The sequence below is a fragment of the Bubalus bubalis genome, chromosome 6 (genome assembly GCF_019923935.1).
Source record: "Bubalus bubalis isolate 160015118507 breed Murrah chromosome 6, NDDB_SH_1, whole genome shotgun sequence".
Classification (NCBI taxonomy): domain Eukaryota; kingdom Metazoa; phylum Chordata; class Mammalia; order Artiodactyla; family Bovidae; genus Bubalus; species Bubalus bubalis.
In genome coordinates, this window is record NC_059162.1 from 34333799 (window position 1) to 34577591 (window position 243793).

General features: G+C 42.0%; 6 protein-coding genes, 1 long non-coding RNA gene, 1 other non-coding gene and 1 pseudogene across 20 annotated transcripts; 5 read left to right on the forward strand and 4 right to left on the reverse strand.

Annotated features, from left to right (window-relative positions):
- Positions 1-10380: 10380 nt before the first annotated feature.
- SARS1 (seryl-tRNA synthetase 1) lies at positions 10381-29841 on the reverse strand. Its single transcript, XM_025288165.3, has 11 exons — positions 29593-29841; positions 22109-22179; positions 18901-18981; positions 17688-17846; positions 16575-16718; positions 15681-15836; positions 12829-13050; positions 12116-12245; positions 11690-11847; positions 11064-11193; positions 10381-10762 (listed from the first exon to the last, which is right to left on the reverse strand). The coding sequence occupies exons 1-11, from the start codon at positions 29726-29728 to the stop codon at positions 10605-10607; spliced, it is 1545 nt and encodes a 514-aa protein (XP_025143950.1). The 5' UTR covers positions 29729-29841; the 3' UTR covers positions 10381-10604.
- Positions 29842-33094: 3253 nt separating this feature from the next.
- On the forward strand, positions 33095-36680 carry LOC123334033. Of its 2 annotated transcripts, XR_006551772.2 has the most exons (3): positions 33095-33154; positions 35604-35702; positions 36397-36680. It is a non-coding gene; the product is annotated as an uncharacterized LOC123334033 (long non-coding RNA). The 2 variants fall into 2 exon arrangements; XR_006641200.1 differs by lacking the exon at positions 33095-33154 and having other exon boundaries at positions 35394-35702.
- Positions 36681-40109: 3429 nt separating this feature from the next.
- Positions 40110-115208, reverse strand: ELAPOR1 (endosome-lysosome associated apoptosis and autophagy regulator 1). 2 transcript variants are annotated; one of them, XM_044944603.2, is made up of 22 exons: positions 114889-115208; positions 79823-79943; positions 77150-77342; positions 71974-72121; positions 71438-71518; positions 70716-70821; positions 70435-70584; positions 63566-63654; positions 59625-59802; positions 58812-58940; positions 58323-58413; positions 55961-56066; positions 55284-55421; positions 54207-54470; positions 51229-51402; positions 48575-48755; positions 48168-48264; positions 47382-47483; positions 43075-43201; positions 42819-42997; positions 41920-42085; positions 40110-40361 (listed from the first exon to the last, which is right to left on the reverse strand). In XM_044944603.2, the coding sequence occupies exons 1-22, from the start codon at positions 115039-115041 to the stop codon at positions 40314-40316; spliced, it is 3021 nt and encodes a 1006-aa protein (XP_044800538.2). In that variant the 5' UTR covers positions 115042-115208; the 3' UTR covers positions 40110-40313. The 2 variants fall into 2 exon arrangements, with proteins under 2 accessions (XP_044800538.2, XP_006052220.4); XM_006052158.4 differs by having other exon boundaries at positions 40110-40801; positions 114889-115206.
- An 886-nt stretch (positions 115209-116094) lies between these two features.
- Positions 116095-120396, forward strand: CFAP276 (cilia and flagella associated protein 276). 2 transcript variants are annotated; one of them, XM_045166068.1, is made up of 5 exons: positions 116095-116312; positions 118688-118804; positions 119279-119394; positions 119725-119852; positions 120248-120396. In XM_045166068.1, exons 1-5 carry the CDS (start codon positions 116232-116234, stop codon positions 120316-120318), a joined length of 513 nt encoding a protein of 170 aa, XP_045022003.1. In that variant the 5' UTR covers positions 116095-116231; the 3' UTR covers positions 120319-120396. The 2 variants fall into 2 exon arrangements, with proteins under 2 accessions (XP_045022003.1, XP_045022002.1); XM_045166067.1 differs by lacking the exon at positions 116095-116312 and adding an exon at positions 116526-116639.
- A 1831-nt stretch (positions 120397-122227) lies between these two features.
- LOC112585880 lies at positions 122228-122661 on the reverse strand. The gene has a single exon (XR_003110453.3). It is a non-coding gene; the product is annotated as a small Cajal body-specific RNA 2 (non-coding RNA).
- A 4426-nt stretch (positions 122662-127087) lies between these two features.
- Positions 127088-134179, reverse strand: TMEM167B (transmembrane protein 167B). Its single transcript, XM_006052156.4, has 3 exons — positions 134022-134179; positions 131767-131898; positions 127088-129576 (listed from the first exon to the last, which is right to left on the reverse strand). Exons 1-3 carry the CDS (start codon positions 134029-134031, stop codon positions 129494-129496), a joined length of 225 nt encoding a protein of 74 aa, XP_006052218.1. The 5' UTR covers positions 134032-134179; the 3' UTR covers positions 127088-129493.
- Positions 134180-146515: 12336 nt separating this feature from the next.
- Positions 146516-243497, forward strand: WDR47 (WD repeat domain 47). 10 transcript variants are annotated; one of them, XM_044944605.2, is made up of 16 exons: positions 146516-146620; positions 147415-147493; positions 204480-204646; positions 206780-206863; positions 210752-210857; positions 212420-213222; positions 217490-217613; positions 223505-223683; positions 226792-227049; positions 229735-229810; positions 231871-232028; positions 235974-236143; positions 236665-236841; positions 237548-237679; positions 240230-240448; positions 242144-243497. In XM_044944605.2, exons 1-16 carry the CDS (start codon positions 146601-146603, stop codon positions 242284-242286), a joined length of 2895 nt encoding a protein of 964 aa, XP_044800540.1. In that variant the 5' UTR covers positions 146516-146600; the 3' UTR covers positions 242287-243497. The 10 variants fall into 10 exon arrangements, with proteins under 10 accessions (XP_044800540.1, XP_044800541.1, XP_044800542.1 ...); XM_044944606.2 differs by having other exon boundaries at positions 236671-236841; XM_044944607.2 differs by having other exon boundaries at positions 210752-210836.
- Positions 149077-154445, forward strand: TAF13 (TATA-box binding protein associated factor 13). The gene is made up of 3 exons (XM_044944613.2): positions 149077-149304; positions 152010-152107; positions 153189-154445. The coding sequence occupies exons 2-3, from the start codon at positions 152018-152020 to the stop codon at positions 153357-153359; spliced, it is 261 nt and encodes an 86-aa protein (XP_044800548.1). The 5' UTR covers positions 149077-149304; positions 152010-152017; the 3' UTR covers positions 153360-154445.
- Positions 164927-166372, forward strand: LOC102412337 (annotated as a pseudogene).
- Positions 243498-243793: the final 296 nt, after the last annotated feature.

Consider the following 243793-nt stretch of genomic DNA (forward strand, 5'->3'; position numbering starts at 1 on the left):
GTGTCACTCTCAGCGCATCACAGCAGGAGACCTGTGTATCGCCTCTCAGGGGCTCTAGGCCCAAGGAACCTCCGTGTGACCACAGGGTAATGCCAAGAATGAGAAATCCGCTTTCTTCTTTCTCCCTGGGGAAAAGGAAAGGCGATGAGCTTTGGTGACAGCAAGAGGCATTAGGGTTAGCCTACGCTCTTGGCCATGGTGGTGGATGGGAAGAGGAGAAGGAAGTGGGCAGGGGAACCCCCAGCTCAGGGAAGTGCCCTCTTCTCTGACAGAAGATGACCAAGTCCGAGGAAGGTTCCAGAGATAGAAGGTGGCTTAAGTGGCCTCTGCGGGGCTCCGCCTCTCCAGGCTCCCTTTGACTCTGTGGTTTGGGAGGATCTAGGGGCTGCGTGGGCATCTTGCTCTTCACCTAATAGCCATGTGGCGCGGAGAATGCTAGGAAATTATACCATCTGTTAATTATCGCTTGAATTGGGGTTGGGTAATGAGACTCATTTCTGCTGAAGGCCCAAGCCAACACATGGAGAAACTGCAGCCTTCCATTCATCTCTCTCCCTTTGTACTAAAATAAGCTTGCTGGAAGGGAGAGCGTGGCAGCCTTGGCTGAGGAACTTGATTCTGGAGCCTAGAGCTGAGGCAGCATGGGCTTAGGAAGCCCCCTTCATTGTGAATGGCCTTTTTGCCCAAGGACAGTCTGGGTGGGGATGTGAGGAAGCCCTTCCTTCATCTCCAGGCAAGTTTGGCAAATAGTCTCCCCACCCTGCTCCCAGGGTCACAGGACAGAGCTGTCCCCCCAACCTGCTCTTATGCCCTCAGCAGCTTCCCCCTCCCCAAAGCAGGAAGGAAACTTCAGTGTCTTCTGTGCAGCCTTGTGGTTGTGCGACCCCATGGACTGCAGCCCACCAGGCTCTTCTGTCCATGGGATTCTCCAGGAAAGAATACTGGAGTGGGTTAGCCATTTCCTCCTCCAGGAGATCATCCTGACCCAGGGATCAAACCCATGTCTCCTCATTGGCAAGTGGGTACTTTACCACTGAGCCTGGGAGGCCTCGTCTAAGCATTACGGAGTCTCACACCAGGGCTTGTCCTGGTGGTGTCCTCCTTGACTCCTAAGGGAAGGCCTGCCTATTTCATAGAACTTTCCAGCTTAAGGAACCTTTAGATCTCCCTCCCACATGGGAGAAATCCAAGGTGCAGCAAGATCTTGGAGACGGTTCAAAGGGAAATTACTGCTCATCTAGGCCAGCCCTCAGGAGGGAAAGTGACCTGCGGGGAGAGCCTGGAAAATACACACGTGCATAAGACGTGGTTCTCAACTGAACAAGGTAGCATGGGTGAAGTGGTCCAGTAGCATGAGTGAAGTGGTCCAGGAGCAGACGAGACAGAAAAGGCTAAAGGAATTCAGAAGACAGAGTAGGGAGGGTTGAAGAAATCTCAGACAGCCTCTTGGAGGAGGTAGGACTTGGTTGCCTCTTAAAGAATCAGGAATTGCATTCCTGGCCAGAGAAATTCATCAGCAAACTCCTTTAACCTACAGGTTAAGGGTCTTCTCTGAGGTGACACAGCTAGTACACGGCAGACCTGGGACTGGAACCCAGGCAATGTGGCTCCAGATGAAGCATAAGCTATGAATGAATGAAATTTGAGGGTCACTTTGGCTGAACCCAAGACTGGGGTGGGTGTGGGAACTGCCTGGTGGTCTTGTGGTTAAGATTCTGTGCTTTCACTACTGGGCTGGGTTCGATGATCCCGCCCGCTAGCCACGCTGCATGGCCAAGAAATTTCATAAGACTGGGGTGGGAGTTGTGGCCCAGCATACTAGGGCAGACAGGGCCAGACTGGGAAGAATCTGGTGACTTTGTGGGCTCAAATCTGGGACCAATGGCCTGCTTGGGAGGAGGGGTGGGGAGGGAGGCTGCTGATGGCAGAGGTGGGTGGGCAGGGCAGTTGCTCTGACAGGAGAGAGGTGGGGAGAAGCCCTGGCTGTTGCTCTACAAAGTGCACAGAAATGGGGAGGGGAGAGCCTGGCCTCAGGGAGCTCCAGACACTGCTGCTCAGGGACCATGGGCCGGCGGCCTCCGGCGGGCTGGGATCTGCATGTTCTCCTGTCCAAACTTGCCCGTGTGCCCAGCTGGCTGCCCTGCACTTTTCTTCAAAACTAGAGGGTGTGTGCCTTGAGGGTGGGCTCTTTATTTTATTTTATTTTTAAGAGGAGAAGGAAAGAGTGGCCTTATTTCTTTGCCAGGCAAAGAGGGAACACAGTAGGCTAGCTCCTCAGGAACTGTGCCCCCAAGGGTGGGCTATTTCTGAGCATCCCCACTTCACGCCTGGCACTCAGGGGGCACTCAGCTCAGGTTGTATGGAATCTTCCTGCGGTTGCTTCCCCTCCAAACCAGTCACCACTCAGTCGCCTAAGTAATCTTTTAAATTTTTTTAATTAATATAATTTTTTTCTAGATTGAAAAACATCTCCCCCAATTTTTTGTCTTGGCAAATGTCTAGCGTTCAGAAAAATGGCTCAAATGGTACAACATACCCTTAGACACTCTGCACTCAGTTTCAATAAACATCGACACTGTGCTTTCTCTCAGTGTTTGGAGAACGAAGTGAAAGTGAGGTGCAAACATCATGGGCTCCCACCCTCCAGTGCCTGAGTCAGAGCCCTGTGGGACTGGGACCGCTGCCACGCCCAGAACAGGATGAATCCTGTGTCATCTTGTGTCCAGACCAATGCACATTCCCTCACAGGTCTTTGATGGCTGTGCTTTTAAACCAGAAGTTTATGCATTATGTTTGGCCATACATTGCTTGTTTCCTTCCTTCTATCCTTCCTCGATAGCTTCCTTCCTTCTTTTTTGTGGTATTGACTGTTTGAAAAGTTCAGGCTAGTTTTCTTGTTGAGTGTGCCACTTTCTGGACTTTTCTGATGAAAGGACTCCTCGTGGTGTCCTTCGCAGAGTAATACTGCAAAGTCTGAATCTGAGCATGTTGCTCTCTTCCTAAACACCTGGCACTGGACCTTTTGGTTGTGCCTTGAATAAAACCCAACTTCATAGGGGTCCACAAAGCTTGGGATGGAATGGCCCAGCCTCTTGTTATTCCTTCCCCTTCACTCTGTTCTGGGCACCCTGGCTTCCTTCCAGCTATTAAATATGGTGGTATTGAATGTCCCCCTCCTTTATGGCACATATTGAAATTTGTAGTACAAGGAAGTATTTATTTATTAATTTACTTGGTTAACATCTGTCTTACCTACTAGCTGTGAGCTCCAGGAGCAAAGAGAACATGTTTGCCTTAAACACATAGCTAGGATCTAGCATGTCTGCTGATACGTAGCAGGCATTCAGTAAATATTAGTCAAATGAGTGAATGGACGGTGGATGGGGGAACTGATGAATGGAACAGAGGGGTGACAAGGTGTCGTTCCTGGAGCCATCAACTGGGAAGCCAGTTGAGTCTCTAGGTTTCCTTTTGTGCAGCCCTGAACCCATTCATGTTAATCACAAAACTGTATTCCCAATGCTAGCTGCAGTCAGGAGCTGCAAGCCTGATGTCCCAGGCAAGTTAGATAGATTTTCCTGGGGACTCAAAAGATGGCACTGGATGCCTTAACCCATAGCTTCAGTCAACAGTGCTAGTGCTGTTTGCAGATTCCATACAGATGTATAGTCCATCGAAGATCCAGTTGAGATCACGTTTGGCTCCTGAGCACAGAAGGGAAGAGACGGAGCCTGGGGCTGAGCTGTGCCCAGCAAGTCCCAAAGCAACATCTGCAATAGCTTCAGTTCAGTTCAGTTCAGTCACTCGGTCGTGTCTAACTCTTTGTGACCCCATGAATCGCAGCACGCCAGGCTTCCCTGTCCATCACCAACTCCCAGAGTTCACCCAAACTCATGTCCATCGGGTCGGTGATGCCATCCAGCCATCTCATCCTCTGTCGTCCTCTTCTCCTCCTGCCCCCAATCCCTGCCAGCATCAGAGCCTTTTCCAATGAGTCAACTCTTCGCATGAGGTGGCCAAAGTATTGGAGTTTCAGCTTTAGCATCAGTCCTTCTAAAGAACACCCAGGGATGATCTCCTTTAGAATGGACTGGTTGGATCTCCTTGCAATAAATTGGAGTAGGCTGAGGAGAGAGCCCTCTCCAGACCCAGCTATGCTCCAGGCACTGGGCTAAGTCTGAGAAGTACACAGATGGACAAGACTACAGCTCTGGCCTCAAGGAGCAACCAGTCCAATGTAAGAGACAAGTGCCCTATTCATTAATATCTGCGTGAGGGTGCAAGAAGTTAGGGAAGGCTTTGTAGAGAGGGCAGCATTTGAACCACCTTGAAGGGGAAGGACATGGAACAACAGACTGGTTCCAAATAGGAAAAGGAGTACATCAAGGCTGTATATTGTCACCCTACTTATTTAACTTGAAGGCGATCGCACCCCACTCCAGTACTCTTGCCTGGAAAATCCCATGGACGGAAGGAGCCTGGTGGGCTGCAGTCCATGGGGTCGCTAAGAGTCGGACACGACTGAGCGACTTCACTTTCACTTTTCACTTTCATGCATTGGAGGAGGAAATGGCAACCCACTCCAGTGTTCTTGCCTGGAGAATCCCATGGACAGAGGAACCTGGTGGGCTGCCGTCTATGGGGTTGCACAGAGTCGACACAACTGAAGCGACTTAGCAGCAGCAGCAGAGTACATCATGAGAAACGCTGGGCTGGAGGAAGCACAAGCCAGAATCAAGATTGCCAGGAGAAATATCAATAACCTCAGATATGCAGATCACACCACCCTTATGGCAGAAAGTGAAGAGGAACTAAAAAGTCTCTTGATGAAAGTGAAAGAGGAGAGTGAAAAAGTTGGCTTAAAGCTCAACATTCAGAAAATGAAGATCATGGCATCCGGTCCCATCACTTCATGAGAAATAGATGGGCAAACAGTGGAAACAGTGGCTGACTTTATTTTTCTGGGCTCCAAACTCACTGCAGATGGTGACTGCAGCCATGAAATTAAAAGATGCTTACTCCTTGGAAGGAAAGTTATGACCAACCTAGACAGCATATTCAAAAGCAAAGACATTACTTTGCCAACAAAGGTCCGTCTAGTCAAGGCTATGGTTTTTTCAGTGGTCATGTATCAATGTGAGAGTTGGACTATAAAGAAAGCTGAGCCCAGAAGAATTGATGCTTTTGAACCATGGTGTTGGAGAAGACTCTTGAGAGTCCCTTGGACTGCAAGGAAATCCAACCAGTCCATCCTGAAGATCAGTCCTGGATGTTCCTTGGAAGGACTGATGTTGAAGCTGAAACTCCAATACTTTGGCTACCTCATGCAAAGAGTTGACTCATTGGAAAAGATCCTGATGCTGGGAAAGATTGAAGGCAGGAGGAGAAGGGGACAACAGAGGATGAGATGGCTGGATGGCATCACCAACTCAATGGACATGGGTTTGGGTGGACCCCGGGAGTTGGTGATGCACAGGGAGGCCTGGCGTGCTGCGGTTCATGGGGTCACAAAGAGTCAGACACGACTGAGCGATTGAACTGAACTGAGCTGAAGGGGAAGGAAGAGTTCCAGGGACAGGCCAGAGGAAAGGCATGGGGCAGTGGGAACAGCAGGAGCAGATGAGGGTGCATGTCAGTCCTGGGAGAGATGAGCAGTTCCCTGGGGCTAGAGCAAGAGACAAGAAGAGCAGCTGTTGCTGTTGCTGCTGCTGCTAAGTCACTTCAGTCGTGTCCGACTCTGTGTGACCCCACAGACGGCAGCCCACCAGGCTCCCCCATCCCTGGGATTCTCCAGGCAAGAACACTGAAGTGGGTTGCCATTTCCTTCTCCAACGCATGAAAGTGAAAAGTGAAAGTGAAGTCGCTCAGTCGTGTTCGACTCTTCCCAACCCCATGGACTGCAGCCTACCAGACTCCTCCATCCATGGGATTTTCCAGGCAAGAGTACTGGAGTGGGCAGAGGAGCCTGCTATTTTGAACTGTGGCCACAGTTTGAAGAATCTGGATCTGGCTGAGAAGTCTGGACTTATTTCATAGGTGGAGGGAGCCATCTGAAGTGTTTGGGCGGGGTTGGGGGTGGAGTGGGAGCAGGAGTGTCTGCACCATCTGTCACAGTGGGAAGGCTGTATCTGAAAGAGCGGCTGGGGTCAAGCAGACTGGCAGAAGGTGGCTGTAACAGTCCAAGAGGAGGAGAGTCTGCGCTGCAGCTGAGGAGCAGGCTGCCAAGCAGCCAGATCTGGGCAATGAAGAGAGTGGGATTGTGAGAAGTTGGCTGCTGGAGAAAAGGAGGGAATGGTCCAGGACGAGACTTCCAGGTATTTGCTTTGGGTGCCTGACTATCCAGAGGAGGGGGAGGCAGAGGATCGGATAGAGGGTTAGACTCTGGACTTAACAGTTTGTATCGTGGTGGAGATGCTCACTGTGTATTAGGGGTAGGTGGGTCAGAGCCAGAGATGTGTAATGGGAGATCACAGATTTGGGATGTACAGCAGGAGAGCACACACAGAGAGCGCATGCAGGTGAGAGGTAAGAGCCCCACGGACCCAGCCTTTAGGGGCAGCCTTGTCTCCTTATCCAGACCACTTCTCTAGCCCCAGCCCAACTCTCCTCACCCTCTACTCCAACTATTCAGGCCTTCCTCCGACTCCCTTATGCTGTTCCCACTGTATGGAACATTCCACCTTCCTTTTGAGGGGGTGGGTACTAGGAGGTTGATGAGGTCACAGATCCTACAAGTGTCCAGGGCTTATTTTTCTTTGAGGGAAAGGAGCCGACTGGGATCATAATTCGATAGCAAAGCCTGGATGGGAAGTGTGAGCAGGTTGGTGGTTGAGGGGAATGGGTAGGGAGGGGAGGCTCAGGAGAGGCAGGTTGAAGAGAGAGCTGGCTGTAGAAGAGGGGCTCAGGCATTCCGAACAGGGGCCAAATCCGGGGCATAAGTACAGAAGCACTGGTTTTGGAGGAGTAGGGAAAAAAAATTCTTTTTTTCCCTAAGACATGATGGAAGGAAGAGAAGACATTCTAAATGGGAGCTCAATTTTTCCCTTTTTTAGGGTTAAAAAAAGAAAAGACGCCTCCCAGAAGGGTCACACCACCTTATCAGTAATTTACACCTCATTGAAAATAATTTTCCAGACCATTTCTAACAGCAGGTTTGTGCAGGGGAGGGATGCCCTGGTTCTGTTGTGGAGGAGCCCTATCGCTCTCCAAAATGCAGGGCTCACCCGCCAATCAATGAGAACAGCGCAAAAGAGGAACTTCCCCTTTAGAAGAAAACGGGATTTTCTCAGAATCAGAGGTCGCCGGGACCCCCTACCTCTGCCCGCAGGTCCGGGGACTTAGAGATTGAGAACTGGCAAGGTTGGCTTTCTCCTTTCCGCAGATGGGGAGCCGCACTTGCTGGGGTTCTGCAACAGGAACCTGCCTGCCGCACCCCCCGCTCCGTTGTTGGGGGGTGAGCTCTTAAAAGGGCAACGTCAGAGGCTGCCGTCTCAGCACCACTAGGACCGCCCCCACTGGAGACACAGGGTAGCGCCCCCTTTTGTGCATATCTGGGAGGAGCTTTGGGGGAACCCCTTGCTGGGAGGTGACTGAAGAGTGGGCAGGCCCCCTCATCCTGGCACAGGCTCTGACTTGCAGTACATTTCTCTGGGGCCTGTCCCAGCTCTGCCAGACTCACCCTGGGAGTGCAGCCAGGGCCACCCCAGGCCCCCAGTGGGAGGTATGGGGAGGTGGCGGGGAGGGCCGTTCTCAAGACCCTGGGTAAAGGAACCGCTTCAGGAAAGGAAAAGCAGGACCCGTCACAAGCAAAGTGTCAGTACCCAGGAGCGTTTTCTTCACTGACCTTGTTTGGCCGATAAAGTGACCTTCCCAGCAGACTGAGTTCAGGGCAAGCAGCCTGGTCTATTGGCCTCACAACTGCCTAACTCTTTAAATAAAATTTTCTCTCTGGAGGTCTGGCTTCTAGTTGTCTTTCTCTTGTTAGAGAAGCATGGTGACTCCTCTTTCAACTGAAGCACCCAACCTGCATCTTGGTCCCTGGGTTCCTGGGTGTGGGAACCAAGGGTTGATGAGAGACCCAGAGCTCTGACTCATTCCCCTATGCCTGTGGGGGTTTGCTGAGGTAACCTGGGTAGCTTAGGTTGGAGATGGGGCAGGTCAAGGTGCCAGGGATGAGGGCATCAGCCGTGGGTTGCGGAGGCAACAGTCAGGGTGGAGTCGAGGTTATCTGGGCCCACTCCCAGCCCTCAGCTTGCAGGCTGGCTGGCCTGTCCTAAACAAGACTTACATCAGCCCCATCCCACCGCTCCGGGGAGGGAAGGAGCTTGGTGTTCAGCTCGCTGGAAGAAGGTAAGCCACACCTTTCCCAAGGACTGGGAGTTCCTTGAGAGCAAGGACTGTGTTGCATTCTTTCTGTAATCCTTGCTCCTTATTGCACCTGGCACAGGGCAGCACATGGGTATGTGTGCCTATGTATGTCTCCTGCTTGCGTGTTCTCGACCCCTTGGGGAGGGACCTCAGCCACGGGATCGTCCTTTCCTTCACAATGACTACTTTTTTGTCCTGTGGCTTCAGGAAGAAGAGGGTTGTTTACACTTTGAGCTAACAGAGCAGTTGGTCTACACAGCACCTGTTTTCCAGGCCTCCACTCACTAGGCAGGCTCCCACACCAGCCCACACACTGCTCAGCCGCAGGGCAGGTAGGGAAGGCTGGGCAGGGGGTCTAGGCCTCATGGGCAACCAAGTCCAGAAAACTAGTCAGGTAAGAAAGTAGGTTGGCTAGGGGCCAGGGGGTGTGATGCAGGAGCTGGGCCTGGGCCCCCAGGGGCTCAGAGCCCCAGCTTCGGCCCTCCCAGAATGCTTTCAGGGCCACAGAGCAAAGTGGTGCCTCCTGGTGGAAAGTTTCTGGCACCAGCAGCCAGGAAGGTGGGAGTGGGGAAAAGAGGAAGCTACAGTGACCTCTAAGGCTAGGCGGGGGTGTTCAGGACCACTGGAGCCTCTAACCCCAAAGTACAATGAGCTTTTCAAACAAGCAAGAGCGGTGTGTGGTGGTGACCAAAACCGGCCTTCTGCTCACTGTGTAAACTGCCTTTCTTCAAATCAAATAGTTGAGGCTACAGGAATGTGAATATCTCGTCCTTCCAAGTACATGGGAGCAGCTTGCTCTTTTGTTCTCTTGCCCTGGCTTTGTCCAAGTGGGGGCATGGTTAGAGTAGAGGCAGGTTGTGAGCCTGCCTGTGCTAAGAGGGCCATTGTGGTCACCCTTTCAGGTGCCCCAGTCTTGATGGGGTTTCCCAGCAGCAAGATCCACAGGATCAGCCCAAGCCCCCAGTGGAAAAGCAAGCACATGGCCTCTTTCCTGGGTGCTAAGCAAGCTCCAGCAGGCCCGGGGAAGTTGCTGCTTAGGGACTAGGGAAAATGAAATAAAGCTCCCACGTGGCAGGCCAGAGTCCTGTTCTCATCCTGCTGAAGAAACGCAGCAAGCATCAACCCCTGCTGAGGAGTCAGGACTCCTGGCTTCCAGGAGGCCGTTTTCTCATCTCCCCTACCCACCTTGTACTGTCATCCCTGTGATGGGAGAGATATAATCACGTTCCCACCCTCCTGTCTGGGACTGCCACAGAGATAAAAGAGATCATCTACAGGAGGTACTTTAGGCTCCTAGGGGAGAAGCACTAAACTAACAGAAGGTGTTATTAAAGTAAAGTGTTTGTAGATTGCAGATGAAAGGCAGCAGGTAAATTAAGAGCCTAAACAGCATCCTCCCCAAGGGAAAGGGTGAACTGGCCATTACGCCAATGGTGGAAGCTCCAGAGAAAGGAATACAATGTTGTTCCCACTAGCCCCATCCTGTGGGCTCTATCGATTCTCTAGAGCTGTAGCAACAAGCTGTCAGGCAGTTAGTCTCCCATTTGGGGATGAGTGGAGAAAGGCACCTGTGAATAAGGCCCTCCCTGTTCCATGTGTGTTGAATCTAAGGGCTTTTTTGAGATTAAATATAGTCTCATCCACTGTGATGTCTCGCCACCTCCATCTCTCTCTGTGAAGCCCTTCCCAGGGAACAGATGTGCTATGCAGCTTTTTATATCAACTCAGGTCTCTAAGCTGGTCCTACCTAACTGCTTTAACAAAGCAGTAGCGCATTTACAAAGGAGGGTCTTGCCCTTGCCCTGCAAGCCTGTGTGTCTAAGACTCAAAGCTTTCACTTTCCCCTTGAGCCTTTACGAAAGCTATTCCTGCCTTCCCCTACCTCCTCAAAGGCTCTCTGCTACATGGACAACCTTATATATAGCAGGACAAGCAGAAGTGAATATGGTTCCAGGGGGAACTGTCAGAGACAGGGTTCAAACCCTGGGCAGAAGACTGAGGAAGAGTCCTGGCCTCCCTCAGAGATGCTTTATTACATGGTTTCATCAGTCGCTGGTGATGAACCCTATGCCCAAATGAGAAAAGAGAACATTGCACTGTATGTGGCAGATGGTTCCCTTTGAGTAATGCAGTCAGGTGCGGTGGGCGATGCATGCGTGCTTGGCTCCCTGCCTTGGGCAGGCTCTGAGATTGCACCTGGTGGCAGTGGAAGCCTGGTGGAGGGGACAAAGGAATGTTCAGGCATCGGTGACCTCCATGTTCTGCAGCTGGCTCTCCAGGGCAACATCTCTCGCTGCCTCTTTCTTCTTGTTGCCCTCATGCTGCTTCTTCTGCTTCTTGGAGGGCTCCTGGTCGATGGGCGCAGCCTTCACAAAGGGGATCAGTTCTTGGAGACCTGAAAGGGAAGCGTCAACCCGATAACCTGCCATTCCTCAAGGGTCAAAGCCCAGGGACCTCTGGGGAAAGTTCCACGAGACAACAGTGGGCACCGCTTTCCTCTGTTCCTTTCTTTTTGCAGCCTGAATTTTAGCTGCATTTAAACAGACTAACATACCTGTACTGGCTACTTTTCAACCATGCCCCTTGCAGTGCCTGGCACCAGAGGACAAGGCAGAGTTTGGGGGCCCGTGAATCATCAAGAAAACTTGGTGCAGGAGCGGGAAGATGCACAAGAGGAGGAAGACAGGGAGCCTCACCTGGCGGCATGAATTCCTTCAATTTCTCAGGCACGAGGATGCCCTTCTCTGTCTGGTAGTTCTCCAGGATGGCACAGATGGTGCGGGTTGTGGCGCACATGGTGGCATTGAGCATGTGGACAAACTCCACCTGTGAGGAGATGGTCCCCAGATGGAGCAGTTATACCCAAGACTTGCTGACCCTCTGAGGGAAGGAACAGACTACCCAATGGCCTCCTTCTTTCAACCCCTTGCAAGCCCCTGACCTGGAAAAGATGAGGGCCTGAAAACTGGGTTTGGAAAGATAAGCCTACAACCCAGACCTTCTTGCACGAGAAGGAAGACCTTGCCTCCACCTTGTTCTGTGTAGACAAATGGGGATATCTCTATCTGGAGTTACAGAGAACAAAACCAAGAGGAGAAAAAACTAGAATTATCTTGTAGAACAGAGCTAGATTCAGGTTTCCATCTAGAAGGACTCAGTCCTGATTCAATGAAAGTCATTTTCAGATTCCTTCTTTGGCCTAGAGTGAGCAGCTCAGGTTTCCCCATGACGCTGGGACATTATGTCCCCCAGAGGCCAAAATAAGGTGGTTCCACTCTGTGCTAAAAGGCCCCACCGCCTGCCTCCTCAGAGACCATCTAACCTTGTCCATCATCTTCTTGGTCTGCCCATATCGGATTCGGAGCCGGCGAGCCTGATAGTCTGTGCAGTTAGAACAGGAAACTAACTCACGGAAGGCCCCTGAGCCCGGAAACCAGGCCTCCAGGTCAAGCTTCTTACTGGCAGCATGATTCAAAGAACCTGTAAGGAAAAATCCCTAGAATTCATGAAGGAAGGATGCTATTTCAGAAGGCAAACCTTTGGCAAGCCTGAAGAATTCTTGAATTCACATCCTATCCCCAGAGGAAAAATCATGCCCAGATATTCTTATCACCAAAAGCTCCCAAGGGAGAAGAGTGTGATATTTTAATTAACATGGGCAATTAACTGGATTGTGGGCTATTTCTTTGTGGGGCAGCCCCACTGGCCTGGGTGGTGTCTGTGGGATGCAGGAGAGGGAGGCAGATACCTGAGACGATATTCACGATGTGGTAAGGGATCCCCAGAGACTGGTAGAACTCCTCCGCGGTGGCGATCATCTCCTCAAACATCTCCCAGGACTTGTTGTCGTGTGGCGAGGAGTAGACAAACTGCTCTATCTGCAAGGACAGACCCGAGGAGACAGGGACGATGGGGTGGGGTGAATAAGCTGAACGCTGAGGCGGGAGCTATCCTTGCAACAAAGACCTATTCCTACTCCACTGGGAGTCAGGCGGGGCTGGGGCCCCCAGTGAGCGACAGGGGCTGCGCTGGGCTGGCTGGGGCTGCAGCAAGAACGGCTGCCGGTGTCGACAGTGCCCCACAAATGTGCCGGGTACTGCTCTAAGTACTTGCCATGTGATAACTGGTTTCATCCTCACAGTAGCCCAATGAGGCAGTACTACGATTGTCCTCCTTTTACAGAGGAGGGATACAGCACAGAGAGTTTAAGCAGCTAGTTCAAGGTTACACAGCAGTAAGTGGTGGAGTGTGCCTCTGGACTCAGGCCGCCTGGTTCCTGAGTCTGTCTTCCAGCCTCTCCACTATGCGATTCTCAGCCTCTTCCCTACAAACACAGATGGGGGCAACGAGAGAAAAGACTGGAGCTGGGATGGGGCTGAACGACAGATTTTGTTTCTCCACTAACCACCCTGGAGAGACAGACAGAAGAGTCCCATTCCTTGCCCTGACCTGTCTACTCACCTTCTCAAACTGATGGACTCTAAAGATGCCACGGGTGTCACGGCCATGGGAGCCCACCTCCTGGCGAAAGCAGGTGGACAGGCCGGCATACTTGATTGGCAAGTCCTCTGGCCGAAGCCACTCGTCCCGGTGGAGAGCAGCAATGGGTTGTTCAGAGGTAGCAATCAGATATTTCTCCTCATAGGAGTTATCATCAGACTTTTCACTGCCTTTGCCAATCACCTGTGGGAGGAGGGTAATGTTTACTAGTTAAGACTGAGGGAGGAGAACCTCAGTTCAAGCAAGAAGCCACAAAGATCTGCGTGATGGGAGGATGAATTTTCCTCAATCCCTGCCCGAGGGTGAGCAGGAGATGCTAAAAAGATAAGGGAGTGAACAGGTCAGTACAAAATGGGGTCCCTACTAGAGATCAAGTAATGCAAAAAGAAGAAAAAATATTCTGATACTATGTTCTTCTCTTGGGTGCAACATGTGACATGTGAAATCTCAGTTCCCCAACCAGGGATCATACCCATGCCCCCCCTGCAGTGGAAGCATGGAGCCCTAATCAACGGACCACCAGGGAATTCCCTGTGATATTGTTTTTACTTTACCTAATAAATGAAACACTTATAAACGATGTATAATGGCCAATGATGGCAGGTATGCAATAAAACCTGAGCTGGTAGCAAATGAATTAATCCACTTGACAAATGTTTGTGAGGCATTTAGTAAAAGCCAAATTCTTTTTGCCAATGCTGGGCAAAAGGAGATAGTCTCTGCTCTCTTGATACTTGTGGGTTAATCTAGGGTTATAATCCTTGAAGAATCACTTTGGTACTTAGCTGAAGAAAGTAATGCAAAAGAGAAAAAAAAGCTATACAGAACAGAGTTCACTGTAACTTACTGATAGCAAAAAAAGAAAGCCCCATAAATATGCATTTCCTACTCCAGGGGAGCTTTCCAACCCAAGGATTGAACCCTTGGCCCCTGTATTGGCAGGGGGGTTCTTTACCAGTGAGCCACCAGGGAAGCCCAGAAGCCCCCTAAATATTCAACAGGGGAAGAGTTGGGTAGCCTATATCCATGCCATGTAATATTATGTAACCATTAAGAAGTGATGGTTATGAAGACCATGCAGTTACACTGAAAAACGCTTCTGATACAATGTGAAGTAAAAAGACAATCTATACAGTGTGAATAGAAGTATGAGAAAATATATGTATGAAAAAAGGCACCAAAAGAATGTTAAAAATGACAACTGTATGAGGTAATGGGAAAGAAGACGATTTCCCACCACCACTTACAAATTTTGTCATGTGGTATTTAATTAAAAATTTTTTAAAAAAAAAAGAGGAGAGCAAACTTCTCCTGGGCCAGCGTTTGGAAATCTGGGAAACGACCTTGCTAACTAACAGTGGGGACTTAACCCCCATGTGAGGCTGTTCATAGGCAACATAAAAACAATAGAGCTTGTGGTCTAATATGGTACAGCCAGTAGCCACATATGGCTATTTAAATTAAAAATTAATTCCTGGGTTTACATGAGCCCCATTTCAAGTGTTCAACAGCCACTTGTGGCTGGTGGCTGCCACACTGGATAAGACAGAAACAGAGAACATTTCTACTACTACAGAGAGTTCTGTTGGCCAGCACTGCTCTAGAGAATTAACGAACTGAGGTTATGAGCTAAGAAGTGCCAGCCCAAATTCCTCTATATGGAGATCTGTGATTCTCCCTGCCTATGGATCCAAGAAGCATCCGGATAACAGACAGAGAATGCAGGGAACACAGGGAGCACCTGCTAGGTAATATTTCTCATAATCCTTCATATAAGCTTCTCCCTGGTGTTACCTGCAGGGCATCTACTTCTAAAGTTCTGTCAGTGATCACTCATCCAATCTTGGGGGTTGAGATGGGAGGGAAAAAAAGAGAGAAAAGATAAAAAGAGGTCCCATCTGATAATACACATGTTCCTCTCATTAAAAGGAAGAAGAAGAGGGCCCGAAGGTTGTATTAATGTTTAGAGAGAGCATTTTGTTTCCCATGGCATCTTGAATGAAAACATAACTCTGAACTCAACAACAGGACCTAGTGGGAAGAAGGTTCTGAGTAGTAAACTTATCTCTCTCAATAGATAAATCAGATGAGGCCAGGAGCATTTGTCTAACTACTTCCTACATGGATTTAAGAAGGAAATAGCCAATAGGAACACAGTCCCTCTCACAACCCTCCACCCCTGATGGAACGGTGTTGAGGGAGAGGGACAAGTGAGCAGTGAACTCAGCTGTGATGGGTAGCCATTAGTAGAGACACCAGAAATTCTGGCATGGATGGGAGCGATGGCAGATGTTAAAGCTGACTGATTCAGAATGACCTTCTGTACCTCAACTCAAATCCTCTGGCTCACCCTGAGATGCTTCATGGTTGAGAAAGTGCCATAAACTGGAAGCTACATCCATCCAAAGGAAAGTATATCTCCCCCGTGGAAGCTTCCTGTCTGGGGTCAGGAGTGGGTAGATCAGCAACTTTAGCAAGTTCCTGACGTCCAAGCTTAATAATAATCTATGAGCTTCTTTTCTAAGCTCACGGTGCTAAAGATCAATTTCAGTGCATCACATAAGCCATGTAGGGAAAGAAAAAATAGGCTTTACATCTGCACTGTCCAAATGGTAGCCCCTAGTCACATGTGGTCATTTACATTAAGATTAAAATTTTACTTCCTCAGTTGCACTAGCCACCAAAGTGCTCAACAGCCGCTATATATAACATTTCTGTCCTCCAAGGAAGTCTTGCTGGAGAGCAGTGCTGCGTCTTCGAAATTAAACTTCTAACCTTAAGGAGATTCTGCTCCACTGCCACAGGCTACTCACCTTATAAAGTTCTTCATCAAACTGGCTGAGCTGTGCCACTTCCTGCATGACCTCCTTCCTCATGAAGAAGGGGGTATAAATGGGAGTGTAGCCCCGACTTGCCAAGGTCCGAAGGGCAAACTGGATGAGTGCTTGCTCCAGGAACACCAGGACCCCCTGAGGGAGCAGAGACACAGCACCGTGTGACTGGGTTCTGCCACCATCACATCCATCTGCTAGTGTTTTCACCCAGAGGCAACTGGGGGCACACGGGAGGCCGCAAAGACCGCAGATCCAACAACCGACTCTAGAGACTCTTTCTTAACACCAGAGCTCAGCATAGCATCTGAAAAGCATTCCCTCTAAGATACAAATCAAAGGAAAAGGATTATGCACCCAAGGTACATGGGAGAGTTTCCTTGTGCGAAGTCTTCAAACACTGGACTTATTTGTAAATGCACAACAAACCTACATGGACAGTATTTTCAAAATGACTTTACCATGTCCTTTTTGGAAGGCTTTCCTGAAGGCATCTTCCCTCTGTCCCAGCTGATCTGGGTTTGCTGCCTCTGCCCATCCATTCCCACCGCACCCTGGACACAGCACTTATGCTCCTTGTCTGACTGTCCAATTACACTGAGCTCCTTAAAGGCAGAGACTGTTCTAATTCAGTCAACAAAACATATATTCATTATGGAGGATCACTTAGTGGCTTTTGTTCCAGGGAATGCTGATAAGCACACTCCTGCTTTAGAAAGAGAATTGCATCTAATTGCCAGTAAGTTTGTGATAGAAAGGCAGATATTTGGCCTCTTTAAGTGTGTTACGTTTTCTGCACTTCTTTTTTGCAGTTCTTTCTTTGTAACCGACCCCACTGGTTATAACCAACCTTTATAACCAACCTCTCACTCTTACCTTCAGGAAGTACCCTCGACTCCCAGCCACCACGGCCCCCTTTTCGCCTTCAAAGCCATCTACCATCACCACCAGGTCCACGTGAGAGTACTTCTTTCTGACCGTACAGTCACCCCAAATCCTCTCTACTTTGTTGTCGGCATCCTAAGGAAGCAAGACCAGGAGAGAGAGATGCGTGAGCTCTTAAGTCTACAGCCTCCATTTTTCCAAACCCTAATCTCCAAGAACAACCCAGGGCTCTGTGATGTCTCTGCTTAACTCAAACACTAGGTTTTGGCCCTTGTATACAGGGACTAGAAAAGGGAATTCGCTACAGAATTTGCTTTCAACAGAAAAATAATTTATAAATTCCTAGAAGCAATTCTAGCCATGGAACTGAAATCATGATTTTCCAAAAGATCTGTAGTATTCTCTCTTTTTTTTAACTCTTTCAAATGACTCCTGGAAAATCCTATATAGGGAAAACCCTCTCCTGGACAATCCTCATTGCCTGGGGTACAGAGGAGAATGTAGAGTTCTTTTTTTCCAGGCTCTCCTTGGTCCTGGGGCCACATGAGGGTGGGCTCAGGGCTCTGACCTCCAGAGTCTGCCACCCCAGCCCTCAAAGAGTTTAATGTTCAGTTCTCCAGGGAATGAATGAAAGAGGCACAGATGGGCCCTGCCACGGCTGGGGTGTCAGGGAACAAAGGCTGGGCTCTGAGCCGCTTTGTGCTGGGGAAGCTCCCACTCAGCAGGAAACTTTTATCATGCAGATTTCCCTTCAACCTGCGGCTTCCCAGCAGGGTGTGGGTGAGGGGTGAGGTTGATTCTGCAGATCCCTCCCACAAGGCGAGCTGCTACCAGAGGCAACACGCAGTGGATGGGGCAGCAGCCTGATTGAGGAGAGGTTTCCGTGCCAGGAGTCTCCACCTACCTGCTGTCTCTGCTATTTCCCAATCAGGCGGGGATCTGACTCTTTCACAGTTCTCAATTGGTGGGCAGAGCAAACACACAAAGAGCCTGCTTTTCTTAGACCGAGAGTGCCAGCTTTCACTGTCCCCCTCCCACCCCGCCCCCTTTCCCAGCGGAGAGGGGCGACACAAGGCGGCGGCTAGCTGTGGCGCTGCCACCTACCTCGTCATTGCTGATGGGCACCGACGGGTGCAGGAGGTTCCCGATCTCCCGAAGGTTCTCAAACCGCTCAGCTTCCAGTTTCATCCGCTCGGCGTCACACTTCAGGATGGCTTCGTCGATGAGGAGGCGGACTTTTTTGATCTGTGAGACTTTCAGGTTCTGTAGGTGAACAAGGCCAAGCCCGCCCCAGGCCACAGTAAGTCAAGGACCAGGTAGGGAACAAATTCTGTTGCCTCAACCCTGTTGCGCTCTAGTGACAAGTCCTGTGATAGCATTTTCAAAACTGACACTGGAGGCTTTCAAAGAACTGAGAGCCATCTCACACAGGGATATATATAGTCTTGCCTGACAAACCCCCTGGCATTTTCTTTCAGGGTGCCTGAGGCAGAGATGGATAAATTCCAGCCCCTCCTCTTATTCCCGTGTATCTCAGGAGTGTTAATACCATAACTCTTTAACAGCTCTTTCCCTTAACTTGTACTTTTTCTTTAAGTTTTATTATTTTTAATTGGAGGATGACCACTTTATATCGCTGTGTTAGTTTCTGCCACACAACAAGGAGAGCCATGCATTTTCTGAGGGCACCTCTCAGTGTCCTGATTAAACCAGCATACTACACATTTAATTGCTCTCTAGAAAAAGTGCAAATTTATTAGAAGCAAGAGAACTTCTCTTAAACGTATTTTGTATTCCTTATTGCAGGGGGTTCAAAGTGTACTCTGATTTCTTGGGGAGACCCTTAGCAGGTAGGGCAGGTCAGGAATAGCACCCCAAGTGAGCCCTTTAAGCACAGCGACTTTACTTTTTTGTGTTTACGCTCTTGTCACGCTTCTGTGTTGCAGGTTTTGTGTTCAGTGATTAAAAACTTGAAAAGTACTGCTTTAGGCCCAGTGTAGTGAATATATACTGAATTACAATAAATTGAAAAATTCCTGACTCTGTGGAAATGGAGTTATATAGATCAAACATAATTCAGCTCCTGTTTTCTTCTCTTTCTGCTCTTTTTTTTTGTCTTCTTAATATTGACTTTTCCACTCCACCTGTCTCATCTCTAATACTCAAGTATCAAGATTGGGTAGATGAGGCTACAGCCCAGCTCCAGAAATTCAAGAATGCAGCAATGCTGGATGAAGCATAGTGTCAGGACTTGCTCGTCCAGGAACAAAGTTAAGATAAAAGAACAATTCCAGCCCGGGAAAGGACGATAACTTACAGTTAAAGTGTCTGCAGTGAGGTCATCGAGATTTAATACATCTTCTGGAATGGACTCATCATTTCCCACTGGCTCTTTTTTCTATGGGAAAGGAAAAAAATTAATTAGAACATTTCTGACATAGTTTTATAAGTGCACACCACACTAATGCATCATATAAACTAATCACAGAATTCTACATAACCTAGAGTCTCTAAAAGAGGCAACAGATGGGAGAAACATCAGTAAATTAGAAGTCAAGATTTCAAGTCCTCATCCCGCCACTTCCTAGCTTTCTGATCCTGGACAGATGGTTTAACCTATCAGGGTCAGAGTGTTGACAGTATCAGGAACTTGAGAAGAAAATGTCTGACATGGACACAGAGTGTTACGGTCCCAGGATCATGTGAAAATGCTCAGTGCTGGTCAGGAGCCAGCGGTGGGCAGATGCCTCTGTATCAATTTGTGAATCCCCGTCTACCTGCTGAGAACAAACCCAGCCCTTAGGCCTGAGGCTCAGGATAAAAATGGATGGGATGATGATGTATCAGGAAGCCAAAGAAACATGGTTTTTGAGGAAAAAAGCCACAGAATTCAAAACTAAGTTTAGAGCAATCAATGTGCCTTAGGAAAACGGCAAGGGTGTACCCATGACTAGATATTTTTCCCTTCTGATTTCTCTCCTCACCCTTCTTCACAATATTCTATCAAATCATCATTTTTAAACTTTACCCAGAGCTAAGGAGAAGATAATTTGAAGAGTCAAATTCTTCCTAAATTAAATGGAGATAAAGAATATTATCAAAGCCCATTATAACAAGACCTGTAAGACCTCAGGAAAACACATGTAAAAATAAGTTGAGAAGAATTAGGGTCTGCTTTGTAAGTAAAAACAATATACAGAAATCATGTTTTTCTAAAGATTTAGGCTTCTGTGGTGGCTCAGACAGTAAAGAATACAGGAGACCCAGTTTTGATTCCTGGGTCAGAAATATCCCCTGGAAAAGGGAATGGCAACCCATTCCTGCCTGGAGAATTACATGGACAGAGGAGCCTGATGGGCTATGGTTTGAGTAGGCTCCAGGAGTTGGTGATGGACAGGGAAGCATGGTGTCCATGGGGTCGCAAAGAGTCAGACACAACTGAGCGACTGAACTGAACTGAGCGGTTTTCACTTTTCACTTTCATTAGACATTCCATACACCAAAGTGAGAAGTCAGGATTCGATCAAAACCCAACTCACACCCTTCAGTGATTCAAGAAAAATCATCTTTAAATTTTGAAAAGTCTGACAGTATCAGAATATGAGTCTTGATAAGAACAAGCATAGACCACCAAGGTAGAAAAAAAAATGGCCTAAACCTCAAGATGTTCAAGATGTTCCATTTGGTAGCTAAGATAGCTGAGGCCCTCTTGCTCTCTGATAATCCCTCAGGGGAGCAAATTCAAGTTCTGAGTTCAAGTTCTGGCTCTGAAACTAACTTATGGCATGATTTTAGACAAGCTCCTATATTTCCTAAGCCAATACCTATCTTAGGTATTTCCTACCCTTTCAATAGGGCTAACAAATGTACTACTTACACTCCAGGTTTACAGCAAAGATCAAAACCAAAATGAGATGTATGTGAAAGGATTCGACTGCTTTCAGGTGCTATACAAATTAAAGCACCGCTGGTATTGTTTCAATGGACAGCGAGAGAGAACACTCCTTGTAGGACCAGCAGCTAGGGATCTAAGAATGTTAATGCAAATGAAAATACTCCCATCTTCTTGCTAAGAAAAATACTTGGTTGGCACTATCTGTATATATGCCCCCACAAACATTCAGGCAGAAGTATATATGAAAATTAACATTAGTTTGGTGTCCCTGACATTCAACTGATTTAGTGTCAAGGGTTTAACCACAGGAAGAAAACTGTACCATTATCATCCATGTCAATTTCTATAGCCTGTCACATGCTTGAAAGTGTAACAAAACAGTGTTAAAGAAAGGCTGCAGAATATCATGAAGGATAAGGTGTCGGATCCCAAGGGAATCTTTTTGTTATCATCTTCCTTGGTTCAGGTTCCTAAATTTCATAATTTTTTGGTTTATTTTAGAGGTTTACAACTTAAAAACAAGACAGATTATGGCTTACATTTAACATGTTTTATGAAAAATGATTAAAGAGCTAACGATATTTTTGAAGAAAGATTAAAAATATGAACTGATCTGGTTGCCAAAACAAAGTTGAGCTGAAATTTAACATTCTTCAGGACAGGAAGAATTTTTTCTTGGATAAAGGCCAGTAACTACTTGCCGACCATTGCTGCTCTCAATTGCTAAATAACTACCATGGTCTAGGCATTGTGCCAGGTTTTCTGTATTAAGAAGTTTTAGTTCTCACAATTGTATTCTAAAGGTTAGTGTTAGAATTGCCATTTCACAGACAAGAACACTGAGGCTCAGAAGTTAACGTGCCTGAAGTCACATAAATCAAAATCTAGGATTTGGACTCAATATCAGTGTATTCTTTTAATTAAAGAGTATGACGACACTGGGATAAAGACTCTGAAATCTACCACAGGAAAACCTTTCTGGCACTGTAGGTTGAGCTCAAGAAATCACTGGAAGGGATTACTGGTGGAATTCACATTATTAAGAACAGAAGAGACAATGAATGACTTGTGTGGCAAGTCTTATTTTACAACAGACTGAATATCTGTGTCCTCCAAAATTCACATGTTGAAACCCAATCCCTAATGTGACGGTATTTGGAAGTGGGGTCTTTCAGAGGTGATTACATCATGGGATCAGTGCCTTTATGAAAGAGAATCCAGAGAGCTCCATTGCTCCTTCTGCCATGAGGACACAGCAAGAAGACTGTCAATGAACCCGGAAGTGAGCTCTCGCCAATCTGCTGGTGACTTAATCTTGGATTTCCAGCCCCCAGAACTGTAAGAAATAAATTTCTGTTGTTTATAAGCCATCCAGTCTGTGGAACTCTGTTACAGCCGCCAGAATGGACTAAAACATATTTGCAGACAGCAGATGGAGTCACTGATTCTTGAAAATGCCTCTTAGTTCCCTTCCTGCCTTCTTCCCTTTCTTTTTAAAATAACTTTCCCTCTTTGGTAAGAAATCCAGTAGCACATAGAATTAAACACTAAGCTAGAAATTATGTATTAACTAAGAATAAGATTAAATACCTCTGCTCAAGCTCTCCAGTCACTTACTGGGTTCTCTTACCTTCATTTTCTCTCCAATTGTCTTGCTGCATAGGTTCTTCAGCTTGTTCAAGTTGTCTGCCCGAAATCTGCCTGAAGAATAAAGAACCCAAGAATGTACCAAAGACAGGCACATAATTAACATACCTCATTCGTAATCATGGTTCCTTTGGACTGATCTCAGCCCAAGGCCGAACTGCAGGCAGAACTAAATGATGTGCCTCGTGAAGCTGTGAAATCTGAGAGCTTTAGCCCCAAATGTAGACAGCTTATATTGGTGATTAAATAGGATTCCCCAGCATTTGGTGACCATGAAAAGGCCATTCTGGGACTAAAATTAAAAAGTATCATACTTGGATGATACCACTGTAAATAAAGTAACAAATCTGAGAAACCTGAAAATTATTTATGTAACTATAACCTGTTCAATTATCTTAAATTCATTTAAGGAAAACTATGTGGTATGCACCAGGATCTAGAAAAAAGGCAGTCAAGCTTCTATTCCCAAGAACTTGGATGCTACATCTCTATGCCAGAAATGGTTAACTTCCTTTGCTTTGATGCAATGCTCATCTGGCAGCCTTGAGAAGAATTCAATTTCTTACATTTTGTTTTCTTTTGTGCATTAATCAGCCTGCATAGGTGCTCTGGCCCAAATTAACATCATGGTATTGAAATTCATCAGTCTAACTCTGATTAGCAGAAGTTGGACCTCCTGAATCTAAGTTTTAGCAACAATATGTCCTTTAGCTTTGGACAGGTAAAATGATGACCAGAGATGAGATCATGAACTCCTTATTGCCAAATTCAGACTTAAATTGAAGACAGTAGGGAAAACCACTAGACCATTCAGGGATGACCTAAATCAAACCCCTTACGATTACACAGAGAAAGTGACAAATAGATTCAAGGGATTAGATCTGATAGAGTGCCTGAAGAACTATGGACGGAGGTTTGTGACATTGTATAGGAGGCAATGATCAAGATCATCCCAAAGAAAAAGAAATGCAAAAAAGGCAAAATGGCTGATAGAGACGGCCTTACAAATAGCTGAGATAAGAAGAGAAGTGAAAGGGAAAGGAGAAAACTTAAGATATATCCATCTGAATGCAGAGTTCCGACAACAGCAAGGAAGAGATAAGAAAGCCTTCCTAAGTGAACAATGCAAAGAAATAGAGGAAAACAACAGAATGGGAAAGACTAGAGATAAAAACTAGAGATATCAAAGGAACATTTCTTGCAAAGATGGGCTCAATAAAGGACAGAAAGGGTATGGACCTAACAGAAGCAGAAGAGATGGAACGAATACACAGAAGAACTATACAAAAAAAGATCTTCATGACCCAGATAATCACAATGGTGTGATCACTCACCTAGAGCCAGACACGTTGGAGTGCAAAGTCAAGTGGGCCTTGGTAGTACACATCACTACGTAGTATAACATAGCATATATCATTATGAACAAAGTGATGGTGATGGAATTCCAGCTGAGCTATTTCAAATCCTGAAAGATGCTGCTGCTAAAGTGCTGCATTCAATATGCCAGCAAATATGGAAAACTTAGCAGTGCCCACAGGACTGGAAAAGATCAGTTTTCATTCCAATCCCAAAGAAGGGCAATACCAAAGAACATTCAAACTACCGCACAATTGTACTCATCTCACATGCTAACAAAGTAATGCTCAAAATTCTCCAAGCCAGGCTGCAACAGTATGTGAACCAACAGCTCCCAGATGGTCAAGTGGATTTAGAAAAGGCAGAGGAACTAGAGATCAAATTACCAGCAACTGCTGGATCATCAAAAAAGCAAGAGAGTTCCAGAAAAACATCTACTTCTGCTTTATTGACTATGCCAAAGCCTTTGACTCTGTGAATCACAACAAACTGGAAAATTCTTAAAGAGATGGGAATACCAGACCACCTTACCTGCCTCCTGAGGAACCTGTGTGCAGGTCAAGAAGCCACAGTTAGAACCAGACATGGGACAATGGACTGGTTCAAAATTGGGAAAGAAGTACATCAAGGCTGTATATTGTCATCCTGCTTATCTAACTTATATGCAGAGTATATCATGTGAAACGCCAGGCTGGATGAAGCACAAGCTGGAATCAAGATTGCCAGGAGAAATATCAATAACCTCAGATAGGCAGATGACACCACCCTTATGGCAGAAAGTGAAGAGGAACTAAAGAGCCTCTTGATGAAAGTGAAAGAGGAGAATGAAAAAGCTGGCTTAAAACTCAACATTCAAAAAACGAAGATCATGGCATCTGGTCCTACACTTCATGACAAATAGATGGGGAAACAATGGAAACAGTGACAGACTATTTTCTTGGGCTTCAAAATCACCACAGATGGTGACTACAGCCACGAAGTTAAAAGACGCCTGCCCCTTGGAAGAAAAGCTATAATCAACCTAGACAGTATATTAAAAAGCAGAGACATTACTTTGCTGACAAAGGTCCGTATAGTCAAAGCTATGGTTTTTCCAGTAGTCATGAATGGATGTGAAAGCTGGACCATAAACAAGGCTGAATGCTGAAGAATTGATGCTTCTAAACTGTGTTGGAGAAGACTCTTTAGAGTCCCTTGGACTACAAGAAGATCACACCAGTCAATCCTAAAGGAAATCAATTCTGAATATTCATTAGAAGGACTGATGCTGAAATTGAAGCTCCAATACTTTGGCCACCTGATGCGAAGAGCCGACTCATTAGAAAAGACCTTGATGATGGGAAAGACCGAAGGCGAGAGAAGGGGACGACAGAGGATGCAGTGGTTGAATGGCATCTCTGATTCAATGGACATGAATTTGAGCAAGCTCCGGGAGATGGTGAAGGACAGGGAAGCCTGGTGTGCTGCAGTCCATGGGTTGCAAAGAGTCGGATATGACTGAGTGACTGAACAAGAGAGATGAGACAGCACCTCGACATGGCTATTCTTTTAAAGTTGTGCCAAACTTTACCTAAACTAAATTTAAACTTAACTTCAGTACAAACTATATAACTATTTTCTCATCCACTTATTCACACTGATTACAGAGACGGAGAACAGATTAAGGGTTGTCGGGGTTAGACAGGGCAGGGGAAGGGAATGGAATACAGAGGGATGCTAGCAAAAGGCATCTCTGTGATGATGGAACAGTTGTGTATCTTGAGTGTGTCAGTGGTTATACAGATCTACACATACAATAAATTCACACAGAACTACAGGCACACACAAACAAGTACATGTAAAACTGGTGAAATCTGAATAAGGTCTATGGATGGTAGCAGTGTCAAGTTCTCGGTTTTGATATTGTATCAGTTACATTAGATGTTAACAATGGGGCAAACGGTGAAGGATTTCTTCAACTATTTTTGTAACTTTCTGTAAATCTATATCTACTTATAGTTTTTTTTTTAATGATTTAATCCCACTTATTGGCAAGGCCCTGTGCTAAGTGTTGGGAATATAAAAGAAAACACTGTACAAGATGCTGGGAAATAAAAGGAAAATATGACAATTAAAAAACAGTAACAATGCAGAAGTTTCAATCAATGAATATAGCATGTTCCTTCATTATCTTTAATCTCTCCTAGAAATGTTCTGTAGTTTTCAGTGTAAGGATCTTGAATATCATTAATTAAATATACTTGTAGGTATCAGATGCTTTTTAATTGTTCCCTGTATATATAAACAGCATTATTCATTCTATATATTGTATATAGTGATCTTGCTAAATTTATTTAATATTAGTAGTTCAAGTTTTGCATATACAAACAAGTCATCCACAAATAAGGACAGATGGCAGTTTTACTTCTATTCCAATCTTTTCTTTCTTTTTCTTGCCTTATTTCATACTATTCAGAACCTCTAACATGATGTTGATGAAAAGTGAGGGCAACAGACATCCTCATCTTGTTTCCCACCTCAGGAGTAAAGTATTCAATACTTCATAATTAAGAATAATGTTAGTTATGGATTTTTGATAAATATCTACTATCAGATTAAGGAAGTGCCCTTCTTTTCCTACCTGGCTGCATTTTATCATGAGCAATTAGATTTCCACATAAAAAAATGAGCTTTGACCCCTATCTCACATTATATACCAAAATCAATGAGATAAATCTACCTAAATGTGAAATGTAAAGTGATAAAACTTCTAGGGAAAAAAAAAAAAAAAAGGAAAATCTTTTTAGTACTTTGGGATATGGAAAGATTTCCTAAACAGAGCATAAGCAGCACAAATTATAAAAGAAAAAAAATCAATAAATTAGACATTATTAAAATCAAGAATTTCTATTCATTAAAAGAAAGTGAAAAGACAAGTCATAGATTGGGAGACAATATCTGCATTGTATGTAATCTACAAGATCTTGTATACAGAATAAAGAATTCCTACACAATAAAGACACTCAAATAAAAACTAGTCAACTGGCTTGAACAGATACCTCCCAAAACAGGCTGTCCAAATGCTAACATGTACTATATGAAAAAGTGCTCAATATTTTTAGTTATCAAGAAAATGTAAATTAAAACCACAAAATACCATTATATATCCACCAGAATGGTTAAAATTAAAAGGACTGCCAGTATCAAGGGCAAGATTGTAGAGTGCCTACCCTACGACTTAGCAATTCCATTCCTAGTTTTAAAAGGCTGTATATAAAAAATAACATAAATGCCACAACAGAAATATCGTATATGGATCACATGTCCCAGGTGTGGGCCTGAACAGAGACTGGGGTGAAAGGGAAACAGAAAGTTACTCCAGTGTAAGGGCCTGGTTTAAGGCAGTGCAATAGGGTTGAGGAGAAATAACAACTTCAACTGATAATTCCTGCAGTTAGTGGCAGATGATTTCAAGATACATGGAAATTTAGTGACTTTGAAAGTAGTCGAGACAAATGCCTATTATATGCTCAAATGTGTCCTCATTATATTACTCTGAAATAAAAGCAGAAATCACAGTTCAAATCCTTGAAGTTAGAAGAGATGTAGTAAACTCCAATATGGTGCTCTGACTCCAAGTCATAGCAGCTTTATATTCTACACAGAGCCCTCGACCTCGGAGGTCTACAGGCAGACATATAGGTATAGTCGTAATGGAGGGCCTTATGAAGCTTGCTGTGTCCTCAGTCAGGGAACATGATCTGAGTTCTTAATGTGGCTCTGGGTTGCAACTCCTTGTTGCAGTTAATGATAGAAGAACCCTAATTTCTGATCAGAGGTTCAGATGTAAAATAATCTTGAAACAAGATCCCTCAATGTCAACCTCAAGCAGCCAGAAATGGGAAAAATCATTAACTTCCCTTAGCTATAGAGACTATTGGTTAGGGATGTCAAATAGAAAAGAATCAAATCAATAGATATGCAGAAAATAAACTACGTGAACTACGTTTCATATGGATAAGTGCCCTGAACACAGACTTCAACAAACCTTTGTCAAGTCCTTACTAAGGACCAGGTACAGTGAGGGGTACTGGGATTATATGTACACATCTGTATATGTATATCTTATATGTATATGGGGGGGGTACTGGGATTATATGTACACATCTGTATATGTATATCTTATATGTATATGCAGGGGGGGTACTGGGATTATATGTACACATCTGTATACATATATCTTGTATGTATATGCAGGGGGGGTACTGGGGTTATATGTACACATCTGTATACGTATATCTTATATGTATATGCAGGGGCTTCCCAGGTGACACTAGAGGTAAAGAACCTGCCTGCCGATGCGGGAGACACAAGAGACCCCAGTTGGATCCCTGGATCAGGAAGATCCTCCGGAGAAGGGTGTGGCAACTCACTCCAGGATTCTTGCCTGGAGAATCCCATGGACAGAGGAGCCTGGTGGGCTACAGTTCATGGGGTTCCAAAGGGTCAGACACAACAGAAGCGACTTAGCACACACATATGTCTACGTACATCCTGGGTACTGACACACAGATGACCAAAACACAACCTTGTCCCTGAAGAATCCATCCCCTCACCACATACCCACTCCTCAGGTACAAGACAGAACTTCCAACAGACCTGTACATTATACCCAAGAGATTAGGCAACACATTTGAAGTCATTCAGCAACTGGACAATGGCTAGTGGTAGTGTTAGTCGCTCAGTCATGTCCAACTCTTTGCGACCCTATGGACTGTAGCCTGCCAGGGTGCTCTGTCCACAGGATTCTCCAGGCAAGAATACTGGAGTGGGTTGCCATTCCCTTCTCCAGGGATCCAACTTGGGTCTCCTGCATTACAGGCAGATTCTTTACCGTCTGACCTACAATGGCTAGACTGATATAAAATCTGATACTTCTGACATCTGACTCAGTAAACAGTGTCCAAACTAGTCCCCCCACCTCCCCATTTAATTCAATTGCAACTCAAAACTTCACATATGGATTCAGGTGGTGGGATTTCACAGTCAAACAAACCACCAGAATCTGCAGAATACCTGAGCTAAACTAATATTCTCCTGGTAACCAATACCCTCATATTACCAACTCTTCCTTCAACTCCTTCCCTACACGGGTGACACTAAAATGTACGAAAATCAACTTTCCTAACAGAATCCACCATATTTTTGGACAGCGACCGCCTATGCAGTGAGCTGTCATAAACCTGGCTCTCTAGCTGGTTGCAGACCTATTGCATCAGACAGAATAAATCACGTGTTTGACAGTATCCGGCCAATTGGTGACTCCTCCGGCTAGTCTAGGCAGATTGATAGGCAGAGGGTTATACGGTTTTATTTAGCATCATGAAGGATGCCCGGTCCAGTGCCAGGTTCTAGCCCAACTCTACCAATGTCTTTCCCGGAAAACTTTCACAAATCACAACTAAACAGCCTCAATAATTACAAGCGTTTCCTTGCTTCACCACACCCCTATGCCCATGTCTGATCTACCAAGGAAGATTATTCTCGGTTCTTAAAGGTTTGCCCACAGTAGAGGGGGAGCCCTTCCCCAAGGCTCCGGGTTCACTGCTTTTAGCCAGGAGCGGCCTCCTCAGTCCCCAAATGCTTCCAATATGGACGGAGTGAACCTACTGCGCTGTAGGTATGACTCAGGTTGAAACCTTTGATTCTATCAAGAGAGAAAGAGATCACTATGACCTCGCTGAAGATGAGAAATAGACAGAAGGCGACCAAAGACAAGTGTTCGGAAAGGGGAACTCTCCAAACCTCCCCCCACCAGGCTTTCCTCTGGCTACCCTTGCAGCCGGAAGACTTTTGACAGCTCTTGATGCGCCTGCGCCAAGCTCTTTTCCTAGACTCAGAAGTAGCGATCAGCACTCAGCCGGCAGGGAAGGGAAGCGGCACAGCGCCGGCGGAGGAGGAAAGGGGGATAATCCGACTTCCGGATGCCTGATGCGTTTTGAGGGGCACAGAGAGCGCTTCGGAGCCATCGCAACCTGGGAGGGAGTCTTAACGAAAGGTGGAAGTTCAGGAGATCCGAGAGATGAAGTTGGGGATAGGGTCCGGGGATACTCCGTGCGTCCCGGTACTTACATCGTCGCCACTCGCTGTCTGCCTTCACCAGCTGGTCCACCAGTCCCGGGTCCTTGAAGCGCTTCTCCTGCGACTCTCGGATGAGTGCTGGGTCCCCCCCTTTATCCACCCGAAACAAATCCAGATCCAGCACCATCGTTCCTTCTCCCGGGACAACACTAAGGAAACTGAGGTTCGTCCCACAGCAGTCAGCCTGTGACCGCCGCACTGCACCCGCGCACTGATCCGCCCTTCCTGCGCAGGCGCGGCGGAAGCGTGGGGACGCCCCACCTCTGGACGGGAATTTGCTGTATCGGAGGCGGGTCCGCGGATGGGTGGGCGTGGGCTTCCTTGGGTGTGTTTAAGTCCCGCCCACGAGCGGGTTTTACGTTCTCCTGTGCTTTCTTTCAATGGCACCCCGTTCCAGTACTCTTGCCTGGAAAATCCCATGGACAGAGGAGCCTGGTAGGCTGCAGTCCATGGGGTCGCGAAGAGTCGGACACGACTGAGCGATTTCATTTTCACTTTTCACTTTCATGCATTGGAGAAGGAAATGGCAACCCACTCCAGTGTTCTTGCCTGGAGAATCCCAGGGACGGGGGAGCCTGGTGGGCTGCCGTCTATGGGGTCGCACAGAGTCGGACACGACTGAAGCGACTTAGCAGCAGCAGCAGCAGCAGTGCTTTCTTTCCAGCCCTGCCTGCTTCTGTAGGGGCTCTAATTGTCCCATGGAACAGAAATGAGTGCCTGTTTCCTCCTCGTATTAAAGGGCATATTTAAGACAAGGCCTGTCAGTATAATCACTGGCTTGGAAGCTGGGGCCTCCAGTAGATTCCAGTTTCCACCTTACAAGCTTCTAAGACTTACAAGTCCTAAGACTGGACCCTCTCTCTGAACCTCTACTCTTTTCTCCATCTTGAGTCAAGAGAGTGGCAACATGTTTTAATCCCCAGATTACTTCAATTCAAAATTCCTCCTCTCCTGCATGAGTTAGGATACCTTTCTTAATCTGATTATTGAGTAAACCAAACTGTCTCTTTTGCAACCCTTCAGATCTTGGGGTAGGAGGAGTGGGATTGAAGTCTTTCAGAGAGACACTTGAAGAGACTTTTTCAAGGGGAAAATAGGAGATTTGAAGGCAGTTTAAGATATTGAAGTCATGTCTTGCATCTATGTGAAAATTTCTAGAACAAAGATTTCATCATATTTTAATTTTATAACATTCAGGCCTTTACAGTGAAGTATTCTGGTTGCTGATTGGAGCCAAAATTATCCAAAAATCTCCCTGATAACAAGAGCTTTATTTGAAGGGTTTGGGAATGGGCATACTCTTCCCTGGACTTCCCAGGTGGCGCTAGTGGTAAAGAACCCGCCTGCCAAGGGTCTGGACTATCTCCGGAGGAGGGTATGGCAACCCACTTCAGTATTCTTGCCTGGAGAATCCCATGGGCAGAGGAGCCTTGCAGGCTACAGTCCATAGGATCTCAAAGAGTCAGACATGACTGAAGACAGCACAAACGCACACATACTTTTCCACATCCTTCCCGCTTTACCAAGAGTTGAGAGTCCCACCCTCAGTGCCCCAAAGCTAACTGTGCTAAGACCTTGGTCTTATGCCATTTGCTTGTGCACCTGTCATGAGGGTATGGCATTGCTGTTCTGCTGCTGCTGCTGCTAAGTCACTTCAGTCGTGTCCGACTCTGTGTGACCCCATAGATGGCAGCCCACCAGGCTCACCCATCCCTGGGATTCTCCAGGCAAGAACACTGGAGTGGGTTGCCATTTCCTTCTCCAATGCATGAAAGTGAAAAGTGAAAGTGAAGTGGATCAGTCGTGTCCAACTCTCAGCGACCCCATGGACTTCAGCCTACTGTTCTACTCCCCAGCAAAGCTCTGCCAAGCCAACTCTGAGGTGTAGGACATGGCTAATACCAGTGGTGGAGCTGACTAGTAGAGACTCAGGGGGAGACTTAGAGAAACGCATTGTCTGGGTTTGGCCCCCTAGGTTCTGCATACCGAGGATGTTAGATTTAAAACCAGTGTAAAGGAAGTGTTGGAGCTACAGTCACTGAAGAAAGTGTGTAAGAGGACTGTCCTCAAAGGGTTGGGTTCCCTGAAATCTTCTGAGGGCAAGTGTTTGACGGGAGCTGACTGCTTTCCTTAGTGCCAAAGTGTATTGTTTGCTAAGTTTCAAAACAGTGATGGGTGTTCCTGAGGCTTCAGGGGCCCAGGCTGAGGGGAGGAAAGTCACTGTGCTAACCCTTTAAGGAGGTCATCAAAGTAATTGGAAGGATGGCCTTAAAATTCTGATCTCTCCGAATTTCCTTAGGAATTTTCACCTTTAGTTTTATTGTTAGATTACAGACATCTAAAGTGGAAGGATGAGGAACAGTATGCCTATTCCCAAATCCTTACAGACATCCCCCTTTAAAATGCTCACACTACCTGGTAAGTATAATAAATTAATAGGATATTTCATTTATCAGAATCACAGGATTTTTAGAGTTGGAGGTGACTTTATTTACTAGCCTAGTCATAATCTTTTCATCCTCTTGTCCCCCACATTTTGAAATATTTTTGTCTAACATGATTTTTAAAAAAGGATTCATTTTCCCTTGATAATCAGCCATGTATGGCTGCCAATTAGGATTTTCTTATTAGCAGGGAATACCTATGTTATTACACTGAATAGTTCCTGTCAGAAGCTAACACAGATCAACATAAATAAATACTTTTGTTACAGAGTGATGGTATGAAGCCATACCACTTTCAAATGGACTGATTTCTATTAGACTTTAATACTGAGAATAGTTCTTGGGTGCTGCATCTGAGGATTCCAGGGTTCAAGGAACCCCTTCTGGAAAATAGTTACCCCAACTCCTTTACTTTTTGTATGAAGAAACTGAGGCCCAGGGAAGTTAAGTAATGGAACCAAAGCCTGATTACTGGTAAGTATCTTGCTTTTGTGTTAAGTATCTTGCAGTCGTGTCCAACTCTTTGCAACCCCATGGACTATAGCCCGCCAGGCTCCTCTGTCCATGGAATTCTCCAGGCAAGAATACTGGAGTAGGTTGCCGTTTCCTTCTCCAGGGGATCTTCCTGACCCAGGTATCGAACCCAGGTCTCGTGCATTGCAGGCAGATGCTTTACCATCTGAGCTACTAGAGAAGCCTGATAAGTATCTACGATAGTCCTACGATAGTCCAATGTTTGGGCTTGTCCCTTTGTTAGCATTCCTTAGCAGAAAACAGGGCCTTGAGGAATCTGGCTAAAAAAAAAAAAATGTGACTTTATCTTATAGGGCAGAAACCATTGGATATTTGCATCTTTATCTCCACAGGACCTAGCACAGCATCTTACACTCAAATGCTCAGTCGCTTCAGTTGTGTCTGACTCTTTGTGATCCCATGGACTATAGCTTGCCAGGCTCCTCTGTTCATGGGGATTCTTCAGGCAAGAATACTGGAATTGGTTGCCATGCCCTCCTCCAGGGGATCTTCCCAACCCAGGAATCGAGTTTCTTGCATTGGCAGATGGATTCTTTACAACTAGTGCCACCTGGGAAGCCCCACACCTTACACTGGTGGGTACTTACTAAATCCCTGTTGAGTGAATGAGTTGTAGGGAGTAGAGAGAGGGGTTAGAAGCTTGTTACAGGTTCGGTTCAGGAAACAGAATCCTAGGTGAGATAGTACCATGGGGGTCCTGGGCAGCTTGTGGGCAGCCCAGGGGGAACAAGTACCTGCAGGGAAGGAGCTGGAAAGAGGGTGGGCACCCAGGCAGAGATGCCATCCGTAGTTTTTCACCAGTTCAGAGCTGGCTAATGTGGAAGGGCTCTCCTGGACCTTGCCTTAGCACCTCCTTGCTCTTCTGTTGCTCTTTTGGGTTTGGAGTAGAGCTCAGGATTTGATAAGCAAGCCCTGTCCTCTCATTCCTCTGCTGGAAGGAAGACTTCAATGCCTACCTCTTGGCCTCAGGAGATGTTTAAACAGAGCTTGCGAAGCCTTTCATGATCTGTTCCCTACCAACTTCTCTAATATGGTCCCTCTTTCTCTCTTGGCATTTCCCCCTTAAGCTCTGCATCCTGAGCTCTTTGTGGCTCCCCTTCCTGGCCTTGAACCTTTGTGCGAGTTCCTTCTGCCTTGAACTCTCATTTCCCACTCCTGTTCTCCAAACTGGCTAATTCCTCCTTCCTCCTGGAATTTTTCTCTGCTACTCTCACCTCTCCCCTCAGATTGGTTCAGCACCCTTCTAGGCTCTCATTGTCCAGAAACCTTGATCATATTGTTTCAGCAGGAACTGACAGCACCACCTCCAGATCTACTGCCCACTCCCTCCTGTTAGACCCACAGTAACAGGAAGTTATTGATATTTCTCCCAGCAATCTTGATTCCAGCTTGTGCTTCTTCCAGCCCAGCATTTCTCATGATGTACTCTGCCTCAGATCAGATCAGATCAGATCAGTCACTCAGTCGTGTCCGACTCTTTGCGACCCCATGAATAACAGCACGCCAGGCCTCCCTGTCCATCACCAACTCCCGGAGTTCACTCAGACTCACGTCCATCGAGTCAGTGATGCCATCCAGCCATCTCATCCTCTGTCGTCCCCTTCTCCTCTTGCCCCCAATCCCTCCCAGCATCAGAGTCTTTTCCAGTGAGTCAACTCTTCGCATGAGGTGGCCAAAGTACTGGAGTTTCAGCTTCAGCATCATTCCTTCCAAAGAAATCCCAGGGCTGATCTCCTTCAGAATGGACTGGTTGGATCTCCTTGCAGTCCAAGGGACTCTCAAGAGTCTTCTCCAACACCACAGTTCAAAAGCATCAATTCTTCGGCGCTCAGCCTTCTTCACAGTCCAACTCTCACATCCATACATGACCACAGGAAAAACCATAGCCTTGACTAGATGGACCTTTGTTAGCAAAGTAATGTCTCTGCTTTTGAATATGCCATCTAGGTTGGTCATAACTTTCCTTCCAAGGAGTAAGCGTCTTCTAATTTCATGGCTGCAGTCACCATCTGCAGTGATTTTGGAGCCCAAAAAAATAAAGTCTGACACTGTTTCCACTGTTTCCCCATCTATTTCCCATGAAGTGATGGGACCGGATGCCATGATCTTCGTTTTCTGAATGTTGAGCTTTAAACCAACTTTTTCACTCTCCACTTTCACTTTCATCAAGAGGCTTTTTAGTTCCTCTTCACTTTCTGCCATAAGGGTGGTGTCATCTGCATATCTGAGGTTATTGATACTTCTCCCTGCAATCTTGATTCCAGCTTGTGTTTCTTCCAGTCCAGCATTTCTCATGATGTACTCTGCATAGAAGTTAAATAAGCAGGGTGACAATATACAGCCTTGACGTACTCCTTTTCCTATTTGGAACCAGTCTGTTGTTCCATGTCCAGTTCTAACTTGCTTCCTGACTTGCATAGAGGTTTCTCAAGAGGCAGGTCATGTGGTCTGGTATTCCCCTCTTTCATAATTTTTCACTGAACTGAACAGGAAGTTGCTGTTGCTGTACTTGTGCAACAAGGAGGAACCATTTAAAAATGGTCAGGGAGGGCTGCCTGGACATGGGGAACTTTGACCCTGCCTCTCCCTCTGTTCAAATTGGAGCGAGGTGTCAATTCTCCCATCACTCTGTATATCTGTGCTCAGTCTCTCAGTCATGTCCCACTCTTTGAGACCCCATGGACTGTAGCCTGCCGGGCTCCTCTATCATGGGATTTTCCAGGCAACAATACTGGAGACGGTTGCCATTTCCTCCTCCAGGGGATCTTCCCGACCCAGGGATCAAACCAACGTCTCGTGCGTCTCTTTCATTTGCAGGCAGATTCTTTATCATTGCACCACCTGGGAAGCCCCTGTATCAAATTGAGAAAGCCTCAATTTCTCTGTTTCTCCAATACCCATTGTGGCTCTGTGGTTCTTAATTAAATGTCTTCTTTAAGTATTAGTCCAAGTCCTTAGTATCTTCTTGCCTGGTTACCTGACAATGTGTTTCACTTCACACATTCACCCCTTCCACTCCTCCAGTCCCAGTTTCAAGCTTGGCCATGTCTGCTGCTTATTTGATACCCTGGGACAAGTACAATATATGGCTGAATTCATGTCAGTGACCTGCAGCACTCCCAGGTAATTATTTATTCATTCTTGCAGCCCCAGTGTATGAGTCAGGGAGGGTTTCACAGTGGAGTGACTTTGAAAACTGGATGGGGGTCTGTCAGGTGAAAAGGAAAGCAAAAGCAGAGGCATATGTCAAGGCAGGGAAGTATGACAGAGCTTATGACTGAGGAACAGTGAAAAGTTCAGTGTGGTTAGAGAGGCATATGTCAAGGCAGGGAGGTATAACAGAGCTTGTAACTGAGGAACAGTGAAAAGTTCAATGTGGTTAGAGTGTATGGTGTGGAATAGGTGGTGCTAGTGGTAAAGAACTTGCCTGCCGTTACAGGAGATGTAAGAGACTACAGTTTGGATCCCTGGGTTGGGAAGATCCCCTGGAGCAGGGCATGGCAACCCACTCCAATATTCTTGCCTAGAGAATCCCATGGACAGAGGAGCCCGGCAGGCTATAGTCCATAGGTTCACCAAGAGTCAGACACGACTGAAGGGACTTAGCACAAGCACACACAGAGTATAAGTGTGTGCAGTTAGGGACCATGTATACCACATTACTAAATCTGTTCCTCACCTATTGTAGTGGGGCTAATACCTGCCTCTAGGCCTGTTCTGAGAACCAGGTGGACAATGTTATGAAAGAACTTAGTTCAGGCTTGATACGTAGAGATGTCTAATTAATGCGAGTTTCCTTTCCTATTTTCCTTCTTAGTTTAGATTTTGGACTTCCCTGGTGATTCAGTGGTTAAGAATTTCCCTGCCAATGCAGGGGACATGGGTTCAATCCCTGGTCCAGGAAGAGCCCACAGGCCACAGAGCCACGACGACTGAGCCCATGCGCCCTCGAGCCCGTGCTCTGCAACGAGAGAAGCCACTGCAGTAAGAAGCCTGAGTACGCCAACTGGAGAGTAGTCCCTGCTCCCTGCAACTCGAGAAGGCCTGCACGCATCAGTGAGGGCCCAGTGCAGCCAAAAATAAATACAATTTAAGACTTCAGATATTATCCTATAAGCAGGGGTAATATTTTAAATATTTAAATATGTAGGGAATTCCCTGGCAGTCCAGTAGTTAAGACTTCCTTACTCTCACTGCCAGAGAAGGCAATGGCACCCCACTCCAGTACTCTTGCCTGGAAAATCCCATGGATGGGGGAGCCTGGTAGGCTGCAGTCCATGGGATCACTAAGAGTCAGACATGACTGAGCGACTTCACTTTCACTTTTCACTTTCATGCATTGGAGAAGGAAATGGCAACCCACTCCAGTGTTCTTGCCTGGAGAATCCCAGGGACGGGGGAGCCTGGTAGGCTGCCGTCCATGGGGTCACACAGAGTCGGATACGACTGAAGTGACTTAGCAGCAGCAGCAGCGCTCTCACTGCCAAGGGCCTGGGTCTGATTCCTGATTGGGGAACTAAGATCCCACAGGCTGCATGGTGTAGCAAAATTTAATTAACTAGTTAGCCACCTGTATAACCCAGGTTTCCCTGGTAGCTCAGTGGTAAAGAATCCACCTTTACCGGAAACCAGGGTTTGATCCCTGGGTCAGGAAGATCCCCTGCAGTAGGAAATGGCAACCCACTCCTGTATTCTTGCTTGGAAAATCCCATGGACAGAGGAGCCTGTAAGGCTATACAGTTCATGGGGTCACAAAGAGTCAGGCACGACTTAGTGACTAAACAACAACAACAACACCCAGGTACCACCCAGTCCAAACAAATGTGGGTCACAACCAAGCAGCTGAGGGAATTCTTTGTAGGGACTAAGTGCCCTCAACTGGAGTAAAGGAAAGCACGGAAGCAGGAAAATTCAGCTGCACTGGGAAACAGTGGGTCCTTGATGTCCTCTAGGATTTTATCCACATCTAGTCCATGATAATCAATATCATACCCAAATAAGCTAATTTCACCTGTCTTTGTAGGCTCATTGTTATGTGGCTGGCTTCAGTGCCACCCACGAGAAAACTGAAGTGGAGGGGAATGGAACTGATGTGCTCGGTGTTTTATGTGTCCTCTTTTTCGATCCTCACCCAGTCTTGGGAGGTAAGGCATCATCAGGTGCGTTTTACTATTGTGGAGACTGAGGCTCTGATGGATGGCTGATTCCTCAGCAGGTGGTGAGATGCTTGTGGCAGAGGTCCCTCTTGCTCCTAAGTGTGCTCTCTTCTCTGCCACTCTGGGGTTCTAGAGTCCTCCTCTTCAGCTTAAGTTTTAAGGGCATTTACCATTTCTCACTCACTCATCCAGCCATCAAACCTGTCTAAGAAAAACAACTGAAAGGTATATTTTTATTTCACAAAAAAAGTGTGACACATGATACCCATCCCCTAACAAACTACAAACTCTTGGAATACAGAGTAAAAAGGAGATCCGATCAGTCTTGATGAGATAAAAATTTGGTTTCACAAAGTTGAAAAATCCATTACAAACTCTCTGTTGTATAAATATAGTCTGTCTTATCTTCAATGCAGAGTGAGACAAAAAAAAAAGTTTTGTTGGCATAAGAAATCCCCTGGTCCTTGAATACACCAGTCTTCATTTGTACTCTCAGCCAAATACAGGTGACATCTACATGATAAGAGTTACATGTGTATTCTTGGACTCTAGGTAACTAAAAGGGATTTAATATTTTATCTCCTGAGCCCACTCTCCCTCCCCTAAAAGCTTGTGCAAAACACTATAGTCTTAGTTTACTAAACATTTTTCCCATATAAAATAACACGTGTGTGTTCTAAATTTGACTATGGTAATAGGTGTACAATTCTATGAGTATACTAAAATCTGTTGAATTGTATGTTTTAAATGAGTGAATTGCATGGAATTTGAATTATACCTCAATAGAGCTATTTAAAAATATCTATCATTTCTAAGTTGCTAGGGGAGCAACAGATGACCATTATAGCATATCTCAGGAGTTCCTGGCAGGATGCAGGGAATATTTGCAGAAATCAGTACACTAAGGGATATAGAAAGGAGATCTTTGAAGTATTATGATTAAGTCAGTGGAGTTTGAAGTTGCTCTAGGATCACTCAGTTTCAAGATGTCAGAATAAAGAAATCAACGGGGTAGGCATTTTTTTCTGATTGATTCTAGCACAGTCTGTGTACCTTCTGTGGCCTTTGTCACAAAATAGTTATTTGGTGGAAAAGCAGATGCCCAGGGCATTGTTGAGACTATGGAAAATTTTAGGCTGGCACTCAGAAGCTGACTATCTGCCTCCATTGAGAGAAATTCCACCATGGCCACAGGTTCTGAGAGCCTGAGTCCCACAAGAGGAGAAAGAAATTAGATACCAAAGAAAAGCTTCTAGATTTATTGAATCAAAGGGACTGCCTGCCTTCAGTGATGCCGTTTCTGGCCAGAAGTCACAGCAGGGTTCCAGTTCTCGCAGACCCTTCTATAAGACCGTTGCCAGGGCAGCAGGGGTGGATCATTATGCAGTATTTACAAGTGTTGTCTCCAGGCTTGACCTACCAGCTGGTCGCCAAATGGCCATTTGAGAAAGGAGACAGGCACAAACCATGGGCAACTGGGCCCTGGAACCAGGACGTCATTCTAGCCAAATAGCGAGGGGAGGAGAATTGCCATTGGTTGAAAGAAAAAGAGAACTGAAACTCTTGCTCTGCTTTTACCATTCTAGTTAAAGTTCGTCACTTACACTTGTTGTGCAAGTCCAGAAAAGGGGCAAAGAGGCCATTCACTTTAGTCAACTTTAAGAACAATGCTTACTCAACTTTAAGAACAATGCTCTTACTCAACTTTAAGAACTGTGCTAACAGAAGGTGGGGCCAGAAGTCATTTTCGTTTTTTAGCAGAAGCAGGGAAAGACAGGGGCTTGAAAGTGCGAGGGTTCCCAGTTTGGCGAACACCTTGTCTAACTCCCCCGTGTTTCCTCCTAGAAAACTGATCTGGATCTACTTACTGCTGGGGCACGGGCTAGAAGTCCATGCCTTCTTGGCCAGCCTACAGGTTGTTTATTCTGTGGCCGAGCAGATGAACTAAGCTTAGAAGCAGGCACCATGGCCGCCTCAGGTCCAGCCCATTGTGGGCTGGTTTTCCAGTGTGGCCCCATTAAAAACCTTGACCTACTTGTGTTCTTTCAAAATATAATATGCGTGTTGCCTAATATGGTCCAAGCCTTTAGGTATGGGGTACTCAAGGATGAGGAATTTTCCCCACTGGCAATGTTTTGTCATTTTTAGGTAAAAGCAAATAGAGAATAAAGCTAGAACATCTGGGGTTGGGGCTTACCTGGTTCCCTTTAGTGTCATAGGGAGACGGTGGGAGGTTTAAAAAAAAAAAAAAAAAGGCGATGCTAGGGGGAGAAGAGATCCATCAGGGCTTTGGGCATTTTCTTGACAAACTTTTTCCTTTGGTTCCAGTGAGAACAGTTATAGCTTACTCAAGAAAAGGGAATGAAGTACCCAGTTTAAAAAACAAAATAAAACCTTCCTTTATTGCCTCTTTGTGCTTATCAAGCCTTTTCTTACCCAGGGCTTACTCATCTGGCCCCAGCCTGTCCATTATACCAGTTGGAGCCAGTTATGCAGGAGAGAGGAATCCAGGCAACCAGGAAGATGGTCCATAAGGGGATGCCAATACCCTCCTCACCCAGCCTCTCTCCCAGAGAGATCATGAGCTGAGGGCAATGATCAGGGGAAACTCCTGGCTGCTTCTGCCCTGAAATAAGAGGACAGGAGGAGTCATTTCTATACTTAAAAAGAGAGAAATACTTTTGTTCCAGAGCAATAAGAAATATGAACAGATGAAGCTATGGCTCTGAAGGCTGGTCCATTTTGGGAAACAAGATGCAAGCAAGGGAGTAATATATAAACAAAGTACGGGTATATTTGGCAGGTTTGAGGCAAGCAGAAAGGAAGGTTTGGGTACTCTATAAAAAAACAAAGATCTGGAATTCAAACTTCTTCTGATAAGGCCACAACGAAGAGATTTCCAGCAGTGGGTGTTGCAGGAAGGTGGCACCCACATTGCCACAGGCTTGCAAGGTAATGTGTCCAGGTAAGGAGGCAGGTGAGGCAGGGCAGTGTCCCTCACAGGTCCATGTCTGGGCCTCCTGAGGATGTCTTCAGTGGCACCGAGTCAAACCCATCAGGAGTCCTCTGAAAGAGAGATGGTGACAGGAGCTGGCTGCTGCACATGGGCAAGTTTGGGGAACAAAGGAGAGAAATGGAAAAGAGGTGACAGAAAGAACCCTCCTGAAATTCCTGCTTTCAGTGGCTTCGTGGAAACATGGACATAAGATGGCCTCTATTCTTCTTGCTGCCTTCAGTTAGTCAGAGGATGAGAAATATCTTTAAATCCCTTCCTTTGCATCTTTGTTGAACTCTAGAAGTTCCAGAAAGACCTAAGTGTCCCAGGGTAAACTGTTCTCCCATTGGTTAAACAAAAAGCATTTAAGGTCTAAGGAGGCCAAGGGAGTTACCCTGCAAGGTCAGCACAAAGGGAATGAGATTTGGCCAAGTAAACACCTACCCATCTTCCTTTCCTTTTCTGTTGCCACCCTCCCCACCCAGGTTGGATAAATTGGTCAGGGCAGCAGTGAGCTGTAGGTGCTGGCACAGTGGGGCTGCAGAGGGCCATGGCCCTGGAGGAATCACTCGAATGCTGTCTGCTTGCCCCAGGCCCAGCAACAGCGTGGTCTGTCTAATGTTTATGAGCTTCAGACTCATTCACCCACCCATACAGAGTCAGCTCTCCCAGTTCAGAACTGTTCAAGAGTGAACAACTTAGATGAAGCTGTGACTCAGCCCCCAAAGGACAGGGGCCTGACAACCAGGGGACAGCACCCTCCACTGGCCAAAGGAGAGCCTCACTTCTACTGGAAGTTGATCCTAGAGGATCATCCCTTCCCCTCTCTCCAAAATACAAAAAGGGTTTTGGTTTATTGTTTTGCTTTTTGGGAACGAGGTTGATTCTGAACCACATGGGTGGTTCAGTACTCCTTCTGAAAGTTAAAAGGCCCAAACAGCCCATCCACTGGAGTACATGTTGGCAGACAAGGAGCCTTGTGCAGAGCAGTCCTGGGCCTCAGGGGAAAAAGTATTTGCGTGAAAATACAGAAGACAGAAGCCAGGATTCTCAAGGCGGGAGGAGAGAAGAGAATGGAGGGTAGGGAGCAGAACAGTGGTCCCTAAACAGTCGGGGGTCTCAGTGTCCTAGGACTGATGTCCTCTCCTGGCCTCCAGGGTGACCTCAGCGCACTGGCCATCGTCCCTACCTTGGAGGTAAATGATTTGATCTTCCCAAAGAGTGACTTCTTGCTGGTAAAGATGAGGTCGTCCTCCACGTCCTCGCCTTCCATGATGGCACAGCTGTCAGCGGCTGGCAGGTCACAGTCCTTGAGGGTAGCGTTCATCACCAGCTTGGAGTACTTGTACTCTAGCCTATGAAACAAGGGAATGGGGAAGACAAGACACCAAACTGTAATAAAAGGAAAAGGAGAAAGGTTGGGCTAAAAGGAGATATTCCCTTACCATGGGCGATGGAACTGAAACGTAGCAAAATGGTGTTAGGCTGGGGGTTTGGCGAGGGAATGTGATTCCCAAGTCAAGGATCTTTTCTCTTAAATCTAGGTGTTTCTCTGATCTCAAAGCTGAACAGAAATCATGAAACTGTAAAACCATTTTATCATTAAGAATAGCAAATCAAGAATTCCTTTTGCATTTCTTTTGACATCTAACAGCTTTCCATAGACTGCCATGTGGTACCACCCCTGCTAGGAGCTGACGTGCGTATGTGTGTGCGGAGTCACTTCAGTTGTGTCTGACTCTTTGTGACCCCATGGACTGTAGCCCACCAGGCTCCCTTGTCCATGGGATTCTCCGGGCAAGAATACTGGAGTGGGTTGCCATGCCCTCCTCCAGGGGATCTTCCTGGAGGAACGGAACCCATGTCTCCTGCATAGCAGGCAGATTCTTTACTCCTGAGCCCACTGGGGAAGCCCCTAGGAGTCAGCATAACCAAGGCATATCCTGGATGAGTGGCTCAACAAGCCTCTGGCCAGAGTCACAGGGACTGTAGCCAATACCACAGAGCAGCCCTGTGAATTTATACTCTCAGATACTCTCCTTCCAGCTCAACAGTCCAGCCCTGGCCATCCCCAAACCCATCACATACTTTTGATTCTTTTTCCAAAAGTAACAGGTCAAGACGGTGAGCAGGATGGCGGTGCAGGTGCCTGCGGAGATGCCCACTTTCAGCCAGAAGTCTATCGTTTTGCAGATGGTGACTCTCTGCTCAGGCAGGGAGATGCCACCGGAGCACAGCTTTGGTTCTCGCCACACGTAAGTAGTCTTCTGTTGGGGAGAAAAACAAGGAACTCAGATATCACACTCGCCTGTCTCCTGGGAAGTCCCCAAGCAGAGACGCCTACCTGGATGCCGGCCACACAGCTGCTGACGATAGCATGGTAGTCGGCAGTTGAGCAGAGGGGGCAAGCGGCCACGCTCTCCCACAGGAAGTGGAAGTTACAGCCATCACAGGTCCCATCGGAGCACTTGCTAACAGAGCAGAAAGGAGACTTGAGCGCACGCTCGCTGGACTGTTGGGAAGATCTGGGTGGAGTCCTATCATTTCATAAATTGCCTGATCCGTCTTCTCCTTGTCGAACTGTCAGTTCCATCGTGACCCTTCCAACTAGTTCTTAGCCTTAGTCTTGCTCTCTGATTTCCCTGATGATAGGAGGCCTTTCCAGCCTTCATCAGGGCCCCCACCCTTTGCCCGTAAGTTTCTGCCGACATCAGATGAGAACTCATGTAAGCTGTCTGAGCTCTAGCACAGCTGCCCAACTAACCCCTCAGAAGCTCCTGTTCTCCCCATGGACATGGGACATTTTGCAAAAGTCACTTTTTCCCTTCATTTTAAAGTTTTTATTTTCTATTGGGGTATAGCCGATTAACAAACAATGTTGTAAGAGTTTCCGGTGAACAGTGAAGGGACTCAGCCATACATGTGCATGTATCCATTCTCCCCCAAACTCCATCCAGGCTGCCACATAACACAGAGCAGAGTTCCCTGTGCTGTGCAGTAGGACCTTGTTGGTTATCCATTTTAAATACAGCAGTGTGTAGATCTTCCTGTGGAGGGCTGGGTGTGAGGGGCCAGTGTTTGGGAATGAACTTCAGGTCACTGCTGTCTGCAATGTACTTTACTGTAATATTCGCAACAAGAATAGTGACCATACATTTTAACACCACTGCTGGGTCACAGTGTGCCTCTTGGCTCCTCATCTCCCTGATCAGTCGTTGCCTAGCAGCATCATTTTCCAAACCATCTTCCTCAAGACATGGGTACCCTCAAGATGTTAGTGTTATGTGAAAAGAGGAAGGGGGGAAAGGTTGTTGTTGTTGTTTAGTTGATAAGTCATGTCTGATTATATCACAACCCCCATGGACTGTGGCCCACTAGTCTCCTCTGTTCATGGGGTATCCCAGGCAAGAGTACTGGAGTGTGTTGCCATTTCCTTCTCCAGGGTATCTTCCTGGAGAATTGAACCCTCATCTCCTTCATTGGCAGGCAGATTCTTTACCACTGAGCCACCAGGGAAGCCTGGGGCTTCCTGTAATCAAATTAGTTCAAGAGTCCTTGATTTAGTGCCCTTGGCTATTAAATTCAAAATTGGGTCTTTCAGCTGTAGAGAGATTCTTAGGATTCCCTGCTGCTGCGGCGGCGGCGGCGGCAGCAGCGGCGGCGGAGGCGCTTCAGTCGTGTCCGACTCTGTGCGACCCCACAGACGGCAGCCCACCAGGCTCCGCCCTCCCTGGGATTCTCCAGGCAAGAACACTGGAGTGGGTTGCCATTGCCTTCTCCAATGTGTGAAAAGTGAAAGTGAAGTTGCTCAGTCGTGTCCGACTCTATGCGACCCCATAGACAGCAGCCTACCAGGCTCCTCTGTCCATGGGATTTTCCAGGCAAGAGTACTGGAGTGGGTTGCCATTGCCTTCTCCGTAGGATCCCCTAACCTTTACTAATTTGATAATAAGAAGGATCTATTATCTCATTGAAGAAAGTAGGCAAAACCACTAGACCATTCAGGTATGACCTAAATCAAATTCCTTATGATTATACAGTGGAAGTGAGAAATAGATTTAAGGGACTAGATCTGATGAACTATGGACGGAGGTTCGTGACATTGTACAGGAGACAGGGATCAAGACCATCCCCATGGAAAAGAAATGCAAAAAAGCAAAATGGCTGTCTGGGGAGGCTTACAAATAGCTGTGAAAAGAAGAGAAGTGAAAAGCAAAGGAGAAAAGGAAAGATATAAGCATCTGAATGCAGAGTTCCAAAGAATAGCAAGGAGAGATAAGAAAGCCTTCTTCAGCAATCAATGCAAAGAAATAGAGGAAAACAACAGAATGGGAAAGACTAGAGATCTCTTCAAGAAAATTAGAGATACCAAGGGAATATTTCATGCAAAGATGGGCTCGATAAAGGACAGAAATGGTATGGACCTAACAGAAGCAGAAGATATTAAGAAGAGATGGCAAGAATACACAGAAGAACTGTACAAAAAAGATCTTCATGACCCATATAATCATGATGGTGTGATCACTCACCTAGAGCCAGACATCCTGGAATGTGAAGTCAAGGGGGCCTTAGGACGCATCACTACGAACAAAGCTAGTGGAGGTGATGGAATTCCAGTTGAGCTATTTCAAATCCAAAAAGATGATGCTGTGAAAGTGCACTCAATATGCCAGCAAATTTGGAAAACTCAGCAGTGGCCACAGGACTGGAGAACGTGTTTTCATTCCAATCCCAAAGAAATGCAATGCCAAAGAATGCTCAAACTACCACACAATTGCACTCATCTCACACGCTAGTAAAGTAATGCTCAAAATTCTCCAAGCCAGGCTTCAGCAATACGTGAACCGTGAAATTCCAGATGTTCAAGCTGGTTTTAGAAAAGGCAGAGGAACCAGAGATCAAGTTGCCAACAAACGCTGGGTCATTGAAAAAGCAAGAGAGTTCCAGAAAAACATCTCTTTCTCCTTTATTGACTATGCCAAAGCCTTTGACTGTGTGGATCACAATAAACTGTGGAAAATTCTGAAAGAGATGGGAATACCAGACCACCTGACCTGCCTCTTGAGAAATCTGTATGCGGGTCAGGAAGCAACAGTTAGAACTGGACATGGAACAACAGACTGGTTCCAAATAAGAAAAGGAGTACGTCAAGGCTGTATATCGTCACCCTGCTTATTGAACTTCTCTGCAGAGTACATCATGAGAAACGCTGAGCTGGAAGAAGCACAAGCTGGAATCAAGATTGCGGGGAGAAATATCAATAACCTCAGATATGCAGATGACACCACCCTTATGGCAGACAGTGAAGAGGAACTAAAAAGCCTCTTGATGAAAGTGAAAGAGGAGAGTGAAAAAGTTGGCTTAAAGCTCAACATTCAGAAAACGAAGATCATGGCATCTGGTCCCAACACTTCATGGGAAATAGCTGGGGAAACAGTGGAAACAGTGTCAGACTTTATTTTTTGGGGCTCCAAAATCACTGCAGATGGTGACTGCAGCCATGAAATTAAAAGACGCTTACTCCTTGGAAGGAAAGTTATGACCAACCTAGATAGCATATTCAAAAGCAGAGACATTACTTTGCCAACAAAGGTCCGTCTAGTCAAGGCTATGGTTTTTCCTGTGGTCATGTATGGATGTGAGAGTTGGACTGTGAAGAAAGCTGAGTGCCAAAGAATTGATGCTTTTGAATTGTGGTGTTGGAGAAGACTGTTGAGAGTCCCTTGGACTGCAAGGAGATCCAACCAGTCCATTCTAAAGGAGATCAGTCCTGGGTGTTCTTTGGAAGGAATGATGCTAAAGCTGAAACTCCAGTACTTTGGCCACCTCATGCAAAGAGTTGACTCATTGGAAAAGACTCTGATGCTGGGAGGGATTGGGGGCAGGAGGAGAAGGGGACGGCAGAGGATGAGATGGCTGGATGGCATCACCGACTCGATGGACGTGAGTTTGAGTGAACTCTGGGAATTGGTGATGGACAGGGAGGCCTGGCATGCTGCAATTCATGGGGTCGCAAAGAGTCGGACACAACTGAGCAACTGAACTGAACTGAACTGATTATCTCATTGAGCTTCCCTGGTGGCTCAGATGGTAAAGCACTCGCCTGCAGTGTGGGTGCCAGGGTCCATCCCTGAGTTGGGAAGGTCCCTTGGAGGAGGGTATGCCAACCCACTTAAGTATTCTTGCCTGTAGAATCCAGGGCTACAGTCCATGGGGTCACAAAGAGTGACTGAGCGACTAAGCACATTATCTCATTATCTCCAGTCTCATTATCTCATTTAATCCTCATAACAACCCCCGAAGGAATTTATTATCATCCCCATTTTGCAAATAAAGAAGAAGAGGCCTAGAGAAGATAAGAACTATATCCATAACAGAGCTGGCAAGCATAGGAGGGGAATTGAATCTGGCCCTGGCCATTAGTCGCTCTGCTACACAGCTGCCCACATGCTCTAAAGAGTGAGGATAACTTCTACTCTTCTGCTCCATCCTTGACATCTAAAGATCTAGGGTTTGGAACCATGACTGTGTCCCCAAGAGCCCATTAATGGAGCTCAGATGATTTTCTCTTTTGCTCTTCTTCAGTAATCTCTGTTTGGTTCTTGAGATGGAGTGATGCCAAGAAAGGGAGGCTGTGTCACAACCCTTTACCTTGGCAGAGACAGACTTCCAGGAGCAGGCTTGAGTGGACTGCATCTGACTCGGATGGTGGTTGATCTCCCAGAGCTGCAAGACTGGGTCACATCATTGGACCTGCAGAGCAAACAGCCGCCATGGGGGAAGAAGTCACTCATTGGTGCCACTGGAGAGCTGCTAAGTGAAGTCAGCATGAAACAGATACCTGGCTGGGGAAGTCTGGTCTGACACATAGGAGAGAGTGGGGGGTCAGGGAGATCCGGTCAAGGAGAAATGCACTGGTCTAGGAAAGGCTGTGCTGTGCTCAGTTGCTCAGTCATGTCTGACTCTTTAGCGACCTCATGGACTGTTGCCCATCAGGCTCCTCTGTCCATGGGATTTCCCAGGCAAGAATACTGGAGTGGGTTGCCATGCCCTCCTCCAGGGCATCTTTCCAACCCAGGGATCAAACCTGTTGTCTTCTGGGTCTCCTGAATTGCAGGTGGACTGTTCACCACTGAGCCACCGGGGAAGTGCTAGGAAAGGCTAGCAGATGCATTAAGATTGGAATCTCCTTAGGCGGGAGGGGTTGTCCACCCCAGGTCATCCAATATTCCTCACTGCCACCAGGGGCACACCTGCCCCAGGTAATACTCAAGTAGCTGGGCTGGGGAACTCAGCCTTTAGAGCTCTCTGCTGGGCGGGTCTGCTAGACCCTGTTCTGACTTGATAAGCAGTAGGTGGCTAAAGAGGGAGGGACGCCACAGAGATTGCAGAGAAGCCCTGGGTTTCACTTGCATTAGCCCGGCCTCTCATTTTCACCTATAAAAGAAGATCACGTCCGGTATTCCCAGGGACTCCGGGTGGAAAAGTTCAGCCGGGGAGGTGATGCCATCCAGAGTCATATCTGTTGTCACGCCTGCCAAATGAGAGCTCCTAATTAGTTCTCACTAGTAGCATTTAGCCGGCAACCACTTCAGTTCTTCCAATACCTGTTCGCATCCCACCTTCCTTCATCTCATCACATCCCTGAGTGGCTCAGGAGAGGGCAAACCAAAGGTTTATCAGTGGCCCCAGGGGCCCTTGGTACCCCAGGATGGAGTCAGAAACAGAGGTCAGGAGGTTGGGCCCCTCACCTGGGGCCTTTTAGCTTAGAGTCTGGGAGCCTCACTCACTCTCTCTTCACACAGACACACACTCAAACAGGTGAGAAAGACGGAGGTACTCACCGATAAGCCGGTCTGCGAGGCTGACAGGCTGCGAGGACACCCCGGCCTTGTAGCCTGTCACCTCTGGGGGAATGATGACCGCCTGGCACACGTAGGCTGTGATGGGTTTGGAGAAACCTGACTCACCCTCGGGGATCCGGAGGTCGGTGACATTGTCAGTGCACACGGACATTTTCCTACCCTGGGCAGGGGGTGCGGGAGGAAGTGCGAGGGAATGCGTCATCACAGAAGAACTCCCGAAAGGGAACAGGGAACAGTTTCTCCACGTTTAAAACTTTAGCCTTCTAAGAGCATGCTGCAGTGGAATGATTCATCCCCGTGCTAATTACAAGACAGATTTTAAAAGATAAAGAAATCTAAGAATAAGGCCTAGGTGTCCTAGTTTCTGGAACTCTGGCCCAGAGAGCCCCAGTCTTTTATTTCCTTGGAATCACCTGGAGCCCCTTGTGAGCAGGGTGTGATGTGGCAAACTGATTGGCAGGTCTCATCTACCAGCCGACCAGTCAAGGGCCCCCTTACCCTAGTCAGATCTCTAGGCAGGTCCTGAAATGTGCAACTGACCTCATGAAATTGATTTGGGCATCTGGCCTGCTTCCCATTCACTCTCTGTGTCTTCCTTGGAGCTGTGATTCTACCATACTTATCTTGGGAGAAGAAAAGGCAACCCACTCCAGCATTGTTGCTGGAAAATTCCATGGACAGAGGAGCCTGGTGGGCTACAGTCCATGGGGTCGCAAAGAGTCAGACAAGACTGAGTGACTAACACTTTCTTTTCTCATCTTGGGAGGACTTTCCAGAGTGTCCTGGGGGTTAAAACAAACCCCATAACCAGCCCTCTCCCTGCCTTGAGGTAGAACGTCTTAGGACCAATTGGAACCTATTCTATTTAAAAATATTTATCACTAGAAGAAAGACTGCTTCTCCTGCAGTCTGTAACAATGCAAACTCTATAGAGTAGAACTCAAGAAAACAGTGGGAACTGGACTCCTTCCTCGAGATTTTGTAATAGAAGAAATATTGAGATATTTTTCCTTCAAAATCCTTTAAATTTATAGATGAATTATAATTTGTTTGCTAATATTAGGTCACTTGTTCAATATTTTAAATTGAAGTGGACTAAGCATTTAGAATGTAGGATTTTCAAAATGATAAATTTAATTAGAAATAGACCCAATTTGCTAAATCTGGTGTCTTACTTCATGTTCAAGATTCTAAGAAACAGAAAAGGAACATAAGAACAGAAAGGTATCTTTACATTATATAAGAATAAGGGAGCAAAGAAAATAAAACTCATAGACTCTCCAAATTCCCATCTTTTCTCTCCCAACTCACCGAATGAACCTTTTGCTACATGGGGCTTGCTTTAATTAGTCTCCAGTCCCCAAGTTATCACTAACTGTCACTTCAGAGGCTTTCTTTTAACTTCTTCAAAGACTTTTTAAAAACGGGAAAGAGACATTTGTCTCTAATCTTTCACAGATAGTTTATTTCTTGGCATGTTCTCTCTATAAACACAAACCAGCTATTTTGCACGCTGCAGAAGATGGGTAGACGCTGTGTGGTGTAAAGGCCTTACCTCTACACAGAGTCACAGATTAAATGCTCAAGATGCTGTTTATTTTGCAACATTGGAAACTAACTTTCCAACCACTGATCATGGCTTGTTAGTAATTTAGTCAAGTGCAGGGTGGTGTGATTACCCTTTACAAATATTTCCACCTTTTAAATTCTCATCCAAAATATTTGCAGCACCCTGAAATACTAATGGTAACATGTAGTGTCAGCAAAGATACATGTAGATGAAATTATGAGTAGTATATTTTATCTAGCTTCTAGAAAACAAAAGACAGGTGTCATGATTTCTGCTGCTGCGTCACTTCAGTCGTGTCTGACTCTGTGCAACGCATAGACGGCAGCCCACCAGGCTCCCCCATCCCTGGGATTCTCCAGGCAAGAACACTGGAGTGGGTTGCCATTTCCTTCTCCAATGCATGAAAGTGAAAAGTGAAAGTGAAGTCGCTCAGTCGTGTCCAACTCCCCGCGACCCCATGGACCCTGCAGCCTACCAGGCTCCTCCGTCCATGGGATTTTCCAGGCAAGAGCACTGGAGTGGGGTGCCATTGCCTTCTCCAGACTACTTTTTTAAGGAAAAAAATCTTTCTCGTGCATAGTTTTTTTTTTAATCGAAGTATAGTTGATGCATGAGTATAGTTTTTATATAATCATTTTGAGGAAATAAAGGTCAGGGAGGAGTTAATGTACACCTTATTCTATTTTATTTAAGTAATTAACTTATTTTGGCTGTGCTGTGCGACTTGTGGGATCTTAGTTCCCTGACCAGGGACTGAACCCAGGCCCCAGCAGAAAACACACCAAGTCTTACCCACTGGACCGCCAGGGAATTCCCCACACATTATTTAATTTAATTTATTTTTTAATTCCCCTCATCTGATTTTAAACACGTTCATTTTCCTAAATGTTTATAATCCAAATGATTTTATTTTAGAGGAGAAAGTCCTCAGGAAGAATAATAACCATTTGAAAATCTCTGAATCTGCCCCATCCGCTACTATCTGAACCTCCTGTGTCCTCTGGCCTCTGATTCGCTGGCGCCCCCTTTCCATTCTCATGCTTTCAGTACCTATACAGCTTACCTGATTTCCGCAGAGACTGAGGGTAAAGTGGTGGAAGTATTTCAGTCCTTTGGAAGTGAAGCTCGGCCCTCTAGCCAGAGAGACGGTTTTTTCCAAAGCCAAGAAGTTGTACTCGAAAGTCCTGGTCGAAGTGCTGACTGAGAAGGTACAGTCATTGTAGCACAGGGAGTGGATCTGAGGGGAGAGGGGTCCATCAGGCTGGCTTCACAGGCAGGGCCTCGAGGGGGCCCGTGGAGAGTGGCATCAGTCACCCCAGCCTGGTCCAGCCCAGGCAAGGTGAGAGAAGAGGAAGTGTGGATTAGGGGTGGGCATTAAAAGATGTGAAACAGGAGCTAGGGAGGCTGTGTACATCTTGCCATTCCAGTATTAACACATATATGATGTATAAACCTCTCATTTTTCAGTAGGTAGTTGGATCAGATTCTGTACCTTGTTCCTATGCCTCGATTATAAAACTCCCTCAACAAACAAGATAGCCCTTCTTACATTCAAGCAGAAAACAGCACTAGACACTCACCTAGAGCCAGACATCCTGGAATGTGAAGTCAAGTGGGCCTTAGAAAGCATCACTATGAACAAAGCTAATGGAGGTAATGGAATTCCAGTTGACCTATTTCAAATTCTAAAAGATGATGCTGTGAAAGTGCTGTACTCAATATGCCAGCAAATTTGGAAAACTCAGCAGTGGCCACAGGACTGGAAAATGTCAGTTTTCATTCTAATCCCAAAGAAAGGCAATGCCAAAGAATGCTCAAACTACTGCACAATTGCACTCATCTCACACACTAGTAAAGTAATGCTCAAAATTCTCCAAGTAAGGCTTCAGCAATACGTGAACTGTGAACTTCCAGATATTCAAACTGGATTTAGAAAAGGTAGAGAAACCAGAGATCAAATTGCCAACATCTGCTGGATCATTGAAAAAGCAAGAGAGTTCCAGAAAAACATCTATTTCTGCTTTCTTGACTATGCCAAAGCCTTTGACTGTGTGGATCACAATAAACTGTGGAAAATTCTGAAAGAGATGGGAATACCAGACCACCTGACCTGCCTCTTGAGAAACCTGTATGCGGGTCAGGAAGCAACAGTTAGAACTGGACATGGAACAACAGACTGGTTCCAAATAAGAAAAGGAGTACGTCAAGGCTGTATACTGTCACCGAGCTTATTTAACTTACATGCAGAGTACATCATGAGAAACGCTGGGCTGGATGAAGCACAAGCTGGAATCAAGATTGCTGGGAGAAATATCAATAACCTCTGCAGATATGCAGATGACACCACCCTTATGGCAGAAAGTGAATAAGAACTAAAGAGCCACTTGATGAAAGTGAAAGAGGAGAGTGAAAAAGTTGGCTTAAAGCTCAACATTCAGAAAACTAAGGTCATGGCATCCAGTCCTATCACTTCATGGCAAATAGATGGAGAAATGGTGGAAACAGTGGCAGACTTTATTTTTCTGGGCTCCAAAATTACTGCAGACAGTGACTGCAGCCATGAAATTAAAAGATGCTTACTCCTTGGAAGAAAAGTTATGGCCAACCTAGATAGCATATTCAAAAGCAAAGACATTACTTTGCCAACAGAGGTCCGTCTAGTCAAGGCTATGGTTTTTCCAGTGGTCATGTATGGATGTGAGAGTTGGACTGTGAAGAAAGCTGAGCGCTGAAGAATTGATGCTTTGAACTGTGGTGTTGGAGAAGACTGTTGAGAGTCCCTTGGACTGCAAGGAGATCCAACCAGTCCATTCTAAAGGAGATCAGTCCTGAATATTCATCGGAAGGACTGATGTTGAAGGTGAAACTCCAATACTTTGGCCACCTGATGCAAAGAGCTGACTCATTTGAAAAGACCCTGATGCTGGGAAAGATTGAAGGTGAGAGGAGAAGGGGATGAGAGAGGATGATATGGTTGGATGGCATCACTGACTCAATGGACATGAGTTTGAATAAACTCCAGGAGTTGGTGATGGACAGGGAGGCCTGGAGTGCTGCAGTCCCTGGGGTAGCAAAGAATCAGACATGACTGAGTGACTGAACTGAACTGAAGTGGAAGAAGGGTGCCCAGGATAGCAGAAGAGAAGCTACAAGTCTGTCAGCCCTCCCCCACTTAAAATTCACTGACCCCCAGATTCCTTTTTCCAAGTCTCTTTATAGGAAACTGAACCATAAACCCCTTTCTTGCTCATTTTAAGGTCCTCATGTGTTAATGGCCTCACTCAAGTGTCAATCCCTCCCTTTACAGCAGAAGAGGCTGGGGGGGAGGAAGTTTGTGGCAAGAGTCCATGGTGTCCCAGTGAGGTTGCCAGAGATCTGCAGAACTGCTGCACTTACTGCACAGCTAAGCTGAGCAATGTCTGCAGGCTGCGTAGTGTCTTACAAATGCATAGCCAGTTTGTGATCAGTAAAATACAAGTTCACTGAAAAGCATTAATGAATAACTAAGAACTTCTGGTCATAGGATTCACTTTCTCAGATTCAGAAAACGCATGGGGCAACAGCACTGCTGTTCTACTTTAGAAGAAAGCCCTGGGAGAGGAGACAGCAATGAGAATTAACTACATGTCCCAGCAAAGGCGGGTTACCATTCCCAAGAAAGGGGGGCAAATTCCTTTGATAACAAGCTGGAATGAAGTAGGCTGAATTTGAGCCACAAGTCCCATGACTGCTTCCCTTTGGGTCTCTGCACAGATGCCAAATAACCCTCTGGACCAGAGGGCCACAGATCTCCATTACCCATCACCTGAAGATGAGACTTGTCGATGACTGAGACCCAGACCCTGAAAACCAACCAGTACAAGCTGAGAACTCTCCATCTATGGTCACACCCTGGATGGGTTTCCTCTAGGACTCTAAGCTGGGAGTGTACCAGGGGGAGTTTGCATATCAGCCCCTTAAGAACGCCACCCAGGACCTGGCACCATCTGAGCTGGCCCATTCAGAGACGCAAAGTTAGGATGCTTAGCCAAGTACTGGCACCTTGTTGCTCTTGGTCCCTGGACCACAGGGCATGCAGGCCTGGGCGCCATAAGGCTGGTGGGCTTTCAGGATCGTGTTAGGGGGACAGGAGTGGCAGGTTCCTGAATCCCGATCAATATAGTAGCCAGCAGGACAAGAGGTGCAGGAGGAGCCCATGTCAGAAGCTTCCAGGGCACACGGACGGCAGTAGGAAGCCACCCCGTCCATGACATTGGTGACGTTGATGGAGTAGATCTTGGCGACATCACTGGTATATTTTCTTCCCTGGAAACAAAGACACAGGAGAGTGAGCTTGGCCTGCCTTGGCCTGAGAAGTAGCAATTGAGTGCTCTGGAAATAACAGAGTATGACTTAATCTTTTTTATCCTGTGATACTTGAGAAAAATCTTTAGAAGCACCCTGTTCTTTTTACTCACCTAACAGTATCTTTTGATGTGCATTTTTTGTCATTTTAAAGTAAGGACTGAACAATTTAGATGATGTATAAAAATATTCAGTACCATGGGGAAATATGTAGTAGGTATTCACATTTTTTAAAAAGCAGATTTTTTCCCCTTATAAAAGAAAAAAAAAAGTATTTATAGTGAAATAAAGACTGTATAGAAGATACTCCATATGCTAACTAGGTTATCTCTGGGTAGTAGGATTATGGGTGGTTTTCTTCTTTTTGCCTTTTTTTTTTTTTTTTTTTTTTTTTTGCTTATTTCTAAGTTTTCTTCCAGTGAACTTACATTACTTTGAGTTAAGATAATAAAACCAGAGTTATTATTATTAAAGCAAGAACAGGACTGAACAGGGCACACCAGGTCAGGTACCACATATATCCTATCCTCAGGACATATATCCTCAGGACAGGTCTCCTGAGGAGGGACAGGTGATTTTAGGAGTTTCCAGGGTCATTTGGACAAGGCTGGATGCTCCTCAGGGGCTGGCATAGGCAGTCCTCTGCTTGACTCCTTACAAGTCTTCTAATCACTGGATTCTGAAGCTCAACCGCATGCTTAAGCTAAGGTAGGAATCCTTCCAGGGTAGGAGGTCTCTCTGGGCGCTGAGCCCTGAGGAAGGGGAGGAGCTTACTGTCTCATGGAAAGTTGTCCTCTGGAAGGCCCAGGTGAAGCTCATGGTAGCATTCTCCTCAATGATGTAGGTATAGGACTGTTTGCCTTTAGAACCTTTCCACGTCTCCACGGGACTGTTGGTCCTAGAATTCACACCCTGAACCCAAGACAGACAAATGAAGAAGGCATGATGGCTGGGCAACTGGGGAGAGGGTGCCCATACCGCTGCCATCCTGGGGGCCATCACAGTGGCCTAGGCCCATATTAAATGGTGCTGCTGCTGCTGCTAAGTCAGTTCAGTCGTGTCCGACTCTGTGTGACCCCATAGACGGCAGCCCACCAGGCTCCCCCATCCCTGGGATTCTCCAGGCAAGAACACTGGAGTGGGTTGCCATTTCCTTCTCCAATGCATGAAAGTGAAAAGTGAAAGTGAAGTCGCTCAGTCGTGTCCGACCCTCAGCGACCCCATGGACTGCAGCCTATCAGGCTCCTCCGTCCCTGGGATTTTCCAGGCAGGAGTACTGCAGTGGGGTGCCATTGCCTTCTCTGATTAAATGGTGCAGTCCCTGACAAATAGTTGGCTCCTTTTCTGCAAAATCACTGTAAGCAGGGGTGTCAGGTATGTTGATGCACCAACAGGGCAGAGGGGCCAGCCTTACTGGAAGCCCCAAAGCAGACAAAGGAAGGAAAACATACCACCATGAAGTAGAGCTCGCAGTTCACAGAACAGATGGTCTCAAAGACAAACGTGATTCTGGCCACCTCTTTGTTCTCTGTGTTTGCCATCACTGACTGTGGAGGTCTGTGGGGCAAAAATCAAAAGTCGGTTCCAGGGGCCAGACAATGCTTAGTGAAGAGACCAGATGGCAGCAAAGGGTCTGCTGAGGGACAGGACTAAGCTCTGAGTATGTTGGAAAGAACATGAACTGAATCCAATTCTATCATCCTAGCTGTCTGATCTTGATCTAGCTAAACTGTACCTTTCTTATCTGTAAAAAGGTGATAATATCTTTCTTATTTACCTCCCATCATTATGCGTTCTAAGTCGCTTCAGTCATGTTCAACTCTTTGTGACCCTATTGTAGCCTGCCTGGCTCCTCAGTCCATGGGATTCTCTAGGCAAGATACTGGAGTGGGTTGCCATGCCCTCCTTCAGGGGATCTTCCCAACACAGGGATTGAAGGTCTCTTGCATTTCCTGCGTTGGCAGGTGGGTTCTTTACCACTAGCACCATTGGGAAGCCCATCATTGTGGTGTGATCCAAAGGCATAACAGATGTGGAAGTACTTTCTAAAACGCTGAATAGCCTCCCTAGCAGAGTGTGGGCTCCAGACCCACTGAATTAGAATCTGCAGCTTAACGTGATCCCCAGGTGATCCACATGCATGGTAAAGTTGAAGAAGGACCACTAGCAAAGACATCAATTGTCTACACTCACTCAGCAGTTCAAACCCCCTCCCTATCTCCACATGAACTGGGGGGTTTTGCCCTGGTCAAATGAGCAGGTACTTTGATTCACAGCTTTTTTAGCAAAGTTCTCAGCCTGGTCCTTCTTTGGGGAAAGAGAGAGCCATGTCTGATAGGTGGGGATGGCAGGGTGGGGCGAGTGGGGTTAGAAAGTGCTTTACTGCTATAATCATATTTGCAAATTGGAAAGTATTTTGGTGAATGTTATCTCCCAAAAGTCTAAGAAGTTTGCTTCCCTCAGAAACATAAGATATAGCTGTTCAGCTCTGAGTAATGTCAATGAAGGGAAGGAAACGTATTACCTTTCAAGCAAGTACTGTGGCTGAGCACTGTGCCCGGGATGGAAGGAGGGAGCTTGAAGGAGGGAATGGAGAAGCCAGATTGGCAATAGGGATGCTGATTCAGCGGTTCCCCCTCATCTTTAAAGCACATACAGGCAGAAGAGTTCACTTGTGCTTTGAAAACCCATTTGTAGCTTTCTTTTTGGCTTTGGGCATGTGATTGACTTCTGAGGACCTCCAGTTCCCAGCTACTGTCCACTCAGTGGTGTGAACTGATGGGCTGGAGTTAGGCCAAAATCACAGACTGTCAATCCCTTTGTTTTACAGACAAGGAGCCCAAAGCCTAAAGGGGCACAGTGGCTTTCCCAAGTTCACCAAGCCAGTAAATGGCAAAATTCAAGTGCCCTGTCTTTTAGTCCAGTTTTCCTTATACTGTACCACTCTGCCTGTAGTAGATTTTTTAATGGCAAACAAATTACTTATTATCCTAAGTGTTCTTGGGAGATGGGGATGAATATAACAATAAGAGCAATCCCTCCCAGGGACTTCACTGGTGGTCCAGTGGTTAAGAATCCACCTTGCAATACAGGGGACACAGTTCAATCTTTGGGAATGAAGATCCCACATATTGTGGAGCAACTGAGCCCACATGCTACAACTCCTGAAGCCCAGGCCCCACAACTACAGAGTCTGTGCACCAGAATGAAAGACCCCACGTGTCACAACTAAGCCCCAATGCAGCCAGATAAATAAATAAATAAAACCAATCTTCTTGTCCCACTGAAAGATGAACTATCTATGGGCATTTCTGGCCCTATTTTTTTTACAGGTTTTAAAATCTTATTTGATGCTTTGAGAAAGAAGAATTTGAGTAGAATGTGATCAAATGGTAGGAAAAGCTAGAAGGGATGGGAGAGCAGTAGGTAATCAATGTGGGCAGCAACTAAGAACGTGTCAGCATTCAGGTTAACTTTATCAGGCCATTACTGTGGTCTCCTCTGTTCTTTTCTTGTTTTTTTAGACTGTTTTTTTTTATTTTTAATAAACAAATTTCTATTTGTTTATTAATTTTGGCTGGACCTTACAGTTTGTGGCATCTTAGTTCCCCAACCAGGGAATTGAACCTGTATCCCCTGCATTGGAAATGCAGAGTCTTAACCACCAGACCCCCAGGAAGTCCTGTTCCGTTCTCTGTTCTGGTCTGATACTTCTGCACACCAGAAGCCCTCTCATCTACAACACTCCAAGCTATGTGGGACTTGGATGTGGCCAAGGGTGGCATGGTTTCCCCTTAGCTTTGTGCTCCTCACCTGAATCCTGGCACGACCAGGGTGAGAATCATGAAGTCATTGTCTGAAGCTCCAACAGCTGAATAAATGTGATCACCGGCCACCTCCCAGCCTGGAAAAGGAGAAGGACATGAGTTAGTGTCCAGTGGTCTCAAGTGCAGGGCAAATGTGCACCCAGATTGACACTCTGGAAGAAAAATAACACCATACTTTGAGGCATCCAGAACCATCACCCAACACAAGCCATGTTACTTATCAGGCTACTTTGGTCAAAAACTCTGAAACTCTCAGAGCAAGACCTCTGCAGTGTGTGTATTGTTTTTAGTTCTGTCTCTAAAGCTAAAGTTTGCAGAATATATGTTCTTTGTCCATGGGGAGTGGAGCATTCAAGGGAGTGTGAGCATGATCAGCTCATTTTTCTCTAGACATCACTGTTAAGAACTGTGAGCTAGGAAGAACCCCTTTGGCAGGGCAGCTAGCTGAGAGCTCATGGTGGGGGGAGGTGGTTACCTGTCATGCCCTTGTACTCAAAGTTGATCCCGCTGAGGACGGTCGTCTCCATGTTTGTGGGCAGCGTGTTCCACCATTTGTATTCAAATCCCACGGCAGGTTCAGTCCCTGCTGGGCAGTGGCTACAATCTGGGGGAGCCACAAGATCCACGATTCAGCCTGAAGGCTGCAGCCACCCCGACTGGAGCTGTTGTTGCGCAGACAAGTGGCAACAGTGCTGGGCAGCCCCACAAAGGTGTTGCTGAGCACAGTTAACAGCAAGCTGACTCAATGTGTTTAGCAAACTTGGGGTGTAAAGGCTGACCCTTCATTCCATATTCCAGTACCCTACTTGCCCATCAAATTATTACTTTCAAAGCTTAAGTGTATCTTCGAGTCTAATACATATAGTTCATACTATTTGTCACGTTGTCATCAGCAAATGCCTTCACATTAATAGGTCTACAGATCCCCCAGCTCCTCTCCTGCAAGTTCTGATTGTGTCAAGGTGGCCATCCCAGCTCCCCAAACCTTTTAGCTATCATCCCTGCCACATGCTGGAAGCCTCTGCTGTGAGGAGTGTGCCCCTTCAGGCCTGAGTCACATTCGCAGTTGGATTGAGGAGGGAGGCAGGCAGTTCTCAGGTGGACCCACAGGCAGGGCCTGCGCTGACCTCTCTTTTGAATATGGTCCTCAGAGGTGGCCTGGCCCTTATTGCCTTCCTCAGAAGGACATGGTGTGAGTTCAGCTGACAAGCTGAGTGCCCATGTGGCCCACCCATATGTGTGGTATGGGAATGGAGTGAGGCAGGGAGTGGGATGGGAGAGGGGTTACCGGAGCCATTGGAGTAAGAGCCATAAGGGCAGGGCTCGCAGGTGCTACTGTTGGTTTTGAAGAAGCCTGGGTTGCAGGGTGGGCAGTCGGTCTTCAAGCCAGAGGCAGGCAGCTTCACTGCACCCTCCAGATCCTCGCTGCAGATTTTTGGCTGGGCCCATTTGTACATGAGCTGCGTCTGCAGAAACAGAGCCCGTCTCAGCCTGCCGTGTGGCATTAGCACATCTTCAGGAAGTTGCCTTGAGGATGGGGGGATTCTGGGTGCTAATGAAAGCTGCAGCAGGGTGGGGAACTTGGTTTGGGTCACCAGTGTATCCTAGGTACATTGCTTAGCGCCTGGCACATGGTCATGCTCAGTGAATATCTGCTGAACGAATGGACTGGGATGAAGAGGGATAGGCCTGTGTGTTGGATGGGAAGAGGAGACCAGTTTCCTCCAGAGAAAGCCCTAATTCCAGTGTAGAATCTTATTATTAATACTAAAATGTCACAGGAAAAGCAGCTGGTGAAAATCCCAGAACACAAAAAGGCATGGAGTGGAAGTGGCTTAGGTAACCCCTGGAGGAACAGAGGACGGCTCAGGTGTCCCAATTTGTCTTCTAAGTATTTTCTTTGTTTTTTCACTTATTCAGTAGACATCTATAGCAAGTCAAATATAAACATGAGACTCAGATGAATGGCGTGGCCCGTGCCCGCATGGAGCTAGCTCAGCATCTAGCAAGGGCACTGCATTGCATTGCATGAGTGCTCAGTCGTGTCCAACTCTTTGTGACGCCATGGCCTGTAGCCCACCAGGCTCCTCTGTCCATGGGATTTGACAGGCAAGAATACTGCAGTGGGTTGCCATTTCCTTCTTGAGGGGATTTTCCTGACCCAGGGATTGAACCCAAGTTGCCTGCATTGCAGGCAGATTCTTTACCACTTGAGCAACTGGGGAAGTACCCTAGCAAGGGCAGCATAATAACAATCCCCCATGGGGGTATGAACCCTGTGTTCTCTGGGACATAAAGGCAAGAGCAATGAGGCTGGTTAAAGAGTACAAACTTCCAGTTATAAGATCAAAAAATTCTGGGGATCTAAGGTACAGGTGATTAGAGTTAGCATGGTGATTAGAGTTAATAATACTGTATTATATACTTGAGAGCTATTAAGAGAGTAGATATTAAACATTCTCACCACAAAAAATAAATAGTAATTATGTGCCCTGATGGTAGTTAGCTAGCTCTATGTTGGTTATCAGCTTGCAATGTGTAAGTGTATCAAATCAACTGGTACACCTTAAACTTCCACAATGATATGTGTCAATTATATCTCAAAAAACCTGAGGGAAAAAGGCAAGAGAACTTTTCAGCCTCCAAATCAGTGAACAAGAGAAGCACTGTATCTGTCACTTACTAGGACCATCCCTAGTCTTTCGATGGAGGCATTGGCTAGAGAAGAGCAGATGAACTGCAGGAGGCTCCTGGTGAGTCAGGGGTGAGATTGGGCAATGTCAGGCTTCCTGTATGGTCACTGGGCAAGAGACAAAAGGATTGCATTGAGGTGATGGTGCAAATGCACTATGTAGCATACCATATATGTAAGAAGGTGGGTGAACAAGGCATCAGCCCATTTTATTCAGGATAAGGTCTTGACAATGTCTTGAAAGGGCCTCATGTTGCCTTAGTTGAAGATGAGCCCCAGGACAGACAACTTGTGCCCTTGCTGGGCTCAGCTTTTCTCTGTGTAAAGAGCAGGCAGTGACCAGAGACCCGGACTAGTGACCTAACCTTATCTCACCCAGCTCATTTCCTTGAGTCTAATAGAGAGAGGGGTCTGGGGAGCTGGATGACTTGGGCCACCTCCTGGAGCAGCACACTCAGCAGCCCCAATGGATCAGTGATCCCAGTCCCTGAGAAACCACTGAGGCACAGCAAAGGCCATAAAGGCAATCACAGGAGTCCTTTGATTTTAAAATACAGCTTAAGAAACAAAGTGAAAGTCCGAGACTGAGCAGAAGCAGTGTGGGCCTGAGGGCTGACACTTCCATAAGACACTCCTGGTGACCATGTCTACTCCGGGGTTCCTCCCTGAGCTGTGCTGTGGTTGGGCTGCAAGGTGGGAGTGCTGGCTCTGGTCCCACTCATCTATAAGCCCCCAAGGTGATCAGGAAATGGCAGACACCCAGGCTTGCAAGCATCAGGGCACACTGTGGATCTAGAAGTCCTTTGCCTGAACCAGGAGGAAGAAGAATGGGGCAGAAGAAGCAAAGACAGCCACAATCAGCCACATGTTATATCCTGGAGGGAGAAGAGCAGCAGGATTGTCCTCTTAATTAGTGGGTCAACTGAGACCAAGAAAATGACAGTAATTCCTTACAAGGTCATGAAGAACACCAGACACTTTAGAACTGGGGCTAAGGTACAACTGATAGGATTAATCGTTTTGCTTGGCTGCTGGGGAAGGGGATTTTGCTCAAAAAATGAGAATGGGGCCAGCCAGTACATGGGTGGTAAGAGATAACTATAAAAACAATCGCCATTAAGGACCAGACTTCATCCTACACTTAATCAGCAGAAAGAGAATTCAGCCAGCCGTCCAGCCAGCAAACATGTATGCATCCTAATAGCCAACCACATGCTTAGTGCTGAATGATGCAGAATTCCCTACTCCTGTCTTCTTGGGAGGTTCTAGTTTAGGGATAGAGACAGGACAGTTCATCCAGCGTTGCTGATCTAAGGCAGACCCCACCACTTGTGCCCTTGAGCCATCCCTGCTCACTTCCTCAAAGTTTCCAGGGCCTGGGAAGCACTCTGGCTCTTCTCCACCTGACTCAGGTCTCTGCTCAGAGAGGTCATCCTTACCCTCTCTAAGCAGAAATAGAGACCGAGATGTAGAGAACAAGTGTATGCATACCAAGGGGGAAACAGAGGGTGGGAAGAATTGAAAGTGTGGGATTTACATATGCATACTATTGATACTATGTATAAAATAGATCACTAATGAGAACACATTGTATAGCTCAAGGAACTCCACTCAATGCTCTGTGATGACCTAAATGGGAAGGTAATCCAAAAAAGAGGGATTCTTTATCTGTTTATTGTTTATCTGTTGTCTCTCCCTTCACTCACTCCCCAACAGAAATTAAGTGCCATGAGAGTGGATGTTTCCCTGGCTCTGTGAACTGCTGCATACATAGTGCCCAGCGCAGGACCTGGCTGTACACAGGAACTAATGACCTCCTCTGAAAGACCTGCCTTGGCCTCACCCTCCAACCTGGTCACTCCTCTTCCGGGTTCCCCCAGTGCCCTGCATACAGCCAGGCCCATCTTTCTCCTCCCCACCATCTTTTTCTTCCCCATCAGCTTTCTCCTCCCCATCATCTTTCTCCTCTCCTCCTCAGGGCAGAAGCCCATCTTATTCATCCTGGGTTCCCTGACTGGAGTACAGGGCAACAGCAGATACTCAAAAATGCCCACTGACTCACTGGTGGAGCAGACTACAAAGGAAAGTCTTTCTGAGGCAGAAAGCCTGTGGGGGAGAGGAAACGGGCAGAGACAGAATAAATCAGGCCGTTCTCGGGTGAGCCAGGAAGCAGGAATCACCCCCTATACTAGCCCACAAGAGCAGTGCCGAGGGGACAAGTCTGATGAGAAAGAAGAAATAAGTATGTATGGACAGGCAGTCATTGCCCAGGGAAGGAAGCGAACGGAAGAAACCTAGCAAAAGAAAATGAAAGCATTTTTTAAAAGCAGAACATATGTCAGTGAGCAGCGGAACAAATGTAGCAAAAACAGTTTCTGACCTGAAAATGAGTGAGGTCATCTCATTTTGTCTCCCCACTGGCCCCAGGGTCACTCCAAAGGTCTGGGGGGTTTTCTCAGGTGACAGCTTCACTGACCGATGGAGCTGCAAATCTGGCAAAGCCCAAGGGGCAGGGGTCCCAAGACTGTGCTACCCACCTCTCCATTGGCATCACAGGCCGTGTGAGTGTAGAAGTAATCTTTATCTGTGCAGGCTGGCCGTGCTTTGCAGGTGGAGGATCCTTTCTCTAAATGGCAGAAGCAAGGACAAATATTTGAAGTGAAGAAAACAGAGCTCTTGACCATTTGCACACGATGCTATAACAAACACCCCAGACCCTGATGAAGCACAGCACAGATCTTACAGAAAGTAGACAGTGCTGCACACACACCTTCCCTTTGCCCGAGTGGCTTCATTTCCAGTCCCTGAAGACCTGTTCAGATATCCGCTTTGCTTCCCTCCCTGATGCTGATGAGAAACTACTGGGCCCCGCACTGTGGAGCAGGGCAGAGGAGGCAGGCTGGCCAGAGGACCATTGAGGGGGAAGGTGGCTGGAAGGAGCATCTGCAGATTTTTTACCACCAGACCAATTCCCTGGAACCTGCCATCTTCCAGGTGCCTCAGAACCCTGACTGTGTGGGTGGTTTTTCTACTCCTAAAGGGTTGAAGCAAAACCCTGTCCTAGGAAAGCTTAGGACAGTGCCTCTGAATTTTCTCTTAATATGTGCCTAGAATGAAGGCCTCCCACCACTGCATTTCCTCGTCTCCATTCAACCATCCTACACAAATAAAGTGATGGTTTAATCCCACTCTTGCCACTTTCTCCACCCACAGTCTTCACAGTGCTCTCTTTAAGCCTTGACCTGGACTTAATGAAAAATGTTATGAACTATCATTTTATTTACTTTACTTCCTGTGTGTTCTTATATCTAGGTTGGTTTTGCTTTAACCCTATGAACCCCTGGATAGAAACAACTGTTTCAATGAATCCCTCTTTATTTTTTAAATGGTGATGGTAAACTTTATTTTAAAATATTGATTATTTATTTGGTTGTGCCAGGTCTTAGCTGCGGCACTCAGGATCTTTAGTTGCGGCATGTGGGATCTAGTTCCCTGACCAGGGATCGAACCCAGGCCCCCTGCATTTCGAGCACAGAGTCTTAGACACTCGACCATCAGAGAAGTCCCTGAATCCCTCTTTAAATCAATGGATTTTACCTTTTTTTGAATTACAAATACTTTTCAGAGTTTGAAAAAAAAGAACTGTTTTCCTGTATCCTGAAAAATATACCTAATTCATACAATTTTTTTAATTAATTAATTTTAATTGGAGGCGAATTACTTTACAATATTGTAGTGGTTTTTGCCATACATTCACATGAATCAGCCATGGATGTACATGTGTTCCCCATCCTGAACCCCCCTCTCACCTCCCTCCCCATCCCATCCCTCAGGGTCATCCCAGTGCACTGGCCCTGAGCACCCTGTCTCATGCATCAAACCTGGACTGGCGATCTATTTCACATATGATAACATACATGTTTCAATGCTATTCTCTCAAATCATCCCACCCTCGCCTTTTCCCACAGAGCCCAAAAGTCTGTTCTTTACATCTGTGTCTCTTTTGCTGTCTCGCATATAGGGTCATTGTTACCACCTTTCTAAATTCCATATATATGCATTAATATACTGTATTGGTGTTTTTCTTTCTGACTTACTTCACTCTGTATAATTGGCTCCAGTTTCATCCACCTCATTAGAACTGATTCAAATGCATTCTTTTAATGGCTGAGTAATATTCCGTTGTGTATATGTACCACAGCTTTCTTATCCATTCATCTACCAATGGACATCTAGGTTGCTTCCATGTCCTGGCTATTATAAACAGTGCTGCGATGAACATTGGGGTACATGTGTCTTTCAATTCTGGTTTCCTCAGTGTGTTTGCCCAGCAGTGGGATTGCTGGGCTGTATGGCAGTTCTATTTCCAGTTTTGTTTTTTTTTTTCCAGTTTTTTAAGGAATCTCTACACTGTTCTCCATAGTGGCTGTACTAGTTTGCATTCCTACCAACAGTGTAAGAAGGTTCCCTTTTCTCCACATCCTCTAATTCATACAATTTTTAAAAAAATTTCCAGGGAATTCACTTTCTCCAGAGTGAAAACCAGTGCTTTATAGAGTGCCAGGACAATACTGCTCCGACTGCTACTGTCCCTGGTATGACCACTGTGTCGCCTGCAGGTAAGCAGGTGATGATGGTGAAACCTTCTCTCTCGATATTGCTTGATGAGCATTTTAGTAGAATGGAATGAGATTTTTAAGTCAGACAGATCTGGATTTGGATCCTGTGTAATCACTTAGTAGCTGTGTCACTTCTGGCAAGTTACTTAACCTCTCTGAACCTTTGTGCTCTCAACATGTACAGCAAGAAGAGTAACATCTGCCTTGCTGGAATCAGCACATACCTGACACATTGTAAGTAGGAACTTGCTAAATGCTGGTAACTATTATCACCTGGATTTATAAGAAATCTTTTTATTTGGTAACCATAATGGGACTTTTAATAAGGATTAAAGTTTCCCTTCTTTCCAGTTAAGGCTTATTTCTCAACTGGCCCTTTCTTCCCAAGGCAACAAATGAGTTGCTAGATCTGAGAATCTCCTATTACCATGTTGTTGGTCTGCACTGGGGCCTCTTCTGTCCCCATCTTGTTATCCTGGGTGAGAGGAAGCTGCTGGCTGAGAAGCAGCTGGGGTCTTCTGAGCTCATTTACTCGGTTAATAAGCAAGGGCCTATTTCAACATAAGGGGATCCAGGGACTCCTGGTTTTGACAGACCCAGCCAGGAGAAATTTGGGGGGAGATGCTGAAAACAAATCAATTCCCAGGACCTTGCATATTAGATTTAGCAAATTGCAAGTTACGTGTTAGAAAGTGTGTTCCACATAAGCACCTTTCTCTGCTTGTCAAATATTTATTCAAACTGACACACCAGCTCCAGGTTTCAGCAAAAATGGTCCAGCTGTTTACACATCGACTACAGCTAGATGGGTTTTAACAAATGATTAACCCAAATGCTGAGCCAGACCTCACGTTCCTAGCTCAGGTTTCATCAAGGTGTTAAAACTGGGGACTGGTCAAGTTTGAAAGATTGGGCTAGATGTTTGGTGAGAAAATGAAAAGTGATTCCTGTAGGATTGGCCCTGGGCAAAACTGTATGAAGATAAAGTTTATTTTGGGGGCTCCACCAGCTCTTTTTGCATCTTCTTCCCACCTCCGGAAGTATAACCTTCTCATTCTGATCCTTTTTATCCAAAGAAAACATTTCCCCTGACCATTTAAGTACCTAATGAACACAAAACTCAGCTCTGACCCCAGCACAGACTCTGGGCAAATCCCTAACCTCTCTATTGTTGTTTACTTGCTAAGTCAGGTTTGACTCTTTGTGACCCCATGGACTGTAGCCTGCCGGGCTCCTCTGTCCATGGGATTTTCTAGGCAAGAATAGTGGAATAGGTTGCCATTTCCTTCTCCAGGGGACCTTCTGACCCAGGGATCAAACCTGAGTTTCCTGAATTGGCAGGCAGGTTCTTGACCACTGAGCCACCAGGGAACCTCTCTGAGCTTCTGTTTATTCATTTGTAAATGAGGAAGTCATTCCTGCACTGTGCTGTGAGTAACAAATGAGATCGTTTTGTAAACTGTAAAGTGCTGGACCAGTGACTTATTATTGTTACCTATAGCCAGAGTGTTGTCACAGCAGAAGAAGACTGCTGGGGCAGGCCTTAATGCAAAGGAATAAATAAAACTGGTTCTTACTACGTGCCAGACAGTGTTCTAAATTCTTTGTTTTCACCCATCCACACAATGACACTATGAGGCAGATACAATTATCATTCCCATTCTAGAGGTGAGAAAACTGAGGCACAGGCAAGTGACTTGCCCAAGGTGGCACAGCTAGTAAGTGGTGGAGCAGGGATTTGACCTGTAATGATTTTGTTCTTGGAGCCCATGCTCTGAAACACTATGCTATTCTACTAGGAAATGAGTCCCTAGTATTGAACATAGCACAAAGGAATTAACCCTAGTGATGAAATTTAAGCTATCAGTAACAAAGACACTTTCCATCAAGGCTTTGTCCTTGACATCTCCTCCCCCATCCACTCCTCCTTACTCTAGGGTCCTGGATATGGACAATGGCGCCTGCTGAAAGAAATCTGACTGTGGTCTCTGTCTCCAGCTCTTCCTTTCCTCATACCTTTTCCAAATGGCAACCAGAGTGGACTTCAAAAGTACAAGCCAGATTATGTCATTCTCCAGTTTTAAATTCTTTAGTGTCTTCCACTGGTGATAGGATCAAATCCCAGTAGCAGTGGTACAGAAGGCTTCATCCATAACCTGTTCCCTGCCTACCTATTAGCCTTCGATGCTAATTCTCACCAAGTAAGCTCCAGTGATGCTGAGTTACTCCTGGATCCCCAAGCCTTCTGGCCGTGGCTCCTTCCAGAACATCCTGCCTCCATCAAATCACCAACTCATCTTTCAAAACAGTTATCTTTCAAGGCCACGCCTAGTGCAGCCTTTCCTCCCTCCCCAGAGAGGACGGACCACTCCCCTCTTTTGCTTCCACCACCACACGTTACACTCAACACTCCTATTTCAGCACCTCCTGTACCGAGGAGTTACTACACTTGGTGTTTTTTTTTTAACCACGTTTCCACTTTTGACAGAAGCTGGAGGGCAGGTTCCAGCTCTAACCCCAGCCCAAGCCCTGGCACTCAGCCTGGTGAGCATGCGGAATATATTTACAAAAGAAAGGCTAGCTGGTCACAGGGTCTCCTGTCACTCCCTTCATGTACATTGCACCAGAGGCTCTCATCATACTCTGCATTTTTGAAATCTCCCACCAACTCTGTATTCTGGAAAAATCAAGTCCCCAAGAAATTCAATGCTCTTTGTACCCCAGAGTTGAACATATTCTTCATAGTAAAAACTCACTTTCCAGTCAAAGGGGTGGATTGAGAAATCAATGGCAAAAGAAGACTAGATGGCAAGAATATAAACTCCCAAAGTAATACTTTCATAACAGCTCTGTGGATAGACATCCATTTACATAGCGCTGATCAAAACACCCATAGGCATTTTTTCTAGACCCACCTTGCCCTTCAAATCCTGTACCACAGCCAGGCTGGAAAGGGAGCCAGAGAAAATGACTAACAAAGGCTGCTATTGACAGAGCGGGGAAGAGAAATAAGAAATTCAAGTAAAAAAACAGGAATTTAGACTTAAAGGTAAAAACTTCCCCTAAGAGCTAAACATCTCTGTTGTTGCTGAAAACTACACTCATTGGGCAAGATCTGAGTAGATAAATAGGACTTTTGTTTTAGGATTGGTGTAGAAATAAGCAGTTCACAAGGTCAGTGGCTGGTCTTGGCTGAGCAATCATGTACTGTAATATGTGTGTGAAGGGCGGGTGTGTCTGTGTAAAGATGGGGGAAGGTCTGCTTAAGAGAGGGCCTTGAGCTCGGTTTATGTATATTGTTGTTTACTTCCTAAGATGTGTCTTACTCTTTTGCCACCCCATGGACAATAGCCCACCAGGCTCCTCTGTCCATGGGATTTCCCAGGCAAGAGTACTGGAGTAGGTTGCCATTTCCTTCTCCAGGGGATCTGCCCAAGCCAGGGATCAAACCTGCATCTCTTGCCTTGGCAGACAGGTTCTTTACCACTGAGCCATTAGGGGAGCCTGGATTTGTATATAGTTCTGTGTGAAAAAGGAAAACTGGAATTGTTACGAGCATTTGCAGGGGAAAGGAGAGGACTCTTTCTCTCTCCCTATCTGTTTGTTTCAGAACCTGCCTTGGAGATTGGTCCCTGGGCTATTGTCTGAGCACAGGGCACTCTGGGGACACTGCCCATCTTATACCAGAGCCCTGCTGCTCCCAAGATCCTCTCAAGTAGCCAGGTTCCATTTCTCAAGTTGGGCTGCTTCAGGAAGTTATTCAGGGACTGCAGAAATAGGCTGCTATTCGCTGTCATCTTATCTTCCCTAAGAGGAGGGGCTTTCAAACTGTGTTCCAAGAAACCCTGGATTTTTTGACAAGGCCTGCTTTAAATTCAGTGGATGCTTTGAGTTCAATGGATAAAAGATTATAGCTTCTTGCTATCAAAATGTTTTACACATCAATACAACCTCATGGCTCTTCTAAATTAACTGAAAATAATTGTTATAAACTTAAAAATATAAATTTATACCTCTTTACTGTATATAATATTTATAATCTTATTTAAGGTTTTATTAAAAAACAAAAAACAAATGCAACCCCTTTCCCTAGCTTTTCTAATTCCTCTAATTCTGAGCTGCTTTTTCTTTTTGCTATGGTACCCTGCACTTTTTGCTGTCTAATATACAATACACTTTATTACATATTTATTATTTAGTTATTATAGTTATTACTTATTCCATTTACATTCCAGGATGTAAATTCTATGAAGACAGAAAGTAAAAATATTAGTCGCTCATTCGTGTCCGACTCTTTGCGACCCCATGGATTGTAGCCTGCCAGGCTCCTTGTCCATGTAATTCTCCCCAAGAATACTGGAGTGGGCTGCCATTCCCTTGTCCAGAGGTTCTTCCTGACCCAGGAATCGAACCCAGGTCTCTTACGTTGCAAGCAGATACTTTACTAACTGAGCTACCAGGGAAGAGCATGAAGACAGGGATCCTTATCTAATTTGTTTACTGATGTATTCCAAACATCTAGAATAAGGCCTGGCAGATAGTAGTGGCTTGATAAATACTTATTGAATGATTTCGTTTCAAGAGTGATTGGTGGATTAGCCAGGCTCTTCCAGGGCCCAGAAAACAAGGGCTCTAGAAGAATCATCTTCAGGTTGGCCGAAAGGATGGCCCCACTTCCTGTTCATCTCTGTATATATGTTGGTACCTCCCCCCACCCCACCCTACCCCACTCCCCCCACCGGCCCCCTCCCACCGCTCCCGAAACACCAAACTCTTCCTGCCCTCACCTGAATATTTGTCAGGGTCACACTGGTGACAGGAAGTTTCTCCCTTATGGGAATAAAAGTTGGCTGGGCATAGTTTGCAGGAAGAGGAGCCCTGCTGGTCTGCATACGTGCCAGGTTTGCAGGGGAAGCATTCTGAAGTGTAGGCCACCCCTGGGGAGGAAGAACCACACAGAAAGGCAAGGATTGAGCCTGGAGACTGAGGGCCGTGGGGACTAACCCCACCCTCCCTGCAGAAGTCAGCATCAGACCCCAGACCCAACCCCACTGTCTACAATCCGTACCTGTTATGGCAATGTTTCTCACCAGCACGGGCTTGGAGACTTTGGACCACACTGAGAAGGCTGTGGTTCTCCAGTAGAGGACGTTATTGCCTCGATTTAGCTCGACCTAAAAACCACAAACAGGAAAGAGTTCACTCACAGAGACAGATGCTGCTGGTCCATTGCATCAGCTTCCTGGGGGGACCCCTCCTGTTGCAGCCTGCATGGCAGCTCCTCTTCTGCTCCTCCCTCCGCCTCCTCAGCATTGCCCTTCTGCCCCCTTGGCTCAGTTCCTCTCTCCTGCGAAGCCTCCTCCTCCAACTCTCTCAATGTCCTCTCCCTTGTCTCCCTCAATCACATATATCATGAGCATTTCTGCGGTGAGACCAACGAAGGGACCTGAAGATACTGACAACAGCAAGGTGGAATCTCCCTCCTTTTTCTTCTCTGGTTCTGTTTATCCATGCCCAGCCCCAGGCACTGGGCCCTTTAAACCTGCAGAGCTCTGGTCCTTGGGGTCAAGCCAGAGGAGCGAGTCAGTTCACATCCATATTATGTCAACTCATGAGAGAAACTACAGCATCCTCATGTTGTCAGGCTCCTGCCCTCCAAGGAGAGAAGGGTGGAGGCCCAGACTGGGAGGAAGAGGCCTTTGTCCTTGGTCCCTTTTCTGGGGTCTCTAGGGAGAGACCCTTGGTCCTTTTTCCTGGGATCTCTAGGGAGAAGTCTGCTCTGATACTCACACTGTGAAATTCCCATCCTTTCTCTGTGGTTTTCATCCACCTCGAGTCATCTGCATTGGGCTGGCACTGGTCATTCTGAACCTGAGGCAGCAGGAATTTAAGATCAGAGTCTCAGCTTTATAAGGAAACAAGTGTCTTACCCCACAAAGCACCAGCCCTCCATAGGGTCCCTCTTATGGGAGAAAGACAGCTCAGAACTCATGAGCCTTGAAGTAGGGCAGGAGCTAGTTACACACACAGGATGTCAGTACATTGACACTAAAGAAATGTCGCAGAACTCAGAGCTATTTTCATGTCAGAACACGGGAAAGCACCTAGGACTCTCCCAGACTGTACTGTTGCCCACCAGCATCCTTTGACTTCCATCTTTTCTTTAACTCTTGAAGCTTCAGTTCATTTTGACCACAGTTCTCTCCAGAGGGAAAAACGACTGTGAAAATTTCCCAAGCGGGACTGTGTGTGATTTCTGTAAATGCATCTGAGCCTTATGGGGTCTTTACCTCCCACCTTCCCCTGCCCCCCAGCCAGGGGCTTACAAAAAACTCGAAGATGATGCTGGAGTCTGGGTAGTAGTATTCAAAGTTAACAGTGCCAGACTGCTTCAGGTTGACGGCATACATCAGCGTGGCCGTGCACTCGTCTGTGTTGGAGGCGATATAGTCTCCCAGGGGAACCCACCTGGACCTGTGAGGAAACGGGAGCCAGGCTCACAGTCAGGAGGCCAGCCCACCAGGGCTTGTGCGATCTCAGGTCTCAAGTCCTGCTAGGTCTCTGCAGAATTTCAGACTGGTGATTCATAAGCGGAAGCTTACACCTGAAAATGCTCAGTGAAGAATGACCTCTGGGTCAAGGAGCCTGGAGGTACAGCCAAGGGGCGGTCAGGTAGGTGCACCCCCACATTATACAGAACTACCCAGAAGGCAGACGGCAGGCAATATTGTGCAGGTGAGGAGTGGAGGGGTGGGGGGTAGATAACATTCACTGGTTGCTTATTATCTCCCAGATAATGAACTACATATTTTGTGTTCATGATTTCTTTTTATCAGTAAGAGGAAGTGCAATTTTGTTCCCATTTAATGGATATAAAACAAGCTTGTTGAGTGTCTTGCCCAATATAACACAGCCAGCAAGTGACAGGGCTGAGATTCAAGCCCAGGTTTGCCTAATTCAGAGTTGTCAAAGAGAGTAGATAAAGCTGTTTTGTAGAACTCAGAAATCTATCCAGTCTAATCCATCTGTTTTTTGTTTGTTTGGGGTTTTTTTTTTAATGTCCACTTTTAGATGCTGCTAGGAACTGGTTTTATGGGAAGGGGGAAGGGAGAAGGCATGTTGATTTTATTTTCTAAGTACCTCTATTCTGTCTACCCTACCCAAGGGCTCTCCTTTTCCTCCCCAAATACCCTTCAGCTCTGAATCAATCCCAACCCACCTTCCAGCATCGTCCTGCCTCCTCCAATCCCTTCTCCACAGAGTGGCTGGAGGGAGCCTCCAGAACAAAAATCAGCCCATATCACTTCCCTGACTGACACTGCGGCTGTGTTGCCCCCAGTTGCACTCAGTCTGTGGCTCCCTGTTGCCCTCAGGATAGTTTGTAAACCCCTCACCCACTCTCCATACTCACCCTACAGAATTTCTTTCAATTCTTCTGCAAAACTTTCTCTCACCTCTGGGTCTTCCCATGCACTGTTCTCTCCTTCAACAAACTTCCTCCTTCCTCCACCTAAAATTCCTGCTCATGTTTCAGAATAAATGTCACCTAATCTGAGAAGTCCTCTTGACCTGCCTGTGCTACGTACGCACTCAGCTCTTACTCCTTCCCTCTCATGATCACAGTTCAGTTCAGTTCAGTTGCTCAGTTGTGTCCGACTCTTTGCAACCCCATGAACCACAGCACGCCAGGCCTCCTCGTCCATCACCAACTCCCGGAGTCCACCCAAACCCATGTCCATTGAGTCGGTGATGCCATCCAACCATCTCATCCTCTGTCGTTCCCTTCTCTTCCTGCCCTCAATTTTTCCCAGCATCAGGGTCTTTCCCAATGAGTCAGCTCTTTGCATCAGGTGGCCAAAGTATTGGAGTTTCAGCTTCAACATCAGTCCTTGAAATGAACACCCAGGACTAATCTCCTTTAGGATGGACTGGTTGGATCTCCTTGCAGTCCAAGAGACTCTCAAGAGTCTTCTCCAACACCACAGTTCAAAAGCATCAATTCTTCTGTGCTCAGCTTTCTTTATAGTCCAACTCTCACATCCATACATGACCACTGGAAAAACCATAGCCTTGACTAGATGGACCTTTGCTGGCAAAGTAATGTCTCTGCTTTTTAATATGCTGTCTAGGTTGGTCATAACTTTCCTTCCAAGGAGTAAAATCCTATTGTATTTCATTTAAATATGTGAAATATCCAAGACCCACCACCTTGCTTAAAAAATGCAACACAGGGATTTCTCAGGTGGTCCAGTGGTTAAGAATTCACCTCCCAATGCAGGTGATGTGGGTTGGATCCCTGGTCAGGGAACTAAGATCCCACATGCTGCAGAGCAACTAAGCCCATACTCCACAACTACTGAGCCCATGAGCTCTGGAGCCCATGCACCACAACTAGAGAGTCAGTGGGCCACAATGAAAGATCCCACATGACCCAGTGAAGATTCTGTGTGCCGCATCTAAGACCCAAAGCAGCCAAATAAATAAACAAGTATTTTAAAAAAGAAATAAATGCAACACAGCAGAAGCCTTCGTGTTCCCCTAGCTAGTTTCAACCGCATCTACGTCACACAAGCCTTTTCCCACTGCCAAGTAACCACTTTCTGGAATTTGGTGCTTAATAGTCCCTTGTGGTTCTCTGCCCTTTACTAATTGTGTATGTATCTCTCAACAATATACGGTATGATATTGCTTTGCATATTTTTAAACCTGTGTAAATGGTATCATACTCATGGATTCTGAAACTTGCTTTTCTTTCTTCAACATGTATAATGATCAAGGGATTCATCAATATTCACGGATGAATAAAAGGTCTTCTTTCATTTTCACTAGTATATAAGATTGCTTTCTACGGTTCACCCACATTTATTTATGCACTACTTGTTGATGGGCATTTAGGTTGTTTCCAGTCTTTTGATTTGTGCACACTCTTTTAGGAACATTCTGGTACCGGTCTCCTCCTAAACGTGTCTGAAGCCTGGCTGGGGGATGGGGGTGGGGGGAGAACCACTGGGTCACAGGGTTTGTGAACCTCCAACTTTACCAGCTACAGCGATGTTATGCCCCAGAGTACCTGTTATCAACTACACCCACTGGCAGAAAACTCCTGTTTCTCCGCATCCTCCCCACATTTAGAATGGTCAGACTTTACATTGTTGCTAGTATGATATGATAGAACACTGGTGTCTCCCTGGGCTTTAAACCTTATTTCCTTGATTATTAATGAGGTTGAACATCTTATCGCATCTTTATCGCATCTCTTCTGATCACACTTTAATTCTTCTTGAATTGCTTATCTTCCTACCTGGCTTGTCGATGCTGTGAGGGCAGAGACCAAACTTAATTTGCTCACTTCTGTACCAGCACCAAGCCATGGATCTGGCATGAGAGAGGGACTCAGGGCATTAAACAGATGAATGTAAGAGACGGTGATCAAAGACAATTGTGCTAGTTCACTGCTCTGCCTGAGACCAGCCCTGGTCGCCAATGACTAATAATCACCAGGTTCCCAGTCCTCATCACCGATTCAATGGGCATGAGTCTGAGCAAGCTCCAGGAGATGGTGAAGGACAGGGAAGCCTGGTGGGCTGCAGTCCATGGGGTCGTAAAGAGTCAGACATCACTGAGCGACTGAACAATGATAAGGGAACCTCAGATTAATTCACTGTTTTCCCCCTGTGTTTGTCAGAATAATATGGTATTTCCAGCTCTTCAACAGTTAGTGTTATTCTCAAGTGAAAACATATCCAAATGCCTCATCTGAGCTCATTCAAGATACCCAGCTAACCTAATGGTATTGATTTCTCCTTGTTAAAAGAGACAGCACTTAAAGCTGATGTGCTCCACGGCATCAGCTATAAATAACTCCTGAAGGTGGATGAATAATTAAAAGGATGCCATAAGTGGGTTACATTTGCAAAATGCATTACAATTCTGACTTTTGTCAGAGCTGTTCCTAGTGAAGATCATTTCATGTTTAATAATAACAATCTGTCTTGATTTATTTCTAATGCCAGGAATTGCTCCAAATCTTTCCAAGATTGCAAATCTTTCCAAGTATCATCTCATTTCCACCTTGCATGCATATGTGCTAAGTCGCTTCAGTCATGCCCGACTCTGCGATGCTATGGACTATAGTCCACCAGGGTCCGCTGTCCATGGGACTTTCCAGGCAAGAATACTGAAGTAAATTGCCATTTCCTCCTCTAGGGGATTTTCCTGACCAAGAGATTGAACAACGTGTCTTCTTGTGTCTCCTGCACTGTAGACTTATTCTTTAACATTGAGCCACTGGGGAAACCCTTTGACTCATAATACTGAACTCTAAAATAACATAAACATTGGACTGTTAAAAGACCTGCTGCCTGGCTCAGACAATGGTGTTTCTAGGATATTTAGGTATAGGAATGGGAGACATTGCTCTTTTAAAAATTCAGGTGTAATACAATTAATTCTTTTTTATCCTTTTGATTGTTTGGGTATAAGAGAAACTTTTATGTACTTTTCTCCTATATTCTTTGTCAATATTTAACAAAGAGTAGCGGACTATTGTCTTTTACACCCATGCAACCCCTGCCCAACTTTTCCTCTCTAAGACCCAAGTATTGTCTTGAACACACTAAATGTTATTTGAAGGCGGTAGCATGGGGCAGTGGAAAGCTTGGGACTGAGGATGAATTCTAGTCTCCCCAGTTGTAAGCTGGATAACAAAGGACAAGTCATTTAACCTCTCTGAGCCTCCAGTTCCAAATCTGTGTAATGGGAACAATAATACCTGTTTCACCCTCACAAGGGTTCTCGTGAGGATTAGAAAAAATAATGTATACAAAGCATCTAGAATAGTACCTGAACCTGGTACATCATTTAATTCTTATCCTTATAATTAAATATGTAAAGATTGGGTAAGGGCAGCTCACCCATTCTGTAAGCACCTTGGACTGAGTTTTTCAATTACTGAAAAGATCCTCTTCTGAGCTGGAGAATTCTCTGGTCACCAGGGTCTCAAAGGGTTTGGAACATCTCAGCCATGACTGACCAAAGCTCTGGTCCTACTTTATCCCCCCAAACCCATAAACTCAGGATTAGGAGACCAGATTTAGAAGTTGACACCAAAGCCAGGAAGATACTCGGGGCTTTGCACATAGTGTTGCAATCAAATTAAGGAAGTGTTTTGGCTGATCCAAAATTCCATGATAGAATTCAATTGGATTTTGTCCTAAACAGACTGGGCCATTTGACCCTTGTGCATCTTATCAACGTCTATTTCCTGGTGGTTTTCACCTGTCACAAGTGCTTATCAGTCACTGGTAAGCTTAGGTCAGTAAGGCTGGGCTGAGTGGGCATCACATCCAGCAGTCCAGGGGGGCCCTGCTCCAGCCCTCACCCCAAGGAGAAGGAGAGGAGGCTGTGGAGTGCTCTCTGCAGCCCCTTCCCCAGCATGGGGAGCAGGGAGGTAAGGGAGGTGAGGGGCTAAGGGGGAGGGGCAGGGGGAGAGGGGCGACTCACGAAGTACAGTTTTCAGGGGACTCCAAGGTGCTGTCCTCGATCTCCATGTTGGTTGAGAGGCTGGCAAAGCCATGGGGCAGTTCATCCCACTCATCGAACCGGATGCCTGTGCCAAGGGAGTAGCGGCCCTCAGCACATGGCTTACACGACTGGTCCTTCATGTCCAGAAACTCCCCAGCTTTGCAAGAGAAGGCTGGAACACAAGAGCGGGGACAAGGACAGGTGGTGAGGCTGTTGCCACCTAGAAGTGGGCGGGTGTGGGCATCCTAGAGGGAGGAGCAGAGGATGGAGACCTAAGGGTTTCACGCACTAAGACTTAGAGCCATGGCGCATCTTCTATGACCCCGCTTGTATGGACTGTCCAGACTAGGCAAATCCATAGAGACAGAAAGTAGATCTGTGGCACCAGGGACTTGGGGGAGGGGGCATGGGGAGAGATGGCTAATAGATATGAAGTTTCTTTCTGGGGTGATAAAAATATTCTGAGATTAGATAGTGGTGATAATTATGTAATTCTGTGAATAGTCTAAAGACCATCAAATTTTAGAACTTACAGGGATGAATCATCATTGATTTATCTATTGGCTGTGCCATATGGCTTGTGAGATCTTAGTTTCTCCACCAGGGATTGAACCATAAAAGCATGGAGTCCTAACCACTGAACTGCCAAGGAATTCCCAAAGCTGTTATTTAAAAAAAAAAAAAAAAAAAAGACGTAGGACCTTGTTGCAGCATTTTGGGCCATTCTTTTCATTTCCTCAGCCATTCTGAGAGCTCCCCAGTAAGGGGGTACCAGAGTCTCTCGTTCTGACCCTTCTGAAGGGCGTCTGGCCTTTCGGCCTTGGATTTCCTGTTGTCTCTGGCCTCTGTCTTCTCCTTTCTGGTCCCACTGGCACCATGCTGGTTGGGATTACTGTGATCTGTTAGATGAGCTCAACCATTGCAATGTCCTCCTAACGAGTTGCCTGTTTCTTGTTTTTGCTCATTCTGTGGTCAGAAGTATCTTTCTAAAATACTGATACATACTTATTTCTTTTTAAAATTTATTTATGTTTAGCTGCACTGGGTCTTTATCTCTCTCGTGGCCACGAGCCGGGGCAACTCTTCTAGCTGTGGTGCGTGGATTCTCATTACCGTGGCTCCTCTTGTTGCAGAGCGTGGGGTCCAGGCAAGCAGACTTCAGTAGTTGAAGTGCAAGGGCTCAGTAGTTGTGGTGCACAGGCTTAGTTGCCTTGCAGCATGTGGGATCTTCCCAGTCCAGGGATCGAACCCATGACCCCTGCATTGGCAGGTGGATTCCTAACCACTGAACCACCAGAGAAGCCCATACTATTATTTCTGTTATTTAAAAAATTATGAGGCACCACCCACCAACTTTTGGTTACAGACTTAAGCTCTCAATTTGGCATTCAAAGTCTTTTACAATTTTCCCCCAACCTAACCCCAACTGGCTTAATCTTGCACTCCAGACCCTTCTCCACCCCACTCCCATCCGTCCCCTCCCTGTGTTGTCTCCACCTCAGGCCACATCCTCTTTTCTGAATGTGTCTGATGTTCTCCCACCTCCAAGCTTTTGCTTGAGTGGTTCTCCCAGCTGTTCCTGATCCCTAAGCATCCATAAGGCCCATTCTTTTCACCTCATCTAACACATCATATTGATGTGCCTCCTACCAGGCTCTGAGCTCCCCCAGGCATGGTGGCTCAGCAACTGGCACAGCCACAGCGGCCCTCCCCTAAGGTTTGCTGAAAAAATGAATGGATAAACGGATGTCTGCTCCTCCCACCAGACTGTACACTTCTGAAGGCAGAGGCTGTGCCTTATTTATCTTTGTGGTTCACATCGCAGGTGCACATATTAAGAACACTGGCCAAGTTTACTGAAGATGGCTCATTTGTTTCTGTTAATACTCAGATCTTAGCAATATCCATTTATTGATTTAACAAGTATTTATTTGCTCACCTACTGAACCAGGCACTAGGCTAAGCATATTTTAGATTTTAAATGCCCTCAATCTCCTTTCTAAATCGTCAACGATTCCTTGATTCTAGTCCCTGATTTTTATTGTTAAAAATAAAAGATAATTTGTTTTTGCCTTTTCTAAAAGGAACAGCACAGGGGAAATAGCTGCTAGGGAGAGGAAAGTTGTAGCTACAGAGTCCTAGAGGAGGGAATAGGAGCTGCAGGCAAGTCACTGCCTTTCCGGGTGCATGGTCAGCTCCCCAATCAGGGAACATTCTTGTTCCCTGAAGTGATGCCCAGTGCGTTTTAAAGATCTGTCTCTGCAGAAATTTATCTTTTCTGGCTTCCTTTTCAAGAACGACTGCAAATCACAATCTTTCCTAATGAGTGACTGTGGCTGGAGAGTGTAGACTGGAGAGAAATGCACAGACCAGAAAAGAAAATGTATGCAAACAGAGAAAAATATCTAAGTGACACACAGCTGGAATGATTTTTACTTTATACTGTGATGGGATTTAAATCTGAAAAGAAAAATAAATTGAGATTCCCATCCGTGAAATAGCACTCCTGCACCAAATCTCAGGATTTGGTGGATGGGGAGGCAGGGGTGCGGAGATCTGATTCCTTGAGGCAGCCGCACTGTCAGGAAGGGCCTAACTCGGATGGTAGGGGGCTTGGGGCAGAGGCCAAAGCTGAGAGGCAGGACTGCTTACAGCACTCGGTGCCCTTGACGGGGTCGGGGAGGCTGGTACACAGGCCCGGGGTGTGCGGCACGGCGACCCTCCACCTGGAACCGGTGCTGTCACACGCGGTGTACTCATAGTGGTACTCAGACTGCAGGGGAGAGAAGGGGCAAAGCATGCATTAGCATCTGTCAGACATTAACAGCTTCCCACCTACTTCCTGCCCAGCCAGAAGGCTACTGACACTCACCATCACAGTAATGGGCCCTGGGCCCCGGGGGAGGGGGTTGCAACAGGCAGGGGCAAGGCATCGTGGAGCTGAAATGATCCTTATCAAGAACATACAGGGCCCATATGGCCATTTGGATCATTCCTCTCCACCCGCCATGGTCTAGTCCCTAGAACCGCCACCGCCCCCTCCCCCCCCCCCCCCCCCCCCCCCCCCGCCTGCTTTTTCATGTCTCCCTGCTGTTGTGTGTAAATAATGTCCTATTAGGCCAGAGCAATGTGAGAAGGTGACTAAAGAACAGGCTAGAAACAGGTGGATTTTTTCTTGTCCCAAACTGCAGAATTTACAAACACTGACTGGCCCATGAAAAATTACAAAGGATTGTCACAAAAGCTGTATTTCTATTTCCCCTGATTTCCCTGAATTCTTAATGCTCTCTTCTGCCCTGAAAAAACTATGAATTCCTGCCTCAAATTTTATGAAAACATCATATTTAGCCCAGGCAGGTGATGGGTTCTCATCACATCAGCCGCTGCTGCTGCTGCTAAGTCGCTTCAGTCGTGTCCGGCTCTGTGCGACCCCATAGACGGCAGCCCACCGGGCTCCGCCGTCCCTGGGATTCTCCAGACAAAAGCACTGGAATGGGTTGCCATTTCCTTTTCCAATGCATGAAAGCGAAAAGTGAAAGTGAAGTCGCTCAGTCATGTCCGACTCTTCTCGACCCCATGGGCTGTATTCACATCTAATTTCTCTGTGCAGTGAAAACTCATAGTTCACCTGATATAAGAATAAACTGAATAACAACAACAAAACAGCCAAATCAAGCATATTAAATAAAACAAGAAGCACTGCAACAAAAATCACAGAAAGCACTACTTGGGAAAAAGAAAGCACAATAGCTGTGGCAAATACTCAAAACATTTCTTACTCTTTTAAATCTTGTCACAAACAACAGGCCACAGAATTAATGTGACTTTGGCTTTGACAAGCATTTCGCAATCCTCACTTAACCAAAAACGATATTCAAGCCCTAAAGTACTTTGTATTACTGTATCCATAAGAAAAATAGAATTAATGTCCCCCTTCTACCCATATGGAAGGATGATTGCACATAAATGCAATGTAAGGAGTGGAGCTGGGGCTAAAACTGAGACAGTTTGAAGTGGGCTAACCTAAGAATTCATCAGAATCCAAAGGAGAAATCTGTACTTTTGGGAAGGGGTAAATATACTTCATTTCATCTCTTCTAAGATGCATATTTCTTTCATATTTTAACACCTATGAAATCAAGTTGTGGCTTATACCCGACACAATAAGGAAGCACTTGTCATGGTTTACGGAGAAGGCAATGGCACCCCACTCCAGTACTCTTGCCTGGAAAATCCCATGGACGGAGGAGCCTGGTAGGCTGCAGTCCATGGGGCTGCTAAGTCGGATATGACTGAGCGACTTCACTTTCCTATTTCACTTTCCTGCATTGGAGAAGGAAATGGCAACCCACTCCAGTGTTCTTGCCTGGAGAATCCCAGGGACGGGGGAGCCTGGTGGGCTGCCGTCTCTGGGGTCGCACAGAGTCAGACACGACTGAAGCGACTTAGCAGCAGCAGCAGTGTCATGTTTTAATTGATGGGGTTTTCCTTTCTTTTCGGTACATAAAAACTGGTGTGCCTTACAAGCTGTTATTTCAGACTTGTGGATATGTGGTAAACATTGCGTTTGATCTGTACTTTAAGAAATTTAGGGTAATGAGAGAAAACTCTTAGAGCTCCATTTCTATTGTCTTCTATTATAAATATAATTTACCAAATATCTATTGTCTGTCCAGCACTTAGAGGTACTAGAGGTTGTGCCCAGCATGGCTCAGGACAGCAAAGTGTAAACTGGGCATTTTTATCCAGAGGGAGAAGATGCAAAGGAGAAGGAGGAGCTGGGGGAATTGTGAGTCTAATTTAGGATGAGAAGCTTTGACTTTAGATCAGATGTCAGTGTCATCTAGGAAAGAAAGAACACCTGGGTGGGAATTCTTTGTGCCCTTGGGCTACCATCACTCTGGGTCTCTTTTTCCTTTTCATTCCACTCTTTTCTTTATGCCAGAGGACTCTGAGGATGAATAAGGAAACTACACATTTTCAATTTCGGGTCTAAAAACGATATTCTCCAAAGGATTTTGCTGCAAGAAAGAGGGGTAAGATCCACAGTATGTAAATTACATAGAATTGAGTGAACCAGGCAAGAAAGATTCATGTTCTGCCTGTGAACGTAATTATGCCTGTCATTTGCATGGTGCTTTTACACCATTACATTTGATCTTCAGACTCCCCAGAAGGCAAGCAGAGCAGGGGCTGTTTCCTCCATTGCACAGATGACAAAACACTCCCCATGGGGTGAAATGGCTTGTCCAAGGTCACACAGAGCTAGAACCCAGGCCTTCCTACCAGGAATCCTTCACTCTCGGAAGTCCCATCAAACACAATCTCGCGCTGGGCCAAATTTAACAGCCAAATCTAAAAATTAAATAAGACAGTATTGGTTGTCTGCCAGCAGCCAGGGTCTCTTCTGAGGCCTGATAATTAGTGTTAAAACATCAAATCTGTTCGAGCAGATCATTTCAGTCACTCTGACTGCATTTGGCCTGTTGGAGACTCAAGAGCCACGTCTGCCTCTGCATCGTCTTTCATCTGGTGTCCCTTGTGTCCCACTTGGGTGGGAGGTTTGCTGGGAAAATGGTGGTTCTGGGCCTTAGAAAATTTCCCTTCAATATGTGCTAATTTACTTCATGTCCCTTGGGGATAGTCACACCATCCAACGCAGGTGGCTCTGCCGCAGCTGTTTCAGATCTGAGCTATAGTTGATTTCACCATCCAAGACGTCGGCTTAGACAGAGATATAATTGGCAGGACTCCTCAATGATATTCAGAGTTTTATGAACAAATCAATTCCCCAACACAACCTCAGTTTACCTAGTGACCTGACTTGGAGAGCATACGGTCTACATAATATGCAGATTCACAAAGGAGACACATGCATACATTTTTTAAAACATGGATTTTAATCTTTCTTTTTTTAATTTGGCTTTTTATAAAAAATCATTTAAAATTTTTGAATTTTATTTTATATTTGGTAGCACTGCACAGCATGTGGGATCTTAGTTCCTCGACCAGGGAACAAATCCACACTCCCTGCAGTGGAAGCACTGAGTCTTAACCTCTGGACCACCAGGGAGTTCCCAGGAGACACTCAAATAGATCTCATTTGTATGTCCAGCATATAATTCTTTGCTCTCCCCAGGCACAATGACATGACATGTCCCCAAGTCACAATTTTAAATGGGACACAGGAGGAACATATGACCTAGCTGCCTAGAAGTAACCTTTGCCAAAGCAGAGTTGAAAAGACAGAGAGGGCCAACTACAACTGTCTGAGGGACAAGCTCTAGGTGATTAGCGGGTAGCGAGGTCTTAATGTTTCACTGGCCTTTTTTCTGACAGGGAATTTCTCCATCTGGCCTGGTTGAGGACACTGGCAACAGGTGGCCCAGACTAACTGGAGAATCCAAGGACTGCTCCTCAAACAGGCCTCCAGGGGTTAACATCGGGGGTACAGCCCAGGCTGTTAAGGTCCTGCGGCCATGAGAGCTCAGTGAGCTGCTAAAACAAGCAGTCAGAGAAACTAAGAACAAATGGCTTAGCTGGACATTCGACACTCTGGGCCTCAGTCTTCTCATTTGTAAAATGAGGAAGTTGGACTTAGGTGATTTCAAACTTCTAAGATTCCTTCCAGTTCCAATACCTTATTAGTCCACAGTTGCTATGTGCATGAAAATCTGTTTTTCTTTCCATCTTTCCCCCTCTTCCTTCAAAATGGCATGTCTCAGTTTTTAAAGTAATTATCAAAGTAAGAAATGTTAATTGTAGAAACTATGAAAATACAGGCTAGAATTAAAAAGAAAATTAAAATCTTCCATAAGCCTACCAAGCAGAGATCAATACTTCTAACATTTTATTACATTTCTTTGCAGGTTTTTTTATATGTGCATATGCATTTATTGGGGCTTCCCAGGTGGAGCTAGTGGTAAAGAACCTGCCTGCCAGTGCGGGTAGATGTAACAGACATGGGTTTGATCCCTGGGTCAGGAAGATCCCCTGGAGAAGGAAATGGCAACCCACCCCAGTATTCTTGCCTGGAGAGTCCCATAGACTGACAGCCTGGTAGGCTACAGTCCGTGGGGTCCCAAGAGTCGGGCATGACTTAGCAATTAAACCACCATAGCTGAAATCATACAATATATGCATTTACTGATTTGTCTGCTTTTGGCTGTGCTGAGTCTTCGTTGCTTTGCAGGGACTACTCTTCATTGCGGCACGAGGGTTTCTCTTGCTGTGGCACACGGGCTTGGGGACCTGTGGGCTTCAGTAGTTGCTGCACAGAGGTTAGTTGCTCTGCAGCATATGGAATCTTCCTGGAACAAGGATTGAACCTGTATGCCCTGCATTGACAGGCGGATTCTTATCCACTGAGCCACCAGGGAAGTCCATGCATATGCATTTTTAAAACAAAATGAAGATCCCATGATATGTAGTTTCTTCTTCTGACTTTTTTTTTACATTTTAGGTCATGATGCTCCTGTGTCTGTAAGGTTGCACTGCAGTTGCTCTAACCATGCTCCTGTTACGGGTCATTGAGTTTTGTCCACTTTTTCCTTATTTTAGAGAGCACTACAATGAAGCTTTATGTGTATCTTTGATTATTTCCTTTGGAGAGATTCCCAGAAGTGGAATTACTAGGGTAAAGAGTATGAGTTTCTTTGAGGTTCTTGATCAGGGAGGGAGATTTCTAAGTCTTTTTAGATTTCTTCACTTCTTATTACAATAAAATTCAAATGTATATTTTAATAAGACAGAATATGATGACCCCCAGGTACCCATCACCCAGCTTCTATACTTACAGTTTCTGCCATTTCTGCTTATTTACTTCCACCTACTCCTCCCCACTCAAAGTTGTTGTTAGTTTTTCTAGGTTTATTTATTTTTAGGGAAAAATTATATACATTGAAGTGCACAAATCTTGTTCAGTTTGGATAAATGGATCCACTTGAGTAAAACAATGACAAGCTAAGAATCACTGCCCAGAGACAGCTGCTGGCCAGAAAGGTAACCACTCGGCCACTGCCCCTGCCCTACTCCCCAACCCCCTCACCGCCCAGAGACAGAACAGACAGAACTAAGCAGAGTCTCAGATCCTGAGTCTTAAGGTCACTGAACTAGTGCTACACAAAGTCACAGCCACCAAGGAAGCAGGGGATCAACATGACTTGGGTTTGTCTTGGCTGGGACAGGGCCTGAGTCAAGAAACAGGTTCTTAAGTAAACCTGGATTCTGACTAGGGGCCTTGGAGTCTGAAAGAGGCCCCTCCTGTTCTTCCGCCAGCTGCAGGTTCAGCCCCTTCTCAGCATCCCTGAAAGGCAGATACTTTGGGGGAGAATGTCAAGATGGGGGCTGGGTGCCCCAGGCAAACACCTGAGCTGGTAAGTGGGGTCACAGTAGGTATTTGTTGGTACAGTGCAAATGCCTATTTGCTGAGAAAGCATGTGATGCGGACAGGAGCAGGTCCCATTAAACAATCCTGACTGCCAAGGAGAGACCAGCCCTTCCCTGGAAGGGAGGAGTAAGCTCTGCTTAGCACAGAACAAGGAGATCATGGTGAAATGTCAGAATTGAACATTAGTGCCCCCAAAGAGACTTTCTCTGTGGCCCAGCCCCAGCTGAATGGCTTCCAGAACTGTTCTTTGTTCTGTCTGCTCTGGAGTGCTCTCATTCAGGTTCTGGGTGGAAGGTCTGCTGACACTGGGACTCAGCGACCTTGACCTTGTAGGACCTTTTTGATTGTTCTCTGTCAGACTGGAGAAACTCCCTCTTTGCACGTTTCTCTCCCTCCTTCCCACGCTCTTAAGACTGCTGGCTCAGTAGCAGTGTCTCCTGGGTCCTAAAGTGTGAAAGTGCTAGTCACTCCGCTGTGTCTGACTCTTTGAGACCCCATGGACTGTAGCCTCTGTCCATGGAATTCTTCAGGCAAGAATACTGGAGTAGGTAGCCATTCCCTTCTCCAGGGGATTGAACTTGGGTCTCCCCGGGTCTCCTGCATTGCAAGCAAATTCTTTACCTTCTGAACCACCAAGGAAGCCCTGGATCCTAAAAAAGAAGTGAAAGTGTTAGTCGCTCAGTCGTGTCTGACTCTTTTCCACCACAGGGACTGTACTGTAGCCCACCAGGCTCCTCTGTCCATGGATCCACTTTGGAGTGGGTTGCCATTTCCTTCTCCAGGAGATCTTCCCAACCCAAAGATCAAACCTGGGTCTCCCACATCACAGGCAGATTCTTTACCATCTGAGCCTAAAGGTCTAGACATATCCAGCCCTCCATCTCTGGTGGCTAAATCTGTCTAATCATCACAACAACCTGAAGATTATGTTAAAAATACAGATTCCTAAAAAAACAAAAACAAACAAAAAATGATTCCTGGGCTCTACTCTAAAGATTCTGATTCTTCTCTAGATCCTTTTCTCCTTTCAACTCACTCTTCTATGGAGACTTAAATAATTATCCCATCAGGAAGCAAATCATATAAGTACATCTCATACAAGATGGGGGAGGTCCCTTAATCTAGGATCCTAGACAATTTTCCCTTCACAACCAAATCCAGAATTTTAGATATATGCATTTTTCTGGACACAGTTTTCATCAGACCCTCTAAGAAGTCTGTTATTCATCCCTGCACACACAGGAAAAATCATTAAAGTCTGTAATAATGCATTCATAGTTTTTAAATGGCTTAATATTTTACCTCCAAAACAGGCTATTCACTTTTTAAATACCTTAACCTAGGGACTTTCAAATTCTGCTCCAGAATCTAGGGGTGTAGAGAGCCAGCCCCTTCAGAAGTGAGTGAGCATTCCTCACTTTAAGAGAACAAAGTTTTATTTTAAAATCTATTTTACATGTTTATTCTTCTCAGTTAAGTTTTTTAAGTTAGACTGTCAATTTTTATTAAAAGAAATTCTGCTAGAATTTTGAGCAGAATTTCATTGAACCCATAGGTAAATTTTGGGAGGTTTGATATCTTAACAATATTGAGTTTTCCAGACCATGAACACAGTATATCTCTTCATTTCTTTAATTTTTCTCAGGAGTAGTTTGTAGTTTCCCATTTATTGATCTTGCAACTATTTTGTTAAATTTATTCCTAAGTAATTTAAGGTTTTGTTTAAATCAAAATTTCCACATCCCAAAAAGTTTAACACCAGTCTTTACTTGAAAGAGCAAATCCCTGAAGGTGAAATTGCATGCATGAAGCAGAGTTTCACTGAGTTAAGGCTGCATTTTGGTCTTCCTTTAATCACCTCATGCAGTCAGTGGTTTCCTCCTACCTACAAGCAATATCCTCTCTCTCCCAGAGCAGGCACCAGCTGACAGACCCCAAGCAGGCTGACCCCTGCCCACTGTCCTCAATCTGTGTGCTGTTGCCTAGCAACATAATGCCAGGAGCCCCGGGACTCTCAGGAGTATGGGGGAGCCCTGGCCTTACGCTGCCCCTTCTTTCAGCACTTTCTATTCAACTCTGGATTTATAGAGTCCATTTTGATCAAAAACAACAGAGATGGTGCTTGATCTCTCTGCTACGACCTGCCTTGCTGGTTTGGCCATGGACACATCACAGAAAGCATGCACAGGGTCTCTACACCCAGCTGGGGCAGTTTGTGGCACCATGCTCTGGGCCAGACAGGCCCCTGACCTCACCATCTAACCTGTCTGTTACTAAGCTGCTTGTCCACTTTGGGCACAGCCTTGGTCTGGAGCTCTTGGGAGACAAGACTGGTATGGTGCTAACAGCTGCCACAGGTATGAGCACCCACGCACCAGGCTCTGGGCCGAGCACTTTACATGCATCTTCCTTTTAGTCCCCACAAGCCCCCCAGTACTACCCCTACTGCCTCGGCCTCCCTGTTCACAACTGTAATTCAGTCCCACTGATCCTCAAAGCCTGAATGACTTGTTCTTTCCATAGTACATATCACCTTCAAACACACGTTATAACTTATAGTTATTCATTATGTTCCTTGTCTATTTCTACCCCTGCCCTCACTCCAGATTAGATGTAAGCTCCATAAGAACAAGGATCTCTGATTTTGTTCACTGATGTAGCCCAAGAGCCCAGAAGAGTTCCTGATGCATAGTAGCTACCAATAAGTGTTCGTTGAGCGATTAAATCGAGGGCAAAAAGCATGCCTCGAGAGCAGCTGTGGAGCTATGCAGGCACTCAAGATCACAATCAAAAGATCTAGACTCTCTTCTTGCCACCCCACACTAAACAACTGTGACCAGTTATTAAGTCTCCACATACCACAGGTCCATCCCCCATAGAACAGGGATGCCAACACTCTGCTAAGATGACTAACAGAATCCCCCTAAACTGAGTAACATCAAACTGTCAAGACAACTAGGAGATTAGGTTCAGGAACACTTTTTGTAAACTGGTTAAAAAAGAAGCAGCAGCCAACTACTGCTATGACCTAGCTTGGAGGGCGCATATGGAAGGGGCACCCAGGCAATGGGAAAGGGAGAAGGGAGTCAGGTCACATTTCCAGCCTAACAGCTATGTGACAGCAGCAATTAGATTCTCCTCTGTTCTGCTGATGTTTACCACCTGTCCTGACTCACCCTATTCTCTGATCCCAGTCTACTCGTACATATGAAACAACATCTGTCCTTTTTCCACTTTTTCTCCCCAGAAACTCCCCCGAAGCTAATCTCCAAAAGAAATGCTGGCCGTTGACATTTATGACACTTAGTAACTGTGGCCAGTCCATCAGGTGTAGCAGGCTTTTCATATGGCTGGTGAATATCCCTAGGATTGAAATGGCTTTGTAGCCAGGAAACAAAATGTCCCTTTTTAAATTCTAATCCCTTTCTGGTGAGTGAGAGTTTGGTATACACATCTGTCTACAAAGTAGGGCTTTATGAGATTGTATTTTCAAATATGTGCCTTTCTTGGTTTTTAATGAGGTCAAGATGTTCCATTTAATGTTTTCACCTGAGCTTTTAATCACACATGAAAAAATCAGGTCAACTAGGTCCTGGCCTATGCAAAACTCTCCAAGGACAGCTTGGTGTTTGGATGTGCTAGCTGGTTATGATGGAGAGCTTGAACCTGGAGGACAGAACTCTGGCCTAGAGAACAAGGCCAACAGACAAGGTTTCTGTAACTCCAGTGGAAGAATATATGTGAGCAACAGCATAATCGCCTAGTACACTGTTTCTCAAACTCTTCCTCATTAGCCATTAGTCATCATCTTCCTTATCCCCAGCCCCTGGTAACCACAAATCTGCTTTCCATCTTTATGGATTTACCTTGCCTCCTTTGTCACAGATTAGGTGACTATAGGTGCATAGGTTTATCTCTGGACTCTTCAGGATTTTTTGAATAACACTTTCTCTTCATTTTATCTAGCTAGCAATTTATATTAGACTGATAAGTAATGTTTATATGTTTATAAATGTACATTTTTACCTGATGTGTTATAGAAAGCATTCTTGAACTGCTTAAATATTTAGTTCTGCTTATTTCTTTAAAATATCTGAACAAATAGTTCTTTAAAAAATAAAATACCAGTCTTGGCATGGTCCTTTTGCTCTGATATTGACGCTGTTACATTCAGCGTCTCTTCAAGCCAGGAACCATGTCCTTGACACCTTTCTCCCTCAGGTCCTGTGTATAATCACTGACACCCTATCTATTTTCTGCCTCCAAAGTATCTCTTGAATCAGTCCCCCTGTCTCCACCCACACTGCTACTCAGGGAAGTGAACTTCTTGCCTAGAGGAGCCTCCTCATTGCTCTCCCAGCTTCCATTTCCTATAAATGGAATCATACAATATGTGGCCTTTTCTATCTGGCTTCTTCTACTTAGCATAATGTTTCCAAGGTTCATCCATGTTGTAGGATGTATCAGTACTTAATATTATGGTTCAATAATGTTCCATTATATGGATATGCCACATTTTATTTATCCATTTCATCAGTTGATGAATATTTGTGTTGTTTCTACTTTTGGTGGCTAGGTGATAAAGAATCTGCCTGCAATGCAGGAGATGTGGGCAGATGTGAGTTCGATCCCTGGGTCAGGAAGATATCCAGGCAAAAAACCCACTCCAGCATTCCTGCCTAGAAAATCCCAGTCCATGGGGTTGCAAAAGAACTGGACACAACTGGGCAACTTAACAACAGCAATGCTGTTAGGAATATTCATGAATGAGTTTTTGTGTGAACATATGTTTTCAATCACTTGGGAACATACTTAGCAGTGGAGTTGCTGGGTTAAATGGTAACTCTATGCCTAACTTGTTGATGAATTACCAAACTGTCTTCCACAGTGGTTGCACCATTTAATATTCCCCCTAGAAGTGTATGAAGGTTCATAGCCACACCAGTGGCACTGTGGCCACACCAGAAGCTTCATGGCCACATCAGTGGCTCACTTTCTTTTTTAGGTGGACCCTCTACTACCGCCTGACAATCCTGTTTCCCTCAGAACCACATCCAGCTGTGTGCTAGAGTTCGTCTGAGCCCACAAGAGCTGACTAGGCTCATCTCTTCCCAACTCCATGCCCAATGATACTGGTAACTTGAAACTGGCTATGATGAGAGTATTCATACTACCGTGGTCAGCAAATACTAAAAAGTAGGACTGCCCTTCCCCTCCCTAGAGAGTCAGTTGTTAAATATTTAGCAGCACACCACTAACAGCATCCACTTATTCCAAACTCCATAGCTTTCTCTGACTTGCTCTTATCTTCAGTTTGTAAATCCACCCTTCTCCCTACACATCCTCTACTTCAATTAAAATCCTAGCCTTTCCTAAGGTTCAATTCAACTCTCTTACACAAAGCTATTTATGTAGTTTCAGTTGCCTTCATGGACTGATGACTCCAAGTTTTTATCTAGAGCTCAGCTCTTACGCTTGAGCTCCCAATCCTTATTTGTAACCGGCAGGATTCCTCAGGGACATCAGATCCAACTTTTATTTTTTTAATTAATTTATTTTAATTGGAGGCTAATTACTTTACAGTACTGTAGTGGTTTTTGCCATACATTGACATGAACCAGCCATGGGTGTACATGTGTTCCCCATCCTGAATCCCCCCTCCCACCTTCCTCCCCATCCCATCCCTCTGGGTCATCCCAGTGCACCAGCCCTGAGCACCCTGTCTCATGCATAGAACCTCAACTGGCGAGATCCAACTTTTAAAAACAGTTCTCAGACGCTCTCCCCACTGCTGTCCTGTATCTAACTGAATTACACTGTCATCTGCTTCGTGGTGGCAATACTGATCTTCAGCACTTTGTTGTTGTTGTCTTTAAATTAATTTTTATTGGAGTATAGTTGATTTACACTATAATGTTTCTTCTGTACAGCAAGTGAATCAGTTATATACATCTACTCTTTTTTAGATTCTTTTCCCGTGTAGATCATTACAGAGTACTGAGTAGAATTCCCTGTGCTATAGAATGCTTATTCATTATCTGTTTTATATATGGTAGTGTGTATATATCAATCCCAATCTCCCAATTTATCCCTCTCCCCTTTCCCTTTGGTAATGATAAATTTGTTTTCTACATCTGTGACTCTATTTCTTTTTGTAAATATGTCCATAGGTCCCACGTATAAGCAATATCATACGATACTTGTCTTTCTCTGTCTGACTTGCTTCATTCAGTATGACAAACTCTAGGTCCATCCATGTTGCTGCAAATGGCATTATTTTGTTTTTATCACTGTGTAATAGTTCATAGTATATTTATGTGCCACATCTTCATCCATTCCTCCGTCAATGGACATTTGGGTGATTCCATGTCCTGGCTATCGTGAACAGTGCTGCAGTGAACATTGGGGTGCATGTATCTCTTCAAATTATGATTTTCTCCAGATATACGCCAAGGAGTGGGATTGCTGGATCGTAAGGAAGCTCTATTTTTAGTTTTTTAAGGAACCAATACACTGTTCTCCATAGTCACTGTACCAATTTACATTCCCACTAACAATGTAGGAGGGTTCTCTTTTTTTCCACACCCTCTCCAGCATTTATTGTTTGTAGATTTTTTGATGACGGCCATTCTGACCCATATGGGGTGACATCTCATTGTTGTTATGATTTGCATTTCTCTAATGATTAGTGATGCTGGGCGTCTCTTCAAGTGCTCGTTGGCCATCTGTATGTCTTCTTTGGAGAAATGTCTCTTTAGAAATGCAATTTTTGGATTGGGTTGTTTGATATTGATTGGGTTGTGTTTTTGATATTGAGCTGCATAAACTGTTGTATATTTTGAAGGTTAATCCTAGGTTGGTAACTTCATTTGCAAATATTTTCTCCCATTCTATGTGTTGTCTTTTCATCTTGTTTACGGTTTCCTTTGCTGTGCAAAACCTTTTTAGCTTAATTAGCTCCCATCTGTTAATTTTTGTTATTTTTAATACTCTAGGAGTTGGTCAAAAAAGATCTTGTTGCGATTTATGTCAGACAGTGTTCTGCCTATGTTTTCCTCTAAGAGTTTCAGAGTGTCTAGTCTTACATTTAGATCTTTCATCTATTTTGAGTTTGTTTTTGTGTATGATGTTAGAAAATGTCCTACTTTGATTCTTTTGCGTGTAGCTGTCCAGTTTTCCTGGCACTACCTATTGAAGAGATCGCCTTTTATCCACTGTATATTCTTGCCTCCTTTGTCACAGATTAGGTGACTATAGGTGCATAGGTTTATCTCTAGACTCTTCAGGATTTTTTGAATAACACTTTCTCTTCATTCCTTTTATCTAGCTAGCAATTTATATTAGATTGATAAGTAATGTTTATATTTTTATAAATGTACATTTTACCTGATGTTATAGAAAGTATACTTGAACCGCTTAGATATTTAGTTTTGCTTATTTCTTTAAAATATCTGAACAAATAGTTCTTTAAAAAATAAAATACCAGTCTTGGCATGGTCCTTTTGCTCTGATATTGACGCTGTTATATTCAGCATCTCTTCAAGCCAGGAACCATTTCCTTGACACCTTTCTCTCTCAGGTCCTGTGTATAATCACTGACACCCTATCTATTTTCTGCCTCAAAGGATCTCTTGAATCAGTCCCCCTGTCTCCACCCACACTGCTACTCAGGGAAGTGAACTTCTTGCCTAGAGGAGCCTCCTCATTGCTCTCCCAGGCTTTGCTCCCTCCTCTTCTTCAAGCCACCATCTAGGCTACAGCCAGAGTGACCCATCTGAGATGCAAATCAGATTGAATCACAGCCCCAGTGTTGCCCTCAGAGTTGGCACCAGACTCTTTGCCAGGGTTACAAGGGCCTTCACTTCCAGGCCCCTGCTTACTTCTCCAACCACCTCTCTCCTTATACTGCCATAACACTTTGAGATGGAGCCTTCTTTATCTGAAAGTAATTCAATTAAAAATATTCACTAAGAATATGGTGAAAGGATACAAATATCATCAAAGCAGTCCTGGCATTTACAGGGACCACTGCATACAGCTGAGTAAGTTGTGCACTGCACAATCCCAGGGGATGCTATTCACATGATAGTCTGCTAAGGTACTACAGTATAAAATACATACAAAAAGTAAGAATATTATAAATACATACAGACATATAGTATCAGGGAGAAAGCGACAGCTGAGAAATAACATGCTCTAAGAATCTAAAAAAGAAGTGCTTTCTTCAGTGCTTCCTAGCTTTCTTTTTACCTCCAATCCATGTCTATAATCTGGTTTATCATATCTGGCATTCAGTCCTAATCTGAATAATTAAAATGAAAGGAGCCCCATCATAACTTGCATGTGATACTCTGATTTTGTGACCAGCATGTGCCCTGAGCCTTCTCCCGCTTCTGATTTTATTCTCTTAGACTCAGGTTTGCCACTGTGCCTTCTGTGTGCCCCCGTGCTACAGGCTACCCCAGGAGTGCAAATTAACTTCAGCAGCAAGTCTGAAGGGAGCAGGGATCACTTCCTGGCAGGAGAACTAGGTGGTGGGAGTCAGGGGGGTGAGGGACATTTACTCTTTATTCTGTATCCCTTTCTAATTTTTTGAATGGACTACCATGTGGATGAATTACCTGCTCAAAAAATTAAATCCAGTTTTTTGTTAGTTTGTTTGTTTTCACGTTAACGCCTCCCTTTGAGAGGCGTTGGGTTTTTTGTTGTTGTTTTGGTTTCGACAGGATTCTTAGAATGGAGATGTAGGGAGTACTTGGCAGGGGAGGCTGCGGCCACATTTTACCACCTGGGCAGGAGCTGACGCTGTCATTGTGTTTCTCAGATGACTCTGACCCGTGGGAAAATGTTCTTTAGAGGTAAAATTAGGAAATCAGGAAGTCTCAGCCCACAGGTGGAGGGAGGGTGACAGAAGCAGTTTCTCTTATTATGTTTGACGTGTTTGGTGTGTCTCACCCAAGGGTCTTAGCAGCTGTGGGCACTGTGAGTGCTGAGAACCAGAGAGGCTGAGGAAGCACCTGGGCAGGTGCCTCTTGTCCTGTGAAATGAAAACTGCTGGTGGCAGGTGTAGCTGTGGGTGTACTGTTTGCAAAGATTCTGAATAAGAACCCCAGGCCCTTCTCTGAAACAGCCTGACCCTCAGTCATTGCCAAGTGGCACCAACAGAGACTCTGGCCCAGGCTTCTGCCATCACTGGGCAAACTGGAGATGGGTGAGTGGAGGATCAGCTCTAGAATGTCTGTTCTGCTCTGGTCAACCGAATCCTAAAGGCAAACAGACGCCTGGCTCTTGCTGAAGCAGACTTGGCTGTAGCCCAGAGCCAAGATCTGGGGCCAGGAGTGCCTGGAAATGTGCTTGGGCAGGTGGTGGGTTTTTTTTTTTTAAGATTTTTTTTTTAATGTGGACCATTTTTAAAGTTTTTATTGAATTTGTTATAATACTGTTTCTGTTTTACATTTTGGTTTTTTGGCCACAAGGCATGTGGGATCTTAGCTCCCTTCACCCCCTGCATTGGAAGGCGAAGTCTTAAGCACTGGACCACAAGGGAAGCCCTTGGGCAGGTGGTTTTAGAAAAGACTCCTAACAGTTGACCAAGTTTCTGCACCCATAGACTCCAGTCCCTGTCACATAAAGCTGGAATCAAGTCACCCCAGGCCTCCGTTAACTTAATCTTCATTCTAGAAATAACTAGGAAATCAGAAAAGTCTGTTCACATGTGAAGGAAGAGAATGCAGATCTTTCTCAGGTGTCCTTAAGAGTTTTTGAATTGCTTACCATATGGCTGTGTTACCTGTTCAGAAAAATAAATTTAAAAATAAAAAAATTTTTAATGTATCACCCTGCCATTGTCACTTACTCCTTCAGAGTGGCCTGGGTTTACAATTGACCCCCAAGTAAAAGGGTCAGAAGAGAGTATTGTACTGTCTCCTCTGATTCCACAGAATGCCCTGCCTCACCTTCTTCACCCCACCCATCTCTCCAGTCCAGGAAGCACCCTTTCCCAGGCCTTCAGGAAATGATCTCGATCCTTCTAAAAGGTGAGACCTCCATTCTTCATACCACTTATGGGGCAATGATCATCAATTGCCTTGTTCTGTTGTTACTTCTCAGTTCTCCAGTCCTAAGTGGATGGTAAATTCTCTGACTCATTTCTGTATGCTGCTGCTGCTGCTGCTAAGTCGCTTCAGTTGTATCCGACTCTGTGTGACCCCATAGACGGCAGCCCACCAGGCTCCCCCATCCCTGGGATTCTTCAGGCAAGAACACTGGAGTGGGTTGCCATTTCCTTCTCCAATGCATGAAAGTGAAAAGTGAAAGTGAAGTCGCTCAGTCATGTCCGACTCTTAGCGACTCCATGGACTGCAGCCGACCAGGCTCCTCCGTCCATAGGATTTTCCAGGCAAGAGTACTGGAGTGGGTTGCCATTTCCTTCTCCACATTTCTGTGTGACAATCCCTAAATAACTGTATTTTGCCTGCAACAGACACTCCACAGGTATTTTGGAAAATGTCATATTGTTGTAAATTGAAGCAAAGTCTGCTAATCCAAACTCCAAGCTGGTGGAGACATCTCTGATTGACCTGAGAGATGGTTAGAGCAGTTGGTTAACAGAGATTCAAAAGATCTAGAGGCAGAGGTATGTACTCTTCAAATTATTTAGCAGACATTGTATCTATACTAAAATCATTATTTTATTTAATTTAGTTTAAAATCTTTTCATTATTAGCATGTGTATTTAAAAACTCAAATAAGGGGCTTCTCTGGTGGTCCGGTGGTTAATAATCCAACTTTCAATGCAGGGGACTCAGGTTCACTCCCTTGTCAGGGAACTAAGATTCCCACATGCCTCAGGACGGTTAAGCCCACAGGCCATAACTAGAGAAAACCTGTGCACGACAACAAAGATCCTGTGTGCCAAAGAGGATCCAGTATGCTGAAACTAAGATCCGATGCAGCGCATAAACAAACATTTTTTAAAAAATAAGAATTCAAGTAAAGATGCGTGGGATAAAACGTAAACATCCTCCTTCACCTTTTCTCGCTGCACCCATGAATGATGCCATTTGTCCTTCACAGGACCTGTGTCAGTCTGCTCGGGCTACTGTAACAAGGCACCCCTAGTGCTGTGGCTGAAACCACAGAAATCCCTTCTCTCACAATTCTAGAGGCTGCTGCTAAGTCGCTTCAGTCATGTCTGACTCTGCGACCCCATAGACGGCAGCCCACGAGGCTCCCCTGTCCCTGGGATTCTCCAGGCAAGAACACTGGAGTGGGTTGCCATTTCCTTCTCCAATGCATGCAAGTGAAAAGTGAAAGTGAAGTTGCTCAGTCGTGTCCGACTTTTAGCGACCCCATGGACTATCAAGGTGTCAGCAGTGTTGATTCCTTCCAAGCTGTGAGGGAGAACCTGTTCTAAGCCTCTCCCGCCAGCAGTCGTCGGAGTTCTTCAGTTCATGACAGCATAACCCCAGTCTTCATATGGTATTCTCCCTGTGTGTGTCTGAGTCCAAATTTCCTCTTTTTATAAGGATATCAGTCATACTGGATTAGGGCCCAAACTAAATGACCTCATTTGAGCTCTACATCTGTGAAGACCCTATTTCCAAATAAGTCATATTGGTGAGGTGGTAAGGCTTCCCTGGTGGCTCAGATGGTAAAGAATCTTCCTGCAAGGAAGGAGAGCTGGGTTCAATCCCTGGGTTGGAAAGATTCCCTGGAGGAGGAAATGGCAACCCACTCCAGTATTCTTGCCATGGACAGAGGAGCCTAGCAGGCTACAGTCCATGGGGCCGCAAAGAGTCCGGGGATTGCAAAGAGCTCAGACACAACTGAGCAATACTAATACTTTCACTTTTCACTTTCAGAGTACTCAGGAGGTGCTCTAAGGTACATATGGATTTTTGGAGGACACCAGTCAACCCACAATAGTGCCCATACTTCAGATTTTCCATCTAGACAAGGAAAAACTCACAGCTTTAGGTTCCATGTTATGAAATTTGAGAAATTTCCCTTTTTAGACCAAAAAAAGTAAAAGCAGAATTATGTTGCCCCTTGTGAGGGATATAAAATTAATGCTTACTATGCTTCTTTCATGGTCCTCAGACTTTGTGAATTTCTCTCCTTAATCTTCACAACCACCCAAAATTCCTTGACATCAAAGACTATCCCATCTAAAGTCATGTCCTTACTGCACAGCTTAGAATCTGGTGCTGCAGCATTCGTAAACAAATATTTGTTGAGTCAGTGAACTCTGTGGGGTTAGATGTTACTGCTTCCATTTTAAGGATGAAGAGCCCAGTGCAAAGATACTCACGTACATCCCCCAAAGTCACATAGCTGGTAAGGAAGCTGAAGGTTTAGACTCAAGCCCAAGCCAGCCTTTCTTTGAAGCTCTTGTCATTTCCATTAAACTTAAGCCAATAGTTCTTAAAGTATGTTTGTAGGATTGGCAGTCCCAGCAGCACCTGGGAACTTTTTTTTTTGAAAGTCTCTCAGTTGTGTCTGACTCCTTGCAATCCCATGGCCTATATAGTCCATGGAATTCTCCAGGCCAGAATACTGGAGTGGGTAGACATTCCCTTCTCCAGGGGATCTTCCCAACCCAGGGATCAAACCCAGGTCTCCTGCATTGCAGGCAGATTGTTTCCCAGCTAAGCCACAAGGGAACTTGCTAGAAATGCTAATTCTTAGGCCTTTTCACGGAATCACAACCTCATGGATGGGGCCAGCAACCTGGGTTTTAGCAAGCCCTCCAGGTGACCCATTGCAGTTTGGCAGCCTCTGCACTAAACCAGAAAGTGGCTTAGAGAAGTCAAGAGTGGATGTGGACTTAGAGATTGACTTGGTCTTTTTTTTTTTTTTTTTGAGTCACCTATGCAGTTCCAGGATTTCCAGAAACCTGGCCTTCCATTCCAACCATTGTTATTTTTTGATGCTGAAAAATTACTTTATACCACTATTTTTAGAAAGGAAGGAGGAGAGAGAGAAGAATGCCCAGAGGTAAGTATTCAAATCTGAACTCTTTCTTCCAATTTCTTTCCTCTGCTGGAAATGATGAGGCACCCTGGGAGAAATTCAGATGAAAACACCAGGAGAACTCTCAAGTTCATTTCAGCTCTTCCATCCAGAAAAGAGCTCTGACATCTTCTTGAGCATAAAGCTGGTAAGATGCTTTGAAAGCTGCCAAAGGACTTCCAAGTTTGAATGAAGTAATGATGAAGGTGGAATCAACTCAGCTTTGTAGAATTCATCTGCACAGTCGTGAAAGCAGAGACCAGAGCAGCAGGTGCAGTTTCTGGCTGAGCAGACATCCATTTCTTATCAGTAAACCAACAGGAGAGGGTCATAAAAGCCAGGTGTTCACTGGGCAGAGGGTCGGGACTCAGGCACGCTTTGCAAGAATGACCTTGCTCTCAAAGAATGGCATTTTTCTTCTTGAGGGGCTTGATGGCAGAAGAAGGTGGCAGCCAGATGGCAATGGGAAGGGAAAGGTCCGGGGCCCTGTGAGGTCAAGGCTTGTGTAAAGACCACACCAGGGTTCTGGCTCTGGGCTGTGCTTGGAGATGGTTCGGGGGCTTCGCGGCTAAAGCAAGAGGAGGGAACAGAGCTCCTGCCTCACCAGCTCTGTTCTCCTTTGGGAAAATGTAATTCTATCCACCATGAAAATGGGAGGTGGGGCTGGGGGGCGAGGGAGGGGGCTGGAAGAAAGCACAGGATCTAAAGCAGAAGGCTCAACTTCAAGCCTTTTGCCTAAGTTCACTTTCTTAGGTGGCTTCTGCTACAAGGTAGAAAATGAAATGCTCCTTGACGCGCTACTAAAATTGAGATGAGCATTCCTCTGGCCCCTCCCACAGTGCCCCCACCCCAGGGCCAGGCATCTGACAAGCCAGAGGCTCTGTTGCACAGTCATTTCCACAGGCTCCCCTGGGCCAGCCTGGGGCACCATCACTGGGAACAGAGTCCACGTCACCACCTCTTCCTTTGCCAAAGCAGAAATGGCCCGAGTCCAAGAGTAAAATTTGGTGGAAGAAATTAAGGCATTCTCTCTCATTTTCAGGAAGACCTCAGATGATCCTCCTGCTTTTTTAGCAGTCACAGGAGGAAATAGGACAAATCTTCCAACTTCTTTATTTTTAGACCTACTGATAAACAAACTGTCTCATTTTTTCTTCCACTCTGAGCTGTGCCAACTTCTCTAATGGTTAATAGATAGTAATTAAACATCAAGTTCCCTGCTATTTCAATTTAAGACCAAAAGAAATTATTCTGGCTTAAAAGGTAAGATTCTCATTCTCTCTCTCTTTCTGCTCAAGTCAAACCCCCTAATATGTGCTGCCATTGCAACACGTATCTTTCCTTTGTACCACCTGTAATTTTATCTGTGATGATTTCATATATTTATAAATATGTATAATATAAATGATTTCTATTTCATATATCCACGCTTTGTGTTGTGCCATGTGCTCAGTTATGTCTGATTCCTTGTGACCCCACGGACTGTAGCCCACCAGGCTCCTCTGTCCATAGGATTCTCCAGGCAAGAATACTGGAGTGGGTTGCCATTTCCTTCTCCAGGGGATCTTCCCGACCCAGGGATCGACCCAAGGACCCTATGTCTCCTGCATTGCAGGCGAGTTCTTTACCTGCTGAGCCATCAGGAAAGCCCATATATATATACATATATATATACATACATATATATATAAACAATACCTGCCACATAGTGAATCTGTGATAAAATTTGTTGAAGGGAGGAATGCACTGAATGAATGAGTTCATACATACATACAACTCTTTACTCTGGTTCAGTTTTTTCCTTTTTTCCAAAACATATATCTAAGCATATTACCATGCCACTCCAAAGATTTCTCCAGTGTGTTCAGCATCAAGTTCAGTCTTTTTCCCTAACACAATCTATTCTATAAAAGCCTCCAAGACTGGCCTCAATCTGCCTTCCCATTCCCTTTCCTCTTCCTTCCACTAAAGCCACCCTAGATAACCTGAAATTCCCCCATATAATCCCTGCACATTCCCGTCTCCTGGCCTCAGATGTTCTTCCGCAGTGATCTGCCAAAAATCTACTCTATACTGGGGGTGGGGGGCTGGGGGGGGAGCTAAGCTTTGAGATGGGCCTTCAGATGCCACCAGTATTCCCTTAAAGGCTTTTCTGTTTTCTTCTATTTCCTTCTGATAGTGCAAACACAAAGCTCTTTGTTTATATTCAGTTCTATCTCTTATATATGTGCATCCTATTTACAGACATATTCTCTCTTTCCCACTAAACTGTAAAGTCCATGAGGGCAAGCACCGGCCACTTAATTCCACATTCCTAGCTGCAAGCACAGTGCCTGACACATTGGGAGTGCTCAAAATGATTACTGTATTAATAAGTAATAATAATAATAACATGTAGATTTTGGAACATTAAACTTAGGAACAGCTAATGGAATGAATGATTTCATGATATACTGTGATGTGGCAGTTTTAAAACATGTCCATATATTCTCTGATGTTTCTCCCTTCAAGAGGAAGACAGAGTTTAATTCTCCTCCCCTGGGTACGGGCTGGACTCAGTGACTTGCTTGTAATAAACAGAAGATGGCAAAAGGGATGGTATATGACTTGTGATATTAAGTCAAAAGGGGTGTTGTGGCTTCTTCCTTGTTCTCTCTCTGATTACCTGCTCTGGCGGAAGCTGGCTGCCATGTCATAAGGACACCCAAGCAGCCCTATGGAGGGATCCATGTGCAAGGAACTGACTCCTGCCAATAGGCATTAGAGTGACTCATCTTGGAAGCTTATCTTTAAGTTCCAAACTAGCTCTTAGGTGGCTGCAACCCTGGTCGACATCTTGATGGTAACCTCATGACAGACTCTGAGCCAGAATCTCCTGCTAAGCTGTTCCAAAATTCCTGACCCACAGAAACTGTGAGAACAAATGTTTGTTATTTTAAGCCATGAAATTTGGGGGTAGGGGCTTCCCTTGTGGCTCGGTGGTAAAGAATCTGCATGCCAATGCAGGAGACATGGGTTCAACCCCTGATCTGTGAAGATTCCACATGCCGTGGAGCAACTAAGCCCGTGCACCACAACTATTGAGCCTGTACTGTAGCGCCGGGAGCTGCAATTACTGAAGTCCATGCACCCTAGAGCCTGTGCTCCCCAACGAGAGAAGCCTCTGCAATGAGATCCTGTGCGCTGCGACTAGAGAGCAGCCCCTGACTGCTGCAACCAGAGAAAAGCCTGGGTAGCAACAAAGACCCAGCATGGCCAAAGTAAATAAATAAATGAATAACATTTTTAAAAAAGAACTTTAGGGTAACTTATTATAAGGCTATTGCTTGATAATAGATAACAACAGATACTATATGTACTTATCCATTCCCCCCCCAAAAAAGATTATGGTTTTTAATTCTTGTTGGATCAAAGGAGCTTCCTGATTTTACAAGGTTAATGTAAAACCTTGAGCACTCCCAATGTGTAAGGCACTAAGTGAAAATACCGACATGCTGTTCTCTCCACTGATAGACCTACTGCATTTTCAGTTCTTATCTAATTTTACCACATCTGTAAAGCACTCCTTGATTCTCTCACTTCTTTTGTGAAGTTCTCCTTAACCATTCCAGCCCACATTGAAATAACCTGTGTATACTTTGGCACTTGATGCACTCGAATTCCCACCTGTGGAATCCTTACTATGTGCCCGTGTACCAGGCTGAATGGTGTCCCTTCAAAATTTGTATCTATCTGAAGCCTCAGGGTGTGTAAATCTCTTTTTTAAAAAGTTCATTTGGCCACAATGGGTCTTTGTTGCTGCATGCGGGCTTTCTCTAGTTGCAGCAAGTGGGGGCTACTTTCTTGCTGGGGGGCATGAGCTCTAGGTCACATGGGCTCAGTAGTTATGGCATATGGGCTTAGTTCCTCTGAGGCATGTGGAATCTTCCCAAACCAGGACTGAGCCTGTGCCCTCTGCATTGGCAGGTGGATTCTCAACCACTGGACCACCAGGGAAGTCCAGAATATTATCTTGTTTAAATATAGTCTTTGCAGATATAATTAATAATAGTTCAGATGAGGTCATATTAGATTAGCAGTGGTTTAGTCACTAAGTTGTGTCTGTTTCTTGCGACCCCATGGACTGTAGCCTGCCAGGCTCCTCTGTTCATGGGATTCTCCAGGCAAGAATACTGGAGTGGGTTGTTATGCCCTCCTCCAGGGGATCTTCCTGACCCAGGGATTGAACCCAGATATTCTGCATTGCAGGCAGATTCTTTACCGACTGAGCTACAAGCGAAGCCCATATTGTATTAGGGTGGGCCCTAAATTCAATGCTGCTGCTGCTGCCGCTAAGTCACTTCAGTCGTGTCTGATTCTGTGCGACCCCATAGACGGCAGCCCACCAGGCTCTCCCGTCCCTGGTATTCTCCAGGCAAGAACGCTGGAGTGGGTTGCCATTTCCTTTTCCAATGCATGAAAGTGAAAAGTGAAAGTGAAGTTGCTCAGTTGTGTCTGACTCTTAGCGACCCCATGGACAGCAGCCTACCAGGATTCTCCGTCCATGGGATTTTCCAGGCAAGAGTACTGGAGTGGGTCGCCAGTGCCTTCTCCGTAAATTCAATGACCGATGTCCTTATAAGAAGGCCTTGTGAAGACAGAGCGAGTCACGCAGGGAGAAGGCCATGTGATGATTCAGGCAAAGTCTGGTGGGATGCAGCTGCAAAGTCATGGCCCACCAAGGATTTCTGGAAACCACCATGAGCTGGGAAGGGGCAAGGCAAAACTGTGCCCTAGAGCCGTCCGAGAGAGCATGGCGCAGCTGACCCTCTGATTTCAGACTTCTAGCCTCCAGAATTGTGAGGAAATAAATTTCACCTGGTTTAAAGCACCCAGCATGAGACTTCCCAGCTGGTTAAGACTCCATGCTCCCAATGCCAGGGGTCCAGGTTTGATCCCTGGTCAGGGAACTAGATCCTGCTTGCAACTAAGACCTGAAACAGTCAAATAAATAAATATTTTTTAAAAAATAAAACATTCAGCATGTGGTACTTTGTTACTGCAGCCCTAGCAAACTAACACAGCTAGTTAATGTTCAAATCTTCTTTTCTCATTTTCACAACAATCCTTCATGTTAAATACGATTAGCTTCTTTGGTGAATGAGTCCCATAGCCATGAAAATTTCACCTGGGCTCTGAACCTGTGCTCTGCCCACTGTTCCTTCCTACGTGGCCTCCCTCCATCATGCACTAGATATCTACTTGTAATCGCTTGTTTCTTTAAAGGTTGTTTGTGTGTCAGCGTGAGCCTCAGATCATATAATACGTCTATGTCTCTTTTTTAGTCCATTATGTCCAATAAATTTGATGAACACATTATTTTAGATTTCAGTGGATTGAAATTTTAAATATAAGAGAAAAGAATAAGTCTTTGGTGTGGAAAGCATGACAACAACCTCCTCTTTCACTTTCATCAAGAGGCTTTTTAGTTCCTCTTCACTTTCTGCCATAAGGGTGGTGTCATCTGCATATCTGAAGTTATTGATATTTCTCCCAGCAATCTTGATTCTAGCTTGTGCTTCTTCCAGCCCAGCGTTTCTCATGATGTACTCTACATAGAAGTTAAATAAGCAGGGTGACAATATACACCCTTGACATACTCCTTTTCCTATTTGGAACCAGTCTGTTGTTCCATGTCCAGTTCTAACTGTTGCTTCCTGACCTGCATACAGGTTTCTCAAGAGGCAGGTCAGGTGGTCTGGTATTCCCATCTCTTTCAGAATTTTCCACAGTTTATTGTGATCCACACAGTCAAAGGCTTTGGCATAGTCAATAAAGGAGAAAGAGAAGTTTTTCGGGAACTCTCTTGCTTTTTCGATGATCCAGCGGATGTTGGCAATTTGATCTCTGGTTCCTCTGCCTTTTCTAAAACCACCTTGAATATCTGGAAGTTCATGGTTCACGTATTGCTGAAGCCTAGCTTGGAGAATTTTGAGCATTACTTTACTAGCGTGTGAGATGAGTGCAATTGCGTGGTAGTTTGAGTATTCTTTGGCATTGCCTTTCTTTGGGATTGGAATGAAAACTGACCTTTTCCAGTCCTGTGGCCACTGCCGAGTTTTTCAAATTTGCTGGCATACTGACTGCAGCACTTTCACAGCATTTTCTTCCATAATTTGGAATAGCTCAACTGGGATTCCATCACCTCCACTAGCTTTGTTCATAGTGATGTTTTCTAAGGCCCACTTGACTTCACATTCCAGGATGTCTGGCTCTAGGTGAGTGATCACACCATCATGATTATCTGGGTCATGAAGATCTTTTTTGTACAGTTCTTCTGTGTATTCTTGCCACCTCTTCTTAATATCTTCTGCTTCTGTTAGATCCATACCATTTCTGTCCTTTATCAAGCCCATCTTTGCATGAAATATTCCCTTGAAGAGGGAATTTTCTTGAAGCAATCTCTAGTCTTTCCCATTCTGTTGTTTTCCTCTATTTCTTTGCATTGATCACTGAGGAAGTCTTTCTTATCTCTCCTTGCTATTCTTTGGAACTCTGCATTCAGATGCTTATATCTTTCCTTTTCTCCTTTGCTTTTCACTTCTCTTCTTTTCACAGCTATTTGTAAGGCCCCCTCAGACAGCCATTTTGCTTTTTTGCATTTCTTTTTCTTGGGGATGGTCTTGATCCCTGTCTCCTGTACAGTGTCACGAACCTGATTCCATAGTTCATCAGGCACTCTGTCTATCAGATCTAGTCCCTTAAATCTATTTCTCACTTCCACTGTATAATCATAAGGGATTTGATTTAGGTCATACCTGAATGGTCTAGTGGTTTTCCCTACTTTATTCAATTTCAGTCTGAATTTGGCAATAAGGAGTTCATGATCTGAGCCACAGACAGCTCCCAGTCTTGTTTTTTGCTGACTGAATAGAGCTTCTCCATCTTTGGCTGCAAAGAAGATAATCAATCTGATTTCGGTGTTGACCATCTGGTGATGTCCATGTATAGAGTCTTCTCTTGTGTTGTTGGAAGAGGGTGTTTGCTATGACCAGGGCGTTCTCTTGGCAAAACTCTATTAGCCTTTGCCCTGCTTCATTCCATACTCCACAGCCAAATTTGCCTGTTACTCCAGGTGTTTCCTGACTTCCTACTTTTGCATTCCAGTCCCCTATAATGAAAAGGACATCTTTTTTGGGTGTTAGTTCTAAAAGGTCTTGTAGGTCTTCATAGAACCATTCAACTTCAGCTTCTGCAGCATTACTGGTTGGGGCATAGGCTTGAATTACAGTGATATTGAATGGTCATGTATGGATGTGAAAGTTGGACTGGGAAGAAAGCTGAGCGCTGAAGAACTGATGCTTTCGAACTGTGGTGTTGGAGAAGACTCTTGAGAGTCCCTTGGACTGCAAGGAGATCCAACCAGTCCATTCTAAAAATCAGTCCTGGGTGTTCATTGGAAGGACTGATGCTAAAGTTGAAACTCCAATACTTTGGCCACCTCATGAGAAGAGTTGACTCATTGGAAAAGACCCTGATGCTGGGAGGGATTGGGGGCAGGAGGAGAAGGGGACGACAGAGGATGAGATGGCTGGATGGCATCACTGACTCAATGGACGTGAGTTTGAGTGAACTCCGGGAGTTGGTGATGGACAGGGAGGCCTGGCGTGCTGCGATTCATGGAGTAGCAAAGAGTCAGACACGACTGAGTGACTGAACTGAACTGAAGGGTGTCACCTTTATCTGCTCATGCTCATTCATGTCCCTGTCCTTCAGTTACTCATCTCACCAACATGAGAATGTATAAGCTATTTCTGTATTAGAGAGATAATCATACATAAATATGTCTCTACATGGGAAAAATGAGCTGGTGAATACAAGAATCAGGAGTAGTCTTTTAGATAATCCAGGACTAAACTTCTATATGTTCTTTTTAAAATATGACTCTTCCTCCCATAGTTCTTGGTTGTCTTCTGATGTTCTGCTAACCTGTTATTTATTTTCTGTTTGGGCACAGCTCCTTCTTTTTATAGATGATTTACACAGCTGAATTAATATTTGTAAATGGAGGCTCGGGCTCCAATCTTTTAAAATTTCTTTACAAGGAAAATAAGTTGATCCATTAACTGAAAATGTTAAGGAGTATGGGGTAGAAGGTGGGAGGAAGGTTCAAGAGGGAGGGGACACATGTATACCTATAAATGATACATGTTGATGTATGACAGAAACCAACACAATATTGTAAAGCAATTATCCTTCAATTAAAAATAAATAAATGTACAGAGCATCTAGTCTGTGGGTAGCACAGGGCTTAACATGCTGACTTTTCCCAAGTGCTATCCTGAGCCAAGGGCTTCCCTGGTGGCTTGGTGGTAAAGAATCTGCCTGCAATGCTGGAGATGTTTGATCCCTGGGTTGAGAAGATCCCCTGGAGAAAAAAATGGTAACCTACTCCAGCATGCTTGCCTGGAAAATCCCAGGACAGAGGAAACTGGTGGGCTACAGTCCATGGGGTCACAAAGAGTCAGACACGACTTAGCGACTAAACAATGCCAATCCTGAGCCAGAGCCATCCTTACGAGACTTTGAACAAAGTCAGATGAACAGATACAACTCATCCTCCCTTTATCTTTTCTCTTAGTGGCTAACTAGCCACTCTTATTGTCAGATGATTGGAGCTGGAGGGTGAAGTAATCAGCTTCAAGCAGAAAATTAGCCAATTTCAGTTTTCTTTTGAATTCAGAAACAGCTTTCCTTTATTGTTCAGCACGGGGTAAGAAGAGGGATGCTCCAGTTAGCATGTAGGCTTATTATATTAAAGTCTGATCATTTTTTTTTTGTATTTTATTTTGTATCATCAGTAAGAATCAGATAATCACAATCAGATAATCAGGCCTATGAAATGCAATTTATTTATTTTTCCTGCTGCATAGTTCTATGGGTCTTTTAAAAAGTGCCTTTAATGGTACATGACAAATTTAAGAAGAAAAATAGGTGATAAAGGAATTTGAACAGTGGAAAGCCTAGGAAGTATGAAAAATATACTTTCTTTCAGTGGCTGTCAAGCGCTAACTATAATTATCTGTTCTGTGCTTTATCTGCTGTGACATAAAAGGAAAGCTTAAGAAGAAATGTGACAAATGGCACAACTTTTATCACTTACTGGAGGTACAATACAGACTGAGAAAAAGCTATGAGTTGGATCAACTTATTTTCAGGAAATTTAGCAGAATTAGCATCAGGCCCAGCTGTGCTGCCCAGGACCAGCTGCCAGCTTGGTAAGGCCAACAGGCTCACCAGTAGGGCCCTCCAGGTTTCTGTAATTTCCAGATGAGAATGAACTCTGACTGCCCTCCTCACAGCCAAAGCCTCCCTCCTCCTCCATCAACTGCAGATGGAGAAGCCTCATGCTCTTTGAAAATCCATGCTGCCAACTTGACACACATCAATCAAAATGTTAAATACTTGGACTCTTTGAACCATGATTTCTAGTTTTAAGAATTTATCTGCCAACAGACTCAAACAAGTATGCATCAGGAGGATGTTCACAGCAGCACTCTTGCCACAGACGCAGCTGGAACCAACCTATTCACCAAGTTTCTGTTTCAATAAATCACGATACACACATGCAATGAATCACAGTGGAACTATAGTGATGAAAACAGTAAAATAAAGAATAGGACAAATATTTTGATCTGATTTGTACAGAAAGGGCAAAAGAAAAGCCAGATGTGCTTGAATAGGTGAAAAAACATTTTGAGAAGAATATATTTAAGCAAGTGTTGACAGAGGTGAGCCTTTGGGGATTTGCAGGTGGGAGGGGAAACTTGGACTTCTTAGCTTATACCCACAGCACAATTTGGATTGTTAGCTAGGACAGGCAGGGAATAGCAATGGTGATTAAGAGCTCAGCTGCCGGAATTCCTGCTCTTTTATAACAGCAGCCAAGTCACCTTGGGCAGGCTACCCTCTCTGTGCCTTAGTTTCATCATCTATAAAATGGGGATTCATTCAGGAAACTTTTTGAGTATCTACTACATGGCAGGCACTGGAAATATAGAAGTGAATAAAATATATAGGAGGAACTTCCCTAGTAGTCTAGTGGTTAAGAACTCGCCTGTCAGTGCAGGGGTCACGGGTTTGATCCCTGGTCTGGGAAGATCCCACATGCTGAGGGCAACCAAAGCCCCTGTGCCACACCTAAGGAGCCCCTGTGCCAGAACCCCTGGGGCCAGTGCACCTAGAGCCCGAGCTCCACAACAGGAGAAGCCACCGCAATGTGACGCCCACGTACCACAATGAAGAGTAAGCTCTACTCTGCACAACTAGAGAAAGCCCGAGTACAACCAAAAATAAATACCAAATAATGCCAAGAATAAAATAAATATATTTTAAAATAAATAAGACATACAAGAATATCAGCCCTCATAGACTTCACATTCTTGTCAAAAGAAATGGACAATTAAAATACATATATGTATGTATATGCACAGCTTCCCAGGTGGCACAGTAGTAAAGAATCCTCTTGCCAATGCAGGAGATGCAAGAGATGCAGGTTCTACCCCTGGGTCAGTAAGATCCACTGGAGGAGGAAATGGCAGCCCACTCCAGTTTTCTTGCTTGGAGAATTCCATGGACAAAGGAGCCTGGTGGGCTACAGCCTACAGGGTTGCAAAGAGTCAGACATGACTGAGCAGGCATGTACACATGTATATGCACACATATGTATATAAGTAAAATATATGTGAGATAGTAAAGAGTGCTGTGGAGAAAAATAAAGCAGGAAAGAGGAGATAAATAATGGTGTGGGGGAGGGGGGAAGGGGTAGGGTGTTAATATGACCTACCTCATAGAGACTCAGTGAGTTAATGAATGTCAGTCACTTAGAACACTCAATAAGTGTGAATTAGTATTAGTGTTATGAGCATATATTACTTTAACTTGTAAAAGTGAAAGGGTTGACAATAGGGATTAGCCAAGGTAGGTAGTTCATTCAATTCCTAATTAAAATGATGCCATTCAAGACCATCTAATGATTTAGAATAATGTTCCCATTATGTTTTTTAAAAGCAGATCATAAAACAGTAAGACGTCATAGGGACAGAGTAAAGGGGTAAAATAGGTGATTATATAGTTAATCCCACTAGGGGATTGTGAGTGGAAAAAATATGGGAGACCCCTGTTAGTTAATGATTACTCATGAGATTAACCACAAAACCAGGCAGGCTTAGTAACAAAACCACGCAACAGAAGCAAGAGACATGCTGCAAACAATGAAACGATGGTGGCAGGAGACCCACATCCTGCCCAGTGAGCTCACCAAGTTAATGATCCCTAGAACATGCTCTTTGCACACATGAAAAACAGTAACTTGTGGACCTAGCTTGTCCATGAGGGACAAGAAAACTCCCCTGCTCAATCTGGAGGAAGAGCTGATGATGGAAGCATGACATCTACTCAAGAAAGACAAAGAAGTTCTTCCCCCCTCTTCCCCACTTTTCCTTTGATTATAAAACTGTGTCCAGTAAGTTCTTGGGGTGTGGCATCTCTCGCCTACCTGCTTGTAAGCCTCACAAGCATCCTATTCTAATAAATCACTTCTTATCTATCACTTTGCCTCTCATTGAATTCTTTTCTGCCCTGAGACATAAATTGTGGTATGGAAGTTCTTTGGAGCCCTGAAACAATGCCAAACGGTTTCAGAAGCACAACATTTACTAAGCACTTACTCTACGCTATGCATTTTGTAAAGCACTTTAAGCATTATCTTGCCTAATCCTCCCGCCAACCCACTAAACTCCTTTGATCAGTTGACAAATTCTCTAACCTCTACCTTCAGCATGTTTTTCATATTTATGTCTTTCTTTTTTTTTTTATTTTAAACTTTTTATTTTGTATTGGGGTATAGCCGATTAACAATGTTATGAGAGTTTCATGTGGATAATGAAGGGATTCAGCCATTCATATACATGTATCCATTCTTCCCCAAACTCCCCTCCCATCCAGGCTGCCACATAACATTGAGCAGAGTTCCCTGTGCTTTACAATAGGTCCTTGTTGGTTATCCATTTTAAATATAGCCGTGTGTACATGTTGATCTCAAATTCCCTAGTTATCCCTTCTCCCAGTCCTTCCTCTCCCTCAACCATAAGTTTGTTCTCTAAGTCTATGAGTCTATTCTTGTTTTGTAAATAAGTTCATTTGTATCATATCTTTTTAGATTCTGCATATAAGGGATCTCATAGGATGTTTCTGCATCTCTAACTTACTCCACTCAGCATGACAATCTCTAGGTCCATCCAAGTTGCTGAAAATGGTATTAGTCCATTCTTTTTGATGGGTGAGTAATATTCCATTGTACATATATACCACATCTTCTTTATCCATTCCTCTGTTGATGGACATTCAGATGCTTCCATGTCTTGACTATTGTAAATAGTACTACAATGAACATCTATGTCTTTCTATTTATCCCACTGCCACCATCCTAGTCCAGTTCCTTTGTTAGCTCCTCCTTGACCTTTGCAAGAGTTTTTGAACAGTCTCCTTGCTCATATCTCTCTGCTCTCACTTTTTGGCTTACCTCAACCTTACTTACTTTATTTTATTTATTTATTTTTTAAGATTTATGGACCATTTTTAAAAGTCTTTATTGAACTTGTTACAATAGTGCTTCTGTTTTATGTTTTGGCTTTTTAGCCACAAGGCAAGTGGGATCTTAGCTCCCTGATCAGGGATCAAATCCATACCCCTGCAATGGAAGGCGAAGTCTTAACCATTGGACCACCATGGAAGCCCCAACCTTATTTGCTTTATACTCAAGCTAATCCACTATCTCTGCTAGAAATCAATTCTTCACTTAGTTTCCCATTTTCCAGCTTTGATTTCTATTGTACCCCATACCTTCTCCACCTTTCAGCCACGTGGTTTACTTGCAATCCTCAGGATCTTTTCCTCCGACCCTTCTATCTAGAAAGCACTCTCTCCCTCTCTCCCTCCATCTCTGCCCGCTGAAATTCTACTAATTATTCCGGAAACAGGTCAAGTGCCAACTGTTCAAATATGTTTTTTTTCTTTTCCTGTAAAACTCTAGATTGCCACTCCTGCATTGCTTACCACATGTTGACCACATGTCATCATTTATATGTCATTATTTGTGGGCTTACCTTTCCTGCCAATCAATATTTCTCAAGTACCTATGACACGTCAAGGGTATATACTAGGCATTTTATATGTGTTGTCCTATTTAATCCTCACAACAGCCTTGTGAGATACCTGCTACCATCTTGATTTTAGAGATCAGGAACCTGAAGCTGTCAGAAGTTAATTAACTTGCTTGAAGTAGCATCCTCACTAAGTGGCAGACTCATCACCATCCATTTACCAAAGTTTATTTCAATCTGTGTCTTCCAGATTCTGAAGCCCTTTGGGCTCTTCAACACAGAATGGAAAATCCTTTTGGGGGCAATTAGCACTGAGGCCTCAGGACAAGACCGATCTGGGAAAGGCAGCTTTCTCCTCCTCTCTCATTTGATTTAGATTCACTGTGCTATAGGAAATGCTCTTTTGGTTCTCAGCACTGAGCCCAGGCTAGCACAGGGCTGAAAAATGATTCGTGAGGACAAACAGCATCCAGGATGTTTAGTTCCACTGGTGACCCTGATTATTTTAAAATTGTGAAAGGAATGCCAAGCCCCAGCACATGTATAGCAATCTAGAACTCCCAGCTCTCTACCTCCTCAGTTGAGGCTTTACCCTCAACCTCTGTTCCCTGATTCAGTCCAGATGGATGCCTTGAATTTCAGAAACAAAGCAGGAACAGCATTGCTGTCATTAGACTTGGCCTTGGCTGGTAAGAGTACTTGACTCACAATAAATTCATACGAAAATTAAGAACAGGGAAGAGTTAGTTTACGCTGAATTGGTTTTTCACCATTTAGGATTGGAAGCCCCCAAAACTTGTTGGGTCAGTTCACACTGTCAAACAAAGAATATTATAATAATGGGTTTATTCTCTTCCTTATGGTTTTGGAGTCCAGGGTGTTCAGCAGCCACTGTTTGCTCAAGAAGAGTGTAAACAAGGCTTGCTGACGCCTGTGGCCAATGAACAGGACTCCTAAGCCACTTTCACTCCAGAACGGGGTGTGGCTCTAATGGTAAAGAAGCTGAATGGGAAAGAGGGTTAGGTAATTCAAATTTGTGTTTTAACTGTATTTTCTCTTTCAGTCCTCAAAGCAATCTTTTTTGAGTTGGGCGTTACTGAAATACCCATTCTACAGATCTAAAAACTGGGTAGTAAGTGACAGGCAGGAACTGGAACCTGCCTGTTGAGTATGTTGAGCTCCATAGCTTTCCACTGCCCTCAATTTATGCTCTTGGCAAGGCCTTTTGCTTAAACAAATGTCAATCATTTTAAAAGGACTAAAGGCAAAATTTGTACACAAGTTAGCACTCTCAAATATCAGTATTCTTCCCTCCCTAGGAAGCAAGATGATACAATGTGTTTAATTTCTTAAATGTCTCATATTTTCCAAAGATCTCAACAAGAAGTGGTAGTTGAACTCTAAGATTCTTATCTTCCACTCAGGGGACTCCAATGTTAGGCAAGTGACTTTGCTTGGTGAAACTGGTTATCTTGATTGGTTAGACCACAGATCACCAAGGCCAGTAAGCCACATTCACTGACAAAATCATCCTGTTCCCAGCTGTCTTTAAAACAGGTCATGAAGTGGCTGAGTGAAAATATGGATGATCCAGGGCAGGACATTGCTGGGACTGACACAAGTTACCAAAATTTCCATTGGTAAATTTTGGAGTGACTAGAGTCACTCGTTCACATTCATGAGTAAAGTCAAGTATATTTATTCACACACAAAAATCTCTCTTCCCACCTTCTCATTTCTTCATGATCTGTTGTGTTGTAGATAGTCTAACGGTTAGAATGTTGTTGTTGTTTAGTTACTAAGTTGTGTCCAGCTCTTTGCAACCCCATGGACTGTAGCCCATCAGGCTCCTCTGTCCATAGGATTTCCCAGGCAAGAATGCTGGAGTGGGTTGCCATTTCCTTTTCCAGGGGATCTCCCTGACTCAGGGATTGAACCTGTGTCTCCTGCTTGGCAGGCAGATTCTTTACCACTGAGCTACGCTGGAAGCTAAATTGTTAGAATACCTTCATAATAATACATTTCCATATGGGATGGGGTTGTTGTCGCTAATCAGCAGTTAATACTGACAACTTATAAATATTTCAACCTCTCAAAATCTTAGCCAAGTATGACACCTCAAATTAATTAAACAGGGCTAGACTCTTAATGTATTATGAAGTTTTTCACATTTCACATAGATAACAGTAATTTTTATTTCGCCTCCCCCCATGCCCTTCATGTAGTTCTTGTAAATATGTTGTTGCTGCCTCTGCCATATGGTTAAAAAAAGTTACTCAAAACACAACAAATTACTGTTATTTCAATACTATAGAAACCACTGAGTTTCATTACCCCTTCATACCTTTTTGTATCCCTCCAAAAGAATGTTCAAAGGCATTTTTGGTTGGGAGACATTCACTACTTATTCTCTGAATTATGTTGGCAACATTTTAGAAACACTTGAAAAAGACTTGCGACATATGTTAGCAAAAGTCCAGAGAAGGAAAGTGGAGATTGGCAGGAAGCAAGATATTAAGGAACTCAACCAAAGGTGGGTCATGCAGTGTCAGGTACACTGAAGAAAGCATACTGGGGGAGGCAACCTATAAACAGGATCCAGACTTAGCAGCCCACAAGGCAGCCAGATGTTGACTACCCAAGGGGACAGAGGTGACGGGATCCTCCAGTCCCTCTCGCAGACCTCCCACCTTTACCTGCCTTCCTTGAAGCCATGATACGATCACAAATATTCCCACTTCCATCCATTACTTTCCTCTAGCCTTCCAAACTCCTTTCTTACCCCACTTCTCCCCTTTTCCACTTTCTATTTTGCCCCTCTGTACATAATCTTTTGTTCTCAACCACTTTTAAGGTAATTTCATTTCAGCTGGGAAACAACTCCTGTCTTCTTCCCTCGTTCCGAGCCCAGGGACTCGAGTCCCTCCTGAGCTCCTTGGAGCTGGGACCTTTCCCGAGCTCAGCAGTCTAAGCTGTGAGGGTGATCTATTCTGTGAGTCCTCCAACGGGGTGGCCCCTCCATGACGCCAGTCTGTTCCTCTTCCTTCTTCCCCCTATCCCCAAAGAACCTAAACTCCGTGCCCTCTGAAACTGTCTGTGTCTAAGTCCCCAAGATCTCCGCCGTATCCAAGATTTTTTTGACCTAAGTGGGGTCGGGTCGGGGAAGACAGTACCTCTTTGCAGGCGTGAAGCTCCGGTCTTGCTCCCTGAGTCACCTGGAAGGCGGTCCCAACCCAGAGCAGCAGCCGCAGAAGCCGGAGTGTGCGCGGCTCAGTTCTTCTCCTGCCTCTGGCAGAGGGATGGAGGCTGTGGCCAGGCTCAGCCATAGTGTTGCTCCGAGCGAGCGGCAGCAGCGGCTCAGGTGCTGCGGCTGCAGCTACTGCTGGCAGAAGGCAGAAAAAAAGGGGAGGGAGATTCACAGGAGGCAGGATGAAAGGGGCTGGGCTCGCTTCAGTCACCTCCCTGCGGCTACACCAAGGCCGCCCATCCTTCCTCCTCCCTCCTTTCACTTATCCTCCTCCTACCCACGTCGCCTTGGCAACCGCCTCCTCTTTCCCTTCGCGCGGGTGGGGCAGGGACCACGCGCTCCTTTGCCGCTCACCTGCCGGTCGCCACGGCAGCCGCCGCCGCTAGCGCGCGCGGCGCAGAAATGCACACGCCCAGGGTCCGCAACCGGCCCAGCAGGCGCGCACAAGGCTCGTGCAAAGAACGCGGTGGAAACAACCTCCAAGCCATCACCAACAAATTCATTATTTTGGGCCATCGGCTACCTACGAGCATCACTAATTTTGCAGACGTGGCGTTCTACATATACTTATTAAACATCTTGTTAAAAGCAACAGAAAAATGACCGCGATGATATCTCTCCTCCAGGGATTATAGCCTGGAAGACTGGCCCGGGTAGGTGTTACCCACTGTAACAGCTGCTTCTGGAGGTCTTACTTCCACCACACCAAACCCATTTGTGAATTTACAACCAGTCCTGTGCGAAGCCCTGGGACTCACATAGTCAAGCTGAGCTTAAGCAAGGCGAGTTTGCCTTAGCTGGGCAATTTTCCAAACACACCTGGACTCCTCTGTCTTTTGACATCCCCATTCTGTCATCGCTCTGAGAAATCCTCTCGTAAGATTCCAAGGAGAAGGACATTTCAGGGCTGGCTATCTTTTACGAATTCTTTCCTAAACTGAAGTCTTTTGCCGAAGATTTGTAAGATGGGAGGCCGGTGTTTTTCACCGACGGCTCACGAGTGCAAATCCAGGGCTCCCGAGCACACTCGGCGGCTGTTTCCGCTCTGTGATCCCAGTAGCTTCTTCCCGAGGGGCCTCCCGCGTTGGACCGCCAGGTGGCGCCCTTCTCGGAGGGAATTCGCCTTAGTCACAGAAGGCCGAGCAGTTGCCTGGCAACTGAAATTGGGCGTTCCAAACAATTGGGACCCGGGCTCCTCCGCGTGTTAGGTTGTGTGCGGCTGCGCGGGTCTCTCACCCCTCTTAAGAGCGCCTCGCTCGGTGTTTTGCCATGCCTCTCACCCGAGACCCTTTCCAGAACCCTGCGTTGGATAAAGATGATTCCTACTTGGGAAAGTCACTGGCTTCCAAGGTATTGAGGTTTCTTACGCAGGTACCCAGTAGGGTCGACCTTACTCTTCTGTCGGCCTGACCGGAAGAAGTGGTAACTTAACTCTGGGGAGGACACTGAGTCAGGTACGGGAGAGATCTGTTTTCTGCCTACCTCCATGATCCCATATTCAGGTCTCCCCACCTTTCACGGTGCTTTTGAGCAGAGGGAAGTGGCGCTCTAGTCCAGAGGAACAAGGGGCACTTGCGGACCTAAGCAATGATTGATCTGACGGAGCTTGCACAGGCCCAGATTCCACCAAGCAATGCTTTGCCCTATTTGGGAAACTCTTCTATGAAGAGACGTGAGGTATATAGAGTGGGAAAGAGGTATCAAACACCAGGTCATGCTTTATACATCTGTCTTTGATTCATGTTGGAATGTGTTTGTGTATATATGTGTTTCATGATGGTCCAGGAAGAGTAATGGACCCTAAAGCAGTGATGCAGGGGGTGGTGGTAAGATGCAAAGGGCAGGACTGATGGGGCTTTGTGGCTGACTGGATATGGGCCCAAGAGAGTGGCCAGTCTAGGAGGGCTCCTAGGTTTCTGAGGGCTTAGCTGATACCATTTACTGAATGAGGTGTCCAGGAAAAGCAGGTTTGGGGAGAACGAGGTTGAGATCAATGATGTAGCTGTTGCTTTTTGGTGCCTGTGGGACACTTCTGTGGAGATGATGAGTAGACAACACAGTTAGGGCTGTGGGTTGACAATGTGTGGAAGCCACAGTATTCATAGAGTGGTACTTGAAGCCATAGGAGGGAATGAGCTCATCCAGTGAATGTGAGAGTCAGAAAGGCAGAAATGAAACCCCTGGAGAATCCCACTTAGGGGCAGAGAGAGAAAACAGAGCTGAGAAGAAAGCTGAGAAATAATAGGCAGATGCAGAAGAAAAACCAGGAGGAGCTAGACCCATGCAGGATGGAGAGAACATTTCGTGGAATCAAGAGTTGTGGTGTCAGAAACCACCAAGGTCAGATAAGATCAGGTCTGGAAATGATCCATTTGACCTAACCACAAAGGTTATTAGCAAGAGTAGTTTCAGTGGATGCTTGAGGCAGAGGTCGGACTGTATTGGGATGGAAAGGGGATGGAAAGGGGGTGGGAGGGAAAGTGGAGAGTAGTATGTGTTGACTCTTAAAGAAGGCTGGCTCGGTAGGAACATCATGGAGTCGTAGCCAGACAGTGACGAAAGGATGAGGAGAAGCTGGCTACAGGAGATGCCAGGATAGCACAGGTCCCTAAAGTACCAGGAAGGGCTGGGTTCAGGAAGGAAGAGTTATTCTTGAATAAAAGGGACTTCCCTTTCTCTGAAATGAAAGGAAAATGGATAGTGAAGATGGCAGCTCATGCTTGACAGGCCTGATTTTCTCAGTGAAAGACCATCTCACCCTTCTGCTTATAGAGATGATGAGGCTTAGGCAGCCTTGGAAGACTGGAAGAGCTACCTGTGCTTGCATCATATGTAATATTCCCATCTCCTTTTCATCTTTCTTGGTGATAACATAGTGCCTGGTCCACACCATTCAATTAATGGTGAGCTGAGTCATGCAGCACTGTGCCATATACCAGGGATGAAGAAGGTTCCAGCATCAGATAAGATGAATGAGAGTTCTACTAGGTTGTAGTTGTACTCACTGGAATTCAGTCATTGGTTCCATGAGCATCTCATTTTAGAACACCATGTTTTAGGTCACTGTGCTGGGTACTGGGGACACAGTGGTGAGCAATATGGCATTTTACATGTAATGAAGAAATCAGCTATGTGCCTTTCATATTCATACTTGTGGGGTTTTAATGAGAGAACCAAACATTCAATGAATTTTTTTGACATTCCCTCAGAAACAATGACCCGTCCTTGCTTACCGAAAATTTTTTCTCACATGTTTAGACACTATTCTCTCCTGATTCTCCTCTCCTGATTCTCTTGTCTCTGACTGTCCCCAGCTAACCCCATTATAATATTGTGCAGTCCTCATGAACCACCTCTTCCTTTTTGGTCAGATTCTTTTTGGGAGGCTTCAGCTGTTACTCCAACAACTGCATATTGCATTAGAATATCTTACCTCTTCTTCAAACTCAGGACTTCTGAACCTGAGCTCATCTTGCCTGTCTGCTCCCCATCCTTCACTTCATGTCCCACTTCACCCCTTTCCCTGACTCCTGGCCCATTTCTTTCAGTTCTAAGGGAAAACTTAGGAGGGTCAAAAGGCTGGGAGGCTTGCCCCATATCATCCTTCTCGTTTAGATGTCTCGATTCAATTAAAATGGAATGGCAGGAGGGGATGGATGTCACTGATGCTACCACATCAGCAAGGCCTTCGGTAACCAGTTGTGGGTGTGGTTTCTCTTTTGCAGAAACTGCCATATAAGAACCCAACTCACCTTGCTCAGCAACAGGAACCCTGGTGTCGACTCAGCTCAACTCCCACAGTTACCTCCATGAAACAGGATGGTTTTTTTTTTTATTCAGAGGTACCTAGCATTGAAATGCTATTTCTCATTATATCCACTTAGGACTAATGACTATCCTTTTTGAAAGGCAGTCTGTCCGTGACTGCTTTAGCAGCTTTATCTTGCCCCCAATCCAAGATCCTATCTCTGGGAAGGCAAAAGGCTTGAGTTTTGCTGCAGTTAATTATTTGGAGCAAATCATTCTCTCACTAGACTTCTCATTATAACCATGAATGAGGTAAGGCCCATTAAGCTCAAGAGGTTCCCATGTCTCCAGGAGAGCTTCCCACTCCTTAGACTTAAGCACGAGACAATTCTGTATGGACAAGATTTAAGAAGTCATCATGTACAGTAATTTGGTGTGTAAAGAGCTGGTGGGTCTCAGGCCCCAAAAGGGTTTACTCTGCTTTGGGAGAAGAGTAGAACCCAATAGAACCCAACTAGAATGGGTGCACGGTGGCAAGTTAACCCTGAGAGGGTTGGCTTCCTCTGTAGATACCAAAGGATGACCTGGATTTCCGCTTAGCAGCCTTGTACAACCACCACACAGGGACATTCAAGGACAAGAGTGAGATACTCACACACCAGGAGACCATCCAGGATACCCGCCGGTAAGTTGTGGAGGCAGAGCCTCTCCCTAAGAACAATGCCATCCAATCAAGTAAGGTAAACCGTCACCTGGGAAATAATTAATAGGTTCCTATTTGTATAGATTTTTGCATTTTTTAACTTCTGTAATACAATTTCTGTGGGTTTCTTTTTTCTAAAATGAAGAGATCTTCCAAAATTGGGCTCATCTGTATAATAAAACATTTGGTTAATTCAAGAGGCTAGAAAAGGCCTTTGGTTGCTGTATTTTTGAGGTTGTATGCAACTCCTTCCCTCCTTACCTTCTCTTGATTGATTTCATTCTCCCCTGTTCTTCCCACATCATCTTCCAGAATCAAGACCCAATTCCCTGGAGAATTTTTACCCCCTCCCCAACCACCCCTCATCACTTCCAGAGCTAACATCAGACATTGGATCAACCCTAAGAAGGAGTCTATTCACAGCATACAGGGATCCATAGGTAAGGGTTAGAAGACTGAGGAATGGGAGGAAGATGGGTGGTGCAAGTTTTTCTCAATGGACACAGGAATCAGGGAGTTGAGGTGGCTGGCTATTAGGGAACATGAGGGATAACTGAGTCTGGCACATATCAGATGAATGCCAGGGGACATGCTGACTATAGGGCTAGGAAATGAATTCAGTTTCAGAGCCTCTGCCTTAGCCTTAGGTCTAATGGACAAGAATTTTCAGCAAAGGACAGAAACCTGGGAAAAGACCTATAGCTACTTCCCATCAGTCTTGTGTTTCCCCAGCTGTTAGAACCTTCTCCATGGTCCCCATGAAAGTATGGGTGACAAATTCCCAGAAAAGGCAACAGATCTTAAATTCACAGCCCATTCCTTCTTTTCTCCACAGTGTCCCCTCACACTGCAGCCACCAATGGAGGGTACTCCCGAAAGAATGATGGTGGCTTCTTCTCCACATAAGTGTTGACAGGCCCCTGGACTAATCATTGTGGAACATCCCGCCGACCACCTCCATTAAATAGATTTGTGTAAGTTGAAGCCTGGAGTATCTGTTATCCGCGGACTATAAGTTGCCACTTGACTACTCTTAAAATGTGGAAGTTTCTCAGTTTCTAGAAACTAATGCTATTGGGCAATATTTGCAATTCGGAGTCAACCTGCTGAAAAAGATAAGGATTTAGGACAGAACAGCACTGCTTTTGGCAGGAGACAGGTATTCACATTTTGTAAACTGGAGTCATTCCAACCATACAGATATATAGCCATTCAACCTTTCTTGAAAACTTTTCATGTGTCAGCTGTTGAGCTAATTGTTAGGGAGACAAGAATGGGCATTGTCCATTCTCTCAATGAACTTAGAGACACTAACTTTAGTAGCTCTTTGTAGCATTAATATTTATGCAGAGGTCACACTTAACAGATTTCAGACCTTCTGGATTTTGTCATTTTCTGGGCTCTCCTTCTCCATGAGAGCTCAGTCTCCCTGGTCCTTCTTCCTTTCCATTGTTCATTCTTTTAACTCTGCTGTCTCCTTGCCTGGGAGTCAATTCTTTTTTTCGTTGCCTAGATTTATAGCCCCTGATTCTTAGAAACAGAGCTTAACAATCTGATCCTAGGGTCTGAAAGTACCTAAAAACTAATGCATTAATGTGGTTTCTAAAATTACAAGCCACTCACAGGAACCTGCTGTCAGAATGAGCAAGAAATGAGACCCTTTAGAATATTGTACAATTAAGTTCCCATTTCTAAACTTGGACAGCATATGCACTGTTGAATAAATCAGACATGAAAGGGCTTCTATTTGGTACTTAAGTGCAGGGTCCTTAAATTCCACCAAACTAACAGTCCCTCTTCTATAGAGATACTCCAATTTATTCATAGTGTTTACTGCTAAGTGGCAATATGTTCAGTTCTCATTATTTAGAAGGGCTGAAAGTAGCAGAGAGGGGTGACTCTCTGGATAATCACCTCATGCGAATTGATACTGAACATCGAAAAATTTATTACTGCGATCCATGCATGGAGGCTTTAAATAATCCTGATTTCTAGACCTCTCTGATAATTATAATTCAGTAAATCTGGTGCGGGTCCCTGGAATCTGAATTCTTATAAGCTTTCCAAGTTCTCTTATGGATATATACATACATATTGTTGTTTAGTCACTAAATTATGTCCTACTCCTTCCCACTCCATGGACCGTAGCCCACCAGGCGCCTCTGTCCATGGGATTCTTCAGGGAAGAATACTGGGGTGGGTTGCCATTTCCTTCTTCAGGGGATCTTCCCAACCCAGGGATCGAATCACAGTCTCCTGCACTGCAGACGAATTCTTTACCACAGAGCCACCTGGGAAGTCCTTATATACACAGGCTCAGAGGGTAAAGCGTCTGCCTGCAATGCAGGAGACCTGGATTCGATCCCTGGGTCAGGAAGATCCCCTGAAGAAGGAAATGGCAACCCATTCCGGTACTCTTGCCTGGAAAATCCCATGAACAGAGAAGCTGGTAGAATACAGTCCATGGGATAGCAAAGAGTCGGACACGACTGAGCGACTTCAGTTCACTTCAGACGTGCGTACACACCTACATGCCTTCACGGGCAGGCGCTGTATAGTGTCTTTAGACCTAGGGCACCAGTGTTGGTATCACACGCGAGTCATGATGACAAAACGGACCTAAAGAAAAAAAAAAAAAAGGAGGCGCCTAGAAAAGTAAAACTGCAGCAGAGAACAAGGGCTCTGTCCCCTTTCAGCTTCGGCGCCTGCGGGCGGGGCGACGGCTAGTTCGACGGCCCGTCAAAGACCCCAGCCGGCTGTCGACTGTTGACACGTTATCCCCAACGCCACGGGCGGCCGTGCCCTGGGGCCGGGCTCAGATCAGAATCGCCTCGATAATCAATGGCGCGGGACAAGCCCGGCCTCGTCTATCTGATCAATTCATCACTTCTGAGCGCCGGACCCCACAGGACCGGCTCCGGAACCTCCGGGGCCACGGCGTTGCCACCGCCCAAGGGGCCTCGCTGCACAGCGCCCCGAGGAAGGGCTTCGCAGGAGGGAAGCTTTTCATTTCGGGTCGGACCGGCGGGGCTGGAGTCCCAACCCGATCAAATAAGATCAACGTGTAGGCCGGGGGAGGGGTGCAGGGGCGAGCGCACGCACGCACACATTCACGCACCCACTCAGACATTCACGCATCCACTCACACACTCGGCCTACACGCGCACCCCTCCCCCCCCCCCAACACACACAACACCACACAGCAATTTACAGCAACCTCACTTCCAGCCCGCTCTCCCTCCGGTGAAGGAGCGGAAGTTCGCACCCTCTTTTATAGCCCTCGGCCCCGGAGACTTTTGGGAGGAACCACCAAGCACCGGCCATCTCCGAGTGTGCACTTTGCTGCCCTCGCGTGGTTCGGAGAGGAACCAAGGGCCCTAGTTGAGTTCAGTTCAGTCGCTCAGTCATGTCTGACCCCATGGACTGCAGCACGCCAGACTTCCCTGTCCACCACCAACTCCCAAAGCTTACTCAAACTCATGTCCATTGAATCGGTGATGCCATCCAACTATCTCGTCCTCTGTTGTCCCCTTCTCCTCTAGTCTTCAATCTTTCCCAGCATCAGCGTCTTTTCAAATGAGTCAGTTCTTCGCATCAGGTGGCCAAAGTATTGGAGTTTCAGCTTCAGCATCAGTCCTTCCAATGAATATTTGGGATTGATTTCCTTTAGGATTGACTGGTTGGATCTCCTTGCTGTCCAAGGGACTCTCAAGGGCCATAGTTCAAAAGCATCAATTCTTCGGCGCTCAGCTTTCTTTATAGTCTAACTCTCACATCCATCAGTTCAGTTCCGTTCAGTTCAGTCGCTCAGTCGTGTCCGATACTTTGCCACCCCTTGAATTGCAGTACGCCAGGCCTCCCTGTCCATCACCAATTCCCAGAGTTCACCCAAACTCATGTCCATCGAGTTGGTAATGTTATCCATCCATCTCATCCTCTATTGTCCCCTTCTCCTCCTGCCCCCAATCCCTCCCAGCATCAGAGTCTTTTCCAATGAGTCAACTCTTTGCATGAGGTGGCCAAAGTATTGGAGTTTCAGCTTTAGCATCATTCCTTCCAAAGAACACCCAGGACTGATCTCCCTAAGGATGGACTGGTTGGATCTCCTTGCAGTCCAAGGGACTCTCAAGAGTCTTCTCCAACACCACAGTTCAAAAGCATCAATTCTTTGCCGCTCAGCTTTCTTCACAGTCCAACTCTCACATCCATACATGACCACTGGAAAAACCATAGCCTTGACTAGATGGACCTTTGTTGGCAAAATAATGTCTCTGCTTTTGAATATGCTGTCTAGGTTGGTCATAACTTTCCTTCCAAGGAGTAAGTGTCTTTTAATTTCATGGCTGTAATCACTGTCTGCAGTGATTTTGGAGCCCCCAAAAATAAAGTCTGACACTGTTTCCCCATCTATTTCCCATGAAGTGATGGGACCAGATGCCATGATCTTCATTTTCTGAATGTTGAGCTTTAAGCCAACTTTTTCACTCTCCTCTTTCATTTTCATCAATATACTTTTTAGTTCCTCTTCACTTTCTGCCATAAGGGTGGTGTCATCTGCATATCTGAGGTTATTGATATTTCTCCCCACAATCTTCATTCCAGCTTGTGCTTCTTCCAGCCCAGCGTTTCTCTTGATGTACTCTGCATATAAGTTAAATAAGCAGGATGACAATATACAGCCTTGACGTACTCCTTTTCCTATTTGGAACCAGTCTGTTGTTCCATGTCCAGTTCTAACTGTTGCTTCCTGACCTGCATACAGGTTTCTCAAGAGGCAGGTCAGATGTTCTGGTATTCCCATCTCTTTCAGAATTTTCCACAGTTTATTGTGATCCACACAGTCAAAGGCTTGGCATAGTCAAGAAAGCAGAAATAGATGTTTTTGTGGAACTCTTGCTTTTTCGATGATCCAGCAGATGTTGGCAATTTGATCTCTGGTTCCTCTGCCTTTTCTAAAACCAGCTTGAACATTTGGAAGTTCATGGTTCACGTATTGCTGAAGCCTGGCTTGGAGAATTTTGAGCATTACTTTACTAGCGTGTGAGATGAGTGCAATTGTGCGGTAGTTTGAGCATTCTTTGACATTGCCTTTCTTTGGGATTGGAATGAAAACTCACCTTTTCCAGTCCTGTGGCCACTGCTGAGTTTCCCAAATTTGCTGGCATATTGAGTGCAGCACTTTCACAGCATCATCTTTCGGGATTTGAAAGAGCTCAACTGGAATTCCATCACCTCCACTAGCTTTGTTTGTAGTGATGCTTTCTAAAGCCCACTTGACTACACATGCCAGGATATCTGGCTCTAGGTGAGTGATCACACCATTGTAATTATCTGGGTCATGAAGATCTTTTTTGTACAGTTCTTCTGTGTATTCTTGCCATCTCTTCTTAATATCTTCTGCTTCTGTTAGGTCCATACCATTTCTGTCCTTTATCGAGCCCATCTTTGTATGAAATGTTCCTTTGGTATCTCTAATTTTTTTGAAGCGATCTCTAGTCTTTCCCATTCTGTTGTTTTCTGCTATTTCTTTGCACTGATCACTGAAGAAGGCTTTCTTATCTCTCCTTGCTATTCTTTGGAACTCTGCATTCAGATGCTTATTGTATCTTTCCTTTTCTCCTTTGCTTTTTGCTTCTCTTCTTTTCACAGCTATTTGTAATCCCTTAGTATCTCTAAATTTTCTTGAAGAGATCTCTGTTCTTTCCCATTCTACTGTTTTCCTCTATTTCTTTGCATTGATCGCTGAGGAAGGCTTTCTTATCTCTCCTTGCTATCCTTTGGAACTCTGCATTCAAATGGGTATATCTTTCCTTTTCTCCTTTGAGCCCTGCTAAGGCAGGACAAATTCCCACAATGCTGAATTATAATTACCTTTGAATCTTTGTGTGACATATTTATAACCATATCTATAGTGTTTCTTTGATCTTTGATCCAAGTTCTGGATATAAGATGATATAACCTCAGGATCCCTCTAGGTGAATGAGTTCTTTCCCCAGGAGAAAGCAAATTCTAATCATTCCAACACCAGCTTTCCCAGGATCTCCTCCCAAGGGAGAAAGCAAACATCATTTTACCAAAGGAAAAGGGTGAGAATAGATGACTTAAGTCCAAGGACGAAGTGGTCAGAATATCTAATGAGTAAAGGAAGGAAGTCATATACCTGTCCACACAAAGCCCTCTGCTACCCTTCACTTGCTTTTTCTATCATACCCACTAAAATCTTTCAACCTCTAAAATCAGTGAAAAAAGGAATGATTATGTAAATTACAATTAGCTCCTTTCACATCAGAGAGTATAATGTTTCAGTTGTTTCTTTCTCCTTTTTCAGTGACATGTATGTGAAGGGGGAAGACAAATCAGAATTTTGTGAAGTTATCATTTGTGAGTCCCATCATGCACTTGGAATAAACAAATAGGGGGAAAGTATCCACTGTATGTGTCAGAAGCCCAAGAAATTTCTAGGTATGTGGCTGGGTAACCTGAAAACCTCACTTCACAGAAGAAATTTAATGACTGGTAATGGCAGTTGACACCTGTATTTTAATAGCAGTAGTAGGTAAAATACATTGGGAAATGTTATCTACATTACTTAATACAGCTCAAAATGTATTAATATATTTGCTTATATATATATATGTAATATATAGCTGGTATAAACATATATATTGTGTGTGTGTGTGTATATATATATATAGGCTTACCAGGTGGCGCAGTAGTAAAGAATCTGCCTGCCAATCCAAAGCAAGAGACTCAGGTTCAATCCCTGAGATGCAAAGATCCCCTGGAGTAGGAAATGGCAACCTGCTCCAGTATTCTTGCCTGGAAAATTCCACGGACAGAGGAGCCTGGCAGGCTATAGTCCATGGAGTCACAAAGTTGGACGTAACTGAGCAAATATACACACATATGTATATATTCAGTTCAGTTCAGTCGCTCAGTCGTGTCCCACTCTTTGCGACCCCATGAATCACAGCACGCCAGGCCTCCCTGTCCATCACCAACTCCTGGAGTTCACCCAGACTCACGTCCATCAAGTCAGTGATGCTATCCAGCCATCTCATCCTCTGTCGTCCCCTTCTCCTTTTGCACCCAATCCCTCCCAGCATCAGAGTCTTTTCCAATGAGTCAACTCTTCACATGAGGTGGCCAAAGTACTGGAGTTTCAGCTTTAGCATCATTCCTTCTAAAGAAATCCCAGGGCTGATCTCCTTCAGAATGGACTGGTTGGATCTCCTTGCAGTCCAAGGGACTATCAAGAGTCTTCTCCAGCACCACAGTTCAAAAGCATCAATTCTTCGGCGCTCAGCCTTCTTCACAGTCCAACTCTCACATCCATACATGACCACAGGAAAAACCATAGCCTTGGCTAGACGGACCTTTGTTGGCAAAGTAATGTCTCTGCTTTTGAATATGCTATCTAGGTTGGTTATAACTTATATATGCATGTACACACACACACACACACACACATACACCCTCAAAGGAGAAAGCTATGCCTTCATTGATTCTGAACTGTATCATACATACATCATACATTCGATGACCATCACATGGGGTTAACAGGACTGACAGTATTCACTAATGCAAACTAACAAGGTATACTATAGGCAGAACCCAGGAGAGTATTAAACAAAGTTCAACAATTCAGTATGCATGTGACAAAAATGGACAAAAATGGTAGGGAAAAATTTTATTTTCAAGGACTGTGCAGACAATGATGAATAAAAAAATTTTATTTCAACTATAAAAAGCTGACTTCATTCCACCCTGGCATACAACATTTATGGTGATGCCAGTTTGAATCTGAGACAATACTGCTATCCCCATGCTTCCACCCCTAAAAGACTCTCTTAGAGGAACAACTTCCTACAATTTTCAGTCAAAAATTTATGATACATCAATCAAAGTAATGAATAAAACAAGTTTCTGCTTATATAAAGAAATGAAACAAGCTGTGTATTTGTTTCTTGCTGTAAATTACCTTCACTCCATACACTTTTTGGTATGTTCTGGTATGAAAACATCTCAAAATATAACAATTCAAGACTTCAGGTCAAGATGACCCATGCAGGAAGCTGTAAAAATTGATTTGAACTGTGAAATGGAACTAGTTTAAAATATGAAGAAGCTCCAAGTTATTAGCCCTATTAGGAAACAAAAGTCATTAAAGCTACAAAATAACAAGTGCAAAACACGCTGAACCTGTATTTCCAGGGAGTGACATTCCTATTGGCCAACAGGTTCCAAATTGACACCCACAAGGTGTAACTCTTTCGGTTCCACTAGCTTTCCTTTCTCTTGTGTGAAAAAGTCTCAGAAATGACAATGAAAATATAGGAATCATTGAAATTTACCCTGTAGACCAATTCTGGAGATAACAGCCAGAGATGATGATTAGACATGTAGTGTTTACTTGATGACTTTCTGTATGTCTAGGAACCCTCAAAGCACTAAACTGAGTGTTTCAGAATCTAAACTTCCTAGCAGCTTTTGTTCTTTTGGAATAAGACAAAAGACAATTTACTACCACAAAGGGATCAACCACAGCCAACTTGTCCATAGTCAAGTTTTACTTTAATGAGCAATTCAACTGGTAGACCTATGTCTATGCTTGCTCTTTACAATAATTTTAGACCAATTTTTTTTTAAGAGAAATTCTAGGCTTCATAAATGCGACAGTTAATCCTTTTGTAGATATAAGAAGGAGGGAATGGAGAAGTCTTCCCTTCAAATGTAAGAATCATCTAAAACTATTTGCTCAGGAGTTCCCATACTCCATGGAAAAGCTCATCCATCAATCTCAATTGGAAACCTGGGTTTTCCTTTACTTTAGAAGACACTCTCATTTTATTCATGGATTGTATGAACTGTACAAACATGCATATGAGTGCCATCAATTTCTCATTAAAATTTCTAATGTTCTTATAATTTCCAAGAGACAGCTAAAGAGTACTGCAACATGAACAAAATTTAAAATGAACCAAAAAACACAAGTAATTGACTGAAAATTGCCATAATAACCCAGATTTAAACAAAAAATAAGTGTGTATCTTCGGTAACATGACAAAACTTCCATCTAACATCCCAATAAATTCTAGATGACTTTACTAGTATATGAATTAATACACTAAATGTATTTATTTCTTCTACCCCAACTGCAAATATATTAAATAATTATTTCTTCAATAGTTTCTCTTTCCCTTAGTGGTGGCATTTAAAACTGAGTAACAGTATTTAGCACTCAGTCATTTAGAAAAAATTTAAAAAGTTTTAGGAAAATAGCAACAGTTTCCATATACCATTTGAAGGGGTGAAGTTTCCTTTTGGGAATATTACTGAATGGAACATTGTTTCTTGTCTAAATCACTCCTTTCAGGTCTCACCATAGACAGATAATTTCCAAATCTTACGTAGGCCCAGATTGTTTTGGCAAAACTCCTGAGCTCCAGCACACAGCAGAGCTATTTTCACCGTTTCTTTTTGCAGTGAGGATCTTGCCTCTCTCTGTTTCCAGGTGGGTATGTGAAAGATAAATTTCCAAAGCCAAAACAATGTCTTGGCATTGTTTAACTACTATTTCCCACTCAGCCTCCCAACCCCACCCTCCCAGCACTCCTGCAATTTATCACATCCAAATAAAACAGTAAAAATAAAAGTCAAGTCTTAAAAATTATCTCTCTTTCCAAGAAGTTTGAACACAGCCTATATCCTCCCCTAATGAGCCTCAGTTTGAAAAGAGCCTGATGAGGGGCTGAAGAACAAAATAGGTAACAGTTTTTAAGCAGGAGGTATGGAATCGTATCACCGAGGGGAGTAATTTATCTGGACATTATATGCTCTCTGCTGAGGACTGATTTATAAGCAGGTCAAAGGAAGTTTGCTTTCTGTAGTCCCCGGAAGCATAAATAATGTTTGTAATCATGAGGAGTTTTCCCCACAAGAAGTAGGGGAAGATGCTGTGGTGTCATCCTGGGGACTTCGACGATTTTAGCTGAGCTTTCCTGTGCTGGGCCCAGGCTCCCGACAGGTTCTTCACCTTTGTCCCCTTGGCTGGCGGTTGATGAAATGGATGCTTCAGAATTCATTTTATAAACAGGACGTAGAAGGCCATCACAATGCAGGCGATTGCCACAGCAGCATGCAGCCTGGTTCCAATTACAGCAGCTAGCAGGAAATAATAAAAAGAGAAAAGGAATCACACCTTGCCTGCCGGGGTCCAGCCCCGGCTGATCCAGGGTATTCGAAGGAGAGGCGGCTTCGGCGACCTATTTATTTATTTATCAAAGATATAAAGAGTAATAGAATGAGGATAGCTCAGTAGGAAAATTCAGTGGAGAAAAGAAGCTGAGTAGCTTGGTTTACGCGGAAAATCAATATAACCTGTGACACCAGGTTAGCTCTGACCACGGAGGCCGCAGGCGCCCTCTCGAATAGCGGAAGGTGCCCCACCTTAGACACCTTCTCGAGTGGGTCTTAGAAGCCCAGGCAAATAAATGGTTGCAGAGGATTTCCGCGCTCCAGATGGAGACTCAGCTGGAAATTGAGGGGAAGAATGACATGGGGAGACCAAGCTTTGGTGAGCAAGGCCCGTAGCTTTATTTTCAACAGGGGCTTATATACCCTAAGTTACACATAGAGGATAATAGGGGATGCAAAGTCAGCAGTCTTTGATCCTTACCAAAAACCAGGGTTTCTTTCCTGCAAATTTATCGTATACAAATGGTTTAGGTGATTTACATCATCTTCTGGCCAGAAGGCCTCTTAACATTTTATGACTCTTGACAAAGACTTATTTTCTCTAAGAGCAATTATTTTAAGGTTTGGCGCCATCTTTCGAAGGTGTTAGATAAAATTGCATTCCTATAGGGCGGATGTGTAATGGGTTTACAACAAAGGAAAGAATTTATTACCTTAAGGGTCTAAAGTTACTAACACCAAGGCCACTACTTATTTTTTCTACGTACCAACTATTAATTAATACATATTCAAGGATACAATACAGGGGATGTGAAAAACTTGGCAACAAGCATTGGCTCATCAATGAAATCTTTTACTAGTTTTATTCTGACAGGTTCTAACTCTCTGAGAGGCTCTAAGCTATTTGAATATCTTAAGCTTCCCGTGCCTCTCCCTCTCGAGGCTGGGAGACTGTAAACAATCGTATGCATAGCTGTAGGAGTCTAGGTAAACTTGTCAGGCGAGTTAGAGAGCCATCTGAGGGGTTTGGATTTAAACACTCCTAAATGCCCAGGAACTTTATTAATTGGAGCTGTAAGTTAACTCTTTGACAGAGAGAGTGAGATGGTGGTGGGGGACAGCCCCCAGTAAAGTCAGAGGTGAGAGCACAAAGCAATAAAGTAGGCAGACTCTGGTTTTTTTGGGGGTAGATGCTCGAGAATATCCAGGGGGACTCCTGAGGCTCGATCCCGCCTTTGCATATGCCGAGCCTCCTTCCTCATGACCTTTGTCCCGAGTGGAATGTCTCTCGCTGGCTCCCGGCACTTGCCCCTTATATAAGTCCTCACTTTCAAGGTGATATTTTGAAATCTTTAGTCACAGATAAAGAGACCTGTTAAGGATCTCAATAATCAACCCATCCAGGAATGTATTTAAATACTACTCAGGACTTCCCTGGTGGTCCAGTGGTTAAGAATCTGCCTTGCAATGCAGGGGACTTGGGTTCGATCCCTGGTGGAGGAATTAAAATCCCACATGCTGTGGGGCAACTAAACCCATGCCCCGAAACTACTGAGCCCATGTGCCACAGCTGGAGAGCCTGTGTGCTGCAACTCTCGTGACATAACTAAAGCCACTCAGCAAATTAACAGAACTGCAGTCTATGAGCTGCAACTCACATGGCACAACCAGGACTTGACTCAGCAAATTAATAAGTAAATAAAAATATTAAAAAAAAATAAATAAGTACGACCCTTATGCCCTAGGTTTTACGTGAATATATCATTAGTTTAAATTTTGCCCTATTTTGAAAAAATACTTAGGTAAATAAGATTCCAGATGAAGGTGCCCAAAATAAAAAGTAAAAAAGCATCTGAGTTAATAAAATCAATACTTAAAAAAAAAAATCTCCAATATATTCTTTCAGAAATTCGGGAAAAAAAAACACACAAAATTTTTCACTGGGAAAATATTACTCCCAACAATTCCAGTCCAGTCTAAAATTGTTTAAATTATACACTTTTATGCCATGGAGAATATTAAAATTACTTTGTAGCTAAAACAAACAATTACGTAAAAGTTGAACCAAATATAATCCCAGCCTGTCCCACCTTCACTTGGCAGCACCTCACTGTCCAGAGATGGCAACTTCCTCTCCCTGAACAGATATGATCTTACCTTTGTAAAACACACCCCAAACTCCCTTCTTTTCTGAGAGCAGCCAGGTTTTGAGACGAGGTACTTTCTTGAAGTAGGCACAGGTGCAAACAAACAGCAACCCAAACACCAGAATCCCATCCAAGGAGTACACTGTTACAGAAGAGAAGAAAGCCTTAGGTGCTAATCCAGCTTGGGAGAAGTAATGCCTCTGGAGAACACAATGTGATATAATACCAAGGTGGTGATCTCAGCGGCAGTGCCAACTCTGACAAGAGGGAGCCAGGGTCCTGGGACTAACAAGGTTACCTTTTTGTCCCCTCAAATCACGGAGAAATGCCCCTTACAAAGATCTCACTGCCTTCTTCCCTCTCCTTTCAAGAACTGCAAGTTCTGAGAAGAGTGTGCCAGTTAATGTGGAATCAGCCTGCCAGGAATGGCCAGTGTGGGCAACATGTTGAGAGAAGTATAAGAATCCTTGGTGCCTGAGCTAAGAGATTGAAATGTGCTCTTACTATAAATCACTCATGTGATAAAGAAGAGCTAGATATTTAGCCAAGTCTTTCAGAGCTTCATCTGTTGGTAATGAATATGATAAGGCAAAAGCTTAATGGAAACTGCAAGAGTTAGAAATCATATGACTATAATTTTCCTGTGTTTTATCTTACACTTCATGCATCATACACTACTTACAAACCAAATTTCTGCCAGAGTAACAGATTCTTGAGAACAAGCCAAAAAAAAAATTTGAGGCTTCATCATGGTGGAACAAGTGTGAGAAAAAAGCTTTGAACACATAGTTCTAGTTCTTACATATGTAAACTGAGCTATGTCTGGTAAGCACAATGAATCATCTAAGTGGAAAAAAAAAACAATCAGACCACAAAGGGGGGAAGGGTGACTAAAATTTATTCAATAATTACTATGTGTTCAATTGCTTCCTTATTTCTCAGTTCAGATTACTTTTTCCTCTAGGTGATGACCCTTCCTGTACTGTGTCTAGTAACCTTAGACCTCTGACTGTCCAGAAAGCTTCAAAAGAATATTTGACACAACCAGCATCTCCCAGTTCTGGACCACTCTCCCAGTTCTGGACCACTCTATCTCCCTCTCTCCCTCCAGTAAAACTATCTCACAGCTAGATGTCACACAGCAACAGTCCAGTAAATTAATACATATACCAAGTTTTTAAGATGAACAATACCTTTACCTGCTAATCTTCTTCTCCTGTAAGTTTTTGCAAAGCCAAAAGTCACGAGGTGAAAGGCTTATGGAAAAGTACTTTTTGAGAAATACTCTCCTATGCCTCTCTAATCATACTAAGAGGCCTTGTCATCTTTTTTCCAGTAAGATGGACTCTAAAGAACACAAAGGCCTCGTTTCCTGTCCTTCGCTGGAATGTGGAAATCGTGTCTATATAATCGTGTTCGAAGAGGCCTGTAAAATTAGGTCAGATAAACAGGGCGGCAACTGCCTCAACTTTAGAAGAGGCAGTACCCAACCCTTGCAACTTTCGCTACGGTCTCCAGATGGGATCGCCCAGGCAAGACTTTAGCATCAAATAAAAGAAAACTTTCTGGTATTTTAACAAAATAAGAACTTTTTTTTTTTAGGATTCACGTTCACCCCCCAAAAAATGTGGGCCTTAAAAACCCTCTATGATTTCTTGGTCTTCCCAAGATGCCTACTATCCGAAAGTATGAGAAAACAGAGGGCTGTGAGGAGGATTCTCTCATTTCCCTGGTGCTACAGCAATAGCTCGGGCTTCCCTGGTGGCTCTGACAGTAAAGACTCTGCCTGCAATGTGGGAGACCTGGGTTCAATCCCTGGGTTGGGAAGATCCCCTGGAGAAGGGAAAGGCTACCCACTCCAATATTCTGGCCGGGAGAATTCCATGGACTGTATATTCCATGGGGTCGCAAGAGTCGGACACGACTGAGCGACTTGCACTTCACAGCAATAGCTCAACCAGGACTGGCCTCGCGAAACGGCTTGTAAGGGCCAAAACGAACTTCTAGAAGAGAGAAGTGAAAACACAGGCTAGGGACCAAGGACTCGGGGTGTGGGCACAAGAGGCATTGGGGGTTCTAGATGTGCACGCGACGGGGGAACCCGCGAAGTAGTACAGGAAGCAGGAGTTAGGGACACGGAGAGGCCAAAGGGAGGACTCCGATGGGAGGGGGCGGGGAGAACGGCCACGTCAATCCGGGCTCCGCCCGCCACGTTTTCCCTAGTGTACTGGACTCCCATCCTTTGCTCTGGGCATTGGTTCTCACCGTTCGTCATGGCGGCTGGGCCCGGTCCTGGATAGGGAGTCCGGGGGAGAGGTCAGTGGCGGTAGCGGCGAAGACCGGGGGAACCCAGCTCCCACCTGACACTTCCCGATCCGGGCCGCGGCAACGGGCAGGAGCCGTAGTACGCAGGCGCAAGGGAAGGGAGGCGAGCGCCAAACGCAATCAGTCGTGGCTAGGAGATTGCCGAGCTAGGGGAACCTGCGTGGGTGGAACTCTCAAGAACAGGTGTGGGTGAGAAGAAAGCTGTCCAGAAGGCGTCCTTCGTGGCCATGGTAAACAATATCTTCTGGGTGCCCCTGCAGATTTAGTGCTGGGGCTAATCTGACCTGCTCCCGTCGTTGTGTTTGAAAAAGTAAAGTGAAAGAAACTGAAGTTGTGTCCGATTCTGCGATCCTATGGACTGTAGCCTACCAGGCTCCTCCGTCCATGGGATTTTCCAGGCGAGAGTACTGAAGTAGGTTGCCATTTCCCTCTCCAGGGCATCCTCCCGACCCAGGGATCGAACCCGGGTCTCTTGCATTGTAGGCAGACGCTTTACGGTCTGAGCCGGAAAAGATAAAGGCTTGCAGTATTGCACTTTATTTTTCGCTGTGGCAGCTGCTCTGGTTGTGTGTGTGCAGCAGCCCACCTGCAATGGAGAAGTCTCTCAAGCTTCCACGTAGGAGAACGCAGACAACTGGGGTCCTGAGGCTACGCCTGCAGCCTCTGGGACTGCGTTTGCTGCGCGGATCGTTCTTACTCCGTATGGAAATCTGGGTAATGAGCCTGCATCTGAACTTTCAAATGAAATTAGGAACCTTATAACAAAAACAAGTTGCGTATTTCATGTGCTAAAGCTCCACGTTGTCGGGAAACGTTTTGGTAATTGCCAGTTTGTATGAATTTTTCTTGAAAATATCAGGAAGGTCTCGGTTATCTCCCGTATTTAGATAAAGTGGGGCCGTCTCGGCCACTTTAGCCAGGAAACGGCGATATTGGGGCAGCCTTTCTCACATTTTCACAACTTGACGAAAAACACCTTCAGTTTAACGGTGGCGCAGAGCGGAGGAGACAAAGCTACAGATCCCGTTTCTGCATTGAAATCCTTAATTCCACACAACTCGATCTTCTTTATTAGAGTCAGGGCGAAAGTGCGACTGAATCATTCGAAGTTGAAACTGTAAGGTTACAGCTGGTCCGCGGTTGTCGAAGTCCTGAAGGGACCCTCTGCCCCTCTTGCTGCAGTGCCATCTGGTGGCTGCGACCTGCTTGGTTACGCCGAAGAAAAGGTACCAAAGCCTCCTAGGAGCTGGAGTAGAGGGGCAAGTCAAAAAAGGCCTGTTGGAGGACAGACTTCTTGTGAAAATGTGCTTAAACGGAGAAACAAAGGAACAAAAAACGAAGACGACATACAGAACAAATAAGACAAAGCAAATGATTTTGTGCCCATACACACAGACAAATCCCCCTGCCCCAAAGAACTGCTAAGGACTACTCAAAAGCAAAACAAAACCGAAAAGTCCGTAATTGTCTTGGCCTTTGAACTTTTCATCAACAGTTATCTAAAACAGTATCAGCACCATCATCACTGGCCACGAACTGTTAGTTCCCTACACCAAAGCTGGATAAAAGCCCCAAACTATTCTATATTCCAAACAAATTCATGTTCACTAACTTAGACTGAACCATGTAGTTCATCTTCATCTTGAATAATTCTCCTGTGTTACATACTATGGAATTGTGCTATTCTCCTTGACCTGCAACTTCGTTGTTCTCTTTCAGTCAGTTCAGTTCAGTCAGTCGTGTCCGACTCTTTGCAACCCCATGAGCTGCAGCATGCCAGGCCTCCCTGTCCAACACCAACTCCCAGAGTCCACCCAAACCCATGTCCATTGAGTCGGTGATGCCATCCAACCATCTCATCCTTTGTCGTCCCCTTCTCCTCCTGCCCTCAATCTTTCCCAGCATCAGGGTCTTTTCAAATGAGTCAGCTCTTTGCATCAGGTGGCCAAAGTATTGGAGTTTCAGCTTTAACGTCAGTCCTTCCAATGAACACCCAGGACTGATCTCCTGTAGGATGGACTGGTTGGATCTCCTTGCAGTCCAAGGGACTCTCAAGAGTCTTCTCTTTACCCAGATTCTTTTTTCCATGTAAATATAGATGTTCCTAAGATACCCACACCCTGTTTTTCTCACTATTAATTCTTACTTAGTGACCTATTCTGTTCCATGGCTTCAACTATCACCTCTATGTAGAGTTTTGTTTTGTGTTTCATTTTTGGTTTTTTTTTTTTGTCACTTGGCACAACTGGGCTCTCTGCAATGAAAGCGTGGAGTCTTAAACCACTGCACTGCCAGGGAATTCCCTGTATAGAGGTCTTAAGTTGATGTCCTATCCAAGTTCCAGTCCTACATTTCTAGTAGATTTTCTTCTGACATCTGAAAGGTTGAAAGTCAAACTTGCCCCGTTCTGACTTTCCTGTTTCTATGATTAATATTCCTTTTTCCCTAATCACTGACTTTAGAATTTGTAAATTATCTTTTAATCAGTTAACTCCTCTTTTTTTCCCCCCCACAAAATGTTGTTCCGACTCCCCACTTTTCAATTCTACATCCATCACTATAGTGGATGTTATCATTTCAGTCTTTAAGCATCAATTAAATCCTCATAACAGTGAAAACTTACATTTGTATAACATTTTTGACCTTTTTGAAGCAAACACACCTTGTCATAATATTTAATCCTCACAACTGTGTTATCATCCCTATTTTAGAGATAATCTAAGGCTTAGGGTAAGGACTGCTCAGTATCAGATTTGAACAATAATTCTGGTCTTCTGAACTCAGAACTAGAAAATTTTGCTTCAAACCATGACTGTGGTTTCCTTGAACAGCAGCCTCTGCCTCCTGAATATGTATCTAATTCCTTACCCTGCTATTCACGGCCTTCCTGTATGCGGACTTCAAGCTGCAGCTGTGAAAAGACTTGTTCTGTGTTCTTCAGATGGACTCTTTGCTGTCATATTTTTGCTCATGATATCTACTCTTTTGGAGGTAACTTCATCTCATTTTTCACTAGATGGAACACCACTCCAACTCTGAAAGATAAGTCTTTTTTTCCCAGTCACTCTCAGAGTTTAAGAACAAAGTTTTAGGATAAAGAAATCATAGTTGAAGAACTATGAAGAGTAATTAGTTGTTTACTTATTATTTCAAAAGACGATATTCCACAGCATCTTATTGTTTCTTTTTTTCCCATGTGTGTCTGTTTTTATTTCCTACCCTTTCTTCCCACTCTTACATTTACTTCCTTCCTTCCTTCTCCCTCCACCATATTTTTTCGTTTCCATACTCAAAGTGTTCTACCTTTTTTATTGAATAAAATGAGCTTCACCAGATTTTTATTTCAAAATTAGTTATACCAAGAATTTCATATTTTTTAAAATTATATTCTGCTTTCTCTCTGTAAAATTGGGTTATAATGATTGCTCCTTTCTAGGGTTATTGAAAGATTAAATAAACTACTGTTTACAACAATACGTGGCATGAAATATGTTCTCCATAAGTGTTAGGTATTACTGTTGTTCTTTGGTTTAAAAAATAATTATGATTGTCTACTCTGTGTTGGGCACTTTGCTAAATTTTGCAAGATATAGAAGCAAAAAAAAAAATGGATCTCTGCCCTCAGGAAACAAAATATATTGGGGAAGATAGATGAATAAACACCTTTTAGTAGAGCACAGACATTGTGCATGATAAGACATTATCTTTGATCTTCACAACTGCTTTGCAGAATAGTTATTCAGTGAGAAATCTGAGGCTCAAAGAAGGCACATGAGTGAGGTCACAGAGCTAGTCTGTCTGACTTCAAAGTTCCCTTCCCCTTGTTATCACACTGACTCACATTAGGATGCTGTCCACTGATTCTGATCTTTAACGATCATGTTCCAAGCATTAGTGTTTCTGTTGTCCTGAAAAGTCCCAAAGTCTCATGCTGAAGTCTAGGTCACTGGCTCTTGCAGCTCAAATGCAAGGAATAAATAGAGCCCCACTGCCTGGGGACTCAATTCAGACAGTCCTTCGTCAGTTCATTTCAGCCTGCACTGGAGGATGGGCAGTTGTTGCCAAAGACCTGTCAGTCAAGAACAGTGGCCCATTTGTTAAGACTGTTGCAGTGCCTGTGGCGAACACTAATCAGTCATGGGGACCATGACTGTGGCATTCTGGTTTAACCAAAGAGTAAGTCCAGTCCCAAAGGCACAGCTTGCAACAATAGCTTCATTTGAATCACAATGTATTTGAAAAGGGATGTCAAACAGGCATTAATTTATGCTTCAAATATTTGTTCTGGAACTTCTAAGTCTAAGGAATGTGCGAGTCTTTGGGAGCTCAGAGGTGAATAAGAAACAGACTCTGTTCTTAATAAGTTTTAAGATTTAGTGTATGAGACAAGCTGTGTGTATAAGTAATCAGAAAATACAGTAGAAAGAAGTATTGAAGGAAAATGAAAAGTGCTGTGGGAGTGTAAGGAAGTGCTTTCAGCTGGAGAGCTCGAAAAGCTTGAGGGAGGAACAGACAGTTTAGCTGGACTTGAAAGGCATGTAGCATTTCAATAGAAAAGAAAGGTAGCCTAGTGGGAAAGTAATGTAAGCAGAGCTTTGAAGATGGGCCAAGTTTGGGGCACAGGACCCTTTTCCCTTCCTCTTTCACTGCCAAACATCTCTCAGGACTCAGCTCAAACATTATTTGCACACGGGAGGCTTTGCTGACCTTCTTGAGTCCCTTTTCCCCATCATATACTTCTAAAAGCATACAGAACCTATTTCATTCATGTCTCCCTCCTACACTGTAAATTTCATGATTTTGCCACAGTCCCATTAAAGTGCTGTTTATCACTTGGTAAATATTTGTTGCATGAATAACTGAAAGTGGCCTTGTGGAACTGGATTATAGAGTTTGTGAAGGTAATGCTGAAAAATAACTGACTGCTGCTGCTAAGTCGCTTCAGTCGTGTCCGACTCTGTGTGACCCCATAGACAGCAGCCCACCAGGCTCCCCCGTCCCTGGGATTCTCCAGGCAAGAACACTGGAGTGGGTTGCCATTTCCTTCTCCAATGCATGAAAGTGAAAAGGGAAAGTGAAGTCGCTCAGTCGTGTCCGACTCTCAGCGACCCCATGGACTGCAGCCTACCAGGCTCCTCCATCCATGGGATTTTCCAGGCAAGGGTACTGGAGTGGGGTGCCATTGCCTTCTCCGAACTTATTGCAGCAGGTATTTATTGAGAAAAATCCACATATAAGTAGACCCACACAGTTCAAACCTATGTTGTTCAAGGGTCAGCTGCATATTCTTCATCTTCATTTTTCTTCTTTTATCTTTTGTTGCCTGGTAGACCATTTCTTTTCTCTTTGTCCCTTGAAGTCTGTTTCTGAGGACCTACCCAATGCCTCCCTTCTCTCACTTTTGTTTCTGTGCAGTGTCTAACTATCACGGCTGTGTTCATGTCCCCCATGCCATTTTCTTTGTCCTGATTTCTCTGTGGATCTCCAGACCTGCACCTCCATTTGCCTACAGGACACCTCTGGACTCTTAAGTTCAGAGTGAATTCATTTCCTTCCCTCCCCAGTTGCTTTTCCATTTTACTTTCCAATTCATATTAATAGCGTTCCGTCTGGATATAAACCTCTCTCTCCATAGCTCTCAGATTGATTCAGGTGCAAAGTCCTGTGAATTCTATTCCTAAAATTCCTCCATCTTAATTCAGGTTCTAATCAGCTCTCATCCTAGGTGGTCTCCCTGCTAACATGATCTCTTTTTTAAAGATGGGTCATGTGACTCTTCTGCTTAACAGTCTCTCAGGGACTCTGCACTTTGAATGAAGTTCAGTCTCTGAAGAGAACATTCAAGGCCACTCACAAACTCAAACTCCAGTTTCCTTCCAGCCTCATTTTCTGCATCTCCACCCAACAAACTTGACTCTGGCAACCCACCTGAAACATCTTGTAGACGCACACCTTGCCTTTTCACTCTCTGGGCTTTTTGTCTTTTTAAAATTTATTTGTGTTTCACACTTTAAACTTTTTATTTTGTATTGGGGTGTAGCCGATTAACAATGTTGTGGTAGTTTCAGGTGAACAGTGAAAGGGACTCAGCCAGACATATACATGTATCCTTTCTCCTCCAATTACCCTCGCATCCAGGCTGGCATATAACAGTGAACAGAATTCCACGTGCTGTACAGTAGGTCCTTGTTGGTTATCCATTTTAGATATAGCAGTGTGTACGTGACCTTTCCAGATTCCCTAACTAATCCTTCTCCCCAGCAACCATAAATTCTTTTTCTAAGTCTGTGAGTCTCTTTCTGTTTTGTAAGTTCATTTGTATCATTTCTTTTTAGATTCCACATGTAAGGGATGTAAAAGGATATTTCTCCTCTGTCTGACTTATTTCACTCAGTATAACACTCTAGGTCTATCCATGTTGCTGCAAATGGCATTATTTCATTCTTTTTAATGGCTGAGTAATATTCTGTTGTGTACATGTACCGTATCTTTATCCATTTCTCTGTCGATGGACATTTAGATTGCTTCCATGCCTTGGCTATTGTAAGCAGTGCTGCAATGCACACTGGGCTGAATGTATCCTTTTGGATCATATTTTTCTCCAGATGTATGCCCAGGAGTGGGATTGCAGGATCATATGGAAGTCTGGGCTTTATTTCTGCTCTATTCACAACACTGCATTTTTCCCCTTTACATTTTGGATCTCAGGCTCAGAATGCTGGCTTATTCACACAGCATTGTTGATGACATAGTATTGTAATTGACTCTGCCCAAAAGTCCTTCCCTTGTCATGTGTCTTATGTATTCTCTTTATCCCTAGTCTCATTCCTCCTCCCCTGCAACTGTTGCAGGAAGGGGGACTCCTTCTAGGGCCCAAAACTGGGCTCTTGTCTAACACTCGGAAATGAATTGTCTGAGGAGACATATGTGTTGACAAAGCAAGACAAACCCTTTATTGGGAAAGGGTGCCCAGGCAGAGAGCAGTAGGGTAAGGGAACCCAGGAGAACTGCTCTGCCACGTGGTTCAGTCTCGGGTTTTATGTTGATGGGATTAGTTTCTGGGTTGTCTTTAGCTAAGCATTCTGACTCTGAGTCCCTCCTGGTGGCTCACACATTACTCAGCCAAGATGGATGCCAGTGGGAAAGATTCTGGGAAGTGGTTGGACATGTGGTGTCTCCTTTTGACCTTTCCTGAACTCTTCCGGTTGGTGGTGGCTTATTAGTTCCATGTTCCTGGGCAGGACCTCCTGTCGTAAGACAACTCATGCAAATGGTTACTAGGGTGCCTGGCCAGGGTGGGTGGTTTCAGTCAGTGTGCTTCCCCTAACACAACCTTTCTAATGTATTTGATGTCTATGCTTTTTTTTATATGATCCTATAAAAATATGTATTTTGTATATGTATGTGTGTGTTTGGTCTTTTGTTATACTCTTATTGTATTTCTTACATTTTGAATTTAGCACTATATTTCTAAGCTCTATCTATGTTGCTAGTCTGTTGCTTCTGATTGTTGAATAGTATGCCTTGGTGCATATCCAGCACATTTTACCTATCCATTTCCCTCATAATGAACACTGTGGATATTTTATACATGATTCCCTGGACAAGGCTAGTGTTTCATCTATACCTAACATATCAGTTCTCAACCCTTTCAGATGCAACAATCCTCCTTAAACAAAAAATAGAATGTCTTCTTTATTATTGTGAAAATGAAATTCACAATATAACTTACTGCGGTAGGCAGATGTTTGCCTCCTGCTAGTCGGAGAAGGTAATGGCAACCCACTCCAGTACTCTTGCCTGGAAAATCCCATGGACGGGGGAGCCTGGTAGGCTGCAGTCCATGGGGTCGCTGAGAGTCGGACACGACTGAGCGACTTCACTTTCCCTTTTCACTTTCATGCATTGGAGAAGGAAATGGCAACCCACTCCAGTGTTCTTGCCTGGAGAATCCCAGGGACGGGGGAGCCTGGTGGGCTGCCGTCTATGGGGTCACACAGAGTCGGACACGACTGACGTGACTTAGCAGCAGTCGCATCCTTGTGTAATCCCCTTTTCTTGAGTGTGGGCTACACTTATCGACTTCTAGTGAATAGCATAGAAGAGATGGAATGTCATTTCCAAGGTTAGGTTGCTGCTGCTGCGAAGTTGCTTCAGTCGTGTTCGACTCTGTGCGACCCCATAGACGGCAGCCTACCATGCTCCCCCATCCCTGGGATTCTCCAGGCAAGAATACTGGAGTGGGTTGCCATTTCCTTCTCCAATGTGTGAAAGTGAAGTCGCTCAGTCGCTCAGTCGAGTCCGACTCTTAGCGACTCCATGGACTGCAGCCTACTAGGCTCCTCTGTCCATGGGATTTTCCAGGCAAGAGTACTGGAGTAGAGTGCCAGTGCCTTCTCCGAAGGTTAGGTTACCAAAAAACTGTAGTCTTGGGTGTTCTTCCTGGTTCTCTCCCTCACCTGCTCTGAGAGAAGCCAGCTGCTATGTTGTCAGCTACCCTAGGAAGTTGACATGGCAAGGAATGGAGGGAGGGCTCTGGTGAAAGCCAGTGAGGAACTGAGGCCTTAATCTGACAAACTGAGGTAACTGAATCCTGCTGACAACAATGTGCGTGATTTTGGAAGTGGATCCTTCCCCATCAATACTTCAGATCAGACTGAGGCCCAACCAACACCTTGACTGCAACATAAGGACCTTGAGCCAGAGGCATCCATCTGAATTGCACTCAGATTCCTAATCCACAGAAACCGTGTGATAAATGGTCACTGTTTCAAACCAAGTTTAGGGATAATTTGTTTCACAGTAATAACTAACCTAACTACTCACATAACTACAAAACTACAAAATGTAATGTCCTCACTATTAGATAAAGGTAAAATAAAGATAGTCAATTATAATAACATGTGTTTCAATAGGGTTTCCCGGCTGGCTCAGTGGTAAGAATCCACCTATCAATGCAAAAGATGTGGGTTCAATCCCTGGGTCGGGAAGACCCCTCCTGGAGGAGGAAATGACTACCTGCTCCAGTCTTCTTGCCTGGAAAATCCCATGGACAGAGGAGCCTGGTGGGCTAAAGTCCATGGGGTCGCAGAGTCGGACATAACTGAGTAACTAACACTTGCCCTTTTTTTCAGTGTCAGACCCCACTGATCAAGGGGTCAGTCCTACAAGAGTGCTCCTAACTTTAGATGCCAATGGATAGTCGTAGGGCCCCAGGCTACCCACAACTTCTGTGTGACCTGGCTACAAATCAGAGTCTTGCATGACCTCCTCCCCCTTGGATTTGGTTATTTCCTAGAACAACTCACAAAATTCAGGGAAACACATTTGTCAGTTTATTAAAGGGTATCATAAAGGATACAGATGAAGAGACACATGGGGCAAGGTCTAGGAGGGTCCTGAGCACAGAGCTTCTGCCTCCATGAAGTTGGGGGTGCATCATCCTCCAGGCAAGTGGATGTGTTCCACAACCTGGACACTCTCTGAACCTCCTACCACTGGAACTGTGGTGCTCTGTATAGGTATGATTAATTACTAATTCCATTTCTAGTTCCTATCCCTTCCTTTGGAGAGGGCTGACAATTCCAAGCTTCTAATCATGGCTTGGTTTTTCTGGTGACCAGCTCCCATCCAAGAGCCATCCAGGAGCCCACCCAGCGTTGCCTCATTATAACAAAAGATGCAGCATCTTTTGTTATAATGAGGCAACGCTGGGTGGGCTCCTGGATGGCATCACCAGATGATCAACACCGAAATCAGATTGATTATAGTCTTTGCAGCCAAAGATGGAGAAGCTCTATACAGTCAGCAAAAACAAGACCAGGAGCTGACTGTGGCTCAGACCATGAACTCCTTATTGCCAAATTCAGACTTAAATTGAAGAAAGTAGAGAAAACCACTAGACCATTCAGGTATGACCTAAATCAAATTCCTTATAATTATACAATTGAAGTGAGAAATAGATTTAAGGGCCTAGATCTGATAGATAGAGTGCCTGATGAACTATGGAATGAGGTTCATGACATTGTACAGGAGACAGGGATCAAGACCATTCCCATGGAAAAGAAACGCAACAAAGCAAAATGGCTGTCTGAGGAGGCCTTACAAATAGCTGTGAAAAGAAGAGAAGCGAAAAGCAAAAGAGAAAAGGAAAGATATAAACATCTGAATGCAGAGTTCCAAAGAATAGCAAGAAGAAATAAGAAAGCCTTCTTCGGTGATCAATGCAAAGAAATAGAAGAAAACAACAGAATGGGAAGGACTAGAGATCACTTCAAGAAAATTAGAGATACCAAAGGAACATTTCATGCAAAGATGGGCTCAATAAAGGACAGAAATGGTATGGACCTAACAGAAGCAGAAGATATTAAGAAGAGATGGCAAGAATACACAGAAGAACTGTACAAAAAAGATCTTCATGACCCAGATAATCATGATGGTGTGATCACTGACCTAGAGCCAGACATCTTGGAATGTGAAGTCAAGTGGGCCTTAGAAAGCATCACTATGAACAAAGCTAGTGGAGGTGATGGAATTCCAGTTGAGCTCTTTCAAATCCTGAAAGATGATGCTGTGAAAGTGCTGCACTCAGTATGCCAGCAAATTTGGGAAACTCAGCAGTGGCCACAGGACTGGAAAAGGTCAGTTTTCATTCCAATCCCAAAGAAAGGCAATGCCAAAGAATGCTCAAACTACCACACAATTGCACTCATCTTACACGCTGGTAAAGTAATGCTCAAAATTCTCCAAGCCAGGCTTCAGCAATATGTGAACCGTGAACTTCCTGATGTTCAAGCTGGTTTTAGAAAAGGCAGAAGAACCAGAGATCAAGTTGCCAACATCTGCTGGATCATCGAAAAAGCAAGAGAGTTCCAGAAAAACATCTATTTCTGCTTTATTGACTATACCAAAGCCTTTGACTGTGTGGATCACAATAAATTGTGGAAAATTCTGAAAGAGATGGGAATACCAGACCACCTGACCTGCCTCTTGAGAAACCTATATGCAAGTCAGGAAGCAACAGTTAGAACTGGACATGGAACAACAGACTGGTTCCAAATAGGAAAAGGAGTACATCAAGGCTGTATATTGTCACCCTGCTTATTTAAGTTCTATGCAGAGTACATCATGAGAAACGCTGGGCTGGAAGAAGCACAAGCTGGAATCAAGATTGCGGGGAGAAATATCAATAACCTCAGATATGCAGATGACACCACCCTTATGGCAGAAAGTGAAGAGGAACTAAAAAGCCTCTTGATGAAAGTGAAAGTGGAGAGTGAAAAAGTTGGCTTAAAGCTCAACATTCAGAAAACGAAGATCATGGCATCTGGTCCCATCACTTCATGGGAAATAGATGGGGAAACAGTGGAAACAGTGTCAGACTTTATTTTTGGGGGCTCCAAAATCACTGCAGATGGTGACTGCAGCCATGAAATTAAAAGACGCTTGCTCCTTGGAAGGAAAGTTATGACCAACCTAGACAGCATATTCGAAAGCAGAGACATTACTTTGCCAACAAAGGTCCGTCTAGTCAAGGCTATGGTTTTTCCTATGGTCATGTATGGATGTGAGAGTTGGACTGTGAAGAAAGCTGACTGCCGAAGAATGGATGCTTTTGAACTGTGGTGTTGGAGAAGACTCTTGAGAGTCCCTTGGACTGCAAGGAGATCCAACCAGTTCACCCTTAGGGAGATCAGTCCTGGGTGTTCATTGGAAGGACTGATCTTGAAGCTGAAACTCCAATACTATGGCCACCTGATGCGAAGGGCTGCCTCATTTGAAAAGACCCTGATGCTGGGAAAAATTGAGGGCAGAAGAACGGTACGACAGAGGATGAGATGGTTGGATGGCATCACTGACTCAATGGACATGAGTTTGGGTAGACTCCGGGAGCTGGTGATGGACAGGGAGGCCTGGAGTGCTCTGGTTCATGGGGTGGTGAAGAGTCAGACTGAGCGACTGAACTGAACTGGACTGCAGCCCTCCAGGCTCCTTTGTCCTTGGGATTTCCCATGCAAGAATACTGGAGTGGTTTGCCATTTCTTTCCCCAAGGAATCTTCCCTACACAGAGATCGGACCCAGGTCTTCCACTGAAAGCAGATTCTTTACCAATGAGTCACCAGGGAAGCCCTGGCAATAAATCATAGTAGAACTCTTAAGTTGTTCAAATTGTTTAAATTCACCCCTGGCTAGCCCCTCAATGATCCAAAGCTTCGCAGTACCGCATCAGGAAGCGGTGATCTGATACGCAGAAGTAAGTTCAAGGTGACAACGAGATACACTCCATCTAGCTCATCCCTTTTCTATGCTAAGATTTAATTCCTACTTTTCGAGACTTCATCCTTCGCTGGTCCAGTGTCACCGCTGGGCGGGACGTGCTTGTTCCTCTTCCACAGGTGGGGCTCAGCTAGGCCCCGCCCCGGCCCCGCCCGTCACCGGAAATGAGGCAGCGGAAGTAGTAAAAAGCTCTCCGAGGGAGGCGGGCGCGCCGCGGAGGTGGCTGGCTGGTGGGATGGCAGATGAAGAAGAGGATCCCACCGTGAGTGACTGCCTCTGTTCCAACCCGCTTTTTAATTTACTATCTCGAGCACAGTAGCGGAAGCACAGTGGAGAATTGGGCTTCTTTACCTCAGTGATTCTGCCGAGTGAATCGGGGACTTCTCCCCGGGCTAGCCTTTTGCTTCTGATTCATCCTTTTAGTAAGCGGGGCAGGAGGAATAGGTGGCTCCCCGCCCTTTACTTTTGGTTCATATTTGCCAGAGACCCTTTGAATCACTTAGAGAATCATCAGAGGGCAAAGCTAGCATTTGTTAGGGCTCATTATGCAACAACAATTAAAGTGCTAAGAAAACTGTACACTTACTGTAAAATAGTGGAAAAATAATGAACTCAAAGTCATTGAGCAAGTAATTGAGCCTCAGGTTTCATGTCATAAAATAGGATTAAGGTTTACTTGAGGAAAGTTCTTAGCACTGTGTAAGAAATGATTAACAAATACTAGTTTTGCTTGCTTTCATTCAATATCAACTCTTTTAATAGTAAAACTATCTAGAAATAGACCAACTTAGTTTTAAAAAAAAGAATGTATGGTCGTTGGAACTCCCTCAGGAGAGGCAGTACGATTGTTACAGGCATTGTAGAAGCCACTCCTGCGTGAGTCTGACGTTGGGCGAGATAGTTTTAATGCCCCCCCAAATGCTAAAGTTTCATTGTTTTTTGCTGCTTGTTTTAGGCTTTCTGGCATTATACTGGTGTTGAAGATGTAAAAAAAAAATGTGAATTGTTAAAATGTCAGAAGCAGTATTTGACATATCTATACATTTTAACTTCCAGTTTGAGGAAGAAAATGAAGAAATTGGAGGAGGTGCAGAAGGTGGACAGGGTAAAAGAAAGAGACTTTTTTCTAAAGAATGTAAGTAGTACTTGACAATGATTTTTTAAGAGTTTCCTTGCAGGGACAGTATTCTCAGACTTGCGTATAAATTCTGTTTGACCTGTGATTCATAGATAGTAATGATCCTAACCCCAATTTATATATTTATATATGTGGGTGTATATATGGGCTCACACAGACATACGTTTTTAAATTTTTTAAGTAAATACGTGTGATCAGTGTTTCAATTCAGGTCCTAAGTAAGAATGTACCTCTGTTACTTTACCTGTCCCTTATCTTTCATCAGTTGGAGCAGGGACTCCTTTGACTGTAAGCGGAAGGTTCTGTTGGATCCTGAACAGGTCTGAGGGTAGGAATTAAGTTGAGGCTTTGAACTAAGGCAATGGACAAGGCAGGAAGATGGTGAACAATGTGAGGCAGTCCAGTGGCATGGAGATCATAAGATTTGGAATCTTCACCTTTTGGGTCTATTCTCCCTCAGTAGACAGGTTTGACCTTTATGGCAGTGGCAAGAAGAGCTGCTTCTACTACTGATGATTCAGGCCAGCCCCTGAAAGGCACCATGAGAACATGCTCTCCATCTTCCAATCCTGGTCCTTTATACATAGTTATGGCTGAGTGTAGATTAGGCAACACATGGAACACTTGGTTTACTTACGCCAGTTCCGACATAAGCAGTTCCTAAATGCTCTTGAAACTACAGAGTCAAGTAGTTTGATTTTTTTTAAGCCATTCAAATTCTTTCCTATATCTCAATTTCTTACCTAAAGTTGACCACTCATTATTCCATTTCTGATGTTATTTACTCCATTCGTATATGGTTTTACTTATGGAGACTTCCCTGTAGCTCAAACGGTGAAGAATCTGCCTGTGAGGCAAGAGACCAGGGTTTGATCCCTGGATTGGGAAGTTCCTCTGGAGGAGAGAATGGCACTCCACTCCAGTATTCTTCCCTGGAGAATTCCATGGACAGAGAAGCCTGGTGGGCTACAGTCCTTGGGGTTGCAAAGAGTCGACATGACTGAGTGACTAACACAGTTACTTCTTAGGTAGGCATAAGAGGGTTACTACACCAGAGCATCGCAGAGTGATGCTTGGATACTTACCAGAGCCTTTGTTCCACTTGGATTTCTTTATTTTTGTGATGACAAGAATTTGGAATCTTCACAGCTCTTTCTTTGTCTTACCTGAATTTTCATGTATCTTACTTGACCAAGATCTGTTCTCCTAGACATTCTTTGTTTTAAAAAATTTTTTTTGCTAATATAACACAAAATTTCAAAGCATTCACTTCTCTATTTATGTCTTTACAGACTCTTTAACCAAATACAGTTTACATACTTCCTATCTAATAGGTTTTTCCTTTTCCAGTGAAGTATATTTCCCTACTGATGAATTCTCCCCATCACAATGTTAATGACAGAGTATTTTCTTCAAAATATTTAAGAGAAAATATTAAATTTATAGTGGAGAATCCAGTCCTGGCAGACATTACTTTAGCCAGGTGATCAAAGTAAGTATCACCAGTAATATATGTTGACATTAGGTACCCCTAATATGGTGCATTGAGAGGTCCATCATCACTGTGATTCCCTTTCTAGTAATGCATAAGCACAACCTAATCATGAGGAAACATCAGACAAACCGAAGCTGAAGGACACGCTACAAGATAACTGACCAGTATTCTTCAGAAGTGTCAAGGTTGTAAAAGACAAGGAAAGTTTGAGGAACTGTTACAGAACAGAGGAAACTAAGGAGACACAACAACTAAATAGTGTGGGATCCTGGAACAGGAAAAGTACACTAGTGGAAAAACTGGTACAGTCTGAGTAAGTTCTGTACTTGTACCAGTGTTAATTTCTTAGTTTTGATAAATGTCTTTGGTTGTGTAAGATGTTAACATAAGGGGAAACTGGATATAGGGATTCTGGAACTTCGTGCTATTTTTGCAGCCCTTCTTTAAGTCTGAAATTATCTTATGCCTCTTGTGTTTGTTTTCTCCCTTCTGTATCTGAACCTAAAGATTCTTGCCAGGACAAACCCTCCAGGGCACTTCTCTATCCCATACTGGCTTCTGGGTCATCCCTTTCTTTTCTTCCATGGGCCTGGTCTGCTTTCTTCTTAGTTTAGCCTGCTTTTGCTTCTCCTAAGTAGGAATTACTCTTTTTTTTTTTTTTTAAGGACTTATTCTTAATGTACTCCTTCCTTCTTTTAGAAGTGTTCTAGGAATCCCTTCCTTTTTTTTTTCTTTCTTTTGTTGTTTATATATTTGGCTGTGCTGGCTCTTTGTTGCTGGATGCTGGATCTTTAGGTGCAGCATGTGGGATCTAGTTCCCTCACCAGGGATGGAATCTGGGCCCCCTGCATTGGGAGCATGGAGTGTCTTAGTCACTGGACCACCAGGGAATTCCTCCCCACCCCCCTTTTTTAAACATAAAACTTACATACAGTGAATTATACTGATCTTTACTGAACGGCTTGATGAATTTTGTATATACTTACAACCAGCAGTCAGATCAAAATAGAAAACATTTCTAACATGACAGAATTTCTTAGTATTTATATACCCCTTTTGGGCTTCCCTGATGGCTCAGATGGTAAAGAATCTGCCTGCAATGGGGGAGACCTGGGTTCAATCCCTGGGTCGGGAAGGTCCCTTGGGGGAGGGCATGGCAACCCCCTCGAGTTTTCTTGCCCGGAGAATTCCCATGGATGGAGGAGCCTGGCAGGCTACAATTCATGGGGTTGCAAAGAGTTGGACATGACTGAGCGATTAAGCACACACACATACACATATATACCATACCCCTTTGAGAATCTGATACAAATTGATTTTCTTCCAGAAAAAGTGCACACACAAATAATGTATAAAATTTTTCTATATAATAGTAGGGTTCCAGGACTTCTCAAAGCTTATCTGTGGACTGATTGGGAATTTATAGACTATAGGATAAGAACCCTTATGGATCCCATCTGCCCCAAATTACAAAGAAATGTAAGTGTTGTGGGTAGGAGTATAGATTCTGGAGCCAGATTCTCTGAGTTTAAATTCAAGTTCAGTCTCACTAGCTGTGTGACCTTGGGTAAATCACTTAACTTTGTGCCTCAATTTTCTCATCTGTATATAATGGGGATAATAGTGGTTTCTATTTCACAGAATTGTCATGAGGATTAAATGAGCTTACAACAATGGCTGGCACATAGTAAGGGATATATAAATGGTTGGGGCAAAGACTTGAATTACTGTGATATTGAATGGTTTGCTTTGGAAACAAACCAAGATCATTCTATTGTTTTTGAGGTTGCACCCAAGTACTGCATTTTGGACTCTTTTGTTGATTATGAGGCCTTCTTGATTTCTTCTATGGCATTCTTGCCCACAGTAGTAGATATAATGGTCATCTGAATTAAATTCGCTCTCTCCCGTCCGTTTTAGTTCACTGGTTCCTAAGATGTTGGTGTTTACTCTTTGCCATCTCCTGCTTGACCACATCCAGTTTACCTTGATTCATGGACCTAGCATTCCATGTTCCTATGCAATACTGTTCTTTACAACATTGGATTTTACTTTCATCACCAGACACATCCACAACTGAGTGTTGTTTCCACTTTGGCCCAGCTGCTTCATTCTTTCTGAAGCTATCAGTAGTTGTCCTCCCCAGTAGTGTATTGGATACCTTCCGACCTGGGGGACTCATCTTTTGGTGTGATATATTTTTTGCCTCTTTATACAATTCATAGGGTTCTCAGTGGCAAGTATACTGTGGTAGTTTGCTTTTCTTTCCTCCACTGGATCACGTTTTGTCAGAATTGTCCACTATGACCCATCCGTCTTGTATGGCCCTGTGTGCATGACTCAGCTTCATTGAGGTATGAAAGCCCTTTCACCAAGAGAAGACAGTGATCCATGAAGGGGTTTACCTATTAGCAGTTACTTTTATTACTTTGCATTATACTTTTCTTCTCTTTTGCATTTTCTATGAAGCCTAAAAGGGCTTCACTGGCAGTTGCTTTGATCCAGGGAATAAAATGTCAAGATTCTGTATTATAAGCTTTTGCTTTCTCCTTTTGATTAACCAGTTCTTCCTGTTAGAAGGTAATTGGAGCTTTCTCTTATGTCCTCTTCCTTATAGTTATATCATAAAGGATTTTGCCTTCTTTTTTCCAGCCCTCCTCCCCCCCAAAACATAACTAAACCATTGCTACTCATCCTTTTCCTGCCAAGAAGTTTCCTACTTAAAGGTATTCTGGGGTTGTTGGTGAGTAGATAATGGAGGTTAGGGAAGAGTATTGATATCAGGGTTCAGTAGCTAGGCGAGAAGGGGAGTTTCTACCCTAGGGAAGGCTAGGTAAGAGCAGTTGCTTATGAGCTAGTGATTAATACCTTTCACACCAAAATTCATACTTGGAGACAACAAATATAATGTAAATATACATTTTTACCAATATCTTCTATACCTTGGTTCAATTCTAATATGAAAAAAGTATAAGTCAAGTTCTTTTAAGTAAACAAAAATGATTGTTCTTTGTACAGTACGGTGTATGATGTATGGGTTTGGAGATGACCAGAATCCTTATACTGAATCAGTAGATATTCTTGAAGACCTTGTCATAGAGTTCATCACTGAAATGGTAAGACTTTTTTTTTTAATTGGCCTTAGTTAACTGAGGAATGGATTTGAAATTCTAACTTTTAGAATAGAACTGTGACATTCTTTTGAAAAACTATTCATTTGAGTCCCTGTTTTGTGGAAGTTTCTGGTTACTGTTTATCATTAAGGATGGAGGGAGATATATATGCATGTATATGGGTATACGGAGCTTGGCTGTGTTCAGTTCCTGTGAATTTTTACCCTTTGTTTTGGATTATTTCCTTCATAAAGAATAATAGAAGTAAAATTACTGGGTCAGAGAGTATACATTTTTAAAAATCTTTTTCTGCTTATAAAAGTAATATTAAATTTAGAAAGTATTAAAGAGTGCCCAGAAGAAAATAAAAAGCTATAACCCTTCTATCAAGGGATAACTGATGCTGAGATTTTTGTGAATATTCTTTTGTCTTTTTACACATATTTTAAAACTTTACAAAACTGAAATCATGTAGTACATACAGTCATAGAGCCTGCTTTCTCACTTGGGTAAGTCTGCCACGTTTCCCTGTGTCACTGCATAATACTTTAATATTTTTGATGGCTTCAATATTAATTGGCTACATATACTCAAATTTGTTCAATGCCTTATTAAATATTTAGTTTCTTTTTTTTCAGTCATTAGAAATAATGCTGCAAGGAGTTTTTGGTTTTACCCAGTATGACTATGTAATGGTAGGGGATGAGATTTGTCTCAAGGAAAGCCACCAATATTTATTAGTTACCAAGATGGACACAAAGTTTAAATGAAGTGGGTGGTTACAGAGAAATTACAAAATCATTTTATACAAATGAAGATCAACTATGTATATCAAAATACAAAAAGAAACATCAATGGATTTGATAGTTTTAATGTCTTTAGTGTAAAAAATGTCTATATAGCACTGAAACATTGCTAATAATGGTAGAAAGTGGAAAAAGAACATTAATAGAAAGACAATTCACAAATGAATAGCTATAATAATTAGAAGAGAAGGCTTCAAACTCATCAGCATTGTAATTAAAAAAATAAAACGTTAGATTTTTGAAAAATTAATTGAATTTAATATGTTTCTTTGTAATAGACTCATAAGGCAATGTCAATTGGAAGACAAGGTCGGGTACAAGTTGAAGATATCGTCTTCTTGATTCGAAAGGACCCAAGAAAGTTTGCTAGGGTTAAAGACTTGCTTACTATGAATGAAGAATTGAAACGCGCTAGAAAAGCATTTGATGAAGCAAACTATGGATCTTGACACCTTTTGTACTTTCTGAAGCTTCATTATCTTCTGGAGAAACCATACTTAATAACTGTATTTTCCACAGTAAGGCTCTGATACCTAACCATGTGAATGAGAAATGGAGAACCACGAAGTTTTCAGGCTTTATTTTCATGTTTTCAATTTTAGAGTGATATATGAGCCTTTAATTCCCTGCCATTATATTACCCTACTTGAATTACATATTAGATTTTAATGACCACATGTAAGTCAAAGTACCTTTGGTTTGCAAACCATTCAGTTTCTTCTGACTCTTGACCCTCTCAATGATGAATTAATATTTATGTATACTTGTGCCATTGTAGGTTGTACTGTAGCTGTTTGATATGTGAAATCTAAATGGCACCTTTGACTTTGATAGCTAAGATGTGTTTCATATATTTCTAAAGCTTTTAGACCAAAGTAGTGTAAGTTATTAAAAGATGGTAAACTGGTTTGTGTTTCTTTTAAGGAGAAAACAATATTAGAAAATACAGCGTTTTGTAGGAGTGTTTATTTGTCTTAAGATGATTTGTTTTAATACTCTTCTTTAGATAAGAGTAATTTTTTTATTTTTTGAGAAACTAAGCATTTCCTATGAATGGTTCTGTGTTGGAAGACATACTGGATTAAAAATCTTTGGGGTTTATACTATACTGTTTGTCAGATTTTAAAAGAACTCATTTTCCCAGGTCAGATTAAAACTTCTGAAAGTGCTTTCAGTAGCAGGAATGGCATTGCTGAAAAGTTGATGGCAGGTAAGCATTTGGGGTAGTGTTTTATTAACATATTTGTTAGTATTTATTTATTCTGAAAATGCATACTTGACTAAAACCATGTGTGGCTATGGAAACCACTTCTGTAGTTCACAAGTTTTGTGTGTATTTAGCTCATTGTATTATTCTTGCACTTAGCTGAAAGTAAGGATTAAAATTGCATTTAAAGGGATCACTGGATATTACTGTTTGTGAAACTGAATGTATTGTGTGCTGCTTATAAGCATTATCTATGAATCAGTACTTAGGAAGATTTTACTTTCTTAACCTATCAATATAGAGAATAAAGTATGAAAAATTAAAAGGATTACTGCTTGAGTTTGACTATATGATTTATCAGCTTTTCTCTCCCTTATAATTCACTAAAAACTTTTTTTCTGTATTCTTGTAATGCTCCTGAATTGATTGTGAGATTCAAGTTACCTGGGCTGACATTTTTATTTGAAAAAGCAAAAACCAGTTAAAAATCTACTTTAAACTGAAATCGAGATTGAGCGTGGAATAATAAAAGATCAGTATATTACTATTTTTGCTAGTCAGAGTCTGCTTGACCCTGAAGAAGGACCTGGTGGTAACCTGCCATAGGGGAGTTATACTGGGTGCCTGTATTAGTCAGCTTGGGCTCCATAACAAAAATGTCAGACTGAGTGTCTGGCTTAAACAATGGAAATTTATGTTTTCACAGTTCTGCAGACTGGAAGTCTTGAGATCAGGGTGCCAACTGGTCAGGTACTGGTAAGGAGTCTTCCTGGACTGCAGATAGCTGCCTTCTCCCTGTGCTCACATGGCTGAGAGAGACCTCTGTTGTTTCTCCCTGTTATAAGGCCACCAGTTCTGTGGGATAAAGGTTCTACCCTTCTGACCTCATTTAACCTTAATCACCACATTAAAAGTCCTTTCTGCAGGATAGTTATTTGGGGATTCAGTTCAGTTAAGTCGCTCAGTTGTGTCTGACTCTTTGCCACTCCATGAACCACAGCATGCCAGGCCTTTCTGTCCATCACTAACTCCCAGAGTTTACCCAAACTCATGTCCATCGAGTCAGTGATGCCATCCAACCATCTCATCTTCTGTTGTCTCCTTCTCCTGCCCTCAATCTTTCCCAGCATCAGGGTCTTTTCAAATGAGTCAGCCCTTCACGTCAGGTGGCCAAAGTATTGGAGTTTCAGCTTCAACATCAGTCCTTCCAATGAAGACTCAGAACTGATCTCCTGTAGGATGGACTGGTTGGATCTCCTTGCAGTCCAAGAGACTCTCAAGAGTCTTCTCCAACACCACAGTTCAAAAGCATCAGTTCTTTGGCGCTCAGTTTTTTTTATAGTCCAACTCTCACATCCATACATGACTACTGGAAAAACCATAGCCTTGACTAGACGGACCTTAGTGGACAAAGTAATGTCTGACTCCTTGCCACCCCATGAACCACAGCATGCCAGGCCTTTTTAATATGCTGTCTAGGTTGGTCATAACTTTCCTTCCAAGGAATAAGCGTCCTTTAATTTCATGGCTGCAATCACCATCTGCAGTGATTTTGGAACCCAGAAAAATAAAGTTAGACACTGTTTCCCCATCTAATTGCCATGAAGTGATGGGACTGGATGCCATGATCTTCGTTTTCTGAATGTTGAGTTTTAAGCCAACTTTTCACTCTCCTCTCACTTTCATCAAGAGGCTCTTTAATTCTTCTTCACCTTCTGCCATAAGGGTGGTATCATCTGCATATCTGAGGTTATTGATATTTCTCCCCGCAATCTTGACTCCAGCTTGTGCTTCTTCCAGCCCAGCGTTTCTCATGATGTACAATGCATATAAGTTAAATAGCAGGGTGACAATACACAGCCTTGACGTACTCCTTTTCCTATTTGGAAGCAGTCTGTTGTTCCCATGTCGAGTTCTAACTGTTGCTTCCTGACCTGCATGTCTTACTATTTTGCTAATGACCCTGGCATTAAGAAATTTTTTGAGAATTTGTATTAAAACTTTTTAGGTTGTGAGTGTTAGGACTTAAAAATAACATAAGCAGAAAAAACAATTTATTGGCTTATCCAATTGAAAGAGAAAAAAAGGATGGAATTGACTTCATTTTTCACTGGATCTAAAAGCTTGAAGAGAATCATGACTCTGCCCAACTTTATCCTAGTTTTGGTTTTACTCTTAGGAGCCTCAGTGTATCAAGGAATAAGATAGATAGCAGTTCTAGGGCTCCATCCGTACAACTGATCAAGAGAGTACTTTACTTCCAAGTACCGAAGATTTCAAGCAAAGGCTGTGGTTGTCCTGGCTTTGGTCATTATTCTTCGGCTAGGAAGAAGTTGTGTTATAGCCTGGATCTCATGCCCTACCTCTTTGTGAAGAAGGGCTTAGAGTGGGGCTGGGAGCTAGGTACTGCTATTAGCAAGAAAGGGAAAGAGAGATTGGGCAGATAGACATAACAAGTGTGCACTGACTTGATTCATGAGCTTGCTTATTAACTGAATTCTAACAGTAAGGCGTTGTGGCTCTTTTTCAGTATATAGAGCTGCACTGTGTAATATGGTAGCCACTAGCCATAGGGGCTGTTTAGTCAATTAAAATTGAAATTAAAATTACTCAGTTGGGAGAAGGAAATGGCAACCCTCTCCAGTATTCCTGTCTGGGAAATCCCATGGACAGAGGAGCTTGGTGGGCTACAGTCCATGGGGTTGCAAAGAGACGCGACTTAAGTAACTAAACAGCAGTAGCAGCAAGCCTTTAACAGCTCATTCACAGTTCATGCCACGTGCAGATATGCATTTAATGTTTTGATGAAAAAGGCAAAAAAAAAAATCTTCTGTTGCACTACTTATATTTCAAATGCTCAATAGCCCCATGGCTACCGGCTACTGCACTGAACAGTGCTAATACATTTCATTACAGACAAATTTGGATAGTGCTGACCTATTGCATTCTGGTGCACTCTCCTAAGTTAATTTACGTTTTTGTTTTTTTTAATTTACTATGAAAAACCTCAAGCATATACAAAATAGTATCTTGAGCCCTGAGCTTCAACAGTTAACCAATCGAATGTAATATCTTATCTTGTGGGAGGGGCAGTGTTATTTTAAAGCAAATCACAGGTACTGTTGTGTCATTTCATGTATAAGTACTCAAGTATGTTTCTCTAAAAGGCTAAAAAAGCCGAAATACTGTTACCATACCCTAATAAAAATTAGCCTTAATTCCTCAATATTCCAACTCATGCCCAATCAATCCCTGTTTAACTCTCCTCATTTGTCTCAAAATAGCTTTCAGTTTTATTAGTTTTCTATTGCTGCTGTAACAAGTTACTGCAAATACAGTGACAAGACAAATTCATTATCTTTCCAGCTTTCAAGGTCAGAAGTGTTTGACGTAGACTTTACTGGGCTAAAATCAAAGTACCAGTGTGGCTGCATTCCTTTCTGGATGTCTTAGAAGAGAATCTGTTCACTTGCCTTTTCCAACTTTTAGAAGCTACATTCCTTGGCTTACAGTCCTCTTCCATCCTCAAAGCTAGTAATGTTGCATCTCTCTGACCCTTCTTCCATCGTCGTAATTCCCCTAACCCCCAGCTGGGAAAGATTCTCTGCTTTCAAGGACCCATGTGATTATACTGGACCCACCTGGAGAGACCAAGCTGCTCTCCTTATTTCAAGGCCTTGATCACAGCAAAATCTGTTTTACTGTGTAACATTCCCAGATTCTGAGGATTAGCACATGGACATCTTTGGGGGGCTGTTACTCTGCCTACCACAGTTTCTTAGTAACAGGATCTAAACAGGGTGTCACGCATTCCATTTGGTGAGTATGTCTAAATTTCTTTTAATCTCTAATAGCTCCCCTCCCCCATTTTCTTTAAAGTGAAGCTGTTTAAAAAGAATTCATACCTTTTTTTTAAGCAAGCATGTTTATTAGTTGCTCAAGCAGAGTGTTGGAGAGCAAGCTATGATTCACTTGAAATTGTTGGTTTTACTGTAACCTGGTTTCCTTAGGTAAAAACTGAAATATTAATTCTAAGTGTAGAAATTTTAAAATGAGGGAAATAGTTCACTTGGCCTCTCTCCACAGTGGAGAGAGGTGCTGTCTGAAGAATCATTTGGCTGCTTCCCAAGAGGCCTCAGGAGGTTACTTGGGAGAATGTATTGTAGCTGAGTTTGATTTGCAGCATGGCAGGCCTGGAAACTGATTTCATCAGCAAATAGAGAGCACATCCATCTCTTGGGGTGACTCAGACTCAAAGAAACCAAATTCATAAGACCATGGTTTGTAAATGGATGCTAATTTACAGATCTAACGTAAAACTTGCATTGTGTGGCCAACAAATTCTTCCCTTCTCTAGGCAGTGGGAAACAGAAACATTAATTATGAGGGTGAACCAGAATTTGGGGAGTTACATGAATGCTTTACTTAGAGCATCTGGTAAGATAAGGTTAGGGCTGATACAGAAACATGGAAAAATGGCTCCCCGGGGCTTGAAGCAATACAGAGTGGGCATGTTGCTTGGGATCTACCTTTAAGACTGCCTTGTGGGACTTCCCTGGTGGTCCAGTGGTTAAGACTATGTATTCCAATGCAGTGCCTTCAAACCCTGATTGGGGAGCTGAAATCTGACATGCCTCCCAGCCAAAAACCAAAACATAAAACAATATTGTAACAAATTCAATGAAGACTTTAAAAATGGTGCCCCCTGCCCCCACACCACCCCCCCCAAAAAAAAGACTGCTTTGTTACTGACACTGGAAACTTGTCTTTGAGTTTTCACTTCCATTGACAATACCCATCCAAGCATTATCTGTTTGTCAGCTTTAAGGTGACTTTGTGTTTCTACTCTAAGTAGTTTAAATGTTCATCTTAGTTCAAAGGGGCCAATTTTATTTTTAAATTCTTCAGGGAAGCTTCATAGTTGCCCGTTAGAATTGACAACACTGAGCATTGTGCCTGACAATACTTTTTCAAGAGCCCCACCTGAGTCCCAGAACATTCCCAATTCTCTAGGCCTGATTTTCTTAGGATCTCTATGCTTCCCTTCTTAACACAAATAGAGACTGAGAGTGGATGACCAGTGAGCAAGATGTTAAGTGTGTTGTTGAGGCTTCTGCTTTTCCTGGGTCCTAGTGATGGCTACATGAGCTAGTCAGACTTAGGTTACGGGTTGGATCAAGGAAAACATTTTGATGTATCAGACGAGTATTAATTAGGTACCTATTATACTTGAGGCATAGCACAGATACCATTTTGCTTTATGGTATCTGGATAAATGGGATTCTAAAGTTATAGAAATAAAGTCAGGAGCATATTTTTTATGTTATCAGTAGATTGATCAGAGTTTCAATTTGAACTTTTGTATAAAATCCAAATTCATATGTTATTTGTAGCACTGAGTCTTTGCACATGCTGTATTATACTTAACACAGAAAGCCTGGTAAACTGTTACAAAGTTGTTGGGTGTATTCTTTAAAATAAGAAGAACAATAGCTAAAAGAGAATTCATTTTCTCATTTGCCTTTGTGTGGCCATTTTAGATAAATAAAAATTTATTAGAAAAGAGCCTGATTAGATATGGATCAAACTCTAAAGAAATATTACTACTATACTTAATTTTTCTGAACTTGGGTTTTTGTAAGTATTTGGGGGACACATGAACTTATAATAAGACACCTACATAGATTTTGGTGAATATGCTTTTCTTCAATTTCTATAGCAAGTTCTACTAAACATGGTCTTAAGCTTATTCAGTTCAGTTCAGTTCAGTTCAGTTCAGTCGCTCAGTCGTGTCTGACTCTTTGCGACCCCATGAATCGCAGCACGCCAGGCCTCCCTGTCCATCACCAACTCCCAGAGTTCACTCAGACTCATGTGCCTCAAGTCGGTGATGCCATCCAGCCATCTCATCCTCTTTCGTCCCCTTTTCCTCCTGCCCCCAATCCCTCCCAGCATCAGGGTCTTTTCCAATGAGTCAACTCTTTGCATGAAGTGGCCAAAGTATTGGAGTTTCAGCTTCAGCATCAGTCCCTCCAATGAACATCCAGGACTGATCTCCTTTAGGATGGACTGGTTGGATCTCCTTGCAGTCCAAGGGACTCTCAAGAGTCTTCTCCAACACCACAGTTCAAAAACATCAATTCTTCGGCGGTCAGCTTTCTTCACAGTCTAACACTCACATCCATATTGCTGGAGACTAACTAGCTTTATCCTGAAATACCCATCTGAAATTACAATGTTTAGTGTGCTTTACGTATTTGTAGGGGAGCAAAATTTGCCACAATCTCTAGCGTGAGGATTATTTTAGGTTGATTATTTTTAAGAAACAAAAGACTCAGGAAGTCTTTCTTACCTCCCCCTTAAATACCTAGAGGAACTTAGATAAAGGACCTGGTCCAGGAAGAACACTATTGCCAGTGATGTCTACACAGTGTGGGCTAAGTGTGGGGGAGCTCTGCAGGGCCTGAAGACCCATTTCCCTTTGTGTCCTGCTGTCACTGCATGACCCAGCAAACATTTGTTTACCAAACATTTCCCTTCTTCCTATAAATTGTTTTCTTTCCATTTGAAGTCCCAAACCCTAACCCCTTCTCTTTCTCAGATGGCATATAAGCCTCAACTGCCTAACTTGGTTTGGAGTCTCATATTCTTATGGAGCCCCCATACATAAGTAATTCAGTTCATTATTTTCTCCTGTTAATCTGTCTTGTGTCAATTTAATTATTAGGTCAACCAAAAGAACAAGAGTAGGGGGAAATTTCCCCCTCCCCAACAGTTGGTGCAGTCAGGATAATCTTCACTGGCTGGAAAAAACTGAAAAAATCTCCCAAAACTGCTACAGATGAAGAGATACTGGGACCTCTGACAAAAGCCAGCAGGAGGTAAAACTTTCTCACCATGTCAGCCTCCCAGATCTCTGTCTGCAGGTTCCAGTGAAATTGAAAGTGATGAGAACCTTTTTTCCCTATTTCTAAATTTAGATTAGCAGGAGAAAATATTTGTGAATCGAGTCCCTTGGGCATAATAATTTCATTAGAAATTTGGTAAATGAGTTCTCTCAGCTTTTATTGATCCTTTTCCTCTCAGAGATGGTCACTGCTTTTCTTTGTGCGTTGTGTCCTTTGTTTTGTCTAGGTCTTAAGAGCTTGGCTTTATGACCAATGAGAGTGTTCTCTGTGGTCTCCACCATCAGGAAGAGGCATGTATCGGCATGCATTTGGCAGTCAGACAGTCAAATAGACTGGGATTCTGAGCAGCTGTAGCCTGTTGGTCAGAAGTCAAGGTTTCAACCTAGCCTTGCGACTGGCTTCTCTTTTTCCAACTGTGCCAACAATTGGGGATCCCAGTCAACAAGGAGCCTTTGTCTTCTCAATGTTAGTTGTAGTGCTGGAAAAGTCCAATTCCTGTGGCACCTGCATGGTGTCACAGATTAGTGGGTCTTTGACTGGAGGCATTTCACGTTCTCATGAGAAACTGGAGACACTGCAGTATATCATTCTTACCACCCATGATAACAGAGGCCTTTGCTTTCTTGATGAACTCTGGTAATGAACTTTCTGTATCTTATGAGGGCTACATTCTTTGTGCCTCTTGCATTTTTGGTTAAGCCATAAAAAGGTTTACTGGTTTGAGTCATATTTGAGATTATTAGATCCTACTCATCAAAGGCCAGAGGGTGAATCATTTGAATTGGCTATATTGAAAAGGAAAGATTTTAGAGAACTCCCATTCAAAAACCAAGTTTAAAAGTGGGTTAAAAAATATACATATATAATGGCTACCTTAAGGGATTCCATTAATAAGATGGAAGGACAGAAATTAGAACAAATATCAGAAACTGTTCAGATTCCTTCTTATTTGCCTTCAGCTATTTGCAGATATTATAAAAAATTAGGACATTTGAGGTTTAATTGTTCTATACTTAAGAAAAAGAAGGAAAAAAAGAAAAATGATTTGGAAGTTGGGGTGACAAAACATTCATTCAGCTCAGTCATGTCCGACTCTTTGCGACCCCATGAGTCACAGCATGCCAGGCCTCCCTGTCCATCACCAACTCCCGGAGTTCACCCAAACTCACGTCCATCGAGTTGGTGAGGCCATCCAGCCATCTCATCCTCTGTCTTCCCCTTCTCCTCCTGCCCCCAATCCGTCCCAGCATCAGGGTCTTTTCCAATGAGTCAACTCTTCGCATGAGGTGGCCAAAGTACTGGAGTTTCAGCTTTAGCATCATTCCTTCCAAAGAAATCCCAGGGCTGATCTCCTTCAGAATGGACTGGTTGGATCTCCTTGCAGTCCAAGGGACTCTCAAGAGTCTTCTCCAACACCACAGTTCAAAAGCATCCATTCTTCGGCGCTCAGCCTTCTTCACAGTCCAACTCTCACATCCATACATGACCACAGGAAAAACCATAGCCTTGACTAGACGGACCTTTGTTGGCAAAGTAATGTCTCTGCTTTTGAATATGCTGTCTAGGTTGGTCATAACTTTCCTTCCAAGGAATAAGTGTCTTTTAATTTCATGGCTGCAATCACCATCTGCAGTGATTTTGGAGCCCCAAAAAATAAAGTCTGACACTGTTTCCCCATCTATTTCCCATGAAGTGATGAGACCAGACGCCATGATCTTAGTTTTCTGAATGTTGAACTTTAAGCCAACTTTTTCACTCTCCTCTTTCACTTTCATCAAGAGGCTTTTTAGTTCCTCTTCACTTTCTGCCATAAGGGTGGTGTCATCTGCATATCTGAGGTTATTGATATTTCTCCCGGCAATCTTGATTCCAGCTTGTGCTTCAGCAGCCCAGCGTTTCTCATAATGTACTCTGCATATAAGTTAAATAAGCAGGGTGACAATATACAGCCTTGACGTACTCCTTTTCCTATTTGGAACCAGTCTGTTGTTCCATGTCCAGTTCTAACTGTTGCTTCCTGACTTGCATATAGGTTTCTCAAGAGGCAGGTCAGGTGGTCTGGTATTCCCATCTCTTTCAGAATTTTCCACAGTTTATTGTGATCCACACAGTCAAAGGCTTTGGCATGGTCAAGAAAGCAGAAATAGATGTTTTTCTGGAACTCTCTTGCTTTTGCGATGATCCAGTGGATGTTGGCAATTTGATCTCTGGTTCCTCTGCCTTTTCTAAAACCAGCTTGAACATCTGGAAGTTCACGGTTCATGTATTGCTGAAGCCTGGCTTGGGGAATTTTGAGCATTACTTTACTAGCAATTGTGTGGTAGTTTGAGCATTCTTTGGCATTGCCTTTCTTTGGGATTGGAATGAAAACTGACGTTTTCCAGTCCTGTGGCCACTGCTGAGTTTTCCAAATTTGCTGGCATATTGAGTGTAGCACTTTCACAGCATCATCTTTCAGGATTTGAAAGAGCTCAACTGGAATTCCATCACCTCCACTAGCTTTTTTCGTAGTGATGCTTTCTAAGGCCCACTTGACTTAACATTCCAGGATGTCTGGCTTTAGGTGAGTGATCACACCATGGTGATTATCTGGGTCGTGAAGCTCTTTTTTGTACGGTTCTTCTGTGTATTCTTGCCACCTCCTCTTAATATCTTCTGCTTCTGTTAGGTCCATACCATTTCTGTCCTTTATCGAGCCCATCTTTGCATGAAGTGTTCCTTTGGTATCTCTAATTTTCTTGAAGCGATCTCTAGTCTTTCCCATTCTGTTGTTTTCTTCTATTTCTTTGCATTGATCGCTGAGGAAGGCTTTCTTATCTCTTCTTGCTATTCTTTGGAACTCTGCATTCAGATGCTTATATCTTTCCTTTTCTCCCTTGCTTTTCACTTCTCTTCTTTTCACAGCTATTTGTAAGGCCTCCTCAGACAGCCATTTTGCTTTTTTGCATTTCTTTTCCATGGGAATGGTCTTGATCCCTGTCTCCTATACAATGTCATGAACCTCCATCCATAGTTCATCAGGCACTCTATCAGATCTAGTCCCTTAAATCTATTTCTCACTTCCACTGTATAATCATAAAGGATTTGATTTAGGCCATACCTGAATGGTCTAGTGGTTTTCCCCACTTTCTTCAATTTAAGTCTGAATTTAGCAATAAGGAGTTCATGATCTGAGCCACAGTCAGCTCCCGGTCTTGTTTTTGCTGACTGTATAGAGCTTCTTTATCTTTGGCTGCAAAGAATATAATCAATCTGATTTCACTGTTGACCATCTGGTGATGTCCATGTGTAGAGTCTTCTCTTGTGTTGTTGGAAGAGAGTGTTTATTATGATCACTGGGTTCTCTTGGCAAAACTCTATTAGCCTTTGCCCTGCTTCATTCCGTATTCCAAGGCCAAATTTGCCTGTTACTCCAGGTGTTTCTTCGGAGAAGGCAATGGCATCCCACTCCAGTACTCTTGCCTGGAAAATCCCATGGACGGAGGAGCCTGGTAGGCTGCAGTCCATGGGGTTGCTGGGGGTCAGACACGACTGAGCGACTTCACTTTCCCTTTTCACTTTCATGCATTGGAGAAGGAAATGGCAACCCACTCCAGTGTTCTTGCCTGGAGAATCCCAGGGACGGGGGAGCCTGGTGGGCTGCCGTCTATGGGGTCACACAGAGTCGGACACGACTGAAGTGACTTAGCAGCTTAGCAGCCAGGTGTTTCTTGACTTCCTACTTTTGCATTGCAGTCCCCTATAATGAAAAGGACATCTTTTTGGGGTGTTAGTTCTAAAAGGTCTTGTAGGTCTTCATAGTACTGTTCAACTTCAGCTTCTTCAGCGTTACAAAACATTAAATGACTATAAACTAGTCCTGGAAGCCATAAATAGCCACAAAAAATGACTGGACAAAAATATGGGTTGTACCCCATTTGCAGATAGATATGGCTGGAAAGAAAATGTAGGTTATGGGACTTCTTAGTGATCCATGGGGTTGCAAAGAGTAGGGTACAACTTAGCGACTGAACAAGAAGAAGAAGAAGCGATTCAGTGGTTAAGGCTTTGCGCTTCCAATGCAAGGGACAGTTTGCAATCCCTAGTTGGGGAATAAAGATCCCACCGGCTGTGCAGCATGGCCAAAAAATTATATATTAAAAAAAGGATCCCGCCAGCTCCGGCTTGCTGCCTGCCTACTCCCAGGTGTAGGGTGTGTGTGTATGGCGGTGGGCCGGGGGGACGTTCCTGCCGCCGCCGCCGCTTCTTTCACACTTTAGTTGGAAGCCAAGTGCCCGTTCTCAGTTACTGAAGAGCTGGCCGCGCGCCGCAGTCTCCAGCACGGAGGCACTCCGGCCGGGCTTCCAGCCTCTTACCTTACCCCCGGACTCTGGGAGGAGGGGGAGACCGGGACTCACCGTGGGGAGGAGGAGGGAAAAAGAAAACCAGGGAGGAGGAGCAGGTGTGTGTGTGGAGGGGGAGGGGACGGCGGCGGGAAGCTTGCCACCTTCGGGCACCGCCGCCCCACCCCACCCCCCGCGCCCCCAGCCAGCCCCACTCCCCTCAATGAGCGCCCAAGTTGGAGATGGATTGAAATTTCTTTCAAAACTTGAAAACAAGAAACAAAGTGTTGTATGGATAGAAGGTTAAGATGCATCATGTCGGGACCCCGAGTGCTTTATACTAAATAATATACCACGAGCAGCAGATCCATAAGGAAAACTCTAGAAATTGCATATAGGGTGCATACGTCTTGACCGACTCAGCAAGAAGGTGGATTTATGTCCCCATGTCTGTAGAGATGGTTTACAGTTCAGCCCAGTTGAAGCTGACGGAATGAGACTACGGGCTGTGCCTCCGCCAAGCATGTTGCCACTGTTCAAAATGAAGAGGAAGCCCAGAAAGGGAAGAACTACCAGAACGGAGATGTGTTTTGCGCTGAGTATAGATCAAACCGGTGGAAGAGGTCAAATACATGAAAAACGGGGCAGAAGAGGAGCAGAAGATAGCAGTCAAGAACCAAGAAACCTTGGGAAAAAGTGAGAGTTCAAATGTAAGACTTTAATAAAGAGATTCCAGGATTAGTTCATCAACCCAGAGCAAACATGTACATCTCTGAAACCCAACAAGAATTCTTCAGAATGTTGGATGAAAAAATTGAAAAGGGTCAAGATTACTGTTCGAAAAAAGAAGATACCACATAAAGCGGGAGGTGCTACTGTGTAAATAGGTTACACCCCAGTTGAAATCTTTGCAGACTGTTTTCTTCAGCCAACAGCACTATAGCAAAAGATTGTTCCATATTGTATGCCCCATTAAATTACAGTGTTTCTTAATGAACTTGCAAAGGAATATTGCTAAAAACAAAAACTGTTATCAAACTTTCTTTGTTGCTGCTAGTTAAAACTTGTAACTTTTCACTTCTCTCAGTGTCCAGGTCTGCGGCAAAACCCTGCAATTTCGCCTTCAGGATACCGTTTTACAGATGCTCTCCAACCTGTTTTCTGTAAGATGAGGTAGTGGTGAACTCAGATATCCAACTTCTGTTCTAGACTGGTTCTGCTTCTAAGACAAGCGCCTCCTTACCCCCTCCCTCCTCTCTGCCTGGAGCAGTCCAGAGTCTTGCTTCTCACTGGCAGTGTTGTGCTTTGGAGATGGGATGGTTGCTATGGCAAGACTAGCTTTTTTGCTAAGAAGAAGTAGAGACACTATTGTTGATTCAAAGCATGTCGTGAGATGACTCCTGGAAGTGACATAGGAGTGAGCGGCAGGTGATTTCATTTCCTGGGTCTCTTAAAGATCAAGCTTGCAACATCAGTTTTGCTCAGATACAGCAGAAGTGCCATCACAATCATTTAGAATCCTTCTTGCCCACTTTTTTTCTAAGAAAATTAAACATTTTACTGTTTTTATATTAAAAAAAAGAAAGAAAATGTGTGTTACCCTCCATTTGTGACTAGCAAACTGCTGCCAGTCTTAAAGGAAATTACAACCTAGGATGACAATGGCATTATGAGGAATGTTCCAATTAGATAAGATCATTTAAAAAGTGTACTTAAAAGCAAGGGCTTCCAAATCAAACAAATAGAATTGGATACCTATTTTCATTGGTATGCAGGAACTGCCAAGAGGCCTCCAAATTCCAAAATAGCTTCATTGAAAAATTTGTTGTAAAGGCATAAATAAGATGGAAGGCCAATGGTCTGACTGAACTTGTTATTTATAACTCAAATTAAGAGCATAATAGGAAATTTTTTTAGACCTTTTCCCCTAAGCTAAATGTACCCAGATAGAAAAGCATTGCAGCATAAGTGGATGGACAAATCATTCCTATGATAAGCAACTAAACTTACTGATTTCTCTCAAAAGGTTTGTAAGTATTCTAGCCTTAGAAAATCAAACTCCTTCTTGGAGAAACTTGCTTTCCTTCCCTCTGCCTTTGGGATGTAAGTGTTCTACAAACTTTAGGGAGGTTTTTTTTTTTTTTTTTTTAATGTAGTATAGTTGATTTACAATGTTATGTTAGTTTCTGCTGTACAACTAACTGTTCTATATATAGAATATATATTCTTTTTTATTATGGTTCATTATATGACATTGAATATAATTCCCTGTGCTATACAGTAGGACCTTATCGTTTATCTATTTTATATATAGTACTTTGTATCTGTTAATCTGTATCTCCTAATTTATCCTTCTCCCACCGGCTTTCCCCTTTGATAACCATGTTTGTTTTCTATGTCTGTGAATCTGTTTCTGTTTTGTAAATAAATTCATTTGTTTCATGTTTTAGATTCCACGTATAAGTTTTATCATATGGTATAGATATATCTTTCTCTGTCTGATTTATTTCACTTAGTATGATAATCTCTTGGTCCATCCATGTTACTACAAATGGCATTATTTCATTTTTTTATGGCTGAGTAGTGTGGTGTTGGAGAAGACTCTTGAGAGTCCCTTGGACTGCAAGGAGATCCAACCAGTCCATCCTAAAGGAGATCAGTCCTGGGTGTTCATTGGAAGGACTGATGCTGAAGCTGAAACTCCAATACTTTGGCTACCTCATGTGAAGAGTTGACTCATTGGAAAAGACCCTGATGCTGGGAGGGATTGGGGGCAGGAGGGATTAGGGGCAGGAGGAGAAGGGGACGACAGAGGATGAGATGGCTGGATGGCATCACCGACTCAATAGACATGAGTTTGGGTAGACTTCAAGAGTTGGTGATGGACAGGGAGGCCTGGCGTGCTGCGATTCATGGGGTTGCAAAGAGTCGGACATGACTGAGCAACTGAACTGAATTGAACTGAGTGTAGTATTCCAGTGTGTGTGTGTGTGTGTGTATCTTTATCCATTCATCTTTTGTTGGACATCAAGATTGCCTCTGTGTCTTGGCTATTGTAAACAGTGCTGCTAAGAACTGGATATTTCCCAGGTGACTCAGTGATAAAGAATCTGTGTGCAATGCAGGAGGCGCAGGTTTGATCCCTGGGTCAGGAAGATCCTCTGAAGAAGGAAATGGCAACCAGAGCTTGGAGGGTCACAGTCCATGGGATTGCAAGAGTCAGATTTGACTTAGTGACTGAACAGCAACAAATAGTTGTTTTCACAAGTTCAGTAAGAATCGGTTCTTCTTGTAACAGGACACAATTGGACATATTAGCTATATTACCAAGTCTATGGTTGGATTATCATATTTAAGAGAGACATACATAGACCAGAAATATGATCAGAATGCTTTAAGAAACTAAGGTTGACTTTATGTAGCCAATAAAATCTCAAGGAGAAACAGACTGCTGTCTTGCTTACAGAGTTTTCAGCAACCATACTGAATAAGGAAGATCAATTCCTGACAGGTTACAGGAACTTCAGGTTATTGGGGGACCTTGAAAGACAAGAATTCACCCCAATATATATGAATTAAAGGCAGTTCTAATGGTAAGTTGTCAACTTGACTTCTTGGCCTCAAGAAATGTTTAAAAGTCCAATCTTAAATTCCATATGAAATTTTCCAACAAAGCAGTTTAGGAGAGCCTAGATGGTCAGTTCCTATTCTTGCTGTATTTAAGTAGATTAAATAGGCCAAGTTATTGAAACTAAACTTACTTTGCAAACAGGTTTGTTTTAAGTTGGTAAAATGAGGGTGATTTTAGAAAAATTATGTTTTAGTAATACACTGTGGATATTAGATTCTAATACTATCCATTTTCTTTGAGGTTTGTTTTATACCAATAAACTGGACTAGATCCTCATATCTAGCTATAACTGGACTAGTCTCCTCATATCTAGCTACAACTCTCTGAACTAATGTCTGATTTTTCCCATTCTTTTGATTTGGGGTTATTGAGAACTGCCCTTGTTCCTGAAGCCCTGAACACTAAAACTAGAAAACTTGATATAAACTCCAGAGAAAACACCACAGTTGCTCATGTTTAGAAAATCTTTTTTTGCCTCTTCTTATGTGGGCCACTCAAAGTTTACCAGTATATTTGATGACATCACCAAAGACATTCAAATGACAATTTGAAAATCTATCAAGTTGTCACTGCCTGCCCTATTCCGTCTGAGTATGCTTTGAGCCAGACATCTAGAAATCTCTATTGGCTGCTTTCAGATCCCAGGAATTGGTATTATGTGTCTGCTCCAATCATTAATCATTGTTTTTATTTTGTCCCCATAGAAACGCCTTAGTAAATACATGATTGCTTCCACCATAGCCCTAATTTAGGGAGCCCACCTGATCACATCCTCCTGAAATTATTTAAAGGTGGGACTGTAGGGGAGCAAAATTTGCCACCCTAAAATGCGAAGTGAAAGTCACTTAGTCGTGTCTGACTCTTTGCCATGGAATTCTCCCAGCCAGCGTACTGGAGTGGGTAGCCTTTCCCTTGCCCAGGGCATCTTCACAACCCAGGGATTGAACACAGGTCTCCCGCATTGCCGGCAGATTCTTTACCAGCTGAGCCACAAGGGAAGTCCTCTCTTTGGCATAAGCATTATTTTGGGCTAATTATTTTTAACAAATAGTTGACTCCAGAAGTGGTGGTTTTTTTTTGTTTTTGTTTTTGTTTTGTTTTTCACCTCCAGCTTAGCTGCTTAAAGAATTTAGATAAAGTTCTGGTCCTGGAAGAGCACTGTCACTGGAGATGTGGACACAGAGTATGGGCTAAGTGTGGTAAGGGGAGCTCTGCAGGGCCTGGAGACCCGTGTCTTCTTTGTGTCCCATTGTCTTTGCATGGTCCAGCAAACATTGGTTTACCAAACATTTTCCTATCTTCCTGTAAATTGTTTTCCTCCCCTTTAGAGTCCCAAATCCCTAACCCTTTCTCCTTCCCTCAGATGGTGTATAAGCCTCACTTGGCCTAACTTGGTTTCAGGCCTCCTATTCTTGTGGGGCTGTGCTCATGCTCACAGCTGTGTCCGACTGTTTGTGACCCCGTGGATTGTAGCATGCCAGGCTCCTCTGTCCAAGGAATTTTCCAGGCAAGAACACTGAGTGGGTTGCCATTTCCTCCTCCAGGGGATCTTCCCGATTCAGGGATGAAACCTGTATCTCCTGTGTCTCTTGCTTTGTTAGGCAGATTGTTTACTACTGTGCCACCTGGGAAATCCCACCATATAGAGGTAATTCAGTTCATTTTTTCTCCTGTTGATCTGTCCTGTACCAATTTAATCATTAGGACAGCCCCCCCCCCCAAAAAAAAACTCAAGAAGGATGGGGGGGGAGATTTCTCCCTTACAAACATATTATTAACATTTCCTTACATAAAGTTTCTAGTTTCTAAAAAATGTTGAACTATTAATTTAAATAGATTATTTTCTTTCCAAAACATGTTTTAAAATTTATTTTTGTTTTCAATATAACATTCAGATATTTGCTTATTTACTTTACATCCTTGCTTCATGTATTCTTTTGTTTTTTCCTTTCTCTGGCTCTTTCTTTTTTGTTGTTGTTTTTAAAAATTTATTCTTTAATTTGCCTTTATTTTTTTATGTCGTAACAAGAAGGTTTTTTACAAGGTTCAACCATCCACATACGATTTAAGCTTTTATTTGGGAGTGTGGAGAGGAGCTCTGGTAGATGCGGTATTCTTCGTTCATAATCTTGGAGAAGCAGCCATGGTGTTACTCTGTTCTTCTAGAGCCACTGCTGGTTCTAAAGCACACAGCTCTGTGGTGTGTATGTATGAGTGTGCATTCTAATGAGAGTGGAACTTTTAAAACAAATTCCCTTACACCCACTGATCATTCCCTGTCTAGCTGAAGGCAAGATTTCTTAGGTTTGTACTCTGCTTCCTTCCAACTTTTGAGGAAAAACTAAAAACCTTTATTTCCCCCCATTTGGAAATGAGATTTGAGAATCAGATTAAAAGGAGTCCACCTTAGCCTATAGAGTTATTTGAGTCACAAGACATCATGAATCATTCTGTCAAGTTAGAACCTGCATTTTCAAATGATGCTTAGCCTAGTTGCTGATCCAGAGGAGGCACTGTAAATATTTGGTGAATGATCGAGGCAGTACCTTTCCAACTAAGGACAGCCTTTCATCTCAGAAAGCCTTGTCCTTTCTGAACAATTCTCTGCTTTTCAGCAACTAGAGTGAAAGACAAGAAGATCTAATCTTAACCAGGGTGGCTGAGTGTAGAAGGAAAGGTGGTATCTTAGGCTAACAGCTATTAAGGTTGTAGTGTAAAACTTGATGTAACATTAGGAAGCAAATGTACAGTCAATGCATTTATCAGTGTAGAAGTAATAAGATGTGCCAGATGTCTTGTATTTCAGTGCCTGGTTCTTTTCCTCTCCCTACCCTCCTTTTCTGAAAATACAATGGCTGTATACTGCTTCCAATAATTTTGACTACTCTTAACTAGAAACTTAAATGCAAATAACACTATGTCCTAGGGCATGGGGGATATAAACATTAATGACCTCTTATTCCCTCTGCCTTATCAAAATAAAGTCCATTTTCTTCAAGCTAAAATTCCCAGTTATTACATGGTGGAGTAAAAGTAGATAAAGAAGGTTTTAAGATTCAGAATAGTTAGAATCTTGGCTCTGCTACCTATCAGTTGTTAGATGACCTTGGGTGAGTTATTTCCCTTAATCTCTAAAATGGTAGTAATTAACAGGGCTTCCCTGGTGGTTCAGAGGTTAAAGCGTCTACCTCTAATGCAGGAGACGACTGAGCGACCTAACTAACAGGCGCTTTAAGGAAGATGGTGAGGCTTAAATAAGAACAAAAACAGGACATTTTGGTTTTTACTTGATGAATACCAAAGTTATCCAGTGCCAGAAAGTCAGGTTATTCCTTTTTTTTTTTTTAATACCACTCAGCTGCTAATAAGTGGTAAGATGTTTTACAGATTGTTCTTGATTTGTAATTCTTTTGAGATTTACATGAAGATTTAAATGATGCTCATTCTAGCCACTGCTGTTCTTTGAGAATTAAGGTTGAGAAGCTGCTTGCAGGGTAAACTATACTGGTAAAATAGTCAATAGACTATTTCCAAGATATATTTAACCCCTTTTTCATTTTATACATTCTGCAAAGTTGTTGTTGCTATTGTATTTAACATCAAGACCCTTTGTTGTTTAGTCGCTAAGTCGAACCCTTTAGGACCCCAGGGAGTGCAGCACACCCGGCTTCCACGTCCTTCACCATCTCCCAGTTTGCTCAAACTCATGTCCGTTGAGTCCCTGATGCCATCAAGATCCTAACAGGTTAGGGTAACACTAACTTGTGTTTACATTTATTTTTCTGTCACTTATCATTGAGAGGGTTCTTAATGAAGACTTTCTTCCAAGAGTTAATCAAGGCTAGGCAATTGAAGTTTGCAGTTAAGCGTCTGTGCTTAAATTGTTTTCTATCAATTTGTAAATATTTTCCTAGCAACTTTTCCTCAAGCTATCGCTTCTTTTATCTTGAACTGGCTCAAATTCTTCCTTTCCAGAAATGTTTTTTATGTTTATTACCAGCCTCTTTTATCACATTTTCCTCACTTTGGGAGACCCAGGTTACTCTTTTTAGCCTTTCTGAGGACTAAGTTCTTACGGGTTTGTGATCGGTATTCTTTCCTGAGTTCTACGTGATTATACCCCTGAATGCTTCATTCAGCTTGGCTAAGCATCAGATATATTTGTGGAATGCTGCTGTATGATAGGGTAGAAAGTGGTGAGGTAGTGCGGCTTACTACCAAAATGGGTAATGGAAAACAGAGAATGTGTTGTGTTAAATAACAAAAATGCTTTAAGCATCAAGAAGGGGGTAATTAAACTGCTGGAATTTTCAGGAAGTAAGTGGGACGTGAGAGTGAAGAGCGAAGAGAAGGTGGCGAGGTTTTACTTCGTTATCCTTTATTAATAGACCATCAGGGAGGAGTCTTAAGAGTCACGTCTAATGCGCGAACGACTCATTCGGAGGCGACAACCCCCTCCGCTCTACTTTGGGACGCGGGGTTACTGGCCGCCAAAGGGTCTGCGTCCCAGCTGCCGGTCTCTCACGCAGTCGCAGCGCCGAGTCTTCCTCCGAGTCCAGCTGCTCCTTTGAACTCTAGCAGGGAGCCGGTCCACCAGGCCTGTCCCCACCGCGCCCCGGGTTGGGGCCCGCCCAGCCTACTCTCCCTTCGGCGCAGGCACCTGCATGGCCGCCCCGCTCGGCGGGGTCCTGAGGCGCCTCGGGGAAGCGCGCTGATTGGCTGCGGCTCGGGGCTGGTGCTTGGCTCCGGCGCCGCTTGACAACCGCAGTGTGCGAGAGGCTTAGCCGAGCTGTAGCCGGCTTCAGGAGGGGCAGACGCGAGGAAGGACGGACTGACGGGCTGATGGATTGACGCGCTGGGGGCAGGAGGCAGGACCGACGCCGAGCCCAGACCGCCGCCCTCGCGCTCCCTCTCCAGCCCGGAACCCGCCTTTGCGGGGCCCGGTCCTCTGGCCTCCCAGCCGCTTTCTCCTCCGTGGTTTCTCCGGGCTCGACCCGGAGCCCTCAGGTGAGCGACTCCGGGAGGCGGAGGCGGGGTCGGGTTGCGCCTCGGGTTGTCATGGTCACCCGTCGCCGCCGGTCACCACCTGACAGGGCGGCGACCCTGGCGACCCCAAGGGCGGCGTTCCTGGCACGGGAGAAGGGTCTTGGGTAGGCTGGGGTGCTGACTGGGTGGGGACTGGGGTCGTGGGTGAGGCCCTGGCGCCGACGGGTGGGGGCCAGGCCGCGACTGGAAGCCGCCGCTCCTGAACCACACCTTTGCCTCGCTGCCAGTCCGGCTTTGCCGACCGAGCCGACGCTCCTCGCCCTGGCACTGTCCGCCTTTGAGCACGGTGGGTGCCCACCTCGCTGCTGCTCTGGAGCTGGAGGGCGGCTGACGACGCTGATTCTTTCTTCCTCGCCCCTCTGCCAAGCCCGAGCGACAGCCGAGGGGCGCGCTCCCGTCCCTTTCTGGGCACGCCTTGGCCCGGAGAAGAGGAGGGCGCTGCGGGTCTGGAGCAGCCCCGCGGGGGCCGGGTTGGGCCTTCCTGACGTCAGTGGTCAGTGGCTGCAGGCCTTTGGGGGTCTGGGCGGAGTCGCGGAGAGGGGCCGCGACTAGATTTGGAGCTGGGGTTGGACCGGAGCCCCGGGGGCGCCTGCGTGGGAGAGGAGAATAGGAGCTTGTAGAACTCATAGTGTTAAGCCGCTTACTTATGTTGGGGAGAAAAGAGATTGGGGCTCCAGCTCTGGAGCGAGGCCTTGGCCGAAAAGGGGCAGGGGGAACAGGGGAGGCATTTGACCAGCATTTGATTTTTTTTTTCCCTCTCTGTACCCAGACGTGCAGTTAGTAACTACGCATAGTATCTGAGCAAAGCAATTTTGGCAACTTGGTTCTCTCTGCATAATGAAAGGAGAAGTCTTTGTTCCACCCAGATTCATAGGTTGTGATCCTAACACTTATTTCCCTCCCCTTGTTGCTGACTTAGAGTGCTTCAAGAAGTTAATGGCACAAAGATGAACATGTAAGGCTTGAATATGCTGTAAATATTTTTTTTTTCCACAGTAAATCCAAATAGATTTTTTTTTTGTCTCCAGTGTTGGCATGTATTGCCTTGAAATTTTACTGTAATAGAATGGAGAAACGCCTAAGAGCCTATTTTCCTTTATATAGCATATTCCTGGGTCTCATTTAGAAGGAAAATGTACTGAACAATTTTACCTTAGATTTTAGTGAAATGATTGCTTCTGCATAGGAAGGAAAAATTATTATAGTGACCAGCCAATTAAGCCATAACAGTGTATTGTTAGGGGAACACACACACACACACACACACTTGAATTTGATGCCATTATAAATATGCAGTTTTTTTGTGAAGGAATTTTAATCTGTTTTCCACCCACTTTCCCACTTCCTAATTGTCTTTTTTTCTTTCTGAAGTCAGTACTAGGATTATATCAACAGAGAGCAGGGTACTATCCATTCCTAGTTACATAATGTGTTCAGTTTTTCTGTTTGTGAAGCCCCGTTATCACTTACTAAATAGCGTTTGATATGCTTGACATACGCTGCAGTTTGAGAAACACTTCAAAATAAGTGTGAAAAGATGCAGTTTTCCTTAGTAGCTTAGTAAACTGAAAATCAGATTGCCTGGATTTAAGTTTCCCTTTGCTACTGATTGTAATCTTGGAAGAGCTGCTTACCCGACTGTTGACTAGTCTAATTTCCAAATGATAATACCTGCTTTTGTTTTAGTCTGGGAATGAGCTATGAAGCTGAACAAAATAAAGTATTTGAAAGCAGTTTGGAAACAAAATTTAAGACATCTGTTGATTACCTTTTAATAGAATGAAGCGTTGACAGGATAATTAAAAATTTCTGAATGATCTATTTAGTATTTCTAGGTCCAAGACCTTATTTCTTACAATGGCCTTAAGGGGCTTATAGAAACTATTAAAATACATCTTTACTCCTTGGCAGAGGTTCTTTATTACTGTGGTGACATGGCGAAAGGGTGTGTTCTTTCTATATGTGGGTCAGGATTGCTTTCCTGGTTTCGGTAGGATGTTTTCATAGTTTAGAAAATAAGGCTATGGCCAATAACTCTTACTTGAATTTCATTTGGTATTAAATAATTCTTAGTGTACGTCATTGATTCTTGATCAAGAAATAGCTTACTTTATCCCCTCTGACCTATGGTTTTCAAATAGGAGTATTCGAGATAAGCTGAAATATGCCAAGAAGTAAATCTGTGGCCACAGAATATGACACATATTTATGGAATTGTAATCAGTTTCACTTGAAGACTTGGATAAAAAAAATTTTTTTTAATATTTAACAGAAGATATATGAAGAATGTAATATTGACATTGATTTCTAAGGTAAAATTCAAAGAAATTTTATGTTTCTAGGCTCTGTGGGGATGGGTTCAGTTTCTTTTGTCGTTTTAGAGAAAAGTTTTAGAAGAATTGCCTTAGGCTTACTCAGCTAATGAATGAGAGATTTACTTCATAGGACAGGAAATAAGTTGAGTTCACTTTCTGAAGCTTTGACATTAGGCTCCAAATTACTGGAATCCTAACTATGCTCTCTTGTCTTCACCCCTATATAGGCCTGAAGGTTGTAATGGAAAGGTCACAGGATTTTAGACCCGGTTGTCGCATTCTTGCTTCTGCACTTTTTGCAGTGTGACCTGAGACAAGTAACTAACGTCTCAGAGTGTTAGTGTAATCTTAGGTAAACTGAAGTTGGAAAGTTGTGAGAATTAATATAGATGATGTATGGGAGTGTTTAGCACAGGACCTGACATAGTGGCTGCACAGTAAATGTTAGCATGTTTTTCCCTTCCCATCTCTGCATGTTAGGATATTAACAATCCTTCAGACACATTCTTAGCAAGATACCTCATTATTCCTCTGTACTTCCATGAAATTTTGTCATTTTTTTATGTTACTCTTTACATTTTATGTATAATGGTTTTGTACAGAAGACTTTAATCCACGTCTTCAGGTTATAAATCCATTGCTGACCCTTGTCTGAGAATACTTTTTTTTTTTGCCATTTAATTTTGAGACCATTACATTGAATAGCCAAAACTTACATATTTCAACTGATTTTTCTTTTTCTTTTGAATTTGTTTTTGTTTAAGTAAAAAGATACCGTCACAAAACACCACGCCCTCCTTTATAAGCCCTTCTTTTGTGTTTTATCTTCTTTTCACTGTAGTAACTCAATCATTGTAACTCAGGGGTGCAGCATGATGCTAGCATATGTACACAAGTATTTTTAAATGAGTACTTCAAACGTGTTTCTACAAGTAGGAGTCTCTCTATGTAGCATCTTTAACATAGTTGGTCTAATCAGGATTCCCAATGTTTTAAAATTACACCTAGCTTTTTTTTTAAAAAACAAGGTAAACTTTTTCCAGATTAAATTTTTTTTTTAAATTTTATTTTATTTTTAAAGTTTACATAACTGTATTAGTTTTGCCAAATATCAAAATGAATCCGCCACAGGTATACATGTAGTAGCTCTTCCAGAAAATTTTCCAGAAGATCCCCTGGAGAAGGGAATGGCAACCCACTCCAGTATTGCCTGGAAAATTCCATGGACAGAGGAGCCTGGCAGACTACAGACCATGGGGTCACAAAGAGACATGACTGAGTGACTAACATACATAACACACAGCTCTTCCATAGCATGTTATTAGCAGCCCTTTTGACACATTGTCCGAGGACAGTGTCCTTACCTTATGAGTTCTAAAGGGGGAGAAATTCACATTGCACCAGTCACATTCATGTCACTCTGTTAGGAAGTTGATCTCATTTTACAAGTCAGCACTATTTTAGAGAAAAAGTACTACATGAAAAATGGTATAAAATTTTTGTACTATTTATAGTTGATGCATTTGATTCAAATAATGAATTCAAATAACTCATTCGAGAAATGAATGAAATTCTGTGACTAGGTTCCAAGTTTTGTGAAACCTATTGAAAATGGAACTTATATAAAAATCTTTGAGAAAGCTTTATAGAACTGAGCTAAAATTGGTGCCTCAATGTCCATTTTGATTTAACATTTTTCCTTTCTTCGCTTCCAATTTTATTGAGATATCATTGACAAACAGCACTGGATAAATTTAAGGTGTACATAATAATTTGACTTGCATACATTATGAAATAATTATCATAAGTTTAGTGAACATCCATCACTTCATATAGATACAAAATTTTAAAAATAGGAAAAAATATTTTCCCTTGTGATGAGAACTCTTAGGATTTACTCTCAACAACTTTCCTGTATAATATTGTTGTTGTTTAGTTGCTAAGTTGTGTCTGACTCTTTGTGAATGCATGGACTGTGTAGCCCTCCAGCCTCCTCTATCCATGGGATTTCCCAGGCAAAAATACTGGAGTGCGTTGCCATTTCCCTCTCCAGGAGATCTTCTGCCCCAGGGCTCAAACCCAGGTCTCCTGCATTGGAGGCAGATTCGTTACCATTTGAGCCATCAGGGAAGCCCCCTGTTTAATATACAGCAGTGTTAATTATTTTTATCATGTAGTACATTACATTCCTAGTACTTGTTATAACTGGAAGTTTTTACCTTTTGATGGCCTTCATCCAATTCTCCTTTCTCCTGCTCCTTACCCCTGATAACCACAAATCTGGTCTCTTTTTCTAAGAGTTTGTTTTTGAAGACTGTGTAAGTTCCTGTTATATAACATAGCGATTTGATATTTCTATACATTTCAAAATAATCACCATGATAAGTCTAGTCACAATATGTAACTCTATAGAGACATCACATATTAATAGTTATTGTCTTAGTCCCCACACTGTACATTTCATATCCATGACTCATTTATTTTGAAACTGGAAATTTGTACCTCTTAATTTCCCTCACCTGTCTCTTCCTCCCCTTACACCTTTCCTCTCTGGCAACCACCTGTTTGTTCTCTGTATATATAACTGTTTCTGTTTTGTTTGTTTTTTAGGTTCCACATATAAGTGAAATCATTCAGTATTTACTTTTCTCTAACTTATTTCACTTAGCATAATACATGGCAAGATTTCATTCATCTTCTTTTTTTTAAAGATTTATTTATTTTATATTTGGCTGTGCTGGGTGTTTGTTGCTGCTCGAGGGCTTTCCCTCGTTGTGGCAAGTGGGAGCTAGTCTTCACGTGGTGCATGGGCTTCTCTTTGCAGTGGCTTCTTCTGTTGCAGAACACAGGCTTTAGTGCAGGGTCCTCAGTAGTTGTGGTGCTTTGGCTCAGTAGTTGTGGCTGTGGGCTTAGTTGCTCCACGGCATGTGGAATCTTCCCTGACCAGGGATAGAACCCGTGTCCCCTGTATTGACAGGTGGATTCTTAACCATTGGACCACCAGGGAAACCTTTCATTCATTTTTTTGGGTAATATTCTATTGTGTATATGTGTGTGTATACCACATCTTTCTCCATTCATCTATTAGTGTGCACTTAGGTTGCTTTTGTATCTTATTTTTGTAAATAATGCAGCAATGAACATAGGGGCTCTTATATTTTTTCTAACTAGTGTCTTCATTTTTTTCAGATAAATATCTAGGAGTGGAATTGCTGGGTCCTATGGTAGTTCTATTTTTAATTTTGGGGGAATCTGTTTACTGTTTTCCATGGTGTCTGTAAGAGTTTACATTCCCACCTGCAGTTCACAAGGGTTCTGTGTTTTCTGTATCCTTGCCAACAGTTGTTATTTGTTGTCTTTTTCAATAATAGCCATCCTAATGTGTGTGAGGATGTTACTGGTTTTGATTAGTATTTCCCTGATGATTAGTTGAGCATCTTTTCATTGCAGTCTGTATGTCTTTAGAAAAATATATTTAAATCTTTTTGCCCATTTTTTAATTGGGTTGTTCATTTTTTTGATGTTTTATGAGTTATTTGCATGTTTTGGTTATTAACCCCTTGCTGTATATATTGTTTGAACATTTTTCCAAATTTTGCTTTTTAAAAAATATTATTTTGAGTGCTTGGAAATAGAATTGGGTTGGTTTTCTTTCTAACTTTAGGAAAAGCTTTTGAAATGAAATTCTGGGAAGTACAAAAAAACAGTATCTCACAAATAGATGATGTAAAGCAACTTTAGGTGCCTAGTTGTGCTCACTGTATAGTACCCACATTATGGGAATTGTTAAATTTCATTGTGTACAGTTGTTGACCAGACCACAACTGGAGGGAGAATTGTGTTCTATTTCAGGTGCTTTAAATGGCAACCCACTCCAGTGTTCTTGCCTGGAGAATCCCAGGGACAGAGGAGCCTGGTAGGAGGCTGTCTATGGGGTCGCACAGAGTCCGACACGACTGAGGTGACTTAGCAGCAGCAGCAGCAGCAGCAAAGTGAGGTTAACAATTGTTCAGAGGAGAATGACTAGTATTGTAGGGAATCTGGAAGTTATATGAAGATTGGTTGAAGGAAGTAGGCGAATAAACATGATGATTGTCAGACTCAAATGTGTAAATTTTTAACATAACAAGTTTTTATTGTGCTGACCCTGAAGACACACCTAGATGAAAGTAGATTTCAATGCAATATTGGAAAACAAAATAAAATGCCTTTTTATACTTGTGAAAAATTGCAGGAATTCTGCATTATCTATTGCTGTGTAGCAAATTACCCCCAAACTAAGTGGCTTGAAACAACAAATATTCACTTTACTGTTTCTGGAGGTCAGGAATCTGGGCCATCCCAGCTGGGAGCCTCTGAGTTTAGGTGTCTCCTGAGGTTGCAGTTAAGCTTCTCTAGGAACTATGGTCTCACCTGAAAGCTAGACTGAAGAATGATCTCCTTCCATGCTCAATGACTCGGACTTCTGTTCTTTGTTGGATTGAGGGCTTCCACTCTTCACAGACTGCTAACTGAAGACTTTCTTCAGTTCTTTGTTACTTGGATCTTTCCACAAGGTTTCTTCATGACGTGGCAGCTGACTTCCCCCAGAGAGAGCAGTTTGAGAGAGGGCACACACCTGCTCTTGGAATGGATGTTACCATCTCTTTATAAATCTTGGAAGTGACACCCCAGCACTTCCAGTCTGCACTTGGGTACAAGTGAGTTACTAAATCCAGTCCACACTCAAGAGCCAGGGACTACGAAAGGGTGTAAAAACAATAATAGTCTCGCTGGTGACTGTCTTAGAGTCTGAGACAGGTACCTTGGGTGGGGTATAGAAATTTTCTGTCATTGGATGCGTTTATGTAGACATTGGCAGATCATCTGTCAGAGATGTGTTCAGATATTCTGTGCTAAAAAAGAATGGACAAAGGTACCTCCCAACTTAATTCTATGATGAGTTTGTAAACGCTAAGGAAGTAGAAAAGCTAAGGATGGAAAACTCAGTTAAGTGGGTAGTTATATAGTACATATACTGTTGTACTTCTTTCAGTAGTTAATGCTTATATATTTGTGGGTTTTTTAGTACGTTTTCAAGTTTTTGTGACTCAGTACATTTTCTTATGTTTCTAAATATTCTGCTGTATAGTAGATACAGTTGTATACCTACTGACAAACTATTTTTTGTATGTTCAGTTTTTGAAGCATACTCAAATATCTTAAGTTCTACTTTTCTCATTGAAAACAAGTGTGGGAGTAAAAAAAGAAAGAACATAAAGGATAATTTTAATCTATTTTACAAAGATTACCTTGTCTTTAGGTGTGACAGAAAACTATCCTAGAGATAGTTATATTTCATTATATAATGAAAAATGAAATTGTGTTCTTAGATGAGGCATCTGTTTTACCACAAATAAGGTAAAACATACAAATAAGCAAATAAAGAATACTACATAAATTTATATGAATATTCACTTTGATCTTAATTGATAAGCATTAATTTGTGATTATAATTTTAAATTAATTTTTATTATAAATGTTACTCTTAAAAACATTCTGCCTATCTTTTTTTTCCTGCCTTTTTTACATGTGTTTTTATAGGTTGAAATTTTACTTAATAAACATTTGAATTTTTACCATAAGCTGCTATAATAATTTAAGGAATAAACTATTTAAAACTTTTAAAATTCTTTGCAAGATTAATACCTGAAACTTTTGACTCTGAGTCAGAAGACCTTGACTTTCTTATGCTTAGCTCTGCCTAATGTCCAATAATAATTCTATAGTCAAGTGGTGGCATTGTTTCTCATTAGTAAGTAAAATTCACATTTTGAATAGTTCTAAAGAAGTTACTTGCTTTGGTCTGACCAAACTTAACCCTCCATGTTTCTCTTGAAATCCGTAACACAATTTATGAACTTTATGATTGGAAAAGTATTAAGTCTGAGACTGGAACTCAGCAGAGATCCAGTAGACCTTAAATAAACCCACTAAACCATGTTGTAGATCACTTGTAAACAAGTGATCTAAAGCAGTGTATTATTATTAATATTTTGCCACACCCATGTGGCATGCAGGAGCTCCCAGAACAGGGAGGGAGCCCATGTCCCCTGCATTGGGAGCATAGAGTCTTAACCACTAGACTGCCAGGGAGGTTCCTAAAAAAGTATATTATTTAAGAATAAAACAAATTTTTCACATACTTCCTTTTTAGATCTAAAATTCTTATGCTTTAAATTAGCACCATAATTTTGCTTTTGGTCGTGCTCCAAAAACTAAGTTATGTTCAGCAGCAAAGCATTGTAGCAACACACTATTGAAATTTATCTAGTTTCTTCTTCCTCTTCTGCTATGGTATCTAAAAAGCATTCAGAATGATACAGCATTTGACATACCATTGTCTTTTGTCCTGCAGTACAGCCTGTAACAAAACCAGGCTGTCCTGAACCCCTGGTAATAGAATTATTTACCTTTATCCCAAGAAGGTTAGGAAAGCACCAGAATCTGCCTGTGGAGTGTGCCCAGGCCAACTTCCAAGGAATTCATGCTGTGAGACCTAAAGTTCGTAGGAAAGTCAAAGTGGAAGTTGCTCAAGTCATGTCTGACACTTTGCGACCCCATGGACTATACAGTCCATGGAATTCTCCAGGCCAGAATACTGGAATGGGTTGCCATTCACTTTTCCAGGGGATCTTCCCAACCCAGGGATCGAACCCAGGTCTCCCGCATTGCAGGCTTATGAGGTTGTCTAAAAAGTATAGACCAGCATGTAATGGTTCCATATGTGCTACATATGTTTGTGACAGGATTAAATGCACTTTCCTTATTGAGGAGTAGAACATTGTTGTGAAAGTATTGAAAACACAAGCCAGAATCAGAAAGCTAAATTCAAAAATGAAGCTTTTTTGAGTAATAAAAAGATCAGAAAGATGTAAAAAATTTTTTTAATTAAAAAAAAATTTATTTAGACTTTCCCATATTCAATATGGCTTTTCAAAGGTACTTTCAAATCTGGTTTGTTTTAAAGTCAAAAGTTAAACAGCTAAGGGGTTCCCCTGATGGCTCAGTGGTAAAGAATCCGCCTACAGTGCAGGAGACACAGGAGACGTGGGCTCGATCCCTAGGTTGGGAAGCTGCCCTGGAGGAGGGCATGGCAACCGGCTTCAGTATTTTTGCTTGGAGAATCCCATGGACAGAGGAGCCTGGTGGGCTACAGTCCATAGGGTCGCAAAGAGTCGGACACTGAAGTGACTGAGCACGCACAGATGCAAACAGCTAAACTATAGAGTTCTTTCGATCTTAATTTTAATTTTTTTTTTCACTTTGGAGGTTTCCTTCCCTCCTGTCATTTTCAATACTGCTTGTTTTTTGATGACAGTATTCATTTGGATAACATAATTTAAAAATTAACTGGAGTTTATTAAGTAAAGGTTAGGAATTATATTTTACTAGACGTGGAGAGATCTTTTAAAATAAAAAAAGTAATCTTTAAATTCATTTTAGTATCTTACACAGTTGAGCTAATAATTTTGTCTCTCTAGCTAAAAGGGTATGTTTAAAACTCTGATTAGATTGTTGTTAATGTAGACTTCTAGCTTATTTACCCACCCTATTAGCATTGTTTAATAGAAAAACAATATGAAAAATGATAGAACTATGGACCTCTGTTGGAATAATTTTTATATTTTTCGAGTTCGATGAAGGTTTTTCATTTTGGCATATTTAGATGACTGTATCCATTTTATGTTTTTCCTTGTTTTTGTATTGTTGCCCTTTCTTTTCTTGGAAATCAATGTGATACAATAGAAAGAACTTTAGTCAACTTATGGTTCCAGTCTTGTCCTAGAGTTTTTGTCTACAGTCTTTTCTTCCTTCCTTCTCTCCCTTCCTGTTTCTCTTTCTGTGTCTCGCTTTGCCTATCCTCTCTGTCTCTGTATTTCTTTCACTGTCAAAAATTCTAATTTTCATTGTTACAAAGCTTAGGTTCGGGATTGGGGAGGAGGACGCAATTTCTTGACTGTCAAGATAAGGCAACGCAGATATTTTAAGGAATTAATGAAAAATTGATCTGAAAATTAATCTAAGTATAAATATTTGCCTCCTTTTTACCCCTTCAGTTACTTTTAAGAAATTTCTTGGATGGCGTCGACATCAATGTTGATATCGGAATTTATGTCCTGACATGTTTCTGAAAGAAGTATTCAGCTGCTAGTGAGATGTTCAGCCTTAATATAAATTCTGGGCTAAGTTTTTGACCATACAAAGCTTTGTGTCTTCATCTGTAAAATGGAGATAACATTGTCAATCTTATGATTGTTATAAAGATCAATTAAGCAATATAAGATCCTACAGTAGTTTTTGTGCCCAATAGTTTTTGCATTGTAAATGTAGCAGTTAATCCTGTCTTTGGACTTTCCTTGTGGCTTAGATGGTAAAGAATCTGCCTGCAGTGCAGGGGACTTGGGGTCAATCCCTGGGTTGGGAAGATCCCCTGGAGAAGGGAATGGCTACCCACTCCAGTATTCTGGCCTAGAGAATTCCATGGACAAAGGAACTTGGCAGGCTATAGTACATGTGGTTGGGATTCTTCTGTACCTGGTACCTTGATATAGAACTTTTGAGATCTAATTCTGTGATTTTTTTTTTTCATTTTCATAGTTTTTTTCTGTTAAAACTTTTATTTGTATAAGAAATGTATGTATAATTAAATAATACATGAATATATATTGGTTATAAACCATTCAGATGATTTTGAATGATGAAGAGTAAATCTCCCTTCAATCCTTTCCTTTCCTAGTTCCCTGCCCTCCATCCAATCTCCTTCTTCTTTTCAGAGGTAACCACTCTGAACAGTTTGATATACATCCCTCCAGCCTCTCTTTGTCATTTATTTAGATATAGAGATACTATGCTGTCCCTTTTAAAAGAGATAAATAGACCCATTTCTATTCATCGATTCATCAAGTATTTGTTGATAGCTGTATTTTTCTGTAATGTGTCTTTTTATTGTTAAGGTACAGTAGATATACATCACTGCATTAGTATTCTATAATATGAATTTACCAAAAATTAACAATTCTCCTATTGATGAGAGCTCAGTTCATTTCTAATTTTTCTCTATTACAAGCAAATCTTAAAGAACATCTTTGTATACGTTCAGTTTAGTCACTCAGTCGTGTCCGACTCTGCGACCCCATGAACCACAGAACGCCAGGCCTCTCTGCCCATCACTGACTCCCGGAGTCCACCCAGACCCATGTCCATTGTGTTGGTGATGCTGTCCAACCATCTCATACTCTATTGTCCCCTTCTTCTTCTGCCCTCAATCTTTCCCGGCATCAGGGTCTTTTCAAATGAGTCAGTTCTTTGCATCAGGTGGCCAAAGTATTGGAATTTCAGCTTCAACATCAGTCCTTCCAATGAACACCCAGGACTGATCTCCTGTAGGATGGACTGGTTGGATCTCCTCGCAGTCCAGGGACTCTCAAGAGTCTTCTCCACCACCACAGTTCAAAAGCATCAATTCTTCAGCGCTCAGCTTTCTTTATAGTCCAACTCTCACATCGGTACATGACCGCTGGAAAAACCATAGCCTTGACTAGATGGACCTTAGTTGACAAAGTAATGTCTGCTTTTTAATATGCTATCTAGGTTGGTCATAACTTTCCTTCCAAGAAGTAAGCATCTTTTAATTTCATGGCTGCAGTCACCATCTGCAGTGATTTTGGAGCCCAGAAAAATAAAGTCAGCCAATGTTTCCCCATCTGTTTGCTATGAAGTGATGGGACAGGATGCCATGATCTTAGTTTTTTGAATGCTGAACTTTAAGCCAACTTTTTCACTCGCCTCTTTCATTTTCATCAAAAGACTCTTTAGTTCCTCTTCACTTTCTGCCATAAGGGTGGTGTCATCTGCATATCTGAGGTTATTGATATTTCTCCCGGCAATCTTGATTCCAGCTTGTGCTTCTTCCAGCCCAGCGTTTCTCATGATGTACTCTGCATAAAAGTTAAATAAGCAGGATGACAATATTACAGCCTTGACAGACTCCTTTTCCTATTTGGAACCAGTCTGTTGTTCCATGTCCAGTTCTAACTGTTGCTTCCTGACCTGCATATAGGTTTCTCAAGAGGCAGGTCAGGTGGTCTGGTATTCCCATCTCTTTCAGAATTTTCCACAGTTTATTGTAAACCACACAGTCAAAGGCTTTGGCATAGTCAATAAAGCAGAAAGAGATGTTTTTCTGGAGCTCTCTTGCTTTTTTGATGATCCAGTGGATGTTGGCAATTTGATCTCTGGTTCCTCTGCCTTTTCTAAAACCAGCTTGAGCATCTGAAAGTTCACGGTTCACGTATTGTATATGTATCTTTGTACCTGTTTGTATATTTTTGCAGAATAGGTTCCTAGAAATGGAATTGGTGAGTCAAAGAGTATATGCATTTAAAATTTTCATAGATGAAAATTTCATACTGTCAAATTATCTCTCCAAAAGTTTGTCCCAATTTATATTCTTTCTTTCATTATGTATTTTTAAAGATTTTTGGTCATACTGTGCAGCATATAGAGTCTTATTTCCCCAACTAGGGTTTGAACCTGTGCCCACTGTGGTGGAAACATGGAATCCTAACCACTGAATCCCCAGGGAAGTCCCCAATTTATATTCTTAACACAGTGTGTGTGAAGGGGCATTTACTCACACTCTTGCCAACTCTAGATAGTATCAGGTCTTTTAAATTTTGCCATTGTTGGTGTCTTATTTTAATATTTCTAGTGAAGTTGAACATCTTTTCATCAATTTTTTGGGTTATTTTTAGTGCTGTGAATTGTTGTTCAGCTGGAATTTTGGGGGAGATACTGATTTGAAGGTGCTATTTTTATGTTCTGGATGGTAATCTTTTAGCCATTTGTATTATATTTGGTCCTTGTGCCTTATCTATTACCTTGTTCATGGGAACTTCTGTTAAATGGAAGATTTACATTTTACATTTTTAGTGCCAAATTTGGCAGTTTTTAAATTTACCTTTCCTGGATTTTATGTGACTGAATTACACAGTATGTGTCTACCTATCTTGTACATTTTTTTTTTAGTACTTTAGTAATTAAATGTATTTAAAAAAATTTGTGGGTTTGAATATGAAAATAATACAAATACTTTTATCTCATAAAGATTGAAATAATATTTGAATAGAATCTGAGAAGAGCGTCTCAGTTTATGAAAAAAATACAAATCATTCTGAAATGTTATTGCTTTGTTATATATATAAATAATGAATATATTATATTCCTTATGTGTCTAATTATTTCCAGTTATTTGCAATTGGAAAGTCATTGTATTTCATGTGTGTGTTGTTTTAGTCGCTCAGTTGTATCTGATCCATTGCGACTCCATGGACTGTAGTCTGCCAGGCTCTTCTGTCCATGGGGATTCTCTAGGCAAGAATACTGGAGTGAGTAGCCTATTGCTTCTTCAGGGGATCTTCCTGACCAGGAATTGAACCAGGGTCTCCTGCAGTGCAGGCAGATTCTTTACCAGCTGAGTTACCAGGGAATATATATTTCATATGTAATATTTAAATTATAAATATAATATATAAATTTCATATAAAATATTTAAAATTTTTGGAATAGGTAATAATTGCACATGGTCCAAAATTAAAAAGGTATAAAAGGGTGTATAGTGATACCATTTTTCGTCTTTATTATCCATTCCATTTCTGTTGTTTATTATTCATTTTTCCCTCTTGGAGACAACCAGCTTTATCAGTTTCTTGTGTCTATTGCCAGAGATATTTTATGCATATATACAATGTATTTTTATGTTAATTGATTCTTTTCTTTTTATAGCTTTATGAAGCTGCACCTGCTTTAAATGTAATTTGTTCTTCAGGCTAAAAATCATTCACAGTTCCAGAAGGTAAATTAAAGTAATTGATGAATAGAGAGCAGCTGTCAGCAGTAAGAAGGGACACATGCTGCATCCATGCTAGCTGATTAGTAGACGTGACAGGGCCTTGCAGTTAGAAGGGCTTTTCTTTTGTTTACGTAAATGATCTAAAACAAATCTTTCTTTTCTCTTGTTAAACTGACCTTAGAATCAGAGACTTCTGATTGTTCCAGACTTGATATTTCCCGCTAAGAAAATATACTTCCTGTTATTGAAATGTGAGTTAAAACAAACATAAAACTTGAAGGAAAATCATAGAAATTAGACAAACTAAATAACCCTCTTATTTTATGTGTGAAGAAATTGAGGCCAGTAGAAATTAAGTGACCTGCAATGTCACATTGATATTCCTGAAGGACCAGATATTTGTAGTTAGTAATTTGGCAGCAGCGTAAGTTTTTGGAAAGCTCTTTTATTTAAGAGCTAGGACGTTTTTCCCTCCCTCTTTTTTTTTTTTAAAGGAGAAGTTACAGTAGTCTTATGTTGCAGTTTGATATTTTATAAAAAATCTTCATAATACTTCATTTCCTCATCTGCATTTTTGCCTGTAAACTGGAACGGTGAAGCACTGTTGTTCAGCGTTAGGCACTCTAATTCTTGGAAAGTTAAAAGAAAGCAGTGTTTATTGTTTAGGATGGAGATAGGGACTAATGGAGCCTTTCTTAAACATTCTTTTTTCTTGACTATAAAATATTTAATGGATGTGCCCTAATTCCCTTAATCTTATGCTTTTGAATCATTCTTAGCTTTCTGCATTTTCTTCCTTCCTAATTTGTATTATAAGTTAGTGAAAGTACCTCATTGCAAAGGGACATTTAAATACCTATTTATGTTTGGTTAGAAAGCTGATATTTTTTCATGAAACATTTTTCATATCTATGTATGGAAATATACATAGAAGTCAATATATTTCTATTACCATTCTTTTTTTTCTTATCTATTGCTAACATTTTACCTTTAATCTTAGATTTCTAAAAATAATTTTATTTTTTCCCTCTAATACATTCTTTTAATCTTGATTCACTTAGATAGTTATCAGCAGGAGTCCATATAGAGACCCCATCTGGAATTTAGTTTCTGTAGATGTTAATTGTATCTTAGTACTAAAATACTGACCTCCGTCTAGCTCATTTCCAGATATATTTACTTTTTTAAAAAAACTCTTTTTTCCTTACTTCATTATTGAATATAAGTAAACATTTATTTCTTAGAGGAAAATTCATAGAGTTCATGTTTTGTGGTTTGTTTTTTAATAGCAAATCTTTTAGTATGAAAATATTGAAACAATCTGATCCTCCCTACCCCAATTTTTTTTCTGTTTTCGGTGGAATACACTTTATTGTTGGCCCTATATATTATAAATTCTGCTTGGTGAGCACGCATGTACATGGGCTGGCATATGTACCCAAGATGTTATCAAGGCTGATTTGGCTGAATAGGTTGAAGGGCTGGAGCTTTATCCTTTAGAATGACTTTTTTTTTGGCCCCGCCATGGGATCTTAATTCCCTGACTGGGGATCAGACCTGGATCATCGGTAGTGAAAGCATGGATGCCTAACCACTGGGCCTCCAGGGAATTCCCTTGAATGGGTTTCATTTTATTTATTAATTTTTCTAATAAGTAGATTAAACATGTATTTCAAGTACTTATTTTAAATGTGTATCTTTTTTTTTTTCCAAACTTTTTCTTTTGTGTTAGAGTATAACTAATTAACAATGTTGTGGTAGTTTCAGGTGAACAGTGAAGGGACTCAGCCATACATGTACATGTACCCATCCTCCCCCAGACCCGCCTCCCATGTGCCATCCTGGCACATAACGTTGGGTCAAGTTCCATGTACTATACTATAGGTCCTTGTTGGTTATCCATTTTTAATATAGCAGTGTGTACATGACCTTCCCCGACTCCCTAACTATCTCTTCCCCCTGGCGACCATAGCTTGTTTTCTAAGTCTGTGAGTCTCTTTCTGTCTTGTAAGTAAGTTCATTTGTATCATTTCTTTTTAGATTCCAGGTATAAGGGATGTCATACAATATTTCTCTTTGTCTGTCTGACTGACTTCACTCAGTATAACACTCTCTGGGTCCATCCGTGTTGCTGCAAATGGCCTTATTTCATTCTTTTTAACAGCTGAATATTATTTCTTTGCATGTATGTACATCTTCTTTGTCCATTTCTCTGTCGATGGACATTTAGGTTGCTTCCATGTCTTGGCTATTGTAAGCAGTGCTGCAATGAACATTGGGGTGCATCCTTTTGGATCATGTTTTTCTCCAGATATAGGGTCATATGATAGCTCTATTTTTAGTTTTTTAAGGGCCGTCAATACTGTTCTCCATAGTCGACTCGATGGACGTGAGTTTGTGTAAGCATCACCGACTCGATGGACACGAGTCTGTGTAAGCTTCGGGAGTTGGTGATGGACAGGGAAGCTTGGTGTGCTGCAGTCCATGGGGTCTCAAAGAGTCGGACACGACTGAGTGACTGAACTGGACTGAACTGATAATGGCTATGCCAATTTACATTCCCACCAACAGTGTAGGAGGGTTCCCTTCTCTCTACACCCTCTCCAGCATTTGTTGTTTGTGGATTTTTTTGATGATAGCCATTGAATGGCTTTTAGAAGAGTTGCAAACAAAATCATCTACTCTACTTTTTTTTCCTTGTAGGATAATTGCTCTACAATATGGTGTTGGCCTTTGCCATATATCAACATGAATCAGCCACAGGTATACATAGGCCCCTCCCTCCAGAGCCCCCTGCTCCCATCTCCCACCTTATGCCATCCCTCTAGGTTGAGCTCCCTGTATTAAACAGCAGATTCCCACTTGCTATCTGTTTCACATGCAGTAATGTATATGTCTCCATGCTGTCCTCTCAGTTTGCCCAGCCTCTCCTTCCCCTGCCGTGTCTACAAGTCTGTTCTCTGTCTGTGTCTTGATTGCTGCTCTGCTACTCTGTACTTTTTAAGAGACGTTTCTTCATTGATTTTTTTTTTTTTTTGCATCTTAAATTAATTCAAGTAATAATTATGAACATTTATGTACTGTCTGTCACATTAAAAATAATTTTAGTGGTTCCTAAGCTCAGCAGTGGCCACAGGACTGGAAAAGGTCAGTTTTCATTCCAATCCCAAAGAAAGGCAATGCCAAAGAATGCTCAAACTACCGCACAATTGCATTCATCTCACATACTAGTAAAGTAATGCTCAAAATTCTCCAAGCCAGGCTTCAGCAATACATGAACCGTGAACTTTCAGATGTTCAAGCTGGTTTTAGAAAAGGCAGAGGAACCAGAGATCAAATTGCCAACATCTGCTGGATCATGGAAAAAGCAAGAGAGTTCCAGAAAAACATCTATTTCTGCTTTATTGACTATACCAAAGCCTTAGACTGTGTGGATCACAATAAACTGTGGAAAATTCTGAAAGAGATGGGAATACCAGACCACCTGACCTGCCTCTTGAGAAACCTGTATGCAGGTCAGGAAGCAACAGTTAGAACTGGTCATGGAACAACAGACTGGTTCCAAATAGGAAAAGGAGTACATCAAGGCTGTATATTGTCAGCCTGCTTATTTAACTTCTATGCAGAGTACATCATGAGAAACGCTGGACTGGAAGAAGCACAAGCTAGAATCAAGATTGCCGGGAGAAATATCAATAACCTCAGATATGCAGATGCTGCTTCTGCTGCTGCCGCCAAGTCGCGTCACTCGTGTCCGACTCTGTGCGACCCCAGAGACGGCAGCCCACCAGGCTCCGCCGTCCCTGGGATTCTCCAGGCAAGAACACTGGAGTGGGTTGCCATTTCCTTCTCCAGTGCATCAAAGTGAAAAGCGAAAGTGAAGTCGCTCAGTCATGTCCGACTCTTAGCAACTTCATGGACTGCAGCCTATCAGGCTCCTCCGTCCATGGGATTTTCCAGGTGAGAGTACTAGAGTGGGGTGCCATTGCCTTCTCCGGATATTCAGATGACACCATCCTTATGGCAGAAAGTGAAGAGGAACTAAAAAGCCTCTTGATGAAAGTGAAAGTGGAGAGTGAAAAAGTTGGCTTAAAGCTCAACATTCAGAAAACGAAGGTCATGGCATCCGGTCCCATCACTTCATAGCAAATAGATGGGGAAACAGTGGAAACAGTGTCAGACTTTATTATTTTGGGCTCCAAAATCACTGCAGATGGTGACTGCAGCCATGAAATTAAAAGACGCTTACTCCTTGGAAGGAAAGTTATGACCAACCTAGATAGCATATTCAAAAGCAGAGACATTACTTTGCCAACAAAGGCCCTTCTAGTCAAGGCTATGGTTTTTCCTGTGGTCATGTATGGATGTGAGAGTTGGACTGTGAAGAAGGCTGAGCGCTGAAGAATTGATGCTTTTGAACTGTGGTGCTGGAGAAGACTCATGAGAGTCCCTTGGACTGCAAGGAGATCCAACCAGTCGATTCTGAAGGAGATCAGCCCTGGGATTTCTTTGGAAAGAATGATGCTAAAGCTGAAACTCCAGTACTTTGGCCACCTCATGTGAAGAGTTGACTCATTGGAAAAGACTCTGATGTTGGGAGGGATTGGGGGCAGGAGGAAAAGGGGATGACAGAGGATGAGATAGCTGGATGGCATCACCGACTCAATGGACATGAGTCTGAGTGAACTCCGGCAGTTGGTGATGGACAGGGAGGCCTGGCGTGCTGCGATTTATGGGGTTGCAAAGAGTCGGACACGACTGAGCGACTGAACTGAACTGAACTGAAGCTAGTAGAATCTTACTGATTTATAGTCTCCCTGAGGGAAGAGGAAGAGGCATTTATTACTGAATTCTACTTCTCTGAATTAGAGGAAAATCTTAGCTTTGTAGTGACTAATAGTTTAAGGAGATTAAAAAATGTTGATGGATTATGCTTTTATATGTTATCTTTAAAAATATATACAGCTAGGATTTTGGGAGCTTCTACAAATGCTGCAGTAACAGAGGGTGTGTTCAAAAAGAATAATTCTAAAATATAGTCATTATGTACCTATGTTTTATATCTAGCAGCAGCATCTAGCAACAGTAAAGTTTATAAGAGTTAAAATTCTGGGTTGGATGATTAAAGTATACTTTTCTACTGGGAATTCTACAGTATAGAATTAAAACTTATGTTTTAAATTAATTTTTTAAAACCCTGAATAATTCCGGTTAATTAAGATATATTTTTTGCATCTATTCAAAATCTAAGTATAAAATCGTTGTAAAATATGTATTGTTGGAATATACTACTTCTCTTAGGCTTTATTGACTGATCAGAAATGATGGCAGTGTGAAACTTGTGGTTATGATTTAAATTTAAGTGGGACTGTTGCCATAGATTCATAGTATAATAACTCCAGAGTTACTTAGTATTAAACTGAATGTTGCATAATATGAGGCCTATAAACTATTTAATATCATAGTGTGTATTGAATGTTAGAAAGTTATGGTCTCAATTCTGTGTTAGGTTGTGTAATTGGTATATGGTGATTTAAATGAAGTGCCCTCTAAGAACTTTTGAGGCAGCTTTACAGTTATTTTTCTGGGAGTTAAATTAGCAGTGGCTCATTGGTAAAGAATTCTCCTGCCAAAGCAGGAGACGTGGGTTTGATCCCTGGGTCAGGAAGATCCCTTGGAGGAGGAAATGGCAACTCACTCCAGTATTCTTGCCTGGGAAATCGCATGGACAGAGGAGCCTGGCAAGCTTCATGGGGTTGCAAAGAGTTGGGCATGACTTAGTGACTAAACAACAACAATTCTTTTCTAGTAAGAACTATCTGAAGATTTGGGGAATGCTAAAATCAGTGTGCTCTAGGAGTAATCTCAGAGACAATTGTGAAATATGATCAGAATTTATTGAATGGAAGTATCATTAATTTTATCGTACAACATCTTTTGAACAAAGTCTATGAACAGAAGGGTAGTCAGCTCAGAAGACAGCAAAGGGAAACCCAAAGCATGAGGAGTTGGGTGATTGGCCTGTTGGGGGAGAATTTGTGATTTGTCTGTTTCCTGAGGTAGGCATGTCCTTATTGTGGAGATGGATGTATGAGATTAGCTTAGTCTGATGTCATTACCTATTTGAGTCATAATTACTTTCCCGTGCTCTCTCCTTTGTTTAGTGCCTTCTTCCACCTAAGAGAAAAAATACACTAATCTGATGAGCATTCTAGTCTGCCACATGATTGTAATTAATTCTCATTTTGAAGAAATAAATTGTCAAAATAGTAAACACATTGAAAAAAATAAACCTGTATGCATACATGTATATATTTATATTTCTGTGCATTTGATTAAAGATAATTGGTCCTGTGGGAAAGATGCTGTTTTTTTTTTTTTTTTTTTTTTTTTTTTTTTTTTTTTTTTTGTTTCTTTTTTTTTTTTTTTTTAATTTTATTTTATTTTAAACTTTACATAACTGTATTAGATTTGCCAAATATCAAAATGAATCCGCCACAGGTTTACATGTGTTCCCCATCCTGAACCCTCCTCCCTCCTCCCTCCCCATTCCATCCCTCTGGGTCGTCCCAGTGCACCAGCCCCAAGCATCCAGTATCATGCATCGAACCTGGACTGGCAACTCATTTCATACATGATATTTTACATGTTTCAATGCCATTCTCCCAAATCTTCCCACCCTCTCCCTCTCCCACAGAGTCCATAAGACTGTTCTATACATCAGTGTCTCTTTTGCTGTCTCGTACACAGGGTTATTGTTACCATCTTTCTAAATTCCATATATATGCGTTAGTATACTGTATTGGTGTTTTTCTTTCTGGCTTACTTCACTCTGTATAATAGGCTCCAGTTTCATCCACCTCATTAGAACTGATTCAAATGTATTCTTTTTAATGGCTGAATAATACTCCATTGTGTATATGTACCACAGCTTTCTTATCCATTCATCTGCTGATGGACATCTAGGTTGCTTCCATGTCCTGGCTATTATAAACAGTGCTGCGATGAACATTGGGGTACTCGTGTCTCTTTCCCTTCTGGTTTTCTCAGTGTGTATGCCCAGCAGTGGGATTGCTGGATCATAAGGCAGGTCTATTTCCAGTTTTTTAAGGAATCTCCACACTGTTCTCCATAGTGGCTGTACTAGTTTGCATTCCCACCAACAGTGTAAGAGGGTTCCCTTTTCTCCACACCCTCTCCAGCATTTATTACTTGTAGACTTTTGGATTGCAGCCATTCTGACTGGTGTGAAATGGTACCTCATAGTGGTTTTGATTTGCATTTCTCTGATAATGAATGATGTTGAGCATCTTTTCATGTGTTTGTTAGCCATCTGTATGTCTTCTTTGGAGAAATGTCTATTTAGTTCTTTGGCCCATTTTTGATTGGGTCATTTATTTTTCTGGAGTTGAGCTGTAGGAGTTGCTTGTATATTCTGGAGATTAGTTGTTTGTCAGTTGCTTCATTTGCTATTATCTTCTCCCATTCTGAAGGCTGTCTTTTCACCTTGCTAATAGTTTCCTTTGATGTGCAGAAGCTTTTAAGGTTAATTAGGTCCCATTTGTTTATTTTTGCTTTTATTTCCAATATTCTGGGAGGTGGGTCATAGAGGATCCTGCTGTGATGTATGTCAGAGAGTGTTTTGCCTATGTTCTCCTCTAGGAGTTTTATAGTTTCTGGTCTTACGTTTAGATCTTTAATCCATTTTGAGTTTATTTTTGTGTATGGTGTTAGAAAGTGTTCTAGTTTCATTCTTTTACAAGTGGTTGACCAGAGTTCCCAGCACCACTTGTTAAAGAGATTGTCTTTAATCCATTGTATATTCTTGCCTCCTTTGTCGAAGATAAGGTGTCCATATGTGCGTGGATTTATCTCTGGGCTTTCTATTTTGTTCCATTGATCTATATTTCTGTCTTTGTGCCAGTACCATACTGTCTTGATAACTGTGGCTTTGTAGTAGAGCCTGAAGTCAGGTAGGTTGATTCCTCCTGTTCCATTCTTCTTTCTCAAGATCGCTTTGGCTATTCGAGGTTTTTTGTTTTTCCATACAAATTGTGAAATTATTTGTTCTAGCTCTGTGAAGAATGCTGTTGGTAGCTTGATAGGGATTGCATTGAATCTATAGATTGCTTTGGGTAGTATACTCATTTTCACTACATTGATTCTTCCAATCCATGAACATGGTATATTTCTCCATTTGTTAGTGTCCTCTTTGATTTCTTTCACCAGTGTTTTATAGTTTTCTATATATAGGTCTTTAGTTTCTTTAGGTAGATATATTCCTAAGTATTTTATTCTTTCCGTTGCAATGGTGAATGGAATTGTTTCCTTAATTTCTCTTTCTGTTTTCTCATTATTAGTGTATAGGAATGCAAGGGATTTCTGTGTGTTGATTTTATATCCTGCAACTTTACTATAGTCATTGATTAGTTCTAGTAATTTTCTGGTGGAGTCTTTAGGGTTTTCTATGTAGAGGATCATGTCATCTGCAAACAGTGAGAGCTTTACTTCTTCTTTTCCAATTTGGATTCCTTTTATTTCTTTTTCTGCTCTGATTGCTGTGGCCAAAACTTCCAAAACTATGTTGAATAGTAATGGTGAAAGTGGGCACCCTTGTCTTGTTCCTGACTTTAGAGGAAATGCTTTCAATTTTTCACCATTGAGGATAATGTTTGCTGTGGGTTTGTCATATATAGCTTTTATTATGTTGAGGTATGTTCCTTCTATTCCTGCTTTCTGGAGAGTTTTTATCATAAATGGATGTTGAATTTTGTCAAAGGCTTTCTCTGCATCTATTGAGATAATCATATGGTTTTTATTTTTCAATTTGTTAATGTGGTGTATTACATTGATTGATTTGCGGATATTGAAGAATCCTTGCATCCCTGGGATAAAGCCCACTTGGTCATGGTGTATGATCTTTTTAATGTGTTGTTGGATTCTGATTGCTAGAATTTTGTTAAGGATTTTTGCATCTATGTTCATCAGTGATATTGGCCTGTAGTTTTCTTTTTTTGTGGGATCTTTGTCAGGTTTTGGTATTAGGGTGATGGTGGCCTCATAGAATGAGTTTGGAAGTTTACCATCCTCTGCAATTTTCTGGAAGAGTTTGAGCAGGATAGGTGTTAGCTCTTCTCTAAATTTTTGGTAGAATTCAGCTGTGAAGCCGTCTGGACCTGGGCTTTTGTTTGCTGGAAGATTTTTTATTACAGTTTCAATTTCCGTGCTTGTGATGGGTCTGTTAAGATTTTCTATTTCTTCCTGATCGAGTTTTGGAAAGTTGTACTTTTCTAAGAATTTGTCCATTTCTTCCTCGTTGTCCATTTTATTGGCATATAATTGTTGATAGTAGTCTCTTATGATCCTTTGTATTTCTGTGTTGTCTGTTGTGATGTCTCCATTTTCATTTCTAATTTTATTGATTTGATTTTTCTCCCTTTGTTTCTTGATGAGTCTGGCTAATGGTTTGTCAATTTTATTTATCCTTTCAAAAAACCAGCTTTTGGTTTTGTTGATTTTTGCTATGGTCTCTTTTGTTTCTTTTGCATTTATTTCTGCTCTAATTTTTAAGATTTCTTTCCTTCTACTAACCCTGGGGTTCTTCATTTCTTCCTTTTCTAGTTGCTTTAGGTGTAGAGTTAGGTTATTTATTTGACTTTTTTCTTGTTTCTTGAGGTGTGCCTGTATTGCTATGAACTTTCCCCTTAGGACTGCTTTTACCGTGTCCCACAGGTTTTGGGTTGTTGTGTTTTCATTTTCATTCGTTTCTATGCAAATTTTGATTTCTTTTTTGATTTCTTCTGTGATTTGTTGGTTATTCAGCAGCGTGTTGTTCAGCCTCCATATGTTGGATTTTTTAATAGTTTTTCTCCTGTAATTGAGATCTAATCTTACTGCATTGTGGTCAGAAAAGATGCTTGGAATGATTTCTATTTTTTTGAATTTACCAAGGCTAGCTTTATGGCCCAGGATGTGATCTATCCTGGAGAAGGTTCCATGTGCGCTTGAGAAGAAGGTGAAATTCATTGTTTTGGGATGAAATGTCCTATAGATATCAATTAGGTCTAACTGGTCTATTGTATCGTTTAAAGTTTGTGTTTCCTTGTTAATTTTCTGTTTAGTTGATCTATCCATAGGTGTGAGTGGGGTATTAAAGTCTCCCACTATTATTGTGTTATTGTTAATTTCTTCTTTCATACTTGTTAGCATTTGTCTTACATACTGCGGTGCTCCCGTGTTGGGTGCATATATATTTATAATTGTTATATCTTCTTCTTGGATTGATCCTTTGATCATTATGTAGTGACCATCTTTGTCTCTTTTCACAGTCTTTGTTTTAAAGTCTATTTTATCTGATATGAGTATTGCTACTCCTGCTTTCTTTTGGTCCCTATTCGCATGGAAAATCTTTTTCCAGCCCTTCACTTTCAGTCTGTATGTGTCCCCTGTTTTGAGGTGGGTCTCTTGTAGGCAACATATGCAGGGGTCTTGTTTTTGTATCCATTCAGCCAGTCTTTGTCTTTTGGTTGGGGCATTCAACCCATTTACGTTTAAGGTAATTACTGATAAGTATGACCCCGTTGCCATTTACTTTATTGTTTTGGGTTCGAATTTATACACCATTTTTGTGTTTCCTGTCTAGAGAATATCCTTTAGTATTTGTTGGAGAGCTGGTTTGGTGGTGCAGAATTCTCTCAGCTTTTGCTTGTCTGAAAAGCTTTTGATTTCTCCTTCATACTTGAATGAGATCCTTGCTGGGTACAATAATCTGGGCTGTAGGTTATTTTCTTTCATCATTTTAAGTATGTCTTGCCATTCCCTCCTGGCTTGAAGAGTTTCTATTGAAAGATCAGCTGTTATCCTTATGGGAATTCCCTTGTGTGTTATTTGTTGTTTTTCCCTTGCTGCTTTTAATATTTGTTCTTTGTGTTTGATCTTTGTTAATTTGATTACTATGTGTCTTGGGGTGTTTCGCCTTGGGTTTATCCTGTTTGGGACTCTCTGGGTTTCTTGGATATGGGTGATTATTTCCTTCCCCATTTTAGGGAAGTTTTCAACTATTATCTCCTCAAGTATTTTCTCATGGTCTTTCTTTTTGTCTTCTTCTTCTGGGACCCCTATGATTCGAATGTTGTAGCGTTTAATATTGTCCTGGAGGTCTCTGAGATTGTCCTCATTTCTTCTAATTCGTTTTTCTTTTATCTTCTCTGATTCATTTATTTCTACCATTCTATCTTCTAATTCACTAATCCTATCTTCTGCCTCTGTTATTCTACTATTTGTTGCCTCCAGAGTGTTTTTAATTTCACTTATTGCATTATTCATTATATATTGACTCTTTTTTATTTCTTCTAAGTCCTTGTTAAACCTTTCTTGCATCTTCTCAATCCTTGCCTCCAGGCTATTTATCTGTGATTCCATTTTAATTTCAAGATTTTGGATCAATTTCACTATCATTATTCGGAATTCTTTATCAGGTAGATTCCCTATCTCTTCCTCTTTTGTTTGGTTTGGTGGGCATTTATCCTGTTCCTTTATCTGCTGGCTATTCCTCTGTCTCTTCATCTTGTTTGAATTGCTGAGTTTGGGGTGTCCTTTCTGTATTCTGGCAGTTTGTGGAGTTCTCTTTATTGTGGCGTTTCCTCGCTGTGTATGGGTTTGTACAGGTGGCTTGTCAAGGTTTCCTGGTTAGGGAAGCTTGTGTTGATGTTCTGGTGGATGGAGCTGTATTTCTTCTCTCTGGAGTGTAATGAAATGTCCAGTAATGAGTTATGAGATGTCTATGGTTTTGGGGTGACTTTGGGCAGCCTGTATCTTGAAGCTCAGGGCTGTGTTCCTTTGTTGCTGGAGAATTTGCTTGTTATGTCTTTCCCTGGAACTTGTTGGCCCTTGTGTGGTGCTTGGTTTCAGTGTCGGTATGGAGGCGTTTGATGAGCTCCTGTCAATTAATGTTCCTTGGAGTCAGGAGTTCCCTGGAGTCAGGGATTGGACTTAAGCCTCCTACTTCCAGTTATCGGTCTTAATTTTACAGTAGTTTCAAAACTTCTCCTTCTATACAGCACCACTGATAAAACATCTACGTTAAAGATGAAAAGTTTCTCTACTGTGAGGGTCACTCAGAGAGGTTCACAGCGTTACATGGAGAAGAGAAGAGGGAGGAGGGAGTTAGAGGTGACCCAAATGAGATGAGGTGGAATCAATAGTGGAGAGAGTGGGCTAGCCAGTAGTCACTTCCTTATGTGCACTCCACAACTGGACCGCTCAGAGATGTTCACGGAGTTATACAGGGAAGAGAAGAAGGAGGCAGGAGACAGAGGTGGCCAGAAGGATAAAAGGGGGAAATGAAAAGGCGGGAGACAGATCCAGCCAGTAATCAGTTCCTTAAGTGTTCTCCACCGTCTGGAACACACAGAAATTCACAGAGTTGGGTAGAGTAGAGAGGGGTTAGGGAGGAGATACAGGTGACCTGGTGGAGAAAATGGAGAGTCCAAAGGGAGAGAGAGCAGTCAAGCCAGTAATCTCGTACACTAGTGAAAAATGGGTCCTGAAGATTGGGTTCTTAAAGGTACAAAATTGGTAACAAATACATAAAAACAAAAATTAGAAATCTAGAGTAGAGTTTGGAATTTCAAAGAAGCGATGTTAATGAAAAGGAGAAGGAAAAGAAAGAGAGAAAAAACGAACAAAGAAAAACAAACAAGGTCGTGAAAGTAATAAAGAAACTACAGGTACAAAATTGATAACTAATACCAAACAGCAAAAATTAAAAATCTAGAGTAGAGTTTGGAATTTCAAAAATACAACGTTAAAAAAAAAAAAAAAAGAAGAAGAAGAAGAAAAATAAAGAGAGAAAACAAACAAACCAACAAAAACAATGTCACAAAAATTATAAAGAAAATACAGGTACAAAATTGATATCAAATACCAAAAAGCATAAATTAAAAATCTTGAGTAGAGTTTGGAATTGCAGATATACGATGTTATATAAAAGAAGAAGAGAAAGAAACAGAGGAAAAAAAAAAGTCACAGCAATTATGAAAAAAACTATAGGTACAAAATTGATAACATATATCAAAAGGCTAAAATTAAAAATCTAGAGTAGAGTTTGGAATTTCAAAAAAGCAATATTAAAGAAAAGAAGAAAAAGAAGAAAAAAAAAAAAACCACGGTCAAAAAATTATAAAATATATATATGAAGTTTGCTGAAGAAGAAAAAAAAAAAAAAAAATAGGGTCTTTTTTTTTTTTTTTTTTGCAAAGTAATAGTTATAAAAGTGAAAATTAAAGGACAATAGAGGACTTAAAAAAAAATTTTTTTTTTTAATTAAAAAAAAAGAAAGAAAGAAAGAAAGATTGATCGTAAAAATAGTAAAAATATATCTAGGTCTTTCTCTGGTTTTGTTGTGAGTATTGTGGGTTCAGTTCATTTTTGGCAGTTCCTTAGTCCGACTTATATTTCTCAAGATCTATAGGCCCCTTCCTATGTAATCCGTAGTAACCACAGGGTTTTAATCTATGGCCTGTAGCTTCCAAGGCGTTTCCCTCTGTTATAGCTTCTTCTGTTTGCTGGTCTCTTCAGTGTCTGGTTCCCGCCGACACAAAGGGGACGGTGGAGGACCCTATTTTTTTTTTTTTTTTTTTTAATTTAGGCTCACTTGTTCAGCCGCACTGTGGGGAGGGAGGGAGGGATGCTGCAAACAGATAACACTGGCGTGCGCTCGAAGTGCCTCGGCCACACTGGGTCTGCCCCCGCTCACGGCGCGTGTAGCCTCCCTGCCCACACTGCTTGGGCTCTAGGTTGTTCCGCAGGGAACAATCAGAGGCCGGCCCTGGACTGAGCTCCCAGGTCCAAGCCGCTCAGGTTCAGGCACTCGGGTAGTCCTCAGAGGCGCAGACTCGGTTGGGCCTGCGTTTTGTGTTCTTCCCAGGTCGAGCAGCTCAGGTGATGAGGTGTTTGGCGGGCGCCAATGCTGCGACTTATCGCCTCCCCGCCACTCGGTTATCTGGGTGTAAAACCGGCGCACCTTCTCAGGCAGATATTGACCGTCCAGACCCCCAAGAAGTTTTAGTTAGCAAAGAAGCCTGCTTATAGTTTTATAGATAGTGTCTCTCTGGGGCTGCGATTGCCCCCTTCCGGCTCTGGCTGCCTGTCACCGGAGGGGGAAGGTCTGCAGCCGGCTATCTCTGTTCAGTCCTTTGTTCTGTGCGCGGGCCTGGCGGTGTCTTAGGTTAGGGCTGGCTTTTCGCGTGGTAGATATCCCACAGTCTGGTTTGCTAGCCCAAATTATTTCGCTCAGATAGCGCTCAGGACATTCGGCCCGATTCTTACTCTAAGGGACACAGCCCGTGCCGCACTTCCCTGCCCAGCCCCCGCTTGCTAATGCCGTGTGCAGGCGTCTGCGCTGCTTCTCCGCTGGGGGAGTTCCCGTAGGGCTCACAATCCGCGATTTTTGATTGTTTATTTATTTTTTTTTTCCCCCTCCCTTTTATGTTGCCCTCTGTGCTTCCAAAGCTCGGCACAGATTCGGCAGTGAGAGGGTTTCCTGGTGTTTGGAAACTTCTCTCTTTTTAAGACTCCCTTCCCGGGACCGGAACTCCGTCCCTCCCTCTTTTGTCTCTTTTTTTGTCTTTTATATTTTTTCCTACCTCCTTTCGAAGAGTTGGGCTGCTTTTCTGGGTGCCTGATGTCCTCTGCCGGCATTCAGAAGTTGTTTTGTGGAATTTACTCGACGTTTAAATGCTCTTTTGATGAATTTGTGGGGGGGAAAGTGTTCTCCCCGTCCTACTCCTCCGCCATCTTGGCTCCTCCCCCCGGAAAGATGCTGTTTTATCTGATCACGTTTGTTTGCAACCAGTCTCCTTAGCTTGCTATTCTTTTGTATTGCTCTGAGCCTGGACTTTTGAAAACTGCAACAACTTAGGGCATTTAAGTTGTGTGGTCTCATCTTTAAAATGAGAATGTTGACCTAATGCTCTTCAGAATTCCTCTTAGTTCTTTGTGAGCTCAGTTGTATCACTGCAGACTTAACAGGTAAGAGAAGGGATTTGAAAGAACTGAAATATCACTGATGTTTATGTTGATAGTACCAATATTACTTAAAGTTGCACGTTTCAATCAGCCTTGTTTTATTTGATTCCAAAGTATAGAGTACAACATTTACATGTTGCTGCTACATTCTGTAAACTTCTTAAGGACAGAGTGAGTACAGGACAGTGTATATCACAAAGAAAAGATAGCCAGTGCTTATTGAATGAGTATATAGGACATAGCTAAACATGGTTTGGATATTTGTGACTTTAAAAATATTCTTTATTGCAAATTTTACACATATGTATGAGTAGACAGAATAATATTATCTTAGTTCATCTGAGGTGCTGTAACAGGATACCATACACTCGGTGATCTATATATAGAAGAAATTTAGTGCTCACAATTCTAGATGCTGGGAGTCAGAGATAAGGGTGCTAGCATGGTTAGGTTCTGTGAGAGCCCTCTTGCTAGTTGCAGACTGTTAGGAGTCATGTTGTATTCTCCTTAGGAGTCACGTTGTATTCTCCTAAGAGAGAGGGTTAAGCTAGCTTTCTGGGGTCTCTTTTACTTTTTAATTATTATTATTTTTTTTAATTTAATTTTTCATTTTTATTTGGCCATGCCGAGAGGCAATGCAGGATTTTAGTTCCCCAACTAGGAACTACTGGTTGCCCATTGCAGTAGAAGTGTGGAGTCTTAACCACTGGACCACCAGGAAAACTGGGGTGTCTTTTACAAGGGCACTAATCCTAATCATGAGGGCTTTGTCCTCATTACCTAATCACCTCCCAAAGGTCTTTCCTCCTAATACCATCACTTAACATATGAATTTTGGGAAGACACTAATGTTCAGATCATAGCAAATATTATGAACCTCCATTTACCTATTACCCTACTTTAATAGTCATGATTATTATTTTTTCTTTACTTCCTGCCATGTGCCTTTTGTATTATTTTGAAGCAAATCTCAGACTTCATATCAATCTGTAATTCCAATGTATATCTCTCGAAGATAAACACTTAAAAAAAATAGTAGCTATACCTATATCATACCTCAAAGAATGACTTGGTTTTGACAAATATTACATTAATTTCACTTTGAATACCTGTACTAATTATTTCCAAGAAACTTGTTATGTGTAGTCTCCATGTAGTTAATAATGCTTAGAAATAAAACAGTAGAACTAATTTTTGTTTTTATTTTGTTTAATATTTAGGCTATCGACATGACGGCTGAAGAAACAGTGAATGTAAAAGAGGTCGAAATCATTAAGCTAATCTTAGACTTCTTGAATTCAAAGAAGCTCCATATTAGTATGTTGGCCCTTGAGAAGGAAAGTGGAGTCATAAATGGCCTGTTTTCTGATGATATGCTTTTCCTGAGGTACGATTTCATTCTCACTGTAAGGTTTGTAGCTCATTCCAGGAAATGTTAAGTATTAATAAGATAATAGGTACAATATAGGTAGGTCTTTATAATCATGAAAAGTAAGTATAATTTTTTAATGTTTATTTTTATAATGAGAATTTACAAAATAAAGTTTTCTGTAGAATATTTTCAGGAGTAAGATCCAAAGATTCATTAAAAAGAGTCACAACTCTATTATGGTTGTGGCATCATGTAACCGATTAAGAAATCAGAGACTGTAAGCTTAAAATATTTCTGAAATATCCTTGTAGCTGTAGAAATAAAGCATACTAATATAAATATATTCTTTGTAGAAAATATAGAGAAATAAGAAAAATCACCTCAACATCCACACATAGTTTTTGATGCATATTAAAAACCCAGCAATTTTGTTTTGCATTTATAATTTGTATCCTGCTTTATCCATTAACATTATAAGAATTCTCTGTGTGATTATAAATTTTTGCTTTTAAATTGTTCAGTTTACTTAATTTCCTAATAATTTCCCCATTTTTAGACAATTAAATTGTTTCCAGGTTTTCTTAAATGCTCTACTGAGCATCTTTCATACATATGACTTTTTCTGTATCTTGGATTATTTCCTTAGAACAAGTTTCTTGGAGATGGAATTGCAGAGCAAAGGGAGTTAACATGTTTGCCAAAATGGAAAGCTAAATATATCCTTCCTTGAATTGGATGGAAAAAGAAAAACCCAAATTTCCAGACAGAAATGTCTTCTGTGCTTATATGGTACCAAATGTCCTTGACAGGGAGTACAGATTCTTGGATATGTAGCATTTTGTGAAATGAAAATGAAGTGTTTCTAACTCATGAAGAAGGAACTTTTTAAAAAGCTTTATTATATCAGGAAAGTTTATTTAAATTCATTGCACTTCCCTGTATTTAATATTATGAATGTCACTGAGCCCTAGGGAGCTTAGTCAATGAAATGTGTAGCAGGAACCAATACTAAGGCAGTATTCTTTGGGCTTTGTCTTTCAAGCATTGCTATTCCTGGAATTTAGTAGTGGCTCTCTGATATCCCTCTGCAGAAACCCTTTGGTTTGTGGTGAAGTTTTACTGGTCTAAGGTGAAATGCAAAGAGTTAAAGAATAGTAAATTTTTCATTAAATTAAATGTATTCTTCTAATGTATTCATCTTAAAGGGCTCACCTTTGAAATTATATCCTTCCTACTTTTTAAATGTTAAAATGTCCCTTATAAAATGATTATGTTATATATTGTGATTGCTTTTTATTACTATTCATTCTTTGTAGAATTTTAAAAGTTGACAATCTTATGTAGATCTTCTTGCTTGTTTCTTCCTTTTTAAATTTTCTGTTCTAAAAATGCGTAAGTAGGGAAATAACTTTTAAGAAAGAACAGTAATCTAAAAGCCTTATAACTTTTGGAAGTTCCCATAGACCACTTAAGTCAGAGAAACCTGGTATTATTCATTACTGTTTTCATTCTCAGAATATAAACTTTAGTATATATTAAATTTAGTTAGATGCCTCCAAGATGTTGAAGTCACATTTAGAGCAGTTTTTCAGCCTTAGTACTGTTAACATCTTGTTGTGTGAGTGTGGGAGTTGTCCTGTGCATCGCAGGATGTAGGATATTTAGCAATTCCTCTGACCCATACCCTGTAAATGCTGGTCACACCCCAGTTGTGACAACCAAAAATGGCCCAACACAGTGCCAGATGTCTCCAGGGGGCAAAGCTGCCCCAAGTTGAGACCCACTGACTTAGGGAGACTGGGACATACCTACACACTGGCCCCTAAATAATACAGAATAACTTTAAACTGTAAGATTAGTGGGGAAATAAATAAACTTTTCGATTTAGTTCAGTGTTTTTACATAGGTGGAAGAAAAACACATTTTAGAATGAGGAGTGGGTGCAGGTTCAGAGATTGTTCTCAAATAGCATATGTTGTTACAAATAATTAATGGGAAAAGTTAATTTTATTATAGTGGTTGAGGAATCAAGTACAATATTAATCTTATTACCTGCTTTGTGATGTTCTAATGCTATCTTGTCATCTATTCTGCTTTTAACTAGTGTAACACAAATTTGATAGCAGGCATGGATTTTTCTTTATATAGGCAACTAATCCTTGATGGCCAATGGGATGAAGTTCTTCAGTTCATTCAGCCTCTAGAATGTATGGAAAAATTTGACAAAAAAAGGTAAGATTTCATATGAAGCTTTCTGGTATCTTATAGTTGGTAGAAGTGTAGCAAGACAAAGCAATAAACAAAAATTTAAAAACAAGACTATTAGCTTTCCTAGCACATAGTACCCTCAGTCCCATTGAGTTGGAGCATTTCTAGAGGACAGCTTGCATGTACTTCAATTAGTTTACTATCTGATATATAAAATTAGTCAACGGTGCCTATATATAAAACATCACAAGGGCCTATCTGAAGCAGTTGTTTCTTCATAATACTACAAAGATTTTAGAGATGTCATTCCATTGTTTCCTGACCTCCATTATTTCTGACAAAGAGTTATTTTTAATTCTCTTGTATATAATGTTTCTTTTTTTCTTCTTCTACTAGCTGCCTTCAAGATTTTCTCCTTGTCATTGGTTTTCAGCAGTTTGATTGTGCCTAAGTGTGATTTACTTGTACTTTTCCTGCATGAGGTTTACTGAGGTTTTTGGATTTAAGTTTATGTCTTTCATCAAATTTGAGAAGTTTTGGGCAGTTATTTCTTCAAAAATTTCTTCTGCTCCTTTCTCTTCTCCTTCTAATTGTATAGTATTAGATTGATATTGTTCCACAGTTTTGAAGCTTTGTTCCTTTTTTAAAAACATTTTTTCTGTGTATTCTTTAGTCTTGATTTACCCTCAACATTTATTGACACTTCCTTCAGTTAGTAACCTGCTCATAAACAGTGAATTTTTCATTTCAAATATTGTACTTTTTGGTTGCAGAATTTACTTTTATTTATAATTTTTCTGCTGAGATATTCCTGTTTGTTCATTGTGACTATATTTCCCAATAAAGTCCTTGAATTTATTTTTAGTAACTGTTCACTAATAGTTCTTATTTGCTAATTCCAGCTTCTGGGTTATGTCAGGCTCAGTTTCTACTGACTGCCTTTTCTCTTAACTGTAAGTCACTCTTTTTTTCACATGTCTCATCATTTTTTAAAATACATTCTGCACATTGTGGATTCATTGTTGAAACTCTGGATTTCCGTTATCTTCTTTAGAAAATTATTGATTTTTGTTCATACAGGGAGTATACTTTGTTATACTCAGAATGCAAAGTCTGTCCCTCACCTAACAGACATCAGTTGAAATCTCTGCTCAGTTATTTAACCTTCAGTCTGTTTCTTTTGCTGGGCTGTTTGGCGTCTCTCGTGCATCTTCAGTTTTAGGTATGGCCAAGGTTTTAGGCACAGTTTATACAGTAGATTTTGATATATTTTTCATTGTGGTTTCCTCTTGTTTTGGATCCTCCTACCCTCTCTGCCACTTTTCAGCTGTTCTGGCATACCAGACCTTTTTCTGACTTCTCAAAAATCTGTAAAACTGCAGCTTTCTGCTTGAGTTTTAGCTCACGCTATGTGGATTGGGGAGTACCTCAACTGGAAGGCCCTATACCCTTGAATCTCACTCCCTAAAGTTCCCGTTTTTCATGTATTGACTTCCCTCTAGTTGTGCTAGCCTTTTTTTTTTTTTTCCTTTGGTGCTTTCAAATAATTTTTGGGTTTTAACTAGGGTTTAATTGTTATTTGCAGAAAAGTTAGCCAAATACAAATTACTCCACCATTATCAGAAGTGAAACTTCATGTTAGTTTCTGATTCTCCATAATTCATGCTATTTGATACTTCTTTGCTTTTGTACATTGTTTATTTACCTGGAATACTGTTTCTTACATCATCTTCTGCCTTTACATAGCACATGCTTGATCATCTTCCAAGAGTCAGTTCTTGTAAGACCCTCACCATTTCTTGTAGACTTGGTTTCATACTCCTTCAAAATCTTTCTCTGTGTTAGTTACTCAGTCGTGTCCAACTCTTTGAGACCCCATGGACTATAGCCCTCCAGGCTCCTTTGTCCGTGGAATTCTCCAAGCAAATACTGCAGTGGGTTGCCATTTCCTTCTCCAGGGGATCTTCCCGACCTAGGGTTGAACCCAGGTCTTGTATTACAGGCAGATTCTTTACTGCTGAGCTACCCGGGAAACCCAGAACCTTGCTGAATCCTATACATATTCCATGAAATTTATTAGATGATTCTCTTCTTTTTGTTTTTTTAAATTGAAGTATAGTTGATTTATAATACTGTGTTAGTTTCAGGTATATAGCATAATGATTCAGTATTTTTGCAGACTCTGTGCTATACAGTTAATCTTTGTTGCTTATCTGTTTTATGGATAGTAGTTTGCATCTGTTAACCTCATACCCCTAATTTATCCCCTGCCACCAACTTCAATAACCACAATTTTGTTGTCTATGACTGTGAGTCTGTTTTGTGTATATATGTATATTCATTTATGTTATTTTTTAGATTCCACATATAAATGTTATCATATAGTATTTGTCTTTCTTTGACTTATTTCGGTAAGCACAATATTCTCTAGGTCCATCCATGTTTTTGCAGATGGCAATATTTTTTGTTTTCCGCTTCCTTATATGACTTCTTTTTTTAAAATATTTATTGGAGTATAGTTGGTTTACGATGTTGTGTTAGTTTCAGGTACACAGCAGAGTGATTCAGTTATACATATACATATGTCCATTCTTTTTTAGATTCTTGTCCTGTGTGAGTCATTACAGAATATTGAGTAGAGTTCTCTGTGCTAAACAGTAGGTCCTTATTAGTTATCTGTTCTATATATAGTAGTGTATATGTCAATCCCAATCTCCTACTTTATCCCTCTTCCCTTTTTCCCACTGTTATGATTAAGATTGTTTTCTACATCTGTAACTCTGTTTCTGTTTTTTAAATAAGTTCATTTGTACCATTCTTTAAGATTTCACTTATAAGTGATATCATGTGATACTTGGTCTTCTTTGACTTACTTCAGTCAGTGTGACAATCTCTAGGTCCATCTGTGTTGCTGCAAATGGCATTATTTCATTCTTTTTTATGGCTGAGTAATAGTTCATTGCGTGTGTGTATATACACACACACAACTTCTTTATCCAGTCATCTGTTAATGTGCATTGGATGATGAGTTGCTGTCATTAGATGCCCTTCTTTTTAAAGGCAGGGATTTTGTTTTATTGGCAAAACAAATGTTTATATTTGCTGTTATAACAATGGTTGGAAGAATGACTGTGAAGGTTCATTATTATTTTCTTTCAGCCCTTAGAAACACTTTTCTTTAAAGTGCTTAAGGCACTCAACATTTTTTGATTCATAGACAAGTCAAGTAGACTCTCCTTTTCCCCTCTCTGAAAAATACCTTTTAAAAAGTTTTAAATCTACAGTTACTTTATGGCTTTTTAGCAGTTTTATTCATTTCATTCTACCCTTTCATCTCCATTTTTATAAGACTTTTCTCATGTTTGAAAAGAAAAGACATATTTTGGGAAATAAAATATTTGGAATATAAAATGTTTTGATTTCATGTTAGATGAGTTTTGACATCTTCCATAAAAACTTGATTGTTTGCTTAGAAATAATATTTCAAATAAAAACCCTTCCTTTGAGTATTAAATTCTGATTATTTGCTATCTTTTAATTGTGGCTTATGAGTGATTAAACACAACACACACACACAGCTTCAGTGTGATTAGCCTTATAAGATATTTTTAAGAATTTTCTGAAAGCAAAGGTACTTACAATAACTAGTAAATACATTTGATTTATGAGACATTGGGAAATTAATTTTTTAAGTCTTTTTTAAAAGGGAATAATTGATCCTATAAGAAAAACTTGGCCTATTTTGCTTTAGGAGCTTGAGTTTCATTTCTAGTCATTGACATTGCTATAGTGAAAGGCAGTGAAAGTGTTAGTCACTCAGTCGTGTCCGACTCTTTGCAACCCCATGGACTATAGCCTGTGCTATAATTCAGCTTTTAATCATTTTAAAGTTTCATATTTTATTTTTCACAGGTTTCGTTATATTATCCTGAAGCAGAAGTTTTTAGAAGCTTTATGTGTTAACAATGCAATGTCAGCAGAAGATGAGCCCCAGCATGTAAGATTTTTATTCCTGAAGGTTTGCGCCATAGTCTTGTTTCAGTCATAAGTATTCTATTCACTAAAACAAAAGATTAGTGTCATGAGTTAAAGTTTTTATGAGTGGTGGTGGGGCAAGATGTGTTGTTTTACGGGTGTAGTACTTTCAATCTGTAGTGCTTCTGGATTTGTTCTGTGATTTAGGCAAAGATGATACACACGAATAGCCGTTTGGTTGGAGAGTGCGTGCCCCTCTTGTTTAAGGTGATCTAGATAGCCGAAGATGTTTGACTTGATGAGTATATCATTGCTTCTTTTCTTATCCCAGAAGTGAATTATGTTTACCTCTTATTTGTGTCTTTTCAGTATTTTCTTTGATCCAGAGGTGGTGTTGTTTTTTTTTTAAACCCTTTATTTTTCGGCTGTGCAGTACAACTTGTACGATCTTAGTTTCCCAGCTAGAGGTTGAACCCAGGCCCTTGGCAGTGAAAGCGCAGAGCCCTAACCGCTGACAGCCAGGGAATTCCCCAGAGGTGTTTCTTAATAGAATGTTTATTTTTTAATGACAATTTAGATTTAATGATATTAAATTCTTTTTGGTTAGAGAGTTACTTTTAAAGTTTTAATATTAGTATTGTTGCATCCAAAACCAAAGAAACTTTTATTAAGTGCTAGTAAGTAATCATTGAAATAGTAGAGAAATGCTTGTCAGGTAATGATGTTTAAAAGGTAGAAAGAGGTACTTCCCTGGTAGTCTAATAGTTAAGACTCAGCACTTCCACTGCAGAGTATTTGGGTTTGACCCCTGGTCAGGGAACTAAGCTTCCACATGCCAAATGGCATGACCAAAAAAAAAAAAAAAATAGTGGAAAGAACACTGGAATATGAATGAGTCAAATAAGAATTTTCATTCTGTCTTTGTCACTAATCAACTGGATTACTTAGGCTAAATCTGCACCCTACCTTTTCCCACAGGTAAGATATAGAAGCTGTGCTATACAATTTCTGAAGTTCTTTACATCACTGAAAGCTTATGATCCTAAGATAATATTCACTGTACAAATTACTTTGTCTTTTAGCTAAGCTTCCTTTTGTTCTATCTGCACCATTTTTGTAAAAGTGAACTGTAGATGTTACCTTTTCTTGATTTGCTTTCTTTCCCACACACATTTGTCCTAAGGCAAGTTTGAGAATGGCTCTTTTGCTTTTTCAGAAGGCTGGAGTGATGGCAGGGTATAGTAAACAGTTGAATGTTGGCATGCTTCAGTTTCATTGCTTGAAAACTTAATTATCCTTAGTCTTAAAAATTATGCATTGAAAATGATAGTATTAAGTCTGAATTACCTTACTTTTTTCTAAGTAAAATTTTAATATGCTAATAACCAAATTTTAAAATCTTTATTTTAGTAGTAGAAAACATTTTGATTCTTCACTTGAAAGTTGTTATATAGCCCACCATTATATGAGTATTCTTTGACACTAGTGTATCCCTTTGCAATTGAACAGTTTGTGAACGTTTATAAAGTATTTTTGAGTAAAATACTTTCATTGTTTTCATATCTCATAGGATCTCTCTTTATAGCACTTGTTTTTTTTTTACAGCTGGAATTTACCATGCAAGAAGCTGTGCAATGTTTACATGCCCTGGAAGAGTACTGTCCTTCTAAAGATGACTACAGCAAGCTCTGTTTGCTTTTGACTTTGCCTCGTTTGACCAATCATGCTGAATTTAAGGACTGGAATCCCAGCACTGCACGAGTTCACTGCTTTGAAGAGGCTTGTATCATGGTTGCAGAATTCATCCCTGCTGATAGGAAGCTAAGTGAGGCTGGTTTTAAAGCAAGTAACAATCGTTTATTTCAGCTTGTAATGAAGGGCCTACTTTATGAATGCTGTGTAGAATTTTGTCAAAGTAAAGCAACAGGAGAAGAAATTACAGAAAGTGAAGTACTACTTGGAATTGACCTCTTATGTGGTAATGGGTGTGATGATTTGGATCTGAGTTTATTGTCATGGCTCCAGAATCTCCCATCTTCGGTCTTCTCTTGTGCTTTTGAACAGAAAATGCTTAATATTCATGTTGACAAACTTCTAAAACCCACAAAAGCTGCATATGCTGATCTTTTGACACCTCTTATCAGCAAACTTTCTCCCTATCCATCATCTCCAATGAGAAGGCCTCAATCAGCTGATGCCTATATGACCCGCTCTCTGAATCCTGCTTTAGATGGCCTCACTTGTGGACTGACCAGTCACGATAAGAGAATCTCAGACCTTGGCAACAAAACTTCTCCAATGTCACACTCCTTTGCTAACTTCCATTATCCAGGAGTACAAAACCTCAGCAGAAGTCTCATGCTTGAGAATACAGAATGTCACAGTATTTATGAAGAATCCCCTGAACGGTAAGTATTTGCTTATAAAAATTGGTAGAGCTCCATAAGTGTGAGATAATCTAATTGGGGTGTGTGTGTGTGTTTTCTAAATGTTCAAGTCTCTTTAGTTGAAAGTTAGTCTTTAAAACTTTATTTGTAAGGAGTTTTAAAATTTTTGATAATTAATATTATCTAGGAAAATCTTTATTTTTATGTCCTGTATTATCATTTTGCTGGTTATAAAGGCAGTGAATACATATTAAGAAATTTTGGAAATATGGAAGATTATCAGTAAGAGAATTAAAATCCCACGCAATCTCACACTTAGATGACCAGTGTTTTTCCTATGAATACGTTTTTAAAAATTGGGAACGTGCTATATATATTTTCATACAATTTGCTTTTTCTCGCTTGATAGATCATGAATTGTTCCCATATTCTTAAACATTTATTGAGGTCAGTGATCAAGGGTATGCGCATTATTCCTTTGTATGACTGTATCATAGTTTTACCTAATTCCTTATTGTAGGAGAGTAGATAGTTTCCTGTAAATACTACTGTATTGAACATGTATATATATAAAAATCTCTGGTTATTTCCAGTTATCTTTAGTAATTCTTTATATATATGTATATTTATTTATACACACACATAAGGAATTTAAGTGTTAAAACCACCACTCAGTTTTTCTTTCAAATCTGGCATGAAATAATAATTTCCTGATTAGCAGTTCTTTATATCAAGGCTTAAGAAACTTCCTGTCTCAGTTTTCCAGGAATCCCATTGGGACACATGGCTGGTTTCCTATTCTCAGAGTTGATACTACAAATCATTACTATTGACTGCAATAAATTTATTAAAAGAGCATAAAAATGAGAACTTTTGCTATTCACATAGGATAGTTGACAGCATTCTGTATTGAGGAAGAAGCACTGGACTCGGAATTTCTGTTTCTAATTAAAACAAGAGGAGATATTTAGTTAAGGCTTAAGAATTACAGGATAAATATTTATGGAAGCATTTTCTGTTAAGTTGCTGTGAGATTGTTGGGGATTGTGGATGTGATTTTCTTTAATGTTTTTTAAAGAAAGGAGAGGATTCTAGGATCAGTTAAGTGAGGGGACTTCCTAAAGCCTAGGGTGACTTCCTAAGGCATCTTACTGCTCTGTATTTTATATTTGAAAGATAAAGATGATATCTAGTGATGAAAATGAATGAGTATAATTTAATATAGGGCATCCTATTATTTAAATCCTAAAGGAATAGAGAATCTTGAATATTGGTAGAGACTATCTTAAACCTTTCTTTGACTTTTCAATCCCTTTAGAGAAAATTTTTGCTGTCTGGATTGCTGAGCTTCTGGGGGAACTGGTGACATTTTTATGAGTGTATGAGATGATAGGAGCTTCTTGGTCAATATAATGAATAGCATGTTTGGAACTGTGCACCAGTGGGATTGTCTTGATAAACAAAAAAGAAAAAACACAAAAAGCTAGCCAAATTTGACTCTACACGTGCTGTTTCCTATGTAAAGAAAGTACTGTAATTGAGAATTGACTGAATAAAGATGGAAAGAAGTGAAGTTATTAGACCATTATAGAGGGGTAAAATGTAACTTGTTGAAAGGTAAGTAATACATGTGTTTTTAGCTGAGCAGTAGTAATAACCCAGAAAACATCTGTCATGTCTCTGAAACTGGGAAACTTATGAGGCAAAGCAGTGTAGAACAGTGAGTAGAACATGGTCTTTGGAGCCAGACTATGGTATGAATAGTAGCTTTGCCATTTTCTAGCTGCATGATCTTGGGAGGCTACTTAATCTGTCTGAGCCCCAGTGACCTCCTCTATAAAATAAGGTGTTGACTTGTAGAGTGAGATAAAGTTCCTAGCAGAGTGGTAAGCATGTGCTTGGTGCTTAATAAATACAAATTTCCCTCCTTCAGGGCTCATACCCTTGGAAAGGACAGTGTGTCAAAAGGGCTACTAATATCATGTTCAGTTCAGTTCAGTTGCTCAGTCGTGTCCGACGCTTTGCAACCCCAGGAATCTTAGCACACCAGGCCTCCCTGTCCATCACCAACTCCCGGAGTTCACCCAGACTCATGCTCATCGAGTTGGTGATGCCATCCAGCCATGTCATCCTCTGTCGTCCCCTTCTCCTCCTACCCCTAATCCCTCCCAGCATCAGGGTCTTTTCCAATGAGTCAACTCTTTGCATGAGGTGGCCAAAGTACTGGAGTTTCAGCTTCAGCATCAGTCCTTCCAATGAACACCCAGGACTGGTCTCTTTTAGGATGGACTGGTTGGATCTCCTTGCAGTGCAAGGGACTCTCAAGAGTCTTCTCCAACACCACAGTTAAAAGCATCAATTCTTCGGTGCTCAACTTGCTTCACACTCCAACTCTCACATGCATACATGACCACTGGAAAAACCATAGCCTTGACTATACAGACCTTTGTTGGCAAAGTAATATCTCTGCTTTTGAATATGCTGTCTAAGTTGGTCATAACTTTCCTTCCAAGGAGTAAACGTCTTTTAATTTCATGGCTTCAGTCACCATCTGCAGTGATTTTGGAGCCCAGAAAAATAAAGTCTGACACTGTTTCCACTGTTTCCCCATCTATTTCCCATGAAGTTATGGGACCAGATGCCATCCATGATCTTAGTTTTCTGAATGTTGAGCTTTAAGCCAACTTTTTCACTCCTCTTTCACTTTCTTCAAGAGGCTTCTTAAAATAACATGTTATAGAAGAGCTATTTGGCTGTTGATAAAGTGTAAAAATTTATTTTGGAAAAAGTTTACCTGGTTTTGAAAAATGTTTTAGGAATAATTAGAAAATATGGGTAGCTCAGATCAATTATGTTAAAATGCCACATAAAGAGACTTTTGCTAGTGGTAATATATGTTTGAATTCAGTACTTATTTTAAAATATTGAATTGTCCACTATGTCCTAGCACCATGCTGCATCCCCAGGATATAATGATTGAGTTACTATGGTGAAGAAGATAAAACCCACAGGAAAAGTTTATAAAAGAGTGTGTAGTGTTTTGAAGGTTATATTTTGACTTGAACAGAAAGCAACTCAAAAAAGGAAGAAAAAGCAGTTGAAATATGCAAGCCGTGACTATGCAATATAATGGTCTCAAAATTAAATCGCAGGAAAAAAAAAAAATCTATTCCCAGACTTGGGCCAGCATTGGATTTGGAGTCCGAAGACCTGGATTCAAGTCCTAACTTTATTTACTAACTTTGCAGTTTTGGGAACATGCCTTTTTTGAGTCTGTTGAGTCATCTGTGAAATGGGGGTTTTAATCTATTTTACAGGTCACTGTGCAGATTAAATGAGATAATGTATATGGAAATGTTGTGTAAAATTGCAAAATTAAATGTTACTTTATAAAATTGTTTTATTCTGTTTACACAGTTAATAATTCTTACAGATTCTACTTTTGGATTAAAATGCATTTTCCTGTGGTCATTAGCAGTTTACAGCATAGTCCTGTAACCGAAAACTCTTCCCAGATCTTTTCTACTTCCTCCTCAGGGTGCATGTGTGTGTATATATGTCTAGATATTTATGACTACTAGGCTCCTAATGTACCTTTGTGAAGACAAAATTCACTTGACTTTTGTACTTGTTCCCATGGTATCTGTTACTGATAGGTAATCTTTGTGAATGTGGTATTTGTCATCTTTGGAAAATGTTAGTTATTAAAATTTTTAAACAGTGTAACTATGAAAAGTAGAAGTTGCCAGTGCCTAAGACGACAACAAGGAACAACCTGACAGAAGACATCAAACTTACTAATTAGTATACATTAAAAATACTCGAAAGATATTTCACTTTTATGTTAAGTACAAATAAATTGAAGAAAGCCTTTTAATAAAATCTCAACTATTCTTATCTTTTTATTGAAATATATTGGAGGAAAGAAAATTGATGTTTGGATAACAGAATAACAGATTGAGTTCTTTAAGAGAATTTAGGCTTTAGGTCATTTGACCTATTAATTTGTAGATGAAGCTGAGCCACAGAGAATGTAAGTGATACTGTTTTAGATGGGAGTCCCTACCCTCCTTGCTTAATAATCCAGTTCTCTTTCATTATTAGCACATTCTGTTTTTTTTTAATCCCTTACATATAGTACTTAAGAGAAAAAAGTAAAGTTTAAAATCTGTTTTTGTCCATTTTATATATACTTAAGCTAAATATGCCTCTTTTAAATTAAAATTTTCTTTAACTACATTACATTTTTCTTTACCCCTACTTCTTCTTTTCATTTATTACCCTGAAGTGATACACCTGTTGAGGCACAGAGACCTATCAGCAGTGAAATCCTGGGCCAGAGTTCAGTTTCAGAAAAGGAGCCTGCAAATGGAGCACAGAATCCAGGACCAGCTAAGCAAGAAAAAAATGAGGTAATGTTTATTGCATCTCAGGTCTTTTAGAATTATCCATTTTGTAAGAAGTAATACTATTTGGTTGGATAGAATTTTAAAAGAATTTTTTGTTATTTCAGAGGAGGAGAGAGAATACCTAGATTTTCTTATTAATTAGATAATTTCTCCCTTCTTTAAGAATTTGTAGGTTTTTTGTTTTTTTAGTTATCATTATATATTTTAGAGCATTTTTAATAAATGAATTTATTAACAGTTAAAAATATCACAGTTGACATTCCTTCTGCATGTTTGAGAATTCATGCAATTGAATTTGTATTAAAAGTAGCCAAGTTGTATTTTAAGATATGTGCTCTATATTTTACTAAGTAGATTTAATGAACAAGAAATTATGACATTTATAATGTAGACTAATACCTTATCTCTGCTTCCCTACTGGCTCAGCAGCAAATAAAATCTGCTTGCAATGCAGTAGATATGAGTTTGATCCCTGGGTCGGGAAGACCCCCTGGAGAAGGAAATGGCAACCCACTCGACTATTCTTTTTTATTTTTTTTAAATAGAAGTATTTATTAGGCTGTGTTGGTCTTCATTGCTGTGTGGGCTTTTCTCTCATTGCAGCGAGTGGGGGCTGTTCTCTGGCTACTGTGCACAGGCTTCTCATTGCAATGGCTTTTTTTATTGTGTAGCACAGACTCTCTAGGGTGCATGGGCTTCATGCAAGTTGTGACTCTTGGGCTTCCAGCGCACTGGCTCAATAGTTGTGGCACATGGGCTTAGTTGCTTCTCAGCATGTGGGATCTTCCCAGACCAGGGATTGAACCTGTGTCTCCTGCATTGACAGGTGGATTATTTATCACTGAGCCACTAGGGAAGCCCCCACTCCAGTATTCTTACTTGGGAAATACCATAAACAGAGGAGCCTAGCAGGCTATAGTTCATGAGGTCACAAGAGTTGGATGTGACTTAGCAACTCAACCATTACCACTACCACACCTTATCTAAGCCTTTAGAGTTCTAGTTTATTTTTCTGTGGTGCTTTGAAAAGGAAATTGTATTGTGAAATAAGGTGCAGATTTTATCATATATATAATATCCCACTTATAAAGGGTGAGTAGGTTTAATAAGTTGAATAAGTTTTTTTGTGTGTTTGACTAAATATTAAAAATGAGGTTGAAAAATTGTCCTTGAAAGTACATATGGATATGTACCAAACAACAGTATCCCAAAATATATGAAGCAAACATTGGCAAAGCTGAAGGGAGAAATAGACTGTTCTGCAGTAATAGTTGGAGGTTTCAATACCATACCTGCCATAATGGATAGACTATCTAAACAGAAGATCAGTAAGAATATAGAGGGCTTGAACAATGCTGTAAACCAGTTAGCGCTAACAGACATCTATAGAATACTCAACAGTAGTGGAGTACACAGTCTTCTCCAGTGCACATGCAGCGTTCGTCAGGATGGACAGTATCTTAGGACTCAGTACGTTTTAAAAGATTTAAAATCATGTAAAGTGTCTTCTCTTACCACAGAGGAATGAAGCTAGAAATGAGTAACAAGGAAAATTTTTAAATTCAAAATTTGAAAAAATGAATCAACACATTCTTAAACAACCAGTGGGTCAAAGAAGAAATCACAAGGGGAAATTAGAAAATACTTAGAGACTAATGAAAATGAGTACAACATAACAAATAGACAACAAGCTTATGGAATGCAGCAAAAGCAGTGCTCAGGGATAAATTTGTAGCTGTGAATGCTTACATTAAAAAAAGAAGAAAGATCCCAAATTAATAACTTTATGCCTTGAAGAGCCAGAGAAAGGAAGAGCATGCTCTATCCAAAGCTTGCAGAGGTAAGGAAATAATAAAGATTAGAGGAGAGAGAAATAAAAGAGAAAAGGGAAACAACAGGGAGAATCAACAAAATCAAAAGTTGGTTCTTTGAAAAGATCAACAAAATTGATAAGCCCTTAGCTAGACTGACAAAGAAAAAAGCAAATAACTAAAATAAATAAAACTACCTTACAGGGCTTCCCTTACAGGTGGCACTAGTGGTAAAGAACCCACCTGCCAGTGCAGGAGACACAAGAGATGTGAGTTTGATCCCTGGGTCGGGAAGATCCTCTGGAGGAGGAAATGGCAACCCACTCCAGTACTCTTGCCTGGAAAATTCCATGGACAGAGGGACCTGGTGGGCTACAGCCCATAGGGTCGCAGAGTTGGACACGACTGAAACGACTTAGCATATCTACCTTACGACAATAAAAAGGATTATAAGAGAATACTATGACCATTTGTAAACTAACATATTAGATAACTTAGATGAAGTAGACAAATTCCTTAGAAGCAAATTACTAAACTCACTTGGAAAGAAATAGAAAATCTCAACAGATCCATATTGAGTAAAGAATTGAATCAGTAATCAAAAAGCTTTCCAACAAAGGAAAGACAAGGATCAGATGACTTTACTGGTGAATTCTATAAACATTTAGGAAGAGTTAACAATAATCCTCAAAATTTTCCAAAAAATAAAAGAGGAGGGAACCCTTCCTAACTCATTCTGTGAGTTCAGCATTACCATCATAGCAAAGCCAAGTGAAAGTATTAGGAAAAAAACTACAGACCAATATGTAGTATGAATATATAAGCAAAAATCAACAAAATACTAGCAAGCTAAAACCATTAGCATATTAAAAGGATTATACATCTTCACCAAGTGGATTGATTGCAGGATGCAAGTGTGGTGGTTCAACATAGAAAACTTTCAGTTTAATAATCACATTAATAGAATGAAGGAAAAAATAAACAACATGTGATTGTCTCAATTGATGCAGAAAAGACATTTGACAAAATCAAACACTCTTTGCTGTTAAAAACTCTCAGAGAACTAATAATAGAATGGAACTTCCTCAGCATGGTGAAGATTATTTATGGAAAAACCAAGCTAATATCATACTTAATGGGGAATGACTAAAAGCTTTCTCCCTATGATCAGGAACAAAGATAAGGATGCCTGCTTTCACAATTGTTACTTCAACATTTGTTACAAGTTCTAGCCAGAGCAGTTAGACCAGAAAAATAAATAAATAGGGAAGGAAGAAGTAAAGCTGTCTCTATTCACAGATGACATAAATATTATATATCATCAGAAAGAATCCACATGACAGCTATTAAAGCTTATGAACAGGTTCAGCAAAGTTGCAGGGTACAAGATCAACACATGAAAATTGTTTGTGTTTCTATATACCAGCAGTGAACAATCAGAAGAGGAAATTAAGAAAACAGTTTTGGATAAAATAAGGATATAAAAGGATAAAATACGTGGGAATAAATTAAGGAGGTGAAAAATTTGTATGCCAAAATCTACAAAACATTACTGAAAGAAGTTAAAGAAGACCTAAATAAATGAAAAGACATTCTTTGTTCACTAATGGGAAGATTTAATACTGTTAAGATGTAAATACTACCCAACATTATTGACAAATTTCATGTAATTCCTGTAAAAAATTCCACTGCCTATTTTGTAGTAATGGAAAAGCTAATACTCAAATACTTGGAATTGCAGCAGGCTTTGAATAGCCAAAACAATTTTGCAAAAAGAAATACAAAATTGTAGGACTCACACTTCATAATTTCAAAACTTACTATAAAGCTACAGTAATTAAAACTGTCTAGTTCTTGTATAAGGATAGGCATATAGACCAGTGGAATAAATTGAGAGGCCAGAAGTAATTTCATATATCTGTGACCAGTTAATTTTTGGTATGGATGCCAAGTCTACTCAGTGGGGGAGAAATAATCTTTTCAACAGATGATGCTTGATATCTGGATTTCCACATGCAAAAAAGGAAGTTGGACCTCTGCCTCACACTGTATATAAAAATTAACTAAAACTAGATCAACAACTTAAGTACAGGACCTACAAAAGTATAAAACTCAGAAGAAAACATAGGGATTAATCTTTACAACCTTAGATTTTGTAATATGTTCTTAGGTATAATACCAAAAGCTTAAGCAACAAATGCAAAAATTGAACTTCATCAAAAGTAAAAACTTACTTGCGTCAAAGGACCTTATCAATAATCTGAAAGGATAGCCTCCAGAATGGGAACAATATTTGCAAATTATTTATCTGGTAAGGTTTTAGTGTTTAGAAAATATAAAGAACTACAAGTCAACAATAAAAAAATCCATTTTAAAAAAGGAGTTGAATAGACAGTTCTCCAAATTGGCCAGATGTCTATAAATGGCCAATAAGTACATGAGAAAAATGCCTAATATCACTTGTCATTAGGGAAATGCACATCAAAACCACAATGAAGTATAACTTCGCAATTACTAGAATGGCTAAAAGGCTAAAATCAAAGCAGTAGAAAGTAATGTGTTGGTGAGAAAATAGAGAAATTTGAGGCCTCATACATTTCTGGTTGGTGTGTAAAATGGTGTAGTCACTGTAGTTTCGTGGTACCTCAAAAATCTAAACAAGAATTACTATATGACCCAGTCATTTTACTTCTAGGTATATACCCAAAAGCTTTGAAAGCAAAGGCTCAAATAAATAACTGTACATCCATGTTCATAGCATCGTTATTAACTGTGGCCAAAAGGTAGAAATAACTCATGTACATCCACAGGTTAATGGATAAACAAAAGCGATGTATCCATACGATGGAGTATTACTCAGCCATACAAAGGAATGAAGTCTGACATAGGCTGCAACTTGGATGAACCTTGAAAACATTGTGTTAAGTGAAATAATTCAGACACAAAAGGACAGATACTGTATGATTCTGTTTACATGATATATCTAGGATAAGTAAATTCATAAGACAGAAAATGGAATAGAAGTTAGCAGACATTAGAGGAAGAAGGAAATGGGAGTTATTGCTTAATGGTTATAGAGTTTCTGTTAGGGGTGATAAAAAATCTTTGGAAATAGATAATGGTGGTGGTTATGTAACACTATGACTCTAATGCCACTGAATTCCACACTGAATGGTTAAAATTACAATTTTTATATTTATTTTACCACAAAATTTTTTTTAAAGAACATAGAGATAATTTTGTTTCAGAGTTATTGCTGTAAGTTATGAAATACAGGGGGACCGTTACTATTCTCTGGGAAGGGAGACAGTTTTAGCTTTAGTCAGTCAGTCATGCAGGACTCTTGGTTAAGCTTACTGTCAGTGTTGGCCAGTTTTAGAGATGATCCAGTTCATATGATCTCTGTAATTTGACCACACTCTAGCTTGGCAGGAGGGTCTTTCTTTGCCAATGTTGGAATTCACTATAATATCTAAGTCCTTTAAGTTGAGTACTATGTAGTTCTTTTAGAAGAATGAAGTAGGAATGTTGAGACTGCAGAGTTTAACATCTGTTTAGTCTGTTTTCTTGTGAAGAGCCATTTGAATTAAAGTATTGTTTTTTATAAGCTTTTATAAGCTTATAATTTTATAAGCTTCCTTCCAGAGTAACCTATTTAGCCACAGCCACTTACATGCTTAAATTTTGTTAGACAAGGTTAATATTGTATTTATTAAATATTAATGCAGTCCCTCAGTATTTTTTCCTAGTAATATAGATTTGTGCTAGTCTTTACATTTGTATTCTATATTCATGTCGTCCTTGTGACAACTGTAGTCTGTTTTTATTTGTGTTAGTCAGGGATCCAGGATGATCATTTGTTTTGGTCAGTCTTTTACTGTGGAATAGAGCAAATTAATTGATCTGATCTATTTGACTGTTAAGACTCATGCATACTATGTTATTTTTCAAAGATCCAATATATTAAGTATTTTCTGATTGCCATCTATATGTTTTATGCAGCACTTATGGAAGTTACTGTTGAGTGATAACATATTCAATCATAGTCTGCTCAAACTTTTTTTTTTTTTTAATATTTTTAAGCTTCGAGATTCAACAGAACAGTTTCAAGAATATTATAGGCAAAGATTGCGCTATCAACAGCACTTAGAACAGAAGGAGCAACAGCGACAGATATACCAGCAGATGCTGCTTGAAGGAGGTGTGAATCAGGAGGATGGTCCTGATCAGCAGCAGAATCTTACTGAACAATTCCTTAATAGGTCGGTCTTTTAGTCACTTTTTTAAATATGAGGAATTATTTAAAAGCTATTAGGAGCATGCAGTAACTGCTACTTTCTGTGTATAGTTTGAAATTTTAAGGCTTTTTAAGTACTTCAAGTAGTGTAGAGTTACATAATCTCTTCAGTCACAGAAGTCTGAGGGCTCATCCAGTTTTGTCCGCTTTCTGTTAAATGGTCTCTCACATCTGAGCAAAGGGAACTGTGAGCATGGAGGTTTCAGCGTACAGGCTGAAAGTGGACTGCTTCTGGATCTGGCCATGTCCCAGGGTAGCTGAAGACTTACGGGAAATTACTGTCTTCAGTTTGCTTGTTTCCTTATCTATTTCACAGGGTTGCCATGAAGATTAAACGAATTAACCTACATAAAGTACTTAGAACAGTACCTGGCATAGAGTAAACACTATATTAAGTGGTAGCTGTTATTTTATTGTTATCTTGAGAGCTTAAACTTTCAGATTTTATTGAATTCAGAATATTAAAATGATTCTTAATAATTTCTTCTAAAATGTATGAACTTATTATTTTTGACTATAGGAGGTAAATACATGGTAACATTTTTTTTTTTTAGAAACCTGTAAACCAGAATATGTGTACTTAATTGAGCTAGAGTTGTTGGAAGATTGAGTTAACATATATTAAAAAAATACTTAGAATAATTTCTAGCATATAGGAGGCATGCCATAAATGTTGGCTGTCATCATAATTTGGAGTAGGAAATGGCAACCCACTCCAGCATTCTTGCCTGGAGAATTCCATGGACAGAGGAACATGGTGGGCTATTATAGTCCATGGGGTTACAAAAGACACGACTGAGCACACACACATGCATGCATCATCGTGATTATAATTGGGCAGTGCAGTGGTGACTGTCCTTTCTTGGTTCAGTAATATTGGAAGTAATCTGCTTGACATTCTGTGTGTTATGCAAGTCAGTGAGCCTGAAACTGATCCTGTCTTCAGACCTTCACACAAGGAACATTTATAGTGGTATCTAGAGTCTAGGTAGTCCTCTGAACATTCAATTTGAAGATTATTTTCTTATCACCTCTGATCAAGTCACTGGCTTATCAGAATTATACTGATATGATGAACTGCTACTTCTGGTTCTTAGATGTCTTCATATCAGTAAAAGTCATGGTTGCAATTTGACTTCCTGTCTTCTTTTTTAGTGAAAGCAGATACTTAATATTGTCAGAACATAAAGTGACAAGGTTCTATGATTCCAGTAGTATGGATGTCCTTGCTCAGAAAAAAAGTTAAACTATTCAAGATGGTTTATTTTTCCTTAAAGATAATTATAAATAGAATTCATTGTAATAATAGAATTCAATATAGATAATAGAATTCATTATCTTAAAATTATAAGAATTTTTTCTTACAATTTAGGTTCAGTTTAGGGCATAACAACTGTTCTCAATTTCTTTAGCAATTAGAATTTTAAATTATACTAAAGGTAAGTGTGTTATAAAAATCCATAGAATAACCAGGTCTGTTATAAATATCAATGGATGTTTATCCTAAACTTTTATAAATTAGTTTCATATAAAATTTCTGTTGTTTTCTTAACCTTTCCTTATCTATTCTTTTTTTTAACTCTTTAAAATAATACTTTTATTCGATCTTTTTTTCTAGACCTTCACTTTTATGTACCAGGACATTAAAGTATCTGACTAATACCAAGGACAAATTGAATAGAGATAGAAACTAGAAATTAAAATATATCTTTTCCCCCTTAATGTTTTAGTCTTTCGAGTCATTCTAGCAGCAGAACGCCATTTCCAGAATTAAATTTTGCTTCTTCCTTTCCAGAGGCATAGAAAGAGTTAGAGAAATAAGAGTCATGTTATGTAATAGAACTTACTAAAAAAAATCAACTAAAGTATGATAGGCTTATTTATAACAGTATTATATCATTACTTGATATTTTCTGTTACTAATAATTGGCTCTTATTATAGGCATATTCTGCCTCTTCCCCATCTTCCCTAACTTTAGTGAGACAAAATTATGTTAACATTTTAGACTCTTCATGCTTAGCATTTCCCACATTTATTTGACTGAAGACTTTTTTTTTTTTAATATGGGGAGCATTTAACAAGATTAGTGTTTCATAGAAATGCTATTTACTTAAAATTTTTAACTGATAAATATTTACTAATGGCTTCCAATTCCTTTAATAATTTTAAACTGATCTTTTAAGGTCTCTTAAAAACCCTAAACATACACGCATGCACAAGTGCACACGCATACACACGTACATGAACACTAAATGTTTAATTTAAAAAATTAGAAAATACAGCGAACCACAACACCTCTTGGTAATCACATCCCTTATGTAGTCCTCTCTCATATTATATCCAGGCTGGAGAAAGTGATTCTGGGCCAGTTCTTGGCTAAATCTTGAGAGTCTGACAGCTTCCTCCAAAGTGCCCTTTGGAGCCCTGAGTCCAGCATAAGGAGTCAGGTTACTCTGACTTGCAGTGAGGGAAAAGCGCTCAGGCTACCTTGTTTTGCTCCCTGTTTAATTTCCCTGGTGCCTAGATCAGAGCCTGGCAAATAGTTTTTGTAGAATGAATAAATGAATTGTAAAAAAAAAAAAAAATGAATTGAATGAGTGAATGTGTGAATAATGGGGATGCCACTTGACTTTGTCCCATCATGGTTTGCACTAGTCATCCATTTCCTAGTTGATATGATATTACTAGACAATAATATCATTTCATTTCATTTTATGAAATGAAAATGGCTTGTTTTGTTTCGTTGGTGAAAAATTTGGTATTGAAAATTGGGCCAAAGTTACACTGGAGTAGAAACAGATTTTTTTTTTTCCTGTTTGGTAAAAGGTACTTTTAAAAATTCAGTGATACCTGTTATGTCTTATCTCTTTTACAGTGGTATCTTATAGGAAAATTTGGATCTTCTTGCAGTTTCTTGGTTGTGTTTTAAACTGATGACGGTAATTTTTAGTACTAAACTTGTCATATATGTTATACGTGCATGTATTTACCGTCTCAGACTTTCAATATTCTATATGTTAGGAATATGACTAACTTTTTATTTTAATATAATTACATTATTTTATTTTATAGGTCCATTCAAAAGCTCGGGGAATTAAATATTGGAATGGATAGCCTTGGTAATGAGGTACCAGCGCTCAACCAGCAATGTAATGGGAACAAAGGCAATGGATCTAATAATTCTTCTGTAACTAGTTTTTCTACACCACCCCACGACTCTAGTCAGAGATTAACCCATGATGCTTCAAGTATTCATGCAAGTACTCCTCGTATTCCTGGATCAGTAAATCATATGCCTTTTCTTGAGGAATCACCTTGTGGAAATCAAATGTAAGTGCTTTACTTTGTAAGACCTGGAAATGTTAACTTCAAACTAATAAATAGAAACTTAGAAAGTTGAATTTCTCTTATCTATTCTCTTCTACTAACTTCTGAGTCTCTTAATTGTCTTTATTCTCTTATTTTTCTTTTTGCTTTCTTATCACCACCAAGGCAATTCTATTTTCTATAACCCATTTTACTCAGAGATCATACAGCTTTAGGCTTTATATTCTCCTCAGTTTTTTCCCCTTGCCATTGATACCTTTCAACAAATAATCTTTTAATTCACAGACTTCCAGGGCATAAAAAGTTGTTCTATGACATGGTGGAGTGATTGCAGTAAGAGTCTTGGCAGCTCTGGTAGTTACAGCATCTGAGACTTCTTGCGTGTTTATGTTTTCACTAGTCAGAGAAAAATTTTCATCTTGCTATCATTAGTAAACAGGTGTTAACTTATGCAATGGAAATATTTGAGCATTTTCTTCATCTATTATAGCCTTAAACCACCTTAGAGTGGTTCATTTTAAAATGCATAACTTGCTCCTGGCATTTGTAGAACTGGCTTTATAGATTTAGTATCAAAAGCTCTAGTTTTATACTTAAGGACATAAATTTATCTAATACTTGCTTCTTTATTACAGTTTATATAAAACTTGTTCATGTACCTCTCAACTAGAACTCAAATTTCAAAATTTATTTCTATGAAAGTAATATACGTACATGGTGTAAAAGGACAAACAGCACTTTAAGGCTTAAGACAAAACAGAATCCCCTGTCTTACCCATCTTTGTCCATGACTTCTCTCTTTAGTAGGCTGCCATTTTCAACCTAGACAGCTGTTTCTTTTCTGTGTGTCTCCACATTTCTGAAAAAATATGCTTCTATTGCTGTTTTTATTATCCCTTGATTCCCTGCCAGTTAGATTTAGGTACCATACTACTTACCCACAACACATTAATTTTGTCTACACCTTCTTCTAATATATGTTGGTTTTTGTTTAAAAACTAAACAAAATAGGTTAACTAGTGTTAACATTACTATGGTCATGTAAATGTTATTTACAACTGAGTCATATAATACAAATATATTTCCTTTTCGCAGAACTTTTTATTTTTCATGGAGAGTAATTGCCTCATTTTTGGTGCATCTGTATGTGTGCACATGCTTACTTTTCTTGGTACCTATCACTAAACTATCTGCAGATACTGTGACAGAACTGTAAAATCATAAAACTCCTCATTACAGTAAAAAATATCAGGTACTTTTTCTTTCCATTTTTCTTTCCCCTCTGGGAAACACCCCTCCAGGATCATTCCTGCTTCACTTTATGTTCATTACTTCTAAGCCATTTTATTCAGGCCTAGAGAGTCCTGGGATGGTCCTTCACTATTCTCTTGGGAGTTTCCTTTGCCTCTTCCTTGTATTGAATTCCCTGTTTTCAGGATCTCATGTAGTTTCCTGAAAAGAGGTACAACATCAGAGAAGTTTCTGAGACCTTGCGTGTCTAAATATTTCATTTTTTACTTTTTAGTATAGCTGAGTAAAGAATTCTACAATGGAAATCGTTCCTCGGAGTTTCAAAGGCATCACTTTATGGTCATGTACATATTGAAAGTCTGATGCCATTGTGATCTGATCCTTTGAATGAGGACTGCTGCTTTTTCTACTGTAGAATTTTTTAGGACTTTGTCTGCTTCATGATGATATACATCAGAGTAGGTCTGTTTTACTTCATTTTTCTGGATACTTCATGGGCTCTTTTAATCTAGATTCATAAATACTAGAATATTGAAAACATTTATGTAACAATTTTCTTAGCTCTATTTTCTATTTTTTTTGGTATTATTTTTATCTTTCAAGCTCTTTATTATTCTCTAATTTTCCTTAACTTTTTAAATAGATATTTTTCTTGCATTGTTTCCTCTTGTATTTCTAAGGATTTTAATTATATTTTGGTAGCTTTTGTTTCCTTAATAGTCTTTAGTCTCCATTTAAAAATTTTGTTTTGCTTTGGCTGTGTCCTATGACTTGTGGCATCTTAGTTCCCTGACAAGGGTTGGAACCTGTGTCCCTTGCAGTGGAAGCATGGCATCCTAACCATTGGCCACCAGGGAATTTCCTAGACTCTGTTTTTTTATTTAGGAGGCTTTCTTCAAGCATTTGTAAGAAGTGAGGCATTTTTTTTTAAATGGCTAGTTGGAAGGAAGGGCCACAGGTATGGATGTATCTGTTTACCTCTTGGTCTCACAAAAAAGTGATTAAATAGAAACATTGTGTTATTGTGGGACCCTCAACTGTCTAGTTTCTGTTAGTCTTTTCTCTTGGTCCAGATAATTGTTCTAAAGAGCAATCCAGTTTCCTCCTTGGGTTAAAACTTAACCGAAGTGACCAGGATTCTGGAACTAAGCAGGGAAAAGGTAGTGGACATCTTACTATGAAATTTGTACAGTTTGACTTAATCTTTTTCCCAGAATGGCTTCTCATTCCTTCCTTACAACTAACTATGCTTCGTGTTATGGAATCTAGCATCTCTTAACAAATGGCTCCAGAGAGTAATTATGACTGGGATCAGTGTGGGTTATAAATAAATGTTATAACCCCCAAAGAAATAAATATTCGAGATTGAAAGGGTAAATTAGTTTCTGTTTTGATATTCAGAGTAAACGGTACTTGAATTTCTTTCTGTTCACACAGTTCATCAGAACTTTCGGTCATTAAGCCACCTCTTGGAGATTCTTCAGGGAATCTATCAAGATCAAGAGAGGAAGAGGTAATACTTGGGGAAGGAGGTTTTGTTATTTTTATATTTACTTGCAAAGGAAGTATATTTACTTGTCAAGGAATTCTCAATTTAAGGAAAGAACCATCTTTAAGTAGTCCTTATTGTTAATGGTGGTAGTAATCTCAAGGTGGTTGAGTTTTCACTGAGTGAAGTGAAGGGGTTGCTGAGAAATAACATTTTGAGAGTATTCATATTAATGGTTCAGTGGTGATCTTGGTGCATGAATTGGAGCTGTGTCACTTCTCTGAACCCTGTGGTTAGTTAGCTAAGATATTTAATATCTTTACTCCTTCGGACTGTGCATCAATACATTTGTTTTTTGCTTTGGAACCAGATATCCTTCCCTAACTAGTATACACCTTCACTCTGTCTTATTTTCTCTAGTTCAAATTTTAATCCCATAAACAAAGTTATTATTTCAGATGCTTATGGGACCAAACAGGTGACATAAATGAATAAAGTTGATTATTTTTGTGATAAGTTCATAGGAATATTTGTCCCTTGCACAAAGAAATATGCTGACCTAATGTTTCCAGTTCTTTTGATTTTCAAGAAAACCTAGAAAGTTGGATTTTTATGTGAAGTCTATTTTTTAAATGTCAGCGGACTTTTAATAAATTTAAATACACTGGAGAAGAGCAAGTAAGATTGTGGCTCTGCCACTTCTGCTATAAAGCAACCCTTAGTAACTATTATTGGAGAAGGCAATGGCACCCCACCCCAAAATCCCATGGACGGAGGAGCCTGGTGGGCTGCAGTCCATGGGGTCGCTAAGAGCCGGACACGACTGAGCGACTTCACTTTCGCTTTTCACTTTCATGCATTGGAGAAGGAAATAGCCACCCACTCCAGTGTTCTTGCCTGGAGAATCCCAGGGATGGGGAGCCTGGTGGACTGCTGTCTATGGGGTCACACAGAGTCGGACACTACTGAAGCGACTTAGCAGCAGCAGCAGTAACTATTATTAATGTGCCATTGGCCATGTAATCAATGAGTCATTCCCCTCCATTTTTCTTAGCTACCGGTGTTATTCATTTGGTAAATAGTCAACCTTGTATATGGCTTAATGGAAAATGTATTTCTAGTCAAATACATTGATATGAATAATATAAGAATTCAATTCAGTTACATAAGACAGAGTCTAATATATCAGGTTTACCTCCTACTCCCCAATGAGGATGTTTTGCTGCATACATAAAACTTTGGGTAGGGAGATGCATAATCTCTTCATTGATATAATCACTATGGGTTCTAGAGGTCTCAGCATACAATCAGAGCTGAAGTAAATTGCCTTTGGAAAGTATGAATGTCAAGTATATACACAAAGACAAAATTTAGGTGGGTCTCTGCACCACCCCCAGCCTGGAGGGCTTTGTTCCAGGTCCAGGATCCAGTCCTCGTCTGGGTAACAGGGTGGTTTCAGATGACATCAATAGTAGGAGTCACCAAAGCTTTTATACAGCGCTGGTCGAGAGTTTTCCTTCCTCAGAGGAGGGAGGTGAGCAGACAAGTTGACAGTTGAAAACAGAAATGAGGCTGCAATTAAAGGTCCTGATTAAAACCATTTTTACAGTTTTAAAAGGGTATTTTACAATTTGAATTTGAAATAGTAGAGTATTCGTTGCTGGAGATAATGGTAAACTTTTTTTTTTAACCCTAAAGTGATTAAATAATAGTATTTTATATTTCCTACTTTTAGAAACATGAACAACGGTTTATTGTAAGAACTACAAATGTGGGCTGTTTTTTTCTTGACAGTTGAAGAGAACTTAATATGAGAATGCATATTCTTATGTTTTGTCATAGAAAAGAAGAAAAACTTGACTGTCTATGAGCCGTCCAAGCTTAGTTTAGCAATGAGTAGCAAAAACAGAAAAATCTGGTTTATTTTAGATTTGCCATTCAAAAGAATGTATGCTTGTATTGATAGTGAACAGTAAAGTGATGAAGTGAATAATACAGTTCAAATGAATTTAAAATGGGATAAAGATGAATTCTTTCAAATTCTTTTTTTCATAGAATGACTTTCATATTCATTCTGCCCATAGGATGACAAATCAAAGAAGCAGTTTGTTTGTATTAATACCCTAGAAGACACACAAGCTGTTAGAGCAGTGGCTTTTCATCCAGGTGGTGGTCTATATGCTGTCGGTTCAAATTCAAAAACTCTGAGAGTATGTGCCTATCCAGAAGTAATTGATCCAAGGTAAGGAGAGATGGTTTGTAGTGCCGTTTTTGCTTTAGTTTTAAATTTAGCTATATGGCTCCCTTGTTAAGAATCACCTTTTCAGTAGTGTTTTTCTTTTCCTTTTTTTAAGCTTTTACATTTTTGTTTTCAATACTTAGGAAATATATATAAGAATCACCAATTAACTTTATAAGTTATTTTTCATAAAATGTTTTTAATTAGGCCACTGTCCACTCAGTAGCCTAGTTTTCTTTATTTCTGTTGTTTTTTCTCATTTTTAAAATAAATCCGCAAAATCCTTATATTCTAGTTAAATTCCATAAAGACAAAGAAATGCTAGTTATAGACTTGGAGAAAAATTTAAATGTCTTATACTAACAGCTTCACAGAAGTGTTAGGTTGAGGTGTGTGATATTTGACCATTTTGACCTAGAAAGATTCAGTTTTCATTTGGTCAATGTAACTATGGTTTTAAACTCTCTTGTTTTAACAGATTATGGGATTTGAAAATAAGGGATATATCTTTAAAGGCATAGGTTGCAAAAAAAAAAACAAAAAAAAACAAGCATATGACCTTATGTATTAGGTATACAGCTAATTCTTTAAAGTTACTGAGAAAGCAAATATCTTAAACGTAGTCTCACAGAAAACTGGATTTGGGCTCTTTTTTGTCAGTTTATTTGTTAAGGCTTTTACTGTCAAAATAAATGGGCATGAAGTATTTGGTAGATTTTGTGGTTAGAGAAGTGGCCACAAATGGAATAGTTTTCATACCAGTAGACAAAAACATTCGAGCAAAACAAGCCACAGAGCTTTAAAATTTTAAATATGAAAAGCAGTACATATCATAATGTGCTTTGGAAATTTTTTACAACCCTTAAGGCTTGTTTTTATTATAACCCGTTTGGAGAACAGAGGGGTGAGATTATTTATTTATTTATTTGCATTTTTTGGTATATCTCTGTATCTGGAACTAGAAATTTAAGCTTTTGGTCTGTAGTAGCATTTAAAAGTTGAGAAAAGGAATATGGATCACGTTAGGTGATAGTAATGTCATTTATTGGTGCCATAGGATTATATGAGAGAGAATAGGCAGAATTCTAGATCGGAGAGTGGAAAAGAGCAACAATTAGGAGACAGTGCCAAAGACTTTATATATTTAGGGTTCATCTGATCTTAAACTGACTCTCCCTTTTTGTATTTTTCATGCTGGCACAAGTGTTTCATAGACTCTTCTTGAAGAAACTGATTTTTATGAAAAATAAATTCATTTATTTAACAAATATATTTTGAGCTCCTTCTCTGTGCTAGGCTTTGGGGATAGTTGTGAGTAAAACAAACATGTTTATTGACCTTATGGAACTTCTGTTTTAGTGGAGAAGGTGGACATTATCCAGATAGACACACTCATAAATGTAATTATACATTGTCATAGGTGCTCTGAAGAGAAAGTACAAGGTGCTGTAACAGTAAGATGGGGAGATGAAGGAACTGGAGAGTCAGAGTAGGACCTCTTTCAAGAAGAGGTGTTAAAGTTGAGATCTGTGGGTGGATAGAACCTAGCCATGTGAAAACAAGGAAGAAGATAAGGTTAGAGGGATCATGAAGTGAGAAGGAGCTTGGCTTTTTAAGGAACCAAAACGAGTTCAGATCTGCTGGAGTACGGTGAGCAGAGTGTGATAAGGCTACAGAAGTAGATGTGAACTAAATTACGCAGAGCTTTGTGTCCATTTTGGATTTTATGGTGACTGCAGAGGGAAACTGCTGGAAGTTTTCAACAGAACAGTACTGTGATAAACTTTGGGTAAAATGACAGTAAGATTAAATGCTAAGAGAAAAGTAGGAGGAGGCTGTTGTCAATGGCTGGTGTGATGGCAGTGGAGATGGAGCAAAATGGATGAAGGTAAAATCCATTTAAAGAATTATTTGAAAAAAAAAAAAAAAGAATTAGTTGGCCCTAGCAATGAACTCGATATGCAACTGAAAAGAGAATCTTTTGATCTGACTTATTTTCTCTATCACTATTAAACACCTTCTAAGAATTGAAGATTTATCAATATTCTTGTTCTTTAATAATTTCTTAATTATGAAAATTTTAAGCATACACAGAAGTGGAGATTAGTACACTGAAATGCAATAATTGTCAAGATTTTTGTTGTATTTGCTTCATCCTTTTTGTTTGCTGAAGTATTTTAATGGATATGTCATTTCACCCTTTAGGATGGATCTCCAAAAACATGTGTTAATACATTTTCTTACAGAGACTTGATATTATCATTATACCTAATAAGGTCTTAAGCCTATGTTTTAAAGTACAAATAAGAGGCTACTACTCCAGTAAACCAATGTTCAGTTCAGTTCAGTTCAGTCGCTCAGTCATATCCGACTCTTTGTGACCCCATGAATCGCAGCATGCCAAGCCTCCCTGTCCATCACCAACTCCCGGAGTTCACTCAGACTCAGGTCCTTCGAGTCAGTGATGCCATCCAGCCATCTCATCCTCTGTCGTCCCCTTCTCCTCCTGCCTCCAATCCCTCCCAGCATCAGAGTCTTTCCAATGAGTCAACTCTTCGCATGAGCTGGCCAAAGTACTGGAGTTTCAGCTTTAGCATCATTCCTTCCAAAGAAATCCCAGGGCTGATCTCCTTCAGAATGGACTGGTTGAATCTCCTTGCAGTCCAAGGAACTCTCAAGAATCATCTCCAACACCACAGTTCAAAAGCATCAATTCTTTGGCGCTCAGCTTTCTTCACAGTCCAACTCTCACATCCATACATAACCACTGGAAAAACCATAGCCTTGACTAGACGGACCTTTGTTGGCAAACTAATGTCTCTGCTTTTGAATATGCTATCTAGGTTGGTCATAACTTTCCTTCCAAGGAGTAAGTGTCTTTTAATTTCATGGCTGTAGTCACCATCTATAGTGATTTTGGAGCCCAGAAAAATAAAGTCTGACACTGTTTCCACTGTTTCCCCATCTATTTCCCATGAAGTGATGGGACCAGATGCCATGATCTTCATTTTCTGAATGTTGAGCTTTAAGCCAACTTGTTCACTCTCCACTTTCACTTTCATCAAGAGACTTTTTAGTTCCTCTTCACTTTGTGCTCCCATTAAAGGCCAAGCTCTCAAGGAGCATGGCATTTAAGACCTTCCTCAGTTGGACTTGCAGCTGCTCACCCATCCTATCTTTCTCAGTCTCTGGAATGCCCCAGGTTTCGCCCAATCCCACAGACTTTTTCCCATGCTGTATGCTGGACCGGTCTCTCTACTGTGTTTTGTCTTCACTGAAGCAGTTCACCTGCCTTCATCTTTTTGTATAATAATTCTCCCTGTCCTTTAAGGCCTAGTACTTTGTACTGGACTATAACATTTATATTCAATACTTCCTTTACTGTATGTGGATAGTCGTGAAACATCTATCTCTGCCAGATACATTAAACTCAGGACAGAGCTCTAGCTGCTTTTATTTTTTCTCTATCCTTTGTCTTTTCTTTGCCCCAGGCAGTTGCTCATATTATATGTTTAATAAATGCTTATCGAACTTTTTAAATCTGGAAGACTTACTAGCTCCTTTTTAGAAATCTTTTGAGTTTCTGAATTAAAATCCATGAAAAAATATGAAGACTTATTTGGAAGACTTACTAGCTCTTTTTTAGAAATCTTTTGAGTTTCTGAATTAAAATCCATGAAAAATATGAAGACTTAAAAATATCCTGTTCTGTATGTGGTCTGAAATAAGACTCAAGATTAGTATAATAATGGTTAATAATATTTTATGTTTGGATTTTGATTTTAAATATGCTTTAAATTTGTTTCATCTAAGATTTTTGAAAAGTGTTATTAACATGTTGTCTGATACATTTTTGCTCTCTCCCTCAAGAACAACCATAATACAGAAACTTCACATTCATTTACTAAGCAAGAAATTGAAATATCTTTTTGCAATTTTTCTTTCCAGTGCACATGACATACCTAAGCAGCCAGTGGTACGTTTTAAAAGGAATAAACATCACAAAGGATCCATTTACTGTGTGGCCTGGAGTCCCTGTGGGCAGTTACTTGCAACAGGGTCAAATGACAAATACGTCAAAGTGCTGCCCTTCAATGCGGAGACTTGTAACGCAACAGGTAGGGGCCGAGTATGTAAGCAATAGCCTCCTAGTGTGTTCTTTATGTTTCCCCATGTGTGTCTCTAATACAGCTCTGTTCTGTTTTTAGTAAAATCTAATAATATACCCTTAAGAATTGTTTTACAATTGCTTGCATTCGTGAGGCATTATTCTTTTTTAGTAAGTTCTTACAAGGTGGCTGGGTGAATAACTTCCAGACTTGTATTCGTGAATATTTTCTAGAGTATCTGTTTTTTTCTTTCATTTTCTTTTGAGATTTATCTTGGCTTTTAAGCCAAGAAGATAACTCTGTATATGGCTCTGTTTTAGTGATGGTGGTAACTGAATCGATATTTTGATTTCTTGAAGATTCTGTTTTTATTCAGTAAAATGAAATTGATTATTATATCAATCCCCAAATGATTATAGAGCATACCACTCTACCATTCTCCTCCTCTTGGTCAGTTTGGAGGCAGTTTAACAATCTTTAAATTATCACAGTAAGTTGAGCAGCGTCTTTTTTTAAAATTCTTATTGCTGTTTCAGGACCGGATCTGGAATTTAGTATGCATGATGGGACAATTAGAGACTTGGCATTTATGGAAGGTCCAGAAAGTGGTGGAGCTATTTTGATAAGTGCTGGAGCAGGGGATTGTAACATTTATACAACTGACTGTCAGAGAGGACAGGGCCTCCATGCTCTGAGTGGACATACTGGTATGTGATATCAGTCTCAGATGCTACTCTTCCTTTTGTTCATCTCATGCTTTTTTCCCCAATGCATTTTCATTAATGAGGGTATATTGCATCAAAAGGGATTTCTTCAGGAGAAGAACATTTTATTTCAAAAACTAAGTCATGAACTTTCGATAACAACACAGTAACTGTAGCTGACATTTTCCTGTTTGCTAAAGCCTTTACTTATACACATAATTCCTTAATTTAACCCTCACAACAACCTTATAAGCCTCAAGTTCCTGTCTCCATTTTATACGTGAAAAAAGCAAAATTTGAAAAGGCAAAATGACTTGCTCATTATCTTACGCCTGATCATGACAGAACAGAGATATCTCCCCAGGTCTCTCCCGTTCAAAGCTGGTGATGTAACCCTGCAATCCTGTGTTTCCTCTTTGGAAAATTTGCCATAATTTCAAGTGGTACTTTTTTTTTTTTCAGTACTAATTATGATGTCCTGAAATATTTGACTCACCACAAAAGGTTTAAGTTTATGATTTTGATACAAGTTTTACTGAATTTAATTTTTTGAAAATTGCCAATATATTTGATATATGTGGAAAATCTCTACCACACAGTTTGAGTAACTAGATTATAAACATGCTCAACAATAAAGAATACTTAGCTTTGAATGTGTTATAGCAAAGTACTGTCCCACAGTAATAACTGACTCTGTGATCTTTTATAGGGCATATTTTAGCACTTTATACTTGGAGTGGCTGGATGATTGCATCTGGTTCCCAAGATAAGACTGTTAGATTCTGGGATCTTCGAGTACCAAGCTGTGTTCGTGTTGTTGGCACAACATTCCATGGAACTGGTAGGTTTTTCTGGAATTTAAATACATTTATATGAGAAAGAAACTTTATAAATTGCACTGACCTACTTCTTTGCCCCTGCAAAATGTTAAAAAATAGGAACAATATAAACTCAATACTTGGTATTTTATTGAGTAAATTCTTACTTTAAATTTACTTTAAATTCTTAAATTCCTTCATCTGTTATTCTATTTGTAAAAATAATATTCAACTAAGGAAACCAAGACCCAGGGAGATTAAATATCATGCCCTAATTATTCTGTTAGCAGGGCATTTTAGAACTCAGACCTTTTAAAAGAACATTTTTAAATGCATACATATGGCAGAAATTGAACAAAAGGTTATAGATCATTGTCTTCTTACTCCCATTTCTTGGTGTCTTCCCCTAAGGGACCAGTTTCTTATTTATTATTCTAGAAATACCCTGTAAGCATATAACCAAAATGTTTGTGTATATTATAATTTCCCTTCTCCTTTAAACACACATATACACAGACACAAATTGTAGCATATTTGCCTTACTTTTTTAACTTAACAAGGATTGCTCCATATAAACTGAGGTTACTGCTCTTTGTGTTATATAGATCACCTTTTAAAATACTGGTATCTTAAGAGTGACACAGTATTCTGCCATTATTTTTATTTTAGAGTCCCTTTTCTGCCTTTCTATTTTTTAATAGCAATTCTAAGGTACGTTTCCAAGTGAAAACGCCTGTCTTTCATTCTTAATTTTTTTGTTTTCTTTGGGAAAATGCTTTTTCCTCTCAGCTTTCATGGACATTGTTCTGTACTTTGAATCAACTCAGATATGTTCTTCCACTTGTCTGCTTATGGTCAAGTGCTACTCATATTTGGTCTCAGCTCTTTCTAGCACCTAGCCAGAAAAGTCTTCTTTGCCTTAATTGGGACCTTACTGTTATTTCTGTCTTTGAACTTCATTTATTTCCTTTAGACTTCATTTATTTCCTTTATCAGTACTTAAGATTATATATTTGTGTGTGGTCTCCTTCAATACAAATAGATTTTAAGTTTCACAAAGGCAGCAGTCATATATATTTTATTTCTCAGGGTAGATTTAGCACCTACCATAGTGCCTGGCCCAAAGCAGTAGTGTTATAATAACTGTTGAATAAATGAACCTAGATTTCCGTTGTCACCACAAACTTTGCATGTGTAAAGCTAAACTCGTTATATCCTCTCTTCTTCCCGTTTTCTCTGTTTTTGATAATGGTTCTCTTATTTCCTTATGCATCTAAATTTGAAATCTGGGGCTCATTTTTGACTTCTTTTTTTTTTGCCCCCAGTCAGGCAGTTAATTGCCAAGACTATTGATTCTTTATTGAGTTTTTTCCTGAAATCTGTGTGTCAACATTCAGGCCCTATTTACTTGATTATTTTGCTATTCTATCTTATCTTCCAGTGGGTTCCCTTCTGTAGTCTGTCCATTTTAATTTGATACACACTTTCACATAGATTAATCTTCCTAGAGCACTCCTTGGGTCATGTAAGTCTCTTGCTGAGAAACCTGCAGTGATGTTGTACTCTGTACAGGAACAAGCTCACACCCTACAGTTTGGCTTTCAAGATGCTTGACAGGTTTAGCCCTAACCTGCCTTTATGTCTTAGCTACAAGCTACCTTTTATGTTAACGTGTTAAATCAAGTAACTCCAGCCAAACTAAACTACCTATCCTTAAATGTTTTTATTATTTTCCTTTAAACATCTTCTCATGTAACTGTTCCTGATAGCCTCTTTTCTCTATCAAAAATTCAAGCAAAGATTATTTTTAATTACATGTATGTGTAATCATGTAAATGCATTCTCTCTTATTTATACTGTTTACTGTTCTTCAGGATCTGACTTAGGTCCCCTTTTTCTGTGACGTCTTCCCAGGCCACTTTGGTCTACAGTAGTGTGTGTCAACCTTATTTTCATTATTGCTTCCCCTAAGGGGAAAAACAAAATTATTTTTTTCCTAACAAGAGAAATTAAATACTAAGGAATGAGATTTTGGTTTGGTAGGGCTAAACTTTGAAGGGTTCCAAACCCTTGTTAACATTTAGGATTTTTTTGCACCCCCTTGGAGGCATTGTTGTGTGGCCTAAAGGGTCTGACCTGTGGACTCAGAGCTTATTTTTTGTTCAGTTCCTGTTGGTAGTTAATTATGTGTTGCTTAGAGATATTTTCCGCACTGTGTCCTAAAACATTTTGTTAATCTTTTGTTCCCAGCTAGACTCTGAGCTAGGCATAGGAGAATTCTGGACACTTAACCAGCAGTGGGGCATTGGGAAAAGTGGCTCATCTGTTGCACTATAGGTAATGCTCCAGGGGGTTCTCCCAGAGGACCAAAAAAAAATCTTTCTCATTTTTCACAGAATCTTGCTTCTAAGGATGCAAGTATTTATCAGTTGATTATTGGATTCTTCTATAACTGAACAGTATTAACAAGCTTATAAAATCTTTAGTGTATGCTTCAGTGAAAATAAATAGCTGTTGAAGTTTAACTGTATTGATTTTTGCATATTGAAACTTTCATTCCTCCTGCTCTACAGGCAGTGCAGTGGCATCTGTAGCTGTAGATCCCAGTGGCCGTCTTTTAGCCACAGGACAAGAAGATTCCAGCTGCATGTTATATGACATAAGAGGAGGAAGAATGGTGCAAAGTTACCACCCTCATTCCAGTGATGTTCGCTCTGTCCGATTCTCTCCTGGAGCTCACTACTTGCTAACAGGATCCTATGACATGAAAATAAAGGTGACAGACCTACAAGGTGATGGAAGTTGCTCTCCCCCCTTTTTTTTAGTCTTTCCTATTGTATTTGGGGTCTTTCTTTTATGTTAATCTAGTGTAATTGACTATACATCATTTTCAGGTTTCAGTTTTATAGCTTTTATGAGCAAATTACTTGGTAATGTATTGTGACAAATTACTAAACCAAGTGAATAGTCTTATTTTTATTGTTAAATGGTTTCTAAACTATTTAAAAGAATCAACATTTATTATATTGGATCATTTTGAGATCAATGATAGTAAATGTTAAAATATACATTTATGTACCCCTATTTACTCCTACTTTAAAATACTTAGGGTATTAATATAATCTGTATATTTCCAGTATCTAGTTTTGTTTTTAAACATACATTAAGCAGGTGTTTATTGTATACCAACTAGGGACAGATAGAGAGATGAATAAGACAGGTAACTTTCTTACAGATGGAGCTTACACTTTAGAGGCCAATAAAAAGCAAACTAATAAACAGTGTAATTTTAGGTATTGGCTAGTGCTATTAAAAAATTATCAAGGTTAGAGAAAGTAACAAGGTAGACAGGGGAAACCTATGCTAGACAGGCTAGAGCAGGTCTCACCAAGAAGTGCCATTTGCACAGAGACCTGATGAGAAGAACAAGCCATGCCAGGACCCTAGGAGCAGACCATAGGTCAAGGTGCTGAAGCAGGAATGGGTTTGGTTTAATCATGACACTACAGGAAACCAGTGTGGCTGGAATTTAGTGAACCAAAGGAAAGAGAGGCAGGAGAATAAATCAGAGGCAGGGTTTTGTAGGCATTTTAAAAAGCAGAATAAGAATCCTTTGGAAGATTTAAAACGGAGTGATATGGTCTGAAATTTTAAAAAATAATTTTGAGTTATAGGGACAGTGGCTTATAAGTATAAATATTAGTGAGAAAGCAACTGGACCAGTTCCATGGTGGCTTGGACTAGGGTTGTAGAGGGGGAAGTGTAATAGTAAGAAGTGACTGAATTAGGAATGTATTTTAATTTGTTTCCGTTAGATTTGGGCAGGGAGGGAAAAAAGCAATCAGTGCTGATTCCTAGGTTTTTGGCACGAGCAAAGCAGATGGTACCATTAATTGAGATGAGGAAGACAGGTAGGGAGAGAGACAGGTTTAGGCAAGAAAATCAAGAGTTTGCTTTTAGCAAGTTAAACTTAAGATGACTGGTAAGGCAATCAAATGAGATGTCAAATAGGTACTTGTATACTAGCCTGAAGCTCAGGTGAGAAGTCAAGGTTGGTGATGAAATATGCATGGATGGTGTAAGTATCTAAATGGCTATGGTAGCATGGTACTGGATGAAATTTCATAGCAGGTGAGGTAGAAAGAAAACAAATTTGAAAGCTGACTGCTGGGATTCACCAGAATTTAAGTCAGGAAGAAGAGGGCAGTCATCAAAGGAGACTGGGGTGTAGGGGCACTGAAGTCGAGGAGATAGGAAGAGAGAGAGAGTTTCAGGGAGACAGTGGCAGCTGTGCCATGTTGCTGTGTAGGTGTTACCAAATACTGCTCATGTAATTAGGTCTTCAGTAATTCAAACTGTTTAAACTTTTCAGTGTACTATATTAATGTGTTAGGCTTTTATATACTGTAGTGTCTTAAAGTAATAGGAGGCCTATGAAATCTATACATATTCTGTAATGTAAATCAAATCTCTTTTCTTTAATTTAGGAGACCTCACCAAACAGCTTCCTATAATGGTGGTGGGGGAACACAAAGACAAAGTGATTCAGTGCAGATGGCACACCCAGGATCTTTCCTTCCTGTCATCCTCTGCAGACAGAACTGTAACCCTCTGGACTTACAATGGATAGAATACAGCCACTGTCAATCTATGCAGTGAAAGCAGAGACTTAAGACTACTGAGTTGTGAACATTACGAAGCTGAAGAACATGGGTTGACCTGGAAAGTGGCTTAGCACGAGGAAGCCCCTTATTACCATGTACCCCTGTGATAGGAGCTGTTGGGTGGTGTTATTCTGCAGTGCTTTGAGTCTTCCATGTGAGCTCGTGCTGCTGTGACCTGCTGTATGTAGTCTTGTTGCCAAAGTCTGCGGAAGAGCTCTTATGTTGTCAGTGTGCACTCAAAATCAAGGTGGATGATGTGTGTTCGGTTTAGTATTAAATGCATTCCTTGATCTTTGCCTAAATAACAGTTTTATATACATACTGAAACTGAACTATACCTTAAGCATATTACTACATGTAATGCAACCAAGTTCTACACAGATTAAACATAGGTATTCAGAAATTACTTTTGCTTTTCTCACAACCCCTGAGGATACTGTATCACTTTTCAGCTAGAGGTCAGAATTTTATGTCTCTCCAGAGTTACATTGTTACTTTAACCAAGGATCATTATGGAGTTTTAAAATGGATGGAAAACTGCTTCTTAGTGCATTATGTGGTATAGGCCTTTTCTTTTTTCTTAAACCCAGGGATATAATTTTTACTTTGTCATATTATTTTGTTTCAGGCTTAAAAGGTAAACGTGTTTGCTTCAGAAACTTGTTCATTTCAATTTTTTGAATGCAACAAGATACCTCCCTTCTAAACTGCACTGTAGGCAGAGCAGCAGCGTTATGTGATGCAGAACTTGATGGTACAGTAAATTTACTGGCTAGCATTTTTCCTCTTAAAAATTTAAAACTTTGCCATAGACTATAGCATGGCTTGAAATGCTATGTCTGCATGATAATTTAAAATGGGAAATTTAAAAATTGCACTCCAAAAGCTTATTTGGACTTTTTTTTCTTGCACTGTTTTGTGTAATTCAGAATAATGGTTTTATTTCTATGGTATTGTAGATCCTAACATTTATGTACCTTTATTTTCATATTGTACAGTAATTTACTTTAAATTATTAAATAGGCTATTTATTTTAAATGCATTTGAGTTGGTTCTAATTATTGAACTGTCTGTGCACTGTATGTAGCAAGCATTTTTAATCTATTGTATACAAGTGGAAAAGGTATTAGAAGTGTAACTGTGCTATTATTTCAATAAAGACCTCTTCACACCTAAACTATTCCTGTCTCTCAGTGTCTCTGGTTTTAAGTCTAGAATGCTGTTTCTCCAGTTTACTCGGCCACTTTTGTGTCTTCTCTTTTATTCACTATCTAGAGAACTTTCTACCCTGAATATACTGTGAAAGTTGATTAATAAAAGCCAGGCAAAATGTATAAATTCTAAGTTAGATTGCAGCTACATTGAATTGAGTACTTTAGAAACGAAATCTGATTAGTTTGTGGCTATTCAATAGTACCGTTTTCCTACCTCTCAGGTATGCAGAAGAGAATTTTGCTAAAAACAGGCCAGTCT

Coding starts and splice junctions, on each gene's coding strand:
- SARS1 (XM_025288165.3), bottom strand. CDS start 29,728: ATGGTGCTGGATCTGGATTTGTTTCGGGTGGATAAAGGGGGGGACCCA. Junction 15,837..16,574: donor GTCGAGGGTACTTCCTGAAG/GTAAGAGTGAGA, acceptor CTGCTCCCTCAG/GGGGTCCTGGTGTTCCTGGA. Junction 10,763..11,063: donor GAAGGAATTCATGCCGCCAG/GTGAGGCTCCCT, acceptor CTTCCCTTTCAG/GTCTCCAAGAACTGATCCCC.
- ELAPOR1 (XM_006052158.4), bottom strand. CDS start 115,041: ATGGCTGAGCCTGGCCACAGCCTCCATCCCTCTGCCAGAGGCAGGAGA. Junction 72,122..77,149: donor TCCCCTGAAAACTGTACTTC/GTGAGTCGCCCC, acceptor GTTTCCTCACAG/GTCCAGGTGGGTTCCCCTGG. Junction 48,265..48,574: donor CCTCGCAGACCGGCTTATCG/GTGAGTACCTCC, acceptor CTCATTTGGCAG/GCGTGACAACAGATATGACT.
- CFAP276 (XM_045166067.1), top strand. CDS start 116,550: ATGATTGATCTGACGGAGCTTGCACAGGCCCAGATTCCACCAAGCAAT. Junction 116,640..118,687: donor CTTCTATGAAGAGACGTGAG/GTATATAGAGTG, acceptor TCTCTTTTGCAG/AAACTGCCATATAAGAACCC. Junction 118,805..119,278: donor GTTTTTTTTTTTATTCAGAG/GTACCTAGCATT, acceptor CTTCCTCTGTAG/ATACCAAAGGATGACCTGGA.
- TMEM167B (XM_006052156.4), bottom strand. Junction 129,577..131,766: donor TTGGGGTGTGTTTTACAAAG/GTAAGATCATAT, acceptor ATTTCCTGCTAG/CTGCTGTAATTGGAACCAGG.
- WDR47 (XM_044944605.2), top strand. CDS start 146,601: ATGAAGAAGAGGATCCCACC. Junction 147,494..204,479: donor GAGACTTTTTTCTAAAGAAT/GTAAGTAGTACT, acceptor TTTAATATTTAG/GCTATCGACATGACGGCTGA. Junction 204,647..206,779: donor GATGATATGCTTTTCCTGAG/GTACGATTTCAT, acceptor TTCTTTATATAG/GCAACTAATCCTTGATGGCC.
- TAF13 (XM_044944613.2), top strand. CDS start 152,018: ATGATGTATGGGTTTGGAGATGACCAGAATCCTTATACTGAATCAGTA. Junction 152,108..153,188: donor TAGAGTTCATCACTGAAATG/GTAAGACTTTTT, acceptor TCTTTGTAATAG/ACTCATAAGGCAATGTCAAT.